Genomic DNA, 288,358 nt, shown 5'->3' with positions numbered 1-288,358 from the left:
CAGTATAAATGTTTCTGCATCGTCACCCTGTTCCTAAATACCAGGGCATTGGCCTGTCCCCAGTCTTATCTTACACACACACACACACACACACACAAAGAGATTTATTATAAGGAATTGAGTCATGTGATTCTGCAGGCTACAAATATCTCAGGACTTCTGCAAGCTGGAGACTCAGGGAAGACAATGGTATAGAGTCAGTCCGAGTCTGAGGGCTTGAGAATTGGGAGAGCTGACAGTGTAAGTTCCAATCTGAAAGCCGGCCGGCATGCTTGAAACCCCAGAAGAGCTGAAGAGCTGATGTTCCGGCAGTAAAGTAATGATATTCCAGCTCAAGGCAGTCAGACAGGAGGAGTTCCCTCTTACTCACACCTTTTGTTCCATGCAGGCCCTTACAAAATATTACATTTTATCTTCTAGTTTAAAAGTAATGTATTAATCATTCCAACACATGCACTGAAGGTCTACTGTGTGTTCCTCTCTGTGTTTGGAAGATATATTTATCATGTATACCTGACTAGGTCTCCAGTTAAGTGCTATCCATTGCTCTTCAGAGCCTTGCTGGGCACATGCTGATTGTTTTGAGATGAATCAAATGGAAACCCTGTCCTCCAGGCATGGTAGATGCCTAAAAGTAATTGAAGTGCAATGTACGAACTGTCACGATAGAGGTGGAGTTGGAGTTAGCATGACAATTCAACTCATGGATATTAGGACAGAATTCTCAGGAGAAGTGATCTGAGGGGCTCTCCCAGGAAGCGCCAGGATGGCCAGGTGGTGAAGGGCATCCTTCACAGATGGCACAATTTGGACAGAGAGACATCATAGAGTATTTGGGGAACTCCAAGCAGAACATTATTATAGGAACAGAAGGGAAAGGTAAGGAGTCAGAGGCAATGAGATGAGGAAACCAGTCTGGACCATGCCATTGCAGGCACGTATGGCAGATTTCTGAGACCATTTTCTCAGAACTTTCCAACTGTCCCATTGTGAAAACATGGGTTCTTTTAGTGTGAGGGAACTAATTTAAGCATGTTATCAGTTTTCCAAAACTGATCTTATAGTCGAGGAATGAAGAGATGTCAACATTCTTTCCACCGGGCTTCCCTGGTGGCGCAGTGGTTGAGAGTCCGCCTGCCGATGCAGGGGACACGGGTTCGTGCCCCGGTCCGGGAAGATGCCACATGCCGCGGGGCGGCTGGGCCCGTGACCCATGGCCACTGAGCCTGCGCGTCCGGAGCCTGTGCTCTGCAACGGGAGGGGCCCCAACAGTGAGAGGCCCATGTATCGAAAAAAAAAAAAAAAAAAAAAAAGCATTCTTTCTACCTAGCCTCGTTGCAACATTTTGTGGCCACATTTAGAGATCAGAGAAGGAAGGAAAAATTCCCATTTTATAGCAATCCTCAATGGGAAGTTCGTTCCACCCTTATATCTTTAGCCCTGCACTTATTTGGGACACGTTCCTTAGATGGTAGAAAAGTGGGTACCATGACAAACTGTCCTTGAGAAATCGAAAAACTGTTTTAGATCACTGAAATATGAATAGTTGTTTAGAATGGCTTCCCTCCACAAAATTGTAGCACTGCTGTTTTTGGTTTTGTTTTGTTTTTGTTTGGTCACAGGAGAAACATGGAAAAATCATCCAAGGAGACGTACGGGAAACCGTGCTAGACGAATGAAGAGAGCTTCAAGAGGTGGGAAAAGGCAGCGGTGGTCTTCGGCTCAAAGAACCAGCGGGAAGATTGTGTAAGCCATCACAGGCTCATGGTTGGGTATTAAGCGCTTCCTTAGATCAAACTCCTGGAAAATATATAGTTTTTGAAAACAAGTTGCAAGAAACTCAATCTTTCTGCCAGCAACTTAGAAAAACAAATTATTAAGGCTGGGGGGGATCTGAAGATCAGCCAGTCCAATCAGTCTCCACGGACAGATACGACGAATGAAACTGAAAAAGTGCTTTGCTCAAAGTCAAACAGCTTATCTCCCGCATTCCTAATCTGGGCTCTAGGAAGGATAGAACTCAAGTGGAACTCTCTTGAAGTTTGTGCAATATGGTAATTAAATGATCTAGTTCCTCAAAACAGAAATTGTCTTTAAGTGACTTTTGAGAATGAAGTAGCAGGGAAGAAAACAGGCGAGGGAGGAGGAGGAGGAGGAGGAAGCTGGGTCAAATTCGAAATTTCCCCCCGGGTCAATTTCAAGTTACTCAAGGGATGTCCCTGGTGGTCCAGTGGTAAAGAATCTTCCTTCCAATGCAGGGGACAAGGGTTCCATCCCTGGTCAGGGAACTAAAGATCTCACATGCCGTGGGGCCCATGGACCACAACTACAGAGCCCACGTGCACTGGAGCCTGCACACCACAACTAGAGAAGAGAAAACCCGCACGCCACAACTAGAGAGAAGTACACGTGCCACAAGGAAGAGCCCGCATGCCGCAGCAAAAGGTCCCACATGCCTCAATGAAGATCCTGGGTGCCACAACTAAGACCTGATGCAGCCAAATAAATAAATAAATGAAATATTTTAAAAAATAAAGTTACTCAAAGGAATTTTTCAAAATAACAGTAACTAAGACCCACCCCCATTAGAAAGTTAGAGGAATTCCATGATTTGTTCGTCCCATAACAAACTCCAAGGAATCCTTCATCTAGCAAAGCGGGTGGTCTTGAACATCTCATGCAGCCTGTGGTGAGGAATTTTGCTTGGGATAACTGGAATGTTTATAGGAACTTTAACCGACAATGAGGTCTTGGAATGTAGGCTAAACAGGCAGAACAATGACCTCACACTGGCAGTGTGATCTGGAGTCAGAAAGCTAGTGTTCTCCTCTGTGCTCTGACAATTGCTGTAAAATATTAGTTAACTACATCAGACCCACACCCCTCTCTAAAGGCAAGGAAACCTATCTGTAAAATGATGGTGTTCGCCTTGGAGAACGTTTTAAATATCCTACTATTTTACACCATCATGCATTTATCCAAAGGATCTCTGCCTGGAACATCGCTCTTCTTCACTCTTTCTGTAAATTCATCTTTCTGATTCTTCAGGCATTGCCTCCTTTGAGAAGACATCCCTATCATACAGCCTCAACCCCACCCCTGCTCCAGCCTGAATCAAGAGCTCCTCTTTAGGCCTCCACCCCACCTTGTACTTCTTATTACCTTTATCACAACATTTTATAAAATATGCCAGACATTCAAAAAGCCATTAAGAAAATGAGTCATCCAATTAACTACCTCCTAATTAAAACATGCTTTAAGTCCATTTTTGTCACAGGATTTTAAAAAATATTTCCTTGAAATGACCTTTCCACCCAGCACTCTACTCATTATCTTTAAGGAAGTTTAGAACTGAAATAGAATTTTTCAGAATTCATGAAATATGGTAATTAAGGGATATTTCCTCCAAACTATATACTGTCTTCAGTGACTAAAAAATTAAAATGAAGTAGTGGAGGAAAGAAGCAGAGCAGGGGAGCAAGGAGAGATACCAGGGGTAATATTTAATTCATTCTGAAATTATCAGCTTCAACCCCCATGCCTGGTACATAGGAGACACAAAATATGCATTTCTGAAAGCGATCTGAACTACTACGGTCAGAGGCCAGTTACCTAAAATAATGAGGTTCTAATAAAGATCCATTTTCTCAGAAGCCCAAGATAAATATCAACCCTTCAAGTGTTCCTTTTCAATAACTTAAATGGACTCCTTTGCAACATCTCCATGCAAAGCAATGACATCACTGGTGGGGTTTGTGTCATTTATGTGAGCAATGTTTCAATTGTGCTGTTCCCAAACTGTAGCCAAAACAAGCTGTCTTATTCCCCGAGGCAGTGGCCAAGGCTTGGAAACCCTGAGTGTGTACACACACATAAATCTCAAGGGGGAAAAATCATGTTTAAATCTTTAAAGAACTTACACTCATTTAGACCTTCAAAGTTGTTGGGTTTTATGGTAACCTGGATAGGGTTATCCAGAGAAATGTGAACATTTAGGGAAGGAGATGTGCATGCATTTGTTTCATTAAAGGTGATGGCATTCTTTGAAGTATCCAGAGAGTTACAAAAGAAGACTCAGACTCACAAGACCCCTTCTCTAGATAGGAGTTCTCAGCAGTGAGAAGCATGTTTTACATCTGCATAGAGTCTCAGGATCCTATTGAGAGAAACTGTAATCCATTACAATTGTGTAAAGACCCTTGCAGGGGAAAGGACCCTGAGTTGGGTCTGGAACTATCTCCCTCTATAGAGAGAGAGAGAGAAAGAGAGAGATTGGGAACCTGGAAAAAGGACGGGTTTATCAGAGGTATTCAAACAATTGTATGTTTTCCTTCCTTCCTTATATTTGACCATAACATATGTTCCCATGCCTATATTCCTATATGATACCTACCCACCTACTTACCTATCTACAGGCTGAACTAGTTTACCTACCTGGTAAACATCAGACAGAACTGTTCATCTAAAGTTAGCCTGCAAACACACAAACATCATATTATGGCCCCTGAATATCTCTGTGGCCTTATCACTTGTGACAACTCCTTAGTTTGCTAATTAGAAGCTATTTGTGATTCCCTAAATACCTCATGCATTGTCAGGGCTCACATTTTTATCTTTGTTGTACCCTCTGCAGTAATGCTTTTTCCTAACTTCCCTGCCTAAAGGATTGCCCTATAAGATACAGGATACCCAGCATAACACAAATTTCAGATTAAAAAAAATTTTTTTTAAATATTGTCCTGAATATTGCATAAGATACACTCTATTTCTATTTGTTAATTCTGGCAACTGTATCAGCCTGGTTAATGCCCGCTCACCTTTTCAAATGTTTCCTTGCCTATGCTGCTTCGCTAATCCTTTCTCCCCTTTCCCATGGAGTTTAGTAATTTGTTTTCGTATCTGCCTTGGTGGTCGTTTGTCCATGTTGCCATTATAGTATTGTACTTACATGTTGTATTACAACATAACATCTGTATCTACATGTATCCTTACCTTCTTTTTCTCTTTCCCACTTATCACAAGAAAATCTGTCCCTTTACCTTTCAAAGACCCAATCTCTCCACCTTTGTTCTCCATCCCATCTTTTGTAATACCTCTGTCGACAAGCCCCATATCTGTATTTCCAGCCTAGACTCTTCATTTGAGTTCCAGACCTGTATGTAAGATAGCCTACTTGAAACTTCTGCGTGGCTATATCATAAGGATTTCAGGCTTAGTAGACGCAAAAGGGATGTCTTTCCCCACCCCAGTAATTCTGCTTCCATTGACAGAGTGACTTAGGCCAGTACCCCTATTTTCCACCTACCCCTACTCATTCTCCAGGTCTTAGCCCTATTATCATTTCCTCAAGGAAAACCTCCTTTCTTTGCCACACCAGATTGGGACCCATTCTCTTGTTATCCACTCACCAGGTATCCTACACTTCTCCTTAATACCATTTAGCACAGCTCAAACAGTATATTTACTTGGGTGGCTATGCCTTTCACTTTTTAAGCCCTTTGAAGTGAGGAGTATGTCTGTTGTAGGCATTGCATCCTCATTGCCAAGACAGTATTTGACTCAGAGCATGCTCTGTGCATGTAAATTAGATTTCTGAATAAATGAGTGAGTGACAGTTTACTTGCATTCCTCCTTCTTTCCTTATGATGAGTCCTTCACAGATCTGATATTTTTGCTTTGGACCTCATAAGGGTTAAAAATGCAGGCTTTGGAGTTCACCAGACATGGATTCAAGTCTAGTGCTACAACTAATATGATTGTGATCAAACTACTTCCCCTCATTAAACCTCATTTGCTGCATTGGTATATGGGGGATAATAATACATACCTCATAAGGTTTTTCTGAAGATGAAATAAAAGGCATTTTAAATTCGTGAGAATACTGGTGCATAGTTCATTAAATGTGAGCTATCTTTCTGATTTTATTATTTATTTTGTTAGAAATCCCTTGACTCTCACCCAATTACACTCCATTCTAGGTAAACATGCAACTATACAACTATAATGTCAAATTATTTTAAAATTAAGAAAATGTATAAGTGGAAACAAAATTAAACAACAGAAGATATTCATCAAGATCTCTTCAGCAAGAGGTGAAGAGAGAAGACCTTTTCTAAAATTGAAGAACTCACATTCTTTAAAAACTAATAATGTGTTCAGAATGGGGAGTTCAAGGGAAATAAATGATGTAACTTCTCCATAGTAACAACTCATATTTTCCCCATAACTTCAGAAGGCTTGCTGAAGTAACATATTGGCCATTTAAGGGCTTATTTTTCTGTAAAAGATGTGCAAAGAGTCAAGCTCAATGTTAACTATTTTGGGGGGCATTTTGCACTGTTTGAAATGCCACGTGTTGTTGAAATTCTCAAAAGCCTTACCAGAGCTATCAGTCCATGTGAGGCCTCAGACCCAACCATAAACACATGAGAGATGTAATTGCATTTAATAATTCTAAGTTGGCCCACACCAGCTTTTATTCAAAATGGCTTTATGCTTCCATATATGGACTGCACCAGTCTGTGAAAATAAAGTGAGGAGGAAATAAGAAACCCTCAGGCTTATGTCTCCTTTTAAAGAAGAAGAGTTAGACGTGGGTCTAGGACTGGGTCAAAGTAGAGAACGAGACTTACCATTTGTATTTAGCAAACACATCATGCACCAGGCTGGCTGGGAACTTTCAGGAGTTCCTCTCTTAACCCTCATGATGATCCTAAACAACGAATATTGCTATTCTCATTTTCGAGATGGAAAAGCTACGTTTGGGAAAGATTAACCTCAAGACTGTATAAATCATTGCAGGACCCAGTGAAAAGTGAAAATGCAAGGCTCCTTGTTCAAAAAAGTACTGAGAATTTCAAGATGGCAACAGGAGAATATTCAACCAAGCACAGGGCCTTTCTAAGTGCAGGGTTTTTGGTGACCACGTGGGTCACATGTCCATGAAGCTGACCCTGGTTTAAGTAACGCTTCCAGTGTCACAGAGCCAATAAAAGGTAGGGTCAAGGGTTCGTATTCAGCCGTCTAAAATTTAAGCCATGGTTTTTGCTCCTCTGAAACCTCCAAATGCGTTAGTCTTCCTCCACCCCTGCCACCCCATTGACTCTGTTTAGCTGTTTACACTGCCCTTGCTCTATTTGACAGAAGAACTTCTGAATTTTCAAAATTTGATTTTTCTTTTCATGTAAAAGCTCTGGAGGTACATTGATGGCTGAATTGGGCAATATCCCAACTTCCTATTTTTACCCTGCTCTCTGACTTCCCAAGGTATGTATTCACATCAGCCAGCTCCTCCTGTGTCCTGGGCATGAATCAGAAATTGCCTTTGAGAATTAATCCCCACAGAAGACTTGTTCCTGGAAGTAGCCTCTTAGATAGTGATCCTGATAAAAGACTTCTTGGGACTTGTGGTTGCCCAACCACAAGGGGAGGGACAGGGTTGGGAGTTTGGGATTCGTAGATGCTAATGTTTATAGGATGGATAAACAACAAGGTCCTACTGTGTAGCACAAGGAACTATATTCAAAATCCTGTGATAAGGCGTAATGGAAAAAAATATGAAAAAGAATATAAATATGTCTAACTGAGTCACTTTGCTGTACGGCAGAAATTAACACAACATTGGAAATCAACTATACTTCAATACAATTTTTTAATAAAAGGACTTGTTAGGGGCTTTCCTGGTGGCGCAGTGGTTAAGAAGCCGCCTGCCAATGTAGGGGACACACGTTCGAGCCCTGGTCCGGGAAGATCTCACATGCTGCGGAGCAACTAAGCCCATGCACCACAACTACGGAGCCTGCACTCTAGAGCCCGTGAACCACAGCTACTGAAGCTCGTGTGCCTAGAGCCCGTGCTTGGCAACAAGAGAAGCCACTGCAATGAGAAGCCCACGCACCACAACGAAGAGTAGCCCCCGCTCACTGCAACTAGAGAAAGCCCGTGTGCAGCAATGCAGACCCAACGCAGCCAAAAATAAATGTAAATAAAATAAATATATATTTTTCTAAAAAAGCACTTGTTAGATGTTAGTCCCAATTGAAAACCACACATCTTTGAAACAGAAGTAATCCTAGTGATTACTTAATCCCATTTTTGTTTTGTGATAGTTGTTTTGTATTATTTTAATTCCTTTTTGTCATAGGTATACTGAGACCCAGATGAATCAATAAGTAGCCCAAGGCAATACAGTAAATTAATGGCAAATCTGTGACTTGAATTCAAGTATTTTAAACAAGAGACGTGATTATTTGTAAAAAGTGAACAGTTGATATCTAAATTATCTTTTCCTTGGCTTGTATAGCAGATTATTCAAGAGTCAGATATGTTTTTGGATTAACAGATAACCACTTAAAGGAGAGAAATTCCACTGTGCCTTATAGCCAAGACTGAGAGAAGACCAGGTCTCCCATTCTATGCCTCTCTCTCTGTGATACAGAGATATACTGGCTGGGTCATCTTGGATCAGATGGGCACCCCTCAAAAACTGTAACATGCTACTTACATGCTTGAAATCTTAACTCAGGTAGCCTGTAGAATTTTATAGCTTTTTCAAGACTGTCTGATGTCTCTGAAATTTTCATTAACTGCTGTTTGGAAAAACTTCAGTTGCTGCAAAAGAAACAGGAACAGAAAAAAGCAAGCTGTCTTCTGTTCCTAGGAAAAATTAGTCATGCAAACAGCTCCGAACCCACAAGGGACTGTACAGTGCCAGGTGAAGAGTGGCTTACTGGATTTCTGAATATTTTGTCTATTGGGTAAGCAAAAACTGAGGCTGTTGAGGATATACTTTAGTGTCCTTTGTAGGTACTACACTATTTGGAGCAATGTCTTGCCCCTGATGACTACCATAAAATCCTGACTACAGTCTCATAAGCAACCTTGATATTATGAGACAGTAACAACAGGCACACAATAAGTTCATGTTGAGTTTCTTGTCAGATGCCAACTAACTGTGAATGTAGAAACTGATTATTTGGTTGTATCTAGTGATCCATAAAATCTAGAGTAAACCTCCAGGACATCTAACTCAGATCAAGCCTCCTGGCAAACTTAAATGTTTCATAAATATTTATCTAGTTAATACTATATCAGTCCATATGCCAGAATTCAGCTAGAGAGTCCCAGACAATTTAGAGTTCATCTCTTTACTACTCCCAGTGCTTGATTTAGTTAAGAATTCCCAATGCCTCCAGGAAGCCCTCTTCTTGAACTTGGCATTCATCTGTACCATTCACTGGACCCTTGAATTCAATACAGGGCTGGAAGATCATCCAGCCCAGTGTTTCATAATGTGAAGTATGTATACTACTAATGATACACAAGGTGGTTTGGGGGAGTAAATCAATAAACTTAAAAAAACTAATAAGTAAACATTCAACCATACAGTGTGATAATCATTGTGATGAAGCCATAATCTAAACCCAGCATTAATCCATTATCACTCTAATCCAGACAACAAAATTAATTCAACATTGTAAAATCTATTAAGATATTTTATCATATTGATATTAAAGGATAAAAATAAATCTCAGTGGATGCAGAAAAAATATTCAGTACAAGTTAACTTCTATTAGTGAATAACCATGTCAACTTTCAAGAAGCAATACTTTTTTTTTCCTGTCGCTCCCCCCATATTTATTGAGGTATAATTGACAAAATTGTATATGATTAAAGTGCACAAACTTGATTATTTGACACGCACATACATTATGAAATGCGTATCACTTCAAATAGTTACCTTTTTGTTTTGCTGTGGTGAGATGCTTAGATCTACTCTCTTAACTAATTTCAAGTGTACAATACCTTATTATTAACTGTAGTCACCATGCTGTACATTAGAAACCCAGCACTTAATTCATCTTATAACTGGAAATTTGTACCTGTGACCAATATCTTCTCATTTTTCCCACCACCACCCTTCACACCCTGGCAACCACCGTTCTACTTTATGTTTCTATGAGTTTGACTTTTTTTTCTCAGAACCCACAAGTAAGTGAGATCGTACAGTATGTGTCTTTCTCTCTCTGGTTTATTTCACTTAGCATAATGTCCTCCAGGTTCATCCATGTCGCAAGTGGCAGGATTTCTTCCTTTCTCATGGCTGAATGATATTCCATCGTGTATATACTTCTGGTATGTTATATAAATACATAATTTTATATAATATATCAATATATTATCTTGTATATTATAACATACGTAAAATGTATCATTTTTTCTTTATCCGTTCATTGATCGACAGACACTTAGGTTGTTTCCATATCTTGGCTATTATAAATAAAGTGCAATGAACATGGGAGTGCATGTATTTCTTGGAGTTACTGATTTTATTTCCTTCAGATGTATATCCAGAAGTGGGATTGCTGGATCATGTAATAGTTTTATTTTTAATATTTTGAGGAATGTACATACTATTTTCCATAACGACTATATCGATTTTACATTCCCACCAGCAGTGCACAAAGGTTTTCTTTTTTCCACAGCCTTGCCAACATTTATCTTTTGTTTTTTGGTTTTTTTTGTTAAAGCCATCCTAACATGCATTTGGTGATTTCTCATTGTGGTTTTAATTTTCATGTTCCTGATGATTAATTATGTTGAGCACATTTTCATGTACTTTTTGGCCATTTGTATGTCTTCTTTGGAAAAATATCTATTCCAGTCCTTTGCACATGTTAAAATTGTATTATTATTATTATTTTGCTACTGAGTTTTATGAGTTCCTTATGTATTTTAGAAATCAACCCCTTATCATATGTATGGTTTGCAATTATTTTCTCCCATTCCATAGGTTACCTTTTCACTCAATTGACTAGTTTCCTTTGCTGTGCAGAAGTTTTCCTAAGAAGCAAATCCACTTAGCCTGACAGAATACTGTATCACTCAGGGCAGGTTAGGTTATATATGGCATGGTGACAAACAGCCCCCAAATCTCTGTGGCTCAAAACAACAAGGATTTATTTCTCATTCACACTAAATATCCATTAGGGATCAGTAGGGATCTCTGCTAATTGTACATCCTTGGGGACCCAGGCAAGGAAGCAGCAACTTTGGGACATTACTATTCACCATGCTAAAGGGAAAGACTTCTGCAGAGTCTTGAAAGGGCAAGTAACTGCTCTGACTAGAAGGAACACACTTTTTTCTGCTCACTACTCACTAACCAGAGTTAGTCATATGCTCTAGAGGAAGTCAGGAAGTTTATCCCAGACAACAAAGAACACTACCTATTTGGCAAATAGCACTAAGGAATCATGCAGGAATCTACAAAACTTATATAGCTACCTCCATGCTTAATGCCACAACATTAAAATATAACTTTGCCCATGAAACCAACAACCAGACAGGATTCAGTAATATACTGGCGACCCTAGTCATCTCAGAAAGGCAACATTAATTAACTAGAAATCAAATTAAACTAGTAAATAAGAAAAAAAATGCTCATCATACATTCTATATATGAAATAAAACATAGACAAACATAGGTATAAAATTAATAAGAAAGTATAAGACACTTGCTTAATATAAAATTAATAATGATACCCAAGTGTTTTCTTGTCTCAGGAACAGTTAGACAATTCAATTAAAAATATTATTTTCTAATAACAAATAGACAAATTCCCAGAAATGAATCTATCGAATGATGTGTTGGACATTTTGTGTAGAGAGTTTTAAAAAAAGTTTGTATTCAAAGAGATTTTTAAAAGTCCTAAATAAGTGGATCAACATGACATATTCATAGATATAAATACTCAAGCCAATAAAGATATTAATTCTCCCCAAACTGATAGACAAAATTAATACAATACCAATCAACATCTCGGAAAGATTTTCTCTCTTTTTTGTCAAACTGACAAACTAATTCTGAAATTTATATTAAAGGGCTAACAGAAGCTAAGCCACTCACTCCTGAAGAAAACAAATGAAAGAGGAACTTTCTAGGGCATTTAGTAAGATTTATTTGAAGTCATATAATTAAAGCACTTTAACTTGCTTGGGTATAGATACGTAAACTAATGAAATCAAGCTGAAAGCTAAGCAATGGGACAGGCATTTATATAAACAGTGTATGACAAAAATGACATTGCAGAACAACAGAGGAATGGATCTGGCCATTGGTACAATAAAAGAACATATTTCTTTACACTACCTGTAAAAATCAATTAAAAACTTTATAAAGTTTTTAAAAAGAGGAATATAGATGTGATCTTGAAGTACGAAAATAAGAAAAAAAGACACATAAATACAAATCAAAAATGGAAAAATTGATAAAGCTAATTACATTTTAAAAGTAAGAATCTCTATCAGAAAACATCATAACGAAAGTAAAAATATAAGCCCCAAATTGGAAAAGGTATCTCTGACATTTAGCAACAATAAAAAAGTGTTATCTAGAATGTATAAAGTATAGATCAAGCAACCACATATAAAAGTGAACACAGATGTGGACAGACACCATGAAAGCAGAAACACAAATCTACATTTGAAAAAATGCTCAATCTCTTTCATTAGAAAGGAGATAAGATAACCATTTAATACCCTTGAGACTAGCGAAAAAAGGAAGTCTAAAAATACCGATTGTTGTAATGGGTATAGAGCAATAGTAACTCTCATATCTGGCTGATGGAATATAAATTAATCCAACATATTGAAAATAAATTGACATTTAGTTGCTAAACTTCAAAAACCCTAAATGCAGCAATTAGATTCCTAGGAATATTTCCTAAAGAAACTTGCACATGTATGTCAGGAGACATTCTATAAGCATGACTCTAGCAACATTGATTTTACTAGCAAAAAAGAAAAATATCAAATTCCCTTAATCAGTAGAATGGATGCATTGTAGCATAGTTATTACACTAGAATACCATACAGCAGAAAGAAAATGAACTATAGGCACAATAAACAGAGGAATATATTGGTAGGAAAATCTGTACAGAAAAACAAGGAGTAGTTAACACAAAATTCAGAATAGTGGACACCTCTGGAGGTTGGGAGAGAGACAGATAATGAAATACACATAGGAAAAGGCACATAGGCAGCTTCAAAGGTTCTGTAATGTATTTCTGAAGCTGGATGGAGTATACATAGTTCTTTGTTCCTACCTATCTGTCTATCTATCATCTATATACATGCATTAGATATATTTATATATATATACACATAATATAGAATATTTCATAAGAAAAATAAATGCAAATTGACTAGGAGCTTTCCAACAAATAGAAAATTGAAAGAGGAAAATTCAGAGAAAAACAGCATGGACAAAGGCATTAACATGTGAAAAACAGGTATGTATTGATGTATTTTTGAAAAGTGACACCTAATTCACATATTCGACCTTGAGGCTGGAGAAAGTTTCAAAGTCAACTGAAAAAACAAGTGAAAGCACTGCTGCTCAGATCTCTGCCCCTTTTGGAGTAGGAAATTGGAGATGCACGTCCTTGTCTTGTTTCCCCTTTCTGAGATATCTAAGCACATGTTAGGTACAATCTACGTTCTGCTCTCAGGGGAAAGGGAACCTCTTAAGAGGAGTTGGAAGCGGGCTGAAGTCCTGGGAGCTGTGGTTTGTTTGGGGGAAGAACATGCAGCGAGATAAAGAATGGTTAGCTCAGGTTAGCATTAAAGATGTGTCGCTGGCGTTTACTGCAATGCTTGGCTTGCAGTTATTCTCAGTAAGTATTGGGAGAATGAATGAATGGAGACTTTGTCAGTGAGGGGTCCTGGTAACATGCCTCCTTTGTTAACGCTGTCTTGTTCTCTTTTCTCTTTTTGGCTATTCTCACAGTGGCTAGAGAAACTTTATAACTTTTTCCCCTTTCCTTTTCAGTAGCCGGTAAGGGTGGGAAGACCTAAAGAGGTCCAAGACAAACTGCAAATGGCCTTGATTTCCAGTGGTCCTCACAAAGTGCTGACAGATGTCTGACATGGGAGCAAGATTGGAGACGCTGTCAGCTGAGGCCAAGAGCCAACCTCCTTTTCTGAGGAAATCTCCATAGATGGTGGTGGATAAGGCACCACTGCATGTTGACTCTGTGCTTTTTCTTTCCTCCTCTTTACCCCTCATTTCTCCAGGGCACATCGCCTTCCATCCCCTACCTGATCATTTCCCTTTCCTTACGCGTCTTAAAGGAGTGCTTTACATGCCTTTGCTTTGGTTAATTTCTTCTTGTACTCTTTGGACCATTATTTCTCCTCACAGCCAGGAGGATACACAAGAAACTGGGGGCATGTTTGAGGCAACATAACTTGATTATAAATTTCATGGTTTTGAGAGCTCACATTTTCCTCCCGTAGTGTAATTTCTATCTAGATTTAATTTCTTCTCACTTTTGAATTTGTTAATAATTTTTCTTTGGCAGAAATATAATGCAAATTCACTATAAATGAAATGTAGAGAGATATAAAAGAGAAAAAAGAGTTATAAAAATCACCCAGAGATAACAGTCATTCCGTGTATTTGGGGGAATACTATTCTAGTCTCTCTCTGTTTGATTTTTACTATTCATTTTTCTTTTGGAAATTAAGGGCACCACTCATTCAATGTCCTTCTTTTCCAGGTTATAACAAACATTGGGAAGAAGTAAAGGAAGTAAAATATGGAGCTAGTAGTAATAGAGACCATAATTTTTAACATGTGGGGCTCCTCTATAAGGCAGAATTGAAGAGGGCTCCTCCTATAACCTGTCCACCAAACCTGTTATCTACTGTAGGGAAAATTACATCTGACTGTGCTTGCCTAGCTAGCTGCCTGGAAAATGGTATACGCCTCACAAACAAAGAATGGACAGCTGAGGAAAAGGGTGAATAGTTGTACTATGGTTCATCTATAGGAGGCTGACCCTAAGCCTATCTCCAGGTGTTCTTAGACTTGAAATCAGGTAAACCAAAGAGAAACCCAAGCTATTCTTCAAAATCTGTGAGGCAGAGAAAGGTGACTGCCTACTTCCAAAGTTTTGTACAAAACAGCCTCTCCCACCAGTGCAAATTTCAGTTTGTATCAGGAAGGATCAAATCAGGAAAACAGAAACCATACTAATCATTTTAACAGAGAGATTTAATAGAGGGAAGTGGAGAAGTAAAAAGTAAAACTAGGTAAATAAGTAAATAAATAAATAAGGCAACAAAAAAGTAACTTTAGGAAGCAGGTACTAGAGTGGGAAGAACAGAGAGAAGAGGCTGAGATTATCCCATCCTAGGAGCAGAGAGGAGCGATCTTGCAGGTTCTGGCCAGCAGGTACTGGGATATCAGGAGCTTGGAGAAGGAGCTTCTAGAGCTATGACTCAGATCTCCAAGAAGAACAGAGTCTGGCTGGAGATGGTCTTTCTCAGGGTACATGATGAAACTGGTTCTGTGTGGGGAAAATACGGAAGCTAGAACTTTGCCATTACTTGGGTGAGGGGTCATTGCTAGAGCTAGGCTAATGAGAAAAATAAGTAATCCAGAAGGAATAAGTGCCTCCTCAGACCAAGGCTATTTCTAGAGCCCAATGGGAGGAGAAGTGGCAAAGGCGAGATATGGTTTGCAAAGTCCAGAGCTCAGACTCACAGTTCAGAGTGTAGATGGATGCCAAGTTCAGTGTTGTAGCCACTCTGCAGAGACAGGTTGGACCCTCACCCCAAATTTGGTTTCGATGTAGAGACTGATGGCCCCATGCACATTAAGAAGGTATGAAAAGATTTCTTACTCACAGAATTAAGTTTTCTGGGGAGAGCAGAGCACGATCCAGGCTGATCTGAAAATGAACTTGAGTGTACAGAAAAAGGGGACTGGCTTGGGTTGTTAATGTAACCAAGGGGTGAGCTGGAGTGAGGGCTCCCCTGTGTGGACAGGGACTTGCATGGTTTGAATCTTCCACTGGCCCCAAAGGAGGGAACACCAGGCTTTCTCATCACCCTGCTCAGATGTGGGACACAAGGGAAAAAGGGGAGATTGAGACTTAAAAGCCATCAGCAGTCAAGCATTAAAAAGTGGAGTCAGACTCTTTATTACACTCAGAAGACAGAACAGAGACTTTTCCTCCTGAAAAGGCTGAAAGTGCTCCTGTTGGCATTCTCCAATGAGAGAACATTTATGGGTAACTGGTGGAAGGGGGAAAGGGAAGATTCTTTCAGTTCCTAACCTGAGTTACCAACCTGAGTTCTAGCTGTACACTGCATCTAGGAGCTTCCATTTCTTACCTAACAATATAGTCTGAACATATTACCAGATTATTCACTGTTCTTACAAAACAGTTTCTGATAGCTGCATGCTATTCTCTCTTTGGTTATTTGGATAAACTATGCTTTATATTATATCTGTTCTAAACTGATGGACATTTAGGTTGTTCCTGGATTTCCTTATATTTTTGAAATATGTATTCTATGCTGAGAAGTCACTGCTCCAGTCCCCAAGGATCCACTGAGCCCTTATTAGGTGCTTGGCACAGGATAAGAAGTGAAAAACAAAAAACAGCCTCTGCTCTCCAGACAAAATGACCCCATACAAACAGGACTGTGCTGTTACACCCAGAGGCAGGTGAAAACAATCAGGGGAAGCATATGGTCACATTTTTTTTCTTTTTATTTCTTTTAAATTAAAGGATAAATCATGAATACATTCTCATTCAAAAAACTTTATCAAAACACATAGGTGGAAAAGCACAAATATCAGCTGATTTTTGCAAACCTGACTACCCATCCTTCTAGGCTTTTTTGTCGTGTGAAAAAAGTACACACACACACAGACACACACACACATATATAGATACAGAATACACAGTACATATTCATATAATCTGGAGATTCTTTGGATATGAGGAGGACCAGAAAATAGAAAGATAGGTGCATAGATTATACATAGTTCTGGCATTTAAATTCTTTCCAGTTAATATGATATCTTAGAAATGCTCTGTTCTTTGTAAAGACTGCACTGTTCTCACAGGAAGAATCCTTGGGGATTAATGTAACCTTTTCTCCACTATTAGACACTCATTTTTTCCATTTTTAATAATTATAAAAATGCTACAATATAAGAGCATTTTTGTACACATATCTGTATGCAAATGTGAAAATAAATCTGAGCATAGTATCCTAGAAATAAAATTGTTGGATGAAAGGATACATGCAAGTTAATTTTTTTTCTATAGATTCTTCCTCTCAAAAAGAGTACTGATTTAAATTCTCTGCAAGTGTTCCTCTTTCAATGTTATTTTGCTATGATTGGTTACTTTTGATATATTTAAATGTTACCATTCTAATGGGAAAAATCTCCCATTGTACTGTTATATTTTTAGCTCTTTAAACACATAGACTTATTAATGTTAAAGATCTTATTTACTGGAGATTAGGAACCAAGATCCCGGAGTAGAAAGATGTGCTCTCACTCCCTCTTGCGAGAACACCAGAATCACAACTAGCTGCTGGACAATCAATGACAGGAAGACACTGGAACTCACCAAAAAAGATACCCCACATCCAAACACAATGGAGAAGCCAAAATGAGATGGTAGGAGAGGAGCAATCACAGTAAAATCAAATCCCATAACTTCTGGGTGGGTGACTCACAGAGTGGAGAACACTTATACCACAGAAGTCCACCCACTGAAATGAAGGTTCTGAGCCCCACATCAGTTTCCCAACCTGGGGGTCCAGCAAAGGGAGGAGGAATTCCTAGAGAATCAGACTTTGAGGGCTAGTGGGATTTGATTACAGGACTTTGATAAGACTGGGGGAAACAGAGACTCCACTCTTGGAGGACACACACAAAGTAGTGTGCACATCGGGACCCAGGGGAAGGAGAAGTGACCCCAGGGGAGACTGAACCAGACCTATCTGCTAGTGTTGAGGGTCTACTGCAGAGACAGGTGGTGGCTGTGGCTCACCATGAGGACAAGGACACTGGCAGCGGATATTCTGGGAAGTACTCCTTGGCATGAGCCCTCCCAGAGTCCACCATTAGCCCCACCAAAGAGCCCAGGTAGGCTCCAGTGTTGGGTTGCCTCAGGACATAAAACCAACAGGGAGGGAAGCCAGCCCCACCCATCAGCAGTCAAGTGGATTAAAGTTTTACTGAGCTCTGCCCACCAGAGGAACAGCCAGCTCTACCCACCACCAGTCCCTCCCATAAGGAAACTTGCACAAGCCTCTGAGATAGCCTCATCCACCAGAGGGAAGATAGCAGAAGCAAGAAGAACTACAATCCTGCAGCCTGTGGAACAAAAAACACATTCACAGAAAGATAGACAACATGAAAAGGCAGAAGGCTATGTACCAGATGAAGGAAGAAGATAAAAACACAGAAAAACAACTAAATGAATTGGAGATAGGCAACCTTCCAGAAAAAGAATTCAGCATAATGATAGTGAAGATGATCCAGCACCTCGGAAAAAGAAGGGAGGCAAACATTGAGAAAATGCACGAAATGTTTAACAAAGACCTAAAAGAATTAAAGAACAAACAAACGGAGATGAACAATACAATAACTGAAATGAAAACTACACTAGAAGGAATCAATAACAGAATAACTGAGGCAGAGAACGGATAAGTGACCTGGAAGACAGAATGGTGGAATTCACTGCCGCGGAATAGAATAAAGATAAAACAATGAAAAGAAATGAAGACAGCCTAAGAGACCTCTGGGACAACATTAAACGCAGCAACATTCGCATTATAGGGGTCCCAGAAGGAGAAGAGAGACAGAAAGGACCCGAGAAAATATTTGAAGAGATTATAGTTGAAAACTTCCCTAACATGGGAAAGGAAATAGCCACCCAAGTCCAGGCAGGGCAGAGAGTTCCATACAGGATAAACCCAAGGAGAAACATGCCAAGACACATAGTAATGAAACTGGCAAAAATTGAAGACAAAGAAAAATTATTGAAAGCAGCAAGGGAAAAACAACAAATAACATATAAGGGAACTCCCATAAGGTTAACAGCTGATTTCTCAGCAGAAACTCTACAAGCCAGAAGGGAGTGGCATGATATATGTAGAGTGATGAGAGCAGAGAACCTAAACCAAGATTACTCTACCCCACAAAGATCTCAGTCAGATTCGATGGAGAAATCAAAAGCTTTACAGACAAGCAAACGCTAACAGAATTCAGCACCACCAAACCAGTTCTACAACAAATACTAAAGGAACTTCTCTAACTGGGAAACACAAGAGAAGGAAAGGATGTACGAAAACAAACCCAAAGGAATTAAGAAAATGGTCATAGGAACATACATACTGATAATTACCTTAAACGTGAATGGATTAAATGCTCCAACCAAAAGACACGGGCTTGCTGAATGGATACAAAATCAAGACCCATATATATGCTGTCTACAAGACAAGTGGGTCTCTACAAGAGACCCACTTCAGACCTAGGGACACATACAGACTGAAAATGAGAGGATGGAAAAAGATATTCCATGCAAATGGAAATCAAAAGAAAGCTGGAGTAGCAATACTCATATCACATAAAATAGAGTTTAAAATAAAGAATGTTACAAGAGACAAGGAAGGACACTACATAATGATCAAGGGATCAATCCAAGAAGAAGATATAACAATTATAAATATACATGCACCCAGCATAGGAGCACCTCAATACATAAGGCAACTGCTAACAGCTATAAAAGAGGAAATCGACAGTAACACAATAATAGTGGGGGACTTTAATGCCTCACTTACACCAACATATAGATCATCCAAAATGAAAATTAATGAGGAAACAGAAGCCTTAAATGACACAAAAGACCAAATAGATTTACTTGATATTTACAGGACATTCCATCCAAGAACAGCAGATTACACTTTCTTCTCAAGCATGCATGGAACATTCTCCAAGATAGATCACATCGTGGGTCACAAATGAAGTGTCAGTAAATTTAAGCAAATTGAACTCATATCCAGCATCTTTTCTGACCACAACGCTATGAGATAAGAAATGAATTACAGGGAAAAATCATAAAAAACACAAACACATGGAGGCTGCACAATACGTTACTAAATAACCAAAGATCACTGAAGAAATCAAAGAGGAAATCAAAAAATACCTAGAGAGAAATGACAATGAAAACACGACAATTCAAAACCTATGGGATGCAGCCAAAGGAGTTCTAAGAGGGAATTTTATAGCTATACAAGCCTACCTCAAGAAACAAGAAAAATCTCAAGTAAACAATCTAACCTTACACCTAAAGGAACTAGAGAAAGAACAACAAACAAAACGAAAATTTAGCAGAAGGAAAGAATTCATAAAGATCAAAGAAGAAATAAATGAAATAGAAACAAAGAAAACAATAGCAAAGGTCAATAAAACTAAAAGTTGGTTCTTTGAGAAGATAAACAAAATTGATAAACCATTGGCCAGACCCATCAAGAGAAAGAGGGAGAGGACTCAAATCAATAAAATTAGGAATGAAAAAGGAGGAGTTACAACAGACACTGCAGAAATACAAAGCATCATAAGAGACTACTACAAGCAACTCAATGCCAATAAAATGGACAACTAAGAAGAAGTGGACAAATTCTTAGAAAGATGTAACCTTCCAACACTGAACCAGGAAGAAATAGAAAATATGAACAGGCCAATCACAAGTAATGAAATTGAAACTGTGATTTAAAATCTTCCAAGAAACAAAAGTCCAGGACCAGATGGCTTCACAGGTGAATTCTATCAAACATTTAGAAAGGAGCTAAGACCCATCCTTCTCAAACTATTCCAAAAAATTGCGGAGGAAGGAACACTCCCAAACTCATTTTATGAGGCCACCATCACCTTAATACCAAAACCAGACAAAGATACTGGAAAAAAAGAAAATTACAAACCAATATCACTCATGAATATAGATGCAAAAATCCTCAACAAAATACTAGCAAACAGAATCCAACAACACATTAAAAGAATCATACACCATGAACAAGTGGGATTTATCCCAGGGATGCAAGGATTCTTCAATATATGTAAATCAATCAATGTCATGAACCATATTAACAAACTGAAGAAAAAAACATATGATCTTCTCAATAGAAGCAGAAAAAGCTTTTGACAAAATTCAATACCCATTTATGATAAAAACTCTCCAGAAAGTGGGCATAGAGGGAACCTACCTCAACATAATAAAGACCATATACAACAAACCCACAGCAAACATCATCCTCAATGGTGAAAACCCGAAAGCATTTCCTCTAAGATCAGGAACAAGACAAGGATGTCCACTCTCACCACTATTATTCAACATAGTTTTGGAAGTCCTAGCCATGGCAATCAGAGAAGAAAAAGAAATTAAATGAATACAAATTGGAAAAGAAGAAGTAAAACTGTCACTGTTTGCAGATGACATGACACATAGAGAATCCTAAAGATGCCACCAGAATACTACTCGAGCTAATCAATGAATTTCGTAAAGTTGCAGGATACAAAATTAATGCACAGAAATCTCTTGTATTCCTATACAATAATGGTGAAAAGTCTGAAAGATAAATTAAGGAAACACTCCCATTTACCATTGCAACAAGTGGATAAAATACCCAGGAATAAAACCTACCTAGGGAGACAAAAGACCTGTATGCAGAAAACTCTAAGACACTGATGAAATAAATTAAAGATAATACAAACAGATGGAGAGAGATACCATGTTCTTGGATTGGAAGAATCAATATTGTGAAAATGACTATACTACGCAAAGCAATCTACAGACTCAATGCAATCCCTATCAAAGTACCAATGGCAGTTTTTACAGAACTAGAACAAAATTTCTTAAAATTTGTATGGAGACACAAAAGACCCCAAATAACAAAAGCAGTCTTGAGGGAAAAAAATGGAGCAGGAGGAATCAGACTCCCTGACTTCATTCTATACTACAAAGCTACAGTAATCAAGGCAATATGGTACTGGCACAAAAACAGAAACATAGATGAATGGAAAAAGATAGAAAACCCAGAGATAAACCCACGCACCTGTGGTGAACTAATTATGACAAAGGAGGCAAGGATATACAATGGAGAAAATACAGTCTCTTCAATAAGTGGTGCTGGGAAAACTGGACAGCTACATGTAAAAGAATGAAATTAGAACACTCCCCAACACCATACACAAAAATAAACTCAATATGGATTCGAGACCTAACTGTAAGACCAGACACTATAAAAACTCTTAGAGGAAAACATAGGATGAACACTCTTTGACATAAATCATAGCAAGATCTTTTTTGATCCACCTCTTAGAGTAATGGAAATAAAAACAAAAATAAACAAATGGGACCTAATGAAACGTCAAAGCTTTTGCACAGCAAAGGAAACCATAAACAAAACAAAAAGACAACCCTCAGAATGGGAGAAAATATTTGCAAATGAATCAACAGACAAAGGATTAATCTCCAAAATATATAAACAGCTCATGCAGCTCAATATTAAAGAAACAAACAACCCAATCCAAAAATGGGCAGAAGACCTAAACAGACATTTATCCAAAGAATACATACAGATGGCCAAGAAGCACATGAAAAGCTGCTCAATGTCACTAATTATTGGATAAATGCAAATCAAAACTACAATGAGGTATCACCTCACACCAGTTAGAATGGGCATCATCAGAAAATCTACAAACAACAAATGCTGGAGAGGATGTGGAGAAAAGGGAACCCTCTTGCACTGTTGGTGGGAATGTAAATTGATACAGCCACTATGGAGAACAGTATGAAGGTTCCTTAAAAAACGAAAAATAGAACTACCATATGATCCAGCAATCCCACTACTGGGCATATACCCAGAGAAAACCATAATTCTAAGAGACACATGCTCCCCAATGTTCATTGCAGCACTATTTACAATAGCCAGGTCATGGAAGCAACCTAAATGCCCATCAACAGATGAATGGATAAAGAAGATGTGGCACATATATACAATGGAATATTACTCAGCCATAAAAAGGAATGAAATTGGGTCATTTGTTGAGACATGGATGGATCTAGAGACTGTCATACAGAGTGAAGTAAGTCAGAAAGAGAAAAACAAATATCATATATTAAGGCATATATGTAGAACCTAGAAGAATGGTACAGATGAACCAGTTTGCAGGGCAGAAATTGAGACCCAGATGTAGAGAACAAACGTATGGACACAAGGGAGGAAAGCGGCTGGTGTGTGTGGGGGGTGGTGGTGTGATGAATTGAGTGATTGGGATTGACATGTATACACTGATGTGTATTAAATTGATGACTAATAAGGACCTGCTGTATAAAAAATATAAATAAAATAAAATTCAAAAGTTAAAAAAAACAAAGAAAACCAATCAATCTACCAAAGTAATAAAAAAAGCAACAACAACAACAACAAAAAGAATTATTTGGTTCACAAGGTTAGTAGTACCAACGTTGAGAAACCCTGGGCTAGAGAATAGTAGAAACCGTGAACCTCCTACTTAGTCCTCCAAATTTTTTGGAATACAGAGCCTAAAAAGAAAAGAAAAGAAAAAAACTCTCTAATATCATTGTTCCTCTCAGCCTTTGGTTGGCAGAGGTGCTCTTGCTTGAAGACATAAGTCAGTGATGAATGCAATTATCTCATTATATTGATTCTAGAGACTATCATGGAAATTTTGGACTCTACAAGGATCCTACCATACACTGTTATTTATTTGGGTAAAAATCTGTGATGAATATAATATCTGTAATGGATCAAATCAGTGATTTTACCATGAATTCAACAGATCAGTTGAACAGTTTTTTAGGAAGTCTAAACAAACAGTGCTGCTCTACTGTGACACAGAATAAACCTACCAGGCTCAGTAGACCCTTTAGAATTTATCCTTCAATCTTACCTTCTTTCCTAGCATTGTATACTTGAATTCTTTCTTCCTTTCTAAAAGACAGAAGAAAAATGTCTTCCTTCCAGAAATAAAGGAAAAGAATTCATTTTGAGAAGGAGAGTCTTAGTGCCCAATAGTATCTCAAAGCTTTTCCCGCCTCCACTAAGGCAATTTGCTGTTTCTTCAGCAGGACTTTTGTCTAAAGTTATGATGCATATTGAGCGCACAAATGAGCAAATTAATTGCATAAAAGTCAGAATGAAAACCATTCTAATTACACTGGAGTTTTGTATCAACCACTTAATCCTCATGTGGTTAGGTCAATAGGTAAAACTACTCCAAGTTTCTCTTGGTTACATGAGTCAAAGTTATATTATTAATTCTTGAGTATTAAACTATAGTTACTATATATTATATATAACATACATATTATATTTATTTTTTTAAAGATCTTATTTACCTTATTTGTTTATAAGAAGATTTGATGATTAAGGTGTAGAATAACAGTATTTTATTTATTTGACCTTCACGTTAAATCAGGCAGAAGCTCTTTACCACTTTTTTAAGTAACATGTTGTTTCTAGAAAGAAAGAGCTAAAGACTTGAATAAGTTCTCAAAAGAATTATTTGTAAAACTTCAGAGCAAATTTTTTATACATCTTTACTGGAGTATAATTGCTTTACAACGTTGTATTACTTTCTGCTGTACAACAAAATGAATCAGCTATATGCATACATATATCCCCATATCCCTTTCCTCTTGAGCCTCCCTCCCATCTTCCCTATCCCACCCCTCTAGGTGGTCACAAAGCACCGAGCTGATCTCCCTGTGCTATGCGGCTGCTTCCCACTAGCCATTCGTTTTACGTTTGATAGTGTATATATGTCCATGCTCCTCTCCACTACGTCCCAGCCTCCCCTTCTCCCCCTGTGTCCTCAAGTCCGTTCTCAACGTCTGCATCTTTATTCCTGCCCTACTGCTAGGTTCATCAGTACCATTTTTCTAGATTCCATATATATGCGTTAGCATATGGTATTTGTTTTTCTTTTTCTGACTTATTTCACTCTGTATGACAGATTCTAGCTCCATCCCCCAGAGCAATTTTTAACTTGTCAAATATAACACTACTAATCCCTCTACAAGGGAATGTGATGGTTATTAAGTTATTGAATAGCTACCTAAGATGGATTGGGATGAACCCCGTTGGGCTTTTATATCACCTGAGTGCCTCTACCTTTTCATACCATTTCATTTTGGTCTTTAAGGCAACCTGATGCACATTGTCTGCTTTCTTGAACTTCTTCCCTGAGATGTTGTGATTTTTTTTTTCCCGAGGTGAAGTTTGCACTTCCTATTACAGACTTTCATCGGATCTTGACTTCCTTAATAGGACATAACACTTATTAGTAATTTCCTTCATTTCTGTTGCTTCTGCTAGAACATAAGCCAGGGCCGGCCCATGTCTGATTTATTCATTGCTGTATTCCCGGCACCTAGCACAGGGTGTGGTGCACGTTGTAAGCTCTCCAATCATTTACTTTTGTGGAAGGAGGCACAACTCTCCCTTCTACAAAAGTGTTGAGGACCGTTGAGCTGTTGTATATATTTAAATTACAGCATAACTCCACATGCAGTGTGGTGAGAAGCATGATTTCTGGATAACTCACTTTTTAAAGAATATTTATTTATTTGGCTGCTCCAGGTCTTAGCTGTGGCACGTGGGATCTTTTAGTTGCGGCACATGGGATCTAATTCCCTGACCTGACCAGGGATCAAACCCAGGTCCCCTGCATTGGGAGTGTGGAGTCTTAACCACTGGACCACCAGGGAAGTCCCTAGATAACTCACTTGTACATTTATGTAACTCAATTATCACTTGGATCTCCTGCCTGAACCCCCTTCTTCCTCCCTTCTGATTCCATGACCTGTGCATTTTCATGGAAGTCAAAGACTTAACCAAATATCCAACAGACACCCAGTTCATTTCTCAAGGCCTCCTCTGCCTCCTGAGCTCCTTCTTATTCTGGTCCCTGATTCTCTGATAACATGTTTATGAGAAACTCAGGCCTGTCTTCAGGTTCCATTCACACAAGGCAGCCATTGACTCAGTAGAGTTTAGAGTTAGGGTTCATATCAGATTAATTCAAGTAGTGAAATGAAATACAGTAGTATGTTCATTTAAAAAATATTCTTCCATACCACCAAAGACTTCCTCTCATCTTTTCTGAACTTGCTTCACTCTCTATCTTCCCTTTCTCCAAAGAACCACAAATCCACTCCTCTCCTATTCTTATGAAGAGCTACTTTGCCTTTTTTCTCTGAAGCCCTGGAACCAGCCAATGTCGAGGTCCTTGAGACCTCAATTTCTATCACAGTCACATATTAAGGAAATTTGCCTAATGAAAGATAATTTACTCCCAAAGAGGAAAGTGATGCTGGTTTCTACAACAATAATATGCTGCTGTATTAGTTACATTTACATCTATTACATCTAAAATCTAGGAATGTTTTACATAGGTGAATTTCAGTTTGGTTTCTGTAAACAAAAGAGCAGCACAGTAATTACTGCTCTCTCCTTCCATAAACAGGCATGCCTATGTTATCATTCAGAGAAAGCAGAGCTGGTTTCTCTTTACCCTTTCAGAATGTAGATCGTGGATAAGGCCCAGAAAAAACATGCCTTTAACACCACACTAATTTGTGAGAAGGTTGGATTCAGAAGCATTCTGCTGAGAATTGCCAAAAAAAAAAAAAAAAAAAACAGAAGCATGGAAGAATGCAAGTGCAAAAGTCATTAATTTTCAAACCAGTGGGGACTAGTTTGGAATTTTTTAAAAGGCGATATGAATTACATCATAACACATTTACGGGAATAACTTAGGTATCTTTCCTGAACAATTGATGTAGATGATTCAGGGCAAGGTTTATCTAAAAAGAATCTTTTACATTCCATAGAAGTGTAACATATGTATGGAAAAGTGTACAAATCACAAGTGCATGGCTCAATAAATTTTCACAAATGGAACACACACATGTAACCAGGTGAGAAACAAAACCTTGCCATCTACCCAGAAGCCTTTCTCCTATGCCCCTCCAGGACCTCCACCAGGCTAATCACTCTCTTCAATTCTGATACCATAGCTTCCAATAGATTCACTTTGTCTGTTGTTGAACTTTATATTGACGCAATCATGTATCATGCACTTTTGGGGGTCTGGCTTCCTTACCTCAACATTATGTTTGTGGGATTCTTCCCTACTATTGCTATTGACTATTATCATTATTATTATTTGATATAATTAAATTTATACTATAAATACCATTTATTGAATTGCAACATTGAATTCTCTTGGTTGGAATATTTTATCCTTTTTTCTATTCTTATTTAGAAAAAATATATATATATTTTTTTGCGGTACGTGGGCCTCTCACTGTTGTGGCCTCTCCCGTTGCAGAGCACAGGCTCCGGACGCGCAGGCTCAGCGGCCATGGCTCACGGGCCCAGGCGCTCTGCGGCATGTGGGATCTTCCCGGACCGGGGCACGAACCCGTGTCCCCTGCATCGGCAGGCGGACTCAACCACTGCGCCACCAGGGAAGCCCCAAGAAAATATAATTTTAAAAACGCACAGAGGGACTTCCCTGGTGGTGCAGTGGTTAAGAATCCACCTGCCCATGCAGGGGACATGACTTCGATCCCTGGTCCAGGAAGATTCTACGTGCCACAGAGCAACTAAGCCCGTGCGCCACAACTACTGAGCCTGCGCTCTAGAGCCTGCGAGCCACAACTACTGAGTCCACATGCTGCAAGAACTAAAGCCCGCGTGCCTAGAGCCCGTGCTCCACAATAAGAGAAGCCACAGCAATGAGAAGCCCGCGCACCACAACAAAGAGCAGCCTCCACTCCACACAACTAGAGAAAGCTCACATGCAGCGAGGACACGACACAGCCAAAAACGAATAAATAAATTAATTAATAATTTTAAAAACCTACAGAAAACACACACACACACACACACACACACACACACAAACACACACACACTTATAATAATATGTGCTGTCCAAGGAGTGGAACTGACTTCAGCTATGGTAGATTCTATAGGTTCTAAGTCTTAAATGATCTCCTCCTCTTTCCACTTGCTCTTCCTCTTTTTCTTCTCCTCTCTCTCTCTCTCTTTCTCTCTCTCTGTCTCTCTCTCTCTCTGTCCCTCCCTTTCTGTCTCTGTCTCTGTCTCTGTCTCTGTCTCTGTCTCTGTCTCTCTCTCTCTCTCTCTCACACACACACACACACACACACACACACACACACACAAACACACACAACCCCCTCATTGGTACATTCTCTGTTCAGTGAGATCCAGTATTATTCCTGGCCAAACCTAGATCTCCCTCTGGTTGGGCAATTGGAAGCTAAAAGAACGACAAGTTTCCTTCTCCCACCAGGACCTTACAGATTGAGGGACAATTTTACCATAGGAAGGGGGATGCTGTTACCAGATAAAGGGAATTGTCCAGTCAAGCTGAGTAGGAGAAAAATATAGACACAGTGCACATCATACCTACTCTAGAGATGATGTCTAAGTTTGTGTCAGTACAACAATAATCCAATGAGATAAGAACAGAGACTGTCAGTCAGTTTCACACCTGATGTCTAGATCTAAGGGATGTTTCTTTTCTGATGCAAATACAGTTTTGGCAGGATTTACAGAAAGCTTGGCATGCAGGACCAAAACCCAAGTGGAATAGTCAACCCAGGGCCACGCTCCCAGCATTGGCCCCAAAGGAGGCTCAATGCATTAATAGTCTCCCTGGAGTACCTCTGGAGACTGACGTGCCAACCCAGTGGGAGCCTGGGCTTGCCTGCTGGAGACATGCATCCAGACTTTCCAGCTGGTGGTCATGGAAACGGCACACATGTCTGACTTCCCGATCTCACTAGTGCCTGCTATCCCTGGACAGAGGTGGGGCGAGAAGGATGAATTATGAGAGTTTCTCTGGTGTCTCCATTTCTGAGAGCAGATAGCTCTTAATTGGTATAATTACTGCATGGGCTGCTACTTGTCTACATTTCCAGAAAACTAGGTTAAGTATTTCTTTTAGTGGATGTTGATGTGCATTTTTTGGATGCAGAGAACTGATAGATGTAGACCCCTTTAATACAGTGGGTTTCTGGTACTGCCTTGGAGACTTAAGTCAGTTTCCTGGACATTTATAATGGAAGATTAAAATGGAATGAAGGCACCTCATGCTGTGTTAATTTTAAGAATTGTGGGCTCCTATATATTTAAAGGATGGGGAATCTCCCATTCATTGATACATTTAATTCAATAGATGGATATATAGAGATAGATAGATAGATAGATAGTGATGGTTAATTTTATGTGTCAATTTGGCTAGGCCACAGTACCCAGATATTTGATCAAACATTATTCTAGATGTTTCTGTGAGGGTATTATTTAGGTGACATTAAAATTATATCAGTAGTATGAGTAAAGCAGATTACCCTCCATCATGTGGGTGAGCCTTATCTGATCAATTGAAGACCTGAAGGAAAAAGACTGACCTTTCCCAAGGAAGAGAGAATTCTGTCAGCAGACTGCCTTCAGGCTGGATCTGCAACATTACCTCTGGCCCAGGTCTTTAGCTGGCCACCCCACCCTGCAGATTTTTGGACTTGCCAGCCTCCACAGCTACTTGAGCCAATTCCTTAACATTTCTCTGTCTCTCTCTGTCTCTCTGTCTCTCTGTCTCTCTCTCTCTGTCTCTCTCTCTCCATCTTATTGGTTCTATTTCTCTGGAGAACCCTGACAGAGAGAGACAGAGAGAGAGAGAGAGAGAGAGAGAGAGAGACGACAGACAAAACCTACTAAACACTCAGCACTCCTTGAAGAAGCCCATGGGAATTATTTCATCTTAGGCATCTTTAGAACATGCCTAAGAGTTGGGCACTGATATTAGCCTAATTTCACAGACAAGAAGCTGGAGTTAGAGAAGGTAAGTCCCTTGCCCAAATCCTTCCTGATGGTTAGTACAGACCTGCATTCTCACGCCGGGATATGTGCCTCCACATTAGGTCCCCGTGTCTTTGAGGGTCTTTGACTCTCGTTTATTCTCCTTTACACCTGCCCACCCTGCCTGCTCTCTCCGCAGGCATTTGGAGGGCTCTGTTTACACCAGGGGCATTCTTCCCAGCTGCAACTCTAGCCCGGAGTCTGTTCACACAGCCTGGTGTTAATAGAGATCCCAGACGCTCCTGGCTTCACTGACAACATCAGGAGCAAAAGAATGCAAAATAGAAGCAAGGGACACTTTTCAGAGGAAAATGGGCTCCTTTCTTGAGTAGACCTTGTTTGACCCCTTGAGCAAGGCCAGAAAATGGGAATATGGCTGTGAAAGACTGGACAGAGGTGCCCCAAGCTGCCATGGAAACACAGGCATGTAATACACTGCAACATTGTTACATTTCTCCTCACCTCCCCCTTTAAATTCTTGCAAATTTTCTGCACTAGTTTGTGCAGTCATTCATTTACTTCCTCATCCAATCAATATATATTTTTTGAGCAGACATGATTGTCCAATGCCACACTTGGTGCTGGAGAGATGATGGAGAATAAAATAACCCTCCCTACTAGTTGCTAGAGTCTATTTCTCTGCTAGAAAAGACAAGCAAATAGCCAGGCAATTCCAGTACATTGTGATAGGTGTTAGGGAAGAAGGAAGTGCACCAGGAAATCAAAGGGAGGACACAGAAACAAACCTGTTCAATGAATCAGGGAAGGGTTTCTGAAGGAGGTGACATATAAGCCAAGTCCTGAGCAAAGAACGGGAATTCTCCCATTATGGGGATGCGGATGGGGATGGAAAGGATTGTTTTTTGGAAGAAGTGAAAATGTGCTAAGGTTGGAGGGCTGGCTTTGAGAGTGCACATGACGGTTGCAAAGAATTCAAAGTTATTCACTGTGACTTAGGTGAGGTATCAGGAGTGGGGTGGCATGGGATGAGTATCAGGAGACGAAGCAGAAGGGGAAATTGCTTGGAGTCAGATTCTGCAACAAAGCTGGGCTAAAGAAAGCAATAAGGAGAAGAGAGGGGAAATGATGGAAATCATGAGCAGGACATAAACTGCTTTTGTCACCTGCAGCTGCTGGTGTGAGTTTGGGTTCTGGCCCTCTCCCAGGCACCGTGCGTTCTAGAGCGCATGCTTTTCACCCATCAAAGGAGAATAGCCCTGCCCTGTTTGCCTCCTGGATAGTGATTAAGAGCAAGTCAACAGGGACTGGGCAACGACAGTGCACTTTTTGACCCCCCTCTCTCCTTTCAGGTCTCCAGCTCAGGATGGAGACACTTATTAGTGCACCACATTTGGGGTTGGGGCGGAGGGTTATTCCAGAAGCCAAGAGGTTCGTTCTCTTTGGTGCTTTCCACAGCCTGGAAGATAAACTCTGACTCTAACCCACTGAGCAAGGCCAGCGGCCTCTTTTCTATCTGCTCATGAGCCCCATCCTCTGGCCATACAGAATTCCAAAGCTGGTGTGCCAGCAAACAAACAAAATAAAATGAAACCCTCCACTAGTCTAAAAGTTTGATCCCCCCAACAATACAAGGTTAATGAAAAAGACTTGAGACTTGGATGTGATTTTCAGGCATCTATGCCTTTGCCTAGATGGAAAACTACCCACTGCCCAAACTTCCCTTTTTTGATCATTTTGCTGAGTTCATCTGCACTCGTTTTCTGGCCTCGCTCCTTAGGAGGGCTTTCCTGGCATGTGGTGCAGCCATTGTTGGGTTTCCTCTATACGTTCACAGCAAACTGCACCTTCAGTATCATTTTACCCTCTACCGATCGCTTCTTAAATGCAGCATAAAAAATGGTCCCATGTGTTTCATATTCTTAATCTCTCAGATTCCCATTTGCATCATTACTGTGTATTACTCCATTACTTCATTATTACACAGTATTGATTTTTTAGAATACCCTTTCCCCAAAAAACTGTCAAAAATAAGCAAAACAATAACAGCAACAAAAAAAAACCTTGGGCTTATAAAATCCAAAAGTCAAGTCAGTTTAACCTCTGAAATAAAGTAAGAGGAATGGCATCAAATACGAACATTTTTGTCGTTGCTTTTAAAGCCACCAAGTCTATCCCTTTGGAAATCCCCAACTCCCACTCTGACAGGCCATGCTGGCTTATCTTTCCACAAAGCCTCACTTGTCTAATCGCTGTTCCACCTGCTACAATTTTTCAAGGGAGAACATGCTCAGATCCTCTGAACTAAACCAGGCCAAGAGGCCCCTTGGCTGGGCTCTCCATTTGAAAATCCTCATGCTAAACTCTTTCAAGTACATACTCAGCCCTTCTCAGGTTAGCAGCTACACATAAGAATTCTGGTCAAATTGATTATGATATCTTATGATATTATGATATATCACCAACTTAGATTCCCTGTGCTCCTTTCCTGGAAATCAGCTTAAGAGGAAAGGCAGATCTTTCATGCACATAGGATAGGATTGTCCTCCCCCTGCATGGTGAAGTTCTACACTCATCCTTCCAAGACATGTGCCTTAGTTTCTAGCTCCCTTTTGTGAGACTCTAATCTCAGTGACTCAGGAGTAATTGACTTTCCAATCGATTGCAATATATATATACATGTTCATCCATATCTCCAAGGTACCCTACTCTGCTCGTGATTCCTTGCAAGAGAGACTACTCTTGGTGAGTTGAAAGTGGATTCCTGGCAGATACCTTGCTGGTGCAAAGAAGGAAAAACAACTGGCAGGTATCTTACCACAATAAAATTTATGATTCTGTATTGCAGTTATCTAGTTTCTTACCAGGATGAGCCACTGGACTGTGGAACTGTATCTCATTTACAGCCATAAGGCATTATGTCTTATTTCTAATCATTCCCACAGTTTCTACTATAGATCCTGATGCAGAGTTGGACTCTAGTAACTTATTATCTAATGAAAGGAAGAAGAATAAATGAATGCCTTGACTTCCTGATAGAGTCATTTCTGGGTACCATATTCAAAATGAGAAAGATCCTTTATCTGTGGCCACCACAATTATATTTTTGAAAAAGACATTTGAGTTTTCCTTTAATAGGTCCACTTTCATGTTACCTGGATTTCTGGCTGTCTTCTGTCGAGATGCAATAAGCCCAGGATTGTCTAATAGCAATGCAAATGGAAGTACTATGTGCAAAGCCCTCTCTCCACGAAGTCCCAGGATGGAAAGACCCACCATGAAGAAAACTTGCAGTCTCCTCTTCAATAATACCAGATATGAGTGGTATCAAAATCTTTCACACATAGGTACCTACTTGTCCACAAGTGAGTTTGTGTGTGAACATGGTGTCCATGGGTTCTGGCTCTAGCTCAGCACGACCTTGGATAAGTCTCTCTCTCTCTCTCTCGGCGTCAGTCTCCCCTTCTCTAATAAGTAGTGGCATGAATGTATTATCTCCATGCTCACTTGGAGAATTATACCCCCGTTTATTCAATTCCTTGAAGCTCTTATGGTCTACCTGTCTACAATTAGGGGTGACATTGTTCTGGCTCCCAGGCCCCTACCTTCATCATTTACCCGCAGGTGACAACTTGGCTAAGGGAGACTTACTCAGCACACGCTAGCAGGCTGTATCCCCAGAGAAATGCAGTTATCTGACACTGAGTACTTGGAGTCTTCAAAATCCTCAATCGTGGCTGTTTGCTGTCCCCTGGTGCTTCAAGGAGGCTTCTGCAGATGCCCAGAGAAAATGTCGCTGAAACGTAGATCCCACTCTTTTCTTATTGGAAGGCTTATCGAGCGAAATATGTAACAGGCCAACACAATGCCTGCTACCAAATAACTGCTGAATAAATTCATGTTCATTTGTCTCTTCCAAAGGAAACTGGCTTCAGATTGCTGTGTTTAGAAGACCCTTTAAAAATATTATAGTGGTAAAACAGGAATTTAGAGCATATAATACTAAAAAAATCAACAGTAAATGATGGGTATGTATGGAGTAATACCAAGATATTAAAAGTGATCAAAGCAGAAAGGCAAAGAAGCTCTTAAAAAAAGAATATTCATTCATTCCTTTTTTTTCATAGTTCATGGAGGTGATAGGAATAGGGAAAGGCTAACACTTATCAGCTTCTCCATGTTCCATGTTTTTATAAGTTTTAGTACTTTTGATGTACAGAAAAACCTAATGATGTAGGAGTTAATAGCCCCATTCACACAGGAGGGAACTGAGGCTCAGAGAGGAGAGAGGCAAATAACTATCTGAATGTCCATGGTTAACACATGGCCAGCATCTAGAGTTTAATCTAAGTCTGTGCTGCTCCAAACGATGTTTTCTCCTAATACATCATCCAGACTTCTGGGGGTTTTACAATTATGTCAGCCTTCTACCCCTTTTACAGGTGGAGAAACCCTGACTCAAAGAGAGATGCTGCTCCAGGGGCATAGCGGTAAGGGTCTAACAACCAGCTCAGGGCGGTGGTGTCAGTCTAATTTATATAGTAGCTGCTAATTTACATGGTCTACTTTATTGAACGTGGAGTTGGGAAGAAATGTACATAATCAAGCCCACGACTGATCTCATGTCTTACAGTGACATCTCACAAGTATATATTGAGTACAAACATGTACTAGACTGACATGGACAAGAGCTGAAGTGCCTGGGTCAGATTCCAGTCTTCTTCTTCTTTCCCATCTAGACAATACAACGGAGAATTGCTGATGTCAGTCTGCTGACGGTCTCACCAGTTGATCATGTCCATTTCTGACTCCTGCTTTTTCCTACTGACTCTGGATTCCTGACATGAGGAGATTAATACTGAGGTGAAGTTGCAAGACATTCATCAGTTTGCAATGAGTGGCCGTCAATCTGGAGAATTCATTGCAGAGAAGAGGTGTTTGCCCTCACGGTGTGGCTCCAGTCAGCATCATCCATGCAATATGCCTTATCCCAATGGACTGTGTGCCCCATGGAAGCATAATATTTGTCTTTTTTAATACACATTGTTTCCCTAACTCATAGAACAATGGACTGCTCCACATGAATCAATAGTAGTTGAATGACTCTATCTCTGGACATTGTATTCAAATGTCCAAAGTGAATTTCTTACTACTCTGAGATATTGCAGAGGTCACTTGAACTCTCTGGAAATCAGTTTTTCCATCTTTCAAATGAAGAAAATACTAGCTACTATGAGGGTTTGTTGTAAGATTAGAGTAATATACTGTATATCATGTGCTAGGTACACAGTAGACAATTGACAAAGAGCAATTCTTGTTGTTATTATTATTATTAGACTTTTCAATTTTTTAAGATACTCATATAAAGCAGGATTCCTGAGAAAAGTACATACTGATCATAATACCTTATATATGTTTGGTGGACCATTTTATACCATGTATCTCAGTTGATAATCATAACTTCTCTATTTATGAAAAGTATCAAATATTCTATCTTAGAAATGAAAAAAAAAAATGAAGCCTGAACAATCAGTAGCTTCTGGAATTTCTTCCACCAAAAAGCTTCTCTGCTTGGATAACTCTTCTGTGGTGTGCTTTTTTTTTTTTTAACATCTTTATCGGAGTATAATTGTTTTACGATGGTGCGTTAGTTTCTGCTGTATAACAAAGTGAATCAGCTATACATATACATATATCCCCGTATCTCCTCCCTCTTGCGTCTCTCTCCCATCCCTCTAGGTGGTCACAGAGCACCGAGCTGATCTCCCTGTGCTATGCGGCTGCTTCACACCAGCTATCCATTTTACACTTGGTAGTATATATAAGTCCATGCCACTGTGCTTTAAAGCCAAGCTTCGTTGTTCTATTCTCCATGAAGGATTCCCCACTTCCTCCTCTCAAAGCAGACTTTGCCATTCTCCTCTCCATGTTCCCATTGCATGGGATAACTAGATCTGCCATAGTAGCTCTTGGCTGTCATTCATTCTTCCATTTATTTAAAAACTTTTTATTGACTAACAGACAGGAATACTGCTTTTGGGAGGTGAAACAGATAAGACTTCTTGCCCAAACAGAGCTCAGAGCTAGTGAAAGAGACAGACATTAATCAGATAGCCATAAACATGACATATATATATATATATATACCAAGTGGCTGCAGTTGAGATAGTAAAGGGTAGCTTGAGATTCGATTGAGTTTTTTATTAAGCAGGGTAGACATAACATTCTACATGGTGTTGTGCATCATGGTAAGGATTTCATGTTCTTATCCTAAGAACAATAGGAATCCCCAAAAGGACTTGAGAAGAGGAATTAGTTCATCAGAATTTAATTTTAAAAGATCAGTGTCGTTTTCTTTTTAGAGAATGTGGTTATTTTCCATGCTACTTGGAGTCAGAGACCGTATTCAGTATTCCTGTAGCATCTAGCAACGTGGCTGGCATAATAGTAGGCGCTTAGGGCTGTTGCTAAATAATGATGTAGGCATATATACACACACACACACATACATATTCAGTAACCCTGTCAATGACTCACCCAAATAGCCATTGTTATGTCAATTGAGAGATTAGAAGACTAAAATACAGAGAGTTGGTATCATTTGGTACTGTTGGCAGTTGGGTAAGCCAGGATTCAAACCTAGTCCAGAATATTCTTTAGGGTCTACATTTTTCCCACAATAATATGCCTTGACTCTCATTATGCCACGTGGCCTCTCATGGAAGTTGCTCAACAACGTAGACTCTGAGTACATGAGAGCTTTGCCTAGTAGCTTGCCTCTCCCCATTTTCTAGGCATCCTCATCTGGTACCTCTCCTGACACCATCATTGTTCTACCTGCTCAGGCACCCATCTGTCTTCCTGTTGCATCCCCCTCCAGCCCCACTGGATAGACTTTTTCTCATCATCAAGTCCAACACCAGCCCCTAGTGCTTGACTGTTACTCTGTGTCCCAGGCTCCTAGTCAACTCACTTCTAAGCCAGCCTGTGTCAAACAGCATTGGACCTTCATTTTCCTTATCGAGAAATCAGAAACAACCTACATCAGGGTTCTAGAAGTTGAGTCCCAACCTGTAAAGTGAAATCTATCCTATAGTGTTTTTTCTTTTTTATCTTTTTCTGTCTTTCCAGCTTTATTGTGATATAATTGATTTGAAACATGTTGATAATTGATTTCAAACATGTTGCAAACTGATAACCATCATAGTGTTAACTAATACCTCCATCATATCATGTAATTATCATTATTTTTGTTGTGAGAACATCTAAGATGTACTCTCTAAGCAACTTTAAAATATATAATACCGTATTATTAACTATAACCACCATGCAGTACACTAGATTCCCAGAACTTATTCATTTTATAACCGAGAGTTTGTGCCCTTTGGCCAAAATCTTGCCATTTCTCCCACCTCTAGCCCCTGGAAACCACTATTTTATTCTCTGTTTCTATGAATTTGGCTCTTTTTGACTTCCATATACAAGTGACAGCATACAGTATTAATCCTATAGTGCTTTGAACTCTATGTTTTCTATGATGTTTTGTAAGCTCATGTATTAAGAATTGCTTTGGCTCCTAGTAAGAGAAACCCAAAACCACATGTCACAAATAAATCAGGAACTTTGTTATTCTTATATAACAAGAAATCTGGAGGTCAGCAAATGAGGGCTTCTCTTGCTATTTCAAAATGCCAAAAGGAACCCGAGCTGTTCTTATTCCCCCCTCCCCAGTCCTTCCTTAGCACGTGTATGCAACCAAAATGGCTGAACCACTTCCAGTAATACAGTCATGGTCTAGACAAGAAGGAGGGGAAGAAGAGGAATAAAAGGTATTTGCTGGCTGAGAGGACTCCTTTTAAAAATGATTCTCCAAAACCCTGCCAACAATTCTGCTTATGTCTGATTGGCTAGAACCTAGTCACATGGCCACTCTCAGTTAGTGGTTTTGTTTTTTTGTTTTTGTTTTTTTTTTTTTTTTGCAGTACGCGGACCTCTCACTGCTGTGGCCTCTCCCGTTGGTGGAGCACAGGCTCCAGACGCACAGGCTCAGCGGCCATGGCTCACGGGCCCAGCCGCTCCGCGGCACGTGGGATCTTCCCAGACTGGGGCACGAACCCGTGTCCTCTCCATCGGCAGGCGGACTCTCAACCACTGCGCCACCAGGGAAGCCCTCAGTTAGTGTTTTTAGTTGGGTTTTTGGTATTGTCACACCAAAGCCATCATTTACTGAATGTCAAGGTCCTCCCTCTATATTATTTCATTTAGCCCTTGGAACAGGCCTTTTAAGAAAAGTATGAATTGTAGGTATGAAGTCACTTTTTACGTGACTTTGGAGAGCTCTGTGATCCCCTCTGCATGGAAATATTTTCTGCATACATAGCCTTTGTCAGGCACTTTCTCTTTGTTTTGTGAAGGCACAGCCTCATTGAAGCCTAATATTTGTATGAGATAGATATCACTTGTTATTCCCGTTTTCCAGATAATGCAACTGAGGCTTATGACGTTAAGTCATTTGATTAAGGGCACATGGCTAATATATGGCGTTTCCAGAATTCCAACCCAGGTCAGTCGGACTCTGAAGCCCATGAATTTTTCCATTCTGATACGTTGCCATGTCTAAATCTGTCTAGCTAAGGAGGAGGGACGGGACATCCTTGAGGCATACCAGGATCATTTCTCACCAGCATCCCCACAGACTAATAAATGCCGACACACATCTTGTATCACGGCTTCCCATCAGTCCCTGCCTCCGCGTTTTCCCCAGACCTGTTCCAAAGGTCCCCAAAGGACCGAAAATGTCATCTATGCAGACAAATTGGAAGCAAGTTAAAAGAGAACAAAGGGATATTGAGCCAGGGTAAAAAATTAACGTTCCGAACAATTTTCAGTCGGCACAGATTGATTTTTCCTGGGCATTTTTCCTCTTCCAATTTTGTAATTTATGTTTATTTTCAGTGAAATTCAGCCCATCTGTATCTGATTCATTCACATGTATTTCATCAGCTGACAGCCCTGTCAGAGAAAAAGATTCCGATGTACCTCTTGCGTTTGACTTTGGACTCCAGGTCTGTCTGGAACACCAGGGCAAGGTGGCCTGTGAGAAACAGGGAGAGAAGCAGGTGAAAGGGGAGGCTTCCCACCTCCCCTTCCAATATGCACGGCCCTCTGTTGTTTTCTCTTTGTTTTAGGCAGCTCTCGTTGTCTTCTCAATTATTTTGTAATTGGGCTTATGCACAAATCTTTCCAACTCTGCTGGCTCCGTTTTGTCTGTCCATAAACATGCTCTCATTTCTCTCATTCTAAAACACGAAACAGACAAGTCACCCCCAGACGAAAGGATCACAAACGACAATGCCCTTCCCCACCTCCATCCATCCTCAAACACATTTCCACACCAGCATCTCAGCAGTTTGCACTCTGCATTCATCGCCTCCAGTTTATTTCTCACTCCCCCATTATGTACCTCTGTCTCCTGAACCTAACCGAGACCTTCTAATGAAAGTCACCTTTCAATTGCCAAGTCCAACAGTTATGTTCTGCTACTGTGTGATTAGTGTCTCGGTAGCACTGGCTGCTGTTGACAGTTCCCTCCTTCCTTACACTCTCCGCTCTGTTGGCTTCCTTCCATCCCTCCTCTTCTTTCTTCCCTTCTTTTTGGTCTCATATGTCTCCATCTTTCCTTATTCATAAAAAATTTATGCACTATGGCCCCCAAGTTTTGCTTGAAGTTTCTGGAGCCAGAATGTCTGGGTGCAAAGCCCGCTGTGCCATTTCCAAATGTGCGACCTTGGGCAAGTTTCTTAAACCTCTCTATGCCTCAACTGAAAATTGGGGAAAATTATAGTTCTTACCTCATAGGGTTGGATAGGGATTAAATTAATTTATTACCTATAAAGTTCGTCAAACGGCACCTAATATCATAACCCCTTAATAGATTTTAACTGATAGGACCAGTACTAAACATGATCTAATAATCTGTAAATGCTTATATGATTCATAATAGATGGGAATGTATTCTAATACAATCATTGTGATTATTTTAAAATTACGTTGGATGCATATTCTAGTCTATGGGAGATTATGGCCAAGCCTACAGATGTATGTAAAATAAGTCCATATGCTTTTACTAATTGTATACACCTAAAGATAGAAACTAAGGTTAAACCATTGCATAATAATACAATAAAAAGAAAAGTAATGGAAAAATATATAACTTACCAACACTAATTACAAGAAAGCTGTAGTGGTCATATAAATATTAAAATCGACCTTAAGACAAATAGTATTACCAGAGGAATGTAGAGATATTTCATAATGATAAAAGGGTCAATTCTTTGGAAATAGGTGAACTTATCTATATGTATGTACCAAATTAAAGGAAACAATAAATAACTCCACAACCAGATCTGAGAATTTTAACTCTCTTCCCTCAACGTTAAAAAACAAAAACAAGCAAACAAACAAAAACTAAACCAAAAAATCACTAAAGCTATAAAACATTTAAACCTTGTCAATCACCACTGGTCTGACATTTATAGCAAATTATATCCAACAACTGCATAATACACAATTTCTTCAACTTCATTTGGAATGTTCACCAAGATAAACAATATGGTGGGACATAGAAAGTCTCAGTGAACTAGAAAAAATTTGTGTTCTTATTGACTTCATTAACTGATCTCAATGAAATTAAATATGAAGTTCAAAAAATAACTAACACTATATCTTACATATGGAAACTAAACAGCACACTTCTACATAACTTATGAGCCAGTGGAAAAATAATGAGGAAAACTAGAAATTATTATCAACTAAATGACATAGAAAGAACACATGTTAAAACTGTCAGAATGTATTTAAAACAGTGCTTAGAAAAAAATAGTTTAAATGCTTATATTAGAAAATAAAAAAGCTTTAGAATTAATAACTTAAATTTCCACCTTAAGAAGATGAACAAATAAACCCAAAATTAGTAAATGAAAGGAAACAGAAAAGTAAGAGCAGAAGCCAATAAAATAGAAAAGCAATAGGGAAAATTAATAAAGCCAAATGTAAGTCTCTAGAAAATTACAAAACATCAATAAATCTCTAACAAGATTCATTAAGAAAAATAAACATAAAGTCTCCTTATCATAACAGAGAGGACATTATTAAATATTCTATACATATAACAAACATAGTAAGATAATATTAACAATTTTATGTAAATAAATTCAACAACTTAGATGAAATGGGAAAAAAGAATCCTTGAAAAAACACAACTTAGAAAAAAACTGTAACAGAAGAAATATAAAATCTAAATAGCTCTATGTCGTTTTTTTTTTTTGGTCATTGAAAGGCATTTTATTTTAAATATAGCAGTGTGTATGTGTCAATCCCAAACTCCCAACCTACCCCTCTCCCCTCCCATCCCCCCTGGTAACCATAAGGTTGTTCTCTAAGTCTGTGAGTCTGTTTCTGTTTTGTGAATAAGTTCATTTGTATCTTTTTTTTTCAGATTCTGCATATAAGTGATATCATATATTTGCCTTTCTCTGTCTGACTTACTTCACTTAGTATGATAATTTCCAGGTCCATCCATATTGCTGCAAATGGCATTATTTCATTCTTTTTAATGGCTGAGTAATATCCCATTGTAGATATGTACCACATCTTCCTTACCCACTCATCTGTCCATGGACATTTAGTTTGCTTTCATGTCTTGGCTGTTGTGAACTGTGCTGCAATGAACATTGGGGTATATGTATCCTTTTGAACCAAGTTTTTCTCTGGATATATGCCCAAGAGTGGGATTGCTGTATCATATGATAACTCTACTTTAAGTTTTTTAAGTAACCTTCATACTGTTCTCCATAGTGACTGTACCAATTTACATTCCCACCAACAGTGTAGGAGGATTCCCTTTTCTCCACACTCCCTCCAGCATTAGTTGTTTGTAGATTTTTTGATGATGGCCATTCTGACTGGTGTGAAGTGATAACTCATTGTAGGTTTGATTTACATTTCTCTAATAATTAATGATGTTGAGCAGCTTTTCATGTGCTTCTTGGACATCTGTATGTTTTCTTTGGAGAAATGTCTCTTTAGGTCTTCTGCCCATTTTTTGATTGGGTTGTTTGTCTTTTTGATATTGAGCTGCATGAGCTGTTTGTAAATTTTGTCGGTCACAGTGTTTGCAACTATATAGCTCTATATCTTTTAAAGCCATGGTTTTCAAAGTCTGGCCCTCCCAAACGAGGACTAACGATGTCATTTATAAATGACGTTTTTAATTTTATAAATTTTCACTTATAAAATGAAAATTCTTTAGCCTCACCTCAAAACTACTGAAGCAGGAACTCTGAAAACAGTGTTCAACAGTTTGTGTTTAAAAGCCCTCTAGGCATGAATTTAGCAGAAACATCCTAAACAAAATATTAACAAATTGAATCTAAAAACACATAAAAAGGATTAAGCGACCTTTGTCCCAAGAAAAATAGGTCATTTTCATATTTTAAAAATCAAGCAATGAAATTAGAAAAGAGAAAAACATAATAATACCTTAATAATTCCAAAAAACTATTTTTAACAGTTCAATACCTATTCATGATAAAAACTTTTAACAAACTAGGAATAGAACACAACTTTTATCAATATGTTGAAAGCATCTCCAATAGCAATACTAACAAAGGATGAACCGTGAATAGCCAAAAAGCACATAAAAAGTTCTCAGCACCATTGATCATCAGGGAAATGCACACTTGAACCACAATGAGGTGCCACTAAGGGAATGGTAACACTAAATATTGGTATTGGTAACGTTGGGAGTACCAAACTCTAATATATTTCCGGTGGAAGTGTAAGATTGCACAACTACTTTGGGAAAAAGTTTTGATATTTTCTTATAAACAAACCTCTGCTGTGTGACCTGGTAATTCTAGATGTTTAGCTAAGGGAAATGAAAATCTATGTTTACAAAATGACCTGTAAAGAAATGTTCACAGAAACCTTATTCACAATAGCCTAAACTAAAATGGTTAAGCAAATGGTAGTATATTCACATAATGGAATTATATTAAGTAATAAAAACACCAACTTACTTTTATACTCAGCAACATGGTTGGATTGCACAGTCATTATGCTGAGCACAGAAGCCAGACACAAAAGAGAATGCACTGTACAATTCCATTTATATGAATTCCTAGCATAGGCAAAACTAATCCAAGGTGAAGAAAAATGCAGAGCATTTGTGCCTCTGGGGGATACTTTAACTGAGAAGAGGCTGAAGGGAAAATTCTGGGTTGACAGCTACATTCTATAGATAGGTATGTAGGTTGCACCGGTGGGTGCATTTGCCAAACCTAGTGGAATTGTAACTTAAGATTGTGCATCTCCCAGAATTTAATTTTATTATTTTAAAAATGTGCATTAAGGAAAAAATCTGTATGCTTCTTGAATTGATAGCCAAATTGCTGGCTTGGTTAACCTGCAACAGCAAAAACGCTGATTAAAGTCTAACGTGAATGGAAAGAAAGGGAATGCAACATTGTAAGGTTCCTCAAGTCTTCCATATGTGTGTTATAACTGATTTTGTGTGTGATTTTTGCAGTCTTAAAGCCAATATCAATATTTGTCTGCAACTTGGGAAGCCCTTTTCTTGCCAGAAATGTGTAAGCTCTTTTTTCCTCTTGCTATAAATGGGATAAGTCCTACCAAGCATTATTCAAAAATAAATCAGTGGAACATTAATTTCCTGATAGCTCAACACCCCAGCTTTTCAACAGCATTAACTGTTTTCATGTGTTTAGTTTTTCATTGGTGGAGTTATTCATTTCTGAATATAAATCTCCTTTCTTTTTTTGGAAATTAAATATACATTTAGTTTAGTTTATATTCCCCATATAATCAATTTTCAAAACCTAATAACCTTTTAATTTTAACGTTGCTTAGCAGGAAAACACACCTGAAATCATCTGTTGGTGACCACAATTGGATAGATATATAAATGGGAAAGCTATTCTCTTGTTTTCATACAATATTGAATATATTAGAGAATGGAACAAGATGAAGAGAGGTAAATAAAATTTTGGTGGCATTTTTGGTGTTGATTTACATTAAAAATTTTTTATGTATTATATAATACATATATTTTTAAAAATTGGATTTTCATTCAACACCTGCTTACTCTATAGGTCTAGCAGCTATCACGTTCTATCACTTCGACAAAGATTTCAGAAAATGATTGAGTCCCAATCCTTGAAAATACAGAAATGAAAACAAAATTCTACCAAGAAATGCAGTCTAGGGTAGGGGGACAGACAACCATATTGACAATAGTAATTTTTTTAAAAATTTTATTTATTTTTGGCTGCGTTGGGTCTTCGTCGCTGTGCACAGGCTTTCTCTAGTTGCGGCGAGCGGGGGCTACTCTTCGCTGCGGTGTGTGGGCTTCTCATGGCGGTGGCTTCTCTTGCTGCGAAGCACAAGCTCTAGGCACACGGGCTTCAGTAGCTGTGGCACACGGGCTCAGTAGTTGTGGCTTGTGGGCTCTAGAGCACAGGCTAAATAGTTGCGGCAGAGGGGCTTAGTTGCTCCACGGCATGTGGAATCTTCCGGATCAGGGCTCAAACCCGTGTCCCCTGCATTGGCAGGCAGATTCCTAACCACTGCATCACCAGGGAAGCCCCAACAATAGTAATTTTTTTTTTTTTTTTTTTTTTTTTTTTTTGTGGTATGCGGGCCTCTCACTGTCGTGGCCTCTCCCGCTGCGGAGCACAGGCTCCGGACGCGCAGGCCCAGCGGCCACGGCTCACAGGCCCAGCCGCTCCGCGGCACGTGGGATCCTCCCGGACCGGGGCACGAACCCGCGACCCCTGCATCGGCAGGCGGACTCCCAACCACCGCGCCACCAGGGAAGCCCAACAATAGTAATTTTAATAGGACATGTTAAATGTTAATACATGGAAACAATGGGCTATGGATGTAGTTATACGTAGCCACTAACCCAATTCTGCAGGAGTATACTGGGCAAGATTCCAGAATTCTTCTCCACTCTCCTTACCTTTCCCTTCCATCACCTTCACCTTCACCTGGCTTATGTTAATTTCTTTCAGGTCTCAGATTAAATATCATGATTTTAGAGACATCTTTTCTAAACTCTCAGACCATGAGGTATCCTTATTATATACTTTTATGGTACCGCATAATTTTCTTCATAGCATTTATCACAACTGTAATTGAAACACTTGGGGATAATTATTTCTCTAACAATGAATTCACCTGCTGGAGTGTAGGTACCTTGTCTGTTCTAGTCTTTGCTTTATTGCCATCGATTACCATGCTATTTGGTATACATTGGATGATCCACAGAGTCTTATTTAACAACAGCAACAACAAAGAATGAGCTAAGTCTTGAAGGACCAATGTTTTTCAATGCAGAGCTTTCCAAAGTTCTCTTCTTCTGATGCCTACACTATAACATGCAGCTGGTGTGGTTACTCTATCAACCAAGTTACTGATCGGAAGAAGCCTACAGTGAACATCCATGCAGTGTGAGCAAAATTAAACCTGCATTGCTGTAAGCTACTAAGATTTGGGGGTTGTTTGTTATAGCAACATAATTTAACTCATCCTAACTGATACAGCGGTCATACCCAAAATCCACTTTTGCTAACTAAGTCAGTATCAAATATGCACTGAGCACTATGGAGGTACACACAAATTAATTAAATGTGGCCCCTTAGCTACTGCACCTCATAATTTCACAGTTCCTTCTTTCGAATGAAATAGAGCCCTCCCTTAGTCCAGAAAAAATGCTACCTTTGTATTTAATATGAACTCTTAGATATTAGTATAGTTATGAGTCATGAAGTCAGACCTCAGTTATAAAACCTAGAGGTTATGTTTTTTAATCTCTCTGGAATTTAGATTTTTGTTGTTGTCATTGTTAAAATGGGAATAAACCTCATCACATAGAAGTTAACTCTAACGTTAGAAATGTGTCTATCTCAGGCTAGGTAGTAATTGTAGTTATTTATAATAAAATAAGAAGAGGGAGAATGTGGTATGTTGTTATCATAAGAATATTCTTTTAAGTTCTGCCATATGAAATCATCTCTTATTCATTATTAGAGAAGAATTGTGTCTCTCTTGTCTTTATATATCTGGTGGTTAGCACAGAGCTGGACACACGGTTGGCATATGTTAAATGAATGTTGACTTGAATTCTATGAGGGTTGAGAGGAGAATAAGAGGAATTTCTATTCTGAAGATGTCAAGGGAAATTTCAAAATGTCAAGGAAGTAGAAATGTTTCAACTTAAATCTTGAAAGCTAGGTAAAATTTTGACATGTTGGAGATAGAGCATGTATCTCCAGCATGACATAGCTTGTCAGAGAAAATAGGAAAAGCAAAGACATGAGTTAGGACCTTCTGGGATATGTGAGGCAAATAGTGAGTGGTTTCGTTTGGTTATATGTAGGGCACATAAAGTAAGAATTTTGTAAAAAGTAGGCCAAGGTCAGAATATAGAGAGCATCTTGCAGGCTGTGTAAGCAGCTGAGTTTTCAGTCTATAGCAAGAAAGAGTTACTGAGAGCAGTAAAGGAAGAGTGAGAGGTGGAAAGAGCAGTGCTTTAGGAAACCTGTTTTGGGATGCAGTGTTGTATTAAGTGCTTTACAACTGCAATTATCCTATGAGATGGAGAATATTATTTTCATTTTCCATGAGAAAACTGAGGCTCAGATGTTAAATAACTTGCCCAAGTTATAGCCACCCATAAGTGGAAAAGACATAATTTAAATCCAACATTTTGTTTGATGTCAATCTGTATTTTTTCCATTTAAGACCACAACAGAATAAAATTTACTTCAAGATTTTCCAAATGTATGGGAAAAATCATTCTTGTGGATAATGCAGCTCTGGTTTGTTAAGCAAGTCCAAATGAGTTTCCTTAAAATATTTATTTTTCCTTAAAATGTATTTCAAAGATGATTTGTGAAGTGTAAAGTGTTAAAAGAATACAAGTTGTTAATACTAATGCTTATTAGACAAACTATGCTTAGAACAGTGTTGTTTAGATCTTTCAGATCTTATGTCACTCTAGCACAAAAAAGAGATTATTAATTTAATTACTTTCTAATTTCTAATCTAATTTCCCTAAGCACAATATTTACAAATCAAGAAGAAATTCATCCCAGCACCTGTTTTTCATTTAAAGTTCTTCAGAAGGTTAAAAAAGATGTCCAGACTATGAAAGTTGGAAAAAATCCAAGCGCTTGTCCTATAATGGAGACCAAAACTGAGGAACGCTTTGGTGGTGTGGGATACGACCTTTTTAGTCCAAGTGACACAGGACATCTGCACAGGTTTCAGATGGTTTAAAAAATGTTTTAAAGGATCCCTGTGTGCTGAGCACTTATTCTTAGTAATTCAGCATTTACATTCAGAGGATGAATCCTAGGACAAGGTAAATAAAGGAGGTCAATATATTAGTATTTGTCTTTTACTAAATGTCCATCATGAACTGGATCCTTTATTCATTTTATTTCTAATCTTCACAACATCTTTTCAGGGCCTGTATTGCTATCTCCATTTTGTAGATAAAGAAAATAACAATCAGAATACTTTTAAAAACTAACATGTGCCTAAGTGGAGATCTTTAACTTACATTTTTGGAATCAGAAGCTCACATGCTTTCTATTTAACCAACTTTCCCAAGTTCCCTTCAACTGTGACGCTCTGTGATTCTACCTGTCACCTCTGGTTCTTTCTCTTAAAATGGAAAGAGAGGGTGATCGCAGTTGAGTCCACATGAGTTAGCTTGTCTTAGCCAAGAATGACCTCAATGGAACATTGTCTTGCTTTTTGTTCCCCAAGCCTTGAGACACAACTATAATCCATTTGTTCTATGGTTTATGGCCACTCTTCCCATTATACCCTTGATGAACAACAACGGTTGACATGGAACTCTATAAAAGAGTCAGTCCTGTAAGACCTGAGGAAGTCCCTTCTTTCTTCATCCCACTTCAACCTTTCTCCTGCAGAAGAGACCAGTGCCCTGAAAATGGTAGAAATTATGCCACTCATGATGCTAATGATGGATAGTGTAAAAGTCTCAGTGTACAGAACATCTCAGAGTAAAAACAAAGACCGTGGGACAATTGAATCTATCTTAAATGGATTAAGTGCACATAGAAATTGATCCTTGGGCTAGGCAGGCTTTGTTTGACTCGATCTCAGGGACATTTTGTAACTGTTATCTATCAGAAGCTGGCTCTATTTGTCTAAAGGATTAGAGTAAGGAGCAAACTCCAAAAGAATGTTGGTGTCTCCAGACCTAGGCAGTAAGAATAAGAAACAGAGAAAAACTCTTTAAAATCCAGCCCTGGACTCCTCTTCCGTCTCCCCTCCTTTCTCATGTCTTCATCCACACCAGAGAAACGCCTTTCTTTCTCTTTCTGTCTTTCTCTCCCCACTTGTGAGCCTCTCTGCTTTTTGATGCTAGGCTGGTCTTTTTCCACCTTATCAGCTTAAGCAAGCTTTTACTCTTTTTTTTTCAGGTCTTAGTAAGATGCCCCTACTCTCCGGAGCTTTCCTTACACCATCACCACCACACGGAATAAATCACTCCCTCATCTGTACAGCCTTAGCATGTACAGCCTTCCTGCCTTGTAGCATCTTACATGGTTTATCATTGCTTACTGTGTTGTTTTCTCCCCCTATCAAATCCCAAGTACAGTGCCAGTGACCCAGTGTGAGTTCAGTAAATTTCTAGTTAATGCACACAACTTAGATCAGATGTCCTTTACTCAGGGAGCTACTACTCCATTTATACCAGCAGTCTTTAGCCCCACACCAAACCAGACTGGAGCACACAATGCAGAGTTCCACAGTGACTTCTCTGGCTGCAAAGCAATGTAGACTTTGCTGAAGATCTCACTGCAGAGACTGAGATAGACACAAACACTGCACACAACTAAAATTTCTCATTAGATAGGTCTATACTCTCTAAAGTCACTTTCCCTCCAGGTCACTACTAGGATGTTTTTCTTTTTATCCTGTTTCCCAAACAGCAAATAACATTTTTCAGACTCTCTCTTCACCTAATTCTACCCCAACAATAGTCACCAGTTGAACTTTAATTTTCTTGCTTTTGTATTATTTAAAAGAAATTCAAATAATCCTCTACCTTTTACCACTCTCTCAAATTATAGACCTGCACCCATCACAGTGCTCATGAAAAATGGGTGACTGTGATCATCTCATTAAATGGCACATTAACCTCACCTCACCCAGGGCACTTTAGTACTTTTTTCCCTAAGAAATATAATACTTGCTCCAAGAAAGTATTTGGTGAATGTGGTTGCCCACACTTGATTATATGAATATTTAATTATTGGGCTGTCTTAATTACTGGCTATTGAGTCATCTCAAATTCTTGGAAATACACAAAGGTTAGACAAAGAAATAAAGTGAGTTAGGGACAGAAGTGGGATTAGAAACCGGTTGACCTGACACTCGTGTGTCTTCTTTCATATCTAGAATATTGGAGGAAATGTAAACTAGATAAACAATGAATGGAAATATTGTCTACCATTTATTTCTATTTTCTCATTGACTGTGCTATGTATCTCATAAACGTGCACTCTATTTCCTCACCATTGCCCTGCGATATAGACATTTATTTCCATTTTATAGATGAGGAAACTGAGGCTCAGAGTGGTAGAGTCCCTTGCCTATGTAGGTCTTCCATGCTTTTCTCACCGTGTGCACTGACACAGTACTTCTCAAATCCTAGTTTAAGTGCAGTAGGGAACTAGCTATTTGAAATATTTTTTTGAAAATTAATTTTTATTTGAATTATTTTGGAAAAACTAGCTATTTGAAAGATTTTTTTGAAAATTAGTTTTTAGTTGAATTATTTTGGAAAGAATATCACACTGTTCTGAACTTTCATGCTGAGGTTTGTTTAAAGTGGAGGTGGCAGGAAATGCTTGGATTGGATTATTGGAGGCTGTCTCAATAGGGATAAAAAATGGGACTAAAATGTCCCGTGCGTATTTACATACCATGCCATGGGGAAACGGGCCTGCTAAGAAAGTGATGCATTAGAACAGTGCTTCTTTATGCAGGGAAGCCTCGTTCATTATATCACGGGGGTTCCCTGTGGTCACAGCACATCAAAATGTAATATTTGGTAATGGTGGTTGGAGGACATTTCATTGCAGTTTTATGATTCCCTGGAGTGAACTTAGAATGCTGCAGCTGGCCTACTGAGGTCACGGTGAAGGGTCTTTGACAAATGGTATGTGGCTTTTCTAGGAACAGTCACCTCCTTGAGTCTTTTCCAGGAAGACTGCTGGTAGGAAAAATCAAAGTGAGGATTATTAATATTTTGCGGATAAAGTTCTGTTCCACGTGGGCAACGTAACTCTGCCACTAGATTGTGTGTCTCTGGAACACAGGTACTGGAGCTTATTCATCTTGATGCTTTCCACTCCCAGCACATTGGTGTCACTTGCCTTTAATTCAGTTCCCCATGCTTGACAGCCATCAGCAATTCAGTCTGGGAAGACAAGGGAGGGAGACACACACGTAGCCTTGCAGAAGAGACAATGTTGACACTACTCTTTAAGATAGGAGTTAATGGGCAAAGAGGAAGTGATGATAGTCATCTCAGGAAGAGAAAACAGTGCATGACAATGCACTGAGGGTAGGGCAAGAGCATTCTGGGTTTGTACTTGTACCTGAGATGTGGATGTAGAGTTGGTGAGGAGGACCAGGAGATGATACTGAGGAACTTTCAGAAACTACATCAGTAAGAGCCCTTTAATTCAGCAAAGGGATTTAGGCTTTATCCTGAAGGCAAGTAGTAGCCACTGATGAATCTGTCATACAGAGTGAAGTTAAGTCAGAAAGAGAGAAACAAATATCATATGCTAACGCATATATATGGAATCTAAAAAATAAATGGCACTGATGAACCTAGTTGCGGGGCAGGAATAAAGATATAGACATAGAGGATGGACTTGAGGACACGGGGTATGGAGGGGGAAGCTGGGGTGAAGTCAGAGTAGCATCGACATATATACACTACTGAATGTAAAATAGCTAGTTGGAAGCAGCTGCGTAGCACAGGGAGATCAGGTCGGTGCTTTGTGACCACCTAGAGGGGTGGGATAGGGAGGGTGGGAGGGAGGCTCACGAGGGAGGGGATATGGGGACATATGTATGCATATGGCTGATTCACTTTGGTGTACAACAGAAACTAACACAGTATTGTGAAGCGATTATACTCCAATAAAGATCTATTAAAAAAATACTATAGGGCTTCCCTGGTGGCGCAGTGGTTGAGAATCCGCCTGTCGATGCAGGGTACACGGGTTCGTGCCCTGGTCCGGAAGGATCCCACATGCCGCGGAGCGGCTGGGCCCGTGAGCCATGGCCGCTGAGCCTGCACGTCCGGAGCCTGTGCTCCGCAACGGGAGAGGCCACGACAGTGAGAGGCCCGCATATCGAAAAAAAAAAAAAAAAAATACTATAAAGAAAAAAGTCAGTTGGAAATCTGACTCTAAACAAAAACACAAAGTACCTCAAACTAGTATATGGCAAAGACTTCATAAACAAAGTAAAAAGACAAGTAGAATAAAGACTGGCAATTTAGGGTACTAAACATCCCTTAAAGAAACAGGAAATTCACCGAGATGATCTTATTACATACTTATGAAATCAAGCTTGATCTCACTAGTCACCTAGGGAATACAAAATAAAACAGTAAGTAATAATTCATGCCAACTGATCAACGTATTTTAAGGCATTAAAACATCTCCTGCTGGGCTTCCCTGGTGGCGCAGTGGTTGAGAGGCCGCCTGCCGATGCAGGGAACACGGGTTCGTGCCCCGGTCCAGGAAGATCCCACGTGCCGCCGAGCGGCTGGGCCCGTGAGCCACGGCCGCTGAGCCTGCGCGTTCGGAGCCTGTGCTCCGCAACGGGAGAGGCCACGGCAGTGAGAGGCCCGCGTACCGCAAAAAACAAAACAAACATCTTCTGCTAATAAAGGTGCATATACAGTGTTGGGGTGAAATCACTACAGTTTTTTGGGGGTGAGTAATTCGGTAGCATCTGTAAACATTTAAAACTTCCCACACCCTTTGAGTTGACCACCCCACAACTAGCCATCTATCTAACACGGTTAAAAGCCCCCCAATGCAAAGATGTATGTATGATGTTCATTATAGCATTTCTTGTAAAAAGCCAAACAGACTCATCTGTTGCTTAGTCTCCTTTTACCTTTCTAGATGCATTCTTAGCCTATACTGACATCTCATGGGCTCCTGGCCCTCTGGTTTCCAGCAGACATGAGAAGATAGGAGGAGAGAAAGGTTGGGGTATTTATCTCTTATGTTGCCCCTGCGCCCTGCAGGTGCTTGGTCTTAACAGTGGTTGTGTTTCCTTGTTATGACCACGGCTTTACGATGGCCATCTCTCTCCTGCAACCACAGCTCTCGCCAGTTTCTTGTAATTATGTTCTGTTACCTTTCCTCTGCAGGTCTAGGGGTTTAAGGGCTTCTCTCCCTAAATACTTGCTCATTGCACTCTAACTCAGTTTCTGAGTGTGTCAACAACTGTCCCCTGCTGGAACTCAAATGAAGAGTACAGGATGAGATGGAGAGGGTAAAATGGTATACGACAGGTGGGCTGGTCCTTACAGGATCTCCATGTGACCTGACGGAGAGAATGGGGACAAATTCTAGTGATAGCTAAGACAATAGTTTGTCTAGTTCACAAAGTCAGTCTCTTCCTCGGTTACTCCCAACCTGTTGTCAGCTTGCTGTTGTGTAGTACGCTGGGATCAGGGAAGGAGGATCAAAAGACAGGAGAGGCGCTGTCCTGCCCATAAGAAACTTTCAAGGTGACTTAACTTTCCTTAAAGCCACTCATCTCTAGTTTCAGGAATATTTGTTAATTCTCCTAAAGATTCAGAAGCTCACAGAGGCAGTCGAAAGAGCTCGGGGTTATGCATGCCAGCTCTGGGAGCTAGCTTCCTGACTTCACACGCTGTTTCCTCATTGTCTAGCTATGTGATCTTAGCAAGTTTGCCTAACCTTCCCAGGCCTGACTTCCCTCATTTGTGTAGTGGGGATACTACTAGTACCTCTCGAATTTAGTATTTATAAGGAGTGAATATCGTACAACCGTGCCCAGTGCATGTGTAGGGGTTTGATAATTATGGACAGTTGTTCTTATCTACTCATGCCAGGCCGTCATATACAGAATGGACACAGAGTCCAGCTACAAAGACAAAAAGGAACAAATGAAAATGATGATGACCTCACGCTGCTTCTCTGCCTATGCCTGTGTTTCGGAACCCACAATCATGTAAAAAGAGAACATGTGGAAACCATTATCCAGACAGTCTCATTTCCTTCTCTGATAGGGTCACTAGACTGATAGATTGGGGATGGCTTTGGAAGTAGAGAGTCTTGAGTTTTGAAAAGCACTTGACGGGATTCTCCCCTGGCCCAGTTCAAATTCCTCCCCTTCCAGGAAGCTCCCAGAGCACCTGCAATGCGATTATCCTCTCACTACTTTAAACGCTGGAAGTCCTGTGATCTCCTTTGCAGCAGAGATGCCAGTTTGCCGTTTGACGGAGTGCTTTATGCGTGTTCACGACAGTCTCCTAGACTGAGCAATTGAATAATATTCAATTGCGTGTATATATATATATAGTATCTTTATCCATTCATCTGTCAATGGACACTCAGGTTGTTTCCATGTCTTGGCTATTGTGAGTAATGCTGCCACAAACATCGGAGTGCAGATATCTCTTCAAGATCCTGCTTTCATATCCTTTGGATATACACCCAGAAGTAGGATTGCTGGATCATATGATAGTTCTGTCTCCAATCTTTTGAAGTACCTCTGTACTGTTTTCCATCGTAGCTGAACCAATTTACCTGCCCACTACCAGTGCATTGGGCTCCCTCACCTCTGTATGAGTGTACTTGAAAGTTACTAAGTGAGTAGATCTTAAATGTTCTTACCACAAAACAGAAATGTTAATCAGGTGACATGATGGAAGTACTAGCTAAAGCTACAGTGGTCATCATTTTGCATTATGTAAGTGTAACAAATCACCATGTTGTACACCTTGAACTTACACAACATCAGTTAAAAGCAATCAGTAATATCTCAATAAAGCTGGAAAAAAAGATAGTACCGTTATTTCCTATTTACAGAGATGAATACATTGAGACCCAGAAAGGTGTCCAACAGAAGCTCATCCAAGCTACAGAACTAGTAAGTGGTCCAGTTAGAATCTAGCCCCAGGCAGTTGCAACCTATATTGCTAACCATTGTACTACACAGCTTCACAGATAGGCAGTGCCTGGCTTGTCACAGATGCTTTGTGCCATTGTTTGTTGAACAAAGGTTTACGAAGCTCCTAAGGTGTGCCTGGTATTAGATTTGGGGCATAAAGTAGTGATGCAGGCCTGATCTCAGAGACATTACCCTCTAATGTAGAATATAGACAATACAATAGTCAAATAAAAAACTAAAGAAGTACCTACACTTGTAATTAGTGCTCTGAAAGAAATAAACAGGGTGATGAAATAGAGAAGCCTGGGATAGTAGAGAAGACCTGGTGCAATACCTTTGCCCTGGTAAGGACTCAAAATATTTATTCATTTTAAATAGGACTGGAAAGGAATAATGGGAGGCTGCTGTGAAACGCAAGGTAGATTTGAAACTGGTTAACTAACCCTTTCCAAAGGCTGCTTCATCAGTACACTGCTGTCAGTTTGGAGGGCGTGCTAACTCTGCCCAGGTCCTGAATCATTAAAAAAATTATATCCAGGGCTTCCCTGGTGGCGCAGTGGTTGAGAGTCTGCCTGCCGATGCAGGGGACGCGGGTTCGTGCCCCGGTCCGGGAAGATCCCACGTGCCGCGGAGCGGCTGGGCCCGTGAGCCATGGCCGCTGCGCCTGCACGTCCGGAGCCTGTGCTCCGCAACGGGAGAGGCCACAACAGTGAGAGGCCAGCGTACCGTAGGAAAAAAAAAAAAAAAAGATATCCAGTTTAATACCTTCCAGAAGGTATTAAATTATGAGATTGGATTTTGAAATACGAGAAGTTTTAGTCAGATAGAGTGGAAATGATAGCGAAATGCCTGCTTTTTTTGCAAAATAATATGGAAGTCATTCATTTCAAACATCCACAAACACTGTATTTTAAATAGAGAAACCCCGGTGTTTCCAAACCTTACCTTCTGTGTTACATCTACTTATTTCGGTGATTAGCTAAAAACAAACAAAATCATCCTGACTAGCTGAGTCTCTCTTATGGAGCCTCTATATTGGTTCCAGGGTAGGTAAAATGTTCCAAGTGCTTTCAGCAAATTATTTCTCACCCACACACAAAGGAATTTATGAAGAAGAAAGGACTCAGTGTTCTATGTCATATGACAGTCATCTTAAACGTCTTCCTCAGGCTCTGAATTCCTGGATGAGAATGTTATCTTGATCAGAAAGGGTCTCAGAAATCTGACACCAGCTGATAACTTACGCAGGCATCAAATACTGATTCCAATTAAAGTTAGTGGGTCTTGCTGGGTTCTAAATGTGCACCAGGATGAATGAATTTAAAAAATTAACTTCTATTGGCAGATAAACGCTCCACATACTGTTTTTAACTGACAGTATTTGTTTCAGAATTGAGTATCTGAAATGCTGTAGAATGGATATTACCAAAAGAGAAGAAAAAGGGGGGTGGCCATGTAACCACAGCATAAGGGAGAAGAAAGACGGGGGAATTCGGGAGTGGGGGGCTGAACAGACCTATTTGGCAGAGCTGGCTCTGTCACTGAATGGTTGTGCATTTCAGACAAGTCCTTTATACATTCTGGGCCTCATATACTCAAGGTCTCAAGTTCTTTCTTTGAAAAATAAGAATATGGAACTACATAAGAGGTGGCATTCTGGGTACATAGAAAAAACCTGACCTGCAGACTTCTGTGTTATGCCTTCTGTTTTGGGGGTGGTTTTGATTAATTTTTTTTCTTTTGAGTTTTTTGATAACTTTTCTTGGATAAAATTTCCATCTAATAGAAACCTTGCAAGGAAAGCACAAGAGACTCCCAAATGTGAGACTCACCAATGGTTATGTTATCTCTGATCCATTTGACAGTAAGTTGGGACCTTCATGCTCCTTTACTCTAAATATTTCAGTGTACTTCCTCAGACCAAGGAAACTACGTCCATAACCATAGTACACGTATCCAAATCTTTTGCTCTGTTATTGTCATACAAATTATATCTTCAACTTGGCTTCTTTTCCTTTTGACAGATTCGCATTATTTTATGAGCAACTTCTCTACTTTTTAGCACAATATGAAATTCCAGGCTTCTGCTTTACCATGAATACGAGTTTTGCTTAGATTTGTTTGTCCTTTTAAAAATGCATTTCTCATATAAGGGCAGGTTGCTCATTTCTTTTGAAAAATAATAATATATTTTATCACTGGGTCTGAACTTTCATGGTTTTCAGCTGGAAGCAATTGACCCATTGAGATAAAGCCTTACTAGTTTCCACTTTTAGTGGTAACTCACTCCCAATAACTCCTCTGGCTCATATCACTCATTACCTGCCTAGTCTCCTGCCTGGTGCTTGAGGCTTGCAACATCTCTATAGGACAACCATATAGTTTACCATCCAAACTAGGATACTTTTGACGGTAAAAAGGACTACAATTAATAATTACCCAAGAGAGCAATACTGATACTTTCTACCTTAACATTATATATGGATAGGGTCCTACCTCCCGTTGATTCCTAATTGAAAATGGAAAATGAATGTTGGAATCTGAGTGATACCTTACTGAGAAGTTCTCTGAATAACAAAAATGAAGAGACTTCTCTACAGACATTCTGAGAGCACAGAATGCTGAGTTTCCTGTTTTGATCTCAAGGATCATTACAGAGACAAGCAGATATCTCACTCTTTCAGCATGGCAAAATTAGTGTTAAGGGAGCCAGCTTCTTGAAGCAGGCTAAACCACATCTCGTCCTGTACAATAAGTTACTGTTGCCTAGGTTTTGGCTTAAGAGTAGATCCAGTTCTTTGCCACTGATGGAGCTTTTTTGCTCCACTTTAGAAATCCAGAATATAAGAACGTTCTCCTTTTGGGGACAGAAAAGCTGAGATTCAAAAAGGAAAAATAATTCCCACTTGCTTACTTCCTCCTCGACAAACCTTCTTTACTTAGCTTTCAGGTCACCGTATTATCTTAGTTTTTCTCCTAACTCACTGTTCCCTTTTAGTATCCTTTGTTGGTTTCCATTGTTCTGCCTCATATCTTAAGCTACACCTCCCACCCTGACTCTACCAAGACTCAGTTCTTGGTTCTTTTGTTTTCTTTATTTACATTCTGGTGATATCTTCTGGTCTTTTCTCTTTCAATATTTAAAGTTGATATCACCTATAATCCAATGACCCACAAATTTATTTCCAGCTCAGTCTTTTCCCATGAACTTGATTTGTATATGCAACTGCTGTCTCAACATCTTCATCTAGAATTGTAATAAACAAATTTAACATACTTAAAATCTTAGTTATAGTCTCTAATCTTGACATTTATATCTTTCACATGTCAGCTGATGGAAATTACATCCTTCCAGATCTCAGACCAAAATAAAAAGAATCATATCTCCCTCCCATCCCAAATCTTAACTGCAGAAATTCTTCTGGCTCCACCTTAAAAATATATACAGGGCTTCCCTGGTGGCGCAGTGGTTGAGAGTCCGCCTGCCGATGCAGGGGACACGGGTTCGTGCCCCGGTCCGGAAGGATCCTACGTGCCGCGGAGTGGCTGGGCCCGTGAGCCATGGCCACTGAGCCTGTGCGTCCGGAGCCTGTGCTCTGCAACGGGAGAGGCCACAACAGTGAGAGGCCCGCATACCACGAAAAAAAAAAATCCAAAATATGAACACTTCTTGTCAATGTAACTGCCATGACTTTTGCCCAAATCACAGCAATCTCTCACCTGAATCACTGTCATAGCTGCATAGTTGTTCTTACTTCTTCTGTTCTTGACATCTCCCCAAATCTTTAGCAGACAAAGTGATCCTTTCATCATGTAAACCTTACTTCCATGTAGATCCTTTTATCTTTCCCACTCTTAAGTATCATCATCTTGAGTACTAAATGATGTTGTAATTTTCATTTCAATCATAAAATGTAACTTATAAAACTTATGAGAATAAAAAATTCCCATTGTATCTACCAATATTTCTGCTCTTTCCATCACTTTTTTCTCTTCCTGATGCTCCAAGATCCTTTCTTTTATCATTTCCTTTATGTCAGGTATAGAATTAGTGGTTGACAGTTCTTGTAACACTTGAAAAGTGTGTCACTTCCTTCTGGCTTCCATGGTTTCAGATGAGAAATCTACTGTAATTAAAACAGGTGTTTTCTATAGGAAATATGGCATTTTAATCTGGCTGCTTCAGGACATTTTTGTTTTTGTTAGTTTTCAGAAGTTTACTCATGATATATCTTTGTGTGGGTTTCTTTGTATTTATCATATTTGTGATTTGTTTAACCTCTTGAATCCTATGTTTATGTCTCCTGTCAAATTTGATAAATTTCCAGCTTTTGCCCATTTTTCAATTTTTTAATTATTGTTTAATAATTAGTTCTTTGTACATTTTGGATACCCCTACTTTATCATATATGCATTTTGCAAATATTTTCTCCTAGTCTATGGCTTGATTTTTCATTCCCATGGAAGATGTTTTTAAAAGGACTCCACGTCAACTTCTAGATATGAAATCTACAATGTCCAAGATTGAAAAACACTGGATGAGATAACAGCAAATTAAACAATGCAGAAGAAAAGATAAGTAATGTGAAGATCTAGCAATAGAAAATAGTTGCAATAAAACACAGGAAAAAAAGAATAAAAAGATAAACAGAGCATTCGTGAGCTTTAGGAAATCTTCATGTGGTTTAATATGGATATAACTGGAGACTCTGAAGGTGTGGGAATGGGGAAGAAATATCTGAAAAAATAAAGGTCAAGTTTTTCTAAATGTGATGAAAATTATCAATGAAAGATCCAAGAAATTCATAACCTCAAGTACAAAAAAAATGAAGTAAATAAAGCACATTCTAATCAAATTACTTAAAACATGTGATAAAGAGAAAAACTTAAAACCAGAGGGTATAAAAGATACAATACATAGAAAAAAACAAAGATAAGGATGACTGCTGATTTCTCATTGAAACAATGCAAGAAAGAAAACAGTGAATCAATGTCTTTAAACGACTAAAGGAAAATCTTTCAACCCAGATTTCTTTACCCAAGAAATATCTTTCAAATTTGCATATAAAATAAAGACTTTTCCAGACATTAATAAAATAATAATAAAGCTAAAAGAATGTGACATCATCAACTCCACACTACCAGAAATGCTAGAGAAAGTTCTTCAGGCTAATGGAAAATCTGAATCTAAAAAAGGAATGAAGATATAGCAATTTTGCATGAGTAAATAAAAATAATTTTTATTATTATTTAAATAATTTTATAATATACTCAACTATATAAGCAAAGAGAATATTGTGGCATTTATAAGATATGTAACATATGGATATTAAAATGTATGACAACAATAGCACACAGGCCAGCAGGGGAAAAGTTGAAATGTGCTGTTTTAAGAATCACATGCTCAACCAGAGGGCAGACACCAGAAGCAAGAAGAACTACAATCCTGCAGCCTGTGGATGAAAAACCACATTCACAGAAAGATAGACAACATGAAAAGGCAGAGGGCTATGTACCAGATGAAGGAACAAGATAAAACCCCAGAAAAACAACTAAACGAAGTGGATATAAGCAACCTTCCAGAAAAAGAATTCAGAATAATGACAGTGCAGATGATCCAGGACCTTGGAAAAAGAATGGAGGCAAAGATCGAGAAGATGAAAGCAATGTTTAACAAAGACATAGAAGAATTAAAGAACAAACAAACAGAGATGAACAATACAGTAACTGAAATGAAAACTACACTAAAAGGAATCAGGGCTTCCCTGGTGGCGCAGTGGTTGAGAGTCCGCCTGCCGATGCGGGGGACACGGGTTCGTGTCCCGGTCCGGGAAGATCCCACATGCCGCGGAGCGGCTGGGCCCGTGAGCCGTGGTCGCTGAGCCTGCGCGTCCGGAGCCTGTGCTCCGCAACGAGAGAGGCCACAACAGTGAGAGGCCCGCTTACAAAAAAAAAAAAAAAAAACAAAAAAAAAACACAAAGACTCAAATAATAGGAAAACAAAGCATCCAATTAAAAAAAAACAAAAACGAAAAAAAAAAAAAAAAAACAAAAACGGTGTTGAAAGATAGCTTTATCAAAGAAAGTATACATGTGGTAAATAAGTACACAAAAATATGCTCACTATTGTTAGTCCTGAAAGAAAGGGAAAATAAAACCACATTGAGATATAGGTTTCCCCACTATCTAAAAGCAGCGCGTTCCTATGAAACCTTTCCTAAGCCAAAATGGCATAAAGCAAAGAGTATCCCCTGCTTTCTGAAAGTTGGAGTTAAGCTACTTTGCTTTTTTGAAAGACCTATGTTAGTATGGTAATTTTGTAAAAGGGAAAATCCTACTTGAATTTCTTTCAGTTAGTGAAAACAGGCACTAATGTAGGTCTTTCGTAAAAGCAAAGTGGCATTACTCAAACTTTCAGAAAGCAGAGGATACATAACTATACCTATTACAATGACTAAAATTAAAATTAAAACAACTGACCATACCAAACCAAGTTGACAATAACATGGGATAACTTTCATACCTTTGTAGTGAAAAGGTAGAATAGCACTTCTGCTTTAGAAAACAGTTCATCAATTTCTTAAAAATTTACACATACATCACCTATCATATGACCTACCCATTCCACTCCTAGGTATTATCCAAGAGAAGGGAAAACATATGCACATACAAAGGCTTGTATCAAAATATTCTTAGTAGCTGTATTTGTAATGGTCAAAAATAGAAACAATCCAAATATTAATCAAAGGGTAAATAGATAAACAAATTATGGCATCACCATGTTACAGAATATTACTTAGGAATATAAAGGAATAAACTATTGATGCACTCTGAAATAAGAATAAATCTTAAAATAATCATATTGAGTGAAATAAATAAGGCAAGAACCCAGCATGTACTGTAGGAGTCCATTTGTATACTTCTTAAGACAACACAGACTAATGTATCATGACAGAAAACAGATGTATGGGGGGGGTAGGGAGAGGAAGGGGATGGGTAAGAGGGAGGGATTACAAGGCTATGCTAGAAAACTTGTGGGAGATGATATATATTTTCATTATCTTGACTGTGGTGATGGTTTTACAGTTGCATATGTATGTTAGAACTTGTGAAATAGTACCATTTCAATATGTGAAACTTATTGTAGTTCAATTAACCTCAACAAAGTTGTTTAAATATACATCAATAAATTTGATTAAATAAAAGCAACAAACTGCCAGAAATAAGTATAACAGATGTCCAAGACATCATAATGTAAATAACAGAACACACCTAAAAGTAAATTAAACCTAAATAAATGGAAGGACACACTATATTCATGAATCAGAAGGCTTACGTGTTCAGATGCAAATTTTCCCCAAGTTGACTTATAGACTCATTGGACAGACCTGAAGGCTTACGGACTTTATAAGGGACTTCTACAAATCAGTGTGGGAAGGGCAGAGAAAGCAACAGGTAAAAAAGCAAAATATTTGAACAGCACTTGATGAAAAGAGAATAAAATATACATATGAAAATGTGCACAATTTCACCCATTCTCAGAGAAATGAAAATCAAAACCACAAGATTCCTCTACATGACCAATATATTGCCAAAGTAAAAGAATAGACACTAACAAGGTTGGCATTGGACAGGACTTAGCCTCGGTATTCTTGAAACTTTGCGTCATATAATCATTTATTGTCGGGGGTTGTCCTGTGCACTGTAGGATGTTTAGCAGAATCCCTGGCCTCTACCCACTAGATGCCAGTAGCACTCACCCCTTCACCACCTCCACACTTTCAGGTATGACAACCAAAAATGTTTAGCTAGAAAAGAGGGTGGGAATGAGACTATTTAATGGACGTTTTGCTGACCTGAGCTATGTTGGAATTTGTTAGCCAGAGATAGTGGAAACAAATTTGCGATGGCAAATAATGGGGCCATTGGGGCAGTGTCTGTCATATGAATGAAATAATGCAAGTTTTAAAAAGATAAACATAAATGCCTAGAAAAAATACTGGAAACACATGGCAAAATATTGATTGGCTATAATTGAATGGAAACATAAAGATTATTTTCCACCTTTGTCTGCATTTACATTATTAGAATTGAATACATACATACATATATATGTATTCATATATATAATTTGCACTTTGTATGAAAAACTCACTTTAAGAAAATAAATTAAAGCAAAACACAGCTAAATATGATTCTGTGATAACTTATTTGTCAATATTCCTCTCTGTCCAGTAGAGGAAATTGGTACCTATGAAGCATTTTTTAAAAATTGATCTCTACCAAAAACATCAGCCAGTATACACAGATACAACAGAAAATGAATATAACAGAAAATGAGCCCATTTGTAAAAAGCCATTGACATTCAGGGCTGGGTCACAGATGGCTGATTATTTTATCTTTCCAGATGGGTTCATGTTTTAGAAACCCAATACTGAAAATTAAGAAAATTCTTGGGGTTAATGATTAGGTATAATAATAACATAATCATATGTTTGACCTTATCAAAACTAATTCTTTAAGCCTTGCTTGCTGAGATGGGTTATTCACAGAGGGCCAAAGGGTTGATATAAAACCCTAGTATATGGAGTGATAAGATCAAGAATTCATGACATGACCAAGACTAGTGTATTGTCAGCCTATGGATAGATTAGAAGCAGAACTTTCCTGGACACATTCTCCTGAAATATGATAGTAAATAACCGACTGTGCTCTTCCTCTATTGCTGGTATTGTTCTAAGTGCTTAAGATATACAAACTCGTTAGATAACCACATCAACACACGGCTTAAATTATTATATACCTACTTTATTGATGAGGAAGATGAAGTGCACAGAAGTCGTGGAATTTTCCCAAGGACACTTAGCTAACAGGTGGCAGAATTGGAATTCAAGCTCAAATGTTAAGACTCCAGAGCAAGCCCAGTACAGCAGGTACTGCCCTCCCAAACGACCTCATTTTATTTATTTACTTCTTTTTAATTTTATTGAAATATATTTGATTTACAAGGTTATGTTAATTTCTGCTGTACAGCAAAGTGACACAGTTATACATATATATATTCTTTTTCATATTTTTCCACTATGGTTTATCATGGGATATTAACTATTGTTCCCTGTGCTATACAGTAGGACCTCGTTGTTTATCCATCCTATATATATTATACTAGTTTGCATCTGCTAATCCCAAACTCCCAATCCTTCCCTTTTCAATCCCCTCTCCCCCTTGGCAACCACAAGTCTATTCTCTATGTCTGTGAGTTTGTTTCTGTTTTGTAGGTATGATATGTTCATTTGTGCAAACGACCTCATTTTAAAACAGTGCTATTTAATATATATTTTGAGACATAAAGACAAGACAGTCAGAAAGCATCTCCTTTTTGTATGTACTTGCTTGTCTGATAATAGATAGTAGGCAAGTGTGTGCTAAGAAACATCCAGCTTGCTCTCCACTCATGGGGACAAGTACCCCTGGTTGCATTTCTCCTGAGAGAGCTCCTATTTTCACAAAAGCTCTATATCCTCTCTGTGTGTTCTTATAGCTGTTCATAATAATGCTAATCAGTACGGAGTGTCTGTGTATTCATGCAGTTCCTCCAATAGTCCTTACAGAGTTTGCATTGCTTTCCATGTTTTCCAGTTGAGGAAGGTGAAGAAACTTAGATACTTTTCCCAAAGCTGAACATCTTTAAGTGGGAGATTCTGGATTCAATCCAGATCAGTGTTATTTTTAAAAATGCCCTTACAGAAAAAACAAAAGGAGATGCACCACTTTCTCTTGACTTTAACACCTCTGTTAAATGAAGAACTGCGACCCCTCCACGCCTCCTGTTCCCTCAAAATATAAGCAAACAGTAACAACATTAATGACCATCCCATGATGGTCATCCCATCCTATACAGCTTCTTTAAAAGTCTTGTTCTTTTAATTTTTCAGGGGGTAGTGAGAAAGTTATCAACAGCCTGCCATCTTCTACCCTGATAGAGTCATAGTTAATCTGTTTCAGTCAAACTCCAATCCGAACACCTTGTCATGCATTCGAGATTTCTTATAATGGCCACCAGGAATGGGTGGGAACATTGAGATAATTTTAGACTTACAGAGGGGTTGCAAAAACAGTACAGACCTCATAAATCCTTCACTCAGCTTCCCCCTTATGTTAGTATCTTACATTATCAGAAGATATTGCCCAAACTAAGAAATCAACCTTGGTATAACACTATTCACTAAAGTAGAGAGCTTATTGACTTCACCAGTTTTTACACTAATGTTCTTTTTCTGTTCTAGGATCCAATCCAGAATTCCACATCACATTTAGTTATTCTGTCTCTACAGACACCTCTAATCTTGACAATTTCTCAGTTTTTGCTCATCTTTTATGACTTTAATACTTTTGAAGAGTAATGATCAGTTATTTTGTGGAACATCCCTCAATGCGGATTTTCTTATATTTTCTTTTGATTATATTCAGATTTTGTCTTACTTCCCACTAAGGAAACCCTAAAGGTTTCCTAAACCTAAAGGTGATTTGCCCCTTTTCAGTGTACATGTCTTTCACTTTTTGTTTGGATTTATTCCTACGTACTCTACTCTTCTGGATGCCATTATATGTAATTTCAAGGAAAATTTCTGGCCCTTTCCAGGAAAAAAGAGGGGACAGAAGCATTTTTGTTTTTAATAAGTCTCCCAAGCTTTGAGCGAGATTTATCTCTAACCATGCAAGCAGGATCTGATGAAATTTCCATCTTGTGAGACTTTCCTCAGACAGCACTACTGCAAGCAAAGGAATGTACACGGTTCAGACTCTATGCAGTTCTCAATGCATCATATTAGGAGGTACCATGTCAATATGTATTACTGGTTATGTTAACCTTGATCATTTGGTAAGGTGAGGGATGACAGAATTATCCCCCATAAACTTAGTAGCTTCACTTTATAATCATGTAATATATTGGTGCAAATATTCCATTTTGACATTGTGTAAATATCCCATTTCTGTTTAACATTCTATGACCCATTTTAGCAACCTTTGATGGATCTTGCCTGTAGCAATTATTGCTGTGGTGTTCTAATGGTTATTTTCTATTTCTTGCCTTCCTTCTACATTTATTAATTGGAATTCTTCTGTAAGGAATTGTGTATTTTTCTATGTCTATTTGTCTGAAATCTGGAAAACTGGGTCCTTTTTCTTCCCCTTTGGAGGACTTTCAAAGGGAAAAAAATGACCTTAAAAAATAGTTTTTAAAGCTATCACTTGGCAATGAGAACTAATTTCAAGGAAAATGTCCAGCCCTTTCTAGGAAAAAGAGGGGACTGAAACATTTTTGTTTCTAGTAAACGTTCCAAACTTTGAGTGAGATCTACCTCTAGTCATGTAGGCAGGATCTAATAAAATTTTCTGTCTTCTAGGCTTTCCTCAGACACCTCTAGTGGTAGCAGAGGAATACACAGAATTTAGACCTGCAGTACCCTTACAGCAATTTCCCTCCTCTTCCTACCTTCCTCTTATGCTTGGGAGCCAAATCCTGCCCAGTTATACTGGTGCATTCAAGAATCATTAGCTTTGAGTCCAGAAATAAACCCATGTACCGAGGTCAATTAATCTATGACAAAGGAGACAAGAATATACAATGGAGAAAAGACAGTCTCTTCAGCAAGTGGTGTTGGGAAAGCTGGACAGCTACATGTAAATCAATTAAATTAGAACACTTACCCACACCATATACAAAAATAAACTGAAAATGGTGCAAAGACCTAAATACCAGACATGACACCATAAAACCCCTAGAAGAGAACACCGACAAAACATTCTCTGACATAAATTGTAGCAATATTTTCTTGGATCAGTCTCCCAAGACAAAAGAAATAAAAGCAAAAATAAACATGTGGGACCTAATCAAACTTAAAAGCTTTTACATAACAAAGGAAACTATCAGCAAAATGAAAAGACAAACTACAGAATGGGAGAAAATATTTGGAGATGATATGACCAACAAGAGATTAATATATATATTGTTTGTATATAAAAATATACAAACAACTCATACAACTCAATATCAATAAAACAAACAACTCAATCAAAAAATGGGCAGAAGACCTAAATAGACATTTTCCCAAGGAAGACATATGAGTGGCCAGCAGGCACATGAAAAGATGCTCAACATAGCTAATTATTAAAGAAATGTAAATCAAAACCACACATCTCACACCTGTCAGAATGGCTATGTCATAACGTCATCAAAAATTCTACAAATAATAAATTCTGGAGAGGGTGTGAAGAAAAGAGAACCCTCCTACACTGTTAGTGGGAATATAAATTGATGCAGCCACTATGGAAAACAGTATGGAGCTTCCTTAAAAAACTAAAAATAGAACTACCGTATGATCCAGCAATCCCACTCCTGGGTATATATCCAGAAAAAATGAAAACACTAATTCAAAAAAAATACATGTAGCCCAACATTCATAGCAGCACTATTTACAATAGCCAAGACATGGAAATGATACAAGTGCCTGTCAGCAGATGATTAGCTTCAGAAGATGTGGTGTATATATATACAATGGAATATTACTCAGCCGATAAAAGAATGAAATATTGCCACTTTCAGCAACATGGATGGACCTACAGAATATTATACTCAGTGAAGTAAGTCAGACAAAGAAAGACAAATATTGTATGATATCACTTATGTGTGGAATCTAAAAATAATACAAATGAATCTATATACAAAACAGAAGCAGTCTCATAGAAAACAAATTTACGGTTACCAAAGGGGAGAGGGAGGTGGGGAGGAACAAATTAAGAGTGAGGGATTAACAGATACGAATTACTATATGTAAAATAGATAAGCAACAAGGATGTACTGTATAACAGGTAATTATATTCAGTATTTTGTAATAACCTATAATGGACTATAATCAGAAAAAAAAACTGAATCACTACGCTGTACACCTGAAACTAACACAATACTGCAAACCAACTATTCTTCAGTAAAAAAAAAAATTAGCTTTATTTTTTAAATTTTTTTTATTTTTGGCTGTGTTGGATCTTCGTTGCTGCGTGCGGGCTTTCTCTAGTTGTGACGAACAGGGGCTACTCTTTGTTGTGGTGCACGGGTTTCTCATTGTGGTGGCTTCTCTTGTTGCAGAGCACGGGCTCTAGGCACGTGGGCTTCAGTAGTTGTGGCACACGGGCTTCAGTAGTTGTGGCACACGGGCTGTAGAGCACAGGCTCAGTAGTTGTGGTGCACGGGCTTAGTTGCTCTGCGGCATGTGGGCTCTTCCTGGACCAGGGCTCGAATCTGTGTCCCCTGCATTGGCAGGAGGATTCTTAACCACTGCACCACCAGGGAAGCCCAGAATCATTAGCTTTAATTGGAGATTTTTTTTCAAGATCCCAAACCTTAAGATTTTTCTAACCTTCTTTTCCACAAAAGTATCTCTAATGATAAAAGATTACCTTTTATATTTTGGGTGACAGTATAAGATAGATAAACAAAAATCAGTTATATTTCTACATACTAACTATGAACAACCCCAAAAGGAAATTATAAAAACAATTCCATTTACAATAGCATTCAAAACTACAAAATACCTAGGAATAAATTTAACGCAAGGAAGTGGAAAATTTTTACACTGAAATCAACAAACTTTGCTGAAAGAAGTTTTAAAAGAACAAACAAATGGAAAGATCCTGTGTTCACGGATTACAAGACAATACTGTTAAGATGGCACAACTGCCCAAAGTGATCTACATATTCAATTCAATTTCCATTAAAATTAAGAGCATTTTTTGAAGAAATTGAAAAACTGTTCCTCAGATTCATATGGGATTACAAAAGGCCCAGAATCACCAAAAGTATATTGTAAAAGAAGAACCAAGCTAGAGGAATTGCACTTTGCAATTTCAAAGTTTACCATAAAGCTACAGTGATGAAAACAGTGTGGCACTGATAAAAAGCTAAACATATACACCAAAAGAATAGAATTGATAACCCAGTAATAAACCCTAAACTTCTAAGGGCAATTGACTTTGGACAAGTGTACCAAGACCATTCAAATGGGAAAAAATAGTCTCTTTAACTAATGTTGCTAGGATGACTGGATATTTACATGGAAAGAATTAATTTAGATTTCTATCTTATGCCATATAAAAAAATTAACTCAAAATGTAACAAACTATTAAAAATGACCAGTTGTTGTCTTTGCCCCTTCCCAAAACATGTAGAAACAAAATGACTAAGAACATTTTTAAAAGTCTTACCCACAAATTAAAACTCTAAGAAATGAAAATTAAAATCATTCAATTAAAACCTTAGTAGATGGATGAAACAGCATATTAGGTATAACTCAAGAGAAAATTATTATAAAGTAGCTCTGAAAATAATGCTTGAGTACAACACAAAGAAACAGAGATGTACCATAACAGAATTGGTTAAAGGGACATAGAGAATGGAATGGAATAAAATGGTCTAATAATACACACTGTTCTGCAAGTGAAGAACAATTCCACCACAATAACGCAAAGAACACCTTTAAAGCAGCCATACCGAAAAGCCACCTAGCTACAAGGAATAGCAAATGGACTAAGAATAGACTTGTCAACAATAAAAATCAAAGGACGTTGGCAAAATCACTTCAAAGTAGTGAGAAAAGACAAATATGTACCCAATGCGTACACATAAGTGTGTACTTACCGAATTCTCTTTCAAGAAAGAGAATGAAGAAGACGGCAGAGTAGGAAGACCCCCTAACTCACCTCCTCCCAGCAACACACCAGCTACGACTCCATGTAGAACAACTCTCTCTGAGAATGAGAGAGAGTTGAATAGCTCTTCTACAATTAAGGATATAAAACACACACACACACCCTGATGGGTGACCCAAAAGAGGAAGGGGATATCACAAACTCAGAGATCCTCCTTAAGGAGCAAGGGGTTAGAGCCCTACATGGGGCACCGCAGCCCTGGGGACTGGCATTAGGAAGACAAGCCCTCTTTCCTGGTTTTGAAAACCAGCTGAGTTTACAACCAGGAAAACCTGAGGGCTGTAGGAAACTGAGACTCTGCTTTTAAAGGTTGTGTGCAAAAACTCACTTGTTCCAAGTCCCACTCACAGGCTGCAGATTGAAAAGTGCCTGACACTCTAGCCAGTCTACCAAGGCTGCTCCAGCACGCCCCCCCCAGGCTGCACCTGACTCTGGCTCCACCCTCACCCCCCCACCCCCCACCAAGGCTGTGGCTCTGACATTTCCGGGGAGGAGCTCTAGCCTGTGCTAAGCTCCAACTCTACCCTTTCGACTCCAAGCCACCCCTGCCAAGGCAGTGACTTCTGACATACCTGGGGAGGACATATCTCCAGCTCTGGCCCTTCTGCCTTCAGCCCACCGCTGCCAAGGTGGCAGCTTCTGACGCACCCAGGGAGAAGCCCCAGCCCATAATCGCTTCAGCTCCAGCTCTTCCACTAAAGCCACCAGGCACACACAATCTACATGGGGAAACTCGTACGTGCATTAGTGTAATAAAACAAACACTAACTTGTCAAAACTGTGGTATATGGTGAAAACAGTATTTCGAGAGGTGTGATCGCCTCAATAATAGAAAAGGGAAATGGCTATGGATCAACAACGCAAACATCTAACAAGTTAGGAAATAACAAGTAAGACGAAAGAAAATCGAATTAATGAGTTAATTAGTAACGATATGAATTTAAAAATGAAACTTAAAGACAGATTTTAAAAAGTTAACAAAATCAAGAAGGGATTTATTGAAAATGAGGCTTGGATTCAACCCAGTAAATGTGGAAGGGAAAAAAGGAGGGCTAACTGCTTTGGATCAGAGCCAGGAGAAGCTGTTGCATTGCAACAGACCTGCAGTTAGGTTTGTCGGGGCAGGGGGACTGTGCTTGCTTCCCCAGGAACATATGTGGGCTAAGTGAGAAATAGAGTTAAGTGGGGTCTTCTTGGTGGGTCTTGTCCAAGAGGCGTGTGGAGGAACAAGGAAAACTCAGCAAAAAGGGACTGGTGGTGGACATCTGAAAGCCCGTGGAATAAGGACAGATCCCCAGAGACCTCCCAGAATAGAGCTGGAGAAGCCTGGGGTCAAGGAAACTGCAGGGAGAGGTGTTCAACATGGAAACTCTGACAAGTGAGGGAAATTACCCTCAAGAGAGAAAGGAAAAAAAGCTGCCATTTTCTACTAGACCTGGAGAGTGAGAAGTCCGGCAGGCATGAGAAATGGCCAGTCTTCTTGCCCCCAGAACCCCTTAACCCAGAGGGGAGCTCAACAGAAGCTGGCGAGTTGAAGATGTGACCTATTACTCAGGATAGGCAAGGTTCTCCTATAGTAGTGAATAACCCAAAGCTCTCAATGACTTAACAGAGTCGATTTCTTATTCTCACTGCAGTCCTTCGTGGGTTGCCATGGGTGTCTGCGGAGCACAGCTTATGCAGGTGCACAGGCTGATGAAGCCTCTGGATACATGCTTCCAGAAGACATTGTCATTGTATAAGCACTACGTTGGACCACTGCACGATGACTGTCCTTCTGTGAGTCAGTGGTCTCATCTTAAAATGGAAATTAATGTTTTAGTACAGCAAAAAGAGCACTAGATCAGCGCTTCTCAGACGGTGTTCCAAGGAGCATGTGTTGTCTGTGTGTCTGTGTGTGTGCACACACATATCTGAGATTAGAAAAATTTAATTTAAAAAATGTTTTCCTCGAATGTACATTTCAGACAACACACTGTTGCAAAGACCAGAATACAAGTAACTCCCAGTATTTTGTGTTACTGTTGCTGTTGTTATCATCCTCCTCTGAGACTCTCTCTGTAACCACACCAGACAGGTCCCTGTGAAACAGCATTCTACTTTTATGTTGCTATTCTTAATTCTGAGATGCCATTGTAAGCATCTTCTTGCTTGAAGGCAATATGACCACTAGAGGGCAGCAACCACAAGACAGAGCAGTTCCTTTACAACACGGATACATTTAATCTCTGGATGAGTGAGGCTTCAAGGGTTTGAGCAAATGTCTAGTTGCATCAGGATTTTGGAGAAATGGGAGCTGATTTTTGTCAAGCTCTTTCTCTGACTTTGAGCAAACTGGTTTCGGGCTCTCTGTGTCTCTGGGTCCCTCTAGGCACATAGTACTGTGACTAAAAGAAACGAGTGGCCTCTGTTTCTCTTCCTAACCAATTCCCAGTAACTGTCTTTGTAAGGCCCTTCCGTCTCCATTTTTAAAGCTAACCATAGAGCAACAGCTTCTCAGTGGACTCAGAACTGACCTCCTCTCCACCCAGCCAGTGAGAACTCCATCCTCACGAGGCAGTTCATGCTTCTCTGAGCTGTAGGGGACTTCGTACATGAAAGATAACCCTCAGTCCTCTGTGGGCAGGAAAACAGATCACAATTAGATGAACCAGGGACCTTAATAAATGCAGATGTCTTTAAATAAACAAGTATCTTTGGGAATATAAATATGAACAGAACCATACTTCACAATTAGAGATGAATGATGAGTGAATGAGTCAGTCGAGGGTGGATTGAAGCATTAGGTCTGCAATGAGAAAGTCCAAATCCCAGCTCTCTCACTCATTGTTGATGTTTGTTCCATTATTTATTCTCTCTGTGCTTCAGCTTCTCCATCTGTACAGAGAGAGTGAGGATACCTACATTTCAGTTGAATAAAATAATGCATGCACAAAGACAAATACATGACAGTGACTAAATATTCATCTTAAGGAAAAAGAGAGAGAGGGAGAAAAAGCAAACTTTGTGGGTCTACTACCTGGTACAGTGGAATCAACAGGAGCTTGGAACGTATCAAATTTGTGCTCAGATTTGGTATGAACACAGAACACAGCCTATAGGTGTTCTGCCACCTATAGGCTATGTGACCTTGGACTTGTCATCAACTCATACTGAACTTCAGTTTCTTATCTGGAAAACCAAGGTATTGATGGCTACTTGCGTTGAGATCTAAAGATGACAAGGGATGTGAAGTAGCATCAAGTCGGTAGATAACCAAACTGATTATTATTTTCCATATCACACTCTTTTCCAAATGCCTACAGATTAATGCTATAATACAATCTCATTATCAACCTTCTAAATCAGACATTATCATTCCCATTTTACAGGCCAAGAAACTGAGGGTTAGAGAGTTTAAGTTACCTGCCCAGAGGCACAGAGTCTCAAAGTGGACAGTGTCTAGTTTCTGACAGGATCGCGTCCTTAGTCTAAAGCCTCGTGATGCCGTTAGCTGTGGTATAGACCTGTTGACCCATGCTGACTACCAGAGCTACTGCCGAATGTTCCTACTTGTAGGGGCTGTTACCACTGCAGAACCTCCCCAAAGCTGAAAGAGTACTTTTCCTTCGCTCACCTTTTTCTCCTTCAGTGTGTGCACTGGCTAGGTACACCCACTAGATGGTGCCGATACCCTAGCTTTGGTTTACTTTGGTTTCCATCTTCTGTGTGAATTAAACATTTACCTTCTGCATGAACAGATCTAAATCTCTACATAAATCCCAGCTTGTGAGACTCATTTACGTGTAAAGATTTTTAAAAAAATATTCAGGGTGAACTCTGGAGGCTTAGTTATCTTGCTTAAAAATGCGGACCAACCCTCTATAAATTCACTCGCTGAGGCCCCTCAATAGCCATGAGCCATCACAGTGCTATGTGTGTCTCTGCTCCAGGGTGAATTGGGAATTATTAGCAGCTTTTTCTTGGAGTGTATAGATCGATGGGCCCAGGAGAGCCCATCAGGACTTCATGGCTTTTGCTTACTGCTCTATGGAATGAGACACGGAATATGGGTAGGCTCACAGCTGATACGAGGATAGGGCAGGCTATCCCCAGGAGGTTAGATGACTCCCTTACCCCAAAGCCTTCCCCTCGTAGGTAGCCTGTTACAAATGTCTATGATACGACCATTTGTTTAAGGCATTTGCGCTCCTTTATATAATAACCATGACAGTGACAGTAACATAGCAACGATAACCAACCTCTATACCGTCTCGCGCAGTTTGCAAAGCACAGCTCTCTCAATTATTGTATTTAACACACCTGAATTGACAGGGTATTTATTCCATTTCACAGAGGAGAAATTGAGCTCAAGAGAGTAAGTGAAATCCTAAAAATCTCCAAGCTACTCAATTAAAATGCTAGAACTCAAACCCAAGACTTCTGATGATCAGTATCGTATACATGTCACTGCGTGAGATTCAAAACCTGTATCATGGGCTTCCCTGGTGGCGCAGTGGTTGCGAGTCCGCCTGCCGATGCAGGGGACACGGGTTCGTGCCCAGCTCCGGGAAGATCCCACGTGCCGCGGAGCGGCTGGGCCCGTGAGCCGTGGCCGCTGAGCCTGCGCGTCCGGAGCCTGTGCTCCGCAACGGGAGAGGCCACAGCAGTGAGAGGGCCGCGTACCGCAGGAAAAAAAAAAAAAAACACCTCTACGACATCCTGTCATTTACAATGACAGTTCCTCTACTGCTATTCCTTTACTCTTCTTATTGTCTCTGAATTTCACCTCTCCCCAAAATTCAGAGTCCCTGGAGGGAAATTCCCATTCTCCTTCCCTCCCTTCCTCTCTGCCTCTGTCCCATCCTCCATCCTAGTACCCAGCCCAACAGTACATGCTGTAGGAGCCAACAGAGGAGACATGTCTGTGTCCCATGCACAGAGCACCAGAGCTGGAACGGATGATTGGGATTATCTCATATAACCACCCTCTTTATATGTAAGGAAACCAAGCCAGGAAGGAGAAGTATTCCTAAATGTGATACCATGGGATTATCTCAGATGACCTATTTTTCATGAAAGCCAGTCTTCACCTTGGTATCCATTAGTTTGGAAACTATGTTCATGCCAACTGCGTTATCCTTTAAAACAGGGTCTCATATAAGTTTTCCACAGATGCAGCTGCTGCCCCCCACCCATATGCCTAATCACCAAATAAAATATCATTGGGATTGACATAGATACACAAAAATGTATAAAATGGATAACTAATAAGAACCTGCTGTATAAAAAAATAAATAAAATAAAATTCAAAAAAACCAAACAAACAAAAAACAAAAACTTTGTGCTGTGAAATCTCATCAGAGTTGAAATCTTTATGTCATAACTTTTTTACTTTAGGGCCTAAGAAATCTGAGCTGTAATTAGCCCTTTTGTTTTTCATTTGTCTTATGGCCTCTATTTGTCTTGTACACACTTCTGCTATTTGCTCTCTTGTACACACTTCTGCTATTTACTCACCTCAAAGTATCATGGTTGTCTTTCTCTTTGCCTGATTCCCCCATGGAGTAGAATATCCCCAAGGACAAGAACTAAATCTTAGAAATCTTTGTAACTCCGGATGCTAGTTTAGTTTTTGGCAAAGAGTAGATGATCAATAATTAATTGCCAAATTGATTTACACTGCGTTGAATTGGACCTACCCATTAAAAACCGCCTCCCTGCACATGTATCATCAAGGTTTTAAAATCCAGATGGGTATGAAAAGGCACCTATTAATAGATAGTTAAGTTTTAAGAGCTTTTGAGACATTTACGGTTTAACAAGCCTTCTCCTTATCCTGAGCTCAAGATCCTTACTGCCTCACCGGTCAGATGAAGGCAGATGAATTAAAGATTAAGCTACACAGAATCTGGTAATTAAGTAAATATTTATTGAGCTCCTTCTACGGGGAAAAGTAAGTAATCAAGAGTTCTAAAGACGGCAGAATTCCTATGTGCAGCAACAAATCAAGGACCACCAGCAACAGGAGGATAGGTGGAACCAGGCCTTGAATGGAGGGTTGAATTTAGAAGGCACAGAGGAATCCTTCCAGCAGGAATGAATATTTTGGGGTTTCAGCGTCGCCGTGATAAGAAAGTCTGCCTAGTGCCCTGGCTCCAAGGATGTAGAGCTCCATCATTTTCAGAGAGAGAAGGGGCTTTCGGGTCTTCTAGCTCAACCTCTCCTTCTATAGCTGGGGAGACTGAGACCCATAGCGGGGAGGTGACTTAGGCAAGTCCCCCCAGTGAGTGAGTGACAGAGCTAGGAACAGAGCCCGGTCTCCTGACTCCCAGTCCATTGCTCTTTTCACCACATTTCTTGAATAATCCACTGTGCACCTGGCGATGCTTTTCTTTCAGAGTCCAGCCACTATTTCGTTTTCTCTGCATGGCAGGCAGCCAAGAGCCTTCTTGAACTTCTTCATGTTACCATTTTGCCCTCTGCAGAATGGGATATTAAAGTGTTCACTTGGGGGATGGGTCATGGGGTTCCGTCAGTAAATGTTTGTGAATTGCTCTGAGCTATTTGGGCCAGAGGGACTCCAGAAATGGGAGACCCCAGTGGCAGTGGTGGTGGTATCGGAGCCCTTCTTGAGGTCTTGCCTTTGCTCTGCAGAATTAAAGAGATGGTGGAAGTGATAAGCTATTCCTTATGAGCTGTATTTGTGTTGAAAGCACAGCATGAGTTCCCTGAGCGCTCCCTCTTGCACAACCACAGCTATGCACCAATCCTCCTGGGTCCAGAGATGGAACTTTGCTTAAATGCATGGAATTTATTCTTAGTCCTTTTCTTAATTACGACTTTATTTTTATTTCTTTGGCGTTCTCTAGGGGAGGGGTTAGAGAGGAGAGGAAAAGGAAGGAAGGAGGCAGGGAAATATGTTACAGATTCAAATTTTTTTTTTTTTTAAATGTTTCTGAGCTGCTTGCTGTCTGCAAAGTAAAGGGATTTAACGGATCTTGCAGAGATGCAAACTTCATTCCAAGGAAGCCGGAGCCCAGAAGACACGTAACAAATACAGTGAAAACATAACTTGAGGTGAGGGCAATTATTATTTGACTAATAAATCCCCTAGGCTGATGGAAAACAAGACTGAACCTTTTATTCATCATTGAATTCAATAAACAAAGGGGGTGGACGTTCAGGGTAAGAGGACTATGTAGTCATGCTGAGGGTATTTCAGCAAATTGCTATGTAATAACCACCACCATTGCTACTCCAGGTTAGTCATGCAGCCTTCCCTCCTGTGTCCAATTTGGCCCAATTTGGCATCTCACAACACTGAAAACTTTATTCACTCTCATGCGATGGTCCTTGTTCAAAATCCAGTTCAAAACAGGTCCCCTGAATGTCTACATCTGTGTCCTGTCTTAGTGAGTCTTCTTCAATATCTGGAGCTCCTTTACAGTAAGTAACTTGAGTGTAGGTGCATTCCAGTTACCTTTTCTCTCGCTCCTCCTCCTCCATCGGTATCTTCCTTGCTTTCTTCTTCCTCCCTGCCCCCTTTTATTTTCCTTTTTCACCATGATCATTATGCCACAGCTCTAGGACACTTTATAGTCTATAGAGGAAGGGAGTAAAAAGAAAAAGGACTTCGGAGGGAAATATCTTACTTGTGAATCCTGGCCCACGTAGGGACTGGCTGTGGGAAATGGAGCAAATCCTGAAACTACCCAAGACTTGAGATTTCTCATCCACAAATTGAAGGAAAACGATCAGTGGTCTAAAGGTTTCTTGTAAGGATCACCTGAGAGAGTGAAGTAAAACACCACAGCGCCACCTGGGGTAGAATAAGCACTTGACAGATGTGAGTGTCTGCAATCTCCTTTGACCTTGGCCTCAGACGGTGGGGACTGAGAGTTCTGTCTCATCCAAGCACAGCTACAGAGCAAGTGCGTGACCCTGGGGGAGATCCAAGGGGACTTCTCCCTAAGTGCTTCCACAAGCTCCCTTCTCTCTTTCCCTCCTTTCTGCCATGGAACATTTAAGCCATCTGCCCAAGGAGGTGGTGAGCATGATTTTTAAGAAGGTGGGTTAAGGAGTACAAGACAACTGGGATGGAGCCCAGCTGCTCCACTGACTAACTCTGCGATGTTGGACAAATGACTCATATTTTATCTCTTCTCCAGTTTCCACATCCACAAAAGTAGGGATAATACCTTCCTCATATGCCTTTGTGGTGAGTAGCTAGTGAGGGTGAGGTACTTCAAATGATACCTGGCACACAGCAATTTTGGTTACTATTATTTTGGCAAGAGTGGCCCGGCAAGGGCAGCTGCTTTGTGCCATGGGACCTCAGTGGAACAAGGCGGCCCAGGGAGCTGGTGGAGACCATGCTTTCCTCTGACTGGGCAACGCCCCCACCTCTCTCCCTCACTTACAACTGATTAGTAGGGCATACACACTTCTGGTCCAGCTCAAGGGTTTCCTGCCCCATGAAGCCTCCTCGTTCCACCTCTTTCCTCCTTTCCACCTCTAGACGTGGCCACCGTTTCCACTGAGCTTCCAGAGCACCATATGTCCCCTTTGGTGTCAGTGAGTACTGTCTAACTAGTGCCATTGAAATGGATACTCAGGGTTCGGTTGTCATGCCAGGACATGAGCTCCTGGAGGGTACAGACCATAGCTTTTACCTCTCACCCTATCTATTGGCCCTGGTTGATGTAGTCAGTGCCCATACAATAAGCAGGTTGGTAAATGAATGGCCTACCAGTTGCGACTCAGCTACGTCAGGATAGTGATTTTCTGAACTACGTGGTATTCTTTCCAAAGGAAACGTCATAAGCAATGAGACGTGATGAACCTTGGAAAGTGATTTGCTTCTAAGAAACATCCTGTAAGATATTTTCAATGGTGGTTTTGAACTTACTCAGTTCACCTATTCAGAACGAAGCATGATCATTGATTTGTATTAGCAAATAGCAAAGGGATAGACGAACGAAACAAAAGGGGAGACTTGCTCATACCCTGCACTGGGTGTTGAAGTTGTCAAAGTAACCCGCTGTTGTTGAATGCTGTCAAAGAACAGACTGAAAGGAAAACAACTACATCTCAAATGCCCAGTGCCTGAATGGGTAGAGAGGTTTTATTGTGTTGGTCATAAATAGCTTTCATGAAGTTAGAGTGCTTACTTGAACCCTACTTGAACTAGCTGGATGCCGGTGCATTCATGACTCAGAGAAGAATGTCTTTTAAAGGTTTTGGGTTGCTCCCACTTCTTGAGATGGAGTGAGAGCCAATTTATAAAAATTGTTTATTACTCTGTAGCCCAGCTGGACCCCAGAAGGATGGGGCTGTTGTGACCATGGAAAAATAACACAAATGCACGCAGACACCAAAATGAAGTCAGAGATCTTCTGGAGGCTTAGATAAACATTTAGTCTCATAAATAAATACATTATCAGACCACACAAAGCACCTCCTACCCAGTCTCTTCCTCAGAAGTCACAGTCCAAACAGCTTCTTTAATTTGCCCAGGTTCAAATGATCGAGATGTATTTATTGATTACCTACTGGACGACCAATTCCAAGCCCCATGTTCCAAGAGAAACAGTAGCAGAAAACCTGGTCCCTTGCTTCTTCTAATAATTTGGAACTGTAGATATAGAGGCAAGATGCACAAACTTGAATCAATTAGTAACAAACGTAAGCCAGGATGAACACTAACTTGTGATGTCTTGGGAAATGGATTGCAAGGTTAAGAGGTCTGAGTCCCAGAGCGACTACCAATTTGCTGGATGACCATTCATCCACTCATTGGATAAACAAATCAGCAAACAAAAATCAAGCAAACAGATCAGGTACTATGATAGGTAGTGCAGATATCTTGAACAAATCATTTATTTTTTCATTCACTTATTCATCAGTTAATGATTATACAATAGGTGAAGCATTGTACCAGGTGCTAGGGAAGAGGGGAAGATAAATACCTGCCCTCTGCAGGTCCGACTCCTCATCAAGACAAATGGTGAGTGCTGGCGTGGGGGAGGGTGGTAGATTCATTGGCTTCTAGTGTCCTTTCTGCCAAGAATATGCTAAGCAGTAGATTGGAGGATTATGTGGTTCATTTGCTAAGTGTCAGGTCAAGAAGATGAACGGTCATTTGTAAAAATGGCATACACCCCTGGACTTTGAATTGCAGACTTTTGGATGGGAATCCCCTGAGAGCCTCAAAGCACAGCACTCACATGCCTATGTGTTCCGTTAAGAATGCAAGTCAGCCCAGTTCATCCCCTTGAACATATACATTTCTTTATAGTTTACAAGTCACTTCCATGTGGACAGTTTTATTTGCTCCACATAACAATCTTATGAAGTCAGGGGTTTAATATTCTCGTTTTAAAGATAAAGAAACTGAGGCCACAAGTGATTGCATTTACTTACTAATGTCTGGGAGGAGTAGGGCTGGGGTCAGAGCCCAGGGCTCCTACTTCTGCAACAGCAACAGTATTTACTCATTCGGGATGCGTGTTCTGAGGGCCAGTTACGGCTCAGGCATTTGGCAAAGTCCTGGGAAGTCATGAAGAAGCACGCAGTCATCTAAACGATGTTACAGTCAGTTCTCCTCTAATTCTTGCTCAAAATTAAAAGGTTATTGCGCTGCTTTGTAGCTTATTGTGTAGTTTTACAAGCAGTTTAAAGTACGAGTTCCTAGATCATAAGCTACTTATACTCAGGTGCCAGGTAAACAACTCTTTTTTGTGTGTGTGTGCAGCACGCGGGCCTCTCACTGTTGTGGCCTCTCCCGTTGAGGAGCACAGGCTCCGGACGCGCAGTCTCAGCGGCCATGGCTCACGGGCCCAGCTGCTCTGCGGCACGTGGGATCCTCCCGGATCGGGGCACGAACCCGCGTCCCCTGCATCGGCAGGCGGACTCTCAACCTCTGCGCCACCAGGGAAGCCCTGGGTAAACAACTCTTGATGAAGCATTTTCATATCTTCATATCAGTTCAACTGATATTGATGGCAATGTGCGTGTGTGTATAAAACATTCCTATTCATTAAACATGAAGTGTATATTCTGAGAGACCCCAAATTATATACTTGCTTAGTAGAAGATCTAGAATTTAATCCTAAGTCATTTGTCAATCAGCACTTTATCATGTCCATTCCTTAAACAACACTCCATCTCACTGTGCCATGTATAGGGCATAGAAGAGTATTTTTCCTACAGTAGCAACTCAGATACTTATTGTAGAATGAGTAGACTGGACATGGATTCATTTAATCTATCAATGGGCTCTATATTCAGCCCCTAACAGCTAACTGTCACTAAGTCTAAGAAATAACTTTCCTCCTAGACACAAGAGCACTTTGAGAGTTTGAGATATAGGGAAGAAGTGAGAAGAAATCAAAGAGTGAAAGATGAAGGAATGATAAGTAAGAGAGGCAGGAGACCGAGCGTTTTGGCATCAGACCTGGGTTTGATGTTAGTATCGCCACCGATGCGAGTATACCTTCAGGCAAGTATTTTAACTCTTGGGTCTTAAGGGATGGTTAAGAGGATCAAGGCAATAATGTAGGGTGGACATTTAGCACAGTGCCTCATCTACAATAAGTACTCAGTAAACACTAACTCTCCATTCTAATACAAGCAGAGACAACTGTAAGAGCAAATACAGAGTTGGGAGGAAGTGTAGCATATGTTTGGGGGGAACTCTGAGGAGGATAAAGTATATGCATAGGAAGAGATGAATTTGAAAGAGTAATATGGGTCCAGATTTTAAAGAGCTGTCAGTGCCATTCTAAAGGGTTAGAATCTATCCTGTTGCTACAAGGGGAATCTAACCAGTTGGGTCTTTTATAAACATGTTGTGGACTTAGGCAGGGGAGAGTCGGTAAGTAGGGAGATGCCAGGAAGCTACACAAAACTGGAGTAACATTCACGAAGATCCTTTTCCCCTGATTTGCCTTTAGTAATGGCTGAAGGAAAAAGTGCCTGGTGCCCACTGTACAAACCTGAACCACTCTGAGTTTCTCCAGGACACAAATCTTTATCCACTGCATGGTTGGAAAAGGATAGATACATATATTTTACAATGGATTAGGCTTTTTGGACTGTGGCCACACCATAGAGGGTTTTCTAATCTATTTTGAGTTCTAATTGATTACAGCATTTGGAAAACTGTACAGCAAATTGCTCCGTTAATCAAGGTAAATCAAGCTGATGTCATAGATGCTAAATATATGTTTTTGCAGTAATACTATTTACGTGGCTGGAACCAAGGCTGCTGTCAGTGTTTCCACTTGACAGCCCTGCCTTCTCAGGAGCTCATGGCTTATCTCTGAAAGCATTTAGTGGTTCATCTTCAAGGCTGGATTCCTGGGTCCTTCTCCCTACATCTAAAGAAAGGGGTCTTGGGAGAGGGCAAGGCTGCCTCCTTCTGTACAGACTCAAAGGCAGTGGGAATGAGGCCATGCCACAAAGGCTAGGAAGACAAGGAAGGGCATATCAAAGGCAGATGATTTTATGAAACCAGAAGGACCCTGGCATGTCACATCCTTTGGCTGATGAGAGAATTGAGGGATAAGCAGAGAACTTTGTTGAGATACAGAAGATCACAGTACGGAAGAATCCTCAAAGACCATGTAGTCTTCCTCATAAGACCCTTGAAACATAGCTACAGAAAGGAGTTTATCAGCAATCACAAAGCAAGTTCGTTTCAGAGTTAAGATTAAAAATGAGGTGTCCTCACTCTTCATGCTCTTTCTAAATGATAGAAAATGTTGTTGTCTTGTTCTTTTCTTTTTCTTTACCCTTTCCCTTCTTCTCATCGTCATCCCTAAGATTCAATGTTATCCATAATGCTCGCTACATACCAGGCTATGTAATAAGCACTCAATATTATTATAACCATGTGAGGTTAACGTTCCTTATATTCTTACTTTTTAAATGAAGAAATGGAGACTTAAAGAAACAAAGGAGCTTGATCAAAGAAACTCTGCTAATGAGTAGCAGTAACAGGGATTAAAACTTGGAAATATCTAACGTATGCTTGTGCACTTAATCATCATAATCCATTTTCCATCATGTTTGCATACCTTTTTATTTATTCATTCATTTATTTTTGGCTGTGTTGGGTCTTCATTGTGGCGCATGGGCTTTCTCTAGTTGTGGCAAGCAGGGGCTACTCTTCGTTGCGGTGTGCGGGCTTCTCATTGCGGTGGCTTCTCTTGTTGCAGAGCACGGGCTCTAGGCACGCGGGCTTCAGTAGTTGTGGCATGTGGGCTCAGCGGTTGTGGCTCGCAGGCTCTAGAGCTCAGGCTCAGTAGCTGTGGAGCGTGGGCTTAGTTGCTCCGCGGCATGTGGGATCTTCCCAGACCAGGGCTCGAACCCGTGTCCCCTGCATTGGCAGGCAGATTCTTAACCACTGTGCCACCAGGGAAGTCCCTGCTTTCTAAACAACTCTTTTAACATGGTGCTATGTACTTCATGAACAATATTTTAAAAGTTCACTAATGATGAATTTTAAATGATGCTGAGAGTCATAGCTGATCACTCTCTTGCAAGTTGAGGGGAAGTAACTTGTTGAAAGTCACACAGCTAGGAGGTTTTAGAACTAGCTATCGAACCTATGGATATTTCTGTGAGTCTGAGGATAGTAGTGAGTATAAGATAATGAAGGAAGGTAAGAGATAAAAGAACTAAAACTCAGCTCTGTCCCTGAATGGCTGTATTCTGATCCTGACCAATTTCCTCTTCTTCTCTGGGTCCTAGTTAGCATGTTGGTACCATGAAGACACTGAGGTTCCTGTTGAGTAGTGTTATTCAAAGAGAAACATCAATAGCAATAGCAAGAAGAGGAAGGAGGAGGAGGAGGAGGAAGAGGAGGAGGAGGAGGAGAGGAAGTAGGGGGAAACAGAGAGGGAGAAAGAGATCCAAGAATACACATGCAGAACTTCTAAAACCAGGAAGGATTGAAAGAAAGGATTTGGGATGAAAAAGAGAAGCAGAAAATTCACGCTCAGGTCAGTTTTTGAGGGTCATCCATGGCCTGGGTGGTGCCCCATCAGGACTAGATCAAAAGCAGAACAGTGATGCAATCAGCTGTTTGTGTACAGATGCTGGCCTTCACATTCCCACATGGGAACATCTGCTGGGGACGGCCACTTGACAAATAAGCAGGCAATTAGGTAGCAGATATATCTGTGTCAAGAACATGGGACCACCAGCAGCGGGGAGGCGGCAGCACAGGGAGATGGCTATGCTGGGAAAGATTCTCATGTGAGAGTCAGACAACCTAAGGCAGAAGAAGGGAGACAGGGTCAGGGACAGAGCTTAGCAGAGAAGATCATTTGCTGCTTGTTTTGCAGCATGGCTTTATGATTCTCAGTCTTGGCTTTAAGTGATAATCACCTGCAGATTTTAAATGTCCTGATGCCCAGGCTGTACCCCCAAACAACTCCATCAGACTCTTTTGGAATGGAGCACAGGCAGCAGTGTTTTTTAAAGCTACTTAGGTAATTCCAATGTGCTGATTAGGTGGAAAAACAATGGTCTGGAGGTCTCTAACCTTAACTACTCGGGTTGGTGACACAAAGACAGTGGTCTATAAAAGCTATCATCTTCATTCCTCTAGGCTTCTCTTTGGACTAAATCTAAATATGCATTTTGAGTTTATACAATCCCATTTCAAAGGTCTAGGACTCAAGCAAAGTCCATCTATTCCATGAAACAAATACAAACTACTTCTCCCTCTGCTACTGGCTACTCTTAAACAAGTTGGTGCTCTCTTCAAGATTCCATTACCTTACCCGTTGTCCCACAGAGTTGTTTTTTTGGGAAGTAAAATGGGATAATGTATACTTAAGGGTTTAAAACAGGCTGGGAACATAACAGGTGCTCAACAAGAGTTGGTGGAATTTAATCTGAGTCACACACACACACAAAAGGAAACATTATGGCAAGTCAGTTTGGGCATTGTTCTTGATGCCCTTCTCTCCATCAGACACCACAGCCAATCCATCATCAATCTTGCAGATATTATGCCCTAAATATTTCTCAAGCCTATTTCTTTGTCTCCAGTCTCAGTGCTATTGTTCAGGCTCTTACCATCTCTCATCTGAACCACTGCAACAGCCAAGAACGAAGAGCTTTCTATCCCCAACTGTGTAGCATTAAATGTGTTCCATACACCACAGACAGAGGAATTCATAACAAACAAATACCACCTCAGCTCATAACCTGTCAGGGATTCTCTGTCATCCAGAGGACAAAGACCAAGCTCTTCAGGTAGCATGTAAGACTCTTTAGGACTTGTTTCCACTGGTCTTCCCACACTCCCCTGTTTAAATAGCTCTCTCCACCTGTTCACCTCTCACCCACCATAACCAAGTTCATATCCCAATGCTATCAATCTACTTATATTTTCCTCTGAATGCACTTGGATGTTTTACACATCAGACCCTTTTCTTATGCTGTTTGCTCATCTCAGAGTACCTTTCTGACCTTTATCCTTCACCTAGCTAACATAATTCTATTCCTTAAGCTCAGCTTAGGTACTACCTTTTTCAGGAAGCCTTCCCTGATTCCTTTGCCTTGGTTTCCATTTGGTTCTATGCCTTGAATTTCCCTCTATCATAACATTTCACATTTTGCTGGAATTATCCAAACACACTTATGAATTTCAGCCAGTAGACTGTTAGCTCCTCCACGACAGAGGCCTTCTCTGGTCCTCCACTGTATACAGTCAGGATATACAGGATGTAGATGCTGCTTCGACTCATAGCAGATGCTCCATCACTTGTAAAACTTCAGCACAGTGAACCTGAGACATTGTAGTGAGCTTTGTTCCCAAGGAAGAGGTTGTTTTCTCTCCCACGTCTTCTTTTCCACTTACTCATGGGGAAGGGCCAGGACTGGGAGATCTGTGTTCAAACCCTGCTGGTCAGTCAGCTCCTAACTAAGGCCAAGGTCCTGAAGGCAGTCCTCTGGGAATCTTTTGCAGACAGAAATGGAGCCATGCAGGAATAGATCTCAGTCTTATTTCTTTCCTCTGGACCAAATTGGCTCTGAGTAATGCCTCTGTGATCCTAACCACATCCTCCTTTTCCACTGCCAAAAACAAGGGGATAGAGATAAACCATAGCTCAAGCTCTAAGAATTTGGAGAAGGTGACTCGCTTGCTGGGTCAGGGCCATATTCTAAGAAGGCTGCTTCCACCCCCTTGGGTCCTAGATTAGACCGTGTCCTTCCAGTCTTATAAAAAATGGACTGTCAACAGCAAGTCAGAAAATATTAATGAAGTGGGCAAGAGATGCCCCCCAAAGGGGGAGGATTGCAGAAATTGCTGAGGAAACACTCAGTAAGATGACATTTCTAAAGAATTTGCCTTCTATTTCTAATGACTTTCATACAAAGTTACTGTTAACTCCCCCAACTGCATTGGAAATATTTAGATTCTATGTTTGATTTCAAAAAATTAAGCATGATTTGAATTGGAAGCAATGTTAGAGATAATCTGGGCCAAACACAGAGCTTTTGCTTTTCTGAAGGGAAGTGGGGGATTTTGTTTACCTGGTCGCCCAACATTTAATGTCCTCTTTTTAACCAGACTCCCATTTTCCTTTGGTTGGTTTGTAGTAGACAGAATTTAAAGATGGCCCCTAAGATTCCTGCTCCTGTGTACATTCTATGTGTGACAGAACCAATGGAATATAATGGTATATCACTCTCATAATTAGATTAGAAATCAGTCAACCTTGAGTTGATCAAAAAGGAGATTATCTTGGATTACCTGGTCTAATCACATGAGTCATTTAAAAGAAGTGTCAGAGGGACACTCTTGCTGACTTGAGGACAAATAAAACTGCCATATTGTGAGGTTCGGGCCATGAGGCAAGGACTTGAGGGTGGCCTCTAAGAGCTGAGAGAGGTCCCTGGCAAAAAGCCAGCAAGAGAATAAGGACTTTGGTCACACAGCCAAAAGGAATTGAATTCTACAAACAACCACGTGAACTTGGAAGAGTACTCTGAGTCTCAGGTGAGACCAAAGCCCAGAATGACTGACACCTTGATTTCAGCCTGGTGAGACTGAGCAGAGAATGTATTTATGCATTGCCCAGACTTCTGACATACTGAAACCGTGAGATAATAAAATTGTGTTGTTTGAGCTGTTACGTTTGTGGTAATTCCTAATACAGCAATAGAAACTAATACAGCGTCCATTTCTCAACTGTTGGTTATATGAACAGGGCCATCTCACCTCCATTTCGTCAATGGCATGTGACCCAAGCTTAAGCTAAACAAAGTGTTACCTCCTCCTGTCCACAAGGATTGGCTCAAGACAAACATGTGAGCCAATCTGTGCCTATGAGAATCAGGCCGAATTCTTTTGTTGGATCTGTTTAGGAAAGAAAACAGCTCTCTTTTCACTGAAATTGAGGGCATTTAGCTCTGGAGCTGATGTCAACCATACTGCCCCCACGTGGAATTTGGAAGTGAAGCCAACATTGAGGAGAATAGGTTTCAGCAGTGGAGAAAAACAGATTTCTTGACATATTTTGAGTCCTGGATCAAACTGAGCCTAAAGGAGAGCTTACACATGGAGGTTTCAATTACCTAAATCTGTAGCATCCACATTTAGTTTAAGACAGCTTGAGAGCACGTTGTTGCCCCATGCAATAGAAAATGCTCTATCTGAAATACGGACAACTTGGCGCCGGAGAAGGAATATGTTGATTCAAACACACAATGTTATAAGTATGACAAAGAAGGAACCAGGTTTCCTCATGTCCATTCAAAAGGACTCAATATTACCTTATTTCTGTGCTGAGCCCCTACCTGGGAACCATGAATTCTTGATTTCCCAAGAAAAGAATATAACAGCAACAACCATAATTACAGTTCAATGAGGGTTTATACTAGCCAAGCTTTTTAAATTTTATTTTATTTTATTAACATCTTTATTGGAGAATAATTGCTTTACACTGGTGTGTCAGTTTCTGCTTTACAACAAAGTGAATCAGTTATACATATACATATGTTCCCATATCTCTTCCCTCTTGCAACTCCCTCCCTCCCACCCTCCCTATCCCACCCCTCTGGGTGGTCATAAACCACCTAGCTGATCTCCCTGTGCCATGTGGCTGCTTCCCACTAGCTATTCACCCTACGTTTGGTAGTGTATATATGTCCATGCCACTCTCTCACTTCATCCCAGCTTACCCTTGCCCCTCCTCGTGTCCTCAAGTCCATGCTCTAGTAGGTCTGTGTTTTACTCCTATCCTACCCCTAGGCTCTTCATGACATTTTTTTCCCCTTAGATTCCATATATATGTGTTAGCATACGGTATTTGTTTTTCTCCTTCTGACTTACTTCACTCTGTATGACAGACTCCAGGTCCATCCACCTCACTACAAATAACTCAATTTCGTTTCTTTTTATGGCGGAGTAATATTTCATTGTATATATGTGCCACATCTTCTTTATCCATTCATTTGTTGATGGACACTTAGGTTGCTTCCATGTCCTGGCTATTGTAAAAAGAGCTGCAATGAACATTTTGGTACATGACTCTTCTTAAATTATGGTTTTCTCAGGGTATATGCCCAGTGGTGGGATTGCTGAGTATATGGTCGTTCTATTTGTAGTTTTCTAAGGAACATCCATACTGTTCTGCATAGTGGCTGTATCAATTTACATTCCCACCAACAGTGCAAGAGTGTTCCCTTTTCTCCACACCCTCTCCAGCATTTATTGTTTCTAGATTTTTTGATGATGGCCATTCTGACTGGTGTGAGATGATATCTCATTGTAGCTTTGATTTGCCTTTCTCTAATGGTTAATGATGCTAAGCATTCTTTCATGTGTTTGTTGGCAATCTGTATATCTTCTTTGGAGAAATGTCTATTTAGGTCGTCTGCCCATTTTTGGATTGGGTTATTTGTTTTTTTGTTATTGAGCTGCATGAGCTGCTTGTAAATTTTGGAGATTAATCCTTTGTCAGTTGCTTCATTTGCAAATATTTTCTCCCATTCTGAGGGTTGTCTTTTGGTCTTATTTACGGTTTCCTTTGCCGTACAAAAGCTTTTAAGTTTCATTAGGTCCCATTTGTTTATTTTTGTTTTTTATTTCCATTTCTCTAGGAGGTGGGTCAAAAAGGATCTTGCTGTGATTTATATCATAGAGTGTTCTGCCTATGTTTTCCTCTAAGAGTTTGTAGTGTCTGGCCTTACATTTAGGTCTTTAATCCAATTTCAGTTTATTTTTGTGTATGGTGTTAGGGAGTGTGCTAATTTCATACTTTTACATGTACCTATCCTGTTTTCCCAGCACCACTTATTGAAGAGGCTGTCTTTTCTCCACTGTATATTCTATATATTCATAAGGTGACCATATGTGCGTGGGTTTATCTCTGGGCTTTCTGTCCTGTTCCATTGATTTATATTTGTTTTTGTGCCAGTACCACACTGTCTTGATTACTGTAGCTTTGTAGTATAGTCTGAAGTCAGGAAGCCTGATTCCTCCAGCTCCATTTTTTGTTCTCAAGATTGCTTTCGCTATTCGGGGTCTTTTGTGTTTCCATACAAATTGTGAAATTTTTTGTTCCACTTCTGTGAAAAATGCCAGTGGTAGTTTGATAGGGATTGCATTGAATCTGTAGATTGCTTTGGGTAGCAGAGTCATTTTCACAATGTTGATTCTTCCAGTCGAAGAACATGGAATATCTCTCCATCTGTTTGTATCATCTTTAATTTCTTTCATCAGTGTCTTATAATTTTCTGCATATAGGTCTTTTGTCTCCTTAGGTAGGTTTATTCTTAGATATTTTTTTCTTTTTGTTGCAGTGGTAAAATGGGACTGTTTTCTTAATTTCACTCGCAGATTTTTCATCATTAGTGAATAAGAATGCCAGAGATTTCTGTGCATTAATTTTGTATCCTGCTACTTTACCAAATTCATTGATTAGCTCTAGTAGTTTTCTGGTAGCATCTTTGGGATTCTCTATGTATAGTATCATGTCATCTGCAAACAGTGACAGCTTTACTTCTTCTTTTCCGATTTGGATATCTTTTCTTTTTCTTCTCTGATTGCTGTGGCTAGAACTTACAAAACTATGTTGAATAAGAGTGGTGAGAGTGGGCAACCTTGTCTTCTTCCTGATGTTAGTGGAAATGTTAGTGGTTTCAGTTTTTCACCATTGAGGACTATGTTGGCTGTGAGTTTGACATATACGGCCTTTATTATGTTGAGGAAAGTTCCCTCTATTCCTACTTTCTGCAAGGTTTTTATCATAAATGGGTGTCGAATTTTGTCAAAAGTTTTCTCTGCATCTATTGAGATGATCATATGGTTTTTCTCCTTCAGTTTGTTGAAATGGTGTATCACATTGATTGATTTGCGTATAGTGAAGAATCTTTGCATTCCTGGGATAAACCCCACTTGATCATGGTGTATGATCCTTTTCATGTGCTGTCGGATTCTGTTGGCTACTATTTTGTTGAGGATTTTTGCATCTATGGTCATCAGTGATATTGGCCTGTAGTTTTCTTCCTTTGTGACATCTTTGTCTGGTTTTGGTATCAGGGTGATGGTGGCCTCATAGAATGAGTTTGGGAGTGTTCCTCCCTCTGCTATCCTTTGGAAGAGTTTGAGAAGGATAGATGTTAGCTCTTCTCTAAATGTTTGAAAGAATTCGCCTGTGAAGCCATCTGGTCCTGGGCTTTTGTTTGTTGGAAGATTTTTAATCACAGTTTAAATTTCAGTGCTTATGATTGGTCTGTTCGTATTTTCTATTTCTTCCTGGTTCAGTCTCAGAAGGCTGTGCATTTCTAAGAATTTGTTCATTTCTTCCAGGTTGTCCATTTTACTGGCATAGAGATGCTTGTAGTAATCGCTCATAATCTTTTGTATTTCTGCAGTGTCAGTTGTTACTTCTCCTTTTTCATTTCTAATTCTATTGATTTGTGTCTTCTCCCTTTTTTTCTTGATGAGTCTTGCTAATGGTTTATCAATTTTGTTTATCTTCTCAAAGAACCAGCTTTTAGTTTTATTGATCTTTGCTATCATTTCGTTCATTTCTTTTTCATTTACTTCTGATCTTATCTTTATGATTTCTTTCCTTCTGCTAACTTTGGGGTTCTTTTGTTCTTCTTTCTCTAATTGCTTTAGGTGCAAGGTTAGGTTGTTTATTTGAAATGTTTCCTGTTTCTTAAGGTAGGATTGCATTGCTATAAACTTCCCTCTTAGAACTGCTTTTGTTGCATCCCATAGGTTTTGGGTCATCGTGTCTCCATTGTCATTTGTTTCTAGGTATTTTTTGATTGGCTCTTTGAATTCTTCAGTGATCACTTCATTATTAAGTAGTGTATTGTTTAGCCTCTATGTGTTTGTATTTTTTACAGATCTTTTCCTGTAATTGATATCTAGTCTCATAGCATGTGGTCGGAAAAGATACTTGATACAATTTCAATTTTCTTAAATTTACCAAGGCTACATTTGTGACCCAAGATATGATCTATCCTGGAGAATGTTCCATGAGCACTTGAGAAAAATGTGTATTCTGTTGTTTTTCAATGGAACATCCGATAAATATCAATTAAGTCCATCTTTTTAATGTATCATTTAAAACTTGTGTTTCCTTATTTATTTTCATTTTGGATGATCTGTCCATTGGTGAAAGAGGGGTGTTAAAGTCCCCTACTATGATTGTGTTACTGTTGATTTCCCCTTTTAAGGCTGTTAGTATTTGCCTTATGTATTGAGGTGCTTCTATGGTGGGCGCATAAATATTTACAATTGTTATATCTTCTTCTTGGATCGACCCCTTGACCATTGTGTAGTGTCCTTCTTTGTCTCTTGTAATAGTCTTTATTTTAAAGTCTATTTTGTCTGATATGAGAATTGTTACTCCAGCTTTCTTCTGATTTCCATTTGCATGGAATATCTTTTTCCATCCCCTCACTTTCAGTCTGTATGTGTCCCTGGGTCTGAAGTGGGTCTCTTGTAGACAGCATATATATGGGTCTTGTTTCTGTATCCATTCAGCCAGTCTGGGTCTTTTGGTGGGAGCATTTAATCCATTTACATTTAAGGTAATTATCGATATGTATGTTCCTATTCCCATTTTCTTAATTTTTGCATTTGTTATTGTAGGTCTTTTCCTTCTCTTTTGTTTCTCGCCTAGAGAAGTTCCTTTAGTATTTGTTGCAAAGCTGGTTTGGTGGTGCTGAACTCTCTCAGCTTTTGCTTGTCTGTGAAGGTTTTAATTTCTCCATCAAATCTGAATGAGATCCTTGCTGGGTAGAGTAATCTTGGTTGTAGGTTTTTCTCCTTCATCACTTTAAATATGTCCTGCCACTCCCTTCTGGCTTGTAGAGTTTCTGCTGAAAGATCAGCTGTTAACCTTATGGGGATTCCCTTGTGTATTATTTGTTTTTTTTTTCCCTTGCTGCTCTTAATATGTTTTCCTTGTATTTAATTTTTGATAGTTTGATTAATATGTGTCTTGGCGTGTTTCTCCTTGGATTTATCCTGTATGGGACGTTCTGTGCTTCCTGGACTTGATTAACTATATCCTTTCCCATATTAGGGAAGTTTTCAACTATAATCTCTTCAAATATTTTCTCAGTCCCTTTCTTTTTCTCTTCTTCTTCTGGGACCCCTATAATTCGAATGTTGGTGCATTTAATGTTGTCCCAGAGGTCTCTGAGACTGTCCTCAGTTCTTTTCATTCTTTTTTCTTTATTCTGCTCTGCAGTAGTTATTTCCACTATTTTATTTTCCTGGTGACTTATCCGTTCTTCTGCCTCAGTTATTCTGCTATTGATCCTATCTAGAGTATTTTTAATTTCATTTATTGTGTTGTTCATCATTGCTTGCTTCCTCTTTAGTTCTTCTAGGTCCTTGTTAAATGTTTCTTGCATTTTCTCTATTCTATTTCCAAGATTTTGGATCATCTTTACTATCATTATTCTGAATTCTTTTTCAGGTAGACTGCCTATTTCTCCTTCATTTGTTAGGCCTGGTGGGTTTTTACCTTGCTCCTTCATCTGCTGTGTGTTTTTCTGTCTTTTCATTTTGCTTATCTTACTGTGTTTGGGGTCTCCTTTTCGCAGGCTGCAGGTTTGTCGTTTCTGTTGTTTTTGGTGTCTGTCCCCAGTGGCTAAGGTTGGTTCAGTGGGTTGAGTAGGTTTCGTGGTTGAGGGGACTAGTGCCTGTGTTCTGGTGGATGAGGCTGGATTTTGTCTTTCTGTTGGGTAGGTCCACATCTTGTGGTGTGTTTTGGGGTGTCTGTAGCCTTATTATGATTTTAGGCAGACACTCTGCTAATGGATGGGGCTGTGTTCCTGTCTTGCTAGTTGTTTGGCATAGGGTGTCCAGCACTATAGCTTGCTGGTCATTGAGTGAAGCTGGGTCTTGGTGTTGATATGGAGATCTCTGGGAAATTTTCGCGATTTGATATTACGTGGAGCTGGGAGGTCTCTTGTGGACCAGTGTCCTGAAGTTGGTTCTCCCACCTCAGAGGCACAGCCCTGATGCCTGGCTGAAGCACCAAGAGCCTTTAATTCACATGGCGATGACCTCTGCCTGACAACAAGTCTGTATACTCCGGACCCAAGGCTGCAACAAAAGCAGCTGAAACGCTGATACCGAAATGGACCAGACAAAAGAAAGTGGGTCTGTGCAAAGAAATGGGCCATGGGAGGGTGTGTGTGCCGACTCTCCCTACAAGCTCTCTAGCCAAGATTTTTGCTATGAAGTACAAATGGTATTTAATTTTATATAAACCTTAAGAATTTTGTATATTAATCATCTCTATTTTAAAGATGGAAGTTCAGAAATGTAATAACCTAATCAAGGTCACATAGAGGAGCCAGAATTTAATCCTTATCTGTCTGGCTCCAAAGTCTATTCTCTTAACTAATGTGTTAATTGTTGCTAGGACAAAATAGGAACAAAACAAACCTAGGGGATGTTTCTGTATTACTTCAAATTTATTGTAAGAATATGTCATAAAGGCATCTTTTTAAAAATATTTATTTATTTACTTATTATTTATTTATTTTTGGCTATGTTGGGTCTTCATTGCTGCACACGGGCTTTCTCTAGTTGCGGTGAGCAGGGGCTATTCTTTGTTGTGGTGCACAGGCTTCTCATTGTGGTGGCTTGTCTTGTTGGGGGGCACAGGCTTTAGGTGTGCAGGCTTCAGTAGTTGTGCTTCGCGGGCTCTAGAATGCAGGCTTAGTAGTTGTGGCACACAGGCTTAGTTGCTCCGCGGCATGTGGGATCTTCCCGGACCAGGGCTCGAACCCATGTCCCCTGCATTGGCAGGCGGATTCTTAACCACTCTGCCACCAGGGAAGCCCAAGGCATCTTTTTTGATTAATACAGATGCACAAAGACTGGTGATATTTCTTAGCCAAGCAGAACTACATGCTAGAAGAAATCTTTAATCCCTAAAGTTGGAATATTAAATTGTACATCTCTTAACCATCCTTTATTTTGAAGATTATACAGAAAGTATACTTGGAAGGAAGAACTGCAACTTGCTATGAGGGAAAAAAATTCAAACTAGCATTTGGGACACTTGTATTCAAGTTTTTATTCTTCCCACAATTCCCTATGTGATCTTGGCCAAATCACCTCTCTATTGGCCTTTGTTTTGTGATCTATAAAATGAAGGAATTTATATTAAAATTGATGATCTTTCATGTGTAGAAAACTTTGTCCTATTATGAAGACATTTTGATGGGACTCCAAATACTCCATGGACCTTTTTGGCTAAACCTATGTTTACTTCAATTTAGATCCTTTGGTTCAGTCCTGGAGTGTCTCTGAGATGTTCAGCCACTGGAAAGCCACTATGCCCAAAGTATAAAAATACGGTTCATTAGTTAAGCACTTATCTGCTAAGATGCTTACAGAATTGTATATGGCATCCTGTTTATTAAACACACATTACCAATGAGGAAATAGAGCTACAAAAAGTTACATAACTTCACTAAGGAGAAGAGCATAGACATAGGTCTACCTGACTCCCAAGCGGTTATGTGAATAGGAGGTTTGTTTGGCTTTCCTGACTGCTGTCCCCATTGCTGTGATACAATTAACCCAAGAGGCCACACTTTGAATCTGTTGAAGAGCCAATGGTTTTGAGATGGATTATATCAGCATTGGGTTATAATGCAGGTTTTTTTCTTTTTATGCCATAAGACAAGGTATCAGGGGATGTGGATTTTGGTTATGTTTCTGATTCACAGTACCAGGGAGAACACACATGCTTTCAACCCCTCATTATAACACCTTACATTTACATAGGACTTTAGTTTTTTAATATTTTTATTTATTTAATCTGTATCCCCAGATTTGCTCAATAAAATTTTTTTGAATGAATGAATGAATGAATACATTCCCAGCTCAAGACAGCACTGGCAAGTAAAAATGGTAAAGAGTTTAGATTTAGATGGATCTGGGTTTGATTCCTTCCTCTGCAGCTTACTGGCTCTGAGATCTTAAGTATGAGAGTTGATTTTATGAAATCTGCTTTTTATGAGGGTGGTCAAATGCATCTCAAGATGACAGACAGTTCAATGCAATTGACACAGAGATCACATCCTATACTTTTTTTTACCATGTAGAATTGGAGCATTAAAACACCGGATAGTGTATGCCAATATAGATACAACAAATTAATGATTACAGTTCCCTCAAAGATAATAACACAAATAAGTAATATCATGAGGGAGGGGTTATTTATTATTATTATCATCATCATTTGACAAAGGAGGGAGCTGAGGCTCAGAGAGGTTAAGTAAGTTGCATGAGGGAAGAGCCAGAATTTGAACTCTGTACTGTCTGACTCTTGAACCTGTGCAGAAAAGCACTAGATTATAACTATGCACCCTTTCCTCTTCTGGAGAGAATTTCCTTGTCTGATGTAACTGTAGTGTTCTATTTGGGGATTGCTTTGGGATGAAGCAGAGCCATCACTTTTAATGATTCAACTCATCTGAAGTATACCAGATCCTTTCTAGAGGAACAGAGGGGAACTAAAAATTCCCTATAAATGGAGATCACTTTGTTCCCCTGAAAAGAGCTTGCTTTATAAGCCACACTGTAGAAATCACTCTAGGGTTTGTTTCACTTTTTTTTTTTTCTTTTTTCAGTCTTTGTTTCTTTCTTTAAGAGAGAGTCATAATTGCTAAGATTTATGCAGGAAACATTTCTCTAGAGGATTCCAAACAATTTTGCGGAGATTCTTAACCTCCTTAGCTGCTCACCTTGGGGTCCCTCCAAACCGCTGTCTCATGAAAGAAGGAGTGCCCTACCCAGCCTTTTGGGGAGAACATATTCAACCATTTCTCAGATGTATGATATACATGAGAGATGGGTGGCAGTGGTGGGGGGAGTCCTCAGGCATTAGATCATCTGGTTTATCCCAACACCGGGAGATTGTTCCCAGTCGGATAGCTCAAGTGTTGTGAATGCCTGCTAATCTGAAGGACTGCACATCTGTTATTTGACGCCCGCCCTTGAGCAGCAAGAGCTACTGATGGAACAGGTATTGCTTTTCTTTTTTTAGATTATCCACGGCAAGCCTGCTAGATAAGAAAAGCGCAGAGATCATCACTCTGTACACCCTAGTAAGACTGAATTATGCTGGTTTTATGATCTGATGCTAGAGAAGGCACAGACATCATGTGCCCACTCCTTGTCTCTAGCCAGTGGAGGAGGGGGAGTTGAAGTAAGCAGAAAAAGTAACAGGAGGAAAGTGGAAAGATGGAAGAGGATTGCCCTCTGTCCTTTCTGCCTCTGTGACCAGCATCATCCCCATCCATCTCCTAACACGGCTCTCGTTTCTTCCCCTGCACTTCCAGTGTAACTGAGGGTTTAATCTACTCAGACGGTGGCAGAATTGGTTGTACTTTCTCTTTTACTGCATTTGCAGTGGGTGTACAACACGTCTTCATTAACTCTCCATGACATTCAGAATAGCTTGGGATAAAAAAGACACTCAATCAAAAAGGAAAAACAGTTCCCCTCCCTCCCATCTCCAATCCAAGCATCCTCCAGGGCATGTATTAATTACTGAAGATGAATGCTGGACTTTCCTTCTCTGCAGGGGCTTTTAAATTGTATTGCTCTGTCCTGTCAGAAGATGGTGCTTCATCTTACAAACGGGGAAAGGAGTTTCAACTTCTTGTGGAAGTAGCAGCTAATAAGGGCTTCTGTTACTCAGTTCCTATAATGTATCTAGCACTGTTAGATTCTTTTCATGAATTAGCCCACATAATCCTCACACCTACCCTGCAGAACACATTATTATCCCCATTTGTTGGATGGAGAAACTGACTCCAAATATCATGCTATTTCCAGACAATAGGTGGCTCCTGATGGTTCAAAAACGGAGAGAGGTCTATAGTTCCACAAAGTGATCTTGTGTCCACGAAGACATTGTCACAGTATCTCCACTGTTGAAGCCTGATGGGAATTGAGAAGATGATTCTCAAATCCCAGTTTATGCATCAACCTTCCAAGGAAGGTTTCCTAGCTGCAAATAAGATGAAACTTTTCTTTGTTTTATATCAAGTGGGGTTGTTACTCTTTCCATAGGGGAAACAATGTTCAGGTGCAGTTGACCTGCCTTTGCTTAACTGTTGTGTTGCCAAAGTACCTTGTAGACATCCCCTTTTTCTCTCATCCTTGCCCAGACTCACCTGAGTAGTTATCAACATTCCATAGGTGAAGCTAAAGAGATATTAAGAGTCCAAAAGGACAATATGTATCAACGTGTTTTCCTGGGAACACTAGTCTCAATGCTAATTTTCAGAATAATAATTTTTTGAGAAATCCTAAATATTCTCCCCATCCTTTACTCATTATTTCAAGACACATGTGCTCGTTGAATATTCTGAGATGTCCGACAGGAAAACAAACAAACTAAAAGAGAAAGAAAACGAAGCACAAAGAAAAAAACATTTGTTTCACCACTCTGCCTTTTCCTCTATTTAAATTTAAAAAAGGAAAAATTCCCCCTGGAAACATCTGCTCATAGATGGAACTGTGGCACAAATAAAATGAGAATTTCACTGATTCTCCAGATAGATGGACACTCTCCCTCTTCTGAAATCCTACATTGCTTTATCTTTATTGCTCTTTTGATTTATAGATTAAAGATGATAAGCTAATGCTGAAAGATGTATAAACAGATAAAGGTAAGCAATATGTCCTATCTTGTTCTTTCTTTCCTCTCTAACTTGCTTTCCCTGATTACAAATGAATATATGTTCATTACATAAAATTCTGAATGAGTTTTATTAATTTTACTCAACTATGAGTCTTATTCAAGTTGACTAATCTTTGCTCCCCCATACCTAGCATAGTGCCTAGTGCATAGTAGACAGCCAAAACAAACACAAAAACAAACAAAAACTGCTACAAGCATTTGCCCTTTAAGAGTGCTTCTGAGCAGCCCTTGAAGGAAGGTCTCTGCAGTTAGAGCCAGATACACCATTTTTATATTACCATTCTGTCACGTGCTTGCCATATAAGTTTATTCAGAAAATTGGTCTCTGTATCTGTTAAATGGGACTAGTCCTACCTGTCCTATAAAGGTGCCCTTATGCTCACATGTAGAAATATTTGTAAATGTGCTTTGTAAACGCTGGAGGGTTACTCAAGTTAGCTATTTTATGATTACAGGAAAAAAAAAAAAGGTCTATTTTTGAAATGAGCCAAGTTTATTCAAATAATCAAGCATTAACTGAGCTTCAGTGTCAAAGAGAGAAACGAAGAGATAATGGTCAGCTAATGTGATAAATGGTGAGGGTCAGGATTAGGATAGGCAGAGGATGCTTTGGGAGCACAGAGGAGGAACATCTTCTGATGATATTGAGGCTGAAGGTGAAAGAGGTGATGTTGCAGATGTATTTGGAGGGGGGGGGGCCCTCCAGGCAAAGGGAAGAGTTTGAGCAAAAATAACCGAAAAGATGGGTAATACATACATGTGTAGGGAACTACCACTGTTCCAATAGGGGTGCCAGATGAAAGGCCTTGTGACAAACCCTCACCTACTTTATGTGATGTTGCGCACAGCTTTGAAGAAAAGAAAGTCATGGGTACTTTGTCAAGCTGCCTCCCGTCTATCGTGTGATAGAGCACGGACCCCTCCCCATAATGTCTTGAGGGTTTCTAGAGCTCAGAGAAGTTACCTTCCAGCATCACACAGGCAGTAGGGGGTCTAAGCCAGGATCACATCTATGGCCTGGACCAAATGGCCCTGTCCACCACACTTCCAGCCTTAACCCACCTCTCCTTATTTACCGTGAATTGAAGGGAGGAGAGGATGGGAATTCCTTTTCTATAATAAATCCTCCTTTTCGTGGTGGGCTAGTGAAGGGCACTGAGGGCCTGGGCTGGGTCTTTTGCTCCAAATGGCCAAGTTAAGTCAATTGTGGCTGCTGTGGAAGCGGGGTCCCATGAAACCTGGCTGGCTGGTTGTAATTAATCACTACAAGGCAGCAAAGAGGGAGCTCAGGCTGTCAGAACACCCAGGAGGCCGTGGTTGAGGAGTTCCAACAATTCACATTTACAACTCAGTGTCTCCGTAGGAGCCCGAAGTTTCGGAAACTCTGGAGCTCAGCACAGATTCTGAGGCTTGGGAGCCTTGTCCTTTTGGACACCTTACCCCAAGGAGCTCTCCAAGCCCCTGACATGTGGGGGATTGTCAGAGCTCGGGGCCGCCAGAGAAAGGCCTTGTCTCCGAAGCCAAAGTCATCAACAGAAATGGAATTGAGTGAGCAGGTTTTTCAGAGGCTGGAAGAGAAACCGTTTCGAAAATCTGTTTTGACTTTTGCAAACACTGCCTTTCCCTCTGGCCCTGTAATTGAGTGGAGCTGGCGATACTTATTCATCTCTTCGTCTATGGCTGAGTCACCCCCTCCTTCTCATCAGAATGTTATACGCATGCAGAGGAAAGGTGTTTATTGAGCAGTCTCACTCCATTCGAGGGTGGTAGTGATGCTGGAGGTCATGGCTGTTGTCCCCAAGCAAAATCCAGAAGGGTCCTGCGCCAACTGAGTAGGAAAATAACAGACGGTATGTAACCGGTCCGGATAACTTAGATTTTCTTTTGGTAAGGATGGGAGAAAGGAATCGATTTGGGCAACAGATCAGGCAGCAATGTTCATTCTGTTCATCAGAACCTCTCTGACAGTTAAGCAAACGCCTGTGAAGGCAGCCAGCAAATGCCTGGGGTACCAAGTGCTCAGTATCTTCTTCTATGCGCCTTCTGGTTTTGTCTTCTTTTTCATCCTTCCTTTCCTTCTGACCCAGTTCCTTCCCTCTGATTCTATTTGCAAACCCAGACTAAGTTCTAAAGAGCTTCTTTTAGCCAAGGGTCATATATGAAAATAGTGCTATTGGTAGAGATGATGTAATAAATCTAATAAAATTACGCCCCAGGGCTCTACAGTTAATAAGAAACACCTTGCAGTTGTATAGCACCATAGAGTTTACCAACTGACTTCAGATTCACCACGTCACTCACTCTGCACTTCAATTTCATGAAGTAAATAGGTAAAGAGTATTTCCCCCATTTACTAAAGCTGAGATCCAAGAACAGCTACGAGCTGATGATTCCCCAAATATTTTTTTTTCTGGTTGTTTTCTATGTTGTGTTGCTTTCAATTTTAGTTTGGGACATCTCCATCTACTTACCTGACATCACTACCGTGATAACCCATGGACCCTTCAAACTCAGCATATCCATAACTGGCCTTATCACCTCTCATCCCTCCCTCTTTCCCCTTCTCAGTTTCTCTTGGTACTGGTTCAGTGGAAAGCCCCTGCTATTCATCTATTCATCCAAGAGAGAGACCCCCTCTTTTTTTCTCTCTGCATCCCCACATGCAATAAGTTACCATCTTGTACAAATTCTTCCTTTTTATAATCTCAAAAAGATTCCTCCACTGTTTCCAACCCAATCTAAGCTGCCATCATTGTCAGCCTCCTAAGCAACCTCTGTATATTGAGTTTGGTCCCCCCTCCCCAGTCCATATTACACAACAGACTGAGTGTCCTTTGTAATAGGAAAGTCTGATCATAGCCCTTTCTCCCTCCTGGACATTGAAACTTTCTTTGGTTTCATGGGCCTAGAGGGAAAATTCATATACTTGGATTATTTGTGATCTGAAAATTGGTAGCAGTTATTCTATTTTAGTCTCATTTTTTATTCGATTCCCATATGAGCCCATTTTACAGCTCATCCTAAGCTGTGACTGTTTCCACCAGATTGAAATGTCTCACTTCTACCCACGCATCACTCATCTGTGTTCCCCACTTCTTGTCTGGCTAACATTTGTGTGCTTTCAGCTTCCACACTACCTCCTCCAGGAGGCCTTCCTTGAGTGTATTTCCAAGTTGTTTCTACTAGGTTTTCATAGTATTTTGTGTTTCCCTCTACTGTTGCCCTTATTTCACTCTAGTTTTATTTTTGCAGTTTTTTCCTCCGCTTCCTTTCTGAGTGCAGAGTCTGTGTCTTATTCACCCTTAGTTTCAAGGGCTCTAGCAGCTGCCATGCACCCTGTAGGTTCTAGAAGCAGTCTGCACATTGTAGATCCTTGGTGAATGCTTGAGAGGTACAGTAGCCTGTCTGAGGTCCTCCACTCAGAGTGGAGGGCCTGATATTCAGACTGACATGTACACACTACTATATTTCAAGTAGATAACCAATGAAGACCTACTGTACAACAAGGATTGTACAGTTCCCTATACAGTACCACACAGGGAACTCTGCTCAATATTCTGTATAACCTACATGGGAAAAGAATTTGAAAAAGAGAGATATATGTGTAAGTATCACTGAATCACTTTGCTGTACACCTGAAACTAACACAACATTCTAAATCAACTCCACTGTAATAAAAATTAAAAAACAAAACAGAACAAAACAAAGCAAAAACCAAAAAAACCTAAATCTTATTTCTCTGAGTCAAGTGTTGCATGGAGGAAAGAAATAACCAAGAGGCCACATTGCAGGAATGATCAGAATTTTTTCTGCTCCAGTCAATGGATACGGTATCGCATATAATTTATGATATAATATAATGAAATGTAGTTGGGCTGTCTACACATCATCTATGAAGAAGCTTTTTTGGTTTCATCTTGTCTCCATGATCTCTCCACTATCTTCTTCTCTAGCTGTTCACTTGAGGACACTCTGACTCTGCACCCCACATCGTCCTTGATTCTCTTGGAAGAAGAGAGACATTCCCAAGAAGTTTTGTGGTTCTTGCTTTTTCTGTTTTTCCTGGAAAGGTGAAAGAAATGTGGGTCCCACTAACAAGACTCACTCTCGCCAATCCCTCAGGAAGCCCCCTGCCCCACAAAGGGAAATGCAAATAAACTAGCAGTCACTGTGCCTGTAAAACCAAACACATTGATCAGTACTTGTCTCCCCCATCATATGCTTCCACCAGTGTTTACTTAGTTAGAAGTTTTAACATAACTAAAATATCTTTCATCACTCTGGGGAGGACTGCAGAGTCCCACAAGGAACATCTCTGCCAACAAGCCTGGTATTGCATTTGAAGATTGTTGTGAAGTTTCCCATTTCTTTACGAAGAAAAAAGGAGGTCGGGGGTGAAAGATGTGCCTGAGACCACTCACTCAGTAACAAAGCCACCGAGCTGGAGCCCAGGTCTGTGGATTCCCTATCCTTTGCTCTTCCATCTGTTCTAACAACTCGGAGGACACCCAAGGATAAAAGGCCAGAAAAAATGAATTCCATTTGCCCTGGATCCAGTGGCAGTTAGCATCTCAGTAAGTTTTTGAGTGCATTTTGAGGGATCGGATGCTCCATTAATCATGGAAACAAATAATATGCATTCATTTGACCAAGTTTTTCAGAGGCAGTACTAAATGCCCACTATTTTCCATTACATTGATAATCTCTGTATTTTGGAGAAGAAAAAAGAGGAAAGAAGAAAGAAAGAAAGGGAGAGAGAGAGAGAGAGAAAGAAAGAAGATAGAGAAAGAAAGAAAGAGAGGAAGGAAGGAAGGAAAGAAGGAATGAAGGAAGAAAAAAAGAAAGAGAGAGGGACGGAGGAAGGAAGGAAGGAGGAAAGAAAGAGAGAGACAGAAAAAGAAAGAGAGAAAGGAAGAAAGAGAGAAAGAAAGAGGGAGGAAAGGCAGCAGGATGAGTCCATGCATGCGTTTGGCTGTGACGGAATGGATAGGCTAGTTTAAATTTGTCAGTTGCTGGCTCAGGTTCCCAGTGTCCTGCCTCTGAAGTGTGTTCCTGTTGAATTTTAAAAGGGAATGAAATTAGGTCTCCACGTAGGACCCCTTCGTATTTTTATTTCCTTGGGTGTTCCTGAATGGCACACCGGATGGAAAGCAGTGCTATGCATTTGACCCTGTTGAAGAAGCCATTATGCTCTGAAGAAGAAATGACTCATTGTCTCTGTGTTATTCGTTGAAACACGTCTGAAGCCTGGCCATGCAGATGTTAATCAGGAGCATTTGGAGGCTTTAAAATATATCAGGAAAGAAAATTTAGACTATGAGGAAACATTGCTGATTTATCCGAATCTGTTTTGTTTTTTTGTTTTTTTTTAAATGGAGAAAATCATAGGGAAGAGTCAGGAGGCTGCATATCCCAAAGGTCGTACAGCGAGTTAGTAACAAATCAAGGAAGGATATCCCGGTTTCCTAGCTAAGTTTTATTAATGATGTGAGCCTTTTAGGCACTGTCACCACGGTTGACTGCAGAGGCCTTGTGGACAAAACAGGGCTTGGTCCTTTCTCTTGCATTGCATTCCATGCAAAAGTATAATCTATAAGGTCTTTTGCAGTTAACTCTGGTTTTTATGGATAGAAACTCTTCCAGGGCTCGCTCTGCTACTTTCTCAGGGTCTGCCACTTCACTCTCTACTTTCTTCACAATGTTGCAACTTCCTCTACTTCCCTTAGACTTTCTTTAGAGATACATTTATTTGGGTCCCTGAAAAGCCTCTTTCCTTCAAACATGAGAGACTGAGGCAATGCTTATGTTCTAATACTTCGTTGCAACTTCCACCACAAAGGAGGGACGGAGGGAGGGAAGTGAGGTAGAGACAAAAGCAAAGCAGGGACAAGAGGATGAATTACTGAGTTATCCACGGCTTCACAAGAACGTCCAGCTGAGGGCTAGCTGATGGAGGTTGCCGCTGGAGAGGTATATAGAATCACTATGTATCAGAGCAATTCAGGGTTGACGGAAGAGGAAGGGAAAGCAATTTATCTGTTTAGTCTTTACTTGTGCTGTATCTCACCGGTCATAATGTTCTCCAAAGAAGTTAATTCTCCAACATTTCCAGTTAGCATCATCTGACACCTCCAGAGACTGCTGTAGCAGTCAGAGCATCTATCAGTTTGTAGTACTTGAGTGAGCTGGATGCTGGAGCTGCTGGAGCCCACATCACAATGCAGGGTGACAGAGGCCATGCGGCAACCCGGTCCTTGCCCAGGGGGAAGGCTCAGACACTCAGATGTCCAGAGTTGAGGTGACACAAAAATCCAGGAAATGCTAGCTCAGATGACTGTATCAGACAGATCTGAGATGTGCAACTATAATTGGAAGCATCTGCATCTCATGGATGGAGAATATCCAAGTCCATAACTTAAAGAGGGGCCTTGAGAAAGCATTTCTCTATTTGAATCCTATGTTTCGCCGAAATATATCAACTGTTTATCAACCATTCTTCCCTTCTGTTCAGCTATCTCCCATCCTCTGATTCTCTGCCTCTCCTTTCTCACTCTTATATATTCCTATCTCCTTAGATAAAACCTCTTAACCTTAGTTATTAAAGACGGATTGATACATGCCACACCCCCATTGCCAAAACAAAGCAAAAGTTTGAAGAGAATGATTAAGGGTAGGTTTCAGAGTGCCTTGAAAGTGAAGTTTAGGAGCTTGGACATTATTCCCCTCTAGTGGAGAGTGATGCTATATTTTTGCTCAGAGCAATCCTTACCCCATCCCCCATACTATAGATCCTTTCCTCACCCCATCCCCTATACTATAGATCCTTTCTTTTCTCCCCTCTAATTCAAGTCTTACCCATTTTTCATGACAAACCTAATTTTATCACCTTTGTTTCCCCCATGCTTCCGTTTGTGAGATGCTCTGCAGTTATGGAGCATCTCCTCAATTCTTGGTACAGGGCAAGGCTCTGGGTATAGTATGGTTTCCTCATGCTGTTTAAGTCTGGCAAGAAGAACTGTTGAAAAGAGAACATTACAGTCTCCTGTGAAAAGTTCTGGGATGTGGGAGATACCAGGTGCCTGGAGGAGGGGTGCCTGAACTGCCTGGGAATCGATTTAGGCAAGACTCCCCAGGAAAAATGGCATCTAACGTATGCAACGAAGGATGAGAAAGGGTTAAACTAGATCTCGGCAGAGGAAACTCTGCATAGTGCTTCTGAGACCTCAATGTGAACTGACCTACTGAAATACTTAGAGAGGTGTGGTAGCCAGGCTCCAAAATGATCTTTGGTGATTCTAGTCTCCTGGTATTTATTTATACCCTTGTGTAGTTGCCTCCTGCATTAAATAGGGTGAATCTGTGTAATCACTAAGATATTTTGAAAATGATAGTGTGTGAATTTCAAGGCCAGGTCAGAAGGACATTACAGTTTGTACCATGCCCTTCCTCGGATCACTCAGTCTCGGGGAATGCCAACCGCTATGTCATGGAGACACTCAAGTAGTCCTATGGAGAGGACCGCATAAGGAAGAACCAAGACCTTCCACCAACAATGAGCTCGCCCTTGCCAGCTATATGAGTCAGCTCCATTGGAGAAGATCCTCCAGTTCCAGTCCAGCCTTTAGATAACTGCAACCCCAGATGACATCTTGACTACAACTTCACAATATCCTGAGCCAGAGCTCCCCAGCTGAGCTGTGTGAGGAACTGTGTGAGATAATAAATACTTACTGTTTTAAGGCATTAAACTTTGGAGTAATTTGCTGTACGGCAATAGAGAACTGATACAAGAGGAAAGGGGGCATGCACTAAACCTGGAAAAGTAGGCAGGAGTCAAATCATGTAGGGATTTGTAGGTCCCATTAAGACGTTGGAACTTTTAGAATAGCAGCAAATCATTATTGGGCTTTAAGCAGAGGAGTGAAGTCATCAGGTTTATGATCCTGTGGACCCTTTGAGATCAACGGTATGCTTAAATTTCTCTTTCTTCCATGGCGCTGAATACAACGCTTTTGCATTAAGCACGACAAATGTAAATTTCAGCTGGAGAATGATAGATTGAAGACAGTATAGGATCACTCAGTAGCAGCAAGAAAGGAGGATCTCTGGTTCCCAGACTAAGTCAAGTTGATGGAATGCAATGTTCCCACTCCCCACCAAACCCATATGTATGGATGAGTGAAGTGCAATGGCTGCTGTCAAGCATGTTCAATGCAGTCTCTTTACAACGTGGGTGTGTGTGGTGGGGGACAGGAAAAACATCTGCCTAACAGACGTACCATGATTTTTCCAAATATATTTATATTCTTGGTGTGGGAGTTGGGAGTAATGATTTGACCCCAAAATGTCAAAATATGTGAAATAAAACTATAGAATCATATGGTCTTAGAGTAATAAAGAGACGATAGAAGTGCTTTAGCTCAACTTCCAACTCAGTGTTGGATTCGTCTGTAGAGAGACTAATAATAGCGCCTACAATTTATTAACTGTTAGGCACTCTGCTGAAACCTTCCATAACACGATCTGATTTATTGTTGAAGCACACCTGAGAGGTAGGTGTTCTTTTTCACTTTTTGAATAAATAAATAACCAAGCCAAGGTTTAGAAAACCTAGGTCAGTGCTTCTCAAAATCCAGTGTGCGTGCGAATGGCCTGAAGACCTTGTTAAAATCTAGATTCAGACTCTGCGTCTGGAGCGGGGCCCAAGTTTCTTCATTTCTAACAAACTGCCAGGTGATGCTAGCATAGGATGGGTAAGTGATGCAACGTCTCAAGGTTGGGATGTGGCCGATTTAAAGCCTCTTCTGTCTGACCTCAAAGAGTGAGCTCTTAACACACTAACAATCCCTTCTCCTTCCCACCGAAGTGGTGGTCATCCAGTCTCTACTTGAATGCTTCCACTTATTCGGAGCCCTCTACTTCACCAGGTGGCTCTCCTTTCCAATTCTGAATACTAGCTATAAAGCAAAAGTTTTTTTCTTGTGCTGAGGCAAATTCTGTCCCCATGCAACCTCAGTGGGTCACTTGTTGAACCATGACTAAAGACGCACTTTCTCCATGATTGAATTCTTATTCCTTTGAGTGCTCCATTTGTCAGGGAACCGTGGAGAGAAGGAGGGGAGAATTTGGATACCAGCATACCTCTTGAACCCATAACGTTAGCTAATGAATGATTGGATAAAGGATGGGAGACAGAGGGGCAGCATTCTAGAACAAGTCCAGGCATCTACTAACCTGAGCCAGAACTAGAGCAATGGAAAATGTAGCAGGAGCCAACTGTAATCAGGACCAACTTCCCCTTTTCACACTATGTCCAGTCACCAATAGGGATATGGCCTTGGACGTATTGATAAATAAAATATATCATGAGTCATATTAATTAGATCGTCTCCATAAAAATGAGCCCTATTGGGCTTCCCTGGTGGCGCAGTGGTTGAGAGTCCGCCTGCCGATGCAGGGGACGCGGGTTCGTGCCCCGGTCCGGGAGGATCCCACATGCCGCGGAGCGGCTGGGCCCGTGAGCCATGGCCGCTGAGCCTGCGCGTCCGGAGCCTGTGCTCCGCAACGGGAGAGGCCACGACAGTGAGAGGCCCGCGTACTGCAAAAAAAAAAAAAAAAAAAAAAAAAAAAAGAGCCCTGTTGATTAACTGAGTCTATTCTTGCTCCCATTCATATCAGATAAGGTGTAACAAGTTGCCCATGAGAAAATGAGTCAGAGCTCTGGTGGACGGAATTCATAAGTTATGGAGTAGTGAGAGTAACTTTCCTATAAACTGGCTGTAGGCTCTCGAATACTAAGCTAAATAATTTAGTTGCCAAGAAAACAGAGCAGTATATAGAAAAGACATTGAGCTGGGAGTCAGAAAACCTGAGTTCTAAAACTGCCTATAGAGCTAATTTCTTTATGTCATCATCTAACCTGCAAAAAGAGAGCCTGGGTGGGAATCAGACCAGTCACTCATTCCTCTTCTGGATCGGAAATTATAGGCATCTATTTCATAGAGAGCAAGAGAAGCTTTGGGTTCCAAAGGAGACAGGCACTAAATATCTCACGACCAAGAACCGAACCACCAATTACTTTTCTTCTCTTTCTGACAACAGCAGCAGGAAGAAAAAAAAAAAAAAATCAGGGATGTTAGAAAAAGAAACAGTGATGTTGAAAAGGATTCTAATCTGTTACTCAATTTTTCAGGGCAGGATGTATTTCTCTCAAAAGCCAGCTGAGATAAAAGGCTCTCAGACAGATGATGGCAATGCATGCTGCCTTGCCACTCAGTTCAGAAAATACTGAATTAATAGACACTTGGAAATCTCTCTCAGGTCCATATTCTCCACTCACAAATAGGAATTACGAGGTCTTTGATGTCCTGCTGATATTATATTGCTTCTTGATGTTCTTTGGGGAAATTTCTTTAAGTGTCTCTATCCTCGGCTGAAATGATATCTTATACTTTTTTCCATCAATAATCCTTAGTGACTTGTAGAAGGTAAGCCCTAAAATGTTGTCATCCACCATAGGGGGACCAAGTTTCCGTTTAGAAGATGAACCACAAGAATTTTAGAAGCTATGGGCCAATTTTTATGGAGGGTTCTTGTTAATATTACTCACGATATATTTTCCCTCTTATTACTCCAAAGCCATATCCTTTCCAATGACTGGAAACAGTGTGTATTGTCTGAGTTTAGTAGAGACAGAGGTTTGGGGAAATTGAGGCTTCTTGGGTGTGGATTCAGCACCAGGAAAGTGTTCCAATTATAGAATTGCAGGATCAAAAGTGTAAAAGAACCAATCATTTTAAAATCAGGGCTTCCCTGGTGGTGCAGTGGTTGAGAGTCAGCCTGCCGATGCAGGGGACGCAGGTTCGTGCCCCGGTCCGGGAGGATCCCACATTCTGTGGAGTGGCTGGGCCCATGAGCCATGGCCGCTGAGCCTGCATGTCCGGAGCCTGTGCTCCACAATGGGAGAGGCCACAGAGGTGAGAGGCCCGCGTACCGCAAAAAAAAAAAAAAAAAAAAAAGAAAAAAAAAGAAAAAAAAATCAGATTTTAGAGAGTAAAAGGCAAAGAGAAAAGAGGAGCTAATGTTTATCAACACCAGCTTTGTGCCAAACACATGCTAGTATCTTTACTCATATTTACCTACGTCCTGAGAGGGAGCTATTCTCTGCTGTCCAAGTAAGGACATTAAGTGAGACTGCCACAGTTTAAATAACAAACCCATGTTCACACAGCTAGCAAGTTGCAGAGGACCAGTGGCTCCAAGAGGCCTTTGAGATTTAGAGTCTAAACTCCTTTCAGCATTCCTGGCTTTGCTGCTTGTTTGCTAAGTTCCCTTGGATGAGTTACTTAGCCCGGGGAGCCTTTACTTCTTCATCTATAAAAGAAGGTGCGTAGGACGCTTGGGATGGTTTTACCCAGAGGGAACAGAGTCCTTAGCAACAAATAAGCAGACTAAAGACTGTAAATATTAAAGTTGTCAACATCCTCATTATTGCAGCATGCTGCCTCTTTTAAACAAATAAACAAACAAATAAGTAAATAAAATATTAGAGTAATGCTAAGGCAGAGGAGGAGAGGAGAGGGAGAAGAATACAATGCCATTCTCTCCCTGAATCGTATGCTGACATGTGTTTTGACCCCGTGGTCATGAAGGCGACGCTTCAGGACTCCACCATGTGCTTCTGGGACCATAGTCGAGACGAATGCGGGCAACATTCATAAATAAAATCCCACTTTTCTCCTTTTGTCCTTCCTCCAGTAACACCATCTCCTCCTCACTTCTTGCTCTGGCCCCTTGTCTATCTGTATAAAGCCTCCTTATCCTCCCTTATCTCTGGCTGCATCCTCATCTTGAGAGGTGGGCTGTAGAGTCAGGGAAGAGGTGGTCATGATGTTGGTCAGATTCACATGGGTGAGGAGAGGCCTTTACTCAGAGAGAATGTAAAGGAGTGGAGAGGTTGTACACTATCCCGAATTACCTCAATTTAGCTTCCTAAACTGCCAGTGTTGAGTAGAACTCTTGAATTATTTCCTAAAAGCTAAACCGGATTGAATAGGAGCATCCTTAGAAATCATCTAGTATTCTTGGTCTATTTTACACATAAGGAAACTGAGGCACAAGGCAAGGGGTTGGAGGCAAAGGTGGTTCTGGCTGTCAGTCTCTCTTTGATACACTCTAGCCCGCCAGCCCTGTCTCATCTTCTGCTTGGAAATATATCAGAGTGGCCTCAAGTATTTTGACTTGCCACTTTTGCTCTGTCAACCTTACCCCCAGGTCCCTGACTTGGTGGCTTCAAAAGATGCTCATCAATCTTACTTTCTTTATCCACTTCAAAACCATCTAACTTTCCCCTAAATGGATTGCTCTCTTTTCCAATCCTGAAATTAAACCCAGGAACATTCTACAGTAAGAACTCAACAGAGGGAAGTCAACCAACAAATACGTTCCAGACTTATAAAACTAATATCTTTGCATATATTTTTAGGGCCGTGTGTGTGTGTGTGTGTGTGTGTGTGTGTGTGTGTGTGTATTCCACAACATACTTTTTATCGGCAACCGACTTGCTTTTGAACACTGGACAAGTGAGTCCACGTTTCTTGTCTCAGACTTTTAAGTCCTTAAGGATGAAAGGGTTTGGCTAGATTGCTCCAAGCTTTCATCTTACCCTGGAAGTCCAGTGTACTTCTCAGTTGGTTGTTGTATTTGAGAATGCTCTCTTCTCTAACTGACCACCTTGGATTATCGAATGTACAAACCAAGTCAACTACCAAAAGGAGGTATAACCAGGTAGTAGAGGTGCATTTTAGGGAGCTCCAACCTAAGTTTTGCAGAATTGTGATAATTCTTTTCTTCCTTTCTTTCTTTTTAAATAAGTTTTGAAGACCCAGGATTAAATGTCCTGGTAAAAATAGATAGATAGATAGATAGATAGATAGATAGATAGATAGATAGATAGATAAATAGATAGAGCAAGCTAATAAATTTGTTTTGTTTTCCATTTGGAAATGTTTGTGTTTTTGTTTGTGGTATTCCTTATCCTACCCATTTTTGGAGATCAAAAGGTCCCTTTTTGGACCAAGGGAAAAAATCAGGTTTTAGAAATTGCCACACTTTCCCTACCCTCCCTCAGAAGAGGCGGCAGCTTCGGCTCCTTGGATCTTGGCAATTGCATTCCCCCTTTGTCCCTGAGGTTGTCCATGGGAGGACACAGGCCATTGTCCGAGGCTTCAACCATTGTTGGATTCTTGAGAAAGGGCTGCTGAGGCAGATGTGAGGCCTGCTTTTAAGTTTTCCCGCCTCAAGAAGTCTATTGAGAAGTTTTGTGTGGTTACTTGTGGGGGTCAGGCTTCTGATCTGACCCCTCACATCTCTGGGTAATTAGAGCATGCAGAACAGCACCTCCTCTCTGGCTAATTGGCTCTCTCAATGAACCTTTCAGAGCGGAAGTTTGTCTATGACTCACTTGCCCTCTGCAGCAAACTTCAGGCCCCAACACATTCATTTGTCTATGTGATGGGATGGCGACTTAGGAAGTGATTAGAAGTGGGGTCAAACAGGCTCCTGATGGCCCCATTAGGAATGGGGCCCATTAACTCTTTTGAGAGCTCTCTACCACCCTGGTGGGAAACTGATTGCAACTGAAGACACTTTCTCAGGCTTGGTGATGCTAACATGTTTATAACTCATTCCAAGAAAGTATGGTAGCTCCTGGAATCTACCTAGAAATCAAGTGGCATGGTATAAAAACAGTGACATATAACTTGATATTAATAAACACCTTAGAAAAAGACAGGAAGCAGCCAAGAAAGGGAGCTGAAGTAGAAACTAGTTATGTTAATAAATCGTGCTACACTGGTAGCAGACATTGGGGTATAGGAGGCAATAAGGATTCTGTCCTACAACTATCATTATGGTCATCAGCTCTATGGAGATTTGTGCAGTTTGATTCAAGGAAGCAAGTGTGAGTCTCCTAAAATATCCTAGACACAAGACCTCCCTGTACACAATCCTTATAGACTGCCCTCAAGCCAGGCCACTCCATCTGGTAATGGCCACATTACATTTCCTGCTGGAAGGAGTAAGAAGGATTCTTAGCAGGCTCCAGTGCAGACAAATTAGGCCCTGGTTTTGTAGGTCATCTCTTGTTTTTCATGAATGATTTACATCTTACTTTCTTGGCTGATGCCCAGTTCATTCACAGACTGTAACTTGAATCTTCCCTGACAGGTTGTGACTTTTAGGAGTTCTTAAGTGGTGACTTATGTGAGCAAGAAATGTTAACTGTTAAAAATAAAGACAAACACCAGGCTGTTAAGGCTGGTTACTTCAAGGGTGCTGAGGAAGAAAGGAGGCGCGAGGGGGTGGGAAAAGCATATTTTTTCTTTGTACAGCTTTGATTATACACTTCTTACAATGATGCAGTAATTTTTACTTTTAACAATGTTAAAAAAACTTTAAAATGTGTTTGTGTATTTTCATAAAGAGAATATACAAGTTGGCTTTTATTAATCTTAGCTCTTTTACTCAGTGCATCTTGTGTCACATGGATAATTAAGCATATTTTGCTAATGACAGAAACATATTGAAGAGTTCATATAGGTCAACCACTGTATTTACATATTGAATCTCAGTTCTACCTCTTAGTTGCTGGATAGTTTGGGGCAGGTAATTTATCCAATTTCATCAAAGATCCAAGATCTTCGTCTACTAAATGGAGTTATTTCGTAAACGTCTTAGGGAGTTGCCATGTGGATTAAAAAAGGACAGTGCACATACAGTGTCCAGCAGGGCACAGAATGCTATGGAATGGCTTTGTCAATGGAGCTAATGTTGGTGCTATCATTATAGTTGAGAGGACCGTGGTCCAGGGGGGTTAAGTCAAGATAACCCAAGAAGAGAGAGAGTATACACTTCAGACCCTCTGATTCCAAGCTTGCTTCCCTCTGAGGACCCCAGGCGGGTCCTTCTGGATCCTTACTGTTATCTCAGTAGTTAAACAGAGCATGTTTGCTTTATTATCTCCACTTTATACAAGAAGAAATAAAAGAAAACATTTAATCCTGGCTCAAATAGTCCAGAACTCTCTTCACAGCCTAACCAGTGCTACGTTTTCTCAGGAATCCTCCTGGGATTCAGGAGGTACCACAGATGATTTCCCCATCGGAGAGGGGGCAAATATTCTTGTGAGTTTTCTCACTGTGGGCTTTTAACAAACTGAACCCACTGGAGGAGATGGTTTGATCTCTTTCTCCTGCATTGTGAGCTCTTTGGAAACGTACATTACTCATCTATTTTCAGTGCCTATCACTTGTCTTAACCTTTGAATGGGCAACAATCAACATTTAAAATGAATAAATCCATGAATAGAGCATAGAGAGTTTTCCCATCTAGATCTTAAACATTAACGGTGAGACAATCATCTTCATTCTTATATCCCAAGCAATGTGTGCTGTGCCTGGGGCATAGTAGAGACTCCATAAATGCTTGTTGCATGAATATAGCTGCTATTCAAAAGTCTAAAAAAAAACAACAATGAAGGCATCAAGAAACCACCACTTCATTTGCTGCTTGCAAGGCCATGTCCTTGGGTAATCACCCAGAAAGAAAGATAAGGCCAGACTTTGAATCTTTCTGGACCAAAAGAAAGACAAGGAGGGAGGGGTGGAGGCCATAGGGAGACGAGGAAGAGGAGGGACTATGTGGACGGGGTGGAGGAAGGAAGAGGAGAAGAAAGAAGTCAGGTCAGTGCCCCTAAATCCTGCCTTATGGAAAGTGCACACAAGGGGCTGTCATGCAAATGCGCCTTGGCATGTGAACAGGACAAGACGAAGGGCCAGAACTTTCTGAATTAACAGTGGAGGTGCTTGTAACACACTCAGTGGAGTACATGACAAAGACTTCTATTTTCAGGGCTTACTATGAATTCACGCCAACTTTACACAGATGCACGTCAGCTTCCTGCCGTCGTTTTCTCTCTCCACACGCACACACACACATGCACACACACACACACACACACATACATTTTTATCTTCCTATATATATATATACTTTGCAGGCAGCAGTATCTGCTGGAAACTTTTCTTAAGTTTCACATTCAGGTTCATTTTCTCAGGTTCAGAGAAAAGACCAGGACTGGAAGCAGTTATGTTTCTCCCTGGCTACTTAGGACTGTGCTGTCTGGGAGCACTAAGATGTAAGATGCTCTGCTAGAAGGCTTACGGGCCCAGGGTCAGAAGACCAGGTTTCCAGGCCTTTGAGTTCTGCCACCACTTATCTGTAGACTTAGACCTATTCTATCTTTTTCTCTTACAGCCTCAGTTTTGCTTTTGTGAAAGGAAGAATTCAGAACAAAAAAATCTTTAAGGTTTCTTCAGTTTTGGAATTTTCTATTTTGTCCTTTTTCCATGACTACTTAGGCCCAGGCCTTGGAAGGATGGCACCCCATGGGCTGGTAGCTACTTTCACTGAGCGTGTTGTCTGGCTTCATACTAAGGGCTTTATGTGCAGTATCTCACTGAATCCTCATAGCAACCTGAAAGAGGCCATTCCTCTTCCATTTGGTAGGTAAGGGCTGGAAGCTCAGGGAAATGAAGTTGGATCGTGCTCTTTTATTGTAACTCTTGAGATGGCCCCTCTTATAGGAATGTCTTCATTAGGTATTCACGGCGTGAGCTCTACACAGATATCAGATGACTGCATTTCTTCCTTTCAAGTTCTCTACTGCATGGGGGTACCCAGCTACACAAATAATGGTAATGTAAAGGCAATGCCCAGTGAGTCATTTGTTGACGTCCTCTCCTCCAAGAAACTGTCTAGCGAGAAGTCCATACACAGGCTGAGAAGTGGGAGACATAGAGTTTACTCTTTCTCTTCGTAAGCTCACTGTTCATCCTTGAGAAAAACATTTCCTTTTCTTGGATTCAGTTGCCCCAACTGTAAATGAGGGGGCAAATATGGCACTGATCTGAGTCATTATGGGCAATGGATAACAGCATCCAGAGGTTCCTGTGCTTAGTTTAAACCCTAAGCCCTTCCTTTCTGATGTATGCCCTTTGGCAAGTTACTTAACCTCACTCAAATTCAGTTATTCTAGCTATAAAATGGGAACAATATGACTGAGTTCCCTGCAGGACTCGTGTGACTATTGAGTGAGCTAATGCATGTGAAATGATTAGCATGATGCCGAGCAGCTGGTGAGGTACTAATGAACTATTATTAGCCACCTCCGGATGAAAGTACTTGTGAGTTGCATGTTGTAGACCAGTTGGTTTCTAAGAACTCCCCGATATCTTTTAAGAATGGACTCTGTGTACAGACTTTGAACCCTGGGCCATGAGTATAGTCATAAATTGGGGAAGGGCATTCTAGGAGGAGGGCTCAGCACATACACAGGGTGGAAGCAAGAGAGCAAGTTATGTTGAGCGCTAAAATAATTCCATACCGTTGGGGTACTGGGCATGTGTCTACGGAGTGGGGTGGGCCTCAGCGAGAAAAGAGACCTGGAACACAGGCAGGGGGGCAATCCGCAGAGCCTTAGACCTCAGGTTATAGAAACAGGGCTGTATCCTGAAGGCGGTGGGGACCAGAGCGTCAGATCCGGTTGGCATGGTGAAGTGAAGAACGGCGGTGACATACGTATTTCTATGGAGCACACGCTCAGCTGATGAGCTGCTTTCATGTAGACTGTATGTTGATTTGGAAACGATCTGGGAGGCTGGGCTTGAATGAGTGATGAGGTATCCTGGGGGCTCTCCCAAAACCACTTCTTGGCTCTGTCACTGGTGGGATTCAGAGGGAAGAGAGAGAAACTGGACACTGGGAGGTCTGCAAAGACGCTCTGCAGAGGGATGCTGTGAGCTGGACTCGGGCAGTGGCCCTGGGCACGGGAAGCAGCAAGTCCCAACCCACTTGGAGGCTGGAAGGGCAGCTGTCTCTAGCCTTGCCGCCAGTCTGGCCTTCGTGCTGTGGTGTAGAAACCTGACTGCCGAGACACTGATCCACCCCAGGGCTGCTCGGTGGACCTGAGGGCCGGCACCCGTGCAGGATGGTGAGCTCAGCTCCTGGGGCCCGAGGGACCATCGCTTGCAGGAGGAGAACAGACGTGCCAGGTAGGAGTTTCTCAACGCTCATCTTCCCCCACCCCTCGATTTCGGGAATGCATAGAGAACCTCTGTGGTTTGGACGTGAGACTTGAAGCTCAGGAGCCAAATGAAGTCAGGCTGTCCGTCTGTTCTAAATTTAACTCCTTAACCACGTTTGGGCACAGTACCTTGTCTGAGGTTGTTTTCTACCCAAAATGTATAATGTCAGGGTGTGCCAGGGAGGGATGAGGGCGATGACGGCAAAGAGCCTAGGAGAAGAAAATACGAGCAGCTCCTGCAGCCAATCTGATTAGTGCATAAACTCCTAACTCCCCTCCGCCCAAAACCTCACTTGGTCAACAGTGACTAACTATGGGCAAGCTGCTTTCTTCAAACAGAATTTAACAAAATGACCATTTGAGTCCCTGTGCAAAAGTATGATTCAGTACTCTTTTCCTTTAACTTCTTTTAGGGGCATACCATTTGGAAAATATTAATAATTGCTATTTTAAGCATTCTCCATGTACAAAACACCGGGCAAGGCATTCCCTATTTGTTATCTCATTTACTCCTCAGGGAGACTCTATGGATTAAGTATTATTATTAGCTTCCTTCTAACGATTAGGGAAAATTAATCATTCAGTGATTACATAACTTGCCCAAGTCTTCACAGTAAGTGAGGAGTCCTAGCCAGTAGAAGGATCTAGACTTGAATTCAATATTACCTCAAATTGAACAGTACCGCATAGATCCCGAAGTTCAGTGAAGTACCTCTGTGGACCACCTAAGCCAGCCTGCTACTTGTGCAGAGGTAAAATAGCATCATCCCATTATAAAGATAGGGAAAAGGAGGACCAGAAAAGGTTAGTGATGTGCCCTAAATCATGCAGAGAAGAAGAGAACAGAGGAGCAAGTACTGGAACCAGGACCCTTGTCTTCAAGAAAATGATGCAGAATAAACAGCCAGTTTGCTGTCAGATATCTTGAAAACAAACAACAAACAAACAAAAAACCTTTTTATTTTGAACTACTTTAAAACTTACTAAAAAATGGCAAAAATAGATCACAGGGTTTCCATATATCCTTTCTTTTTTAACATCTTTTTTGGAGCATAATTGCTTTACAATGGTGTGTTAGTTTCTGCTTTATAACAAAGTGAATCAGCTATACATATACATATATCCCCGTATCCCCTCCCTCTTGCGTCTCCCTCCCACCTTCCCTATCCCACGCCTCTAGGTGGTCACAAAGCACCGAGCTGATCTCCCTGTGCTATGCGGCTGCTTCCCACTAGCTATCTTATCTGTTTTACGTTTGGTAGTGTGTATATGTCCGTGCCACTCTCTCACTTCGTCCCAGCTTACCCTCCCCGCTCCTCGTGTCCTCAAGTCCATTCTCTACGTCTCCGTCTTTATTCCATATATCCTTTACTCAAATTCCCCTGAGAGTAACATCTTATATAATTAGAGTGCAACAATCAGAACCAGAAAATGAACATAGGTACACCACCATTCACTAAAGGCTTTACTGAAGTTTTACCAGTTTGTCCACTTACGTGCTTTTTCTGTTCCAGAACCCTATCAGAATCCCATGTTACATTTACTTGTTACTTCTTCTTAGTCTCCTACAGTCTGTAACAGTTCTTTAGTTTTTTTCACGACTCTGACACCTTTGGAGGGTATCGGTCAGTCATTTCATGACCGATGAACCGAGGGACTGTCCCTCGGTTTGTGTTTGCCTAGAGTTTTCACACGACTGGACCGAGGCTCTGCATCTGGGGCAAGAATATCACAGAAGTGATGCTATTGCTTTCTTAGCGCACCATATCAGCCGGCTTGTGATACCTACGTGCCTTATTACTGGTGAAGTAACCTTGATCACTGGGAAAAGGTGGTTTCTGCTGGGTTGCTCCACTATAAAGTTGTTATTCTTCCCATCCCTGCCCCTGTAGTAAGCAAATATCTCAGAGGACGTACTTTGAGACTATATCTCTCCTCTTTCTCCTCAAACTGTCACTCACTGGTTAGCATCCATTAGTAAAACTTGTATGCAACAAGTGCTATGCTGCTCGCTCACTACTGACTTTCAATCTCCCTTTCCTTCTACTGACATTAATGTGAAGTCTGTTGTAAGGAAGGACTGTCCATTCACTCCTGTCTATCTATTTAATCAAATACTTTTATATCCTCATAAACTCATGGATATGTATTTTAGCCTATGGATTATAATCTAATACTATCGTTTTCTAGTTTGTTGCTCAAATTGTTCAGCTTTGGCCACTTGGAGCTCCTGTAGGTTTGCTGCCAGATCTCTTGCATCACAGTGTTCCTCAACTTTCTTTTCTTTAATTGCAGCAGATGCCTAAAATAGAAATAGCCACGATTTCTTTGGTTCTCTTTTTCTCTTATTTCCTACACCCTCTTCCAACTTCATCCCTTGTTTCCAAAGTCTGTTAGTTTCAGCTCCAAAATGTCTCTCAAATCTCCCCTCAGGGTCTCTTCCCAGTTTGGAATGCATTACTTTTCATTTTAACCATGATGACATTTTGGTCTTTGTCTTTCCAGTCCCCCCCCCCCCCACCAATGAACCCGTTTTCTGCACTGCAGCTTAAATAATGTTCTGAAAATGTGAAGATCAGATTACCCGCCTACAAAGGCTCCTGCTTGCTCTCAAACAGAGAACTGGTTTTTTTTAGCCTGTTTGTAAGACCATCCATGATTTGGCCACAATCAACTTCTTCAGTTCCATCTACTGCTTCTTCATCTGTTTTGTGCTCCCATCCCCTAAGTTCCTTACCTTTCCTATAATGTGCTACAGCATTTCATCTTTTTGTGTTTTTGCACATCCTGTTGCTTTTGCTTAGAATGTCCTTAATCTGGAAGATATGTTAACACCCCAACTCAGAGCTGGTTGAAATCTGTGGAACCTATGAGGGAGTGCCTCCTTCAGTAGCTACCCATTGATTCAAAGGATCCTCAATTATTTTCACAACTCTTTGCAGACCTACTTTACATTTTTTTTTTCCTGGAATAGAGAGAAGGAGGTCTTATGGAATAGCCTTAATTATTCTATTTGAGTTGCAATCTTGTGGCAGAGCCAGCAGAATTGTGAACTGTGATGCAGGTTAAATCCATCTTTGTTGAGTTTTTCTCTCCTTTTAGAGGATAACACATCACCACTCTCATTGTTACCTCATCATCACCACCATTGCCTAGCCACTACTACCACACAAAGTTTAACACTACCACAATCACCATCACCACCACCAATAACTTTGCACTACCATTATGACTGCTACCACCAGTACCATCAAACCAACACCAGGACTAGACAACCATCACCTCACCACCAGCATCATCATCAGTACTGGTACCCACCACACTACTAAACCATCAAGAACTAACTTTTATTGAGTGTCAAAAGGGTCCTAAGCATCTCACATATGTTAATTCATTTATCACTCTTTATATATACCTTTGTGCTGAGACATGAAGAAACTAAGCAATTGTTTAAGATTACTCAACTGGTAACTGCTGGAAAAAATAGAAATATTGAATATAAGTACTGAGTGAATTTAGATGTCTGGAAATTGGAAAAAAAATTCCTCAGTGGAAAAAAACTGAGGACAAGAGAGGTAGGAAATGGTCCATATCTTGCTTTGACTCTTAAACCAGGACTATGTTCACTGTGCTATACAGACCCACTTTCCCTTCTGTTATTATCTGATATTATCTTTGGATTTTTCCCATTGTATAATTTTTTTAAAGCATCTCAGACATGCATGCATTGGACCAAATAACAGACCAAAAGAAAATGAATACAGAACCCCAGGAAAAGACTTAAAGGGTATAAGAGTAATTTTTCTTCTTCCCCAAATCCCAAAACTAAACTTGACAATAAATAATTTTTTTATTCACCTGAATTCACCCCATTAACACTGCACGAATCTAATGTACTGTCTCAGAATGAACATGATGGCATCACTTAGTGCCCCAGATCACAGCTTGGCAGCCCAAAGAGAATCCTGAGTCCATGACGAGGGAGAAGAGGTGACGTCTTCCAATGTGATTTACACAGATGGAGAGGCAATGAAGCAGAGGAATAAAGGATGTTAGTGCCAGAGGGCAGGGATGGATTTGGAGAGCCCTCTTTAATCTCAGTGGCAGGAAAAGGCTTGGCCTTGAGTGACATGGATTAGTTGCATATTTGAGGGATGAAATGGTTTGTAGTTTCTGAATGGTTTTCTTCCTCAGGTGAGGCACAGCCAGGTCTACGGGAGGAAGGAGCAAAGCTGCCACAAGTTGAAAAGAGTTTAGAACTGGGGCTTCCAGGAATTGGCTTGGACACAGAGCCTCTGGCTAGGTCTCAAGAGATATTCTGCTGGGCAGGTTAGGAAATGCTGTCAACATCCTACTCCTCCTCCTTTTGTAAATCCTGGGCTATGCAAGGCACCGTCTGCACTCAGCCTTTCTGTTTGTTTGTTTGTTTGCAGTACGCAGGCCTCTCACTGTTGTGGCCTCTCCTGTCGTGGAGCACAGGCTCCGGACACACAGGCTCAGCGGCCATGGCTCACGGGCCTAGCCACTCCACGGCATGTGGGATCTTCCCGGACCAGAGCACGAACCCATGTCCCCTGCATCGGCAGGCGGACTCTCAACCACTGCGCCACCAGGGAAGCCCTGCACTCAGCCTTTCTAATGTGCTCATTCCTCTGGACACTTAAGTCCTGGTTGAGGCAAAGTCATGACTTTATTGACAACTCTAGATTCTCTGTGGACACCTGGTCTACCCTGTAGTGATCCCTCATTTCTATATCCCGATTAGAGTATTCATGGATGTAGGAGGCAGTAGAAAGAGCACCAAATGGAGAGACAGAAGGCTATAACTTGGTTCTAGAATGTACATGGAACGAAGGAAACAAGCATCTACACACAAGGCCTCAGATTGATTTTTAATCTTACTGAATGTTGCAGTTATTAATAGTTGGATAAGTTGTGCTTATTGCTTTCTGGCCCATGTTTCTCCATCTGACTTCAACATATTTTTCAGGAAACTTTAATGGTTCCTCATCGTGCCAGAACCCAGAAAAACTCTGCCTCAGTATTTTGGCCTTGGTCACATTTTGTACTGCACATTGAATTTGTCATTCAGAGTCAATAAATATTTTTGTGACTCTACTATGCACACATATATATATATGTAAATATACACATACAGAGAGAGGGAGGGAGAGAGGAGGAGGAGGAAGAAGAAGAAGAAGAAGACGAAGAAGAAGAAGAAAAAGAAGGAGGAGGAGGAGGAGGAGGAGGAGAAGGAGAAGGAGGAGGAGGAGGAGGAGGAGGAGGAGGAGGAGAAGGAGAAGAAGAAGAAGGAGGAGGAGGAAGAAAAGGGGGAGGGAAGGGGAGGGGGAGGAGGAGGGGAGGGGGAAGGGATGAGAGGGGAGGGGAGGAGAAGAGGAAGAAGGAGAAGGAGGAAGAGAAGGAGGGAAGGAGGGAGGTGAAGGGTGGTTTGCTGCCTTTAATGAGATTATAGTCAAAAGAAGAATTCAAAAATAATATACAATTACAAAACTTCGAGTGTCCCAAGCATTGTGAAGGAGAAGCACAAAGAAAATTTTACTTGCGGACCTAATCTGGGTAGGAGAGTTAGGATGGCTTTTTCTGTGTAGTCACATTTTGACTGAGAGATGAAGGATGAATAGATTTCAGCCAGCTGAGAAGAGCAAAATTTGTTCTAGGAAGAGCAAAAAATAAATGAGTAAACCCCACAAATGCAAGAGAACATTGGAGAAACGTCAGCTGAAGTTCTAGGGAATATCAGGGTGGAGCTGGGGGAGTGGTGAGAGTTGAGGCAGGACAGCTAAGCAGCGTCTAGATCGCGCAAGGCCTTGTAAGTGAGGTGAAGGATGCTAGACTCTAGTCTAGGGCTGTGCATGTGTTTATGGGTCCACTGCTGAGTAGAGCTTTGCCTACAGTAGCCTCTTAATAAATGCAAAATTCAATGTGCTATGTGAGGAGGCAACTGACCCAGAAGAATCCACTGAAGTGTTGCTCTTTGTTCACCCCTCAGACTCGTCTACTGTAATAGAGGTATTATGGGAAATGGGAACTTCACATACCCGGGTCTCAGTTTTCTCATTTGTTTAATGGGGCATTATGACAATTGCATGAAGCAGTACATGGAAAAGTGCCTAGTCCTAGGGTATTGAGTAAAAGTTCTTAACCTTTGCCTCCCTTCCATGCTTTTAAATTCAGATAATCATTGATACTATCATCTAAGGGAAAAATTATTCTAAATTGTTAGGTAAGGTATACACACCAGAAGATCCCAGGCAGAATGTCAAAATTAAACAATATTGCTAATAATTACATATATATATTCCTTGGTCTCTTTTACAAAGCATATTGATGTCAGAGAGCTGAGGCTCAGAAAGCTGGAGCAACTCAACTGTCACTTAGCTACTTGGTGATAATACTGGAACAAGAACCCAAACTGTCTTACTGGTCTAGGCCTCTTCCCCTCTGGTCCCTTTTATCTCCAACTCCTCATCTCCAATCCCCTTCAATCTCCACCACTCATATCCATGCTTAATCCTCACTGTGCTTCTAAATACGTGGCCCAAGTCTAGTCACTCGGGTGTTTATTGTGCACCTCTGTTTTGTCTGCTGTAACGAAAGGACAGGAAGACCTTATCCATATATTCTCAGATCAGCTAAGGTGGTCACAGGAAACAAAGCAAGTGAGAGAATACACTAGACTGTCCGTCCATTGTGAATCCTTTCGTGACATCTGTGCTACCCAGTCCTGTAGGAAATGAGGAGAGTAGAAGGAAGATAAAGGACATTCATTAAAACCCCAGAGAAAGATAAGGTCTTATTACTTACATGTAGAAAAAGAATAACTTGGAACCCCCAATAGTGCTTTGGCATGAATTCAAATACTAAATGTTCTAATCCTAGCAGTCTCTTCCAGTTGAGACCTTTTGTCTCTATTTGGTCTATAAAACCTGGCTTTCCCCTTATACAGTCTCTCAGCAAATCATTCCGATTTTACCTTTCAAATACCTCGCCCATCAGTTGTTCTCCTCTCCATCTATTTGCTATTGTCATGATCCAAGGTCTCAGAACCTTTCCCTAGGTCTCTCCACTTCTGGTTCTATCTCAGTTTATTGCTGTACTTTCCCAGACGAATTTTTTTATATCCCAGTGCTGGTGAAGTTTTTACCAAAATTAGGTTATGCTTCCCAATCAACTATAGAAGAGGTTACAAACTCAGCTCCCAAGCCTGAAATCCCAGTCCCTTCACAACTGTTAATGCTTTGCTCTTGTCAACATTACCAGGTGCTTGTCTCCTTTACCTTCCCTAAACTTGAGCCAAACTGGTACTGCTCTTTTGACCAAAAGCTCCCTCTGGCTGTGTTCCTCCCTGCCCTCATCTCCAAAGTATGCTTATTTACATGTTCAGCTCAAATGTTTCTTCTTCCATGAAGACCCCAATGCTTATCGAACCTCATCCCCAAACAGCACTCATTTCCAGCTGGAAATGTCTTCCAAAGTCTTTGTACTCCATTTTTTTTCCTTTCTCATGCAAAATATTGGTTTATTAATTTATTAAAAAATTCACTTGTGACAATTTTTCGTCTCTGACTTGATAATATGATCCCCTTGAGGGCAGGGGCTATATCTGATTCCTAACGTCAGCCCCAGTGCCTACCATGATGCTTGACACATAACAACCCAATATACCTCCTGGGAACGAATTGGTTATTCTGAGTGCTTTCTATAAATTGCAGCAAAGAGAAAGTCTGTGAAGAGAGCCAAAGGTAGCTCTCATAGAACAAGAATAATCCCTGAACAATGGCAATTCATAACATAATTTAGACTGAGAAACGACAAACCCAGAGAGGGTTTTCTCCCTTACTGTTTATCTTTAGAGGCCTCATGTGAAATATGGCTATGAGAGTCTTGGTCTTGCTCAAAATTGGTTTTTTTTTTTCTTCTTTTTCCTGGCCCTCCCTTACCCCACTTTCTTTTTATAATGTTCTTAAAAAGTTGAGAATGGTTTATCTTAGCATTTGTAAGTTTATTTGTGGATGCAACTGCAAAGCTCATCATGTCATTTTTATGAGAATTCTGAGTCCATTGTCCTTAGAAAACTAAAATGATTAACATTGATTTGTTTTGTTACCCAACTGTTTAAATTATAATAACTCCCCATCAGGGTTTTTTAAGTACAGCTGTGTTTATGGATTAAGATCTACTGACTCAAATATTTACAGTGTCTCAAAAATTAACGAGAACATACAGTGTCAGGAATTTTCCATAGGCTGCTCCTTTGAACTGGAGTGAGTTTCTGTTCAAATTGAAGAGGAGGCTTTAGTCAGTTTCATGGACAGGTCCATGTAATTGCATCCCCAGACAGGCACCAAATGGAATAGCTCCAAAGAAGGGAAACATTGGCTAAAATGGCCATATTAACAGTTATCACAGGCTGTGTTAATGGAGCAAATATAAAAGGCTAGAGGCCCTAACACTATGAAGGACAGACTCTACTAGCTTATAAAATCTAGACTGTTGCTTTCACTTAACTTCTATATTGCTTAAAGATGCCTCTGCCTTGACACATTTGAAGTTCAACTGGCCTGGAGTGGGAACAGAGCTATGCCATTTTCTAGTTCTATGATCTAAGACGAAGCATTTTTCTAGACCCTTTGTTCCAATGTATGGAATAAAGGTACTTGGGGGAACATGAAAAGACAGCATGATGTTCTGCATGTATACACGTTCAGTGGACTCTCAGTGGTCTCTTTTTTCTTTAAACCAGATTCTGCTCTTGGAAACACTGGCTTAGAAGTGGTACTTTCCCCGGAAGAATCATATAAACGGGTAGAGAGAACACTATCTTGGAATGTGAAACTGAGGGTTCTGGCTGGTCTCTTCAGTTATTCCACTTTTCCTGCCTTGGTCCCGTCATGTATCTGTCTACTCCTTGTGCCCAGTTTGAGGCTGCTTTATGATGGAGTTATGCCTCAACTGGCCTTGTGTGCTGTGTCACAGTGCCAAGTTCATGGTAAGACATAAAAAGGGGTTCACTGACAAAACGGAGAGAAGGAAGGAAGGAGGTAGAGAGGGAGGAAAATGCAAGGGAAGAAAAGGGAGGAAGGAAAGAATGAAGGAAGAAAACTGTATATAAGGTAAGCATATTTGTCTTACCTAATTCATAGGATAGATGGGAGATGGAGAGAGAAAACACACACACACACACACGCACATACAAAGCCTACACCATCTTCATTGTATTTTATAGTTTACAAACTACTTTCACATCCATTATCTAATCTGATTCCCCAAAGTCCCTTGAACTAAGTTGGACAGGGATAATTACGCCCACCTGGTGGATGATTGAACTGATACTCAGATAATTGAAATTATTCACTCAAGGTTACACAGGTAAATTGCAGGTTAGGACTATGGCCCCTATTTTCTAATTTAAAATGCAGAGCTCTGGCTAATACACTATGCTAGTTAGATGCACTTTTGGAATTCAGAGAAATAAAATATAAATTGGAACTAAAATAATGAGACAGAAGACAGTGAGGAATCACATTTTACATGAACCAGTCATCGAAGTGTTATTTGTCTGGAAAAGGAATTAAGTTCTATAAGAATTGCCAAAGGGACTGGCAGAACATAATGCTTGTAATAGAACACTAAGCAGGTCCAAATAACCAGTACTGTTGTGGTATTTTGAGGGTAAAGAGAAAGCCATTTGAAGTCAGACAGGTCTGCTTTTCAGTACAATCTCAGCTACTTATCCATTCTGTGACCTGAATCATGTGAACTTGGAGTCTCAGGTTTTCAATCTGTAAGTGGGTTTAATAATACCTGCTTCAGAGGACCTTAAAGATGGCAGAGGAGTAAGATGGGGAGATCACCTTCCTCCCGACAAATACATCAGAAATACATCTACAAGTGGAACAATTCTTACAGAACACCTACTGGATGCTGGCAGAAGACCTCAGACTTCCCAAAAGATATGTATATTTTTTTCCTTTTTCCCTTTTTGTGAGTGTGTATGTGTATGCTTCTTTGTGTGATTTTGTCTTTATAGTTTTGCTTTTACCATCTGTCCTAGGGGTCTATCTGTCCATTTTTGTTATTTTTAATATAGTCTTTAGCGCTTGTTATCACTGGTGTTTTTGTTTTTTGGTTTGGTTGCTCTCCTCTTTCTTTCTTTTTTCTTCAATAACTTTTTACTTTTAATAATATTTTGTTATTTTAATAACTTTATTCTTTTTATTTCCTTCCTTCCTTTCTTTCCTCCTTTCTTTCCTCCTTTCTTCCTTCCTTCCTCCCTCCCTCCCTCCTTCCCTCCCTTTCTCTCCCTCTTCCTTCCTTCCTTCCTTTCTCTTTCTTTCTTTCTCTCTCTCTCTCTCTCTCTCTTTCTTCTTTTCACCCTTTTCTTCTGAGCCGTGTGGCTGACAGCATATTGGTGCTCCAGTTTGGTGTCAGGCATGTGCCTCTCAGGTGGGACAGCTGAGTTCAGGACATTGGTCCACCAGAGACCTCCTGGCTCCATGTAATAACAAACGGCAAAAGTTCTCCCAGAGATCTCCATCTCAACGCTAAGACCCAGCTCCACTCAACAACCAGCAAGCTACAGTGTTGGACACCCTATGCCAAACAACTAGCAAGACAGGAACAGAACCCCACTCACCAGCAGAACGGTTACCTAAAATCATAACAAGGTAACAGACACACCAAAACACACCACCAGATGCCGTCCTGCTGAAAGATCCAGCCTCATCCACCAGAACACAGGCACTAGTCGCCTCCACCAGGAAGCCTTCACAACCCACTGAAACCAACCTTAGCCACTGGGGGCAGACACCAAAAACAACAGAAACTACAAACCTGCAGCCTGTGAAAAGGAGACTTCAAGCACTGTAAGTTAAGCAAAATGAGAAGACACAGAAACACACAGCAGGTGAAGGAGCAAGGTAAAAACCCATAAGACCAAACAAATGAAGAAGAAATAGTCAGTCTACCTGAAAAGGAATTCAGAATAATGATAGTAAAGATGATCCAAAATCTTGGAAATGGAGAAAATACAAGAAACGTTCAAGAAGGACCTAGAAGAACTAAAGAGCAAACAAGCAATGATGAACAACACAATATATGAAATTAAAAATTCTCTAGAAGGAATCAATAGCAGAATAACTGAGGCAGAAGAACGGATAAGTCACCGGGAAAATAAAATAGTGGAAATAACTACTGCAGAGCAGAATAAAGAAAAAAGAATGAAAAGAATTGAGGACAGTCTCAGAGACCTCTGGGACAACATTAAATGCACCAACATTCGAATTATAGGGGTCCCAGAAGAAGAAGAGAAAAAGAAAGGGACTGAGAAAATATTTGAAGAGATTATAGTTGAAAACTTCCCTAATATGGGAAAGGAAATACTCAATCAAGTCCAGGAAGCACAGAGAGTCCCATACAGGATAAATCCAAGGAGAAACAAACCAAGGTGCATATTAATCAAACTATCAAAAATTAAATACAAAGAAAACATATTAAAAGCAGCAAGGGAAAAGCAACAAATAACATAGAAGGGAATCCCCATAAGGTTAACAGCTGATCTTTCATCAAAAACTCTGAAAGCTAGAAGGGAGTGGCAAGACATGTTTAAAGTTATGAAAGGGAAAAACCTACAATCAAGATTACTCTACCAAGCAAGGATCTCATTCAGATTCGACAGAGAAATTAAAACCTTACAGACAAGCAAAAGCTAAGAGAATTCAGCAACACCAAACCATGTTTATAACAAATGCTGAAGGAACTTCTCTAGGCAAGAAACACAAGAGAAGGAAAAGACCTATAATAACAAACCTGAAACAATTAAGAAAATGGTAATAGGAACATATATCTTGATAATTACCTTAAATGTAAATGGATTAAATGTTCCAACCAAAAGACATAGTCTGGCTGAACGGATACAAAAACAAGGCCCATATATATGCTGTCTGCAAGAGACCCATTTCAGACCTAGGGACACATACAGACTGAAAGGGAGGGGATGGAAAAAGGTATTCCATGAAAATGGAAATCAGACGGAAGCTGGAGTAGCAATTCTCATATCAGACAAAATAGACTTTAAAATAAAGACTATTACAAGATACAAAGAAGGACACTACATAATGATCAAGGGATCAATTCAAGAAGAATATATAACAATCGTAAATATTTATGCACCCTACATAGGAGCACCTCAATATATAAGGCAAATGCTAACAGCTGTAAAAGTGGAAATCGACAATAACCGAATCATAGTAGGGGATTTAAACACCCCACTCTCACCAATGGACAAATCATCCAAAATGAAAATAAATAAGGAAACACAAGCTTTAAATGACACATGAGACCAGATAGACATAATTAATATTTTTAGGACATTCCATCCAAAAACAACAGCATACACTTTCTTCTCAAGTACTCATGGAAAATTCTCCAAGATAGATCATATCTTCAGTCACAAATCAAGCTTTGGTAAATTTAAGAAAATTGAAGGCATATCAAGTATCTTCTCTGACCATAATGCTATGAGACTAGATATCAATTGCAGGAAAAAAATCTGTAAAAAATACAAACACATGGAGACTAAACAATACACTACTTAATAACCAGGGGATCACTGAAGAAATTCAAGAGGAAATAAAAAAAACACCTAGAAACAAATGACAACGAAAACACGACAACCCAAAACCTATGGGATGCAGCTAAAGCAGTTCTAAGAGGGAAATTTATAGCAATACAATCCTACCTTGTGACACAATAAACAACCTAATCTTACACCTGAGGCAACTAGAGAAAGAAGAACAAAAAAACCCCAAAGTTAGCAGAAGGAAAGAAATCAAAAAGATCAGATCAGAAGTAAATGAAAAAGAAATGAAGGAAATGATAGCAAAGATCAATACAACTAAAAGTTGGTTCTTTGAGAAAATAAACAAAATTGATAAACCATTAGCCAGACTCATCAAGAAAAAAATGGGAGAAGACTCAAATCAATAAAATTAGAAATGAAAAAAGGGAAGTAACAATTGACATTGCATAAATACAAAGGATAATGAGAGATTACTACAAGCAACTATATGTCAATAAAATGGACACAAGGAAGAAATGGACAAATTCTTAGAAAAGCACAACCTTCCGAGACTGAACCAGGAAGAAATAGAAAATATAAACAGACCAATCCCAAGCACTGAAATTGAGACTGTGATTAAAAATCTTCCAACAAACAAAAGCCCAGGATCAGATGCCTTCACAGGCAAATTCTATCACACATTTAGAGGAGAGCTAAGACCTATGCTTCTCAAACTCTTCCAAAAGATAGCAGAGGGAGGAACACTCCCAAACTCATTCTATGAGGACACCATCACCCTGATACCAAAACCAGACAAAGAGGTCACAAAGAAAGAAAACTACAGGCCAGTATCACTGATGAACACAGATGCAAAAATCCTCAACAAAATACTAGCAAACAGAATCCAACAGCACATTAGAAGGATCACACACCATGATCAAGTGGGGTTTATCCCCGCAATGCAAGGATTCTTCAATATACACAAATCAATCAATGTGATACACCATATCAACAAACTGAAGGAGAAAAACCATATGATCATCTCAATAGATGCAGAGAAAGCTTTTGACAAAATTCAACACCCATTTATGATAAAAACCCTGCAGAAAGTAGGAATAGAGGGAACTTTCCTCAACATAATAAAGGCCATATATGACAAACCCACAGCCAACATAGTCCTCAACAGTGAAAAACTGAAACCATTTCCACTAACATCAGGAACAAGACAAGGTTGCCCACTCTCACCACTCTTATTCAACATAGTTTTGTAAGTTCTAGCCACAGCAATCAGAGAAGAAAAAGAAATAAAAGGAATCCAAATTGGAAAAGAAGAAGTAAAGCTGTCAGTTTGCAGATGACATGATACTATACACACAGAATCCTAAAGATGCTACCAGAAAACTACTAGAGCTAATCAATGAGTTTGGTAAAGTAGCAGGATACAAAATTAATGCACAGAAATCTCTGGCATTCCTAATACACTAATGATGAAAAATCTGAAAGAGAAGTTAAGGAAACACTTCCACTTACCACTGCAACAAAAATAATAACATACCTAGGAATAAACCTACCTAAGGAGACAAAACACGTGTATGCAGAAAACTCTAAGACACTGGTGAAAGAAACTAAATATGATACAAACAGATGGAGAGATATACCATGTTCTTGGATTGGAAGAATCAACATTGTGGAAATGACTATACTACCCAAAGCAATCTACAGATTCAGTGCAATGCCTATCAAAGTACCACTGGCATTTTTCACAGAACTAGAACAAAAAATTTACAATTTGTATGGAAACACAAAAGAGCCCCCAAAATAAAGCAATCTTGAGAAAGAAAAACGGAGCTGGAGGAATAAGGCTCCCTGACTTCAGACTATACTACAAAGCTACAGTAATCATGACAGTATGTTACTGGCACCAGAAAAGAAATATAGATCAATGGAACAGGATAGAAAGCCCAGAGACAAACCCATGTACATACAGTCATCTTATTTTTGATAAAGGAGGCAAGAAAAAATAATGGAGAAAAGACAGCCTCTTCAATAAGTGGTGTTGGGAAAACTGGACAGTTACATGTAGAAAAATGAAATTAGAACACTCCCTAACACCATACACAAAAATAAACTCAAATTGGATTAAAGACCTAACCTAAATGTAAGGCCAGACACTATCAAACTCTTAGAGGAAAACATAGGCAGAACATTCTATGACATAAACCACAGGAAGACCCTTTTTGACCCACCTCCTAGAGTAATGGAAATAAAAACAAAAATAAACAAATGGGGCCTAATGAAACTTAAAAGCTTTTGCACAGCAAAGGAAACCATAAACAAGAGAAAAAGACAACCCTTAGAATGGGAGAAAATATTTGCAAATGAAGCATGTGACAAAGGATTAATCTCCAAAATTTACTAGCAGCTAATGCAGGTCAGTATCAAGAAAACAAACAACCCAATCCAAAAATGGGCAGAAGACCTAAATAGACATCTCTCCAAAGAAGATATATAGAGTGCCAATAAACATATGAAAGAATGCTCAACATCACTAATCATTAGAGAAATGCAAGTCAAAACTGCAAAGAGGTATCACCTCACACCAGTCAGAATGGCCATCATCAAAAAATCTACGAACAATAAATGCTGGAGAGGGTGTGGAGAAAAGTGAACCCTCTTGCACTGTTGGTGGGTATGTAAATTGATACAGCCACTCTGGAGAACAGTATGGAGGTTCCTTAAAAAAACTAAAAATAGAACTACCAGACGACCCAGCAATCCCACTACTGGGCATAAACCCTGAGTAAAGCATAATTCAAAAAGAGTCATGTGCCACAATGTTCACTCCAGCTCTATTTACAATAGTCAGGACAGGGGACCAACAAACCTAAAGGTACATCAATAGATGAATGGATAAAGAAGATGTGGCACATATATACAATGTAATATTACTCAGCCATAAAGAGAAACGAAATTGAGTTATTTGTAGTGAGGTGCATGGACCTAGAGTCTGTCATACAGAGTGAAGTAATTCAGAAAGAGAAAAACAAATACTGTATGCTAACACATATATGTGGAATCTTAAAAAGGAAACAATGGTTCTGAAGAACCTAGGGGCAGGACAGGAATAAAGATGCAGATGTAGAGAATGGACTTGAGGACATGGGGAGAGGGAAGTGTAAGTCTGGACGGAATGAGAGTGCGGCATGGACTTATATATATTACCAAATGTAAAATAGATAGCTAGTTGGAAGCAGCCGCATAGCACTGGGAGATCATCTCAGTGCTTTGTGACCACCTACAGGGTTGAGATAGGAGGGTGGGAGGGAGTTGCAAGAGGGAGGAAATATGGAGATATATGTACATGTATAGCCAATTCACTTTGTTATAAAGCAGATACTAAGACACCATTGTAAAGCAATTATACTACAATAAAGATGTTTTAAAAAAATAATACCTGCTTCATACAGCAGTTATGAAGCTTAAATATAATAAGCTATGGAAAACATAATGCATGTTCTTAATATAGACATTACCCAGAAAGGGATAACTGTTACCTTTGGGAAACTCCTTGTGTTTCTGGGGTGAAGTCAGATTTTGTTCCTCTATGCTATCATTTTAGGTGAGACCAGTGCTTTGTCCAGGCATTCTTTCCATAGCCATATTAACAACATGCATAATACCCGTCGATCCACCTAACAACAGATGTAATCCTGAAGAATGCTAAAACATGGGTAATTCCCCTCCACAGGAACATTCTGTGCCTGGCAGTAGGAAAGAGCTCATAAGGCAGCAGTGGAGGCTTGTTGCTGCTTGCATCAAGTACCTCCTCTTCCTAGAGACACTCCCACCCAGGAGTTCCAGCCAATATCCTAGTCCCTGGCTTTGGCCACCTTTTGTATCAATCTGTGTCTGCTTCTGACTTCTTTATGAAAGTGAAATTCCCCTGCAAAAATTTGTTCACTCATTCATCCATTGATTGCTTCAATCATTCATTCATTTATTCAAACCATCTTAACTGCATCCGTGTGAATGATCCCTTGCTGATTTTGCACATCAACAATGATTTTAAGGCAAGGGTCACTGAATCCTCCTCCTAATAGCTGAGGACTTAAAGACAACCTAGTTAAAGGAAAGGCTGCCGAACTGAGGAAAAGAGAGCTGAATCTGAATTCTCACTAGCATTATGAATTTGGAAAAATAAGTTATTTTATCTCTATGAGCCTCAATTTCCTCATTTGATTAAAGGATGTGATCCCTTCTCTTATGGGTTCCTGGAAGAATTGTTGAAGAGATGTGTTTAAAGCACCTGGCAGATATAAATATTCATCATATGTCTCTTTTGCTTTGACATAATATTTCAGAGGAAAAGGAAATTGGTTGTTTTAAAGGAGGTGATAAGAAGACTTAAGAGCTGGCTAAGACATTTATCTCTCCTTGGCATGTTCACAATTAAATATTTTTTAATGAATTATTGAAAGAGCAAGAGTCTCAAAGACTCTTGATGTGTCTTTACTTCTTTGTGTTCTTCAACATTTCTACCAAAACTAACCACTCAATAAATTTCAAATTGTAAAGAGTTCATGCATTCTGAGAACCAAGGAATTACAACATTCTAAATAGATAAGGGTCCACAGAAATGATCCAATACATCTCCATTTTTTTCCAGGCAGGATCAACTTGGCACACATAAGAGGGATAATGCAGGAGTGGTTAATGAAGAGACGATTTATGAAGGCATGACCAGGGTCAGAGAAACCAGCAAGAGATGGTGCAGCACCACAAGGTTAGCAATAGTGGGGAGCTACTAGCACCCTTAGGCCTGATGGGACGAGTAGAGGGAACAGTGTTACTGGAGTCTAGAGAGAGCAGACTATTGTTGTAGGAGATGACCTCTTAAAGGGGCTGTGGGCTTTAGATGAAGGACTAGCCACTGCTCATATGTGGCTTGACAAGGAGCAGAAGAATAAAATCCCAATCTCAGTCATTTCCTTCCCTTCAATCTCTTATCTGTTCTTCCCAGTGGCCAAATCCAAGTGAACATCAACGGGCAAGGGACCTCACTGATACAGCATGTAGAGGTTTGTCTCTCAGCTCAGAGAGCAGAGGGGAAAAGGGAAAAGGGTGATGATGCAAAGGAAGACTATTCAACAAATGCATCATAACTGAGGCTTGGGGAGGAATGGCAACTTGATTGCCAAATATGAAGTTCCCTTAGCAGAGCTGAGATGACAGCTCCTGCTTATAGAGCAGTTACTTTGTAGCAGGCACTATCCCATAGGCATTTACTTAGCATTGATTAACCCACTGAATTCTTGTAACAATCTTATGAAGTAGCACTCTCATAACTACCAAGTGAAATAGAAATAGTCCATATTAAATTTTCTTCATTGGGTCACATAAAATGCCAGAAGCACTTAATCAGAGTTGACAAAATGTTGATGGGGGGGGATTGAAACAGATTGTGGGAGGTGAAACCCCGAATTCCAACTTCTTCGTCAACCAGAGGTCTGGGCATTAGTCACCTAAAGGAGCTGTGGTAGAAGAGTAAGGGCTCCCCAAAGAAGTCTGTGTCCTAATCCCTGGATCATGTGAATATGTTACATTACATGGCAAAAGAGACTTTGTAGATGTGATTAAGGTTACAGATTTTAAGATAGAAAGATTATCCTGATTTATCCAGGCTGGCCTTAATGACATGAGCTCTTCAAAGCAGAGAACTTTCTCCAGTTAGAAGCAGAAGAGTTGTGGCAGAAGGGTAAGTTAGAGAGATTGTAAGTGTGAGAACAATCCCCAAACAGCTAGTTTCTGTGAAGGAGGGGGCCAGGTGGGAGGGCTAAAACGAGGCCCTGAAAAACTAAAGGTGGCCTCCAGCTGACAGCCAGGAAGGAAATATGAACTTTAGTTCTAAAACCTCAAGGAGCTGAACTCTGCCAACAACGTAAATGAATTCTTCCTTGGAGCCTCCTGATAAGAGCCCAAGCCAGCTGGCAACTTGATTTCAGCCTTGTGAGAACTGAGACAGAGAAACAGCTGAGTCTACCCAGATTTCTGGCCTAGAGAACAGTGAGATAATAAATATGTGCTGTTTTAATTCACTATGTGCATGGTAGATTTTTTTATGGTAGCAATATAAAGCTAATACAGGGATGCATGTAACTTGGATTGGATCCCCAGGAGCTCTGAGCTCTGTGGAGACATTCTTGTCCAAGCTCCTCATTCTACAGGGATCTTTGCTACTATATGCCTGTTACATATTGCTGGACCCACCAGAATAGCCCAAATTAAAAAAAAAAAAAAAATGACAACACCAGGCAGCTGAGCATGTAGAGCAACTGGAATGCTCATACAATGTTCATGGAAATATAAAATGATAGGACCACTTTGGAAATATTTGTTGCAGTTTCTTATAGAACTAAACATACACCTAATACTGTCCCCCATTAATCCTAATCATAGGCACTGTCCCAAGAAAATGAAAACATATGTCCACAAAACACCTTTTACATGAATATTCATAGAAGCTTTATACAAAACAGCTCAAAACTGGAAACAGCCCAGGTTTATGGCAACAAGATAATGGAAAAATAAACTGTGATAAGTTCATACAATAGAATACTTTATGAAATGTCTAGAATAGGCAAATCCATAGAGACGTAAAGTAGAATAAAAGTTGCCAGAGTCTGGGGTGGAAAGGGGGATTGGGTGTAACTATTGATGTGTGCAGGATTTCTTTTGGTAGTGATGAAAATGTTCTGGAATTAGTGAGTGGTGACGGTTGCATAACACACTAAAAACCATTGATCTGTACACTTTAAGAGGATAAGTTTGGGTATATTATATATATCTCAAATTTTTAAAAACAGCAAAAAAGAGAAAGAACAAATTACAGATACATGTAATGACACAGGTGAAACTCAAACATTTATTGTGAAAGAAGCTTCACACAAAAGAGTAGATACTTTATAATCTCACTAATGTGAAAACTTAGAAGAGGCAAAATTAAACTATGGTGAAAACAATTTGGAAGAATGGTTGCATTTAGGGTGATAGAAGTGAGGACTGACTGTGGAGTGGGATGAAAAATCTTTTTGGTGTGATGGTACTGTTTTATATCTTGATAGGTATTTGGGTCACAAAGGTATATGCATGTGTCAAACCTCATCAAATGGTACACTTTGGATTTGTGCACCCACTGCATGTGAATTTCACCCCACAGAAAAAGAAACAAATACTGAACTTCAGTAAAGGAATGTAGGCTAAAATATTTAGAGGGAAGTGTATCGATGTCTGTGACTTCATTTGAAATGCATAAAAAACAACACTGGACTGTCAGGTAAGCAGAAGGATGAATGGATGAATGGTTACGGGATAAAGCAAGTATAGTAAGATGCTAATTTTAGAATCCAGGACAGAGGCATGTGCTAATCCATGCTTTTATGTTCGAAATGTTCTTAGTAAAATGTTAGAAAAATACTTCTTGGGCTTTGCCTGAATATTTATAATGAAGGGTACTCATCTCATAATACAGTCCATGTTATCGTCCATCAGCTCTTGATGTCAGAATCATCTTCCAGTTATCAAGATTTTGCTTTAATTCCATCCAGCAGCTCTTGTTTCATCTCCTGGGGTCCCCTAGAAAAGTCTACTGCCCAAACCCTTTAGAGGGCTGCCTGGGGTAGTGTAGGAACATGGGCTATGGAGGTTCAAGATCTGGTTCTGCCCCTAGCGCCTCACTACTCTAAGTGTAGTTCTCCGACCAACAGCATAGACATCACTTGGAAGTTTCTTAGAAATGCATAATCCTGGGCCTCATCCCAGAGCTAATAATCAGAGTCTGCAATTTAACAAGATGCTTGAATCCTCTGGATGCAAGTCAAATTTTAAGGTATGACCAGGGCAATAAAGCAAAAATATAAATGTGATTTGTGCCAGGGTAATAGCATTAGGGAGAATGAATTCAACAGAATAAAGACATATTTAGGAGAGATAAAGAATTAGGAGATTAGAGTGAGAGTGGGGATGGATGAGGGGAGTCAAAGATGATACAGAAGTTTACATATGTGGGTGACTGGGCGGGTAAGAGGGGATCTGGACCTGAGTATGCATAGCATCTGCTGTTTGGGTGACATGGATACAATACCAGACTTACAGGAATATGTCCATCCTTAGCAGCTATACCTCTTGAGATTTACTTTGATATCCTCTCCAAATATAAAACCTTCTAGTCTGGTGCTTCTATGAGCAAAACTCCTGAAACCCTCCTTGCCAAGGTTTTGCCCTTGTTTTGCTCATCCAAAAGCACTTTCCCAGTGAATAATGGGGCTTTCCTTCCATTTCCCGCCTCCTCCTTCCAATTATGTAAACATACCACAAGTGTTTTAAAGATTAAAAAAACAAAACAAACTGATATAGATCAATTCATCAATACTTCGAAATGAGGCTTTTTCATGACAGAACATCTGCCCAGGGACTAGGGCTCTGCTTTCTTAATACTGATGACGTTGGTTACCAGGACTTCCCAGAGGATCTTTTGTTTTGATGTTGTTTTAATGAACACACAACACTATTTTCCAGCTCAGAGCAAACATCAACATCCAGGAGCACGTCCCTTCCTCACCCTTCAGGAGCCCTTCACTGAGTCTGCTACTTCTTTTAACTCTAATGGTCCTTGCTGGTGGTGAATGTTCCCTCTGAGCATGCTGGGAGCTCACCTAATTGGGTCTATCTCATTGCGGCCTGAAATAGCACTGAGGGGAGCAGTGACCTAGGGCTAACTACCTGGTTATCTCATCCTTCAAGGTTCAGCTCAAATAGCTCAAATAATGTATGCTTAGTGAAGCCCTCTCTAACTTCCCCACCGGCCTCTAAATGTGGCTCAGGTAGTTAGTAACCTCTTGGATTATGTACATTCCTCTGTTCTAATTGTAGAGGGAAGAAATATATACATTAACCTAACAGTTGGCAAGAAAATCCCTCCTGGGGTGGGAAATGTTTGTCTATTAAAGTACCCTGATTAACTCCTTGCAGTGGAAGGTGAGACCCTGAGGACATGGTTAGAGAAAGTCAGGAAATAAAAGAGATTCATAAATTGCTCAGTATTGGAAAATCAGCAAAGCTGAGGAATAGAAGAGAGAAGAGAAGTGAGGGGAAAAGAGCAACGTGGCAAAGGGTTAGAGGCTGAATCCTGAGCATGTCTGAAGCTTGAAGCTTGAACTCAGGTCATCCAAATACCATAATTGATGGCACAATGGCCATCTCCACCTCTCCCTGGATGAGAAAGAGCATGGGATGTCTTTATGGAAATGGTGCTATGAACATGCAGATACATTTATAAGCATAATATCTCACTTATTCAAAAATAACAATTTCTAACACAGTCCATGACCTAGGGATAGGCAATGAAAGGCTCTGAGTAGCTGACATAAAGATATAAATAGTAATTCTCAATAATAAGGCATAGCTGTCATAGACAGAGCTTGCACAAGGCAACAGACATTTTGTTGAGTTCTTCCTCATACATTATATCTTGTTATATATGCAAAAATCACATACATATTTGCCATATTTCTGATAAGAAAACTAAATCTTGGAAGGCTAAATGGACGCCAAAGTTCTGAGTTAGAATATCATGGAGCTGGATCTAGCACGCTGATTCCAAAAAGCCCATTCTTCACCAAACATTCTTCTTTTTCACAACTTTACTGGAGTGTAATTGCTTTACATTAGTTTCTGCTGTGTAACAAAGTGAATCACCTACACGTACACATATTATCCCCATATCCCCTCCCTCTTTTACCTCCCTCCCACCCTCCCTATCCCACCCTCTAGGTGGTCACAAAGCATTGAGTTAATCTCCATGTGCTATGCAGCAGCTTCCCACTAGCTATCCATTTTATATTTGGCAGTGTATATGTCAATACTACTCTCTCACTTTGTCCCAGCTTCCCCATCCTCCACTGTGTCCTCAAGTCCATTCTCTATGTCTGCGTCTTTATTCCTGCCCTGCCACTAGGTTTATCAGTAGTGTTTTTTAAGATTCCATAATATATGCGTTAGCATATGGTATTTGTTTTTCTCTTTCTGACTTACTTCACTCTGTATGACAGACTCTAGGTCCATTCACCTCACTACAAATAATGCAATTTCATTTCTTTTATGGCTAAGTAATATTCCATTGTATATATGTGCCACATCTTTATCCATTCATCTATTGATGGACACTTAGGTTGCTTCCATGTCCTGGCTATTGTAAATAGTGATGCAATGAACACTGGAGTACATGTATCTTTTTGAATTATGATTTTGTCAGGGTATATGCCCAGTAGTGGGATTGCTGGGTCATATGGTAGTTCTTAGTTTTTTAAGGAACCTCCATACTGTTCTCCAGAGTGGCTGTATCAATTTACATTCCCACCAACAGTGCAAGAGGGTTCCCTTTTCTCCACACCCTCTCCAGCATTTATTGTTCGTAGATTTTTTGATGATGGCCATTCTGACTGGTGTGAGGTGATACCTCATTGTGGTTTTGATTTGCATTTCTCTCATGATTAGTGATGTTGAGCATTCTTTCATGTGTTTGTTGGCAATCTGTATATCTTCTTTGGAGAAATGTCTATTTAGGTCTTCTGCCCATTTGTGGATTGGGTTGTTTGTTTCTTTGATATTGAGCTGCATGAGCTGCTTGTAGATGTTGGAGATTAATCCTTTGTCAGTTGCTTCATTTGCAAATATTTTCCCCCATTCTGAGGGCTGTCTTTTCATCTTGTTTATGGTTTTCTTTGCTGCGCAAAAGCTTTGAAGTTTCATTAGGTCCCATTTGTTTCTTTTTGTTTTTATTTCCATTACTCTAGGAGGTGGGTCAAAAAGGATCTTATTGTGATTTATGTCATAGAATGTTCTGTCTATGTTTTCCTCTAAGAGTTTGATAGTGTCTGGCCTCACTTTTAGGTCTTTAATCTATTTTGAGTTCATTTTTGTGTATGGTGTTAGGAAGTGTTCTAATTTCATTCTTTTACATGTAGTCATCCAGTTTCCCCAGCACCACTTATTGAAGAGGCTGTCTTTTCTCCATTGTATATTCTTGCCTCCTTTATGAAAGATAAGGTGACCATATGTGTGTGGGTTTATCCCTGGGCTGTCTATCCTGTTCCATTGATCTATATTTCTGTTTTTGTGCCAGTACCATACTGTCTTGATTCCTGTAGCTTTGTAGTATAGTCTGAAGTCCAGGAGCCTTATTCCTTCAGCTCCGTTTTTCATTCTCAAGATTGCTTTGGCTATTCAGGGTCTTTTGTGTTTCCATACAAACTGTAAAATTTCTTGTTGTAGTTCTGTGAAAAATGCCATTGGTAATTTGACAGAGATTACATTGAATCTGTAGATTGCCTTGGACAGTATAGTTATTTTCACAATGTTGATTATTCCAATCCAAGAACATGGTATATCTCTCCATCTGTTTGTATCATCTTTAATTTCTTTCTATCATCTTTAATTTCTTTCATCAGTGTCTTATAGTTTTCTGCATACAGGTCTTTTGTATCCTTAGGTAGGTTTATTCCTAGGTATTTTATTCTTTTTGTTGCAGTGGTAAATGGGAGTGTTTCCTTAATTTCTCTTTCTGAATTTCTGTTGTTAGTGTATAGCAATGCAAGAGACTTCTGTGTATTAATTTTGTATCCTGCCACTTTACCAAATTCACTGATTAGCTCTAGTAGTTTTCTGGTGGCATCTTTAGGATTTTCTATGTATAGTATCATGTCATCTGCAAAAAGTGACAGTTTTACTTCTTCTTTTCTGATTTGTATTCCTTTTATTTCTTTTTCTTCTCTGATTGCCACGGTAAAACTTCCAAAACTATGTTGAATAATAGTTTCACCAAATAGTCTTAACCAGAAGCATCTTTCTCCAGATAACCAAAAGTGCCTACTAAACCAAGTCTCCATCTTTTAACCATAAAATAGTTCCTTGGGTTCCACAGGAGAGCTTATTTACACTTTATATAACAACTTACTTCTGTGTGACTATTTGGTTGATTTATTAAAACATCCAAAACTAAACATTTAATGAGGAATGGTGGTAAGGGAATCTGATAAGTAGATCCATCAACAACCTCAACAAGTGTCGGGAAACTGAATACCTCTAACTGAAGATAAAAGGAACAAAAACAAAACAAAAACCACAGCCCAAACACAAAAGCAATCGAATGTGAAAAAATTGGGTTCTAGGTCAAGCAGTCCAAGTTGTCACTGTACTTTGGTACAGAATGTGGCCGTGAAAACTGTTAAAAAGAAATCTTGTTATTCTATTTCCCATTTCGAAGTAGCATGAAAGGATGAAATACATTTCAGGGGACAAAAATCCAACACAAATGGCTAAAATTAACAGTGGTGCAATGGAACAGCTCTAGCTATGGAAAGAGTAGACTTACATGCTCACGCTGGCCTTGCACATGCTAGTGCTGTGACGGGGGCCTCACCATTCTGAGTCATACTTTGCTCCTCTCTATAGCTGGAATACTAATTGTATATTTCTGAGGGTCCTTGTGAAGAGGAAATGGATGGCATCTATAACATGCTTGGCACATGTTATGTTCAGTACAGCCGTATTAAATCACATGTAAGGACAGACTCGATGCCCAAATGGAAAAGTTCTGGCATTTGGAAGGGATTTCCAACACGGAGCAGGTCTTGTTTGAAAACGGCGCATGTGTGCAGTATTCACTCATCATTAGGAGGAGAAACAGAAGGCGGCTTTCCCACTCCTGGGTTATCTATCTCCACTCTGTGAGGAGAGCCATAACATGTCTGATAGACTAGCTCTCACTCTTCACATCCCAGCCAGCATAGCCCAGGAGACAGAAATAGCATTCATCGAAAGCCGCAATTACCTCATTTCACTGGCCTGTTTGTGCGAGATGTGCCTTGCCTCACAGTGACTGCACGGGGCCAAAAGTCCAGCAAACAGAGCCACTGCTTGTCCAAGAAATGGCCCTGCTAACAGGAGAGGACAGCATGTTCCCTGAGTAGATTGGGACCCTTGGCTGTTTTGTGGGTGTTTTTGTTTTTCAAGCCAGAAACAGTGTCTGAAAACTCCTGGGGATTTCCCAAGCCCCATTCGTCAGATGGCCAGGCTTCCTCTGACATCATCTCTGAGTGATACAGTGCAGAGAGAGGGTCACACACGAGGCAATCCCGGGGCAACCTTAGCACGATTGCGAGAAATGAGAGAGTTAGTGCCAAGGTGGTCAGAAAAACAAGGCGGACTTTCTGGGACAGTGCGTGGCACATGGTGGGCATTCAAGGAGTACTTCTTGAATGAAACATGGAAGGATTAAATAAGTCGTGACTTCCAGATTGTGCATCTAGTATATGGTAGAGATGAGATTTCAACTAGGGAGACCAACTGTCGTGGTTTACCTGGGACTAAGGGGTTTCTCTGGATATGTGACTTCGGATGCTAAAATCAGGAAAGTCTGGGGCAAACTGGAATGAGTTTGTCACATTAATGTCAAGCCAGGTTTGTCTGACTCCAAAGCTCATGCCTTTAAACATAAAACAAAAACCTGTCCTCAAGGAGACTTAAGTTTAATAGAGGATTAAACATGGGAACAGACAACTGTAATATACATTGAAAGGGCTTACTTGCTTGAGAGAAGGATTAGCAGCTTAGTCAAGCACCATTCATCAACACCCATGACTCCTCCTTTCTAAGAGCAGTCCAGTTTTGTTCAGGAAATCCTTCTACTAAACATGTGCTTCAATGAGCCAGTCCCAGAAACTGCACTCTCCTTGCCAATGAATGGTTTAGGAATGAGCATGTGACATAATGTTGGCCAGTGAAACATGAGAAAAAGTCTGACGGTCAGATTCTTGGAAAGGTTCCCTTGTTCTTAAAAAGAAACCAACATCAACAAAAGCTCTTTTCACCCACTGGACATATTTATGTCTGTAAGTGACAGAACAGTGATGGCTGTTTTAGATTTACCAAGGGAACTAGAGCTAGGATGGAAGATAGGGAAGGTGGAAAGGGCCTGTGTCTTTTATGATATTGTTGAGCTATTCAATGAACTGACCTGCAGCTGTCCTAACTCAGGATTGAGGTGCATTGCCTTTATGATTGAAACTATTTGAGACAAGGCATTCTGTTCTGCCGTCGACAATATTCTATTTTTTTCAATTGTTATTGCTTTAAAGAAATTATCATCCATCATTAAACACACAAATCCCTCTGTGCCCTGCCCTAGAGCACCTTACATGGAGTTGCCCATTTGAAAAGTAACTCAAATGCAAAATAATGCTTGTGATTCAAGAGTCTGGCATTTTAATTTCTCCCTTTAGGACTAAGGTGAATATGTATTACAGTTTGTTCAGGATAGTGCTGGTTTATACCTGTGCAGTTGACAACGTTCTAAAAAGATACAGTATCCAAAATGTGACATGCCATCAGAGGAAGGAGAGATGCTCACCAGTTGATGGCACAAGGGAAGGCTTTATGAAGGATACAACACTTGAATTGTGCTGTGGAGGAAGGATGTTCTTTCAAAAGACAGAAGCAGGCATAGGAAATAACACTATTAAAACTAGACAGGATGTGTAATCTAGGAATAGCTGGAGAAAAGCAAGTAGTCTAATTTGGCTAAAGCAAAGGTTTATGGAAGTGATGAATGGAACAGAAGCAAGAAATGTACTCAGGAAGTAAAGCATAGAAGACTTTTAATTCCAGGCTAAGTAAACCAGATTTTCCCCATAGATGACGGAGAGTCACTGAAAATGGGTGGCTAGACCCAAATTACTGTTGACCATCTGGACTTCTCCTTCATTTAGATTTACTGGATACTTAGAGCCATAATTCTCAACTTTAGAAGCACGCTAGAATCACCCAAAGGCCATTAATCACCTCTTTCTCTCCCTATATGCCACATATAAGGGATGTGAGCAGACTGTATTGCTCTGGGGAGAGAGGCCTGGATGTTTTTTACTTTCTATTAGGCTCCTTGGTGATTCTGAAGTACAATCATGTTTGAGAACCATTGACTTAGCCATCTATTATTCTGTATATTTTCAGTGTACTAATACGAGAAGTCTACTAGAAAGTCAAGCTTTAAGGAATATTGGAGATTTTCAAAGTAAACACCTTTCATTTTTGGCTAATCACTGTCCTGCCTACCTCTAAAATAAAGGCATTATAAATGCTTAAGGGCCTTGAAAATGTGCCATTACCACCACCACTATTATCATTTTAATTGGGATTAAAAGGAAATACATTGCAGTTAAATGATTTGTCCAAAGCCAACCTGCATAGTAGTATCAGATCTGGGACTGGAAACAAGTTTTCAAAATTATCTAGCATACTTTCCACTAAACTGAGTTGTTTCAGCTAATGTATATTTCCCCAGAAGTTTTTAAATTACTCTTTGTGTAGAAAACATGTGTTATATTTCTTTGTATCCTCCCAGCTACATCCTCCTCACACTGTAAGCTTCCTGAGTAACTGCCTCTTATATAATTGATTAAATACCAACTTATCCAGTGATTCCAAAGCAGTAGTGGGCAACAGAATTACCCAGAGGGCTTGTTAAAACAGATTTCTGGGCTTCACCCTCAGCATTTTTGATTCAGTGGGTCCGAACTGATTCATATTCATAGAGTATTCTCAGGTGAGGTCTATACTCCTAGTCCAGAGATAATACTTTGGGAGTCACTACACTTGTCCAAATCCAGAGGCAGATTGTTTTTTTGTGTGTGTGTGGTACGCGGGCCTCTCACTGTTGTGGCGTCTCCCGTTGCGGAACACAGGCTCCGGATGCACAGGCTCAGCGGCCATGGCTCACGGGCCCAGCCGCTCCACGGCATGTGCGATCTTCCCGGACTGGGGCATGAACCCGTGTCCCCTGCATCGGCAAGCGGATTCTCAACCACTGCGCCACCAGGGAAGCCCAGAGAGGCAGATTTTTTTGTGTAAAGTTTATTTTTTAGTCAAATAAAGCTGGTCTGGATTCCAGATCTGGCACTCTCTGTGTGACTTTAAGCAAACTGCCTCCTCTATTGATTTTAAGTCTCAGTTTTCAGATCTATAAAATGGAGCTGTTAATAAATACCTAGGAAGTATTATCATACAGTGGTTAGCAATATAGAAAGGACTCACTAACTGTCCACTTACTAGCTCCTTTTCCCTTTATTGACTTTCTGTTGACAATCTACTTCTTCCAGGAACAGAAATGCTGCCTGGCTCCAGTGGTAGATTCATGACTCCTCTTGTAGCTGGCTCTCCTTCAATGAGCTTCAGTTTCTTCCACCAATTGCTAACACACATATGGAGCCTATTTCTAGGAAATGTTATACAAATCATTTCAAAGGGGGAAAATGTGATAGGCAAATTATGTCAATATTATCCTCAAAGCAGTATTTTGGAGATAAAACGTATCCCATATGTTCTGTTTCACTTACTTTGGAGTTTTTAACAGTTTAACCATAGCAGCTGCTACTGATCACTAATTGCCTGCAACATTAAACAATGGATGCATATCAGTTCGCAGACTTTTCCTTCTGTGTCAACCTCAGAGCTTCCAGATATTTACAGATTTCTCCAGGTCGTTTCATTCCTCTTGTGCTGAACTCTGTCAGCCTATGATGGGGCAAAAGATGGTATGGGATGGATCCCGGTGACCTTTGGCATGAGCCTTGGTGAAACCAGAGCAGTAACAGATGGGGTTCCAGACCCGGAGACAATCTGGCTCCACACAATCTTCCCATGACTCAAAGGACCTTGACTAAATTTCCATCACCACTCCTGGTTGATGGGTGATTTTCCATGTGAATTTTCTGGGACCTTCTTCATCAGAAACTATGTACAGCCATGTATCTTTTTGTCCACGCAAGGAACTTGAAATTTGCTGCTTATTCTTTTTTTTTTTTTTTTTAATCTGCTATTTCAAGTCAGTCTCCAAGTCCTATCAGTGCTTCCACCTAAGCTCTTGATTCTCTCTGCCCTCTCAGTCTCCACTGCTCTTACATAAGCCACCATCTTTTTAAGCTAAGGTCACTATAATATCATCCCAACCAATATTTCCTGACTTCTACTGAACCCCATTCCACCTATGCCTTACCACAGCTGGAATGATCTTTCTAAGACACTAGTTGTATCATGTCATTCCCTTGAATCCCTTTCCAGTGACTTCCAACTAGACTCAGAAACTGAGCCCAATCTCATCATCCTGGTTGACTCTAAATCTGCACTGTTCAATATGGTAGCCACATGTGGCTATCTAATTTACATTTAAATTAATTACAATTTCATAAAGTTGAAAATGAAGTCCCTCAGTCACACTAGCCACATTTCAAGTGCTCAATAACCATGTGTAGCTAGGAGCTACGATTTTGGACAATGAAGATACAGACTATTTCCATCATCACAAAACTTTCTATTGGAAAGCGCTGCTCTAAATATTGAAAACCGGTTAACATTAGTTACCTTATTGTGATGCTATACGTGGCCATCATATTGGGAAACAGTGCCTGCGAACACTGATGAAGGGAATGTAAACTGATGTGAGCATTCTACAGTGCAACAGTTCTTAATGAAATTTAGGATGCTTATAAGCTCTAGAGAACTATCACACAGCTCTCAAAGGGAATACACTCAAGGTTGTTTGTCACAGCATTATCTGGGCTAGCAGTTTATGGAAGACAACCTAAGAGTTCATGACCAGGGAACTGGATGAGTAAAATATGGAAGATGCATATTGCAGAATACTGTGAAGCAGCCAGAAGCAAATGACTAGATACATACATACTTATCTTTTAAACATATTGTTATATTGTTACTGTGGAATATGAGTTAGCAGTAAAATAATTTTAAAAGTACTAAGATATGCAAAAACTTGGATGGATCTCACAGATATTAAGTTGAATAAAAAAAAGCCAGACAGGGCTTCCCTGGTGGTGCAGTGGTTGAGAGTCCGCCTGCCGATGCAGGGGACACGGGTTCGTGCCCCGGTCTGGGAAGATCCCACATGCCGCAGAGCGGCTAGGCCCTTGAGCCATGGCCGCTGAGCCTGCGAGTCCAGAGCCTGCGCTCTGCAACGGGAGAGGCCACAGCAGTGAGAGGCCCGCGTACCACAAAAAAAAAAAAAAAAAAAAAACAAGCCAGACATAAGAGGGTACATACTTTATGATTCCATGTTTATGAAGTTCACTGAACATGCAAAATAATTTTTGGTGATAGAAATCAGAACAGCGATTGCATCTAACTGGGGATTTATTGTAAAGGGACAGAAGAAAACTTTCTGGGGAGATGGAAATGTTCTATATTTTGATCAGCGTGTCCATTACATGGAAATATATATTTGTCAAACTTATTTAACTATATGCTTAAGATCTGTGTGTTTTACCATATGTAAACAGACCCCAATAAAATTAGTTATTTTTTAAAAGTATATAGTTTTAAAGGCAAAACGATTAGTTTCAGATGAGATATACAGCCATGTATATGTGCATTCGAAACCACAGTATTTTATAAAGTTACTCATAAACAAAAGGATACATAACAAAAGCTTTGAATCAATATTTTTGTTGAGGATCAGGGGACATAAATGCTGGTAGGGATTAGGGATGAAAGAGATATAAATTAGGATAAAGTAAACTAGTGAGGGTCCTTAAATGGACTAGAGGTGGTTGAGCCATGACTGGGGAGTGTGATCAGGTCAACTCAACTTTCTGTACCAGAAACCGATAAGACCTTCACTGGGAGAGAGCTCCTCTCTTTTTTTCCGGGGGTGGCTGAACTAGGATTGTGTAATACTTGTGTGAAGTGGAGTCTAGAGGAGAGAAAGGGTATGAGGTAGACAGGAGGGATGGAGATACTGCGGAAGGAGAAGAGCGAAATGGGGAGGGAGAAGGGGAAGAAATGGAACATCTAGACATTTGAATCTTCAGAGTTTCTGAGACAGCTCCATCTCTGGAATTTTCAGGAATATAAACACATATATTTCCTTCCCACCCCCTTAAACTAGTTTGAGTGGGTTTCTCTCATTTGCTTACAAAAATGTACTAAAATCCTAAAGTAGTTTAATATTTTAAAGAATCTGTGTTAAGACCTATTTTAGCATTTCAAAAACTTTTTATCATGGGAATAGTCAAATATATACACAAATTGAAAGGTTAGTATAAGGAATTCTCAGGTTTAACAAGTTTTAGAACATTGCTATAATATACTATATATCTCACACAAAAATACTTATGTATGTCTAAAGTTAAGAACTGTTTATAAAAATATAACCATGGGGCTTCCCTGGTGGCACAGTGGTTGAGAGTCCGCCTGCCGATGCAGGGGACACGGGTTCGTGCCCGGGTCCGGGAGGATCCCACATGCCGCGGAGCGGCTGGGCCTGTGAGCCATGGACGCTGAGCCTGCGCGTCCAGAGCCTGCGCTCCGCAATGGGAGAGGCCACAACAGTGAGAGGCCCATGTACCGAAAAAAAAAAAAAAAGAAAAAAAAAAAATATAAAACCATGATACTAAGATTACGCCAATTTTTCCCTTAACATTACCAAATACATAATGTTCAAATTTCCCTGATTGTTTAATAAATATCATTTTACCATATTTTTTCAAAGCAAGATCCAAACAATACCTAAAACAATTAATATTAATGTTTCTTGAATTTATTAATTTACAGTTTCCCCATCCCTCTGTGTGTATGTGTGTGCACATATATGTGAGCCTGTGTATAACTTATTTGTTGAAGAAACTCGCACTTTGCTCCCACAGAATTTTCCTTATTCTGGATTTTTAGACTGCACTCTTCATATCTTACTCTGGTCCTGTATTTGCTATGAACTAGTAAGTTTTACTTTAATTCTTAGGCAAGAATACTTTATGGAGGTATTCTCTAGTTTCTGTTGCATCACAACGGAAGAAAATTAATGTCTGATAATGTCTCTTCCAGTGATGTTAAGCGTGATCAGCACATTCAGGTGTTTTCAGCTGGATCCATCTATTTTAAACTTCCTTATCAGCTTTTTACCTAAGGTTTGAGAATCCATTGATGATCGTTCATCATTTCATTAAACGTGCTAAAATGTTGATTTTTTTTTACTCCTGTGTTTAATAGCTGTAAATGGTCTATAAAGAAAGCTTTTCTTTTCACATTCTTTGCATACGTGAGGTACAGTTCTTATAGGAAAGATACGTTAATGCTTGATTCTTTCCCCATGTTTAACAATTTTCAGAGTAAGCTGACACTTATAAAGGCAAAAAGTGAGAGTTTGGGATTTTTGTTTAAAAATATCTTTATGAGCTTATGGCTTATAAAATATTTTATATGTATAAATCTTTTTCATTTATTATTCTCTTTGTGGCCCAAATGTTCTATTTTTGGCCAATGGAAGCTCATGAGTCCTCCTGATCCAATGTCATTAACTGACAGACCTACTTTTTTTTTTTATTAGAGTATAATTGCTTTACAACGTTGTGTTAGTTTCTGCTGTACAATGAAGTGAATCAGTTCTATGTTTAACTCTATCCCCTCCCTCTTGGACCTCCCTCCCACCCATCCCCATCCTACCCATCTAATGTGATAAGATGTCCCAGGCTCCTCTCATGTTCCTGACCCAAGACCTGGGGAATTAATTATTTCTCCAAGGTACCCTTTTTCTTTTTTTTGGTGGGAAATAACATTTTGAAACAACACCACGTGGGAACTAACAGTGATCGTCACTGCTAGTCATTATGGATCGGACATTGCTTCTCAGTATTTTCAGTGGACAGAGCTAGGAAATATATATATTTTTAAGAGAAAATATTTTTCTATTTCCAACCACATGTGGACAATTTGTGGTTTGGTTAACATCTTGATTTTAAATTTTTATCTCAACTGCTGAAAAAATTTTGATTTTTAAATACTTATTTGATTTTTCCAACTATAAGATAACAGTATTGGAATAAGGAGGCCAATATTATTACTATCAATATCGTTGTTTCAAGCAAGATTGTTTCGGCAGTTCATGTTGTCCTTGGTATATGTTACCACATTATCTTATTTATAGTCAATTAAAATAAGTCTTCCATGTGTAGCTAAGTCACTGACTTAATGCACAGATCCATTTGTTACATTTTACTTTTTGATGGATTGTTATTTGATTTTTATGGATTGTCATTTTTATTTCTGATTTTTTAAAAAAAATATTTAAAATATTTACATGGCTCCAAAGTCCTGTTTACAAAATGAGATATATTCAGACAAAGTTAGATTTTATTTTAACCTTTACCTGTCTCCCTCCTCCTCCCTATAGATAACTGCTTTAATTTGCTTATTTTTGCTTATTCTTCTATTTTTGTGTATGTGCATACGTGGATCTTAGATAAGAGGTAACGTGCTATACATGCTGTTCTGCACCTTGTCAAGCCTTATTTCAGAAGTGAAGAATCCTTCCTTTGAGACATTCTATTTTCCTGCACCTACCTCAATTATTTAAGTAAAAGTAGGGGTTTATGTAGAGCAAGTTTTCTTAACCAAAGTCACACTTATATCTTGTAACCAATGTGAAAAGGACTTGAAAAGTTAAGAAGTTCCTTTGAAGGCTAATATCTAGGACTATTAAGATTCACAGCAGAGTTTCTTTCCTCTTTGGAGCTGAACAGATTTTCGATGAAGAAAGTGTAGGCTTTGCTAATGGAGATGGCCGTGTGTATATACCGAAGTGGGTTTGTGGACATTAAAAGCTACTTGACATGCACCGATCTTTTACTGGTAAGAATTCGGGAATAGCAATTTCTTTCCTGCTTCTTTGATCTCCTCCCAAATCCCGTGGTGGTACATTATGGCTGCAGAGAACTGTAAATGTTAGCAAGCAGCAATTTGAAAGCCCTAAAAAATGTAGTTACAGAGGCAATTCAAACATCAGGTATCCTTCTCACCATCCGGACTCTGGTTTTAGAGCTATTGAGGGAATTCTGTCAAATCTCAAACTGCATTGGATCGCTGATCTGGTATGAATACTCAAGTTACTCTGAATAGCTGCATTTTCAATGCATAAAAGCAGCTGTTAACTTCTTTCTGTCCTTTCCTTAAAACAAAAACCAAAAAAACATACATATACATACATATACATGTGTGTATATACACACACACATATATATATATGTGTGTATATATATATATATATATATATATATATATATATATACACACACATACATATATTTCACTGAAAAGGCATTTCTTTCTGAGGACAAATATAGCAGTGTGGAATAAGGAGGTTGAAATATCTACCCAGTCTAGATGTATGTCTGATCTTCCATGTTCTCTCACTGAGTCTTTTCATACCCATTTGCAGTTTGGGAGTCCTATTCAGTAAGTGTGCTTGGGTGGTTAATGACAAAGAGAGACATGTGCACCTCCTACTACAATCACTGTGAAGAGACCTGAAGGTTAATAAAAAGGGCAAAGGTACAGACTGAAAATCCTATGCTCTTTTTCTCTTTCCTATAAATTGTAGTATAGAAGATAAATGCATAGTTTATTTTTAGCCATACAAAATAAATTTTATTTTACTAATATTGCTCACACACACACACACACATTGTATGTTAATTATCTCTAATTCTGTCGATGCTATTTATTGGGGTTTCCCATCTTCCAGCATTCTGAATTATCAAAAAATGATCTGTGTCTACAAAAATGGAAGCTGCTTGCCTCAAGGAGACTGAAGAATGGGGAAGAGGGTGGTGAGGAGGATTCACCTTTCCTGAAAGATCTTTGTCACTTACACTTAAGGGCCTTTTTGACCTCAAACCCTTTCAGTATCAGTCACCATCCTTCTCAGGTAAATAAGAGAGAAACTGATGTCAAAACAAATGACTGTCTCCATAAATTCTAACTAAGTCAGTAATAACTCCAGAAGAGAATGAGCTCCTGCTTGCTGTGTCCTTTGAGATTTTAAAACTGTCTGGCTGAGAATTTAAGCAGAAAAACACCTCTTCTAATCTGACTTGCCCACACTCGACTCCTACTGCATCCCTGCCTACCTTCCCCAAACCTTCCTTCTTCAGAATTAACGGAGACACGATCGGGGTAAACAGCTGAACTAGGGGCTGCGTGAAATTCCTGTTCATCTAGCAGCATGCTGTGCAACCTGAGGCCAGCTTTTTTTCCTCTCTGCACCTCAGTTCCACTCACCATAAAATGAGAGCCTTGGAATAATGATCTCCATGGCTCCTTTCAACTCTGACATTTGGGGGAATCTACAAAAATGCTCCAAGATATTAGAAGAGTTCCATTTAAACACCTGGCCACTTTAGAAGGGCTTTGCATATATATTGTATTTCACTTGCTAAATCGCCAAATAAACCTGATGTGAGTGATCCCCAAGAGGACACGAGACCAAATTGCAAATGTCTGTTTGTGATGATGGAGGTCTTGTAATCTGAGCATTGATCCTAGAAAGCCTTTGGGTGCTTCTCAGAGTAACGTAAGATTATAAAGTGATGTATTACCCACGAGAAATCCTTTCCCATTTACATTTCATTTTCCTCTGTGGTATTTAACTTATTTTTTTATTATGTGCCACCATCATAAATATTTATACTGCAATGTATGATTTGTCAATAAAGAAAAATCAATACTAGGTTTTTGCTGCCCAGGAAAGAGATTGTTCTTTACCTGATTCTTATCAAGAATCTCAAAAAAACCACAAAATCACAGGTGGGAAGGTGAAATAGGGACCCAATTGGGAAAAGGAAAACATGTATCATTTATTTTATATTTTTATATTATATATATTTTACACTTACATACACTCACACTGATACACAAGGCTTTTTGTTTAAAACTGTCTTGTTAGCAACCTTCAATTAAGTCTAACTGCCTTCCTATAGTGCCTATGAAATACAGAAAATGATGAACTTTAACACAGAAAGCCATCACAGTTACTCCGTTGTATCTGCCATTATATTATATATAAGGGAGATGAACTTGGAATTAAGAAAAAAAAGTTTGCTCATCATCTGAGAACAAAGAAAAGAAAGGGAAATCTCTCGCAGCAGCCTCAGAAGCAGAGGATTAAATCTCCACAATCAACCTGATGTACCCTGCATCGGTGGAAAACCTGAATATAAAACGAATCATCCCAAATTGAGGAGGTGGACTTTGACAGCAAGATATACTATTTTTTCCCCTTTTCCTCTTTTTGTGAGTGTGTACATGTATGCTTCTGTGTGAGATTTCGTCTGTATAGCTTTGCTTTCACCATTTGTCCTAAGGTTCTGTCCGTCCATTTTTTTGTTTTTTTAACTTAAAAATTTTTTTCTTCTTAATAACTAGTCTTTATTTTAATAACTATTTTATTTTATCTCACTTTATTTTATTTTATTTTATCCTCTTTCTTTCTTTCTACTTTTTCTCCCTTTTATTCTGAGCCGTGTGGATGAAAGGCTCTTTGTGCTGCAGCCAGGAGTCAGTGCTGGGCCTCTGAGATGGGAGAGCCAACTTCAGGACACTGGTCCACAAGAGACATCCCAGCTCCACATAATATCAAATGGTGAAAAACTCTCAGAGATCTCCATCTCAACACCAACACCCAGCTTCACTCAATGACCAGCAAGCTACAGTGCTGGACACCCTATGCCAAACAACTATCAAAACAGGAACACAACCCCACCCATCAGCAGAGAGGCTGCCTAAAATCATAATAAGGTCACAGACACCCCAAAACACACCACCGGATGTGGTATTGCCCACCAGAAAGACAAGATCCAGCCTCACCCACCAGAACACAGACACCAGTCCCCTCCACCAGGAAGCCTACACAACCCACTGAACAAACTTTAGCCACTGGGGACAGACACCAAAAACAATGGGAACTACGCACCTGCAGCCTGCAAACAGGAGACCCCAAACACAGTAATATGAGCAAAATGAGAAGACAGAAAAACACACAGCAGATGAAGGAGCAAGATGAAAACCCACCAGACCTAACAAATGAAGAGGAAATAGGCAGTCTACCTGAAAAAGAATTCAGAATAATGATAGTAAAGATGATCCAAAATCTTGGAAATAGAATAGAGAAAATGAAAGAAACATTTAACAAGGACCTAGAAGAACTAAAGAGGAAGCAAGCAATGATGAACAACACAATAAATGAAATTAAAAATACTCTAGATAGGATCAATAGCAGAATAACTGAGGCAGAAGAACGGATAAGTGACCTGGAAAATAAAATAGTGGAAATAACTACTGCAGAGCAGAAGAAAGAAAAAAGAATGAAAAGAACTGAGGACAGTCTCAGAGACCTCTGGGACAACATTAAACGCACCAACATTCGAATTATAGGGGTCCCAGAAGAAGAAGAGAAAAAGAAAGGGACTGAGAAACTATTTGAAGACATTATAGTTGAAAACTTCCCTAATATGGGAAAGGAAATAGTTAATCAAATCCAGGAAGCACAGAGAGTCCCATACAGGATAAATCCAAGGAGAAACACGCCAAGACACATATTAATCAAACTGTCAAAAATTAAATACAAAGAAAACATATTAAAAGCAGCAAGGGAAAAACAACCAATAACACACAAGGGAATCCTCATAAGGTTAACAGCTGATCTTTCAGCAGAAACTCTGCAAGCCAGAAGGGAGTGGCAGGACATATTTAAAGTGATGAAGGAGAAAAACCTACAACCAAGATTACTCTACCCAGCAAGGATCTCATTCAGATTTGATGGAGAAATTAAAACCTTCACAGACAAGCAAAAGCTGAGAGAGTTCAACACCACCAAGCCTGCTTTACAACAAATGCTAAAGGAACTTCTCTAGGTGATAAACAAAAGAGAAGGAAAAGACCTACAATAACAAATGCAAAACAATTAAGAAAAAGGGAATAGGAACATACATATCGATAATTACCTTAAATGTAAATGGATTAAATGCTCCCACCAAAAGTTACAGACTGGCTGAATGGATACAAAAACAAGACCCATATATATGCTGTCTACAAGAGACACACTTCAGACCTAGAGACACATACAGACTGAAAGTGAGGGGATGGAAAAAGATATTCCATGCAAAAGGAAATCAGAATAAAGCTGGAGTAGCAATTCTCATATCAGACAAAATAGACTTTAAAATAAAGACTATTACAAGAGACAAAGAAGAACACTACATAATGATCAAGGGGTCGATCTAAGAAGAAGATATAACAATTGTAAATATTTATGCACCCAACATAGGAGCACCTCAATACATAAGGTAAATATTAACAGCCATAAAAGGGGATATCGACAGTAACACATTCATAGTAGGCGACTTTAACATCCCACTTTCACCAATGGACAGATCATCCAAAAAGAAAATAAATAAGGAAACACAAGCTTTAAATGATACATTAAACAAGATGGAGTTAATTGATATTTACAGGACATTCCATCCAAAAACAACAGAATACACATTTTTCTCAAGTGCTCATAGAACATTCTCCAGGATAGATCATATCTTGGGTCACAAATCAAACCTTGGTAAATTTAAGAAAATTGAAATTGTATCAAGTATCTTTTCCGACCACAATGCTATGAGACTCGATATCAATTACAGGAAAAGATCTGTAAAAAATACAAACACATGGAGACTAAACAATACACTACTTAATAAGGAAGTGATCACTGAAGAAATCAAAGAGGCAATCAAAAAATAACTAGAAACAAATGACAGTGGAGACACGATGACCCAAAACCTATGGGATGCAGCAAAAGCAGTTCTAAGAAGGAAGTTTATAGCAATACAATCCTACCTTAAGAAACAGGAAACATCTCAAATAAACAACCTGACTTTGCACCTAAAGCAATTAGAGAAAGAAAAATGAAAAAAAAACCCCAAGGTTAGCACAAGAAAAGAAATCATAAAGATCAGAAATAAATGAAAAAGAAATGAAGGAAACGATAGCAAAGATCAATAAAACTAAAAGCTGGTTCTTTGAGAAGATAAACAAAACTGATAAACCATTAGCCAGACTCATCAAGAAAAAAAGGCAGAAGACTCAAATCAATAGAATTAAAAATGAAAAAGGAGAAGTAAAAACTGACACTGCAGAAACGCAAAGGATCATGAGAGATTACTACAAGCAAATCTATGCCAATAAAATGGACAACCTGGAAGAAATGGACAAATTCTTAGAAAAGCACAATCTTCTGAAACTAAACCAGGAAGTAATAGAAAATATAAACAGACTACTCACAAGCACTGAAATTGAAACTGTGATTAAAAAAACTTCCAACAAACAAAAGCCCAGGGCCAGATGGCTTCACAGTGAATTCTATCAAACATTTAGAGAAGAACTAACACCTATCCTTCTCAAACTCTTCCAAATATATAGCAGAGGGAGGAACACTCCCAAACTCATTCTATGAGGCCATCATCACCCTGATACCAAAATCAGACAAAGATGTCACACAAAAAAAGAAAACTACAGGCCAATATCACTGATGAACATAGATGCAAAAATCCTCAACAAAATACTAGCAAACAGAATCCAACAGCACATTAAAAGGATGATACAACGTGGTCAAGTGGGGTTTATCCCAGGAATCCAAGGATTCTTCAATATATGCAAATCAATCAATGTGATAGACCATATTAACAAATTGAAGGAGAAAAACCATATGATCATCTCAATAGATGCAGAAAAAGCTTTTGACAAAATTCAACACCCATTTATGATAAAAACCCTCCAGAAAGTAGGCACAGAGTGAACTTACCTCAACTTAATAAAGGCCATATATGACAAACCCACAGCCAACGTCATCCTCAATGGTGAAAAACTGAAACCATTTCCACTAAGATCAGGAAAAAGACAAAGTTGCCCACTCTCACCACTCTTATTCAACATAGTTTTGTAAGTTATAGCCACAGGAATCAGAGAAGAAAAGGAAATAAAAGGAATCCAAATCGGAAAAGAAGTAAAGTTGTCACTGTTTGCAGATGACATGATACTATACATAGAGAATCCTAAAGATGCTACCAGAAAACTACTAGAGCTAATCAATGAATTTGGTAAAGTAGCAGGATAGCAAATTAATGCACAGAAATCTCTAGCATTCCTATACACTAATGATGAAAAATCTGAAAGTGAAAGTAAGAAAACACGCCCATTTACCACTGCAACAAAAAGAATAAAATATCTAGGAATAAACCTACCTAAGGAGACAAAAGACCTGTATGCAGAAAATTATAAGACACTGATGAAAGAAATTAAAGATGATACAAACAGATGGAGAGACATACCATATTCATGATTCTTGGATTGGAAGAATCAACATTGTGAAAATGACTCTACTACCCAAAGCAATCTACAGATTCAATGCAATCTCTATCTAAGTACCACTGGCATTTTTCACAGAACTAGAACAAAAAATTTCACAATTTGTATGGAAACACAAAAGACCCCGAATAGCCAATGCAATCTTGAGAAAGAAACATGGAGCTGGAGTAAACAGGCTCCCTGACTTCAAACTATACTACAAAGCTACAGTAATCAAGACAGTATGATACTGGCACAAAAACAGAAATATAGATCAATGGAACAGGATAGAAAGCCCAGATAAACCCACACACATATGGTCATCTTATCTTTGATAAAGGAGGCAAGAGTATACAGTGGAGAAAAGACAGCCTCTTCAATAAGTGATGCTGGGAAAACTGGACAGCTACATGTAAAAGTATGACATTACAACACTCCCTAACACCATACACAAAAATAAGCTCAAAATGGATTAAAGACCTAAATGTAAGGCCAGACACTATCAGACTCTTAAAGGAAAACACAGGCAGAACACTCTATGACATAAATCACAGCAAGATCCTTTTTGACCCACCTCCTAAAGAAATGGAAATAAAAACAAAAGGGACCTAATGAAACTTAAAAGCTTTTGCATAGCAAAGGAAACCATAAACAAGACAAAAAGACAACCCTCAGAACTGGAGAAAATATTTGCAAATGAAGCAACTGACAAAGGATTAATCTCAAAAGTCTACAAGCAGCTCATGCAGCTCAATATCTAAAAAACAAACAACCCAATCCCAAAATGGGCAGAAGACCTAAATAGACATTTATCCAAAGAAGATATACAGATTGCCAACAAACACATGAAAGAATGCTCAACATCATTAATCATTAGAAAAATGCAAATCAAAACTACAATGAGATATCATCTCACACCAGTCAGAATGGCCATCATCAAAAAATCTAGAAACAATAAATGCTGGAGAGGTTGTGGAGAATAGGGAACACTCTTGCACTGCTGGTGGGAATGTAAATTGATACAGCCACTATGGAGAACAGTATGGAGTTTCCTTTATAAACTACAAATAGAACTACTGTACGACCCAGCAATCCCACTGCTGGGCATATACCCTGAGAAAACCATAATTCAAAAAGAGTCATGTACCAAAATGTTCATAGCAGCTCTATTTATAATAGCCAGGAGATTGAAGCAACCTAAGTTTCCATCATCGGATGAATGGATAAAGAAGATGTGGCACGTATATACAGTGGAATATTACTCAGCCATAATAAGAAACGAAATTGAGTTATTTGTAGTGAGGTGGATGGACCTGAAGTCTGTCATACAGGGTGAAGTAAGTCAGAAAGTGAAAAACAAATACCGTATGCTAACACATACATATGGAATCTAAGAAAAAAAAAATGTCATGAAGAACCTAGGGGTAAGACGAGAATGGAGACGCAGACCTACTAGAGAATGGACCTGAGGATGTGGGGAGGGGGAAGGGTAGGCTGTGACAAAGTGAGAGAGTGGCATGGACATATATACACTACCAAACATAGAATAGATAGCTAGTGGGAAGCAGCCACATAGCACAGGGAGATCAGCCCGGTGCTTTATGACCACCTAGAGGGGTGGGATAGGGAGGGTGGGAAGGAGGGAGGTGCAAGAGGGAAGAGATATAGGAACATGTGTATATGTATAACTGATTCACTTTGTTATAAAGCAGAAACTAACACACCACTGTAAAGCAATTATACTCCAATAAAGATGTTTAAAAAAAGAAAAAAAAAGAATAAAAGTTTGCTCATCACTTCCATATACCATATTTACCAAGTACCGACTCTATGCCAGGTAATATTTTAATGCTTGTGTTCCAGCTGAAAGGATCATGCTCTTACTTTATAATAAAGGGGGTAGACCAACAAAGGGGATAAGTCCTGTTAGGCTATTAAAACAAGCTTAGGTGATACAGTCACTGAATGTCTGTTTAGATTGGTTAGAGAAATTCTTGAGAAGTAACTATAGAAGCTACAATCAGATCATCAACAAAATTACTACAATCCAACTGAGGAAGTCAGACGCACAAACAAGTAATTGTTATATAAGGCAAGATGTGGCCCGTGCTCCAAAAACTCTTGCTATACTCAGTGGGTGGTTTATGGACCAGCAACGTCAGCATCATCTGGGAGCTTGATAGCAATGGAGAATCAGAGATCCCACCCTAGATCTGCTGCATTTTAACACATTTTCCAGGTAATTCAAAGGCACATGAACATTAGAGCAACACTGTTCTTAACAAAACAGAATTCAGAGGAAAAAGAAATCATATCCAGCTTGCAGATGGAAGGATTCCTGGAGGAAGAATTATAAAGGCAACCTAAGAAAATGGATAAGATGCAAGTCATTCTTTGTTTATCATTTCTTCTCCATGTTATTTAGAGGGATTCACAACTAGACCATACAATGGGAGCCATCATGCTAAAATTAACAACAACATCAACAACAGTAATATACTTAGGAATAAATTTAATCAAGGAGATGAAAGATATGTACACTGAAAACTATAAACACTGAGGAAAGAAATTGAAGAAGTCACAAATAAATGGAAAGATATCCCACTTTCATGTATTGGAAGAATTAATATTGTTAAAAACTTTATACTGCCCAAAGAGATATAAAGATTCAATGTGACTACTACCATAATTCCAACTGCATCTTTCACGGAAATTAAAAAAAAATTCTAAAATTTATATAGAACCATAGAAATCTCCAAATAGCCAAATTAGTCTTGTGAAAGAAGAAGAGTTGGAAGCATCACACTTCCTGATTTCAAATTACATTACTAAGTTATAGTAATCAAAATAGTATGGTACTGTCATAAAAACAGACACATAGACCAATGGAACAGAATCAAGAGCCCAGAAATAAACCTGTGCATATACAGTCAACTACTTTTCAACAAAGGTACCAAACATATACAATGACAAAAGGATAGCCTTCAATAAATAGTGCTGAGCAAAGTGTATACACATGTGCAGAAGAATGAAATTGGCCCCTTATCTTACACCATGAGCAAAAACTAACTCAAAATGGGTTAAAGACAAATATAAGACCTGGAATCATAAAACTTCTAGAAGAAAACATAGGGTAAAAGCTCCTTGATACTGGTCTTGGCAATGATTTTTTGGATATGACATCAAATGCTTACATAATGAAAGGAAAAATAAACAAATGGGACTCTATCAAACTAAAAAGGTTCTGCATAGAAAAGGAAAAAAATCAATAAATGAAAAGGCAATGATGATTGGGAGAAAATATTTGCAAACCATATATCTGAAAAGGGATTAATATTCAAAATATACAAGAAACTCATACAACTTAATAGCAAAACACAACCCAATTAAAAAGTGGGCATCCTGGGTCAGCATAGCCATGGCAGCTTGTGTCCTTTGCGCCTGTGTCCGCTGACTGCCCGTGGCATTCATGCCGCTGCCCAGGTGCCTCACACTGGCCATGGCCCAGCCACTCAGCACTACCCTTTTCCCCACAGGGGCCAAGCAGATGCCCGGGGCTCCGCAGTCAGCCTCACTTCTCACGCAGTTTCCAGGTGGAGTTACATAGCTGTGCCCCCAGTATAGTGACACACTCCTTTGACATTAGAGGGAATCAAGGACCTGGTCCTTTACGTCTTGAAACTCTATGACAAGATTGACCCAGAAAGGCTCTCAGTAAATTCCCATTTTATGAAAGACCTGGGCTTACACAGTTTGGACCAAGTGGAGATTATAATGGCCATGGAAGAAGAATTTGGATTTGAAATTCCTGATGTAGATGCAGAGAAGTTAATGTGCCCACAAGAAACTGTAGATTACATTGCAGATAAGAAGGATGTATATGAATAAAATACCAGACTCCCCTTTTTTTTAACATCTTTATTGGAATATAACTGCTTTACAATGGTGTGTTAGTTTCTGCTTTATAACAGAGTGAATCAGTTATACATATACATATATGCCCATATCTCCTCCCTCTTCTGTCTCTCTCCCACCCTCCCTATCCCACCCCTCTAGGTGGTCACAAAGCACTGAGCTGATCTCCCTGTACTATGCGGCTTCTTCCCACCAGCTATCTATTTTACATTTGGTAGTGTACATATGTCCATGCCACTTTCTCACTTCATCCCAGCTAACCCTTCCCCTCCCCATGTCCTCAAGTCCATTCTCTACATCTGCATCTTTATTCCTGTCCTGACCCTAGGTTCTTCAGAACCATTAAAAAAATTTTTTTTTAATTCCATATATATGTGTTAGCATATGGTATTTGTTTTTCTCTTTCTGACTTACTTCACTCTGTATGACAGACTCTAGGTCCATCCACCTCACTACAAATAACTCAATTTCATTTTTTATGGCTGAGTAATATTCCATTGTATATATGGATCTTCTTTATCCATTCATCTGTTAATGGACACTTAGGTTGATTCCATGTCCTGACTATTGTAAATAGAGCTGCAATGAACATTGTGGTACATGACTTTTTTTGAATTATGGTTTTCTCAGGGTATATGCCCAGTAGTGGGATTGCTGGGTCGTATGGTAGTTCTATTTTTAGCTTTTTAAGGAACCTCCATACTGTTCTCCATAGTGGCTCTATCAATTTACATTCCCACCAACAGTGCAAGAGGGTTCCCTTTTCTCCACACCTTCTCCAACATTTACTGTTCGTAGATTTTTTGATGATGGCCATTCTGACTGGTGTGAGATGATACCTCATTGTAGTTTTGATTTACATTTCTCTAACAATTAGTGATGTTGTGCATCCTTTCATATGTTTGTTGGAAATCTGTATATCTTCTTTGGAGAAATGTCTGTTCAGGTCTTCTGCCCATTTTTGGATTAGGTTTTTTGTTTATTTGATATTGAGCTGCATGAGCTGCTTGTAGATTTTGGAGATTAATCCTTTGTCAGATGCTTCATTTGCAAATAGTTTCTGCCATTCTGAGGGTTGTCTTTTTGTCTTGTTTATGGTTTCCTTTGCTGTGCAGAAGGTTTTGAGTTTTATTAGGTCCCATTTGTTTATTTTTATTTCCATTTCTCTAGGAGGTGGGTCAAAAGGATCTTGCTGTGATTTATGTCATAGAATGTTCTGCCTATGCTTTCCTCTAAGAGTTTGATAGTGTCTGGCCTTACATTTAGGTCTTTAATCCATTTTGAGTTTATTTTTGTGTATGGTGTTAGGGAGTGTTCTAATTTCATTCTTTTACATGTAGCTGTCCAGTTTTCCCAGCACCACTTATTGAAGAGGCTGTCTTTTCTCCATTGCATATTCTTGCCTCCTTTATCAAAGATAAGGTGACCATATGTGTGTGGGTTTATCCCTGGGCTTTCGATCCTGTTCCATTGATCTATATTTCTGTTTTTGTGCCAGTACCATACTGTCTTGATTCCTGTAGCTTTGTAGTATAGTCTGAAGTCAGGGAGCCTTATTCCTCCAGCTCCATGTTTCTTTCTCAAGATTGCTTTGGCTATTCGGGGTCTTTTATGTTTCCATACAAATTGTGAAATTTTTTGTCATAGTTCTATGAAGAAAACCATTGGTAGTTTGATATTGAATCTGTAGATTGCTTTGGGTAGTATAGTCTATGTCACAATGTTGATTCTTTCAATCCAAGAACATGGTATACTATCCATCTGTTCGTATCATCTTTAATTTCTTTCCTCAGGGTCTTATAGTTTTCTGCATACAGGTCTTTTGTTTCCTTAGTTAGGTTTATTCCTAGGTGTTTTGTTCTTTTTGTTGAAATGGTAAATGGGAGTGTTTCCTTAATTTCTCTTTCAGATTTTTCATCATTAGTGTATAGGAATGCCAGAGATTTCTGTGCATTAATTTTGTATCCTGTAACTTTACCAAATTCATTGATTAGCTCTAGTAGTTTTCTGGTAGCATCTTTAGGATTCTCTACGTATAGTATCATGTCATCTGCAAACAGTGTTAGCTTTACTTCTTCTTTTCTGATTTGGATTCCTTTTATTTCCCTTTCTTCTCTGATTGCTGTGGCTAAAATTTCCAAAACTATGTTGAATAACAGTGGCAAGAGTGGACAACCTTGTCTTGTACCTGATCTTAGAGGAAATGCTTTCAGTTTTTCACCGTCAAGAATGATGTTGGCTGTGGGTTTCAGACCCCTGTCTTCACTGAGAGAAGACTCAGAAGATTCTGGCAAGTCTCTGGACATGAGAATGCATTTCTGCATCATTGCTGACGTTGACAGAGTAATTCTGTTTAGACTTGTCCTTAAATCGTCTTAAGTGTTTTTGCCCTTTGAAAATATAAAACCAGACTACAACAAAAAAAGGGGACAAATTACTTGAATAGATATTTTTCCAAAGAATACATACAAATGGCCTATAGGTATATGAAAAGATGCTCACTAACCATCAGCGAAATGCAAATCAAAATGACAATGAGATACCTGTTAGGCTATTATCAAAGAGACAAAGGATAACAAGTGTTGGTGAGGATGTGGAGAAAGGGAACTCTTGTACACTGTTGGTAGGAATATAAATTGGTACAACCATTATGAAAAAGTATAGGGGTTCCTCAAAAAGTTAAAAATAGAACTACTATATGATCCAGCAATCCCACTTCTGGGTATATATCCAAAGGAAATAAAATCACTATATTGAAGCGATATCTGCACTTCCATTTTAATTGTAGCATTATTCACAGTAGCCGAGATATGGAAACAATCTAAGTGTACCTTCACAGATGAATGGATAAAGAAAATGTAATATTTGTATCTGGGTAGCTAGCTAGCTAGAAGAGGATATTATTCAGGCTGTAAAAAGAAGGAAATCCTGCGATTTGTGACAACATAGATGAATCTGGAGAACATTATGCTAACTGAAATAAGCCAGACAAAGAAAGAAAAAACTGCATGATCTCACTTATACGTAGACCATAAAAAGTCAAATACATAGAAGCAGAGAGTAGAACGGTGGTTACCAATGGCAGAGAGTTGGGGGAAATGGGGAGATATTGGTCAAAGAGTACAAATTTGCAGCTGTGTAGGATGAATAAGTATAAATATTTAATATACAGCATGATGACTATAGATAATAATAAACTTAATACTGGAGTTTTTCTAAGAGAGTGTATTTCAGAAGCTCTATGCATAGAAAAGGGGAAAAGGGGTAACTAGGTGGGGAGATATGTTAATTAGCTTGACTCTAGTAAGCATTTCACTATGCATATATATGTCAAACCATTACGTACACCTTAAATATATACAATTGTTACTTGTAAACTCCCTCAAAAAGAGAGTATATATTGGGAATGTTTGGTCTTTCTACACCTGGGGATGAAAATATAAACCCCGAATATAAAAGTTTTGTTGTGTAACAAGAATTTGGTGATATCCTCAGCTCTGGCAGTACCTTATCTGTATTGAGAATGGTCCCTAAAATCTGTCTCATTAGGGCAAAGCCATCTTGAGACATGCTTCGTTAGCTACTGCACTATGGGATCCCCTTTGTAAACTTGGGTAAAAAATCTTGACATTTTATTAGGGAAAAAGGGACAACTTATGTGTCTCACCAACACATTTAGGTATTTTGGAAGGATCACAAATTAAAATGGTGTGGTCTGTGTCTGGTGACTTCTGGATGTGTGATCCTGGAAGAACACAACTAAATGGATCATTCATCATATTCTACCTTATGACAAATCAGAAGAATTTCAGCACAAATACAAATTGACACGTATGTGTGTTTGTGTGTGTGTGCATATGCACCGTGATGTAGAAGAAAGAACATAGCCTTGCAAATCAGATAAATCTGATTCCAGTCATTTTACTTCTCTCAGCTTCAGAGTTCTCCACCAAATGGGATTAATAAAAACTACCTCATAAGGTTTCTGGAAGAATTAAATGACATAATTAGAAGTCATTTAGTCCCATGCCTGGCACAGTGTATGTGCTCAACACTAGTTACTTTCTGTTTAATAAAAATATTATCTATACCTCCTGTTCTAAGAAAAAACATCTAGACATATTATCTCTACAACCAGGAGACATTACTTGGAATCACCTCACCACAGATTATGAGAAATAAATAAGATTTCTTGATACTGATGTTATTAATATTGGAGTGCCAGATAGATGTTTTTGGACAATGGTATGGCATAAATAATAAATATATGAAAGTAATACATTATATATATGAACAAATCAACATCTCTTGGGCTTTCCTTGTCATTGTGGCACAATTCCATTTGGGAAAGGAACAGAAGAAATAATGTTCTGTCAGTTCCTAGGTTAATTACTAGTCATCATGTTGGCTGTTTTATGAGGAAAACATGTATTGTAATTGTCACATGTTCAACTCTAACTTTGCTAATAACCCTTTAAGAAGATCTCTGTTAATTATCTAATTTGTCTGGCAAATTAGGCTGATTTAAGAACCCAGTATGCCTGCTACAATCTCCCTATAGTTCAAAACTTTCAGAACTTATGTGAAAATATGATTGGCTTAAGTTTTCCATTATGGTGGTATAATTCTTTATTAGCTTCTACCCCGTCACCCACCCCAATTCCTAAATTACATTTGATGAGGTACCAAGAAATACAGGACTTTGGAGAGGGCCCCTAGGGGCTATGCTAATTGAATATTACTATCAAAACAAAGCAATCATGAGTCTTGAAGGTATTAAAATCTGGTGCAGAGAAAGTGACAACAGCATAGCCAAGAACAAGAAAAAATGAAAATGAAATGAAGACACATTAAAGGCAGGGCAAACATAAGCACACTGTTCTGGCTCATTTACCCTTGTCCAGCCAGAGGAGTCAAGGTCTTTATGAAAGAAGCCAAGATAACTGATAAATGGTCTTTGCTGTAAGCAGTGGTTAAAAGGGAGAGAGTAGTGGAGTTTTGCTGCTGATATACATTGAAAAGACATTCTAGGCTCTTTTGCTTTCTTTTCTTTTTTCTTCCCTCCCACCCCCCACTCCCGACTTCTGCATAGCAAGACACAACAGCCTCTTGAAGTGATTTCTTTCATGGCATGTTTTTATGGGAAAAGGAGGAAAATTATTGGTATTTTAGCCTTGCCTGAGATATGACAGCAATGCCTCCCACTGTACCTCTATCACCTCACCTGCCCACTGGAATATTTAAAGTGTATGCTCGTCTTAGTCTTGTCCTTTTCTAGACTGAAATAGAATTAAGTTGAGGAGGGATAAAGAGAGAAGTTTCCGCACAGCCGAGCAGGAGACCCGAGCTGGAGTCTAGGGTGGGATGAACTCCCTGCCTTCTTTGCTGCAGGGCCCCCATCTGTTAAATGAAGGGGTAAAGTAGCTTCAACTGCTATGTCACAGGGCTACAAATACCTGACGGCTGCCTGGATTTCACCGTGGAAGGATTATAGCTTTCAGCAAAGTGGTTTTATAGCACTCTGGTGGTTAAAGTCCCACCCTTTGGAATATTTTAGACCTGAGTTTTAATTCTGGGCCCATATCTGGGGCAAATTAAATAATCCTTAGATTGCCTTATCTGTAAGGTGTAGACAATATAACTTTTTCAATGTTATTTGAATGTGTGTGTGTGAAAATTAAATGAGATAAACACAATGCCTGACACAGAGTTAAGTCTCTAATAAAAAGACAGAGCCTTTTACAGAACCCTTTCCCCCGCCTTAGGACACTAGTGTGAGCATTTGGGGCCTGGTGCTACAGAAACCATTTTAAAATCATGAGATAGCAAGCACATAGATAAAATCCTGGGTTCTTTTTTTTTCTTTTTAAAATTTATTTATTTATTTATTTTTGCCTGCATTGGGTCATTGCTGCGCACAGGCTTTCTCTAGTTGCGGCGAGCAGGGGCTACTCTTCATTGCGGTGCGTAGGCTTCTCATTGCACTGGCTTCTCTTGTTGTGGAGCACAGGCTCTAGGAACGTGGGCTTCAGTAGTTGTGGCATACGAGCTCAGGAGTTGTGGCTCGTGGACTCTAGAGTGCAGGCTCAGTAGTTGTGGCACACAGGCTTAGTTGCTCCGCGGCATGTGGAATCTTCCCGGCCCAGGGATCAAACCCGTGTCCCCTGTATTGCAGGCGGATTCTTAACCACTGTGCCACCAGGGAAGTCCTGAAATCCTGGGTCCTTGATGGCATCACTGAGCCACAAAACCAGCCCTAGAATTGTCAACTACCAGACTTCTTAATAAATCAGTTAATAAATACCTGTATTGTTTTAATGATTATTAATCAGAACTTGCTTATTTCTAATTGGCACCCTAGATGGTACACAATAAGTGTTTAATTGTGGAGAGCTCATGGTAAACACTCAAGTATGGCCTTTTGAAATTGTAAGTATTCAGAATGGTAGTTGTAATTTAGGTGCTGTATTAAGGCTTCTTTTTTCTTCTGCCTTTTCCCAACTTGACTCAGAGCTCCTTGGAGGCACTGAGCTCCAACACTGCAGATGACACATTGTAACACTTCTGGTCCATTGGCAGGAATCAAATTCACCTCTACAGTACAATTTTACTACAAAGTCTGATGGAAAGGAGGGTATGTAAATCTGGGTTAGAATCCCAGTCTCACTCAATCTTTCTTGCTGTGTCACTTTGGGTAAGTCACTGGCCCCCTCTTCGTTTCCTCCTCTAAAATATGATGACAATACTTTCTATGTCTCAGGGCTATAGGGATTCAAAGACATAAAATGAATAGAAGACGTTATAAATATTACAAATTTTTAAAGTGCACCCCCACTCCCATTTGAGTTTTTACCCCAAATTTGGCCATTGGAACAAACTAGAAAAGTGAGGGTCCTCTTCAAATCTGCATCTCAAATGTGGCTGAGCTGTGGTCATCACTGTACATTTTCTAGCGTGTTCAGAGGCTTTGCTCCAAAACATCTGGGTGTTTTATGACTTTAATCCCAATTTAAAAATTCCACAATGCCTCACACAGTCATCTTTCTTTATCCAGAAAATGCTTTGCATCAGACCAAATAAGAAAAGCAAGAGCCTGGTGTGTAATCCTTTCAGCTGTCTTTTGATCTCTCTTCTGCTTCTACTAAGAGTTCAACGCACAAGTCACTTCTCCACCACTAAAACAAGGGTTGTACCATAAAGGCCAGTGATTCTTTTATTTCACAGTGGTAAAAGCATTTTAGCAAGTAAGCTGGGCTTAGGTCTCTGTTCTGACACATATTAGCTATGGTGTCCTGGGCAGATAACTCACCGAACTACTGTCTTCTCATGAATAAAATAACATGAGAAATACAGGCTTCGTATGGGAACAAAATGAGATCACGCATGTGAAAGAAAGGTCCTGGTAAACAAAGAAGTTCTGCACGGTATCATCCATATTAAAAATCACATGATTTATGAATCATTTCAGTGGCCTGTGTCTTTTCTTACAAAAAGCAACTGGAACGATGGTTTGCAATCCACTGTAGGTGCTTCCCCTAACTTTTCCAAGGAAATTTATTTTAAGAACTCTTGCTTATGTAATTGAATCAACGGGTCCAGATAAGGCTTGCAAAATAGCCATCAGTTATTAATTATTTTCTTTGAATTCTTTTTCTAACCGGTACGTAGAGACTCTTCCTATTGAGGGGCTACTTGAGACTAGGAAGTAAGCTAAAGAAAGAAGAGTATATAGAAGAAGCTATAAGATGTGAAAAGAAAAAAAAAAAGCACAGGTGTATTCATTTCCTAGGACTGCTAAAACAAATTATGACAAACTTGATGGTCTAAACCAACAGAAATTTATTCTCTATAGATCTGGAGGCCAGGAGTCTGAAGTCAATGTGTTGGCACTGTTGGATCCTTCTGGAGGGTCTGAGGAAGAATCTGTTCCAGGCTTTTCCCCTAGCTTCAGGTGGCTGCCAGCAACCTCACACTCTTCGCCTTATACCCACATCACTCCAGTCTCTGCCTTCATCTTCACACCATCTTCTCCTCTGTGTGTCTGTGTCTTCTTTTATGTCTCTTTATAAGGACAGTTATCATTGGATTTAGGAGTCACCAGTAATCCAGAATGATCTCATCTCAAGATCCTTAATTATATCGGCAAAGACTCTCTTCCCAAATACGGTCACATTCACAAGTTCCAGGTGGACTTATCCTTTGGGTTCCATTTAACCTACCACAATGCTCTCAGAGTTATACTAACCTGGATTTGATTCCCAGCTTATACACTAACTATGCAACTTCTACTCTTCAGAGAAATCACATCCTCACTTGTAAAATGTTGCCATGATAATATCTTTACAAGATTGTTGTGACCTTAAAAGAAACCATGAATAATAAGTGCCTGCCAGGCACTAGCCACTCAATACATGGTAACAATTTTTTAAAATAAATGCTGGCTTTGGCACGTGTAATATTTATGAAATAAAAGGCACTCCACAGGAAGAAAGAAATACTCAGATTTAGTAGAAAGTGCCCTGGACTAGGTCTCAGAAGTCCTTTAAATTCTGCTACTCACTCATTAATTCTAACAACTTTGAACAGTTTTGCCTCACTTACTGGTGCAGAATTTACTCTCCCCATTTGTAAATTGTATGAGTTGAACTAGAAAACCTTTGATTCCTTCCCTTTTTCTGACATTCTGGAGTTTTACAAGTATAACGTTTTAGATTGCGTTGGGAATAACTGGGTGGGAAAACACCCCAAAATTCCTATAGTCCAACAGGAAAGGAAACCTTTAGCCACCGTCTTGACTTCCCATAGTTTTGAAGGTTTGTTTTTAGGGACAGACTTTAGTTAGGCGGCCCTCCTATCCACTTCTGGAAAGTGCAGTGAGCAGGCTGAAGTGAAACTTTGGGGACAGCTCTTATCTTTTCAGACTTTCAACTGAGGTTCTCCAACCCCAACTGCCAGCTGCTCAGCCACCACTCTTCTAAACCCTGTCACTGCCTTTGAGTGCCTTCTGGGGCAGGTAAAGTCTGGGGGTAGGAATGCAGAGATGATCTGGACAATCAAAAAACTCTGCATGCAACCAGGGCTGGCTATATAATTTGTGGGGCTTCTTGTTCAAAATCAGGACAAAAGTGCCACTCGAGGTACAAAAACATAGCTTCCTTTCTTCCACAGTCTCTCTCCCAGGATGTTTTATGTTTGCTACTGAATGCTGCACTCCCTCTGGCAGGGGGACACTCATAGTGTGAGTGCAGGCCTTCCTGGGTGCACAGGGCCCCAGGCCACACATTCTTATGTTCACCTGGCTGTTGGCAGGATCCTCCAGCCTGATGTAGCACGCCCTGGCTGGACGCTAAGATGCAACCTTCCCTTCCCAGGGTCCCCTGCTCCAACACCCAGGGGTGTGCAGCCATCAAAGAACTGCAACCTCCACACTGGGTCACACTTGGTACCTGGATCATGGGTGGGTGAGAGGCTCACCCCCACCACCGACTCCCCTGCAGAATGGGCAGAGACGCTGCCAACCTGGGCCAGGGCATGCTGCTGCCATGCCCCTCCCAGATTCACCATGGGGCCTGCGTGCGTGCTTGGCCCCCAAACATCCTGCACTCAGGACCCCGCAGGAGGTAGAGGGCAACAGTGAAACACGGGCCTCACCCTGCCCATCAGTACCTGGTCATCATTCTGGACGATGAAGGCAAAGGACAGGGCTGGGAGCGGGAAGCCTGCTTGGAGCTCAGGCTCCAAGCCCCTGGGGCATGATCTACTGTCCCATCAGACTTCACTTACGCAATACAAATCCAAACAAAAAAATTAAGGATTTCAAGACAGTGACTGGAGAGCATTAAACCCAGATTGCGTGGCCCTTCCGAGCGCAGGGTCTGTGTGGCCGCACTGGTCCCACACCCATGGAGCTGAGCCCACCAGCAACTTAAGCCTCAACATACGTCCGGCAACTGACCTCCTCTGGGCTGTGACTTACTTGATCTTCCCCTCCAGACTAAAGAACATGTTTCCCTGGCATTAGGGAAAGTTTCCAGAAGCCCCTTTCCATGTGGAGTTCTGCTAGGCTCTAGGAAGGACTCAGCTATTTTCCAACTATTGCACTTCACTCCTGGAGGGACATAGGAAGGATTGTGAGGGCTCTGAGAGACTGAAACTACTTAGCCAACGGTGAGCTCCCCGAAGGTCACTCTGTGTCCTCTCATCTCTATGTGAGCTGTTTACCTCTGGACAAGCAGCCTATGACTCCAAAATTAGCAACACTTCTTTCTATACCCAAACTATTGTTGCATGTACTCCAACCAGTCTAAACCCCCAAAGTGGCATACCACCCCACCTAGTGTTTCTTGGCTGTTTAAGAGACCTTTGCAGGTTATACTCTGATACGTACAGGCGGAGGGAAATCCTTCCTTCTTCCACACCATCTGGTTGTGACATTATCTAACTTTGTAGGTTGCCTTGACCCTCACTAGATGGCCGATCCACTGAGCACAGCTGTCCTCACTGGGCTAGGTTCATTTCTACCTCCTGCTCTGACCAAGGATGAGGAAACACTCTTAGATATTGAGGATAACAAAATGGACATAGGATACAGAGTGCAACATATAATTGCTCCAAGAAGTGGCTTCATTCAGAATCCACTGGTCAAGTACAACTTGATGGTCTCTTATGTACTCATGCTTGCCTAGCTCTCAGTCTTATGCAGGAACCAGTTCCCGGCACGCCCCCCTTCACCCATCACATCCCAGCTGCCAGGGGCTGCTAGGCATCTCCCCATCACAGTCAAGTCTAATGAAGCCTGCCTCTGTATAAAAGTGGGAACTTTTCCCTCCTAGTTTCTAAAGAGTTCTTGACCCAGTCCTTATCTTCTGCAACAGGATCAGATTGCTCCCCAGATGACTGACAAAGGGTATTACACATTCTCTTCAGGGAAAACTTCACATTCGCCCACAAGTGGGTATTATGGCCCCTTGATCTAGAGTAGACAGTCTTCGTTGTTTGGTACTTTTCTATGCACTGGTAAATAATACCAGGTGAGGGTAATTCACTCTGTGTTCTCTCTGCTGCTGAGTTCCATTCTGTCCTCTTTCTCTCTCTCTCTCTAACAAGCTTCCCACTAGATCAATATGATGAATGTATCAGATCTACACACCCCTTACTTATAATTCTTTTTTATCTAGTCTGCTTCTCCTATACGCAGCTGCTCATAATTCCACAAGAACACTCTATGATTTAGGAGAATACTTTTTCCAGGGAAGTAACTTTCTGAAGCCTGATTTTATTTAAAATACACATAAATATTATGTATGTATATGTGTGCTTATCAACTTGTCATCTAAAACTGAGGAATTTACATTAGGTGGGTGGTAGTGTTCAACTGAGATCATCTTGAATAACTAGGAGTGACTTTTGGAGTTTTTGTTTTACGTTGATACCTAAAAGGGGCTATAAAGTGATTTTTTCAGTATAAAAGGGTCTACTTCATCCACTCTAAATAGGCTGATTGGGAGGTTCTTTTCTACTAGATGCTATTCCATGCCTGTGTCAAGGTGAGACTGGCAGCCAGGTAGAGTATGGAAGTAGATAAATAAGAAAGATTCCTGTTTTCATGGAGTTTCTGGTATAGGTGGAAACAGACAACACAGATGTAAACAGATAAACAAGATACTTGCAGATAATGACGAATGCCAGGAAAATAAAAGGTAGCATAGTGAGAAAGTGACTAGGCTGGTAGGCCTTAGACTGGGTGGTCAGAGAAGCATTTCTGAGGTCAAGACGTTTGACTGAGACTTGACTAAGAAGAAGAGGAGGGCTTCCCTGGTGGCGCAGTGGTTGGGAATCCGCCTGCCGATGCAGGGGACGCGGGTTCGTGCCCCGGTCCGGGAGGATCCCACGTGCCGCAGAGCGGCTGGGCCCGTGAGCCATGGCCGCTGAGTCTGCATGTCCAGATCCTGTGCTCCGCGACGGGAGAGGCCACAACAGTGAGAGGCCCACGTACCGCCAAAAAAAAAAAAAAAGAAGAAGAAGAAGAGGAGGCAGCCATGCAAAGAGCTGGGCTCAAAGCTTTCAGGCAAAGGAAACAGCTAGGGAAATGCCCTGAGGTGGGAATAATCAGCTCTTAAGGAACAGAATGAATGTTGGTATGACTAGAGCAGAGTGAAAATGAGCTGAGGATGAGCTGAGCTCTGACTAGAGACAGAGCCCCGTCCTGCATGGCATGAGTAAGCCATCTTAAGGAACTTGAAATCCAGATAAGTTGATGCTTTTAAGCAAGAAAATGGCATGGTATATTTAAAAGACCCCTTTGACTGCTTTGGAGAAAAGATATGGTAGATGGTAATAGTGGAAACAGAGAAAGCAGTTGAAAAGCCATCATGATAGGCAGGGTGAGAGATGAGTGTGGCTTGTGTCTGAATGGTAGCAGTAGATTTGGCCAGGGAGGAGAGATTTCAGGATATTTTCTGCAGGTGAAGGAAGTAGGACTCAGTGATAGACTAGATGTGGAAGAGGTAAAGGAAAGAGAAATCAAAGGTGACTCCTATAATTTTGACTTGAGCAATTGGGTAGGTGTCATGTGAAAGCATCTTCTGAGATGGAAAGACTGGAGGAGGAAGGAGTGTGGCTAGATAATGAGTAACTGTCTCCTAAGGTGAGGCCAAAGGAATCAGGGAAACTGTTTATACCTTTCAAATTACCACTATTTTCACCTTTATAAGCAAACAAAACAATTTTAAGTTTCTGTCTCGACTGGGTACTTCGCTGTGGTCCAGTCTCCAGACTTAGAACAGGGCCATACACAGAGTGAGTCTTGAAGATAAATATAGACCACATATTAGTTGAACGGTATGAGAGTAAAGCAAACTTAACACTGGCAACGACTTTGCAGTTTACAAAGCACTTTCCCATCCTGATCCTCACTTTAACCCTACAGAAGAAATAATATTGCGACCCCTATTTTACAGAAGAGAAAACTGAAGCCAAAGGAGTAAAGTGACCATTTCAGGCTTACGTAATTCCGCTGGATCCTGAAACACAGGTATCTTGAAACTGCGGTCCCAGCCTTTGTCAATAAGACAAAGAGTCCTGGAAAATCTCCCTGTGTATAAACTCCCAGGAGCTTTTCCCTCCATCACTTTACATCGGCCAGACTCTGACTCACGGCTGGAGAATTAGCCTCCTTATTATGTAGTGAATTCCATGAGTACACACCAAGTGTTGTTTTCTGTAACAGGCTGAAGTTGCTACCTCTTTCAGTCTCTTTCTTCCATTAAACATGGAGAATTTCAACTTGGAAAACTGTGCCCAGGTTAAGGGGGCTTCTCCCTGGTTTTGTGTAGATGCTTTGATATGCTCCAAACTCAATAACTTTCCTTCAATCCCTGGGGCCTTGGGAACAGCCAACCCACATGTGGTGGGAGGCGAGGCAAGAGGGAAGGAGGAATGTGAGGGAGACACAAACGCAGCACAATGTTTTCTTTCTGAGAAACTTCATCAAGGCTCCGATTCCAGTGACCTCACCTTCGAGCAATGCCAGCTCCTTTGCTCTAAATCAAAGTTGACTTGTGGTGGTGGTTCACATGCTGAGTCTAATGAGCCTACAGCTTCTGATGTTGCAAAAGAATTCCTGAGGGTAGTTAGCATCTGCCCTCTGAGATCAGGACAGTCAATGACCCTGACATATGTCAACTTCCATGTTTCAGGGCAGAATCCTGAAGGAAGGTGTACATGGGACACTAGGCTGTCCATGTGGTGAGCCTCATTCAAACTGGGACACTTGCTGCAAACTAGCAGGGTGTATTCTGTACTCTCCTTTCAAGGAAATGAAGCTAAATTATAGAAACAGGCTCTCAAGGGAGCTCCCTGCTTTTGTTCTTGTCCCTCACCCTTATGTCTTTTCTCAAAGCACTTCATGTCACTTCTCTGCTCATAATCTTCTAGTGCCGACTTTTCAGAAATAGAATATAATCCATGTGTTTTTGATGTCCTACAAGGCCATTCATGATCTGACCCCTGGCTCTATCTGACTTCTTTTATCACCATTTCCAGTACTCATTCCCATACAAGCTACTCCAGTCTTCTTGCTATTCCTAAAGCATATTAAGGACTCTCTGACTCACAGTCATTGGAACTGTTGCTTCCTTTCTAACCGAATGGAAGCCTCTTTCCATAAGAGTCTCACGGCTCATTTCTTCAGTGCATTCAGGTTTCTGCTCAAATATGACATCTTAAGAGCATCCTGGCACTGTCATGGTGGTCTCTTTAATAGTCCTGTGATGATTAATTTCATGAGTCAACTTGACTGGGCCACGGGGTGCCCAGATATTTTCTTAAACATTATTCTGAGGGCATTTAAAAATTTTATTTATTTATTTATTTATTTTTGGCTGCATTGGGTCCTCATTGCTGCACGCGGGCTTTCTCGACTTGCGGCGAGCGGGAGCTACTCTTTGTTGCGGCACACAAGCTTCTCATTGCAGTGGCCTCTCCTGTTGTGGAGCACGGGCTCTAGGCATGCAGGCTTCAGTAGTTGGGGCACATGGGCTCAGTAGTTGTGGCGCACAGGCTTAATTGCTCCACTGCACATGGGATCTTTCCAGACCAGGGCTCGAACCCGTGTGCCCTGCACTGGCAGGCAGATTCCCAAACTCTGTGCCACCAGGGAAGCCCACTGAGAGCATTTTGGATGAGATTAACATTTAAATCTGTAGACTGCGTGAAGCAGATTGCCCTCCCTAATATGGGTGGGTCTCATCCAATCAGTTGAAGGCATGAATAAAATAAGAAGGCTGATCCTCCCTGATAAGAGAGAATTCTTCTTGCCTGATAGCTTTTGAACTGGGGTATCAGCTCTTTTCCTGCTTGATACTCTTCAGACTAGGACATCTGCTTTTTTGTGTCTTCAGATTAAAACTGAAACATTGTCTTTTCCTGAGTCTCAAGCCTGCTGCCCTTCTGACTAAAACTATACTACTGGCTTAGCTGGTTTTCAGACCTTGATACTCAGACTGGAACTAAACCATTTGCTCTCATGGGTCTCAAACTTGCTGACTTATCCTGTACATCTTAGGACTTACCAGCCTCCATAACTGTATGAGTTAATTCCTTATAATAAATCTATCTATCTATCTATCTATCTATCTATCTATCTATCTATCTATCTATTCATCCTATTTGTTCTGTTTTTCTGGATAACCCTGAATAATACAAATACCAAATTAAGAATAAAATAGGATAAAATATAACAAATTTAAAGAGTTTTAAATTCAACACCAATATACCCATCACCTAGATTCCACTTCTAATATTATATAATACTTGTCTCCTCTGATATGAACTTGAACACCTCATAGAAGTCTAACATGTCATCAGCAACTGTGACAAAGTTATGCCTTTTAATGAATTTAAATCTGTCTTCAAGTGTCAATTTATTGCTCTTAATAAGTTTATTTAAATATTAAATTACTAAGAAAACATCTTTTAAATTCCAAACCATAAGTTGAATCTTTATGACAAAGTAAATTAATTCCTCTTTGTCAATTTCATATAAATTTATATATATTTTCTATAAAATATTTTTGTATTAAAATGTTTGCTAGAACTTTTATTGGGATGGCATTGAATCTACAGATCAATTTGGGAGCATTGACACTTTAATAACATTGAGTTTTTGACCCAGAACACAATATATTTCTATATTTATTTAGTTCTTATTTAATTTTCTCAGCAATGTTGTGGAAGAGGCAACATACAGGTCTTTTGTCAGATTCATTCCTAAGTATTTCATATTTAAATGGTATTGTAAATGGTAGTATTTCTTTAATTTGAATTCCTGCTTGTTGCAAACACACACACATACACACACACATATATATATAATTTTTTAACCTTTTTCTTATATCTTGCAACTTTGCTAATCTAATTTATTAAGTTCAGGTTTTAAAAAAATATAGGAGGGGAGTCTTCCCTGGTGGTGCAGTGGCTAAGAATCCGTCTGCCAATGCAGGGGACACAGGTTCAAGCCCTGGTCCAGGAGAAGCCCACATGCCATGGATCAACTAAGGCCATGCGCCACAACTACTGAACCTGCGCTCTAGAGCCCGTGAGCCACAAGTACTGAAGCCTGTGCACTTAGAGCCCATGCTCTGCAACAAGAGAAGCCACCTCAATGAGAAGCCTGCACACTGCAACAAAGGGTAGCCCCTGCTCACCGCAACTAGAGAAAGTCCGCATGCAGCAACAAAGACCCAATGCAGCCAAAACTAAATAAATAAAAAATAAATAAATTTTTAAAAGGAAAAAAATATGGGGGTGTGTAGATTTTGTTGAATTTTCTACTTAAAAGATCATGTCCTCTGTAGATTAAGCAGTTTATTTTCACCTTTTAATCTAGGAGTTTTTATTTTCTTTTTCTTGTCTTATTTCACTTTCTACATACAACCTCCACTACAATGTAAAAAATTGAAGATAAGAGTAATCATTGTTATCTTATTTGAGATCTTAGGGGGAAACCATTCAGTCATTCACCATTAAGTATGATATTAGCTTCAGGGTTGTTTGTTTTATTTATTTGTTATCAGATTGGTAAGTTACCTTCTATTTTTAGTTTGCTTAGAGGTTGGTTTGTTTTTGTTTTCTTTTGGTTAATTAGGAATAGATGTTTGATTGTGTCAAATGCTTTTTCTGCATGTATTGATATGATATTTTTTATTCCTTTAGTCTGTTAATATGAAAAATTATATTAGTTTATTTTCAAATGTTAAACTAACCTGACATTCCTGGGATAAACCTCACTTGGTTATTGTGCATTGTCTTTGTCACATATTGTATGTTTGATTTACTAAACATTTATTTAGAATTCTGCATGTATATTCATCAGGCATACCGGAATGCAGTTTTCCTTTTATTTGTAATGTCCTTCTTTGGTTTTTGGATAAGAATAGTGTTTGCCTCATAGAATGAGTTGGGCAACAGTCCCTCCTCTACAATTTTCTGGAAGAGGTCATGTAGAATGGCAATTATTGTTCCCATAAATGTTTGGTAGAATCATCAGTGAAACCATTGGGGATTGGGGTTTTCCCTGTGGGATGTTTAACTACAAAGTCAATTTATTTAATAGATATGGATTATTTCCTTTTTTCTTCTTGAATGAACTTTGGAATTTTCTGTCTTTCAGGGAATTTTTCCATTTCATTTAATTGTTGAATTTGTTAGCATAAAGTTGCTATAATATTTCCTTACTGACCTTTTATAATCAGTAGACTCTATAATGATGTCAATTTTCTCATTCACAAATGATGTGTGTCCTCTCTCTCAGTATCTCACTGTCTCACTGTCTCCATCTGTCTCTCTATTTCTATCTCTATCTCTCAAACAGTCCTACTAATTACTAATCAATTTTATTGATATTCTAAAAGAAGCAGATATTTGATTCAATGATTTATCTCTATTATTTTTCTGTTTTGTAATTTATTGATTTCTGTGGTGATTTTTAGTATGTCCTTTCTCCAACTTACTTTAGATTCAATATACTCTTCTTTTTCAAGTTTTTAATACTGGAAATGAGGTCATGGTATTGGAATCTTTCCTCTTTCCTAATAAAGGTATTAGTGCCATAAATCTCCCCTGAAGAACTAACTGCATTAGAAGTAACTCACATATTTTGATATACTGTGTTTTTATTTTTATGTAGCTCAAAATTTTTCCAATTTACCTTTTATTTTTCTTTCTTCTATGGTTATTTAGAAGTGAGCTATTTATTTACCAAATGCCTTTGGATATTCTGGAGATCTTTCTAATTTAATTCCATTCTGGTTAAAGACAATACTTTGTATAATCTTTTAAAATTTATTGAGACTTATTTCATGGCCCAGAATGTATTCCATCTAGGTAAAAAATTTTGTGCAAATTGAATGTTTATCATTCAACTGTTGTTGAGTGGTGTACTGTAAAAGTCAGTTAAGTCAAGTGGGTTGATAGTTTTGCTCAAATCTCTTATATCTGTTCCTGTTTTCTGTCAACTACTTCCATTAATTATCCTTTGATGTTTCTTTTAATTTGTGTCTAGTGGTGGTGAGTTGTTTCAGCTTTTCTATGCCTGAAAATGTCTATTTTTTCCTTTGTTTTACAAAGATATTTTCACTCTGCATAAAATTCTAGGTTCTATGTTGACATCATTTTTAAAAAGTATAACTTTTTAAAAGTTATAATTTCACTACTTTTTTTTTTTTTTTTTTTTTTTTTTTTGCGGTACGCGGCCCTCTCACTGTTGTGGCCTCTCCCGTTGCGGAGCACAGGCTCCGGATGCGCAGGCTCAGCGGCCATGGCTCACGGGCTTAGTTGCTCCGCGGCATGTGGGATCTTCCCGGACCAGGGCACGAACCCGTGACCCCTGCATCGGCAGGCGGATTCTCAACCACTGCGCCACCAGGGAAGCCCAATTTCACTACTTTAAAGATGTTGCTTTCCTGTCTTCTTGCATGACTTCTGACTGTTTTAGTGTCTTTGCCTGCTACTTTTAAAATCTGTGTCAGTTTTGGACAAGTTTCAGGTGATTGATTTTTCTCGTCATTATGAGCCATATTTTTCGCTTCCATTTTTTAAAAATTAATTAATTTATTAATTAATGTATTTACTTTTGTCTATGTTGGGTGTTCGTTGCTGCTCACGGGCTTTCTCTAGTTGCAGCAAGCAGGGGCTACTCTTCGTTGCGGTGCATGGGGTTACCATTGCGGTGGCTTCTCTTGTTGCACAGCACGGGCTCTAGCCGCACAAGCTTCAGTGGTTGTGGATGTGGCCTCAGTAGTTGTGACACACGGGCTTAGCTGTGGCATACGCAGCATGTGGGATCTTCCTGGACCAGGGCTCGAAGCATGTGGGATCTTCCTGGACCAGGGCTCGAACCCATGTCCCCTGCATTGGAAGGTGGATTCTTAACCACTGTGCCACCAGGGAAGTCCTTTTCTTTCATTTTATGCTCGGTAGTTTTATCCTTGATTCTAAACATTGTAAATATTACCTTATTGAGGGCTGGTTGTATTTATAGACTTGTAAATATTATTTAGCTATTTGCTGAGATACAGTTAAGGTAGTTGGAAATATTATGATCCTCCTATGTCTTGCTTTTAAGATTTGTTGATTGAGATAAGAACAATCTTCAGTCTAGATCTAATTACTTCCCACTACTGTGGCAACGCCCTTTTTTGTTTTCCACCTAATGTCCCATGAGTCACAAGATTTTCTATTCTGGCTGATGGGAAAATGCACTATTTCTGGTCTTGAATGAATATCTAGTACTGTTCCTTCTACATTTTTTGGTTGTTTTCTCCCAGTTTTCAGTAGTTTCTTTACATGAAAGCACTGTTCAGTAGTCAATTAAATACTAGACAAGGATCCTCTGCATGTCTGTGAATTTCTCTCCATGTACTGCTCTCTCCTCATCAATATTCTGTTCCATGAACACTAACCAGTTTGGTCTCTCTGGATTCACCAGTCTATTATCTCAATTCAGAGTTCACTGGGCTTTGTCTGTGTTTCCTCTCTTTGTGCTATGACCTAGAAAACTTCTTAAGACAGTAAACTGAGGCAATTATAAGACTCATCTAATTTTTTTGGCCTAATGTCCGGTGTCTTGAAAACCATGATCTCGTGTATTTTGTCTGTTTGTTGTTGTTTTAGTGCCTCTAGTACTCCATCTTTGCTAGCAGTGGATATCAGACTGTCAGGAGAAGGAAACCAAGTAGAATTAAAGGATTTCAGGATCAGGTTTAACTGGATTTTTATTTCTGAATTTTCCACTTACTCTGTAAGCTCGTAATTTTTTTTTCTCTTTTGAAGACTTCAGTTGCCCAACTCTAAGATGGAGAAAATAAAACTTGTCTCAAATGGTTGCTCTGAGGACTAAATAAAGTGTTGGTAATAATCCAACAGAGTGCACAATAAATGTCTGTGACCCGTTCTTTTGGTGGCACATGGTACAGTTGATTTGTTGAGATTGTGTCAGCTAATCATAGCCTTCTCTATCAGTGTTCCTGCTTAGAGACAACTTCTCAAACAGTTCTTGTGGAATCACTTATTTGTACTTGACAGCAGGAATTCAAATTTATTTCTGCTAAATATTATTCTGTTAGAAACAGATTTACCCTTGTCTCACTCCATTCCTATTTCTCTGGATATTAACTCTGATGGTTAACCATTTTCTCTACAACTTCCAAACAAAACTTGTCATTTACAAATTGGCTAAGCACACCTTTCATCTAAAGTGTAACTCTCCATCTTGAAGAACTATCTTGTAATAAACACCTAAACATCTCCATTTGCCTCCCATATTCTGGTAAAGAAAAAAAGAAGTACACATATTGAGTGTATTTATGGTTTCTAAAAACTGTAAATCCAGAAAAATAAGACCACTTGTTATGAGTCAAGGGCATGACCAATGCATTACTTCACAACCAGAAAACCAGCGAATTTCACAACATGTGACATCAGAACCAACATACAAGCATCTTTTCATGGCTCACGGGCCCAGCCCTCCACGGCATGTGGGATCTTCCCAGACCGGGGCACAAACCCATGTCCCCTGCATCGGCAGGTGGACTCTCAACCACTGCACCACCAGGGAAGCCCAACATTGAGTAATTTTAAGAATGACATATTTTATTAGCCAACATGATCTCTAGATGGTATTAATATCTCATTGATGTTTCAAATGTCTCTAATAGTCAGCCTGAGTAGTCAGATAAAAAGAAAAAAGAAGAGACTTCATAAGAAGTCTGATATAGAACCTAGCACTGATCATCAGAATGTTTGCTTGGAGTTTCCATTGATACCAAGTTAAAACACTAGTGGTGGGACAAATTGGGAGATTAAGTTTGACATAAATACCCTACCATGTGTAAAACAGATAGCTAGTGGGAACCTGCTCTATAGCACAGGGAGCTCAGCTCGGGGTTCTGTGATGACCTAGATGGGTGGAATGGGGGTGTGGGAAGGAGGTCCAAGAGGGAGGGGATAGAGATATACATATAGCTGATTCACTTCATCGTACAGCAGAAACTAACAAAACACTGTAAATCAATTTTACTCGAATAAAAAAAAAACAACAACGAAAAAACACTAGTTGCTGGATAAATACTTCCCTTTATAGTGGAAAGCTTCACATAAAACAAGTAACTGATATTTTATAGGTTCTTATGGTAAAATGACATAGGATATTAAAAAAGTGGGGTTAAATTATGCAAATAAGGATATAATGACAATAATGGATTCCATTATAATCATTATAATATCTAAAACGTGTACATTCCTTTTTAACTTTCTAATGATGCATAATACATATACCAAAGACCATGAGAACATTATTATGTATTTTAAATGTTTTCCACTAATATGTGAATCCTTGCTATGAACTTGATGTTTGAATAACTGTAACTCTAAACTGAGATTATAGATACTGAGGCTGAGACAGTTTAGGCAACTTGCTTAAAATAGGTGATACTGCTATTATTAGGCATATGACTTACGACTTGATTATGCGCATTGGATGATTCCAAAGCCATTGCTCTTTAGCAAAGTTGTCTTCCAGTTCCTATTTTGTGAAATGTACATATTCTATCAGATTTAATCACCATAGAAACTATGTAACAGATAGTACTCTCTCTGTTTTACAAATAACGAACCCAACCTTCAGTATGTTTAAGTAATGTTCCTAATACACTTACTGTCTGACAGAATGGGGGTTCAAGTCCAGATCTTTCTTATTCTCTTTTAACACACTTTCCCCATTTCTCTCCATACTGCCAAGCTTGCCTACCTGCCTGCCTGCCTTTGTAAATAAATAAATAAATAAATAAATATTCATTGTATAATGTTTCCATCTGAGGTCCAGCCATGAGAAAGAGTAGGTCAGATGAAAGGAGGTTTCTGGGAGAAAGAACATGCAGAGACAAAGGAACACTTAGTGTGTTTGGAAACTGAAATTGCTGTGAGGAGGCTGGATCTCAAGAAGTGGTTTCAATCCTGGTTGCATAGCAGAATCACCAGGGAAGAGTTTTTTGTTTTTTTTTTTTTAATTTTATTTTTTTTTTAACATCTTTATTGGAGTATAATTGTTTTACAATAGTGTGTTAGTTTTCCCTCTACAACAAACTAAATCAGTTATACATACACACATGCTCCCACATCTCCAGGGAAGAGTTTTTTGATAACTACTGATGAGTGACTTCATCCCAGACCAACTAAATCATCATTTTTGTGCACAGGAGGGGAGGCATGTATCTATTTATTATATTTTTCAAACATTTCCAGGTGATTTTAAGGTGTAGCCAGGTTTGAGAACACTGAATTAGAGATTAGGTCTTGATTTCGTCAAGACCTGAAAGCCATGTAAATGAGCTGGATTTAATCTATAAGGCAGTTGGAACCACTGAGAAGTTTTAAGCAGAGAAGTAACAAAATCCCACTCACATCTGAGGCTGCCATATGGAGAACTCACTGATCAACAAACAGAGTGGCACCATTAAGAAGCCAGTTGCAAAGATGATGGTGGTAATATATATACTAGAGATGGAAGAAAAATAAAAATATATCAGAATGTTAGGTGTTAGGAGTGTAAAGACTTGGGAAATGATTCTTTGTAAAAGGTGCAACAGAAAGAGGGCTCAAGAATAATTCCCCACTTTTTTTTTTGCGGTACGCGGGCCTCTCACTGCTGTGGCCTCTCCCGTTGCGGGGCACAGGCTCCGGACGCGCAGGCTCAGTGGCCATGGCTCACGGGCCCAGCCGCTCCGCGGCATGTGGGATCCTCCCGGACGGGGGCACGAACCCGTGTCCCCTGCAACGGCACGCGGACTCGCAACCACTGCGCCACCAGGGAAGCCCTTCCCGCATTTTTGTCTTGTTTTTGTCATTCATTAAGTCACCATGGATGACGGAGTAGGTTTGAATAGAAACTGGTTCAGTTTTGAGCATTTTGGTTAGGAGTACTGGTGGGATATTCAGGTAGAAATATTTGAGAGGCACCAGGCACACAAGACTGAAGCCCAGGAGAGCAATCTGGCCTGGGTCTACGGAGTTAAAGTCCTTTGCAATAGGTGGCGATTAAAGCAACGTGTTTTCTGTTGCTGCTGGCAGTACTGGTGGTTGGTTGGGCGGTTGATTGGTTTTAAGAATTTGCTTTTGGAATGAATATATGTATATGTATAACCGAATCACTTTGCTGTACACCTGTAGAAGGGTTTATTCTGCTTTCTGCCACAGAACCAATGTTCGCTTTCTATACTGTGGATATCATGAGACATTTTGCAAAAGAATACCGTAAACTGGGTTCTATGCCTGTGGCCTAGGGTTTAGCAGATAACCATTTCTGCTGTTATTTTCTAAAGTGCTCTGGGAAATGCTTGAACAATATTTGAGTAGTTGTGATTATGTGGGCAATTAATACTACTTTGACAAAAATTTAGTGAAGTGGAAGTAAAACATTTTGAATATTTTGAAGAGACCTTAATCACACAGAATACTCTCATTTTACATATAGGGAAATTGAGTCTAATGAGGGGAAGTAACGTGCCTGAGGGTGCAGAGCTGGGATCAAAGCAGGATCTGTCTGGATCCAGTGTTTTCCGTTACAGAGTTCCTAAATTGGAAAAAGTGGGTCCATTGTCCTAGCACAAATGAAGGTAAAGAACAGTATACGAATGGGATTTAGCTGGTCTCAACTGGGCCAGGTGATGAGCTAGGGAACACAATAAATTATTGCTATTTTAGTTAAACTATGTAGGACGCCACTTCCACTGAGAAGAGCTTTTCCTCTCACCATACAAATGTAGAGAAAAGAAGACCTCACACACAATTACATCAGTGCTTGATGATGTCTAATATGAATTTGGAAATGGAAAAATTAGATTAAATCAATAAATGAGGCTTCGTCACCTACTGGGTGGGACAAAGAAAGTCAGGAGGTAGAAGAAAGAAAGTCAGTGGGTGGGACTAGCTGTCCATTTCATACTGAAACACTGGACTTTTTAAACCAGTGGACCTCTTGAATTTCCTGAGAGAGGAAATAGTGCTAAAAAGGGAAGATAGCCCTTCAGATGGAAAGAAAACATATGATTCCAGCACATTTGTTTAGTCTTTCTGCAACTCAGATAAAGCAAAAAGCTCATTAATTTAGAATTGGTGATAATTTGTACAGGGCCTATTCTGAAGTTTACCTTTGCTTTATCTGGCTAAAAGGATTTGGAAAGCAAATTAACAGTGTAAACAGGATGGCGGGCAGCAATATTTAACCTCTTTAAGAGAGCAAACTTTCTCCCAATATCTTTAAAACACAATTTATACATACAGATATGACATGCTAGTTACAGATTTTGAGTATAGCAGGAGCCCGATGATTTCTACCTAGGACACTTAGCTTAGTTCGACCCAATGCTCTTCTTCTGTGTAAAAGTTGGCCCTCTTTAATTCTGTGTTTCTGAAAGAAGTCAATTTGCACTGATTTTATAATTATCAAACTTTTAAAATATTGGACAGGCCTAACGGGACAGGCCTTGGGTGTCACATTAGTTCCACTTAATAACCTCTAACTTTGCTTCTATCAAGCAAGAAACACAGTGCTTTAAGCAGCACGTGTTACAGAACAAAGAGCAGATATGGAAACCAGAGGTCTTGGGTTCAAGTCCATGTTCATGTGTTTATTTGTGTTATGTTACCGTGCACACATTTTAGATTAGATGAGGATTAATATCATTTCTAGAACCATCTTAAATGGGGATAAAGACAGCTCTGCTGTAGGACTCATAGGGTTGAATCAAAGAGGAATTCTGCTAATAGATATGAAAATTCATGATGAGGCAGTATTAGAATGCAAAACAATTGCATTATTACTTTTAGCCTTATTAAAGACTGAAAACTGAAGCAGAAAAAAAAAAAGACCATCTTTTATAAACCAACTCATTATTTTTTCCAGAAATGCCACTGTTTGTCAGTTCACTGCTAACATCCTAGCTAGAATTGCACATTTCTGGTAGAGTTAGCTACATTAAGCTATTACTAATCACTGCAAGCTCCATTAAGAATTCCTTGAATTCAGGAGTCCTGGTACCTTTGCCTTCCTCCTGCTCTATTACCCGGGCTCTTCTTCTGTGTAAAAGTTGGCCCTCTTTAATTTTGTATACGCACTTTGACATATTTCTGCACTAGCACCCTAAGGTGCCTTTGCAAGTCTCCCCTTACCCTTCTGTATCCACACCAAGACCATGGACTGCTTTACTTCTGCCCTATGTTTTATTCATCTCTGTGCCCAAAGGGCTTGGCAGAGTAGGTACTCAACACAGGCTTAATAAACAAATAATTGAATAAATGAGAAAGATGAGGACATATAGAAAATGAGTGGGAGAGAAAATTTTGTACTGGGCACAGGAGCATGGTTCTAACAACTCCTCAAGCCCCATCTGAAGAAAAATGCCCCATTCACAGTTTCTGCCACAGAGAAAGCTGTCTTTTCTACCATGTGAACCCTTGACCACAATTTACTAGATTTATGGTGGGTACCAGACCCAAGGGTAGACACATCCATAGGTTAGCTGGACAGCAAGGATGTGCCATGGCATCTCATCTTTTGCCTGGTTGTAGAAGAAAGGACAGGAAGTGTCTACTCAATCCAAAGCTGGCTGAATCAGATATAATTACCACCAGCATCCAACTCCACATGTTTTTTTCCTTTGTAACACAATCTGATGTTTGTACAGGTATCAATCATTTAGGAAAGCTGACTACATCTCCTGCTCAGAAGTAAAACCTAAGCCAGTCATAGTAATCTCATTCTCTTTGCCAGCATTTCATTTAGGCATGGCATGTGTCATAATTCCAGTAAATGAAATGTGAAGTCGATGTGGGAAAGTCTCCTGATGAACTTCTGGGAAAAGTTTCTTCATTCTTAAAAAGCAAAACTTAGTGTCTTCTTATACAGGATGTAGTCATGTTTGGTTGAGATGCTTAGATTGGCTAGATCATGAGGGGGAGGTAGCCTCAGAACACACCCAGCATGCCAAGAACAACAAAGCAGACTGAAGTAAAGAATCCAGATCCTTAGGTCTTTAAAGAGATACTGAATTAAAGGACTCAGGAGAAGCCCTACTGCAGGACTTCATATGATTAGATGGTAAAATTACCTTGTTGTTTAAGTCAATTGAATCAGGGTTTTCTGTTATCTGTTACCAAAGACACAGTAACAAATACAACCATCAATCCATACACAGACCAATTTTCTATGTAGCTGCCTAGTGCAAATCATGAACTGACCTTTTTAGATTCTTTGTTTTTTGTTCTTCAGAAATTAGACCTTGGAATTACTGAAAGAAGAAAAATTTAAGCTAGGAGCTAAATCCCTGAGATTACTAATTAGAGAAAGAGTTTGGAGCTGCCTTAATGACTCATGGACAAATTCAACTCTTAAGGAAGTAATAATTGTATGCAAGCAAAGGTAGCCAGCTGGTGGAAAGAGAACAAAAGGTCAGAAAGGCATCAAAGACTGACGCTGAGCTCCCTGAAGGCAAGAGAGTGATGGAGGGAGTATTAAGCCCTATAAAATACCTTGATTTTTAATGACATTTTCCCCCCAGTTCCTGTACACATGAATTGCTTACCTGGAGTTAAACTGGGTCTAATTTGGCTCTTTATAATCAAAAGAACTGAACATATCTACTGAACGAAGAGAAGTAAAATGATCTCATGACTGATTCTGAATTTTTTCATTTATAGGAATTAATGAAACCAAACAAAAAACCCACCTACCTGACATCCCTCTTTTCCCTACTGCATTTCTAACTAGTATTTACCCAGTTTCTGCTTAATATCCCAAGGCGTGGAGCGAACTCTCCCCTTTCAAGGACACATTCTACCATTATTGAATGGTATTGACTTATAAAATGCTCCCTCCCTCTGAGGTAGAAATTAAATTGATTTCCTGAATCCCTGGGATCATCTCCAAACATATAGATCAGTAGTTATCAACTAGGACTAATCTCCTTCCCATTTCCACCCCCCCACCGCCAGGGGACAATTGATAAAGCTTAGAGACATTTTCAGCTGTCACGACTGAGGGGTTGCTACTGGCATCTGCTGGGTGGAGGCAAGGGATGCTGCTAAATGTCCTGCGAGGGACAGAGCGGCCTCTCAAAATAAACAGTTATCCAGCCCCTAATGTCAACAGTGCCAAAGCAGGGAAGCCCTGACCTAACGGGGTCTTAGACATAGTGAATAAATCCCTCTTTTGGAGCAGGAGACAAAAAAAAATACTGTGGTTTTGGAGCATTTCCATTAAGCCCTTCACATTTTCTATTAGTACCACAGCACAGGTATTAATTAAATGGTCATATATAATAGCTGGTCCCCAGGTCCTAAAATACAGTTGACCCTTGAACAACATGGATTTGAATAGTGTAGGTCTACACATATAACAAAAATGTACGACCGTACTACACGATCAGTGGTTGGTTGAACCCACAGATGCAGAACTGTGGATAGGCAAGGCCAACTGTAAATTTATATGCGGATTTTCAGCTGTGCAGAGGGTTGGTGCCCGTATTCCCCGAGCTGTTCAAGCATTAACTGTAGTTGAAAGTGCAATAGCCCTTATTTGGAGATCAATGGAGCAAACAATACTGAGGAAGAAGAACATCAGATACTTAGAGGTGCGCAGTTAATGGCTTTCCATGCTTTGGAGCTGAGGCATCTGCGATGCATAGGGAGCTCTCCCAATGTGAATACATGCTGTGGCCTATGAGTAGATGCTTCATGACTCTACTTTGGAAATGCCTGAGTCACATCCTTGGCTTTGTTCCTGCAGTGGACATCTGTTGTTTTTGTCTCCCTTCTCCCTTCTTTTGGGAATAGCACTCGATTTTCCTTTGGGAACATACTTCTCCCTATAGAGGTATTTCCTAAAATGTCTTAAAGGAACCATCAGTCAGAGGCTCATACTTTCTTGTCATGTGTTGGCAAGTGTATCAAGCTAGGCCAATCAGTCTTCATCTCCTTGGGATTTAAATCTTGAGTGAAGTAATACGAGACTGGGAAACATTTGAAGCTGATTTATAATGAATTGGGATGGTGTCCTAAAGAGAATGCCTACCATTCCTTCTACATAGATTCCCAACTGTTTTTTGTTTCTGATCCAACTGTCCAACTAACCTCTCAATTTTACAAGTTGCCCCCACATACTTTTACCACCACCCCAGGACTAGCTTTAGTTTCTTCAACTTAATAATCCTCCATTTTTATAACCACAGAAGTAGGTACTAGGAAGGGAGTCAATACGCTTGGATTCTCAGGCTATGGCTGCTCTTCATTGACTATTATGGTCATGCGAAGGGTACTTTCCCTCTCTGAGTCTGTCTCCTCACCCATAAAATAGAAATATCAGACTAGGTCATTCCTAAAGGGCCTTCTAGCTCTAAGGTCCTAAATTGCTAGTAAGTATTGGACCTTCTTTGACTAAGAAAGGCAAACGAAACCTCTAACACAGCCAGGAGGTGGCGCTCCAGTACCACGATGATACAACCACTAACAGTGTCTTAAGTAGTGCTGCCCCTGTTGGGGATAAGGGCTTCCAAGAATCCTGCAAGGTCACTTCCACAGTCTGGTTGACTTGGGCACGTTTTCCTCCTCTATTGCTAAACACAACTCTTTGTGCGGCTAATGTGAGAAGTCTTTGCTTGATCTCTGTTGGGATGGATAAATGTTCCTCCTCAAATATTTCCCTATTGGACAGTGGAAGTATTTCTCAATATTTGGTGAGTTACAATGATGTCTGGTAGAGATGGGTGGTAGAATTATGTATGTATCAGGTACATCAGTGAGACAAGCAGCTCCGAACGCCATGGGGGAGAAAACAAATATGGACCTTGCCTTCTGGTACCAGCTCTGCCATGTATTTGCTGTGTAACATTGGGAAAATGATATTGTATTTTCCTTCAGTTACCTCCTCTGTAAGCAGTTACATTGGATGAGATCAGTGGTTCCCAAATTTATATTTTGTCAGAGAAAAAGAGTGGAAAAAAATCTTTCCTTAAATAAAGCCATACATGAAATCCTCATACATAAATACTTCTCAAAACTTTTTACATTACAAGTGACAGAAATGGAATTCAAACAAGCTTGAAAGTAAAACAGGAGGGAAAAAAAAGTAAAACATGTCAGATATGGCTGAGTCAGGGATCAGAAGCTGTCATCAGAGATCCATCACTCCAGCCCTCATGTACCTGTAACTACTTGGCTTCATTCTCAGCCAGACCTTCAACGTGTGGTAGCAAGATGGTTCTAGAAGAGAGAGGGAGGGAGAACAGTTCTGCCCCCCACCCCTCCTCCCTATCTCTTTCATTTTGAGAGATTCCAATGACATGGCATATCTCTGTTGTTAAAGAGACAAGGCTGAGTGCTTGCCAGTTCTATCAAAATAACACGGAGTGAGAAAGGGAATATTCCACATGGGAGACAAGAAGAATGAAGGAAGGGTGGAAGGAGAGCTCTTCAGTACTCAAAATGTATATAAAACTGGGATTTCTCTGACTGGGGGAGATAAAAGAACTATCTTTCCACCAGGTTATGGTAGAAGAGAAACTAAACACCACAGGACTAGGGGTCTATAAAATTTCTTGAGACTCTGAGGGTCCAGACCTCTAAATTGAGAAAAAGGTGACACAGTTCTTTCCTCACTCTCTCTTTGTTGTGTTAAACCTGAAGTTTCCCCATTTTCTATGAGCTAGCTATTTATTTAGAAGACAAACTGATAACTTGCCATCTTTGCTTTTCTCCTCTTCAGAATGATTTTAACCTTGTTTATAGCATGAACTTTCTTTGTACACGGGAGAAAACCCAGAGATGATTCTATTATTTAAATGATGCAACTGAGGAACATATAATTAAATAAGCCAGTTACCAAAGGATGGGTATAAAATATTGTATGTGTAAGAGCCCAGTGAAATCACCTTGTTCAGCTCAATCATTTTCCATTGGAGGAGACTGAGATCCAGAAAGGAAAACCTGTCCTCTCAATGCCATGCAATAATTTAGTCCCAAAACAGGAATGAGAAGCCCAGACTTCCGTTTCCAGATCCATTATTCCCTCTAATCGGTGCTATGGTGTGTGTTGTACATAGTGATATCTTTTTCCTAACACAGTTCTGATCATGTCACTTCTGTCCTTAATTATGTACATCATTCCCATCTTTATGGAACGGTACAAACACTTAGCATGACATTCAAGACCCTTTTTTTTTTTTTTTTTTTTTTTTTTTTTTGCGGTATGCGGGCCTCTCACTGTTGTGGCCTCTCCCGTTGCGGAGCACAGGCTCTGGACGCGCAGGCCTAGCGGCCATGGCTCACGGGCCCAGCCGCTCCGCGGCATGTGGGATCCTCCCGGACCGGGGCATGAACCCGTGTCTCCTGCATCGGCAGGCGGACTCTCAACCACTGCGCCACCAGGGAAGCCCCAAGACCCTTTTTGATGCAAGCCCTTGCTTACTTGTAGCTTTATTTCTACCACTCCTTTATGAGCTAGCACAACCGGCTTTTCCTGCCATCTCTCATACATTGTGGTATTTCTGGCTTCTGGTCTTTGCTCAGACAATCGCTCTGTCTAGAAAACTATGCCTCTCCTTCTTTCTCATCCATAAACCTCTCCCCCATCTCCTTCTCTAAGGCTCAGTTCATCTGTTACTCCCTTTGAAGCATCCTGTGACACATTCTCTTTCTGTAAACTAGTTGCGATATCACTGTTTCCCTCATGGCATTTCATGATTATTTCCATGGTTGCTCTTTCTAAGTTGAATAGAATTTTCAGTTTATTGAGCTAGCACTGTCCATGTCATTTTGAATAAATGAATCATTTGATGTTAGGCTTTGTGAGAGACAAATCTGGGTACAAAAATGCTTTCCCAGGACCTCTGAAAATACACTAGAACAGGCTAATGATTCTCTTTCTTGAAAGCCTGAGAAAAACTCCAGAATCCTCTACAATGTGATGTAGCCACTACCATTTGATTGACGTTGGTAACCAAATGGAAACTTAACTTACCATCTCCATATTTATCTAAAACAAAAGGCTTTAAAAAGGTATATTTCTTCTAAGATATCACATTCATTTGATACTGAAGTCATTGAAGATCTTGAGGCTACATCTTGGATCACTAAAAAAGAACACTGTGATTGGATAGTGATGTCTGTCAGAGCAGCAGAAGGTATAATAGTGACATACATTAGGTCCATTTGCTGACTCCACCTCAATTCAATTCAAAGATTCTCAGTCTTTTAATCCCTGTTCCACGTTTGAGGTTTAACTTTCACTGTTTGACACACCTTAAACACATCGTAGTGGTGGCTCACTACTGACCATCCTTCCACAGGTAAAGCAAGCTGCAATTTACATGCACTCCCTATGTCTAACTATCACGGCACTCATTTCTCTTTCTGCAGAAAGTGAAATGAGCCCTCCTGCAACCTAAACCTTCTGTTTATCTGGCTCTCTTACTAAGCATCATAGTGATTTGGGTTCTCTCCTACCCGAAGTGTATATGATACTCAAGGATAAAGGAAGCAACTTCTCCATCTTTGCGTCCAACTTCCTCCTCGTGTAAGGTAAGTTCAAACTATTTTACTTGTTCCTGTCTTTGCACCAGTACCTTACAAATATGATCTCATTTCATCTTTATTGCAATTTTATAAAATAAGTATGGTCATCCTCACTTTCAGGAAAATGATGTTGGGATCAGATAAAATAACTGATTTACTCAAAATCAAACTGTTTATACATCCCAGAGTCGGAGTTTGAACCAAGCCATTCTAAATACAAAATGTATTTATTTTAATTTTGTTAGTAAGTATTTTCCAAATGACTAAGTGGACTAATGGATGAATGTCCAGACCTGTTTGAAATATTGTCCACCTTTGGCACAATTTATGTATTTGCCCAGAAATTTACATAGTGTCCTACCTTTGTGCCCATGTCAAAGAGACGACAGGTTATAATCCCACTTGGAATTTTAAAATGTTTAATTAGGTTTCTGTAACTAGACACTAAAGGGGTCCTGATCAATACATGTAAAAGAAGTGAATATATGGTACAGTTAGCTAAAGGTGGAAAGTCAGGTTAATAAAGAAAAACTCCTGGAAAAGTGCCAATGCTGAATGTGAGCTAAGTATCCGGAACCTCAAGTCATAAGGCATGTGTACTCTTCACAGTGACATAGATTAAATCCCAAAGAAATATTTGAAAATACTTCATCCAGCATTTCCCAAAGAATTCTATAGGACTTTGTTTCTATAGGATGCTTTTAAGTGGTTCCCATGGAAAAGATGAGTTTCACTGCTAAAGGAGTTATCAGGGATTTTGATTGTTAATATGTATCATGAATCATACAGTGTTATGTTTGTTATTATATCTACCAAACTCATTTTACCACAGATTCTGTACTTAAGCATTTGGAAAAGTGATGTCCTGAGGGATGTGCTCTGTGGAGTTCTGGCATAGTTTGAGTTCCTCATTTTAAAAGTGGGGGATCAGAGGCTCAGAGAATTTGAGTCACTTGCTTGAGGTATAGGAGCAGAACTTGAGGGCTGTCTCTGAGTTTCTAGTCCAAAGTTTTATTATTCTCCATCTGGCTGAAGTGTGGTCACTGTTAAATCAAGTAAACAAGGAGGTCATTACATAGACTGAATTGGCTCTAATGCTGTTGACAGTCCATGTAAGCAAAGCAAAATCTAAGCCTGTAAATGCCTTAAGTTTATGAAATAAAATGCTAAGGCCCTCAGTTACAAATAGCCAACTAGGTTCTAAGCTATAGTCAATCCATAATTCCTTTACTTCACTTCTGCCTTTTCTCTATAAATGTCTCTCCCCAGCTCCTGTGGGTGGAGCATTCCTAACTACTTCTGATTTGGAGCTGCCCAATTTGACTTGCCTTTTGCTCCAATAACTCTGAAAATTTTAATGTGCATCAGTTTATCTTTTAACAGTCCTAGTGATGGAAGAAGGAACCAAAAGAGACTCCGAAGAGCCCCCAGGAGCAATGAGCAACAAGGCGTAGGTACCTGCTGAGCTCCTTGAACTCACTGCTTCCTTGACGCCTCTGGAGGTGGTGGGTAAGTTCCTCTCAGATCCTGGATCCTATGATGATAAGCTCCACAGCTTATCATCACAAACTTTTAGACTTTATTTGTGCTTTTATTATTTTTTTTCTGGACAGAGTCCAGAAACCACTGAAGTTGCACTGGGTCCAACTTAAAAACCAGACCAGCCCTGGGGTCGGAGTGGTTCCAACTTAGAAACCTGACTGGGTCTGGGGTTAGACTGGGTCAAACTTAGAAACTGGACCAGATCTGAATTAAATTCAACTGGGTCTAGTGTGAAGGTTCAGGTGAATAAAATTTTGTTTTAAGGCTAACCTTAAATGGGTTATCCTTACCAAAGATACTCAAATTACAGTGGCCACAGAGAAGAACTTTTAATAGTCTTAGATAAGCTTATCCATTTACAAGGTGCCCTAGAGAGAAAGGTGTCTCAGCTAGGCACTCACTAAAAAGGGTAGGGAAGAAATATGTTGCTTCCTCTACAGTTTCTGGTGACCAGGATGACATCCACTGGGATACCCCACTTGCCCTGGAGCCTGCAGATGGCATCCTGGAAAACTTGGCAGAAGCTGGAAAAGAATTCTTACCAAAGCCATGCCTGGTTGAGAAAGGAAGGGAGAATTTTGGCAGGGAAAAAAAAGAAAAGGAGAAGAAGCAGAAAGAAAACAAAAAACAAACAAAATAAAAACAAAAACAAAAAATACATTAGTTATATATCCTTTTTTTTTCAAGGACAGCTACTGCCTTCTCGTTTGTCTCATTTTGTGTCCTGAGAACTTGACTTGGCAACTGTCATGGCGTTGGCCCCCAAAGTATTGCCAAACAGAAATATGGGTTGTACCTCACTTGTGGCTAAATATGGCTGGATTGTATGGTGTGGTTTGGTATGTCTTTATGGTGTGTCTACTTAAAACTATTTTCCAAACTATTTTTGGTAACTCAAAACTCTAAAGTTATACTGAGATAAGTTAAATAATGAGTATTCATTGAATATCTAGATTACTTCCAAATTAAGATAAAAAACAGACATTAATTAGTGAAAATAGTTTTATCCACTTTAGGTTTCCTTTTACCTAGAAACTTAAGATATTTGGATCTATTAGTAAAAATGTTTTGTGCCACATTGAAAAATTCACAATGAGGAAGAATATACTTCTAGAAATCATGAAGTATATTTATAATTTGCCAATCCACAGAATGCTAGTGTAGCAGACAGTCCACAATTGCTTGCTTCTTTGTTTTCACTAGGAGTAAAGGATTCTAATGGTTAAGAATGCTAATCAATATATGTAAATTAATTAAAGTGATTTAGAAATAATAAGGGTGAAAGGAAACAACCATGTATGAAAAGTAGGTGGGGAAACTAGAATGACCAGCTGTTCCAGAATGAGAGAGAGAGAAAAAACACAGGACAAAACCTGAATAGAGAAAAAAAGCTGTAGAAGATTTGTGAAAAGGGAGGGTTTTTTTTTTTTTTGGTTTGTTTGTGGGCTCAAGCTGACTAAAATTAGAATGGATTTCTTTAAGTTTTTGAAGAATGAGTTTTACTATCAAAAGTAAAAATCAGAATTTGATTTTTTCTCTGTTAAAATGACAACGTACCTTTGGACTATTGGTCTTCTCTTGATAAGAGATTATGAAAGGTTTTTTTGTTTGTTTTCGTTTTTGTATTTACCTTTTGGGTAATCTACCCAGAAAGCAAAGATTTTGTGTCTTATCAAAATAATGTATTGTGCTTCATGTTATCATTATCAGGTGTTTGATTACTTAAGAAAGCCCAGTCTTCTCAATATTAGAAGAGGTAAGTTTTATTCACAGCTGTGTAACCTTCTGTTATTTGCCTTTAACATCTTCTGTTGTCATAGTTACATAGTTAAAAATCATTTCATAATTATCTGAGATGTTACTTAGCCAAATGTTCAAACCTTTTGACATTTGACAACTTCCCCAATCAAATTCTAAATGGAGATTTTTTTCTTTTCTTTTTTTTGGTATGCGGGCCTCTCACTGTTGTGGCCTCTCTCGTTGCGGAGCACAGGCTCCGGACGCGCAGGCCCAGCGGCCATGGCTCACGGGCCCAGCCACTCTGCGGCATGTGGGATCTTCCCGGCCCGGGGCACGAACCCATGTCCCCTGCATCGGCAGGCGGACTCTCAACCACTGCGCCACCAGGGAAGCCCGATTTCTTTTTTTTTTTTAACCTCAAAAGAACTTTGAGATTTCCCAGAGAGCTCCTGGAAAATCTCAAAGGTTTCGTCTCTCACCTTATAAAAGAGAGATGTTAAAATAATTAGGTTTATTTGGAACATTAAATTACATGGGAAGCACTGTTAAATAAGAAGTGATGATTAACTTTCTTGGGTTATATGTGCATAGATGTATGTTACTAATATAGGTATTCCAGAAATTGTTTCAAGTTTCTAGAAATCTGTCAATACTCTCATTGTCCTATTATTATCTTAAATTATCATATGTCATGAAAATAAGTACATTTTCTTATCAAAAGAACTCTCATCAGATCTTTAACCATGACCATTTTTAAAAGTCTTTTATTTTATTTACTTATTTATCGCCACAGCCTGCGGGATCTTAGTTCCCCAACCAGGGATTGAAACTGTGCCCCTTGCATTGGAAGCTCAGATTCTTAACCAGTGGACTGCCAGGGAAGTCCCTGGAAGTCTTTTTGTCATGTATAGACAGTTATCGTTTTACTCTGATACTTTTGCAAAGGTGCTTCATCTTCAGAGAGATTCATGGAAAGGACTCTGACAGGTACTCTAGAATACAGGTTTCTAACAATTTTAAGATCATAAAACTGAACTGCCTAGTAATTTCCAGAAATAATGAAAAAACTGGATTCAAGCAGAACAAGAATTAAAAATATGGGATTGAATAAATTTATGAGAATGATTATCATTTTTTTCACAACCTTTTCTTGAAACATTTCTGGTTCCTTAATGTTTTATTTTTCCAGATTTAAGGAAAGCTTTTTCTCTTAAGCTATCTATGACTTACAATAATTTTGTAAAGTATATCTCTATAAATAGAATTGAAACATTTACGTTTCTCCCTACCTGATCCTTCTAGAATTCAGAAACTTGTTGAGTAGTCTTATTTTCATGGCAATATAGTTATTCACATAAGTTCAATAAGAATCTGTTCTCCTTATAACAGGACACAGTTGGAAACATGGTTATATTACCAAGGCTTTGACTGGAATGTCACATTTGAGAATATGCATAAAATCATATATGACCAGACAGTCTTAAGGAGCTAAGACTGACTTTATAAAGCCAATAGAAGCCCCTGGGCAAAACTGACCTGCTATCTTGCCTACACGGTTCTCAGTAGCCTTACCAGGTGAATAAGGAAGGTCACTTCCTGGCATGCCTGGGAACCTCAGGATATCCTGGGAAACTGAAGAAGAGAGAAATTTACCCAAATATATAGGTATTCCAGGCAAGTTCTGATGGTGGTTCTTGTCGTGGCTTCTTAGCCTGCAGTGACCTTTAAAATCTATTAATTTAAAATTCCTTATGAAAAATTCCAGCAAAGCAGATTTTAAAAGGACCTGTATGATTAATCACTATTCTTGCTTCACTTATGCAAAAAATCGGGCCAAGTTTAATGGCACTAGACTTAATTTGCAAACAAGTTAGTCTTACTGTGATTATTTTTTATAGAAATGAGAGTGACTGTTTTAGCAGAAAATTGTAACACAACCTTATGGATAATAGATTATAGTCGTGTTCATTGCCTTTGAGGCTTTGTTACACATCTGTAAACCAAACTGAATCCTGAAATCTTCTAGCTTTCCTCATACATCTAGCTACAACTCTCCAAACGAATGTTTCCAATCTCCCCCAAATTCTCTGATATGGAATCACTAAGAGTGATGGCTGCCTTTGATCTCCTCGGAAGGGATTGTACCAAGTCCTCCTCAATACCCAGATGGAAGCCAAACTTCAGAGATTTTATACTTGGGTACACGTCCCCCAATTGAAAAGGGCTCCTCTAGACTCTTAGAACAGCCCAGTGGAGATCTAAAATTCAGATTGACTAAGGAGGTTCTCTCCCCAAAGTAGACAGCATCTTGTGGTGGACAGCTCTCCTAAGATCATGGGTCAAGATCTTCATCTCCAATATGAAAACTTTATTCCCTTTGCCTCTTTGCTGCTTGCTTTTTCTCTGTTAATGCACAAGAAGACAATGCTCCTTAACTATGGCAAATATTGTTGAATCTGCTGCTGAGGCCATTGCTGTACAACAAAAGTCCCTAACTTTTTTGACTGAGGTCGTTTTAGATAATAGAATTGCGTTAGTTTACTTATTGGCTGAACAAGGAAGAGTATGAGGCCCAGCAAATACTTTCTGCTGTAACTGGATCAGCACTTGTGGTATTGTAGCAAATACAAGAAATTAACAACTTACTCAGGCAAAACAGGTCGATGTGACTTCAGGTACATTATTTATTTGGTACCAACTGATTTGGTTACTGGGGGCCCTGGCTAAACAGTATACTTCAGTCTGGAGGTATTACCCTGCTAATAGTTACTAAATTTTTGGTCAATCTCTCATGTATAAGAGGATGACCAAAAGGACAGAATGGTTAAATTAATTAAACAAGGAGGCCGGGCTTCCCTGGTGGCGCAGTGGTTGAGAGTCCGCCTGCCGATGCAGGGGATACGGGTTCGTGCCCCGGTACGGGAAGATCCCACATGCCGTGGAGCGGCTGGGCCAATGAGCCATGGCCGCTGAGCCTGCGCGTCCGGAGCCTATGCTCCGCAATGGGAGAGGCCACAGCGGTGAGAGGCCCGCATACCGCAAAAACAAAACAAAACAAAACAAAACAAAAAAAACAAGGAGGCCGTTAGATTGATGTGGCTTAACGCCTGGGTGACATATGTAAGCAAACCCAAATCTAAACATGTAAATGCCTCAAGGTTAAGAAATCAAAACACTCAGGACAAGCAATCACAAACGGTCAACTAGGTTCTAGCTAGAGTCAATTGATAACTGCCTTACTTTGCTTCTGCCTTTTCTCTATAAAAGTGTTCCTAACCATTTCTGGTTTGATTTGAATTGATTTTTTGCTCAAATAAACTCTTAAAAATTGTGATATAACTCAGTTTATCTTTTAACAACACATATCACAGGAGTATGATTTTCCCTGCTACTTTAAGTTCCTTGAATCCTCTCTTTATTCATTCTTTTTACACCCAATCCATTCTGTAAGACTCCACAACTGTGGAACAACAGAAAGACAGCCTCAGGTCAAGTTGACACATATCAGCCATTGGCAAGCATCCTGTCAGAACCTCAGGTTTCCCCATGGTTGGAAATGTCATGGTGCCATTATTAAGAAATACCTGAGGGCTTCCCTGGTGGCGCAGTGGTTGAGCATCTGCCTGCTAATGCAGGAGACACGGGTTCCAGCCCTGGTCTGGGAAGATCCCACATGCCGTGGAGCAACTAGGCCCGTGAGCCACAACTACTGAGCCTGCGCATCTGGAGCCCGTGCTCCGCAACAAGAGAGGCCACGATAGCGAGAAGCCGGCGCACCACAATAAAGGGTGGCCCCGGCTTGCCACAACTAGAGAAAGCCCTCGCACAGAAACGAAGACCCAACATAGCCAAAAAATAAATAAATAAATAAACAAATGTGGGGTTAAAAAAAACCCTGAAATTAAAAAAAAAAAAAAAAAAGAGTTAAACAAAAAAAAAACACCCTGAAATTAGTGCTCTTTTATTACCAAAGGTCTTATAAGAAAGATTTCTCTCTGGAGCTCATTCTGATACTTCATAGATTATCATCTTCCACAGATTTTTTGCAAAAACTTTCATTGTACTAAACCAACTTCCTAAACCTCCATCCTTTTCCTTGAAAACACAACTTTTGAGCACCTACGTGTGTTTTCCAGAAAACCTAAGTGCTTTGGACACATTCTCCTTGACGGACTTGGAGTTCTGGGCTTGTGTGAAAACATTCCACCCTTTCATGTTTTCCAGACAGTGTCTAATTGGAATGGAAACTAGCACAGAATTGGGTGTTCGGTGAAGGAGATGACATGCGGCCCTCTTAGAACTAAGGCGTGATGTCACTCACTAAGGTGAAGACTCTTGACTGATGCCTTTTTGACCAGGGATTAGTGAGGTGTGGTGCGCAGAGCACTGGACTGGGAGTCAGGAGGCTCAGATTCCAGTCCTAGTGTAGCTGCTACCTTTCTGTTTGACCCTGTGTATTTCATTTTACACCGATTTGGTTGGATTCCTTATCCATACTATAAACCCTCCCCACCTGAGTCTTGTTTTCACTAAGCTAGATCTGTCAACTTAGAAAGTCTTAGTATAGGGGCTAAGGGATATACAATTGGAAAGGAAATTGCAAGGGGATTGCAAAGTGTCAGCTTTCTATACAAACACTAGATGAACAACAAACAGAAAGTTCTGTAGAAGAAACAGAAGAGGAATCACTTAATTTTGCTTGATTAGTTCATTCATTCAAGGGAAGATTTTATGCAGAAGAGTGAAATAACCTGATTAATATTTTATGAGATCTCTCTGGCTTCTGTGTAGACAATGGATCATAGAGGACAGTAGAGGAAGCAGACGGGGTACATAGGAGACTGACTAATCAAATACAGCAGGGCTCCCCAACCCCCATGCCTCAGACCGGTGCCTGCTAGGAGCTGAGGCCGCACAGCAGGAGGTGAGCAGCGGGAGAGAGTGAAGCTTCATCTGCCGCTCCCCATCGCTCCCCACCGCTCCCACCGCTCCCCACACTCCCCACCGCTCCCCATCGCTCCCCACCACTCCCACAGCTCCCCATCACTCCCATTGCTCCCACCGCTCCCATCACTCCCATCCCTCCCCATCACTCCCATCGCTCTCCATCGCTCCCATCACTCCCACCGCTTCCCACCACTCCCATCACTCCCCATCGCTCCCATCACTCCCCACCACTCCCCACTGCTCCCCACCGCTCCCCACTGCTCCCCACTGCTCCCCACCGCTCCCACAGCTCTCCATCACTCCCATCACTCCCCACCGCTCCCCACCGCTCCCACCGCTCCCCATCGCTCCCCATCGCTCCCACCGCTCCCCATCACTTCCCATCGCTCCCATCGCTCCCACCGCTCCCATCACTCCCATCCCTCCCCATCACTCCCATCGCTCTCCATCACTCCCACCACTCCCACCGCTCCCACCGCTCCCCATCACTCCCCATCGCTCCCACTGCTCCCCACAGCTCCCCATCGCTCCCACCGCTCCCCACACTCCCCACCGCTCCCCACCACTCCCACAGCTCCCCATCACTCCCATCGCTCCCACCGCTCCCATCACTCCCATCGCTCTCCATCGCTCCCATCACTCCCACCGCTTCCCACCACTCCCACCGCTCCCCACCGCTCCCACCGCTCCCCATCACTCCCCATCGCTCCCACCACTCCCCATCACTCCCCATCGCTCCCATCGCTCCCACCGCTCCCATCACTCCCATCCCTCCCCATCACTCCCATCGCTCTCCATCACTCCCACCACTCCCACTGCTCCCACCGCTCCCCATCACTCCCCATCGCTCCCATCGCTCCCCATCGCTCCCATCACTCCCCACACTCCCCACCGCTCCCCACCGCTCCCATCACTCCCCATCGCTCCCATCACTCCCCACCGCTCCCATCGCTCCCCACCACCCCCCACCACTCCCCATCGCTCCCACTGCTCCCCACCGCTCCCCATTGCTCGCATAGCCTCCTGAACCATCCTCCCCGCCCCCATCCGTGGAAAAACGGTCTTCCACAAAACCAGTCCCTGGTGCCAAAAATATTGGGGACCGCTGAAATACAGGCATACCTCATTTTATCGTGCTTCACTTTATTGAGTTTTGCAATAATAAATTAAGATACTGTACTTTTTACAAATTGAAAATCTGTGGCAACCCTACATCAAACAATTCCACGAGTGCCATTTTTCCAACAGCATTTGCTCGCTTTATGTCTCTGTATCACATTTTTGGTAATTCTTGCAATATTTCAAACTTTTTCATTATTATTATTATATTTGTTATAGTTATCTGTGATCAATGATCTTTGATGTTACTGCAAAGTAACATAACCTTTTGTTATTGCAAAAAGATTATGACTCCCTGAAGGCTTAGATGATGGTTCGCATTTTTTAGCAATATGATATTTTTTAATCAAGGCATGTACATTAATTTTTAGACATAATGCTATTGCACACTTAATAGACTATAGTACAATGTAAACATAACTTTTATATGCACTGGGAAACCAAAAAATTCATATGGCTCACTTATTACCCTGGTCTCAAACTGAACCCACAATATCTCCAAGGTATGCCTACAGTTCAGATAAGAAATGTTACTGGATTGGGCTATGGTGATGGCATTAGAAATGCAGGCAATTTAGAGTAAATAATGAATGGGGAATTATTAAAACTTACCAATAGATTGATTGTGGCTAGTGAAAAAAAAAGATGGAATGAAGAATGATTCAAGGATTTTTGGCTTTAACAATTGAGTTGGTTTTGTTCCCATTTACTAAAATGGCAGAGATTGGGAGTAGAATATGTTGGAAGTGAAATGAGAGTCAGTATTTTAGACATGTACATTTTGCAACTTCCAAGTACAGATATCAAAAAGAATATTGAGTATATGGATTTGATTCCCAAAGAGGTCTGGGCTAGAGTTAAATTCAGGAGTGATAAGCATTTAGATGATACTTGATAAGCTTCAGAGACAGGTACCATTTGAACTAATACTTGAAGGATGAGTAGGATTTTGCCAATGATTGATTGAAAATATGGCCAAGGGGTGTAAATGCAAAGGCGACTGAGTGAGAAAAGGCAGGGAGGTGAAGAGGCCAGGCCAAGGTCTACTAGGTTCTCTGGGCATGAGCTTAGACCACTGCAGAGCACTCTTTGTTATAGCAACACTACCTTCTCTCTAGAAACATCCACTAGCCATCCTAGGTCCCTGGACAGTTGGGTTCAAAGCCAATAAAGCATTACAGCTAAGTGGTGGGAATGTAAAATGGTGCAGCCGCTATGGAAAACAGTATGGAGGTTCCTCAAAAAACTAAAATCATATTGCCATATGATCCAGCAATCTCACTACTGGGAATATCTCCAGACAAAACTGTAATTCGAAAAGATACCTGCACCCCTATGTTCATAGCAGCACTATTTACAATAGCCAAGACGTGGAGGCAACCTAAATGTCCATCGACAGATGAATGGATAAAGAAGATGTGGTATATGTATACAATGGAATACTACTCAGCCATAAAAATGAGTGAAATACTGCCATTTGCAGCAACATGGATGCAACTAGAGATTATCATACTAAGTGAAGTAAGTCAGAAAGAAAAAGAAAAATACCATATGATATCACTTGCATGTGGAATCTAAAATATGACACAAATGAACTTATCTATGAAACAGAAACAGACTCACAAACATAAAGAATAGACTTGCGGTTGCCAAGGGGGAGGGGGTTAGAGGAGGGCTGGAATGGGAGTTTGGGATTATCAGATGCAAACTATTATATGTAGAATGGATAAACAACAAGGTCCTACAGTACAGCACAGGGAACTATATTCAATATCATATGATAAATCATCATGGAAAAGAATATGAAAATGAATATATGTATGTATAACTGAATCACTTTGCTGTACACCAGAAACTAGCACAACATTGTAAATTAACTATATTTCAATTTAAAAAATAACTAAAGGATTATAGCTATGGATAATGATAAAGCCTACAGTTTATTTCATTTTTCCTCAAACCAGAGAAAATTTCCCTAATTTTTAAAAATAACATTAAATTCATTAGTGTTTGTCTTTTCCCACGTCTGGCAACTTCATCCAGCGTAATTCAGTTCAGACTTCAGTGTCACTACCTGGGAGAGCAGGATAGATTAAAAGCAACTTAGAGATTACTTGTCACATTTAATTTGTCTTTGGTAAGGGATTTTGAGTTTCTTTCTGAACTTTTTTTGTTTCAGATCAGTTCCAAAAATAAGCCATGATGTCCTTCTTTTAGACTCTGCCCAGCAGAAAGTGTTCCTACAACACAAGCATTCAGAAACCCTCTGGCCCCATGTTACCTTACGTTTTATTATCTCAGGATGTTCCCACAAGTCTCTTCTTCCATAAGCAGAGTTCTTGCTCTCTTTGCCCTCTATGTCTCTGTCTCTCACTCCTGAGTTCATCGGCTCTCATTCTCACTCCTGCTCTCATGCTTGCCCTAGTAAACTAGAAGACTCATATGGTCTAGCTTGATATTTTCACTGTAGAGGTGATGCATCACTTTTCCATTGCTGCTGTAACAAGTTACTATAACCTTAGTGGCTTAAAACAACTCAAATTTATTATCTTACAGTCTACAGGTTGGAAGTTTGGTATGAGTCTCACAGGACTAAAATCAAGGTGTTGAAAGCCTGTGTCCCTTTCTGGATAGTCCAGGGGGGAATCAATTCAGTCTCATGTGGTTATAGCGCTTAGATCTCTGTCTCCTTGCTGGGGACTTCTCTTAGACCTCCACATCTCAGAAACTGCTACAGGGTGTCAAATCTTGCTCACACTGTATCTTTCTTGCCTACTCTTCTGCTTTCCTCCTAAGGACTCATCTAGAATAATCTCCCCACCTCAAGATCTTTAACCTTAATCACATAAAGTCTCTTTTGCCGTGTTACCTTGGAATGTATTCATAGGCTCTGGGAATTAGGGGCTGGACATCTTTGGGGGACATTATTCTGCCTATCACAGTTGAGAAAGCTGAGGCTCAGAAGATCAGCATGCCTTGTCCAAGATCAATAAATAAAGTTTAAATTTGAATCCAGGAGTGAGATTTCTAACTTCAAGTTCCTTCCACTATGAAAAAAAAAAAAAATGCATGCAGCTCAAGTATGAATTTTGCTCAATCCTAAGGGCAGAATGATGTTTTGGGATGAATACAATCTGTAAGATAAGGCACACATGGATTTAGAAGCTTATTCCTCCACGCACTAGCCACTTGACATTGAACAAGTCAGTTTACATCTCTGAGCCACAATTTTCTCACGTATAAAATGAAAAGGATAGGACCCATGCAGCAGGGGTTTAGGGAGCATTTAATAAGCTGTTTCTTGAGCACTTAGCACAGGGTTTATATTAAAAAAAAATTCACTGAAAGGGCCAATCTGAGTTCCTATATTGCACAGATGAGAAAACATGCCCAGAAAGGAGGAGCAATTGGACAAGGTCATACAGTGGGTTAGTGGCAAACCCCAAGCCAGATTACACAATGGCATGAGAATTTGGAGGGAGGGTAATTACAAGAATGAAATTCCACACCTGCTTTCTACAACATTCCACAACCAGCCTGGAGGCTGAGCCTCTTCATTCCCTTCTACCAGGGCATCCCACAGGAATTAGAGGCTGAGAGGCAGGCATGCTGGATTCATCTGATGTGACAACTTTGGTCTTCCTTGTCATTTTCAGTTTCCACATTCTTCTATGAACCTCTGCCCTACAGCCCAATCGATGTCAGCTCACTTAGCGTTAAATGCTTCCTGCACACAGAGCCATTTTGCATGCGCTTAGTAAAAATGGAGCCATCCAGCATCAATTCACATGAAATAATTTTCCACTTCACGTCAACCGAAAATCACCAATTTCCTGCTACAAGTGACACTTAGTACTGGGAGGCACTTGGAGTCGTTATGAGTTATCGTCGCCTAGGCTGCTTGCCTTTGTGTGACCAAATCTGATATCTAGAGAGAATTTGGATCAAAACTCTATTTTCATGTAATTAAATATAAGGATTAAAATCTAGCCCATCTTCTTATCAAGCTGAAATTTTTTCACCACCTAAAGGCAAAAAATAAATTGTCATTGTGTTTGTAACTCCAATGGGGCAGGTCAGAGCAGAACTGTTCAATCATTCGATGAGCGTATAGAGATCTCCTATGTTCTAGTCACTCTTGCAAACACAAAGATAAATAAAATAAAATCTCTACTCTTAAAAGAATCTTACTGTCCAGCAGGGATTGTTAAATATGTACATAGTCAACTACAATAAAAGGCATATTTAATCATATGCAGCTGTTAAAATATTATGTCTTAAGTTGGGGGTCCCCAACCCCCAGGCCGTGGACCGGTACCGGTCCTGTTAGAAACCGGGCCGCACAGCAGGTGAGTGGTGGGCAACTGAGGGAAGCGTCACCGGCTGCTCCCCATTGCTACCCAACCCTCGCATTACCGCCTGAACCGTACCCCGCCCCCCTGTGCTCCCGTCATCCGTGGAAAAATTGTCTTCCGCAAAACCGGTCCCTGGTGCCAAAAAGGTTGGGGACCTCTGTCTTAAGCTAATGATGTTCAAATACTTTCAACTGTGAAAATCTTCATTTAAGTACAATGCAGTAAATAAAACCGATAATAGGGGACCTGCAGTGGCTGAAGTGGGAACAAGAGACCTGGAGACCTAACCATTAACACATTATAGTTTCTGATAGCTCTTCATAATATATTTAAAAGGATCTGTTTTACAATATTTGTAACTGCTTTATTGAATGCCCTGATCTGTAGATACAAGTAGACAGTAATTCTTCTTATCATTACCTCTTTAACGTACACTATAGACTGATTTTTCTCATACTCTTGGTTTGTATCTAGGGGGATTCTATAGTTTCTCTGGTCCTTCTCAGGTATTAATATATAATCTTGTTTCCCAGCTTATTGTGGAACTAAAGCCAATCTCAGCCAATTAAAATTTTTTTCCCTTTCCCAACCTTTGGTCCACAAAATTGGAAAATGTAGGGAAAAGTAAAGAGACTTGTCATCTTCCTCTTCCCCATTTCCCCATCACGTTCTTCTATTCCACTTCCCCCACTTATGATGACTTCTATGACTTCGCCTGGAATGGAGAGGGCTAGGGTGATATGACAGAAGAAAGAGGCAAAGAATGTCTTACTTGCCCACCAGGGCTGCCATATACAGTTGTGTAGGTTGCATACTGCACAAGGGTCCCCAGCCAATGGAACATGGAATCTAGCTCACTCTGCTTGGGAAGCTACACTTACCAAGTACTCTGGTGTGGAGCTGCATCCATCTAAGGAAAGGAAACATTTTTATAAATTATCATCTTGTTTTATCACCTGGTTCTGTGCTGCCTCCAAAAGGAGGGTATGTCTTTTATAAAATGTTCACAAGGTATATAGGGATAGAGGCAACCTTGTTGACCAGTACAATTTAAAGCTGACATTGGACTAAAGGTGGCAGGTGTTCAAAGACTGGTTCTTTCCTTTGTGAGGTGCTTTGGGAGTTATTAGGCATTCTCCCACTCTAGGACCCTCCCGTTTGTTGATCTCTGATTCCAATGGCTGAATATTTCTGATCACACTTCAGTCCTGCAACCCAAACCTTCATCCCACACAGACCACCTCTGTTGGGTCTCCTCACACTGCAGGAGGTCTTTGAATAAAGTCCCTTTCAGGACATCTGGAGGCTTATTCCCTTGCCTGCCCCAGGGACAGACAGCCCTTCCTCCATCTAGGAAGTGGGACTCCATAGCCACCCCAGCCCCTGACCCAGTTGCCAAAGACTCCTCAGAAAGTGTCTCCCTGTTAGGCCCTTTCAGGAATTAATCAAATTCCTGTCTCCATATTCACCAAAGTCCAGGATATTTAAATGATTTTCTGAAGTCTCCTCTATCCGAATCAATCCTCTAGTATCTCCTCTGTACCCACACCTGGAGGATAAACCAAGTGGCAAAGCCAGTTCCACAGCTCTTACCCTATCCCACATCAATAGGCGGTAACTGATAATCTGGGCCTTTGGAGCATCTGCTGAGACTTAAAGACATAAGGAAATGTCTTGGTACAGAATGTTTAATGACATGAGTAAATTCTCAAGCAATAATAAATGGAAAGACAGATAAACATATAAACTTGAATGTATGTATATATGCACATATTGTGTGTATATGTGTGTATCTATATACTTTATCTATCGATCGATCTATCGTCTATATCTGTCCTTATAGAACCAGACGAGGTAGAGGAGTGGTGGATATTGTTGAGATCCTCTCATTTAAAATATGACTTATGGGGAATTCCCTGGTGGTCCAGTGGTTAGGACTCTGCACTTTCACCTCTGAGGTCCCGGGTTCAATCCCTGGTCGGGGAACTAAGATCCCACAAGCCATGTGGTGTGGCCAAAAAAAATAATAATAATAATAATAATAAATGGCTTCATAGAGCTGTCAGTGGTAATTTTAAAAATAAAATAAAATAAAATAAAATAAAATACGATTTACGTAGCACCTGTGAATGTCACTTAGGGGCCCTGCCTACAACTCAAAGACATAGGATATAAATTCTAGGTGCCATCTGTATTAGTTTCCTATTGCTGCTTTAACAAATTACCACCAACATAGTGACTTAAAACAGCACAGATTTATTATCTTAATGTTCTGGAGGTCAGAAATCTGAAAAAAGGGTCTTACAAGGCTAAAATCAAGGTGTCACTAGAGCTGATTCCTGTAGGCTCTAGGAGGGAATCTGTTTTCTCGCCTACAATAGTTTCTAGAGTCTGTCTACATCATGGTCCCATATCACTCCAACGTCTGCTTCTGTCATCACGTGTTTTCTCTAACTTTGACACTCTTGCCTCCTTCTTATAAAGACTCATGATTTCATGGGACTCACCCAGGTAATCCAGGGTAGACTTCCCATCTCAGGATCCTTTTATTACTTCTGGTCCGTTTTGCCATGTAAGGTAATGTGTTCACAGGTTTTGGGGATCAGGACATGGACATCTTCGATGGGTTTCTAGTATTCTGCCTACCACGCTATCCTTAACAGGATGCCATAGATAGAGAAAATGAAAAATGGTAACAAATATGACAGCTTTAAAGTATGAACTCGGGTGAGTTACTGAAGCCCAGTCAGCCCTCAGTTTCTTCATCCATAAAGTAACAGTACCTGCCTCATGCAATTGTTTTTAGTGTTAAATGAGTTACTATTTTCAAAATACTGAGGACAAGGCTGGCTCATGGAGAGTGCTACATAAGTGTTTCTAAAAAGTCACAAGGGAGGGAATTCCCTGGTTGTCCAGTGGTTAGGACTTGGAGCTTTCACTGCCAAGGGCTCGGGTTCAATCCCTGGTCAGGGAAATAAGACCGCCAAAAAAAAAAAAACAGAGCTTAAAAAAAAAAAAAGTCACAAGGGAGGACACTCTACTTTACAAAGTAGACTCGGGATCCAGCTGCTTCTTATTTGGCCGACACTGTGTTACATATTCCAGGATTAATAGCATCAGGGGCTTATTAACTTAATGGACGTTAATAAATCTCTGGAGTGAGTCTGATACAATAGTATATTTACTATTTTTTTAAGAAAATAATCGAAAACATTAACAGTTCTCATGTGAGATTATGGGTGATTCTTATACTCGTCTTTATAGTTGATCTATGTTCTATATTTTGTTCAGTTAACTATATATCAGTTATATCAGAGGAAAAAAAATAATGCATGCAATTTAAACATTTATATATATAAAGAGATCAGAGGTTTTTTTCCTGGGTTCCTGGACTTGATCTCTGATGTGTGGAGGACAGGGTTCCCTACCCATTCAAGCAATGCTCCAACACCAGCTGGGTGTCCATAATTCAATTAAATTCTGACACTGTCTACCCGGAGATGGCATCAGATTCACAGGTTGACGGCTCAGTCCCACAAGACTGCCCCCCACTCCCTTCAGATGTCTGTTGCAAGCCAGGTTATTCCTCACATTTCTGAGCAACTGGCTGTAGGTTGCAGATTCCCATGATGTTCTCCTTGGACTTCAAAGTCAGTTGCAAGTCCAGCCTGTTACTTGCACTTCTGACTGACTGGCTATAAGCAGGAGGCTCCCAAGACCCCTCTCCTCGGGTTCTATTAATTTGCTAGTGTGGCTCACAGAATTCAGAGAAACATTTCACCTACTGGATTACCAGTTTATTATAAAAGAATAAAACTCAAGAATAGCCAGGTGGAAGTGATGCATAGGGCAGGGGCACGAGCTTCCCTGCGCTCTCAGAGTACACCTCTGTTCCCAAACCTCCACTTGTTCACCAGCCTCGGAATCCAGTCTACTGGAAGCCCTTGGTACCCAGTCCACTGGATTTTTATGGAGGCTTCCATACAGAGTCATGATTGATTAAATCATTTGCCACTGGCAATTGAGCACAACCTCTAAACCCTCTCTCTTCCCAGGAGGTCAGGGAATGGGATAAAAGTTCCAACCCTCTTATCTCCCGGCCAGTTCTCAAGGCAGTCAGCCCCACCCTTAGGTGTGCTGAGAAGTCACCTTATTAACATAACAGAATATACCTTGATCACTCCGATCTATTAGGAAATTCCAAGGGTTCTAGGAACTCTGTGCCAGAAAGTAGGGGGCAGGGATGAAGACCAAATATATATCTCTTATTATAAATCACAATATCGTTAGTCATTGGGGAAAAGCAGAAAAACAGAAGTGTCTACACTCTATTCAAGCCATGTAAACAAAACCAAGACAAGAATCCTTAACAGACCTCTATCAACCATTGGATACAATCTAGGCACACAGATCTCGCATTTAAGACTTTTTAGAAACCAGCTCAAATCACCCTGCACACTGTAATTTTTTCCATCCCCTTGTTGCTGTGAATCAATCTAGCAAAGCCCTATTTAGAAGCTGTGATGTGAAGCTCTACATTGTGTTCTGGGTCTACAACTACTACAGCAAACCCTCTCTGTTCTCAAGTAGTTAATAATCTAAAAGAAGGCATAGAGTTCTGTACAACAAAAGACAAAAAAAATGGTCTCAATGGCATCTGTGTTATGGTTATCATCAAATGCTATGAGACATGATTGATGCTAACAGGGCCAGGGCTGGCTTCTGGGATATGTAACCTGGGCAGTCAGCACCCTGGCTTAGGAGGGCCCATGCTTCGTGCAGAGCTAAGAATTTCAAGCCACAGTCAGCTTGAAATTCTTAATCATTTCTGAACAAGGAGGCATGCATTTTCATTTTGCACTGAGTGGGCCCCACAAATTATGTAACCAGTCATGAAAAAGGGTCTGAGGGTGGAGGGCAATTGGACGTGGAGGCTCCAAGTACATCGTCATTGAGGAACACCAATCAAGTGGCCAAATCCACAGGGTTTACTTTGCCTCTCCTACGCTTTGGACACCACGCTAAGAAGTACATGTATGTATATGTATATACACACATCCACTTTCTCTACCAGTATATATGCACACACACTTAAAATTTCACCAGTTCATAGCTATCTACTTGCTTCTTCTCCACCGACCATCTACCTTACCATTTATCTTTCCATAAGTGCAACACGAAAAGATTTTCTACGAATTTAACTTCCTTTGCCTTCTCACTCTCCCTCCTTACCTCCCTGTCTTCCGTGATCCCTTCCTCCTTTTCTTCCTTCTTCCTTTCTGTTGATTAATGAGGTTCTATGACTCTTAAGTCCTTAGGTCAACCTCAGTGGGCCTCACTTGGGCTGCTTATTTCAAATGCAGATTTTTATACTTCAGTCCTAGAAATTTTGATCAGTAAGCCTGAATTGGGGCTGCAGGAATCTACACTGAAAACACATACATGCAAACACACACACACACACACACACACACACACACACACACACACACACACACACACACACACACACACACCAGGTGATTCTGGTGCCTACCAGAACGTTGAGGAACATTGCTCAAATGTGATCCAATCCCCTCACCTAATGGTTCTGAGAAACTGAAACCCAGAAAGAGAAAGTGACGTCCCTAAAAGTCAAATGTTGATTTGGTAACAATTTTGAAGAAGGAAAGTCCATACCTGACCATCGAATTTCTACTTCAGAGCCCTTAAAAGCATACGTTTTTGAAATCATGGAAATGCAAGAGTCTCCAAAAGCGCTTGGGTGATCCCTAGGGGGATTCAGTGTTCGAATCAAGTCACACCTTTTCATCTTCTTATCCCACAGTGAAAGTCAGACTGAAAAGAACACGTGGGGGCATGCCGGAAGTGGGGAGAAATCAGAAAAGAGAAACTTGCAGCCCTGCCCTGGTGTGGAGACGACATGAACACTGAGATTTGGACGGTCTAGAATTCACCTCCTGTCTCTGGCACACCACCTTCAAGCTGTGTGACCTGCAGCAAATCACTTCAGCTCTCTGTGCCTTGGTTTGAAGATTTATAAAAATGACAGAATGGTAATGAACACACAGGGCTTGCGGTTGAGACACTGTAGAATACTAACACATTAAAAGGACAGGCTGTGAAGTTGGAAACCTAAGTGCAAATATTGGCTCCTCTTCTTAACAGCTGTGACCTTGAGGTTACTTCACTCTCTGGGACAGATAAGGATTATGATCACACATTCCTTGTGGGTCACTGCACAGATGAAATGAAACAATGTATCGAATGCTCTTGACTAAGCATCTAGCAAGGGCTCAATGTTAGTTGTTATGAAGCATGGTAGATGCTTGATAAACCAATGGGAAATCAAATGAATGGGAAAAAGGAGAATTTGAGGCAAAGTGTAGTCACACAAAGCAATGTATCTTTTTCTCTTCTACAAGAATGCTCTCTGAACCCAGTGAATTTCCACTGATGGGGGAGAAGCTGGGATTGCAGACCAGATTAGGGTAATTGTCTTCCTTGGAAACTGAAAAGTTAGTTAGTGTGCCTCCGGCACCTCTATTACTGCAATTTCAATTCAATCCTCACATCCCACTGAAATAGAGAATGAAATTTAAAAGCTGCAAAAGAAGAGAAGGAAGAATTGAGGAGTGGAGCCAAAATGCTTCAGGCTTCATTTGGATCCTCTCCTGCCATCTCCCCTCCCCGGCTTTGGCCCAAGCCTCTGTAAGCTTCCTCTCTTTCTGTCCCTTTTTGGGGAAAAAGTCTTTGTCCCTGCAGTTGGCCCTGAGAAGTTCTTCTTTTCTTTTCCTTATGGACAAGTGCAGGCGAAGGATGAGCACGCCAAGGCATTGAGGAGGAGATCCCGGAGGAATAAGAGAGCAGGGCTTTGGTCTCGGACTGAAAACACAAATAACAGCTCTTGGTCAATGTTCTCATCAAGTCACTGTAGCTGCCTCTGTACTTGCTTGTGTTTTCACCAGTCAGGGGGGTGTCCAGGCCCCAAAGTCAAGGCCATGAGCCATGAGATTTGGTATAAATCCAGGCCATCAACAGCTTCATAGTTGATCTGTTTCAACATTTGTAACACAGGATAAGATGGGTAAAATACTTGGCACCATGCTCAATAAAACGCCTCTTTCTCCTCCTCGTCCCCTCTCCTCTTCCACCTCCTTTTTCTTCTTGTCCTTTTTCATCCTTATGCTTTTCCTCCTCTTTCACTCTCTGTCTCTGCTACCCAAAGTCAGGGGCCATGTTTAACTCAGCTCTGCCTCCCCTGAGACCTTGTACACAGCAGATGCTCAATGGATCCTTGTATAATGGAGAAAGAAACAAATTCTCCACTGCCCTTTCTCTGCATATTAGAAAGCACTATCATATCTCTGTTCTTGCCAATGAGTACTAGCTAGTAAAATGCAAAACTTCTAAGTAAAGAATTAGAGAAACATAAAAACCTAGAACAACCCATGCACTGGCTTAGGCTCCAACTCTGACTATACATAAAAGACACTGGAGGGCTTCCCTGGTGGCGCAGTGGTTGAGAGTCCGCCTGCCGATGCAGGGGACACGGGTTCGTGCCCCGGTCCGGGAAGATCCCACATGCCGCGGAGCGGGCTCGGTCCGTGAGCCATGGCCGCTGAGCCTGCACGTCCGGAGCCTGTGCTCCGCAACAGGAGAGGCCAAGACAGTGAGTGAGAGGCCCGCGTACCGCAAAAAAAAAAAAAAAAAAGACACTGGCAGAGTAGAGTAGGGATTTATTTATGGCCCTGTGGGGGGCAGGGGCAGAGTGATCTGTTTTTCTCCTCGTCCATTTCAATTTCTCTGTATCACGACATCTCCCTCTATGCAGGTGAGTCTCCTGATTGTCCCATTAATACATTCACTTATTTATTCATTCAGGAAAGAAATGTCTAATAGCACTTACAATGTGTCAAGTAGTCATGGTGCTAGGTACCAAGGTCAACTATACATAAAAATAGGCCTGATTTTTACCCTCATAAAGCAAACGAAGGAGACTGCTGTTAACTGAAAACATGTAAACTCCACTGTACTCTTCTCAACATAAGTGAATATATATTCAGTTTTAAATAACAATAACGTGCTTTAAAGGAAAACTCTAAGATGCTATGAGAGGGGAAAATAAAAGGTGAACACTATTGAACGGAGGCATGGAGGAAAGCATTTCTGACTGAATGACTTTTTTTTTTTTTTTTTTTTTGTGGTACGCGGGCCTCTCACTGCTGTGGCCTCTCCCGTTGCGGAGCACAGGCTCCGGATGCGCAGGCTCAGCGGCCATGGCTCACGGGCCCAGCCGCTCCGCGGCACGTGGGATCCTCCCGGACCGGGGCACGAACCCGTGTCCCCTGCATCGGCAGGCGGACTCTCAACCACTGCGGCACCAGGGAAGCCCTGACTGAATGACTTTTAAACAGAAGCCTAAAGATTAAAGATATTCTCTTATGGGCAAGTTCTGTTAGTCCTCTACACCTCTGCTTATGTGGCTGGCCAATCTGGAATGCCCTCTTTGTTCCTTCCTTCTTCTAAGGTCCACATATTCTTCAAGTCCCAGTACAAAGGCCACAAGTCTTCCCTTATCATTTTAGCCCTGGACTTTCTAAAAGAAGATCAAGTTTTCCCTCCAAAAATACTGGCTCATCATTTCAATTCATATTCAGCGAACTCTTTGTCAGAGATGTTTGGCTCTGTTTGCCAAGACAAATCCGTCTGTGTTCTTTATACCAGTGAAACAGGTCCATGTTTATCTGGTTAACATTTATTAAAGCATGTTGGATTTGTATGAGCTGAGGCCTGGTCTAAGAAGTTCTACAGGCAACCTATTACCTAACTGCTTCATAGATATATATAATAGATAGATAGATAGATAGATAGATAGATCACCAGGTGTTATATATTAGAACAGTGAAATTTGCTGAAAAAATAGAAAATCTTAATCAAGAGATTAGAAATGACAGAGTGGTAAAAAAAAAAAAAGAAGGGTGAATTTGAAGATGGGAGACATGAATATAGATTCTGCTTCTATTTTTTTAATGACTTAAACAGCAACAATAACAACGAGACTAATCTCTAGGCTTTACGGAGCTCTTAATACATTCTAGGCATTGTGCTAAGAATTTCATGTAAATTACTATGTTAATCCTACTTAATAGGATTTATTATGAGTTTTACTCCAGTTTTTACAGATAAGGAAGCTGAAGCTTGGGGAAGTTAAGTAACGTTCTCAAGGTAACACACTTAATAAGTAATAAATGCAGGGTTTAAACTGGGTGGTTTAACTCTAGAACCCACACTACTTACTCACTTGCACGTTCAGGGCAAGCTTAATAAGCACTTTAGCTATAGTTGGCAACAATTTTTGTAACGTAAAATAACAAGGGGAGTGGACACAGTCAATGACAACTCCAGCACCTCTATTTTAAAGGGCTTCTTCTTCCTGTTCTTTCACTGCTTGGGAGGATCAAGAGAGGCTTCCGAGAACAGTTACAGGAAGATCTGGAATCTGGAGAAATTTTCAGTCCCTTGGGTTCCTTTCACTTCATTCAAACCCCTGTCCTGCAATTCTTGGATTATTTATAGAGGATATTCCCAAAGGAAGGCAGCTCCATATTCTGCCTTAGAGATTTTGCAAAGAGAGATAAATAACACATTTCTCATTCTCTTACTCGCTGGGGAAATTGGGGGCTGTGTTTACATCGCTTCCTTGGTATTTATCCTCCTGCTGACTGTTCCATCCCCTCTATTTCATCTTGTTATTTTACTTCCATTAGGGGAGCAGAAAAAACATGAGAAGCCATTCTGATCCACCCCAATCCTCAGAGGGCACTGCTCGGTCAAAGTCAGCATCCTCTCCCTTGTAATTTTCCCTACAAACATCTCATTCAAGAGGCATTTTCCTCCCTCTGAGTACTAATGTCCTGATGATGATAAAAATAAATAAATATCACACACATACACACACACACACATCAAAACAAAACAGAACGGGAGAAAAGAGAACAGAAACTCGATTGCACGCTTGGTTCATTTCATGTTTATATACTTCTGGATTTCCTTCCTGGGCTCCTGAGAATTGCCTAGTTAGCAGTTAGGAAGGGCTGGCGGGGTCACAGCAGTTTTAACGTGGCAGGCCTGTCTTCCGTGGCTTTTCTTCTTTGGGAAGAGGCTGAGGTTTATTAAGAAATCTTCTGAACATATGAGCTCCTTTATTTACCCATCACGTCCATGGAGACATTGATGCAGTCCATTTTGTGTGGGGAACTGACAGGATTATTTGTTATTTTCAGTACTTTTCCGGAAATAGCAGCTTTGCTTCAAGAAAATCCTGTGGTTGGTTAAAACAATTTTGATCACTGGAGCTCTTATTTGCCTAATTTTTCTTTACCCTGGCTCTTCAGTGAAGGAGAACATACTCCGAGCATCTAGCTGTGTGTTAAGATCTATACCGAGCACTTTCCATGTGTTATTCCACTTGATTACATAAACAAATATATTGAAGTAAACAGCAATGTCCTAATGCTACAGATGGAGAAACTGAGACTCAGAGTATAAACATAATTCTGATTGGGAGACTGTGAGAAATCTTTGCAGCTCATTGATATAAATTTACTTCCCTCTGAGAAATTTCTTTTTAAATTTTATTTTACAGTACAGTTGATTTAAAATGTTGTGTTCATTGCAGGTGTACAGCAAAGCGATTCATTTATACATATACATATATCCATTCTTTTTCAGATTCTTTTCCCATATAGGTTATTACATAATATTGAGTATAGTTCCCTGTGCTATACAAAAGGTCCTTGTTGATTATCTATTTTATATATAGTAGTGTGTATTTGTTAATCCCAAACTCTTAATTTATCCCTCCCCCCGACCCCAATATGCTTCCCTTTGGTAACCATAAGTTTGTTTTCAAAGTCTAATAGGTTTTTAAAGGCAACGGGGTACAGCTGACATCACTGGGTTTTTGAATACTAGATTTGTGTCCTTTACAAGATACAAGGCCTTAAGCAAAAAACATGAAACTATCTAAGTCTTATTTTCCTCCCCTCTGTGGTATAAAAGGGACTGTCTGAAAATTTTTTTTAATTTATTTTTTTAATTAATTAATGTTTTAACATCTTTATTGGAGTATAATTGCTTTACAGTGGTGTGTTAGTTTCTGCTTTACAACAAAGTGAATCAGTTATACATATACATATGTTCCCGTATCTCTTCTCTCTTGTGTCTCCTTCCCTCCCACCCTCCCTTATCCCAACACTCTAGGTGGTCACAAAGCACCGAGCTGATCTCCCTGTGCCATGCGGCTGCTTCCCACTAGCTATCCACTCTACGTTTGGTAGTGTATATATGTCCAGGCCACTCTCTCACTTCGTCCCAGCTTACCCTTCCCCCTCCCCGTGTCCTCAAATCCATTCACTAGTAGGTCTGCGTCTTTATTCCCGTCCTGCCCCTAGGTTCTTCATGACCTTTTTTTTTTTAGATTCCATATACATGTGTTAGCATACGGTATTTGTTTTTCTCTTTCTGACTTACTTCACTCTGTATGGAGACTGTATGAAATTTTGATACAGAAATCAGATACAGAAACTCTGGCTCCACCATTTACTAACGCTGTGTCTTAGGTTAGCTTTCCCCAAAGCAATGTTAGGAATGAGGGTTCATGCATGTGTTATTTATTAAGGACATGGTCCCAGGAGAGAATGAGAGGGAGAAGTAGGAGAGGGACGGGGTGAAATCAAGCAAGGGTGAGATGTCAAGTAAGTGCCCATCTCAGCCTGATCCCACAGGGAGCTCTGGAACATACTGCTCCTCAGTCTGTCCTCACTCAAGGCAAAGGGGCTGGAGTTTCACACTGTCATCCCTGTCTGTCCCTGGTAAGAGCCGCCCGAGAAGGCTATGAACTCCCAGGTACTTCTCACTCTCTGCTTGTGCTGGGCAGTGGCCACAGGTAAGACAGACATAAGAAGATCTGGGTGGAGCACTCTGTGGTTCTGGGTATGACACTTCACGTTTCTATTTTATTTTCCTATCTTTAAATTGGTCAGCTCGGTTCTACAACTTCAATCTGTTTAATTGTTCCACATGAAGTTGGAAAGAAAAAGTAAGTTCCTTCTACTGGAATGTAAGTTTCTTGGGCCAGGGATCTTGATTTTACTCAGTCACACCGCCCATACTCCTACAAGACTGACTAATGGTAGAAGGGGCTAAATAAACATCTAACAAAGAAATGAATGGTGAACAAATGGGTATTCACCAATTGTTGGATAAGGGTTGTCATGACTATCAGATTAATCTGCTAATTAGATCATCAAAATGTTTCGTATTCTCACATTGGGCTTGTCACACACATTGGAAAGACACCAATGGACCCAGAGAATGTAAAGATATCTTAATGAAAGATAACACAGAGGGACTTCCCTGGTGGCGTGGTGGTTAAGAACCTGCCTGCCAATGCAGGGGACACGGGTTTGATCCCTGGTCCGGGAAGATCCCACATGCCGCAGAGCAACTAAGCCCGTGAGCCACAACTACCGAGCCTGCGCTCTACGGCCCGTGAGCCGCAACTACCGAGCCCGCATGCTGCAACTACAGAAGCTCGCAAGCCTAGAGCCTGTGCTCCGCAACAAGAGAAGCCACCGCAATGAGAAGCCCGCGCACCGCAATGAAGAGTAGCCCCCGCTCGCCACAACTAGAGAAAGCCTGCGCGCAGCAACAAAGACCCAACACAGCCAAAAATAAATAAATAAAATTTAAAAAACCCAGAAATATTCAAAGATATTTACTTAAAGAAAGGGACAACACAGTACATCCTAGACCAGGTTTTAACTTCCCAGTCCCCAAACTACCCACAAAAACAAATTTCTATGAATGATACCAGTGCTTAGAATGAGGATTACCCCTTTTCCATTTTTATGGGAATTTATGCCCTCCACGTGCCGCCCATCTTGGAGGCTTGGCTAAACAATAGCCTTCCCACTAGGTACAAGAAAGTAGACTTGCTAACAACCCCAGACTCCATAAATATGGACGTGAGCATCATGTGGGCTTGAAGATTTAATTTATGTAACTAGCATTGTCCATTAATCTTCATTGAGAAAGTAACATAAAAATATTTTGCTAAGTGAAAGAATACAGTCATAAAAAACACGTATTGCATGATATTTATATGAAATGTTCCAAGTTGTCCTCTGTACCGGTGGGGACAACAGTACCTATCCTGTAGGATTTACTATAAGGATTAAATGAATAATAGCAAGCCAAGCATTGAAAACGGTGCTTGACACTGACATGAATGCTGTGTAAATATTAAGTGTAATTATCAACAACAAAAACAAACACGAAAGCAGCCAGACTGAAAAATGGAAATCGACACAGACATGTAACAATAATTCACAAGTGACACAGCTGAAACACACATGAAGGGGTGTCTGACTTCCCAAGAAAAAAAACTACATACACCTTAAATTTTAAAAGATGTTATTCTATCAGATGGGCAACGATGACTTTTTACAGCACACTCAGCAGTTAGTAAGGAGAGACAACAAAGGGCTTTGTCATACACAGATGGAGAGCATGTAAATTGGAACAAACCCTTCTAATGAGCATTTGGACAAGTTTATCAAAAAGCACTTCATATCATTATGAAAGTGCTCATTATATCTTTTCAACCGAGAGCCAAGGACAAGAGAGAGAAACTTCCTTTAACGGAAAGTGACACAGAACATGTAGAGGTAGTTGCACAAAAAGGAGATCACAGCATACTTTAGACTGGGTAGTAACTTCCCGGGCTCTGCTGGGATAGACTGCCACAAAAGATACCTTTGCTCAGGAGGGCAGATTCAAGTTCAGTTCACCTTTAACTGAGGTGTAGAATTTTGAGAGGCCTGGCTTATTGCAGGGGTCTGAATTTCAACTCCTACCCATGAGTATGCCCAAATTCTCCTCTCCTGATCCTTGTAAATCACCAAGACCCCAAGAACAGCGCTCCACATTTCCCCCACCTTCCTAGGACAGCTACAGCATCCATTTACTTGCTTATTTTCTGGATCTCACTTACTTCTTCATTTGTGTGTGTGTGTGTGTGTGTGTGTGTGTGCGCGCGCGCGCGTGCGCGCGCACGCTTATAAATTTCTCCTATTTTCTTGTGAATTCAGCTGTGTATTTAAAAGGACCTCTCATATAGTATCTAGGGTTTCCAAGTATTGTATAGCAGTAGAGCTTTCCAATTCTCTAGCCCATTCTATGGCCCAAACCAGATATCTATTTTAAAATGATCTACAAATTTGCCAAATCCCATGGTCCTATGGTTCTAAGAGGAAAACCTAGAATCACACATAATTAAAGGCCTCTTTGAATGAGAATAAGCATGAGAGAACAAGAAAATGCTACATTTGGCCAAGCACCGAAGCAGCTGGGGTTTTCGTTTCTTTCTACAGCTATCAATATAGACCCTCCACAATGCTCTCCCAGCCCCATGTGCACGTGCCTAGGAACCAATGACACTGTTGGATATGATCCGTCTACAAGCCTGTCTGTCCTAGAAGACAGTTGCCTCTCTAGAAGCTAGCATGCTCTCTCCTATAAATCTGTATCCCAGTTTCTAGAACTACATCTCCCACGAGAATACACGCTCTGTGCATGCTTGTTGAAAAAATAAGTGACTTTTCTTTTAGAAATATATCTGATGGGGTGGTAGAGAGAAAAGGTCTTAGATGAAATGCTTTGGGTCAACTGTAACAAATGATGCATTTTTAATTTCACAAATATCAATTGAACACCAAACATAACTACAGCCACTTTCTAGGTCCTGAAAGATGAATACACTTTGAGAAAACGGCTGTTTTTATCAGGATTTCATTTACATTCTGCAGGAAGAATTTCTGTGCATGTGTGTATTTTGTGTGTGTCTGTGTGTGTAAGAGAGAGAGAGAGAGAGATTTCTCCCTTGCAAAATAATATGTTTTTTATATGATCTGGAGAGAAATACTTCAGTGTAGTAGCAGAAACATCTGCCAGACAAGCCTGCCTGAGTTAGATATTTTCTAGCTATGTGATCTTCAGCAACGTGCTTCCTTTCACCAAGTATCAATTTTCTCCTACTTGCCTTCCAGGGTTGTTATGAGAATTGAGAATTGTAAATAATGTCTATAAAATACATGGCCCATAGTAGGTGCTCAATAAATCATAGCTGCTGCTATTACATCATAACATGAGAATCCTTCTCAAATGTGAGGGTTAACTCCCTTATTGAGTCTGTCTTCCAGGTTCAGGGCCTGGACACTTGTTTTCTTTAAAACAGGGTACAGTGTGACTTCTTGTTACTAATTCTAATCCTGTGAAATGCATATTATGATGGGCAGTTCTGCCAGTTAGGATAAGGCAAGATTGAGCTCGCACATTTTCTTTATTAAGCATGAAGCCAACCTCCTTTATTGGCATTTCCAAATCAGAGCCAGCAGCAGAAATATAGAGAGTGCCATAACCTTGATGCCTTGAGATTCTCTAAAACGTAAACCTATTTGACATGACAAAAGGTCGACCACATTGGTTACTAGGAAAACCTCAGGAAGTGCAGACGAGCCCTAAGAGCATCAAGGGCTAGGGTATTTCACTGCTCCCCTGTCTCTAAATGGATAGCATCTCACAGGGACGTTTTACCGCATTACCACATTACTCTCATCTGGTGCCAAGAATGTTCAGGAAAAGCCAACAGGAAACAAAAACTAGCCAATTTGTGAAATTTTCTCATGCCTCTTTTATTTCCCAGTGTATGCTTTCATTGATCTTGCAGAGTTCTTGAGGCTGGAATGGTGAATAATAACCTCAGGCCATGCATGGTCTGACCTTGGCAGAGGTCTTTGCTTTTGCCTCTCCTAGTTGCAGTGGGTCAGATTCCCATGCGTGTGCATCATAGCCCCAGAAGAATCGCCTCTATAGCTCCTCTGTCTGCTTATTGAGAGGAAGACGGGGAAAGGGGTGGCAGGGAGAGTATCAGACTTGGAGTTCTACCACTCATGAGCTTAGAGGTCTTGGGTAAATCATTTTATATCCCCAGACCTTCATTTGTCATCTGTAAAATAGAATCAATGTCTAGCTCGCCTGAGAACACATTTGTGAGAATAGTTTATAAATGCTTAATCCCTATATATGAGGAGGCTTTTTATTTTTGCCATGTCCATCAGCAGAGGGAAATGAAACACCCTCCATTCTTCTTTCAAGCTCATGCCATTTCTAACATTGTCTTATCCACATATGAGCAACAAGCTAGAAATATGATTATGAAGAGATCTAGGGAGAAAGAGAGAAAGTTATTAAGGAATTGGCTTATGGGAATGTGGAGCCCTCTGGCTCTGAAATCCCTAGGGCAAGCTGACAGGCTGAAAATTCAGGTAAGAGCTGATGTTGATACTGCAGTCAAGTTCTGCAGGGTTGCAAGCTGGAAACTCAGGCAGAATTTCTATCTTCTAGTCTTGAGAGTTCCTTCTACTTTTGGAGAACCTCAGTCTTTGCTCTTAAGGCCTTCAAGTGATTGGATGAGGCCCACCCACATGATGGAGAATAATTTACTTTATTGACAGTCTAGTGATTTAAACGTTAATCACATCTAAAATATATCCTCCCAGGCATTCACATCCAGATTGGTGTTGACCAAACAAATGGGTACCATAGCCTAGCCAAGTTCACACATAAAATTAACCATCACAGCATCAACTCCTGTGGAGGATTTCCAAGTGGAAAGAACTGGGTGGTGGTTTGGAAAGAAGAAGACTTAGGGAACACATGATCTCTGGTTTTCAATACCTGAAGGGCAGTTGTTGAATGGGACTTGCTTCTAGAGGTCACTGAAGGGCCAACAACGACCAAGAAGTACAGATCCAGAGAGACCAATTCTGGCTGAAAATAAGGAATAATATACTATCAGCTACATGTGTTGGATGCTACATATTTTGATTCCATGGAAGTCTTCAAAGAAAGCTGAGCCGTTGCACTTCATGAATGCCACACTTGGATGGGATGGATGGGATGCTGCATCCGATGGGATGCCCCTAAAAGTAGCATCTAAGGTCCTCCTAAAGTATGAGATTCCATGATGTTACATAGATATTCTGAATCATTTAGAGCAATTTTTAAATTGCAGTTCATCACTACGTGAGGACATAGATTGCCTCTTTTCAAGAAGCAAATGTAAACATTGTATTTATTTAATGTTTTACTCTTCCCTGTTGGCATTTTTTTCAAAGGTGCTCATTCCTACCTGACATAAGACTCGTTTTAGGCTGACTGTTCTTTTAATATTATGCCAGAGCAAGGGTGAAGGAAGTAGAAGATGGCATTACAATCATGAATTAACATTCTCTTTCCTTGTTGTGCTGAGCATATAAGCTTGAAAGTTGGAATTGGAGTGGTTTTAATCACATTTCAAATTAATGTACTCAACTATATAAGAGACGAACAAACATGATTATCTACCCACGTTTCAGGTTTGCCTAAATTTGATGGTATGTGTAGTATTTTTGTCTTTGACTCCTTCTCTAATCTTAGGCAAGTTAACTTCTTCACGTCTTAGCTTCTCCATCTGTAAAATGGGTGTTTCATTGACTAGATCACGCAAATTTTCAGATTCTTTCTAGCTCTTACATTTGGTGACACTGATTCCAAGTTGTCTTCAGAAATCTTTCAGAACTCCACTAAAGCAGTATTGCTAAACTCGTATAATATCTAGGATTAATCGATATTTTCTTCTTGCAAATCAAATCTGTTAGCATATCAGAGCTTCTCAGACAAGTGTTGGCTCATAAAGAAATGTGGTTTACCTTCCATTAAAAGAAAATGCATTTAATAGAATCTGTCATACTTTCCTCTCAAATGAAGGGTATTCAGGGGGGCAATTGTGTCCCTGGGTGCAGATCTGATTGGAAAAATAATTTCTAAATACTCCCATGGGTTGACTCTCAGTGCAGCCACTCTCTTATCCCATGCTGTTCATCTTCTTCTGCTGTGTTTGTCCCTTTGTGAGGCTCATGTATTCTTACTATTTTCAAGGTTTTACATTTTTGTTTCCAGGGTAGAATTACAAAGGAGGGAGCAATTGGAAACATCTGCTCTGCTTTCGGACACTGGGCAGGCGCCTCCGTCACGTGCCTTTCTGCTGCTGGGTGATTCGGTACAACTAGAGGCAGAATTGCTTCTACTTTTGACTGGGATTCTCTTCTTGGCGGTGAATGAATGAATGAATGCACCAGATGGAGCTCTCTTTTCTCACCCACTGAACAGACGTGAACTGTCGGTCACACAATCTGATTAGGAATACCTATCCCACCAAGACAGGGGTGGCAGAAATCTTGATTAGTCGAACACCCGAAAGCCTCTGTTTGTTTTCCTAATGCTTGGGCTGATTTTGAGGCAGCATAATGGTGGATTTTGTCTATGTTGCCATGGGGGGTTTTATGAAAAAAAAAAAAGAGAGAAAAAGAGTTTCTCCTATCATGAGTTTCCAAAGTGAATGAAGGCTGAAGATGCTGAACAAACCATGTACATCACTGCTTTAGACATCAGCTTGAGAGCTGTACCAACATAGTTACTTGACAGTTCAGCATACAGCCATAGATTATCAGAGCTGGAAAAACTCTGGAGACTTCTAGTCCAGATATGTTCATACATAAACGGGCAAACCATGGCCCAGAAAAAATAGGTTGGTATAATATTACTAATAACACCTAAGGTTTACTGAGCACTTACCATATTAAGTACCATAGAAAGCACTTCACAAAGACAAACTCAATTCTCATGAATTCTTTCAGTTTGGTACTATATTCCTTCCTTCCTTCCTCCTCCCTCCCTTTTTCTTCCTTCCTTCCTTCCTTCCTTCCTTCCTTCCTTCCTTCCTTCCTTTCTTTCTTTCTCTCTCTCTCCCTCTCTTTCTGTGAGGCCAGGGCTATTTTCTCTTTCTTTCCTTTTCTTTCTTTCTCTCTCTCTCTCTTCTTTTCCCTCCCTCCCTCCCCCTCTCTCCCTCTCTCTCCCTCTCTCTCTCTCTCTCTCTCTCTTCTTTTCCCTCCCTCCCTCTCTCTCTCTCTCTTCTTTTCCCTCCCTCCCTCTCTCTCTCTTTCTTTCTTTCTGTTTAAAAGCAAAGACTCAGGGTCCAAACTCAATTCTAACTGATACCAAAATCTGAGCCCCTGGGTGTGGGGGGGAAAGCGAGCCTGGTTGAACAGCAGTTCTACAACTAACTTGCCCTGAACTTTGTACGAAATATCTCATCTCTCTCAGAATCAATTTTCTCACTTGTAAAGTATAGAAAATAACAATTACTTCATAAGGTGTTGTTGGAATTAAATTAGTAACATTGAAATGATGGTTTTACTACACGATGGGTCTTCAGAAAATGGGACAGGTACTTGACAGATACTTCAAAGGTCATTACATCACTACCCTCTGTGTATGGAGGGTGTGGGGTGGGTGGTAAGATGGCATTTCTAATGCTTTTCAACCTGGTACTCCCATGATGCTGTGAGTCATTTCTTTAGGATCAGAGGAACATGTTCTGCCTGATTCCTAGCTCCAGAATCTTACTCCAACTCAGCGATGTCAGAAAGACAGAAGCATACATATTGCCCTAATTTTTCTAATAGAAATATGAAATCTCAAATCTAAAAGCTTTACATTTTCTACTAAAGTTTTGGTCTCTTCAATATATGCTTATAAAAACAAAATGCAAACCTTTACCCTGAAGAATCAATGCACTATTTGATTTTTTTCCTTGGGAAAGAAGAAGCACAGATTTGGTAAAGAAGGAGCTGAATGGAAGTTAGATGTAGTGGATTTTTGTCTGGGTCCTGGCACTCTCTACTGGTGTGAATTTACCCTAGACTCCTACTCGGGCTTAATTTTCCCATCTTTTAAATGAGCAAATCAATTTAGAACTAGATGAACTCTTAGAAACTTTCCAACACAGTGTAACATCTATATGAAAAGTAGAAAACTCTAGTCTCTGACCTAGATGGTAGCAGCCATGTAACAGTATCTACATGTCTTGGATTGAAATGGGATTGAGTCCCCTCCCAGGGTGCCTGGCACTGTGTCATTTAATCCTTGAGAGCATCTAGCAGTGAAAGCGAATTAAGATGACAGCAGACCTTATTGTTCTATTCCCCAAAATCTTTCCCACGTCCATCCTGACCACTGTAAAAGTGTGTCTGGCATATTGCATTCCACTGTGGTTGAAAGATGCATCCGGGGTCTCTAGCATATTCCTCTTCCTCATGTTTCCATTATTCAGGGAACATTTTCAAAGGATGAGATCTGCTCAATTTTTGAATAGTTTCCAGAGGGATGTGGCAGAGTGCCACCTCATTTGATTCACTTAAAATTAGACCACAGTGAGGAATCCCAGTGTCCTGCTGGGAGCAGTTCTGTACCGGTGGGAGGGTACGAGGAGAGACATACCCGTTTGCTGCTGGAACACAAGAAGGGCTCTTCATCATTGCCTCACATGTCTCCCCAATTCTGATTATTTCGAGCACGAACCCTCTCAATGAGAACGCAATATAACATAATTTCTGAGTCCCCCCCTCCCTTCTTCCACCTATCACCTAGCATTACCATTTGGAATTCACTGATACTCATTCTAGCAGAATTGAAGAGCACTTATTGGGAAAAAAAAAAGTCATTGCAAATTCATGTCCTGTTCCCAGTCTCTAATAAGTCAGCCATATGTTATATTGGTTAAAGACTTAAAATGTACTCATACTGCATATGGGATATAATCCTGGGTATCTTGGATAACTTGGGTTGTCATAACAAAATAACTTAGATTGGGTGACTTAAATAACAGAAATTTATTTTCTCACACTTCTGGATGCTAGAAATCCAAGACTAGGGTGCCAGCATGATCAGTTCTGGTGAGAGCATATACACAGAGAAAGAAAAAAAAAGAGCGAGAACAAGCTCTTTTCCTCTTCTTATAAGGCCACAGTCCCATCAGATTAGAGCTCCACCCTTATGACCTTATTTAATTTTAATAACCTCCGAAAAGACCTTATCTCCAAATACAATCACACTGAGAGTTAGGGCTTCAATACATAAGTTTTGGCAGGGTGGAGGGGGAAACAATTCAGTCCATTGCACTGGGATTTCCGAAATTTTCTTTAATTTCTCTATCCTCAGAGATAGGTCCCAAAAGAGACATCAAACTTGGCTTAGATTTCCCAAAGATTTCCATATCTATATACTAAAAGAAAATTTGGACTAATTTGTCTAAAATGGGTAAGTTCAGTGATGTGGGTTTTTTTTTCATGTACCTATTTATGGGTTGGAAAGAATTCAATCTTTGGAGAGGGTAGATTTAGTTCTAATCCTGGTAATATTACTAACTTTATGACCTCAGCTTTATCCATCTGTAAAGTAAGGTCTTCTGGGAAGATTCCTTCCCGCTCTGATATTCTGGGGATCTGAGTTGTATGGATTGGCATTTGTGTTCCTTTTGGAATAGATACTTCCTATCAAAATCCAAAGGATGCTCTAATGTCACTGGGCCTACATTTTCATTGGCCTCATGGCCAGGACAATGGAATAGAGATGACTTAAACAGAACATTGAAATCAAACTTCCTGGGGAGAGGTAGAAGATAGACACTGAGCCATAATCTAGAAGTGAAATTGGGAGCAGTCAGGTGAAAGATTCATGGGTCAAAAGGGGCAGTTCTTGGAGTGCTCTTCCTGTCTACTGGTTTACGTCTTGTGGAGTGGTTGGGACAGAGGAGACATCCCAGTGATTTATAGAGTCTAGTCGTTAGTTAAAGGACAGACTAATGATAGGTGCTTTCTTAACTAGCAGGCATTTTCTAAGTGTAAGACACTTATAAGCACTTTATACTTATTATATTCAAATTAATTCTAACCACAAACCTTGGAGTATCATTTTTATTCTTAAATTCCAGAAAAGAAAAATGACACTTAGAGAGCTTAAAGCAAGTTGTCCTAAACCATATGGCTGGAGAGAAGCAGGGTACAGATTCCAAACAAGCCAGTTGACTTGAGATCTCCTAATGATTAGTCCATTCTGTCTTAGCGGGAAAACTGAGGATTAGTAATGTGGTCTAGGTCTTCTCCACCAGACAGTGTTCCAGGAAGACAGGGACGCATGCAGCCTTTTACCTCCAACACTTAGGCAGTGTAAAAACTACTTGGGTGTAGAAAATACAGGATGATAGCAAACTCCAAATGAGTATCCTCAAACCCAAACGGAATCAGGGTCATCCTCAAGGAGGAAACATCTAAAGAGAGACCTAAAGACTAAGAATGACTTATACAGGTGAGAATAGGGGAAATACAGTGGGAGAAGAGGGACAGAAGGGTTTCATACCAAAAGGTATCGGTCTTACACTCTTAGTTACTCCAATAGCCCAAAAAGCATTATTTACTCCAAAGTACCTTCTGAATACCACAACAATCATCTGTGCCATACCATACTCATCACATCCTAATTGCACGTTTATTCATCTCTCTTCACTGATGGTGAATTCCTTGAGAACACAGCCATTTCCTTATTTACCTTTGTGTTCCCAGTACCAAGCATACAGTAGATGTTCAATGCCTGTTGAACGCTTACTGCTTGAATCACAAAACGCATTGAGCGTCCCTGACCTCCCCACTGACTGGTTATCTGTCTTGGATTTACCATTTAATCCTGTCCAGTCGATGTTTCCTTTTCACTCCCTTGGTTCCAGGTAGCTCTGCTAGACATCAGAGAGGTGAATGAATAAGACAATGCGTTGCTTTCCGGGACCTATCATCTCTGGTGGGGATGGAAGAGAAAAATGCAAGTTGCTGAGCCTCAGGGTCTCTTCCAGCTACCTCACAGGATGATGGAGTGCCCAGTAAAATAATCCATCAAAAATACTTCATAAAGTTATCATTTGTATCTAAGTTAATAGTTATAAATTGCTAAATGGAAGAAAAGTAAAGCTCTTTCCTTAGTAGAATGCCAATTAATAAATGAAGAAGCATACTTGGATATCATCACTTCGTAAACACCACGGCACTAATTGTTGCAGGGGAGGTTTATCAATAGAAATTAAAATTAATGGGTTAAGGTATAAAGAGAAATGCATTTTCTGGATTTAAATATGAGAGAACAGTAGATAATAGACCTTCTACCAACTGATTGACCTGTATCCTGTATTCTTCCAAAGTGTCACAAGCATTAAAAAAAACAAAACAAAACTGTGGAATTGCCCCAGATCGGGGGAGACTAAAGAGGCATGACCACTAAAAGTAACGTGAAATACAGGATTGAACCCTGGGCCTGAGAAAGGACATCCATGGGACAAGGGGAAAGCTTCATGTAAGGTCTGTAGTCTATTTTATAGAGTCGCATCCATAATTTCATAATTTTAATAATTGCACCAAGGTTATGTAAGATGTTAACAACTGGGAAAGTCTGGTGAAAAGTATACAGGGACACTTTGTACTATGTTTTCAAATTATTGTATGCCTAATTTTTTTTTCCCGAATAATAATTTTTAAAAAAGGTACTTCACTCATGTATCCGGGTCCCTGAAGTTAGAAAAAAGTGATCATGAGATCTGTTGCCAGAATCCTGAGGGAGTATTTTGTTGTTCCTATAATTCAAGGGGATTATCTGTGTGACTTCCAGAGTCCCAGAACCAGCAAATTCATATTCAGAATCTTTGGGTGATAAAAACAGAAAAACACCAACACGCACTGTGCCAGGCACTGTGCTGGCCACTTTATTTACTCCCGTGTCACTCATCATTTTGTATTGTGTCCTTTCTGTGCCCTCTACCTTGTCCCATAATTTGAATTCTGTGTTACAGAAAGAGGTCCAAAGCAGTCCACTCCGCCCTCTGAACACAGAAGGCAAACAGCTTAATTGGAAATTGCTGTTTTTCTTCTTGAGACGCTAAAAATCGTTTTCCATTTCTTCAGGCAGTTGAGAGTCACTGCCCTCCAGGAAATGAGGAACGTTTCCCTGGACTTTATTATAAAATTAATTACAGTTTCGTTGCATTTCAGGGTTGAGGTAGGGTTAACAGAGGAGGAGAGATGCATTAAGGCAAAGGAGTAAATAATATACAAACTTAAAAGATGTTTTGAAAGGTTGCCAGAAACCAGGTGAATAATTGATGATGCTGTGAAGCATCCCGATCTTTCCCATGAAACGGTAGTTATGCCAAAATGAATTGCAAGCGATCTCCCTCTCTTTTTTCCCTTACACGCCCCCCCCACACGAGTCCTTTTATTGACCCCTCTCACATCTAAGAGATATGGTTATTCATCCATTCAGTGTCCTGAAAGTCAGACCCGTTCACCTCTTCCTTCATTCCCAAGCCCACCGCCTTTGCTTGAATCTAGCCCACGCTTATTTGCGTGTAATCTTACGTACCCAGTCTCCCTGCCCAAGTCTGGATGGACTACTGCCTCCTACGGAGCTTTTCCTGCTCTGCTTTTACTGTGCTCTGCTCAACAAAACGTATCAGTCCTCAATGCCTTCCTGTGAACAACAATCCATGTCCGTTAATTCATCACGCCAGGCCTGCTGAAGTCTGGCTTTTGACTTTATTTCCACTGGACAGTACAGCAACCCTGAGTATCTTTTCATTCAATTAACATTTATTCCCTGAACATGCCTGACATTTCTCACTGCCCTGCCTTTGCCCACATAGCCTTTCCACCAGGAATGAATGTTCTCTGGCCTCATTTCAGCCTGCTGAAATTCTGTCTTTCATGCCTATGTTAAGTGATAACCTCTTTCCTGAAACCCTCCCTTAGTTTTCAGTTATTCTATTAGTAACCTGCCTGAGATTACACGCGTGGGCAGTTGCCTCTACTTGACTACAAACGTCTTGAAGGTAGGGAACGTGCATATCTCTTCCTCTTAAGAATGACTAGGTATAGTTCAGAAAGACTGTAAGTGAAAAAAGTTTAGAGAATGTTGGGAGATTATATCTATTTTATATCTGATGAATAGTTCAGTAACATGGAATATCTAATTCTGTGGAACACAGCATGTCACCGTGATTCTGAAAAACGGACTGATGCTCTGTGTACATTTTCATAGCACTATTTTACAATATTTCTTTCCACATCATTAATTCTCAAAATCCACTCGGCAGAGTAGGCTTGAATTCTCCTCATCGTTCTGAGGAGAAAACGATGAGTTGGGCAGAGATCAAGTCTAGCCAGGGGCAGAGTGAGAGGACTTACAGCTGTACAGACTTCAGTGAAAGTTGGAAGAGGAAGCCATAGAAAGGGATGGCGGGGCGGGGTGGGGGGTGGGTACACCAGACTCGGAGATCTGCAGACGGATTTTCCAAGCCCAGCTCTTCCATCTAGGAGCTCGGTGGTCTTGCATAAGTCATTGCAGGCTTTTATTTCCTGTCTATTTTTTTCTGTGTGTGTGGTATTCAAATATTTAATCATTTAACCATTTTTATATTTTTGGACATGGAGGATGTTTCTTTTTTTAAACCATGATGAGTAGTGCTATGATGACTATCTCTTTAAAACATTTTTATTGGGGTATAGTTGGTTTACAGTGTTGTGTTAGTTTCCGGTGTATAGCAAAGTGAATCGGTTATACATATACATATATCCACTCTTTTTCAGATTCTTTTCCCATATAGGCCATTACAGAGTATTGAATAGAGTTCCCTGTGCTACACAGTAGGTCCTTATTAGTTATCTATTTTATATAGAGGAGTGTGTATATGTCAATCCCACAGATGGCACTTCTAGGGACACCTGCACTTAAGAAGTGATTCTTTGAGAAGATACATAATTTGGTGAGCTACGTCCATAGTGGAGGCCCCATTCAGCTAGGCTAAGAGGCCCCAAAGTTCTCTGAACTGTTAGGGATGAGTCCTCTACACTACACCTTGCCCATCGAGAGGCCATTCTGTCATGTTCATGCTTCAACATATCATCTTTCTTTATGCAAATTGTGAAGAATGAGCATCACTGTGGTTTCAGGAGACAATCTGGTGCACTGGTTAAGAACACAACCTATGGGGCCAGACTGCCTGGGTTTGTACCCTAGCGTGTCACCCAAACGAGCTGTTAGGGTTAGGGCTAGGGCTAGGGGCTAGGGATTAGGGATTAGGGTTAGGGTTATGGCTAGGGTTACAGTTAAGGATTAGGGTTAGGGTTAGCGATTAGGGTTAGGGTTTAGGGTTAGGGTTAGGGCTAGGGTCAGGGTTAAGGATTAGGGTTAGGGTTCGGGATTAGGGTTAGGGATTAGGGTTAGGGTTATGGCTAGGGTTACAGTTAAGGATTAGGGTTAGGGTTAGCGATTAGGGTTAGGGTTTAGGGTTTAGGGTTAGGGTTAGGGTTAGCGCTGGGGTTAGGGTTAAGGATTAGGGTTAAGGTTAGGGATTAGGGATTAGGGTTAGGAAAGTTGCTTCCCTTCTCCATGCCTCACTGTCCCCATCTGCAAAACGGTAGTAATAGTATTTATCTCCTAGGGTTGCTTGAGCGTCTATGAGGTAAATCTCCGCTAAATAGTAGCTATTTTTACTTCTGTGCCAACCACTCAGGCTCCTGGGAGGATCAAATTAGAATAGTTTATAAACCTGAAAGTACTAATGGAAAATAAATATTTAGTAGAACTAATATGATTTTTTTTTCTCTAAAACTGGAAATAAAATGTGCCCTCTTGTTCCAAAATCCTTCTGAGATCATGAGCTAAAAAACCCAAACAATGTTCATGCCATTTATGGGACACAGTTTTCTTCTAAGGCATTTTCAAAGTGAACTTTCTCCAAAATGGCTCTTGTTGGAATAGGCTTGCAGACTTGAGATTTGGAATACTTTGTTTTAAATATACAGCCCCTTCCAAAGTCAGAAAAGCAATTACAATAAACAAATAACATGAAGTTACAAGTTACAAAAGACATTTTTAATCTGTGAAGATCTTTAACTTGAAATGGATATATCTTATTCTCTCCACAGATGTCTTCTCCCTATAAATTACGTATTCAAATATTAACATTAAGCCATAAACTCAGAGATCAGTGAGGGAAAGTGCCCTTTTATTTTGGAAGCACATCAGTGCTAAATGAAGTGGATGGTTGATGTATGCTTTTCCTATTATTTGCAAAGTCATAAATAAGAGCAGAATAATAGTATAGCTTAGAATGCCACACCGATATATAAACACTGACTGAATATACACGTTTAGTAATTAAGTTGGGAAATGGTTTAGAACAGTTTCCAAACTGGTTTATGGTCATAATTTGGTACAATCAGCCAATTTTTAGTAATACTTTAAGAAGGGCATTGTCCTAGGAACTGTGAAGGATACAGGACAGCTGGGATCTAGTAACAATAAAATTCTGATTTCAATCCAAAATCCACATTTATCGACAAGACGTTATTTGAGCGTGATAGGGTTGGGTGAAGCTTCTGGAATAGCTTTGATCTGGCTCAGTGCTCTCTGTCCTCATATCTGTCCACCATCAGCTTCCCACCGTTTACTTCACTAACTCTGATGACCTTTTCCAGGGATTGCAAGTTCCAACATGATGTTATGCTAAACACATACATTTCTGAGGTCAAATAATCTTGGCATAAGTTGGGCTAAACATAGATTTCATTCTTACAGGACTTCTCAGAGCCTTTAATAAGTTCATGGCTCTCTTATCAGGAGACGGAGGATGTTGTACTGCTCAAACACCAATGGATTTTTTTTAAAAAAACAGTATATTCACAGACTAGTGTTTCACAGAATAATTGGGCAAACACTGGATTATGACATCAGCTTAGATTTGTTCATTGAATAGGAATTTGATGTGGGTAACGGAGATACAGTTGTTAAAACATAGCCACTGTCCTGTTCTCATGCAGCTCACATCTGGGAGGTGTAGCCTACAAGCACAAACATTTTAGCAGCAAGGGTGAAAGGCTGGGGAACACCTTGGGGGGAGAGGGATGTCTTACTGACCTTTATGTGCCTGACATTTTGCCTGATGTGGAACCTATGCATAGCTGCTGTTCAACTGAGGCTGGTGAAAAAGGTTGGGGAGGGAGAAAGAAATCAAGGGAGCCTGGGCTTCCCTGGTGGCGCAGTGGTTAAGAATCCGCCTGCCAATGCAGGGGACACGGGTTCGAGCTCTGGTCTGGGAAGATCCCACATGCTGCGGAGCAACTAAGCCTGTGAGCCACAAGTACTGGGCCCACGTGCCACATCTACTGAAGCCCGCGCACCTAGAGCCTATGCTCCGCAACAAGAGAAGCCACCGCAGTGAGAGGCCTGAGCACCCCAACGAAGAGTAGCCTCTGCTCGCCGCAACTAGAGAAAAACCTGCGCACGGCAACAAAGACCCAAAGCAGCCAAAAATAAATAAAATAAAATAAATTTTTTTAAAGAAAGAGAGAGCGAAATCAAGGGAGCCAGGAAGGAAAAGATTTGGTGAGGGGGAGAAAAATGGGATGAGAAGAGACCCATTTGGGAGCATGCCTAGAATGCAGGCAGGTAGTTGACCAACACTGAAAAATTCTGAGAGTTTCTAAAGGAACTGGGGTGAGTCTGTCTGGGAAAACTGAGAGTAGCAGTTACAGTGACATATCCTGAATCACAGAGCTGCTTCAAGTTGGTCTCATTATAGATACAGACATACTCCAAACCATAAAGCCAGATCGCCTAGAAAGTTCCTGCTGGAAGAGATCTTGGAGATGCTCCAGTATGAACTTCTTTGCTTGATCTCTCCTTATGACCTCGCACACTGAATTTTTGGTTGGGTTTTGAGCAGACAATGAGATCCATTTAATCCATTGTGCACCCTTCTGCTTTGACCTTTAGGAAGTTCAGAGCTTATTTTAGTATGTGATTGCAGTAACTGTTAGCTATCAGGTTCCAGTTATAGCCATATCTCCCCTTTTGCCGACACAGTCAGAACAGCTACAGTGGCTCAAAGACTATCCTCGGCTCTGTGGAGGCGATACATGCTGCCTCAGAGAGCTCTGACCAGTCACGGGACGTGCAATGTTTAGTCGTTGGTTCACTCATTAACTCATGAAGTTATTGGCAATTTATCATGCGCCAGGATCTTTACCAGGAATAGTAAAGAAGATTAAAAAATGTAAAAAAAAATATTAAAGAAATAACTTTAAAAGATTTTCTGTATTCATTCTTTTAATAATTTGTTTAATATGCATATATTGATAATAAATTATGTAATATGCAAACGATTTCAAAAACTTGTTGTAATGAGTGCTCATATATATATATATATATCTTTTACCACAGATATCCTTAAATGTTTTGGTAACATAGATTCATAAAACCCCAATCCTGCAAAGTCACAAATCTAAGTATGTAAAATCTAAGTGGGTATAAATTGTAATGAAAGAGTCCTGAAGCCCTTAAAAATTATAGGACTTGCCCATTGCCATGTACCTAGTTAGTCTCCCAGCCAGATTTCTTCTATTGAGTTACACTTGATTCGGGGTAATTACACAAGAACATGCCCACCATTGCAAAGGTAATTCTAGCTCACTCATTTGGCGTGGTCCTGGGCTACAAATGCCAGGTCCTGGGCTAGGCAACGGGTCACAGAGGTTGTTTCTGACTTTCTTTCTTGGGTGACTCTGAGTGAAAACCTTCTGCCAAATCACTACTGTAAATATATTATCTAAGTGCTCAGCATAGAGAATCCACGTGTTATGATTGCATAACTACCATGACAAATATCTGGGAAGAGCCATCATGAGATAACTGCTCTTCAGCTTCACACTGCTTTGTTGAACTTGATGCCCTCACAATAGGAGGATTATACAAGGAAGTAAGAGATAAATTGACGACACTTTACATAAGCACATCCTTTTCAGAATGGAGCAACCTACATGAGGAGAAAGACATGGCAAATGTTTCACAAAATCCAGTAAAGAAAATTTAGGGTATGGACCTGACATTCTCTGACACTTTTAGTTCCTCATCATTGGCCAAAGCACCCTGTCGACAGCATTTTCTTGGTGGCCATAAAGTAGAGAGGCTTGTGTTTGGCACAGAAGAAAATGTAGACGAGTCAGGAGTACTCCCAGACACAACTCCAGGGGGCACCCTTCACATAGACTGCAGCATAAATGGCACCTTCTAGAGTTGTGCAGTGCACAGTGTTTACAGTTGTGTAAAATGAGGTTGAGAAACATTCCCCATGTCCACGTGTTGGTATATGGACAGCAGGAACGAATAAGGTGGAAATACAAGGCCATGTGCAAAGAAAACATTGATGGGAGAAAGTAGCAAATTGTACAGCTGAGGTTTAGAGGTGGGTATGATAGATTTAGATTTGTCAAGCTCAGATTTGAATACAGTCTGTGGAACAATATTAGGAATCCATGATGCAGGCTGATGGGAAAATAGACCTGATTAGATGCTGTGACTGAAATTAGCAATTTGGGTTTAGGATTTGTCAATTGAAAATTGATAACTGGGAAGCATGAGAAGGGGGTAATTTCTCCCATGGAAATAGAACATAGAATTATAATAGAAGTAAAAGGGGTGTAGGCTTAGACCTTGGCAAACCCCTATTAGGGAAAAGGATTAGAAGGAAGAGGACCTAGAAAAGCAGCTGGAAGCTTATGCTTTCATCCTCTGGAAAACACTGTCCAGTGTCACTGAGTGAATTGCAGGGGCATATCTCAGACCACAAGGACTCTGCGGGTTTGAGACTTTGTTTGGCAAAATCTAGTTTGCCATATAGAGGTACAAACTGTCATTTTTCACAGATTCCAACTTTCTGTTTCTCAAGATATGCCTCAAATACATTCATCAATTTCATCAAGGATGTTTCCTGGCTGTGACAGAATCATAAATCTCACAAAGTTCTTAATAATCCTTTTTTTAAAAGACTTTGGTCATTTAGATAGCTAATTAGTTTAAACGACCACTGTTTCCATATTCAGGGGGAGCTTAGACTCAATAAACATCCTATGAAATACAATAGATGGGCTGAACTTAAAAGAAACGCCTTTCGTTCAGTAGGTATTCAATCCAGCCCTGACCATGCAACAGTGTGAGGGACTGAGATAAAACGGGGAACGAGGTTGACACATCCTTACCTTGTGAATTTACATTCTGATGGGAGAAACATACAAAAAAAAAATAAAGTCAATAAACAAGTACACATATCAAATATGTGATAAATACTGTGAACAAGGAATTAAAGTTGAGACTAACAGGGGCTCACCACTTAGACTGGGTAGTAAGCAAAGGACATTCTGCAGAAATCCTATTTTAGCCAAGGTCCAAAAGAGAAAGAAGTGCAGCCTTATGAACAGGTGGAAGGAAGAACATTTCAAGTAAAGGGAATAGCATTTCCAGAGGCTCTGAAGGAGGAAAGAGCTGGACAAGATTTAGGAGCTGGCTGAAGGAGGGGAAGAGCGGAAAGGATGGAATTGGGAGGAGTCAGGGGCCAGATTATTGCCGTGTGTGGACAATGGATTGAAGGTGGACAACAACGGACCTGGAAACCACAAACGGATGATGTCACAGCCACCCTGGGCTTCTGGATTAAGACACTAGCCATCAGCACAGCGAGAGAGAGAGAGAGAGAGAGAGAGAGAGAGAGAGAGAGAGAGAGAGAGAGAGAGAGCACGAGCGAGCGAGAAAGAGAGCGCTGAATGCATTCAGTGATATGTGTGGAGCTAGAATTTACACCATTCATGGATCTGTATGTAGAGCCAAAGACAGGGATATCTCTCCAAGTGTTTTGTTTGAGAAACAAGGTGAATGGTGGAGCCATTTGTTGAGATAAAGATGTGAGGGAGAGACATATTTCTGGAGGAAAATCCACTGTTTTATTTTAAATGTACTACTCTTGAGATATCTATGAATGACACAGTTAAAGATAAGATTAGTACAATCTGAGAGTGAAAAGGAACCCTCTGCCCTGTGGTAAGAAAATTGGTAGGGCTCTCAACAAGGCGAACACGAATGTGATCAGGTCATTTGTTAGCTTAAGCCTGTCTATGACCCCAATTTACCTCTTGCATGAAGATCTTGATGTTTAGCCTGGCATTCATTTCTGAAAACATGCAATACTCTTTTTTTTTTTTTTCCTTCTCAGGTATATGTCACCTAAATAGAGTGATGTTATGAAAAATAAAAGAATGAAAAATAAAGGAAATGTTGCTTTATTCTGATCCACGAATCATCGAATTATGTCCCAAGGCTGTTGTATTAGGGATGAGTCTGAAAAGTACAAAATAAATACTTGCTAATCTGCCTGGTTTTTGCTTTTCTGCTGTCAGCTGACAGGCTCACCATGAAGTGTGAAGAACTGACTACTAGATAAGCAAACTGCCAGAATGCTAAACCTTTAGACCTTCTCAAAGAAGCAGGAGTGGAGTTATTGATAGTACTACAAATGTACAGAATGTGTGTCACCAGAAAAATGACCTTCAAAACCCATTGGCTAATTTCCCTACAATATTCAGGGTGGGTACTTGGTACTCTTAAGGGGAATCAATGACAAGGGAGACGCAATCTTCTTTCTCAGAGAACTTGCAGCATCCAGAAGAGACACATATGCCGTACAGTAGAATACAAGGTTGGAAGCTATCAGACTCAGAAAGCCAAGACATATTATACACTGCTGTTGGAAAAAAAAAAAAATGATAGAGAGAGACCCTCCAGCTGAGAATAATATGGAAGAGCTTCACGGAGGAGGGACTGTTTGAATAGAACCTTAAAGGATGGATATGATTTTGAAAACATGACGAGAGGGACATTACAGGAGGAAAGCAGAATGGAGCAGAAGAAAGATCAAGCCGTGCTTGTCAAACTAGAAATAGTTCAGTATGCATGTATGCATGAAAAGTAAAATCCAAAGTGGGAAGTGAGGATGGAAAAATATGCTGATTCAGAAGTTCAAGAAACAGGTTGATTCTCAAGCATCCAATCCGCCAACCGCCACATTTCTGAGCCTTGAAAATTTGATGGGGGGCTGCCCCGGTGGTGCAGTGGTTAAGAATCCGCCTGCCAATGCAGGGGACACAGGTTTGATCCCCGGTCCAGGAAGATCCCACATGCCGCGGAGCAACTAAGCCCATGCGCCACAACTACTGAGCCTGCGCACCTAGAGCCCGCACACTGCAACGAAGAGTAGCCCCTACTCGCGGCAACTAGAGAAAGCCTGTACGCAGCAACGAAGACCCAACACAGCCAGAAATAAATACATACATTAAAAAAAAAAAAAGACAGAAAATTTGATGGGATTAGCACCACTCCCAGTTGATGGGGGTAGGTCCTGTTTAGATTAAACCTATCAGGGTATCCCATTTCCTTTTTCAAAATGATTGATTCAGAGATGTCACCAATCAGGGAGTTTAAAAAAATACTCTTTTACTGGCTTTATGTAAGAAAACCTGTTTTTCTTCACTGTGTATTATATAGGATCATGCTCTTTTCTTCCCACTGGATGTGAACAAGGAAACCTGAAGCTCTGGGAACTTCTGACAGCCATCTTGGGACCGGAGGAAAAATAAATTTTTAAAAATTTAAAAAATAAATCTGGCACTGAGAAAACAAGACTGAAAAATGAAGAGAGAGAAAAACTGTGTCCTAGCGCTTTTTTGAGTCAATGGATTAAGCTTCACATGAGAGCAGTGCTATTTCTGGACTTTTGTGTTACATGAGCCAATAAATCCCCTTAATGGTTTAAACCAGTTTGACTTGAGTGTGCTATTACCTGCCACGTGAAGTGTATTGATACAGATTCCTTGGAAGACACATTAAGGTTTTGGTTGGCAATAAGGATCTACTGAAATGTGTAGCCCCAAGAGTGCCATAATCTGCAAAGAAACCCTCATAATAGTGGACAATGCAAAACACCATTAAATCAAGGTAGCCCAAAACAGAGGCCATGAAAGTCAGCCAGTGTTTTAAGCTGAGATTTGTCTTACTCTTCTCTCATTCCCTGCTTAGTCATTTGACTTCTGTCTCTGTCCCCCAGAAGGAAAGGAAGTAATTCTACTTAAGTCTTTCCTTGAGCCACCTCCCCTGGGCTTAGAGCCTGACACCATTTTTCTCTCTTCCACTGACGCCATAGATGTATTCGTTTCTCTTTGGGTAGTTAATGTAAACCAGATAAGCCACAAACTTATAATAACTTTAGTCAATTTCAGTTCTCAGGCAAGTTGAATCATTGAGGCCAATGTTTCAAATACAAGACACTGTGATTTCACAGATGGTGAGAATGTTTGGGGAATTGCTTTCCTAAACTTTCCTTCCAGTATTTAGATTATGGCATGCAGTCTAGGGGTACATTATGAGTGATCCTCTTGAACCTTGTCAGAAAGTCCTCATAAATCACATTCAAGAAAATATATTTAACTTCCATATACATATATATGAAACTTAAGAACTCAGACAAGTGGAATGAATTCCAAACTGTCAGTTTATAGCAGTAACTTGCCTTTTCAATTTGGGGCTTGAAATTTGGGGTGAGAAAGCTCTAATGGAAATAGTATGTTCTTAGAGAAACCAGAGGGTCTGCCTGACTTCTGAAATACTTTATATGGAGTGATAATTAATTTTGAAATTTAAAAAATGTTAGGTTATGGCCCCAGGTATTTGTGGGATTCCAATAGATTCCAGTTGCTAAACCTTAGTCTTTCATCTATGAAATGGGTTTAATTTTTCCATTTTGTGTTATGATTATAAAAGAAAACTTATTCTTGAATTAATATAATACTTACAGTTGACTGTGCCCTTAATATATGCCAGGTGCTGTATTACAGACATTATTTACCATCATTTATTTAGCTCTTAATATGTACCAGCCACTAAGAATTAATATATATTAACATGCTTAATACTCACACCATTCAAATAATATGGATGCTAATATTTTTACCATTTTATAGATGAAAAAATTGAGGCACAGAAATGTGAAGAATTTTCCCAAGGTCACACAGGTAATATATGGCAGAGGAGAGAATCAAAGGGAGGCCCTCTGATCTTGGTATGTCCTATCATTTTTACTCTTCCTAACAGCACTAAAAACTGGGTATTGTGAATACGAGTTTTTGGATAAGAAAATTAAGACTTACAGAGGATATATACCTTTCTCAAGGTTACACAGCTAATTAATAAGAGCCTAGACTTAAAACTTAACTCCAATATTACTTTTATCTTTCAGTTTGCATATCATTTTCCTCATGCGCCCAGTCTCTCCATTTCAAAGCTTTCCATTCCACACTTTCTTCAGATTACATTGTCACCATTCTCTCTCTGAGCTAAAGTTGGGTGACATACAAGAGAGGGTGAATATTAGAGTAATCACAGATTACTAGATTTGGTATATACCCACGTTACCTTTAAGAAAATCATTAGAAGAACGTAATGTAAACACGTTGCTTTGACTCAATGGTATATCAACTTTAAAATACAATATAATTTCATTTTGAAGTTTAGCATGCTTTTAAATTTTTTACCACATTCATTACCAAATTAATGCCTTAAAAATCATTAACACATTATCATATTCCCCTATTATAGGGAAGGCCTATTGATTCCAAACTCAAATGTAATCAGAATTAGGATTTCTGAGTTCTCACTCTTTGTTACCGGTAAGGTGTGCAGTCATGTGTAGAAATACTGTTGCATTTTATAGTCAAGTTTGGCAGAGTCTCCTAAAGTCCTTTTTCTCTAAGACAGAGAGTGTAGAATAATTGTTAGAATTTATAGTTTTTGCCTCATTGTCACCTTGTGAAAGCTGATTTTCATCTTGACCAACATTCATAACCCCGTTCCACAAAAGTTGTTCAACAGACAAGGAGTTAAGCTATAAGGCATCATGATTTGACTTATACTAACTGAAAAGAATTTATTAGTGTTATGAAACCACCAAAAGTGTAAAATATAAATTGGCCACATTAGAATGAAGACACGGTATAGAAAGTTATTGGTCACAGAGTTGTCAGAATTAGAAGGAAGGATATTATGAGACTACTCTACATTAGATGCCCACGTGAATATTGTGTTTTGCAGCTTGCAAAGATCTTTCAGATATCTCATATCATAGAATGCACACAACCACCCTATGAGGCAAGTATCCTTTTTAAAATATCCCCCAAATAAGGATCAGAGACAGGGTAGAACTACCCAAGTGTCTGCTGTTAGCAAGTAGCGGCGCTAGGATATGAATCCAACTCTGACTCCAGAATCCAAGTAGAAAGTGTTAAAATCCCATGGGATTTCGTTCTGTCTGCTCTGGTACTGGAATCTACTGGGGCCCCACTGAATGATTTTGGTTTCTCTTCCTTTTTATCCTCTTCTTTTTTTTTTTTTTTACAGTTTTCTTGGCCACATTTGTGGGAAATGACTCCAATTAAAAACTTTGTGAGGCCAAGGCTGATTAATGTATCACTGACCACAGATTCTCCAGGATGTGGCCAAACTTCAGTTCCTCAATTGTTTGTCATCTACCTCCATCCTGTCCAGCACCCTCAGGACCTTCTATTGTCAGGACTCAGGGCTGGTCTCCTTGACCGGCTTTGGCCTCCATGGTTAGAGATTGGACACCTAGTTCACGTTCCCAGATGGGGCCATTTCTGTGCCTTGTTTTCACACGAACACTTTAAAAACACAAAGTCCTAAAGACTCTACTTTCTTTTCTACCTTCCCTAGATGAAGGGCTTATCTGCAAGCTCCTCATTTTCTTCTGCCTCAAGATAACATCTTGGGTCTAGAGTAGGGCAAACACTTGACTCCGCCTTTGCTTCAACATTTTCACTTTCTTTGGGGTCTCATGCACAGAAATTTTGGTTCTTTAGGACCTTGAACTCTTTTAACTCTCTAACACATTGTACCATTTATGCCCTTTGACTCATTTAGATTACCAACATATGTATACATACAAATATATACATACATACACACGCATACATATCACTACATACATACATACATTAATGCTGCTGTCTTACTATCCACCATGTATTGTCATAGGATTTGTGTGAAGATGGAAAGAGGTTTCATATCTGGCTCCATTCTTCAAGTATTGGGTCGGCCAAAAGTTCATTTGAAATCACGGAAAAAGCTGAACGAACTTTTTGGCCAACCCAATAGTTCAATTATATCTGTATCCCTGTCTAACCATTTATCCGGAGAGAAATAGGATGGAACCCAAGTTTGTTTGATGCTGAAGCCAGCAGTCTTTCCACCTCCCTGTAGGGGTACTTTGAGATAAGAAATATGGTGAGCCAAAGACTTTTACTTGCCTCCCAATATCCATTCTGCTAAAGTTCCCTTTAGCCAGGACAAAAATTCTAGAGCAAACATTAGGATTCCTATTTTTGGTCCCAATGTCTGTCAACTGGGCCAGTTTTCATAGTCCCAGTCCCAGCAGCACTGAGCCACAACTGTCAGCTGAGCACATAACCATACACCTATAAGATTACCTTTCCCATCCAATTTTCTCTTGTGTAATTGGGTGCCACCATGGGATACAGTTCTGGCTAAAGATATGTAAGCTGAAGTAGTGTGCAGAAGGTCGTTCTAGGAAGTCTTCTTAAATGATAAGCTACGTGCCCTTCCTTTTCCTCTTTTTCCTTCCTGATGCTTGGAGCAAAGAATTGATGTGTGCCAATTTGGTCCATGGGAATGAGGTGCACACTCAAGGGATGTTGGACAGGAGAGGTAAAAGGATCCTGTTCGCTGACATAAACAGAGCCACCATACCAAATTCAGACCTCCAACCCACAACTCACTTTAAAACAGAGGAGAGCTGGGCTTCCCTGGTGATGCAGTGGTTAAGAATCCGCCTGCTAATGCAAGGGTCATGGGTTTGAGCCCTGGTCTGGGAAGAGCAACTAAGCCCGTGTGCCACAACTACTGAAGCCTGTGCACCTAGAGCCCATGCTCCACAACAAGAGAAGCCACCGCAATGAGAAGCCCGCGCACCGCAACGAAGAGTAGCCCCCCGCTCTCTGCAACTTGAGAAAGCCCGCGCGCAGCCACAGAGACCCAATGCAGCCAAAAATGAATAAATAAATCAATCTGTAAAACAGAGGAGAGCTAAACTTTTGTCTTATTTTTTTTTTTTTTTTTTTTTTTTTTTTTTTTTTGTGATACGCGGGCCTCTCACTGTCGTGGCCTCTCCCGTTGAGGAGCACAGGCTCCGGACACCCAGGCTCAGCTGCCATGGCTCAGGGGCCCAGCCGCTCCGCGGCATGTGGGATCTTCCCGGACCGGGGCACGAACCCGTGACCCCTGCATCGGCAGGCGGATTCTCAACCACTGCGCCACCAGGGAAGCCCCTTTTGTCTTATTTTGAGGTATTGTTATTTATTTCCCTTACATACAACTGAAACAAGTGACAATCAATAAAGATGGAGATCTTTAAAAAGGATGAATAGAGAGAGTTAAATGTTGATAAACTAAAGGAAGTTGGCACGAATAGAGGAGATCTAACATGGCTATCGTAGCTAAGGGAAATTTGTTCAGAAATGTCGATTATTCCAGTGTTACCTGTCACCTCTGCATGCAGACAACTTACCTATAATAAATACCCTCTTATTCCTTCCAGTCTTATCTGAAAGGACAAAGTCTGCAATCAAATCCCTGGAATCTCCACTTGCTAGGTGTCCGACATTGGATGAACTCATTTATCTCTCACAGCCTTATTTCTACATCAAAGATATGGATTATGAGTTATCAATAAATTATGGTATGTGTGCCTGGAATAGAGAAGGCACCAAGTAGTAGAAATTCCCATAGGACCAGACACTCTCTTCAGTTTCAGGGACTTCAGCTAACTGTATACAGCTAACTGCATCCTCCCGAGAAAACCTGTCCTCCATGTTCGTGCTCTGTTCGCTTTCCTCTTTGGACACGGAGAGAGGTAAGTTCCAGTGATTTCGCTATGATTCCATTAGCATTAAATGGAGTGCACATGACCCAGGAGAATTGAGACTCTGTCAGTGGAAAACTCTAAGTGGAAAGGTTCCTGTCCTTGGAGCCGCGCTTTAAAAACCTTGTCAGTAAGAGCTTTTGTCTTAGGGGTTTGTAAATATTTATATTTTCAAACTACTATGAGAGGAACAACAGCTATTCCACATGAATGGATTACGTTAAATGTACCCTAAGTCTGTAATTTAAGCTGTCAAACGTGAGGAAATACCAGACTTAAGGCTGCCATTCCAATCCGCTCAGAATAAATAAGGACTTTGGGCAGAGATCTTCCACACAATGGCTCACAGACATATGGAAGATGTTACTAGGGGAGACGACTGAAGAGAAGGAAAAACACACTAAATGAATTCAAGAAATACCTAGTCTTTCTTCCAGAGAGGGAAGGGACTGGGGATTGAGGGAGAAGAGTTTTGGCCCAGGAGCAAGGAATTGGGATTAACGTTAAACCAAGAATGAGGGGTGGCACGTGGAGGCTTTTCCTGTTCCTAAGACATTTGTCTGTTTTTCATTTATTGTTTGGTCTGGTGATATGACACCAATATAGGAATCAAGATGTGTGTCTGAACTGGCGGGATGAAGGATAGGGGATTCATTTACTGTGGAAGCTCTGTGTTAAGCGCGTGGTGGAGTTTCCTGGCCCATAAAACACAGGTGGAAGGTGTGTTTATTGAACAGGAAAAAAAAAAGTGCATTTCAGGGAGAGACTGACCAGTGGGTCATATCAATTTGATTCAATTCTACAGGCATGTACTAGCCACCTACTTTGTGCCAGACATGGGCAGTGAAGCTTGAGAAACAATCTTATTTAGTGGAAAGAGCTTTAGCTCCTTGTCCTTACTCTGAAGTTCACAAATTCTGAGAGGGAGAATGAGGCAAATAACTTCCCCTTGTTGATCATCAGCTCAAAATGCCAGTGCTTTCTTTTGAATGACTAAATACTGTTAGGTGACTTGGTGAAGGTATGGGACAAAATGGGCTTGCTAATGCTCTCCTATTAACCCTCCAGTCTAGATTTTGAGAGAGCTCCAGGTGTGGTATTCTGTGTTACTCTTCACTCACATTCCATGCTCGTCTCTGTGGTACCCCAACTGTGACAGGATATAACATCCCATTCTTTTTAACTCGGGTGTGATCAAAAGACTTGGTTTTCCAGTGGGATAAACAGGAGCGATATATCTGAGAGGAAGATATTAGAGCCAATGAGAGGTTCACTGTATCTATGTTTTCTTTCCTTCTGCCCTGATGACCAACAGTGGTCCAAAGAGAAGCTAATCCATCAGCCTGGGTCCTGGAATGATGACATGAAGATATGCTATTGCTCACCTGCCATGGACAATACACCATCAGTGGTTTTAAGTCACTGAGATTTGGGGGGTCTTTTGTTACTGCAGCAAAACATACCCTTGCTGACTGAAACTCACAGGATAAGAGACGACTCTAATCTACAAAGTATACTTTCTTACCTTAGAATATCCTAAGTCACAGTGATCCTAAGTATCACCCTGGTCCATGGCAGAAAGAGAAGAGCGAGCAAATTCTAAATTTTCATGGTCTTTCACCCATTCAAGAAATGTAGGCCAAACTCTATCACCCAGAAGTTGATTTACTTATTTCTCCTGTATGAGAAGGAGAGAGTAAAATTAGGGTAAATGACAAAATGTGTTACTTTACTGAAGTCTCCTGAGAAAGGAAATATGACTGTTCTCCCCCAACAATACCGAAGATTTTTGAAGAGGGAGGTGTCACACTCAGATCTCTTTCTGAAACGTGTCTCTCTTGATGCACTTTGGAGGATGGACTAGAGTGTATATGTCTGTAGCCAGGTTGACCAAGTAGGAGGGACTACAGCAGTAAGGATAAATGAATGAGGAGGGCAGTTTTAATAAGGACAATTGCAATAGAGATGAAGAGAAGACTGCAAATATGAGAAGTCTTTTGCAGGCAAAATTAATAGTGAGGGTTTAGATGTGTGGAAGAAGTGTAGCTAAAGACGAGTGACAAGACAATGGTCACATCACTCACAGAGAGGAAAACCGCGGAAGACAACTCAGTTTCAAATGCTGAGCAAGCATTTTAGTTTAGGGGTTTCCCTTATGCTTCTGCACAGAATCAATGTTCACATGGTCCTGCCCTTTGGGACCATGTTCAGACACAGACCAGTGGGCAAGATGCATCATTCAACTGGCCAGCTGTGACCCTTTTAGTACATTTACGTTGGAATTACTGGAAGACCACATTGTTTACGGTTCGTGGGAGGCATTCACAACAAGTAAAAAAAAAAGCAGAGTTTTGACCACAGTTGTGGACCCCGAGATGGGAGACAGCTGGGCAGAATGCCAGGAGAACAACCTGAGGAATTCTACAGGCTTGGGTTCAAATTCCAGCTCTACCATTTTCTAGATGTTTGGTTTACTTAAAACCGCTGAGTCTCAGTTTTCTCACCTATAAAATTAGGTATACTCATAGGTACTTCAAAGGACTGTTGTGAAGACCCCAGGACTCTATCAGTGTGATGTGACCAAAACATAGCAGGCATTCCATAAATGCTATTTCCTTTTCCTTTTCCTTTCCCACATACCACTGAAATGATGTGGAATGAGACTGTCTTTGAAAGACACCATTGAATGATATGCTTGTCATTGGTCAACTCACCCTTTCATTTTGGGAGCCCCAAAACAATCTTTTATGGTAAATCAAAGGGATTTTGCCATCAAAGAAAAGAAAGGGACCAAACATTTCTGGTTTGCTACCCATCGAAAATAGCTTAAGCCAGAAGGGCACTTTGCCTGGAGGAGAGATGACTTCTATTGGTATGTGCATGGTGGGAATGGCAGTGGGGGAGCCAGTGGTCACCATTTCCAAATATCAGATGGTCATGAGAGGAGCAGGGGAAGTGATGTGCTCTGTGGTCCAGACGAGAGAACTCTGGCCAGTAGGTCAAAGTCATCATGAGACATTCCTCAGTTCAATTCACTGCAGCTAATAGCCCTACAATGACTCTTCGGAGGCAGTCAGTAGTGTAACTGGATGTATGAAAGCTGAAGTCGGGTGAACACTGGGCAGTTAAGCAAGGAGTAGAGATTCCCACGCTTGACGGGAGGGTCCACCAGATGCAACGCAAGGCAGCAAACCTGTGATGAGGGTCTGGTACCTGTAAGACTCTGGCTGTCATCTGGGAGAGAAACAGATTCGAAGAAGACAGTGTCTCTCCTCTTAAGCACACATAATCAACTCCAAATTCTTTGATTCTAGGAGAGATTTAGCGACTCAGCCTTCCCCGCAGGTTAATCCGTTCAGTCCCAGGCTAGATGTTATAAATTGTCAATCCTGTCTACTATTTATTCTGATCCTCTCAGGCAGAATTATCCAGTTGGAATCTGTTTCCAAAAGCAAGTACTCATGGAAACTTCACTTTCCACAGAGGTGTGTCCTCACAGTTAACATGAAAATTGAAAAGCAAGTTAATGAATTACGTCAAAGCATATCTAATAAAAAGTGAAAATGTGCTACCAGAAACGACTTCAAGTTTGTGAAACTGGGTTCTAGGCTTATCTGGATAAAAACTAGCTGGATGATTTCCTCAATTCATCTCCCTTCTCTGATCCTCAGTATCCCTTTATGTGCTATAGAGATTGAGTTTAGTAATTTCCATGGTCAGGTCCTGCACCAACATGCTACAGCGATGTTAATCATAAAATAAATATGTACTAAATGTGTACTATATGTCAGATGCCATTTGAGGAAATGAAGTAAAGAAAGTAACAAGGCATAGACCCTGTCCTGGAAGAATTCATGTCTTGTAGATAAAGCAGCCAATGAGGACAGGAAACACGACATGAAGTCTTATTGATACTAGACCCTATGGGCATCAGGATGTGTAAACAAATGATTCTGCCTTGAAACAAATGGAAGGTTTTTTAAATGGGGTTGCAATAGGTTTGGGAAATCAAGAGGACTCTCTTGATAATACCGATTCTTACATGTGTTTCAGCTAGAACTATGTAGATTTATGTGCTATAGGCCAGACAGATGAAAGCCAGAAAATAACGGTGAGAAAGAATTGAGTACCAGGCACTACAGGCCACGCGGTGTGCTAGGAACTTTATGTACATTAACTCAGTCCTCCTGACAGATTGTGGTCAAGGGTACCACCTCCATTTTCACTTTACATAAAGGAAACAAACGTACAATATTTAAATTTTAGCTAAAATTATGACTCAGATCCAATGGTAGTGGTTAGCCCTCAGGGTGTGTTAAGCAGGATTCAGAAGCCACCTATGATAAGAATGGATAGAACGACATGCTTAACTAGGAATTCATACAACAAATATTACTGAGCTCTTTCTATGTTTTCAGCATTGTTGTAAATGAGTGGAAAACACTGGTGAACAGAAGGAGACATGGGTCTCTGCTCTTCTGCTGCTGGTATTCTAGAATACACAAGGAACAATAAATATAAAAGATAAAATGTATTTCTTGTTAGACACTGAAAAGACCTGTGGGAAACTAAGACAATGTAGCCAGGGTATGTGGGCCCTGCAAGCTGGCAAAATTGTTACAAGTTTCATGTGGTGGACAACGAAGGTGGCATTTAAGCAAAGACATGAAGAAGGTTCAAGGGTTAGCAACAGCAGGGACGTGGTAATGGTGGCACGTGAGACAACAAAATAGCAAAATGGACAGTAAAATCAGTCTCTAATTATAGGCCTCCGTGGCTCGAAACCTTCAATAACAGAATTCCAGTCAAGAAGACCAAGAATTATGATTTCATATCTTACTAGAACCATTTTCAGCTTAAGGCAGACTTACATTTTCAAGCTATGAGATTTTGAAAAAAGTGACTTTCCTTTCTCTGAGCTCCCATTTTCTCATCTCTAAAATGGGCAACAAAATGTCTAACTGACTGAGTACTTGTGGTGATTTAACGAGATAGTGATTGTAAAAAACCTGGCTTGGAGCCCACACAGAGCTGGAGCTCTATTATTATTATTACGTTTTGCACCTTTTTGCAACTTTCAGGCATTAAAGGGGAAAGAAACAGTGAATGTTTTGCTTTGGAAAACCCACTCACTGGGCAGCAGGTTTGGAAAGTTGCAAGCCACCACCCACCAGTTCCACTGCACTGTTGCAAGCTTATGTTCCAATCTTCGCTCAAATACTGACGTAGCTTTGACTCACTTGTACTTAGGGGTACCAGGAATATTTCTCTTTCCTATTCCCTGTTGGCCCAAGGACTGAGCGATATGAATTGGATCTTACCATCCCCTTTACCGACTCTGAATGTCAATCTTGTGAATTTAAAGAATTCATCTAATGTCATTGAGCTGTGAAGTTTTTACAATTTTCTTTCTATGGGTGAAAAAAAGAGGAAATACAAAATTGATAACACAGTCGAAGTATATCGTATGAAAGAATTTTAAAGTAGGAAGAATAGATGAATCTGATTTGTAGACTGGTGATATTCAAGTAATTGAAACATTTTTTCACATACATCTTTGGGATTAGGAACTCCACCTAAAGATGGTTTAAATAAGCCTCACTGAAAGGCATGGGAAGTAGTGTTTTATGCAATTTTGCTTTGGTTCAAATCTCACTTATAATACCTACTCTGCATTTATTGAGATTCTGTGTGCATCAGGCACTATGAAAGGAATTTTAATATCCCGTCTAATTTACGCCTTAAAACAACTCTTGTGACATGGGAATTTTATCTCTTTACATAAGGAAACTGGGGTTCTTTATACCCTTACTACATAAGGAAATAGGCTTATTTGGATGAAATTTTTCTTCAAGGTCACAGAACTCCTATCCTTCAGAGTCAACAGTCAAATCCTGAATCCCCTTTCCTCCTCTGCTTTTTTCCATTATACAACACTGTTTCATAGTTTTAATCAAACAGGTTTTGTAAGAGAAGTTCAAAGTATAGATCTGCAGTTTATAGCACACAGTTCCAAAAAGTTTGTTTGGGGAGAGAATTTTCATATTGTTCCAGAATAATTTTAAGAGAGGCGGTACACTTTCAAATACAAAAGTTATCTAAGGTTAAGAACTAAATTTCAAAGCATTGTTTCCTGTTTCAGCATAACACCTTAAGATGACATGTTATGAATGCCATACCTGCATTTTCTACATCCTTACTACATATTGATGCAGAAGTGCAGACAGATGAGACAAGAGAAATGCAGAAGCCCATATCTAAGTGGTTTACAGGGGCAAAGGGGTAGAACAGAGACAGCTATCCTGGGAGGCAAGAGCAGACGTTCTGGTTCTTGACTGGCAGGTAATTTGTTTTGCAAAGATCTTGGGCAATTTGCTTTTTCCTCTCTCAGATTAAAAACAGGTAACTTTTGCCTCCCTGGCACCCAGCCCCCACCTGCAGTTTCAGTGTTTCTCTAGGATCGAATGGGTGTTTTCTGCTCCCTTATATGGGAAGCTCCTTGGACTAGCCTTGAGTGTGGTTCCTCTGATTCAGTTCTTTCCTATTATAAACACTGGAAATGAAGAGGTAAAATTGTCTTTAAACATCACCTAGTCCTACCCCTTAATGATCAGATGAGAGACACGGAGGATCACAAAAGGCTAAACTGTGGCTTCCCAAAGCCACATGTCAACTCAAGGCAGAGAGAGGGCCAGACACAGGCCCCTGCATCCCAGTTCAGTGAACCTGCACTGCTCCAGCATGATTAAATCTGACGTCAGACCTCACAGAGAGAGGATGTTTTGTTGTTTTGTTCCGTTATCTTTGTCCAGACCATACAAGTTTTTCCTTCATAATGAAAAATGATCACCCTTCTTAAAGAATAATTGAAATGAGAAAGGCAGTGTAATCATACTGCATCTGCAGATATTGGCATGTCCAAACACTGAGTGCATAATAAAATAATCCTTAAGGAGATTAGTTATTGTCCAAGCACACTGGCTGCTTTGACTTCCTCCAGTGCACTCTCACCAATATTAATATTGTATTGAAAAATATTCAAGGTCTTATTTCTTTGGTCTGCATTACAGCGTCTGAAGAGAAATGAGATGTGTTAATATTACAGAGTAGTCTCCTTTAATAGAAGTGTGATGGCCAAAATCGTGGAGGTAAGACTTTAGCTCTGCAATTTACCTGCAATTAGGTTTCCCTCCAGACCCTGGGCTTTCTGGGAGACAACCAGAAGCCCTGCATGGTAAAAGGGTATGAAGTCAAGTCATATCATGCCAGGTTTGCAAAAAAGAGAAGAAAAGCTAATGCAGGGTGGGGAAAAGAAGAAGATCGCTCGCCATGGAGAGGGCTTCTTGTGCTTCCCCTCATTCATTCCTCGTGACAATCCTGTGATATAGTTATTATTTAAAAGTGAAGAAACTGGAGCTCATGGACACTAAATAGAGAGTTCAAAGTCATTAGTGTGCAGGTAGAAGACTAGGTGTTAGAACTGCAGGACTTTCTGAATTCAAAGACTCTGCTTTATTTTGGTTGTTCACATTACTTCCAATGAAGGAACAGGTTATGTTTATGTTGAAAGATTGCAACTCTTTTTAGAGATGGTATATCATTTTTTCACCTTCAAAACTCAATGTCAATTTAGAGAGGAGAGAACAGATTTTCTTCCCTTGTATCCTCTGAATGCTGAGCAGGGAATACACATGGGTATAACAGAAGACATACTTTAAGAGAAGAGAGGCTGTCCTAATGGTAAGAAGTATGATTTTGCTAGGTCAGCCTCAGAAATTGCACATTTTCATAATAAGTGTGATCAATAAGCTAAGTAACAACCTCACAGAGATATGGGGAAGATTCAAGTCTTAGACAGGACTTTGGACTAGGAAATCTCTACATTTCTATGATTTGTCATTTGATCTGCAGCACTTTGGTTAACACAGAAGGTACATTCGATTCCTGTAATTTTAGGTTCCTAAGTTTTGTCCAAATGCATATTTTTGCAAGAAAAAAAAAGATACTCGGCAGTGTTATATTATGGCTTTTGGCTGAAATCTCATGCCTAAAATGTGCAACTGAAATATGGCTTTATGGAGGAGCTCCAAGTTTTTCAGAATTATGTACTGTTTGAGAGGGGTCAACCGCAGAACTGCACATCTCTGCCGTGTCTTCAAACCCTCTGAATCGCTGAGGTCTGCAAAAAGAATTTGGAAACCTTCAGAATGGGAGGTCCCTTTGGCTTCCCATCCTCAAGCTGCTCTCCTGCAGAACAGGAACCAAAAAACAATATACGCTCACTCAAAGCCACCAGGTTGGAAACTCACTAGTGTCAGATGAAGGCAGGCTCCAGAGAACTGTAAACTAGGTGAAACTCCTCTTTGATGCCCTGAAGCCTCCATAAAACCATAAAATATTGGAGGTGAAAAGTCTCAGCAATAATTTTTTTCAGCCAGGGACACTACACTGAGGCTCAGAAAAGGGAAGGAAATTGTTTAAGAAAACACAGTGACTTTGTTTCAAGATTAGTACTAAATTCTAAGTTCCCTGACTCATTTAGTGCTTGAGGAGTTACAGAATTTCAAGATGAGACAGAACTTCGGAGATCATCACTTCTCCAGCATTACCCCAACTGGATATTAGTAGGTTTCCATGGGAAAGGGGCTTCCTGATCAAATAAGTTTATGAATCAGTGCCTTCTATATTAGCGATCCATAATGCCCATGTTCAAAGCTCTGAGGCATCTAGCAAAAAAGACATGCATTTGATTTTAATTAAATGTTTCCCAAACTCATTTGACTGCAGAGTCACTTTCCTTCTGGCCACCTACTGACATACTGGGAAACACTTGGACTTTGCAGAATACAGTTTGGTAGTGCTGATACTGACTATTCTCTCTGGATACTTAGTTTTTCTACCAGCAGGGCCACCACATAGTGTCCAGCTAGAGTGTCTACAGCAATGAGGCCCTTATCAAACCATAAGTTCACTGAGCAGATGACCATAATATGTTCCCAGTCAGGTTTCCTGTGATGAAAAAAAAAAAGGGCTTAATAATTATGTAACTCTTCCTCCCACAGGCATCCCTGACACATTTTTCAACAATTCCAATCATTAGGATGCCAGTCCTAACATTAGCTCCAATTGCCTTGCTGCAAGCCTGGTCCTCCTCAATACTGATCTCTCTACACGGGTTACAGCCTTGCAAAGACTTCAAAATGCTGATCATGACTCCCCTTCTCTTATAAGCCTGAACCTCTCCTTGTTAACCACTCCTTGGTTATTTTTCTGTTTCTTATACAGCATGGTTTCAGGTCTCCTCACCATTTTGGCCACTGATTCCAGTTAAAACCATGGGCTTTTGTACTATGAGACATATCTAGCTTCAATGTTTTAGTTACCCCACTTGGTAGATGCAGGAGATTCTAGAAAAATTCCTGACCTTTGTTAATCTCAATATTTTGTTTTACCTAATTAGAGTTATTTAATATGTATCTTATGAAATCAACCCCATACATCTATGGTGATAAATAAGTGACAATGCATGTAAGACCTCCAACATTGTATACAATATATTTTAGCCTTGGCACCTTTGTTCCCAGAACCTCACTGATTTATCAGAATCTATTCCAAAGCAGTGTCATTTGGGACAATCTTGTGAACATTTGGTTAAATAAGTAAAAATAGAAGGTGATACCAAGGGAGGTGATTGTCCCTCTATATCTGATCACTTCCAGAGAATTGAGTTCCACTTCTTCCTCATATGTTACCAAGGTACAGCTGACTTCTCTCTCTACCCAGTTCTGCTCCCCTCACTCCTTTACTGGTGTTCCTGAAGCACTCCTCAAGAAACCACCCGCATGCCCCCAGCGCTAGTCTGCTTTTTGGGGCACTCAACCTACGACACTCAGAAATAACATGGGGATTTGGGGGGAGGGAAGATAACTGAGGTCTTGCACGTCCAAAGGCGTGATAAGCTAGGCAGTTTCAGGTCGTAGTAGCAATGTGCTCTCACTTCATACTCTCTTGAGGTGGTGGAGTCTGTAGAATACAGGTGTTTAGCCTCTCTGTCACCTGGATTTAATTTAGTTTATATTTGGACACAGAATTCTTGTCTTCTCTTTAAGGAGGTACAAATTTTATAAAGTTCTGGCTAGTGAGAAGAGATAAGAAAGAAGTGAGGCCTAGTTGAAACATATTTGACCAGCCCTATTTCTTTCCTCTGAGTCTCAGTTTCCTAGCAATACAGTCGATCAGTTGAACGAGATAATTTCTGAAGGGTTGTATGGCTCCGTCATTGTTCTATTTCTCGTCCAGAACTTCATCAATTATTCTCCTATCCCTTAAGTGGAACTTTGAGATCTTTCAGGCAATTAACAAATAATTATAGTATAACTACCATGTGTTAATCCCATTGCTTGGTTTCGAAGACATAATAGTGAGCTTGCTAGAAAAAGTCTAGACGTTCATGAAGATTTCAATCTAAGTCCTTAGACATACAATTAAACAGCATGACAGAGTAGTGAGTAATAGATAAAATCCAGGATGCTACAGGAACACAGTAAAGGGAACTCAGCATGACAAAGAAGTGAGGGAAGGCTTCTCATAAGAAATGTCCTTTAAACTAAGGCTTGAAAAATGAGCCTCACCAACAGATAAATAAACACGTTCCAGACAGATAAAACAGGTACAAAATCTAAGAGCCTTCCATATACTTGACTAACTTAAGCAACTAAAAAAAGTCAACCCTTGCAAAAGGATTCTAGATCTGGTGGAGATTAAGAAAATAATGTGTATTTGAAAGAAGGGTCAAATTATATTTTGTCACCAAACTGAAATAATCTATGCCATGATTTGTATATGTGGATGGGCACACTTGCATCACCTAGAGGCTTCCAAGAAAGACAAATTCTTGGGTCCCACCCCAGACCAGCTGAATCAGAATCTTTGTGGTTAGGGATCCAAGAATCTGCGCTTCAATAAGTTCTTTGGGTGATTCTTATGCACGACAGAGTTAAGTTGGAGCTTAGACTCATGTTTACTTGATGCATTCAGATGTGTTTGTGATGAATTAGGCTGTATCAATGGCAGAATCTCATGCAAAGTGCATTGGGATGTTTGGTGATGGTTATGACAGGGACAAAGAACTTGTAGCTGTTTCATGTATCAAAACTGACTTTTTCTCAGCCACCTATGGCAGAGGATGATGCCACCAAGTTGCTTTTCGAGTAAACTTTCTTGGGCTATGGATGTTTTCAATGCAAAATTCACTGTTCTATTTCATTTCAAGGAGTCAAAAGTAGCCTTCTGAGATATCTGATTCAAATCTTGGCATTTGAGCTTGCATTCATAAAGACAAAGGAAATCAAACATCCAGTCCTGAATCTTTGGCATTCAGAAGACTGCCTTATATCCAGAACTCCAAATCCTCTTGCAAAGTCCCTAAAATTTGTGAACAAAACATGAGCTCACTCGAATCTATAACATAGCTCTCTAGAGAGCACGATGTTTATAGGATCTGGGGATATCAGTTATATGACAAAGACACTTTCCTCTCTGCAACCAGCCAACAATAACCCTGTTTCTCCATAAATATCACTGGGGATGTGGGGGTGGGTCAGATATGATTTGGTTGGTGCTGCCATGTGAAATACCTTTTATGTGTCAGTTTTTGAAGAAATGGGATAATTTAGCATCACTCTAATATCTTACATTAGCATGCTAAAACCCAGGCCCAGATAAGAAAAACTGCCCTTCACTGCTAAGAGTCATGTTAGCACCTCTTTAGGGCAGTAAAGGAAAAGATAAATGATAATGGTAGGAAAAAAAAAAAAAAAAACAATTTCCATAGTGCTTTCAGCCATCACTAAAGCCCAGGGTATGAGGCAGAGGCTTTTATTGAGAGATCATAACAGACAATGCCTCATAAACTCAACAAGCATCAAGAAGGGCAAATGGCATGTAAGAAAGAAAACCCTTCCCTGGTAAGAGACTTGGTTAGTACACCTGAAAAAAAATCCTTGAGGTAAAGGGTAATTCAAGCAATAATTTGGTGCACTGAATTTATAACATAGAGCAAGCTCTTCTCAAATGTTATTGTTTTATTTAAGGTCTGAACTAATGTCTCCACCTTGCTTCTCTGGGTTCATATGACAATTAAATACTTAAAGAGAAAATAACGCAGGTTCTATGACTTCTGATAAGACTCCGCAAAGAAGGAAATTGTGAAGACATGGACTTGAGGACACGGGGAGGGGGAAGGGTAAGCTGGGAAGCAGTGAGAGAGGGGCATGGACATGTATACACTACCAAAGGTAGGGTGGATAGCTGGCGGGAAGCAGCCGCATGGCACAGGGAGATCAGCTCGGTGCTCTGTGACCACCTAGAGGGGTGGGATAGGGAGGGTGGGAGGGAGGGAGACGCAAGAGGGAGGAGATAGGGGGATGTATGTATACGTATAGCTGATTCACTTGGTTGTACAGCAGAAACTAACACACCACTGTAAAGCAATTATACTCCAATAAAGATGTTAAAAAGAAAAGAAAATAGGCCTAGGAGGAGCACATAGGTCAGAATGAGGCCCCGACCCAGGCCGTTGGACCAAGTGTGAACACGGGGCAGGTTCTGGCTGATGCATAGGGATCTTTTTAAAATTATTTATTTATTTATTAAAAAAAAAAAAAAAAAAAAAAAAAAGAGCTCTAGGTAAGAATTTTGCTCTCTAGGAAAATTGAGTTATTTGGGCCTTTATAGTCCTTATCCCCGAACTCAGCTCCAGGCCTTTTTAGTATAATTATACCCAGTAAGATGCTCAGAACTACTGAAACATCGCTCATTTGTCAGATTCTGCTCTCTTGAGACGGCAATTTTTGTTTTAAATAGCAAAGATTTTTCTTCACTGCACATTCACAGATAATTTACTCTTATACTTGTCAGCTGGCCTTGTTTTAGAGCAATTAGATATTTGTGTTGGTCTTCCCCCAATTACATTAGGAGTTTTAAGATGGCACTTACCATGACGTAGACATCTTGGTTTTCCTTAGATCATCTAGCGTCATGCTTGGGACATAGAGGCTCTAATTAATCTTATTGTCTTTATGCTAAATCATGCACCTAGGTCACAACACATCAAAACCCATCTGAGTTCTGAGGAAAGGTTTCAAAGCATCAGGTTAAACTGGAATTTTGACTCATGTTTATTTGATGCATTCAGATGTATTTGTGATGAATTACGCTGTATCAAGAGTAAGATGTTATGCAAAGTGCATCGGGGTGCTGGGTGATGGTTGTAACAGGGACAAAGAACCTGCAGCTGTTCCCTGTATCAAAACTGACTTTTTTTCAGCCCCCTCTGGCAGAGTATGATGTCATCTAGTTGCCTTCAGAGTAAAATTTCTTGGGCTATGAAGTACCTATGTCTATGGATGCTTTTAATGAAAATTATTGGACCTGATAAAGTAGAGAGAGCACCGTAGTGCTTACCAGGGTCACCTGGAGTCTCATCCTAGCTCTCTACTAACTGCCTGGATGAGCTTAGTAAATCCCTTTCCCTCACTGGTCTTTGTTGTGTTGATCTGTATAAGGTGAGCCAAGTAAGTGATCTTTAAGGTCCTCTCAGCTCTAAAGTTTAAAGATCTCTATCAATTTTGAAATCACCTATTTAGGGTTTCACCATTTTTACACCTAATCTTGCTGTCTCCTGTAAGGGACAGGAAGCTAGGTGTTGTAAAGGTAGTGTGATGGATGTGTAAATTTCCCACTAATAAGACTATTCATCAAATGCAGGTTGTATTAAAATGGCAACTAAAATAGAACAAATGCTAATTTTAATGCCTTATAATAAAGCATGCTGGTGTGCTAATGGAGAGGAAGATACATGAATACGAAAACTTTAACATGAGACAGAACAGGCTTGTGATGAGTGTGGCATAAATAAAATGAAAGGGGTGGAGGGGTCAGAAGAGGAGATTGCTTTCTCGTAGAGGGAATCGGGAGTGACTTGACGGAAGCATTTTAATGGACACTCAAAAGATCAGTGTTTGTTTGTTTGTTTCTAGTAGGAGACCTACCAGAGTTATAATGGATACGTAGAATGTGATAAAACAACAAGAAGGACATAAAACTAAGAATGAATGTTGAGGCTGAATCATGAAAGGAACTCAGGGCCAGTGCAGGTGTCAGGAATGTTTTAAAATCAGTAGCTGTGAACCCTGGCTGTACATCAAAATCACCTGGAGAACAGCTAAAAACTTGTCTATGCTGGTGGCCCATCTTCAGAAATTTAGTTAATGGTCTATATGGGAGCCCAGGCATCAGTATCTTTTTTAAACTCCCCAGATCAATGTAACATGCAGGTGTAGGTAAGAATCAATCATTTAGGTTATGGTGGGGTCATGTAAGCTGTGAGGCAGGTGAAGGATATAACTGCAATAGTCCTATAATGAATTGCAGAGATTATTATCCTCTTGGTAATTGATAGATGAACTGCTTTGGAAGGAGAGATCCTTCTTTTTAAAAGATGCCCTTTATAGTGGAAGTCATCCCTGGTTCCTGGACAGGGAGCATAAGGAAAAAAAGAGTCTATTCTACATAATTAAGGTGAGAGAAAGACCAGAGAAAAGACTGGCACTGCTTGAAGGAAGAGTTAGCATCAAGAGATGGGAGTGACCTAGCTAGGACTGGAGGTGAGGGGACTCTTAGGAGAGGAGATATGTCTAATGGGTTTATTTCAAGTAAAAAGCTGTTGCCATACTACATTACTCTTTCTCAGAACCTCATAAATCTTCAGTAAAATATTTAACAAATGAAACATGTTGGCTGTCGTAGGACTTCTTGTGGAAGCTCATGAAAGGCTAGATAGTGGTGTTGATGCTTTCACGGTGAAAAAGAGCTACTGTGAACAACTAGCGCAGTATATTCTAGGTTAGAGAGCTGTACGAAGCCAACTGGCATACCTTAGAGAATGTTCCAAAACAGGACTGAGCCACAGAAACAATGAATCAACTAATTATAAATGCAGATACCTAGGCTCAATGCCAAACCTTATGTTTGTTTTTTTTTTTTAACATCTTTATTGGAGTATAATTGCTTTACAGTGGTGTGTTAGTTTCTGCTTTACAACAAAATAAATCAGTTATACATATACATATGTTCCCGTATCTCTTCCCTCTTGCATCTCCCTCCCTGCCACCCTCCCTATCCCACCCCTCTAGGTGGTCACAAAGCACCGAGCTGATCTCCTGGGTTTTGATGGTGTGGCTTTTAACCAGTTCTGCAGATGCAAACTCTGTCAGAGGTCCTGAGTTCTGGCAAGATTTATATGGAGCATATATAAGAATTGAGAGTTAAGAAAGGAAAAAAGGATGCCTTGGATTTAGGTAATACTAGTAGGTTTGTATGGAGAGAATACGATGGTTCAAATAACTGCAAGTCATATAAAACAAACAAATATTTCCATGTGTCTAGGCCTGGCCAAAGACATCACAAAACATCTTTTTCTCCTTTTCTACTTCTGCTGTCCCCTGGGACAGATAGCTCTGGGCCTCATGGAGTTATGAATCAGAATTGTTCTGACATATGCACCTAATAGAACATGCATTAGCTTTAAAATTAGGAGCTCTGTTCTGAGTGCCCATGATTTCATTCTTTATTCCAAGAACATGAGCCTCGCCTAATATAGAAGAGATGTGAAATTTTCATACAAGTTTCACTGACTCTCTTACAATGGATCCACTACTCATTTAGTCTTTTTTTTGGTTTTTTTTTTGCCAATTCTACTCTCTCTACCTAGGAGCCAGATCATAGAAATGATTCCCTACCAGCTTAATTTCAGAATTACTAAGACTATTAACCATAGGGTCTTTGAGTGAGGAATTTTCATTTCAGGGTGTATATACCTCCTGCAATTACACAAAAGTGAATGTGTGTGTGTATGTATTTCAAGTTCCCCTCCCTCCAGGGAGGGTGTCCATGATATTTTCCAAGAAGTCCACAACCCGTACATTATGAAGTGCCCCTGGTGTATAAGAAAGAGCACTGCTAACGTCAAGTACTGGCCCTGACCCACGCATGTGTGTGATTTTGGAGGAGGTCATCACTCCAAGCCTCATTTTCCTTCCACTCAGTACGGGGACGTGAATTCAAATGATCCAATGTATTTAAACATGCCAAACAGAAAGCCATAGCGTGCAGAGGGTTCTTGTAACCTCATCAACAATCTGATGTACAGAGACCGGGACACCATAGCTAGATCCACCACCACACATTCCACTTGGAAGAAAAAAATCCACGAATGAAATAAATCTATGTACATTAATGATCTCTGTAAGTGAAGTGCTGTGTTCATGTGAATTCAAGTATGGTGCTCTCTAATTCATTCGGCATCGGGATTACCATGAGTATAAATGTAAGACTAATAATATTGATGATAACAACCCCTGTTTATCGAGTGCTTGCCATGTATAGGCAGTGCTTCATTTAAACCCACAATCCTATTAGGTGGATATACTTATATCCACCATAGGAATGAGGGAGGAAACCTGAGAGGGCTTGAGTGAGTGAACCCAGGTCAGAGTTAGTGCCAGAGCCAGGGTTAGCAATTTGGGGGAAAGAAGTTTGTATGAAAGCTGCTCTCACTTATCTAAACAGACAGCCAAAGGGAAGAGAAGTCGCTTTGATTCTGTGCGACTCCAGAGAGAAGCGGAAGCTCGATCAGGAGGGGCTACACTGTGAGGCTGTGCGTGTCCAGTCCATTAGACACATTCAAGCCACTTGTCTAGAATGTTATAGACAAGATTTCTGATTTGGATGGAGGGATTAGGGTGGCCAGTTTTAGGGGTATCTTCCCAAAGTTGGAGCTTATGTCTGCATGATAAAAATGGTCTGTTCCAAACAGCCCAATCCAAAAATGGGCAGAAGAACTAAATAGACATTTCTCCAAAGAAGATATACAGATTGCCAACAAACACAAGAAAGAGTGCTCAACATCATTAATCATTAGAGAAATGCAAATCAAAACTACAATGAGATACCATCTCACACCGGCCAGATTGGCCATCATCAAAAACTCTAGAAACAATAAATGCTGGAGAGGGTGTGGAGAAAAGGGAACACTCTTGCACTGCTGGTGGGAATGTAAAATGATACAGCCACTATGGAGAACAGTATGGAGATTCCTTAAAAAACTACAAATAGAACTACCATATGACCCAGCAATCCCACTACTGGGCATATACCCTGAGAAAACCATAATTCAAAAAGAGTCATGTACCAAAATGTTTATTGCAGCTCTATTTACGATAGCCAGGACATGGAAGCAACCTAAGTGTCCATCAACAGATGAATGGATAAGGAAGATGTGGCACATATATACAATGGAATATTACTCAGCCATAAAAAGAAATGAAACTGAGTTATTTGTAATGAGGTGGATAGACCTGGAATCTGTCATACAGAGTGAAGTAAGTCAGAAGGACAAAAACAAATACCGTATGCTAACACATATATATGGAATCTAAAAAAAAAAATGTCATGAAGAGATTAGTGGTAGGAGGGAATAAAACACAGACCTACTAGAGCATGGACTTGAGGATATGGGGAGGGGGAAGGGTAAGCTGTGACGATGTGAGAGAGTGGCAGGGACATATACACACTACCAAATGTAAATTAGATAGCTAGTGGGAAGCTACAGCATAGCACAGGGAGTTCACCTCTGTACTTAGTGACCACCTAGAGGGGTGGGATAGGGAGGGTGGGAGGGAGGGTGACAAAAGAGGGAAGAGTTATGGGAACATATGTATATGTATAACTGATTCACTTTGTTGTAAAGGAGAAACTAACCCACTATTGTAAAACAGTTATACTCAAATAAAGATGTTAAAAAAAAAAAAATGGTCTGTTCCCTCAGCGACCACTGTAAGCTTCTCAGGTGAGGAAATGGAACTGACATGGACATTGGCCCTTTGGACTCAGATTCGATAGTTTGTCTTAAACAAAACCATAGCCTGATTCAGTCTCAGCTCCCTCCTGAGATAAACGATTGTTTCAACGTCTGCTGCTGACTTCAGAAACAGATGATGCTAGTAAATGCCCCAAACTCCTCGGGATGCTCACTTGAAAGGCAGTTTTGCTATTATTTTCATGGCTATGAAGAAGCCGGCCCATACATTTGTGAACTTACAGATGACATAATAACACTTCCCCCAAAAGGTGGCTGGGAGGCTCGAATGAGATAATGTATATAAAATGGCTGGACACAGTGTCTGGCACATAGTAAGTTTTCAGTAAATATTAGTATTAGTTGAATCCAGTTCTCTTCTGATAGGCACGGAGATGTGCTGCCCTGGGTCCCCCCCCACTTTTTTTTTTTTTTTTTTGCGGTACGCGGGCGTCTCACTTCTGTGGCCTCTCCCGTTGCGGAGCACAGGCTCTGGACGCGCAGGCTCAGCGGCCATGGCTCACGGGCCCAGCCGCTCCGCGGCATGTGGGATCCTCCCGGACCGGGGCACGAACCCGTGTCCCCTGCATCGGCAGGTGGACTCTCAACCATTGCGCCACCAGGGAAGCCCCCTGGGTCCCCTTTTAAGGAAGGTCATGCTACCCAGGGACTGGGGATGCAGTCAGCAGAGAGCCTCCACCTGCCAGAAACCCTGGACCCACCTGGCTGCAGAGAACTGCCTCGTAGAGCCTGCACCCTCTCTGACAGAGTCTGCATCCAGAGACTGAGCCAGGCCAGTACTACATCTCACCGTATTGGCCTAACGTGAGACACTACGACAAGTTCCTTTCTGGCCTGGTGGAACCTTGGCCAGGCCTGCATGGTTGTGTAACTTCTCCCTCAATCAGTCCCATACCTGCCTCTGCCTTTCTCAGGTATCGATCCCTAATAATCATATTGCATACTCCACTGCATCTCAGTGTCTGCCCCCAGAGAACCCAACCTGAAACATCTGGCCACATCCCACAGACTTACGTGTAAATTGAGAAGATTCTGATTCCAGCTTTCTGGAAATGTGTCACGAGAGCTTGGGTATTTCTCTAGCCTTCGGTTACCTGGTTTCCAGGAGGAAAGTTTGGGCCACGTGACCTCTAAGGGTCCTCCCAGTGCTGACATTGCATGAGCTTGTATTTCCTCCATTTATATTCTCATCACACCCATTAGGAGACCTCCTCTGTGTCTTGTTTTCTATCCTGTGTACCCAAAGCATCCTGTGTTCACAGCAGAAAACCCTTCCACTGCATTGTCATTTTGCTTTTGTGCATCTATCTTCCTTACTGGATGGATACCTTTGGATTAAAGACGCTGTCTTTTACCTTAAAGTCACCTGTGGCACCTACTGCCTGGTCTAGAGCCTTGAAGGTGTTCGATAAATGGCTACTCAATAAATGAACCCATACAGGCATCCTCTGGGTTATTCTGACTGAGGAATACATGATGAATGGCACTCCATAACTCTCTTTCCAAATGCCCTCTTCGTTTGGTAAACCATACCCCACTTAGTGAAGATCAATTTGTTTTCAAATTGCTGCAGGACACAAACGTGTCTAAGTAACTGGTTCAATAAATGAAGACGTGGCACTGTATTTTAGTCAACTGTCAAAATCAGGTGGTACAATACCACAAAACATCATTCTTTCCCAACCAAACATGTCTTTTTAAAAATGAAATTACAATTGCTTTGTATTTATTTATTTTGTTTCCTTATAAGAAAGCAAGGATGAGAGCTACCAAAAGACAAAAGGTGATGAGGTAGCTGGCATGGGACCGACCACAAGGCTGCAGGAAAATTTGGGAAAGGAAAGGAAATGATATGTATTAAATGCCTCATACATGCCAGGCACTGTTCCAAGCTCTTAGCATATATTTAGTTTAGTAATTATATTTAGCAGACAAGAACACTGAGGAACAAATTGGTTAATGATTTGCCATGAGTCCTATGAGAGAGGTTTCAAAGGTGGAAATAGAAACTCAGACATTTCCTCTCCAATATGTAGGTCTGTCTGAACAAATACATGGAAATGGAGACCTCAGAGGTATCCTGATATCAAATCGTCAAGGATGTTCTGTGTAGATTATTCACAGGGGGGGGGAAGGGGGAAGGGAAAGAGAGAGAGAGAGAGAATTACCAGTAATCATTTAACCAAATAATACTGATCTCACTTAAACGTAGAATCTAGAAAGAAAAAAAGTCAAACTCATAACAACAGAGAGTAGAATGGTAGCTACCGGAGTCTAGAGGGTGAGGGGAAAGGAGCTATTGATCAAGGAGTACAAACTTTCAGTTATAAGATGAATAAATTCTGTAGATCTAACGCACAGCCTGGCGACTCCAGTTGATAACCACTGTATACTTGAAATGTGCTCCGACAGTAAATCACAAATGTTCTTCCCATCGCCACCCCACCAAAAATGGTGACCATGGCAAGTGAGAGCTCTGTGAATTCGTTTGATTGTGGTAATCATCTCACCATGTACACATATATCAAAGCATCACACTGTATACCTTAAATAGACACAATTTTTACCTGTCAAAAATAAATAAATACAAACTTTAAAAATACTTCTTGAGTAGAAAGCACTGGCCTAAACAGGAGGATATGTATAATTGCAAAGCGTATTTCCTGCCCACAAAGAGCTTCCAGCATATAGTTGGGAAGACAAGAGATGAGTGCATAAAAAAGAGAATTAGCTACCCAGGGCAACGAGGCAGGAATGTTCCATCCCCTTCACAAAAGTTCAGAGTCAAGAGATTGTTGCAAGTAGGGCAGTCAAGAGTGACTGGAAGAAAGACCTGTCCTCACTCCTAATTAATTTGGTGATGAATGTGAGTAATGTCCTGTCTCCTCTTCTCCTCTCTGATCTCTCCTTTCAGGGTCTCCCCACTAACTCCACAGAGTTACCAGAGGGGGGCTCAGGAAAATAGAGGTCTCACCGCGACACTCCTTGTTTAGCAGTTCCCTGCAAGGATAAAGGAGCTGGCTTCTACACAGCCACGAGGTTTTTACCTGTCGACTTACTAGCTGAGTTACTACAAATCCACCATAAGAGAAGAGGAAAAGAACATCCAGTTTTTCTGAAGTCAGCCCTATAGTCAGACAGGATGCCCCATTTCAAGGAGTCGTGTGCACACTGCCCTGAAAATTATCCTCATTTTTTTTCAGCTTACTTTCAAAGATGAATTGCCACATAGACATAGAATTTGCCTATAACCATATCCAGCTGTGTACCTTGAGTATTTTAAAACAGAGAATATATGATATGGAAGAGTCAAAGAAATAAGGCTCCCTAAAAAACACCATCATTTCGAACAAAGGCTCTTAGCAGGAGAAAGCCTTTTAGTGAAAACACCGGGACTCAAAAATACAAGGCTGCTTTAAAGTGGGAAGCTGTTCTGGTGAAAAACCATAGAAAAGCCAATCCTATCTGTGAAGATTTTGCATCTGGGTGTGTAATATAGACACAGTGGTCCGATTTCCTTTGCGGAGAAGGAATGTAACATTGTGACGTTTCTGAAATTCTAAACCTGAACAGGGGTCGGGAGGAATCATTAGAGTCTGAACACATGTGCCAAGGTATGCTTTATGAATGCTAAAGCTGAAAAGATCGCTTTTAAGGACGTCCACAGGTTTCCCTCCTGGCCACCCTGCATCCGGCCTTTCTTAAAGGGTCTCTCTTGGAAAATAAAGTCAGTGATTTTTTTTCTCTTTTCCGAATGGACCCACAAAGCAGGAACAGATGTGACACAAGTAACCTCTACTTTGTGCATACCTCAGAGAAAAACGACACGGACTAGAGCAGGGGATCTGGCTCCAGGCCAGAGAGAAGGACAATTGGAGTTTAGGCCTCTAATGACAGAGCTCACCTCAGCTCACTCCTTTGTACTCGTGCAGGGAGTGCAGGTGGGGAAAAGGGGCTGTATCTATGTGTTACAAGCACAAATGAAGGATTTTCAAAAGGCTGCCATGTTCCTGAGCTCTCTGTCCTCCCTTTTCTCCACGTCAGAATACCCACACTACCTTAGCTGACCACCTCCAAGTGCATGGAAGATGTGATCAAACACAATGCCTGTGGCTTGGGTGCCAGATTCTGACACCCTGAGTTAGACTTCTGACTCTGCCACCTACTAACTACTAAAAAATTATTTATGCTCTCTATGCCTCCTTCTTTATTAACAACACAAGGATAATAACATCAGCTACTTCACCAAGTTAATTGTGAGAATTTGACAGAAAATACATAAACAGCACTTCCAACAATGCCAAACACATAACAAGGTTTCCATCAATGTTATTTGTTTTAAGCGTTAAGAATCACTTTCTATCATGTTTTATATTTATGTGGGTCCACTTCTTATTTTTCCTCACCAGAAAGGAAGGCCCCTGAGTGCAGATTCACTTTAATATTGTACTGTCTGAACTCAGTTTCAGTGGTGTACTGGTAAATGCTCAACAATGGGCTTTCTGAAAAGGAAGCTCAGATCTGTCCTGTTTGCCAATTTCTGTGGTGTAAATACTCCCACCATGGTTGTTTTCAAGCTATCAACAGGACATCAGCTGACTCACAAAATTCCTGAAAATTTAACAATAGTCTCTTGTGGGGCAATACAAGCCAGCTTCAGTACTCCTCTGAGTGCATGCATGAGAGACAAATGAGAAAGGATAAACATGTCAGCAAACAAATTTAGAAATTAATGATTCCCATCAGGGATTCTCAGTGGTAAGAATGAGCATGCTACCACTTATTTTTCCCCCAGCTTTACTGAGGTAAAATTGACAAATAAAAATTATGTGTATTTAAGGTATACAACATGATGTTTTGATACACCTATACATTATGAAATGATTATCACAACCTAATTAACATATCCATCACCTCACACAGTTATCATTTTTTGGTATGGGAACACTAAAGATGTGCTTTCTTAGCAAATTTCAAGTATACAATACAGTATTATTAATTATAGTCACCATGCTATACATTAGATCCCCAGAACTTATTCCCTTTTTTTTTTTGGTCATGCCATACAGCCGTGCAGCCATGCAGCTTATGGGATCTTAGTTCCCTGACCAAGGATCGAACCCAGGCCCCCTGCAATGGGAGCACAGAGTCTTACCCACTGGACCACCTGGGAAGTCCCAGGACTTCCTTTTTTATCCATGAATAATATATTCATCTCAAATTTACTTTATCCCTTCACTTATCAGCAGACAATTCAGTTGTCTCTGTATCTTGATTATTGTGAATAATGCTACAGACATCTCTTTTCTACCATTAAGTAGGTTTTAATAATCTTCTCTATCAACTTAAAAGAGGTCTCTGGCCAGAAGGAATCTTTACTGAAGATTTCTACAGAACATTGGTCCCTTGTGTTGCCCCTCCAAAAGGAGAATATTGATCCTAAACCTTGGGTACAGTCACACATTATATGTTTCTTGTGAACATTCATAATGCACATGGGTATGTTAAAGACACTAAGTCATACTAAAGAAACCAATTTCTTTACTGTAACGTAAATGTATAGAAACATTTCCCAAACACATTTGATCACTAAAAGTGGTCTGTCTCAGTAAACAGTAACATCATAAGGAATTAATATCTCTGAAGAACATACATTGGAAAACACTGACAGAGCTACTTTTTATAATCATATGGAAAGAAGTAAATGTCCTTAGTAATTTTTGGAGAATATGTTTTTTTAAACTTGGAACAAAATACATCTTGGATAGTCATCAAAAGAAAAAATGTATTAATAAAAATAATAGCTATTCTGTGCCAAGGTCTGTCAATGCCCAATTCTGCAAAGTAGATAAAATTACCCCATTGTACAGATGAGAAAATGAAGACTCAGGAAATTTAATTAATTTACTGTCATGCTGTTGAGCAGAATTCAAATCCAGCTCTTTGTGGCTGCAAAGCCCACATTTTTCTACAACACAGACATGTGATGTCATTATGAAATTATGATCATCTGTTTCCATTTAACCCTTCACTCTTCAAGGCAATTTCAGTTATGTTTTCATTTCCTTTTCTCCACAATAATTATTTCAAAATTTCTACATTCTCTCTGCCACCCCACTTGCAGAAGATTATTTCAGTTCCTTTTAGCCAACTACATAAAAACATTAGAAATAAATGTCCTCATCTGTTCACAACTTGACCTGTACATTTAGCTTTATATGTATCCATCTTCCCTTGTTCATCTCAAAAAAAAAGAAAGAAAGGAAAGGAAAAGAAAGTTTCTATATCTGTGCTACACAATACATACGCCCAATCCTTTCCTGACTTTTCAGATCCCTTCCTTTATGCACAGCCCTGTTGCATTCTCTACCTCCTCCTCCCCACTGGCTTTTTTCCAACATTTTACACATGTTCAATTCTCTCCCTACAAACAATCTAGAACAACTCTTTCTCCTCCCTCTAGCCTCCCCTTCTATCTTCCAGTCTTTCTTCCCTCTCCTTAGCCAAGCTTCTTGAAAATCTCGTCTACACTAGCTGTTTACATATCTCCATTTCCCAGCCACTTTTCAAACCTCTCCAATTAGGTCTCTCCCACCTCTTCACTGAAAACACTTTCAACAAGATCATCAGTGACCTCTTTGTTGCCGAATCTTTGGGCACTTTTCAATTGTTTACTTAATTGACCATCCTTTTCTTCTTGAAACATGCTATTCTCTTTCCTTTGTTGACAACTCACATGACTTGGTTTCTTTCCACTTCTCTAGTGACTTTGTCTCAAACTGCCCTAGAGATTTCTCTTCCTCTAGCTGTCCTCTAAATGCTGGTTTTCCTCAGAGATGAATTCCAGGCTCATATTCCTTCTCAGTACTCATGCCCTTCTTGAATGATCTCATCTACTCTTGTGGATACAATTTCACCCTGTTATGCTGATTATTTCAGAGCAATATGCAGTCTAGAAGAACTCCTGGCTCCAAAGCACATCCAATTTCTTACATGAAATTTCAACTTGAATGACCTGCAGGTATGTCTAAGTTGAAATTATTGATAATCTACCATCTCAATATACTTTACCATACATGTTCCCTTTCAAAAGGAACCTGCACTCAGGCTTCTAAGCCAAATGAATGAATGAATGGATAGTAACGCTCAGTTTTTCTCTGTCTTATCTCAAATCTAATCCATCAACAAGTCCCTTTGATTCATCTACCTAATACTTCTAAAATTCATCCATTTCTTTCCAACACACCATAAGCATACTGTGACCCAATCCTTTTCTTCCTGGATATCAACAGCAGCCTTCTATCTGAACTTCTAACCTCTACTCCTGCCCCTCTGTAGTTCATTCTGTACTCTAAAGCTGGACATATATTTCTTTTTTTATCATTGTTATTCAAATTGATTTATTGTTTGTTTTAAGATTTATTTCATTGACATACATCAATGATTTACAACGTGTGTTAATTTCTGCTCTACAGCATAGTGATTCAGTTACATATATATAATATGTATTCTTTTTCATTTTCCTTTCCATTATGGTTTATCACAGGATATTGAATATAGTTCTCTGTGCTATACAGTAAGACCTTGTTGTTTATCCATCCTGTATATAATAGTTTGCATCTGCTAGTCCCAAACTCCCACTCCAACCCTCCCCCACCCCCTCCCTCCTTAGCAACCACAAATCGGTTAGAGTAACATTTCTAAAATTAAAATCTGATTTTTTCAGGCTTCTTTTTAAAAAGAACCTCCAATGTTCCCCTTCACTCTTCATTTGTACTTAGCATCTCAAATTTACTCTAAGTATGTCAGCCTTTGGCTGAAGCTCTTTAATTCCCCAGTATTTTCTAACACCTTCAGTAAATGCACATGTGCACACATGCTAAACCCTGTTATCCTGACCAGTTCTTACTCAACCTCCATGTCTCAATGAATATTCACCTCCTCAGAAAGGCCTCTCCTCCTGTAGTTCCTAAGGTCTCCTTTTCACTTACTCTCACATATCCCTGAACTTTCACTGGCATAACATTCACAAGCATTTTTGTCAAATCACGTGCTCCTTCTTCAATATGCTTGAGTTATGTGTTTTTGAAAAAGTACATGAGACCTCGCAGGTGGTTAGAGGTCTGGCTCCGCCAATGGTCAGCCAGGAAGTGGTCCCTTGGGCACAGAATGCAGCAAGAGGCAGTTTGTGGCTTTCTGCCTGGGACACTCTAGGCCCTTGGGCCTCATGCTAGGCCGGGTGTCAGGCCGGTGCCTCTGAGGTGGGAGAGCTGAGTTCAGGACACTGGTCCACCAGAGACCTCCCGGCTCCATGTAATATCAATGGCAAAAGCTCTCCCAGAGATCTCCATCTCAACGCTAAGACCCAGCTCCGCTCAATGACGAGCAAGCTATGGTGCTGGACATCCTATGCCAAACAACTAGCAAGACAGGAACACAAACCCACCCATCAGCAGAGAGGCTGCCTAAAATCATAAAAAGGTCACAGGCACCCCAAAACACACCACCGGACGCGGTACTGCACACCAGAAAGACAACATCCAGCCTCATCCACCATAACACAGGCAGCAGTACCCTCCACCAGTAATCCTACAAAAGCCACTGAGCCAACCTTAGCCACTGGGGGCAGAAACCAAACACAACAGGAACTGCTAACCTGCAGCCTGCAAAAAGGAGACCCCAAACACAGTAAGTTAAGCAAAATGAGAAGACAGAGAAACACAAAGCAGATGAAGGAGCAAGGTAAAAACCCATCAGACCAAACAAATGAAGAGGAAATAGGCAGTATACCTGAAAAAGAATTCAGAGTAATGATAGTAAAGATGATCTAAAATCTTGGAAACAGAATGGAGAAAATACAAGAAACATTTAACAAGGACCCAGAAGAACTAAACAGCAAACAAACAATGATGAAAAACACAATAAATGAAAATAAAAATTATCTAGAAGGAATCAATAGCAGAATAACTGAGGCAGAAGAACAGGTAAGTGACCTGGAAGATAAAATAGTGGAAATAACTACCACAGAGAAGAATAAAGAAAAAAGAATAAAAAGACTTCAGGACAGTCTCAGAGACCTCTGGGACAACATTAAACGCACCAACATTCGAATTATAGGGGTCCCAGAAGAAGAAGAAGAAGAGAAAAAGAAAGAGACTGAGAAAATATTTGCAGGGATTATAGTTGAAAAATTCCCTAATATGGGAAAGGAAATAGGCATTCAAGTCTAGGAAGCGCAGAGAGTCCCATACAGGATAAATCCAAGGAGAAACACGCCAACACACATTTTAATCAAACTATCAAAAATTAAATACAAAGAAAACATATTAAAAGCAGCAAAGGAGGGCTTCCCTGGTGGCGCAGTGGTTGAGAGTCCGCCTGCTGATGCTGGAGACATGGGTTCATGCCCCGGTCCGGAAGATCCCACATGCCATGGAGCGGCTGGGCCCATGAGCCATGGCTGCTGGGCCTGCGCGTCTGGAGCCTGTGCTCCGCAACGGGAGAGGCCACAACAGTGAGAGGCCCACGTACCACAAAAACAAACAAACAAAAAACACACAAAAGCAGCAAGGGAAAAACAACAAATGACATCCAAGGGAATCCCCATAAGGTTAACAGCTGATCTTTCAGCAGAAACACTGCAAGCCAGAAGGGAGTGGCAGGACATATTTAAAGTGATGAAAGGGAAAAACCTACAACCAAGATTACTCTACCCAGCAAGGATCTCATTCAGATTAGATGGAGAAACTAAAACCTTTAGAGACAAGTAAAAGTTAAGAGAATTCAGCACCACCAAATCAGCTTTACAACAAATGCTAAAGCAACTTCTTTAGGCAGGAATCACAAGAGAAGGAAAGACCTACAATAACAAACCCAAAACAATTAAGAAAATGGTAATAGGAACATACATATTGATAATTACGTTGAATATAAATAGATTAAATGCTCCAACCAAAAGACATAGACTGGCTGAATGGTACAAAAAGAAGACCCATACATATGCTGTCTACAAGAGACCCACTTCAGACCTAGGGACACATACAGACTGAAAGTGAGGGGATGTAAAAAGGTATTCCATGCAAATGGAAATCAAAAGAAAGCTGGTGTAGCAATTCTCACATCAGACAAACTATATTTTAAAACAAAGACTATTACAAGAGAAAAAGAAGGACACTACATAATAATGATCAAGGGATCAATCCAAGAAGAAGATGTAACAATTGTAAATATTTATGCACCCAACATAGGAGCACCTCAATACATAAGGCAAATGCTAACAGCCATAAAGGGGAAATTGACAGTAACACAATCATAGTAGGGGACTTTAACACCCCACCTTCGCCAATGGACAAATCATCCAAAATGAAAATAAATAAGGAAATTCAAGCTTTAAATGATATATTAAACAAGGTGGACTTAATTGATATTTATAGGACATTCCACCCAAAGCAACAGAATACACTTTCTTCTCAAGGGTTCATGGAACATTCTCCAGGATAGATCATATCTTGGGTCACAAATCAAGCCTTGGTAAGTTTAAGAAATTGAAGAAGTTTAAGAAATTGAAATCATATCAAGTATCTTTTCTGATAACAACACTATGACACTAGATCTCAATTACAGGAAAAAAATCTGTAAAAAGTACGAACACATGGAGGCTAAACAGTACACTACTAAATAACCAATAGATCACTGAAGAAATCAAAGAAGAAATTTAAAAATACCTATAAACAAATGACAATGAAAACACTATGACCCAAAACTTATGGGATGCAGCAAAAGCAGCTCTAAAAGGGAAGTTTACAGCAATAAAATCCTACCTCAAAAAACAGGAAACATTTCAAATAAATAACCTAACCTTACATCTAGAGCAATTAGAGAAAGAAAAACAAAGAAACCCCAAAGTTATCAGAAGGAAAGAAATCATAAAGATCCGTTCAGAAATAAATGAAAAAGAAATGAAGGAAATGATAGCAAACATCAATAAAACTAAAAGCTGGTTGTTTGAGAAGATAAACAAAATTGATAAACCATTAGCCAGACTCATCAAGAAAAAAAGGGAGAAGACTCAAATCAATAGAATTAGAAACGAAAAAGGAGAAGTAACAACTGATAATGCAGAAATAGAAAGGATCATGAGAGATTACTACAAGCAACTATATGCCAATAAAATGGACAACATGGAAGAAACTGACAAATTCTTAGAAAACCACAACCTGCCGAGACTTAACCAGGAAGAAACAGAAAATATAAACAGACCAGTCACAAGCACTGAAATTGAGACTGTGATTAAAAATCTTCCAACAAACAAAAGCCCAGGACCAGATGGCTTCACAGGCGAATTCTGTCAAACATTTAGAGAAAAGCCAGCACCTACCCTTCTCAAATTTTCTCAAAATATAGCAGAGGGAGGAACACTCCCAAACTCATTCTATATGGCCACCATCATCCTGATACCAAAACCAGACAAACATGTCACAAAGAAACAAAACTATAGGCCAATATCTCTGATGAACACAGATGCAAAAATCCTCAACGAAATACTAGCAAACAGAATCCAACAGCACATTAAAGGGATCATACACCATGATCAAGTGGGCTTTATCCCAGGAATGCAAGGATTCCTCAGTATATCCAAATCAATAAATATGATAAACCATATGATCATCTCAATAGGTGCACAAAAAGCTTTTGACAAAATTCAACACCCATTTATGATAAAACCCTTCAGAAAGTAGGCATAGAGGGAACTTACCTCAACATAATAAAGGCCCACAGCCAACATCATTCTCAATGGTGAAAACTTGAAACCATTTCCTGTAAGATCAGGAACAAGACAAGGCTGTCCACTGTCACCACTATTATTCAACATAGTTCTGGAAGTTTTAGCCACAGCAATCAGAGGAGAAAAAGAAATAAAAGGAATCCAAATCAGAAAAGAAGTACAGCTATCACTGTTTGCAGATGACATGATACTATACATACAGAATTCTAAAGATGCTACCAGAAAACTACTAGAGCTAATCAAGGAATTTGGTAATGTAGCAGGATACAAAATTAATGCACAGAAATCTCTTGCATTCCTATACACCAATGATGAAAAATCTGAAAGAGAAATTAAGGAAACACTCCCATTTACCACTGCAACAAAAAGAATAAAATATCTAGGAATAAACCTACCTAAGGATACAAAAGACCTGTATGAGGAAAACTGTAAGACACTTATGAAAGAAATTAAAGACACAAAGATACAAACAGATGGAGAGATATACCATGTTCTTGGATTGGAAGAAACAACATTGTGAAAATGACTATACTACCCAAAGCAATCTACAGATTCAATGCAATCCCCATCAAACTATCAATGGCATTTTTCACAGAACGAGAACAAAAAATTTCACAATTTGTATGTAAACACAAAAGACCATGAATAGCCAAAGCAATCTTGAGAAAGAAAACTGGAGCTGGAGGAATCAGGATCCCAGATTTCAAACTATACTACAAAGCTACAGGAATCAAGGCAGTATGGTACTGGCACAAAAACAGAAGTATAGATCAATGGAACAGGATAGAAAGCCCAGAGATAAACCCACACACATATGGTCACCTTATTTTTATTCTTTTTTTTTTTTTTTGGTGGTACACAGGCCTCTCACCGTTGTGGCCTCTCCCATTGTGGAACACAGGCTCCGGATTCGCAGGCTCAGCGGCCATGGCTCATGGGCCCAGCCGCTCTGTGGCATGTGGGTTCCTCCTGGACTGGGGCATGAACCCATGTCCCCTGCATCGGCAGGCGGATTCTCAACCAACGTGCCACCAGGGAAGCCTGGTCACCTTATTTTTGATAAAGGAGGCAAGAATATACAGTGGAGAAAAGACAGCCTCTTCAATAAGTGGTGCTCGGAAAACTGGACAGCTAGATGCAAAAGAATGAAATTAGAACTCTCCGTAACACCATACACAAAAATCAACTCAAAATGGATTAAAGACCTAAATGTAAGGCCAGACACTATCAAACTCTTAGAGGAAAATATAGGCAGAACACTCTATGACATAAATCACAGCAAGATCCTTTCTGACCCACCTCCTAGAGAAATGGAAATAAAAACAAAAATAAACAAATGGGACCTAATGAAACTTAAAAGCTTTTGCACAGCAAAGGAAACCATCAACAAGATTAAAAGACAACCCTCAGGATGGAAGAAAATATTTGCAAATGAAGCAACTGACAAAGGATTAATCTCCAAAATTTGCAAGCAGCTCATGCAGCTCAATATCAAAAAAAGAAACAACCCAATCCCAAAATGGGCAGAAGACCTAAACAGACATTTCTCCAAAGAAGATATACAGATTGCCAACAAACACATGAAAGGATGCTCAACATCACTAATCATTAGAGAAATGCAAATCAAAGTTACAATGAGGTATCACCTCACACCAGTCAGAATGGTCATCATCAAAAAATCTACAAACAATAAATGCTGGGGTGTGGAGAAAAGGGAACCCTCTTGCACTGTTGGTGGGAATGTAAGTTGACACAGCCACTATGGAGAACAGTATGGAAGTTCCTTAAAAACTAAAAATACAACTACCATATGACCCAGCAATCCCACTACTGGGCATATACCCTGAGAAAACCATAATTCAAAAGGAGTCATGTACCACAATGTTCAATGCAGCGCTATTTACAATAGCCAGGACATGGAAGCAACCTAAGTGTCCACTGACAGATGAATAGATAAAGAAGATGTGGTCCATATATACAATGGAATATTACTCAGCCATAAAAAGAAACAAAACTGAGTTATTTGTATTGAGGTGGGTGGATCTAGACACTGTCATACAGAGTGAAGTAAGTCAGAAAGGGAAAAACAAATGCCTTATGCTAACACATATATATGGAATCTAAAAAAAAATGGTTCTGAAGAACCCAAGGGCAGGACAGGAATAAAGATGCAGACGTAGAGAATGGACTTGAGGACCTGGGCAATGGGAAGTGTTAGCTGGGATGAAGTGAGAGAGTGGCACAGACATATATACACTACGAAATGTAAAATAGATAGCTAGTGGGAAGCAGCCGCATAGCACAGGGAGATCAGCTAGCTGCTTTTTGACCACCTAGAGGGGTGAGATAGGGAGGGTGGGAGTGAGACGCAAGAGGGTGGAGATATGCGGATATATGTATATGTATAGCTGATTCACTTTGTTATAAAGCAGAAACTTACATACTATTGTAAAGCAATAAAGCAATTATACTCCAATAAATATGTTTTTAAAAAGTACATGAGACCTAAAAATCCCTATATAGAGTAGTTCTAAGAAATAATAGCAAAGGAATGGGTTCCAGGATTTCTACTGCATTCTGCAATTCTGGAAAGAATACATTTATATTATCTTTGTCAATAGTGATAATATTCAAATAAACTGTATTTATATAATTTGCATCATACAAATTGATATTACATGAACATAAAGCAGAAGACTTTCAGTTAAAATGCTAATTTAGCATATGTGTTTTTTCTATGTTTCCTTCTGAATCACCAAGAACATGATAATAATGAAATTAATCAGAAACAAGATGACCTGGAAAAAAGGCATTAACAAGTTCTTGGAAGATGAAAAGTAAGTGAAAAAGCAGTAACTGACATAACAAACTGGAAAATCCTGAAACCCAAGTGCCTTTCAAAAGGGATATTAATTTTTTTTTAAAAAAAAAAGCTGATTTGCATCACAGAACCCTGGAAAAGCTCAAAAATGGAAGGTGTTAGGTAGCTTGGAAGGTATAGAGTGAAAAGCCCAGACTAATCAAAAATCTATATAAGGAGTTAGAGCCCCAGATGCTCTAGCATGTCCTGTGCAGCCAACCAACTGTTCCTTCATGATTCTAGGAGGAGGCATTTTGTCATGTGAGGATGTAGAATGAGGGATGATTTAAAGGGGCAAGGCCAGTAAGGGAGAGGGTAGACATGATATGCCACTTTGAAAATAAGAGAATTTAGTGAATATTCTTGATGGTGACCACACCCTCCCTGCCCTCTTTGGCCAACTAAAAGGCAGACAGGAGATTGAAGGGAGTTCTTCTCTGGGGGTACTGACTGCTCCATAGGAATAAACAGAAGATAATGACTTTTAAGGAGCCCACTGAAACAACTGGATCATTATTAGGTCATCATACAAAGAGGGCAACCCAATAAATTAACAAACCCCACCTATTTTTATTCTTTATCCCTAAATATAAATGGATAGTCAAGTATTCCCATACATTAGTAGGCAGACTCTAAAGAAAGGTAAAACCCAAAATGTGAAACTATAATCAGAGGCTTAATATTTGCAAAAGAAATTATTATATTCACAAAACAAGGATATGATGCTATAAAAAATGCTCTGAGCAAAAAATGTTATTAGAAATTAAAATCACAATTGCCCCTCAAAAATATTTTCAAATTGAATTGAAAAATAATGTAGAGAAAATACCCCAGAAAGTAGAGATAATAGACAAATGTATGGAAAATAGGAGAGGAAAATGTTATAATATTAGAAAATCAACTCTAAATTCCAAGAAATAAGTAGTAGAGGTTCCAGAAAGGACGAGAGGTAGTGGAGGGGAGGAAATAAGTGTGTGTGTGTGTGTATATATGTGAAATACTTATACAAATACAAATCAAGGCACAGCATGGTGAAGATCAGGAACACTAGGGATGTTGGGAAGACCATTAGAATTTTCAGGGAGTAAACAAGTTCATAAACAAAGTATTGGGGATCAAAATGTCATCACAGTTTCCAAAATGGAGCAAGATGTTTAAAATGTTAAAAATTTCTAATATCTGATTTTCTAGACTCTCATTCAAATGTAAAAGTAAAATAAGGACAGGTTGAAATGTGCAAGGGCTCAAAAATTAACTTTACACAGGAAGCTCATGTGCCCCATTAAAATAAGCCACCAAAATGTAAACAAGATGAGGTTGGGATTCAGAAAACAGTAGCTTTTATACTGAAGATGAGACAAAAGGGGTCCCTAGGATGATGTTAAAGGTAATGACTACTGTAAGAGCTGTTTGAAAAGCCTGGAGAGCAATTAGTATTAGGATGGTGGGCTCGAGGAGGGAGATCTCTAAGGAGAAAAAACAGATACATTATATACATACACACATACATACACAGACATACACCAACACATATAGATGATTAATATATAGGTACACAGATTTTTTTAAACAAAAAGAATAAAAATTTTACTGTTCTGGTGGATACTTGGAGGCTTAAAAAAGTTCCTGAACAAAGGGATTATTAAGATAATTTTTAACCCAAGGGGAGGAAAATTTATACAAAGAAAGGAAATAATTATGCTGTATTTCATGGCTCAGTTTTGAAAATATTTACACAGTCTAATAATATAAACACTGAAATGTTTATTTAATTAAAAGTGTGACAGAGCTATCTTGAAAAGTTAAGGGAAGGAAAATATGTGTGCTTATGTGTTGGTACAAGATCGGCCATGGAGCACATTGTAAAACAGGAGCCAGATCATCATAGTTAAGTCAATGGATAATGTCTAAAATTAAGACTAAAAATATATATTGCATAATTTAGAAAAATGGAAGCAAACACCCAAAGAAATATTTTGAAAGTGTTGACATTGTGAATCTCAGGGAAATAAGAGTCAGTGATGAAAACAGGCAAAGGACTGCTACTTTTTGCTAAAAGTTGGATAATACTCTTTGACTTTTAAAATATATTTCCATACAAATAACAAACCAGTGAGATGGATGGGGAGGAACACACTGGTCGATGTAAGTCAAAGGTCATGTTCTTGTCTTTGAATTGGATGCTGAGTTCAAAACTGTAAAGCTTACATATATTATTCTGTACGTATCAAATACCTAAAAGGTATTTTAATGCATAATCATTTATTAAAGAAAACATACTAGAAGAAAAACTTGATAAATTTGTGCAGCCACTTTGGAAAACTATATGGAACTTCCTGAAAAAACTAAAAACAGAACTACCATGTGATCCAGCAATTCCACTCCTGGGTATATATCCGGAAAAAACAAGAAAACTAATTTGAAAAGATACATGCATCCCAATGTTCACAGCAGCATGATTTACAATAGTCAACATATGGAAGCAACCCAGGTGTCCATAAACAGAAGAATGGATAAAGAAGATATATAATGGAATATTACTCAGCCATAAAAAATAATGAAACTCTGCTATTTGCAGCAATGTGGATGTGCCTAGAGAATATTATGCTTAGTGAAATAAGTCAAAGACAAATACTGTATGATATCACTTAAATGTGGAATCTAAAAAATAATACAAATGAATGTATATAACAAAACAGAAACAGACTCATAGATATAGAAAACTATCTAGTGGTTACCAGAGGAGAGAGGGAAGAGGGGAGGGGCAAGTTAGGGGTAAATTAAGAGATACAAACTACTCTGTATAAAATAGATAAGCAACAAGGATATATTATACAGCACAAGGAATTATAGCCATTATCTTATAATAACTTTTGAAGGAGTATAATCTGTAAAAATGCTGAATCACCATGCTGTACATCTGAAACTAATGTAAAATTATTGTAAATCAACTACATTTCAATTAAAAAAAAAACCCTTGAAACTAAAAAACCTCATCTGTATTAAATGTTGAAGTTTGTAGAAATGGGAACGTAGATTTCCCCAAGTCTCTAAAGACTATTGGCTGCAGAGTTTCCAATATGTTTATTTTTCTTTGACTAAAAACTAAGTAAATGAAACAGTAAAGTGTCAGGTGTTTTTGTTACACAAGTCTCTGGTAAACCATGGGTAAATCAATCTTTGGTATGTTTGAACAAAAGGTGCATTGTCAGACATAAGACGACAGAGACAACGGGCTGCGAGAGGGGAGGCTGGATGCTGCATTTCACTATGTCTGCTCTACTGCTACAGACTCTTGCTCAGGACACCTTGGGGTTACCAGGTGCCCAGGTGCCTTGCCTCTTATCCCGGAATTTGCTGATAAAAGCAGTGGGAAACTTATATCAACATAGATCTAAACATTAATTGTCTATTCTTTCTAATGGATCTGCAAATGGGCAGATCCTATGCTTACTTATTGTTCCCTTCCCTTTTTGCCTGCAAGCTTCATGCAGTTTGGGACCTTGTGTCTTGTGTATTCCTGGATATGCCTGCCATTTGCCTGGCACATTGTGAGAACTAAATACATAGCAACTGAATGAATGATTGAACTATTGATTTTTTTTTTTTTGCTATTGATTAACCTGAGGTTTGGCCTATGAAAAATTGTATAGATTATAGCCAAACCTTACCCTTGTTTATTTATCTGCTTCACTCTAAAATGACATAATGGCGAGAATATAAAATTTAGTGACAGAAGACTCCATGGTTAACTGTGTCATTTTGAGCAACACTGCACAGGTTTCTGAGTCTAAGTTCTCTCATCCATTCAACCATTCTGTGATGATAATAAGACTTCCGTCATTATAGGGAGGGAATGAGTTAATAACTGTGTATTTTATAGGCTGTAAAGTAATATATAAGTGTCTATTGTATCTATGACCGAAATCTTTCTGATATATATTTTCTGTATCTATGACCGAAATCTTTCTGATATATACTTCCTATGTATTGTAGCCATTTTATTCCCCTCTCTACATGTTATTTTTCCAAATTGAATTACAAGCGAGAAATTTAAGCACAATGCTAGTCTTCATGAGTTTACATTAAGAATTGTTAAGGTAGGAATTGCCACAAATATTTATATCTACCTCCTTGAGTCACAAGGCCTCAAATATGTGAACCAACTATATTTTTCCTGCCATTTTTCTGACAAGCAGACACAGAGTTGATCAGTTCTATTATAAGGTCACTAAGATATAGGGAAACTTTGAATCATTTTTTATTTTCTTTTTTAAATTGCCTATGTTTTGGACAAGGGCATGCACTATGAAGTTACAGATAAAGTTTGCTTTAACTCTTGAAGAACAAATAAACTATCATCATTAAATTACAATGATTTCATTATTAGATCTCCATGTGTGTGGATAACCCTTCTTTTAGGATCAGTTAACCCCTCTGCAATGTGACAAAGATCAGACCTCTATATTAGTTATTTAGAAGAGAATCTGACGCAGTAGGACAGCCAAGGGTTTGTAGCTACATGCTCTGAATTCAAATTCTGACTCAGCCATTTTATCTCCTTGAGGCTGTTTCCTTCTATGGGGGAAAAAAAAAAAAAAAAAGCAGAGATACTTGAAAGGATGAAAGAAATTATACAGGAAGTGCTTGATTGGCAATCAATTAATGTCAGCAATCACTGTTTTAGAGTCTGATTTTAGACTTCTGAACCCCTCGTACTCAGATATCATTCTCCAACTATGCTTGTATTTATATACTAAATTGGATTTGAGGAAAGCAGTTGATACCAGCTGGTTTCCAATAAAAAGAAATGTGGCTTGCCTCTGCGGGTATAGAGGAAGTAACATCCCCAGAAGGCAAGAGTGGCTGGTCTGCATCTGTGTAGCTGTGTCACACATGATCAGAGAACCACAGATGCCAGAACTGTGCTAAGTGCTTTACATGTGGAACAAGAACAAAAACAGAGGCACAGACAGCAAACCAAGAGTGTCTGCTTGCTATCCCCAAACCACAAGTACGTTCAAAGGAGGAAGAAGCCTGCCGGATAGAAAGCGCTTTGTTCTTCTGAAAACTTAATGGCTTTAGATAGGTATGTTTGGTATTAAAACCTGAGAAAAGCGGCCAATGCCCTGCTTTTAGGCCTCGCAGGATGAAGGGGGTGAGTGGGAACAAAAGAAAGAGAGAAACAGAGAAGCAGAGAGCCTCATGACAGAGGTCTGTGCACAGCCTTCCAGGAAAGCCCCCCAAATGCTCAAGTCAAGTCTCCCAAACTTATGCACGCTAATGTGAGTGACTGTTGTTACAGTTAATGTAAAACTGAAGGAGAAAACGACGCTTAAATCAATGCAGTGAGGAGAAGAGGTAAGTAGAGCATCACATCAAGGGAAACTAAAATATCTTCAGGGATTCGTATAAGCCTTGACCAAGACTTGGACTTCCATAGGCCAGTTTGGGAGTTGGAAGCAATTTGATCAATTTCAAGTACAACGTGCGTGTATGTTTGTTGGGGGACTCTTAGCTAACCCAGAGACTATGCATGGATCATAGTATTAGTATCTCTATTTTACAAACAAGGTTGGAAGATGTTTAAATGACTTGCCCAAGGCCATCCAGCTAAGTATTTGGGACAGGGGGAGCCGATATTTGAACCTAGGCCCATCTGTTCCCTGAACAGAGCTCTCAGTTAGCATGTCATGCTGTCTCTCTAAGACGATTCTCTGGATCATCTAGCGGGGCTCAGCTGGGTGGCTACATCATAAATCACATCAGAGCTCTTTTGAATAAAACACACAAGCAGGCCCCAACTGTGCATATTCTGATTCATTAAGTCTAGGTGATATCAGGGGAATCTGTATTTTTTTAAAATTTCACCAGACATTTCTCATAGGAATTCAGACTTGGGAACCTAAGATAGTCTAGTCTCTTAATACAAATGTGGGAAGCTCAGGGCCTCAAGTGGGAAGGGTCTTATACAAAGACAAACGCTGAGAGCTCGGCTTTATTCTAGAGTCGGGGATAGAACCTGTTATCTCTAGTCTCAACATTCAGTGGGAAATATGCATGAGCACAAACTAAGAATCCATACAATATAGAGCTTACAGGGAACAAGTGACCAAAAAATGGTTTGATGACCACTTAATGAGTAAATGGGTTAATCAAGTGACCCTTCCTTTGTAAAGGAACTCACTAGAAAGTCTAAGAACACTTCTGTAATTTTCTAGGTACTAATTCTATAAGGTAAGAAGTAGGATATTTTGTCAAAAAAGAACCTGAGGCTAAGAGAAGGAAGTGATTTGACAGAGACTACAGCAGCAAACCAGTATTCTAATTCAGTTCTATCACACTGAAGAGAAAGACTACACACTTGATAAACAACACTCTCCTTTGCAAAGTGCGTATGTATTACACGAGCTTCTCTTCAGGGTGTAAACACAGGGTCATTTTGTGCGTAATACAAAGAATTCCTTTGGCGCCCATTCCCAGCCGCCGTTGCGCAATCCCCAGTCCCTCCCAGAGTCTGGTCCAGGTACTTCTGAGGGTGATCCAAGGAGAATATACTACGTCCCCCTTACCAGCCTTCTCTGCCCTCACTTTGAAACTAGCCTAGCAAACTGAAAAGTGAGAATGAAAGGCAGCTCAAATGAGAGAGAGGATGCAAGTGAAATGAAAAGCAGACCCCTGGATAAGTAAGGAGCTAAAGGTCAGAGAGAAGAGAACACTGCTAGGGAAAGAGATGGTGAACTTCAGTCAGGATGAGTTTCACGGTTACACGTCCTTTCTGGAGCACAGTGGACCATACCGCAGCCCTACCAACGTCTGTAGAGCTGTAACTTGCCAACTGTTGTCTAAGTCTAGACCATGAGATTCCTTACAGCCAGAATAAAATAAAAAGAACAAACAGAATGTCCTTTCCTTCTTCCCTCTTTCCCCCTTCTCTTCCCTTTTCTTCACAGAGGCAAAAGCACGCCCTGCAGCTGAGGAAGGAGAGTTGGGATGGGATGGAGCCGTGGCAGCATCGGTACACCTGGCTGCCCAGAAGTGCTCACGTGCGTGTGCAGTGGGGGAGCGCATGAAGGCGGCCGCATGCCTAGCGGCCAAGAGAGCAGATGGGGAGGGGTGAAGATGAAACCAGGATGGTGCGACGATTGCTTACATTAAGCAGATAAGTCAAATTACCGAGCAAATGAGTAGATATTTTGAGAATCATGACAGCCAGTTTTCTCAATGTTGGAAAAATGATTTGGAAACGTAAAAAGGGAGGCATCTAGATAGAATTCTGAAGTATTAGAATTGGAAGTTGTTCTAGTTATTTGTTGCTATATGACAGACCTTCCTGCAATTTAGTTGCATAAAACAATCACTTTTTCTGTTTGCACATCCTGTGGGTCAGGAATCCAGGCAAGCACAAGAGGGCACAGAATGGCCCTGCTCCGTGGTGTCTGGGGCCTCAGCTGGGGGGGACCTGACGTGGGGGCTGGAATCATCTGGAATCCGCAGGGTAGTTGAACTTCTTACGTGCTATAGCGCAGGGCTTCTGTGGAAGTGTTCCGGTGAACAAGGCAGAAGCTGCATAGCGCTTTCTGACCTGGCCTCAGAAATCATGTAGCGTCATTTCTGCCATAATCATCTGATTACACATGAGTCACAGGTTAATCCAGTTCAGGTGAAGGGGACATCAACTTACCCTTTGGTGGAAGGAGTGACAACCAACTTGTGGATGTTCAAAAACAGCCAGAGAGATTGCCATGAACTTGTATATGTATGTATATATACATATTTAAACATATATGCATACATGTGTACACATATATATGCATGTATATACACACACAGATGCATATATATTTTCCTACCTCTGTCCCTTGAGAGTTCCTAGAGCAATGACAGAGAAACAGTGATGAACACACTGAATACCCAGATGATCTCGGCTTCTAAATACCTTCTTCCACAAGAAGGAATGATGGGTCCTTAGAGAAATAGTTTCCAGAGCTTAAAAGGGGAGAGAGATGAGCATGGGTTACCTTGTTTTGCCATAAAGTAAAGAAAAGCTCAAAGAATATGAAGCATGTCAAAAAGACACTGGAGTCAGAAGGTGCTCCCAATGACCAAAGATGGCACAATTTAAGCACCAAAATAAATAGTGACAGTAACATATAACAACCCATTGAATTAACTGGAATTCAGGAGTCCACACTTGATACAAATAAAAATATAAATAAACAGGGTGAGGGTATATTTCTTCCTTGAATGAGATGCCAACTAATAAACGTAGAAGGAATGATGGAAATAGAAAAATCACGACCTGGCAATCATCACTGGTCGGGGTTGATCTGGGCAGAAGTCATCAATGGATGGTCAGGCAGTGGGTGGGGGTCCAAGAAAAAACAAGATGACGGGATAATTTCTGAATATCTACCCCCCAAGGACTCATCAACTACAAAGGAAAAATGGTGACTTCACTGTAGGGAAATCTGGCAGTTAGCCCTATGACCAGGTGACTGAGGTTGTCATGACCATTGGTGGACCAGTCAACATCATGTGTCTCCTGATGTGAGTCACTGAGAAGAACACAGTGTAATTTCTGCAGAGTTTCTAACAAGAAAGTGTGGCCTGTGTTAGGTCATAAGGAAATAACAGGGAGACTCTGGTTGTAGTTTGCTCTACAAAATGAACAGACTGTGCTCTTAAAAACTGTTAGAGAAAGGACAGAGAAAGGCCAAGCAACTGTTCCAGACTGCAGCAGAGTGGTGAGATCTATCAACTAAAACAACATATTCCTGAAGAGGTTCCCTGGCCAGAAGAACAAATAGGACACTGTGGAGACAGTGGTGAAATGTGCATGGGGTATGTACATTGGATGGTAGTCCTGTGTCAAGGTGGATTTTCTGACTTGGAGGGTTGTTTGGTGGTGAGGCAAGAGTGTCTTTGCTTGGGAGAAATACACACTGGAGAATTAAGGAGTCATGGGTGGGGGGGTTAAATCAGCTATTGCTCTCAAATGGTTCAGAAAAAGACTAATGATAATGGGTATGGGGAGAGAAGAGAGGACAGAGTAAAGGTAGAGAATCCACGGGTTGAACGATGTTCCCTCTTTCCACATTCACATGTTGAAGTCCTATCCCCCAGAACCTCAGAACATGACCTTATTTCAAGATAGGGTCTTGAAAGAAGTAATCAAATTAAAGGAGGTCATTAAGGTGGGCCTTAATTCACTATGACTGATGCCTTTATAAGAAGAGGAAATCTGGACACAGATAGACACACAGAAGGAAGAAAGGTAAAGAGACATAAGGAGAAGACCACCATCTACAAGCCAAGGGGAGAGAACTGGAACAGATTCTTTTTTTCACAAGCCCTCAGAAGGAATCTACCCTGCCTACACCCTGATTTCAGATTTTAGACTTGATTTTTGTCTCTTCAGAACTGAGACATTCAGCTTCTGTCGTCTAAGCCATCCAGTCTGTGGTACTTTGTAACAGCATCCCTAGCAAAACAACACCATGTGAAAAGCATACTGATGTTCTTCATATTGTTCTTGTAACTTTTCTTTAAGTTTGAAATTACTGCACAGTAAATTATTATTAAAACAGTGATAAGTTATCATTTTACATGTAATTATCTAGCAACATTTTCACAGGTGCTATCTCCTTCGATCTTCACTATACCCCCCAGAGCGGTAGTAATTATTAATTATTGATTCATTTCACAGTCCAGTAGTCTCTGAGGAGGTTGCAAAAGGGTCTTTGTAATGGAGAAAAATGAAGCTTAAAGAGGTATCCTCTGAGCCTCTAGTGTTGACGGCGGGAGAAGCTACTTGTTCATACATATAACCCTCTGATAAAGCTAGCAGAAGGAGAAAAGCAAGAAGAGAGGTTCCCTTAAAGACTGCCCTAAACCCTGTTTCCTTAAAGAAAAGACTTGGAGGAAGGATAGAAGAGAAGAGGACAGAGAGGAGAAGCAGAGAGAAGTGGGATGCAGAAAAAGGATAGAGGAGAGAGAGGAGGAGGAATGATCACTGACTGCTTTTGCTCCTTACCTGGAAGTTAATGAGCAGGCAGATGGGAGGCACAGGAAGCGTCCTCTCCTCCCAAGGAGAGGGCCCCCTCCTTGTCTCTCCTTCAGCCTGTTCATAAAATCTCCACAGGGTCCCCCTATGAAGTGGTCTTGTCATAAAGTGCTATTTCTTCTGCTCTACTAAAACTTGAGGCATTGCAGCCTCTTCTGCTCCTTAGTTATAGAATCTTGGGTAAAGACGGCACCATGAGCCTGTAAAAACACAGTCCTATGAGGTCATTCCTGTGGTCAGAACTCACTGGTGACTCTCAGTCTCATTCAGAATGAAATCCAAAGCCAGTCCCCAAACCAACACGGCCCTACATGATCTGTCCACCGGTTACCTCCCCTATTGCATCACATCGCTCCAGCTTCCAGAGATTCCTTAAGGTCCCTCAAACTCACCAAGGTGGCTCCAGCATCGGGGCTGTGTACAGTAGCCCCAGCCCCGCCCCCAGCTGCAGTTTCACTTTCCTTGGTTTCAGTTACCCATGGTCAACCATGGTCTGAAAACATTAAATGGAAAATTCCAGAAATAAAAACTACATTAAGTTTTAAATCGGGCACCATTCTGAGTGGCATGATGAAATCTCGCGAGGTTCTACCAGGGACGTGGCTCCTCCCTTTGTTCAACATATCCCGCCCCTTAGTTAGTAGCCCTCTTGGTTATCAGACCGACTCTCGTGGTATCACAGTGCTTGTGTTTAAGTAACCTTTATTTTACTTAATGATGATGCTGAAAATTCAGATATGCCAAAGAGAAGCCGTAAAGTGCTTCCATTAGGTGAAAAGATGAAAGTCCTTGACTTAATAAGGAAAGAAAAACATCGTCTGCTGAGGTTAAGATCTACCACTATAGCAAACCCTCCACCTGTGAAATTGTGAAGAAGAAAAAAGAAATCACCTGAAGCAGATGATTCTCCTGACATATCATCAGAAGGTCAACAGCAGCCCTACATCCTACACCTAACTTCACCTCATCACACAGGCTCTTTATCATCTTACATCATCACCAGAAGTGTGATACAGTATTTTGAAAAAAGAGATACATTCACATAACTTTTATCAGAGTGTATTGTTATAATTGTTCTATTTTATTATTATTGTTGTTAATCTTTTATTGTGCCTAATTTATAAATTGAACTTTATCATAGGTACATATGTCTAGGAGAAAACAGAGAATATTTAGGGTTTTCTACTAGCCAAGGTTTCAGGCCTCCACTGGGGGTCTTGAACCATATCCCCTGCTACTATACTTGCTATTCCTCCAGCCTCCTGTGCTTCCTTCAGATATCCAGGAGGCTGGTCCCCTTACTTCCTCTCATCTTTTTTTTTTTTTTTTTAACACTAGAAAAAATAAATTTGTTTATTTTTGGCTGAGTTGTATCTTCATTGCTGCGGTGAGCAGGGGCTACTCTACCTTGTGGTGCATGGGCTTCTCACCGTGGTGGCTTCTCTTCTTGCAGACCACCAGCTCTAGGACCATGGTCTTCAGTAGTTGTGGCGCACGGGCTTAGTTGCTCCGCGGCAGATGGGATCTTCCCAGACCAGGGCTCGAACCCGTGTCCCCTGCATTG

The 288,358-nt window shown here is 40.2% G+C and overlaps 1 pseudogene; it reads left to right on the top strand.

Annotated features, from left to right (window-relative positions):
• Positions 1 to 159,450: 159,450 nt before the first annotated feature.
• Positions 159,451 to 159,920, top strand: LOC131761329 (acyl carrier protein, mitochondrial pseudogene; annotated as a pseudogene).
• The last annotated feature ends 128,438 nt before the right edge of the window (positions 159,921 to 288,358 follow it).

Source organism: Kogia breviceps, chromosome 8 (genome assembly GCF_026419965.1).
Source record: "Kogia breviceps isolate mKogBre1 chromosome 8, mKogBre1 haplotype 1, whole genome shotgun sequence".
Taxonomy (NCBI): Eukaryota; Metazoa; Chordata; class Mammalia; order Artiodactyla; family Physeteridae; genus Kogia; species Kogia breviceps.
This window is presented reverse-complemented; position numbering and strand designations above follow the sequence as displayed.